This window comes from Stenella coeruleoalba (genome assembly GCF_951394435.1).
Source record: "Stenella coeruleoalba genome assembly, chromosome: X".
NCBI lineage: Eukaryota > Metazoa > Chordata > Mammalia > Artiodactyla > Delphinidae > Stenella > Stenella coeruleoalba.
In genome coordinates, this window is record NC_137152.1 from 55,146,742 (window position 1) to 55,420,375 (window position 273,634).

The 273,634-nt window shown below is 45.1% G+C and overlaps 10 protein-coding genes and 2 pseudogenes across 25 annotated transcripts; 8 read left to right on the plus strand and 4 right to left on the minus strand.

Moving 5' to 3' along the window:
* Positions 1 to 292: 292 nt before the first annotated feature.
* Positions 293 to 51,688, minus strand: SNX12 (sorting nexin 12). Of its 3 annotated transcripts, XR_013825747.1 has the most exons (6): positions 51,331 to 51,688; positions 46,602 to 46,697; positions 45,942 to 46,066; positions 45,442 to 45,532; positions 34,829 to 35,048; positions 439 to 506 (listed from the first exon to the last, which is right to left on the minus strand). XR_013825747.1 is itself a non-coding variant. In XM_079910804.1 (5 exons), the coding sequence occupies exons 1-5, from the start codon at positions 51,493 to 51,495 to the stop codon at positions 444 to 446; spliced, it is 537 nt and encodes a 178-aa protein (XP_079766930.1). In that variant the 5' UTR covers positions 51,496 to 51,688; the 3' UTR covers positions 293 to 443. The 3 variants fall into 3 exon arrangements, 2 of the variants coding, with proteins under 2 accessions (XP_079766930.1, XP_079766929.1); XM_079910804.1 differs by lacking the exon at positions 34,829 to 35,048 and having other exon boundaries at positions 293 to 503; XM_079910803.1 differs by lacking the exons at positions 439 to 506; positions 34,829 to 35,048 and adding an exon at positions 18,474 to 18,574.
* A 2,742-nt stretch (positions 51,689 to 54,430) lies between these two features.
* Positions 54,431 to 55,231, plus strand: LOC307180548 (small ribosomal subunit protein eS1-like; annotated as a pseudogene). The gene is made up of 2 exons: positions 54,431 to 54,784; positions 55,119 to 55,231. The product of its transcript is annotated as a small ribosomal subunit protein eS1-like (transcript).
* A 16,837-nt stretch (positions 55,232 to 72,068) lies between these two features.
* On the plus strand, positions 72,069 to 79,128 carry FOXO4 (forkhead box O4). Its single transcript, XM_079911680.1, has 3 exons — positions 72,069 to 72,919; positions 76,317 to 77,382; positions 77,705 to 79,128. The coding sequence occupies exons 1-3, from the start codon at positions 72,455 to 72,457 to the stop codon at positions 77,710 to 77,712; spliced, it is 1,539 nt and encodes a 512-aa protein (XP_079767806.1). The 5' UTR covers positions 72,069 to 72,454; the 3' UTR covers positions 77,713 to 79,128.
* A 441-nt stretch (positions 79,129 to 79,569) lies between these two features.
* Positions 79,570 to 81,530, minus strand: LOC307180593 (uncharacterized protein CXorf65 homolog; the record flags this gene model as incomplete). The annotated part of the gene is made up of 6 exons (XM_079910970.1): positions 79,570 to 79,692; positions 79,915 to 80,102; positions 80,561 to 80,680; positions 80,963 to 81,097; positions 81,300 to 81,386; positions 81,506 to 81,530. 6 exons carry the CDS (start codon positions 81,528 to 81,530, stop codon positions 79,570 to 79,572), a joined length of 678 nt encoding a protein of 225 aa, XP_079767096.1.
* A 644-nt stretch (positions 81,531 to 82,174) lies between these two features.
* IL2RG (interleukin 2 receptor subunit gamma) lies at positions 82,175 to 88,364 on the minus strand (the record flags this gene model as incomplete). 3 transcript variants are annotated; one of them, XM_079909937.1, is made up of 8 exons in its annotated part: positions 82,175 to 82,594; positions 82,936 to 83,005; positions 83,253 to 83,367; positions 83,927 to 84,089; positions 84,494 to 84,633; positions 84,838 to 85,025; positions 85,237 to 85,390; positions 88,228 to 88,364. In XM_079909937.1, the coding sequence occupies 7 exons, from the start codon at positions 85,296 to 85,298 to the stop codon at positions 82,418 to 82,420; spliced, it is 915 nt and encodes a 304-aa protein (XP_079766063.1). In that variant the 3' UTR covers positions 82,175 to 82,417. The 3 variants fall into 3 exon arrangements, with proteins under 3 accessions (XP_079766063.1, XP_079766061.1, XP_079766062.1); XM_079909935.1 differs by lacking the exon at positions 88,228 to 88,364 and adding an exon at positions 85,582 to 85,723; XM_079909936.1 differs by lacking the exon at positions 88,228 to 88,364 and adding an exon at positions 85,606 to 85,720.
* Positions 88,365 to 88,540: 176 nt separating this feature from the next.
* On the plus strand, positions 88,541 to 110,561 carry MED12 (mediator complex subunit 12). 3 transcript variants are annotated; one of them, XM_079909924.1, is made up of 45 exons: positions 88,541 to 88,762; positions 89,280 to 89,384; positions 89,592 to 89,783; positions 89,920 to 90,079; positions 90,790 to 90,971; positions 91,160 to 91,270; positions 91,619 to 91,873; positions 92,239 to 92,385; positions 92,549 to 92,648; positions 92,779 to 92,915; positions 93,143 to 93,274; positions 93,613 to 93,739; positions 94,233 to 94,462; positions 94,976 to 95,056; positions 95,188 to 95,358; positions 95,561 to 95,705; positions 95,872 to 95,922; positions 96,246 to 96,364; positions 96,554 to 96,697; positions 97,137 to 97,300; positions 97,513 to 97,644; positions 98,073 to 98,300; positions 98,478 to 98,622; positions 98,796 to 98,916; positions 99,275 to 99,376; positions 99,465 to 99,590; positions 99,842 to 100,017; positions 100,198 to 100,377; positions 101,451 to 101,522; positions 101,972 to 102,105; positions 102,274 to 102,435; positions 102,715 to 102,826; positions 102,986 to 103,075; positions 103,568 to 103,677; positions 103,909 to 104,044; positions 104,312 to 104,473; positions 105,469 to 105,843; positions 106,067 to 106,217; positions 106,373 to 106,578; positions 106,732 to 106,809; positions 106,902 to 107,119; positions 109,037 to 109,259; positions 109,669 to 109,824; positions 110,001 to 110,082; positions 110,303 to 110,561. In XM_079909924.1, the coding sequence occupies exons 1-45, from the start codon at positions 88,664 to 88,666 to the stop codon at positions 110,344 to 110,346; spliced, it is 6,573 nt and encodes a 2,190-aa protein (XP_079766050.1). In that variant the 5' UTR covers positions 88,541 to 88,663; the 3' UTR covers positions 110,347 to 110,561. The 3 variants fall into 3 exon arrangements, with proteins under 3 accessions (XP_079766050.1, XP_079766051.1, XP_079766052.1); XM_079909925.1 differs by having other exon boundaries at positions 99,477 to 99,590; XM_079909926.1 differs by having other exon boundaries at positions 99,477 to 99,590; positions 109,672 to 109,824.
* A 1,722-nt stretch (positions 110,562 to 112,283) lies between these two features.
* Positions 112,284 to 133,647, plus strand: NLGN3 (neuroligin 3; the record flags this gene model as incomplete). 2 transcript variants are annotated; one of them, XM_079910279.1, is made up of 8 exons in its annotated part: positions 112,284 to 112,464; positions 115,032 to 115,688; positions 116,324 to 116,383; positions 120,346 to 120,405; positions 122,117 to 122,266; positions 128,414 to 128,599; positions 131,144 to 131,933; positions 132,804 to 133,647. In XM_079910279.1, the coding sequence occupies exons 2-8, from the start codon at positions 115,232 to 115,234 to the stop codon at positions 133,645 to 133,647; spliced, it is 2,547 nt and encodes an 848-aa protein (XP_079766405.1). In that variant the 5' UTR covers positions 112,284 to 112,464; positions 115,032 to 115,231. The 2 variants fall into 2 exon arrangements, with proteins under 2 accessions (XP_079766405.1, XP_079766406.1); XM_079910280.1 differs by lacking the exons at positions 112,284 to 112,464; positions 116,324 to 116,383; positions 120,346 to 120,405 and having other exon boundaries at positions 115,568 to 115,739.
* Positions 133,648 to 175,433: 41,786 nt separating this feature from the next.
* Positions 175,434 to 176,288, plus strand: GJB1 (gap junction protein beta 1; the record flags this gene model as incomplete). The annotated part of the gene is made up of 1 exon (XM_079910805.1): positions 175,434 to 176,288. One exon carries the CDS (start codon positions 175,434 to 175,436, stop codon positions 176,286 to 176,288), a length of 855 nt encoding a protein of 284 aa, XP_079766931.1.
* An 8,846-nt stretch (positions 176,289 to 185,134) lies between these two features.
* On the plus strand, positions 185,135 to 185,467 carry LOC307180594 (large ribosomal subunit protein eL33-like; annotated as a pseudogene). Its single transcript has one exon. The product of its transcript is annotated as a large ribosomal subunit protein eL33-like (transcript).
* A 930-nt stretch (positions 185,468 to 186,397) lies between these two features.
* Positions 186,398 to 201,687, minus strand: ZMYM3 (zinc finger MYM-type containing 3). 4 transcript variants are annotated; one of them, XM_079909928.1, is made up of 25 exons: positions 201,661 to 201,687; positions 199,171 to 199,856; positions 198,144 to 198,187; positions 197,746 to 197,818; positions 197,022 to 197,316; positions 196,611 to 196,788; positions 196,039 to 196,257; positions 195,596 to 195,746; positions 195,247 to 195,362; positions 194,993 to 195,079; positions 194,715 to 194,865; positions 194,290 to 194,462; positions 193,922 to 194,087; positions 193,175 to 193,272; positions 192,930 to 193,092; positions 192,541 to 192,653; positions 192,226 to 192,400; positions 191,895 to 192,041; positions 191,343 to 191,446; positions 190,845 to 191,013; positions 190,408 to 190,559; positions 189,699 to 189,813; positions 188,857 to 189,111; positions 187,950 to 188,067; positions 186,398 to 187,833 (listed from the first exon to the last, which is right to left on the minus strand). In XM_079909928.1, exons 2-25 carry the CDS (start codon positions 199,835 to 199,837, stop codon positions 187,641 to 187,643), a joined length of 4,122 nt encoding a protein of 1,373 aa, XP_079766054.1. In that variant the 5' UTR covers positions 199,838 to 199,856; positions 201,661 to 201,687; the 3' UTR covers positions 186,398 to 187,640. The 4 variants fall into 4 exon arrangements, with proteins under 4 accessions (XP_079766054.1, XP_079766055.1, XP_079766056.1 ...); XM_079909929.1 differs by lacking the exon at positions 201,661 to 201,687 and adding an exon at positions 201,049 to 201,122; XM_079909930.1 differs by lacking the exon at positions 201,661 to 201,687 and adding an exon at positions 200,613 to 200,715 and having other exon boundaries at positions 197,746 to 197,812.
* On the plus strand, positions 201,493 to 226,149 carry NONO (non-POU domain containing octamer binding). Of its 4 annotated transcripts, XM_079909932.1 has the most exons (13): positions 201,494 to 201,586; positions 212,341 to 212,497; positions 213,330 to 213,386; positions 218,054 to 218,213; positions 219,351 to 219,544; positions 220,775 to 221,076; positions 221,970 to 222,065; positions 222,261 to 222,457; positions 222,801 to 222,885; positions 223,315 to 223,417; positions 223,998 to 224,037; positions 224,266 to 224,375; positions 225,110 to 226,149. In XM_079909932.1, exons 4-13 carry the CDS (start codon positions 218,063 to 218,065, stop codon positions 225,242 to 225,244), a joined length of 1,413 nt encoding a protein of 470 aa, XP_079766058.1. In that variant the 5' UTR covers positions 201,494 to 201,586; positions 212,341 to 212,497; positions 213,330 to 213,386; positions 218,054 to 218,062; the 3' UTR covers positions 225,245 to 226,149. The 4 variants fall into 4 exon arrangements, with proteins under 4 accessions (XP_079766060.1, XP_079766058.1, XP_079766057.1 ...); XM_079909934.1 differs by lacking the exon at positions 213,330 to 213,386 and having other exon boundaries at positions 201,493 to 201,586; XM_079909931.1 differs by lacking the exons at positions 201,494 to 201,586; positions 212,341 to 212,497 and adding an exon at positions 212,546 to 212,647.
* A 340-nt stretch (positions 226,150 to 226,489) lies between these two features.
* On the plus strand, positions 226,490 to 230,608 carry ITGB1BP2 (integrin subunit beta 1 binding protein 2). The gene is made up of 11 exons (XM_079911424.1): positions 226,490 to 226,854; positions 227,111 to 227,160; positions 227,250 to 227,306; positions 227,384 to 227,529; positions 228,407 to 228,501; positions 228,608 to 228,666; positions 228,809 to 228,879; positions 228,999 to 229,098; positions 229,369 to 229,482; positions 229,731 to 229,793; positions 230,156 to 230,608. The coding sequence occupies exons 1-11, from the start codon at positions 226,791 to 226,793 to the stop codon at positions 230,381 to 230,383; spliced, it is 1,047 nt and encodes a 348-aa protein (XP_079767550.1). The 5' UTR covers positions 226,490 to 226,790; the 3' UTR covers positions 230,384 to 230,608.
* Positions 230,609 to 273,634: the final 43,026 nt, after the last annotated feature.

The following is a 273,634-nucleotide window of genomic DNA, read 5'->3' on the forward strand; positions in this document are numbered from 1 at the left end:
AAGAAAAAGATACTTCATTAAAATTAAACTTCTATCCATCTTAACTTCAAAGCATACTTCCTTCCTATTTAACCTTGCCTTCATAGGTATTTTTATTGCAGTTCAATCTAAGTTTCTTCATTCTTGAAGTCAAGCCAGGTCTCAAAACAGACGTAATTCTCCCAGCGTTTTTTTCATGAATACCACTCTAGTGAACTTGTACATAACCCCCAGGGTCATCTCCATCTGTTTTGCTGCTTATGGCCCAAGGCTTAACTTCTACTCTAGGGCCTAAGATTCATATCTAGATTTTTCCATACTCCCCTCCTTTGCTTTTTTTCTTTCTTGTTCTTTTCAGAGAACAAGGAATTAGTCCATAGGGACTACTCACCTGGCTAGACCAGAATGACATAGATTGCCTCATGAACTGGAATTCTGACAGCCCAAGAGCTCAATATCCCAGGTCACAAATGATGAAGACGACTGTACAGGCAATCGCTTTTCTGTGATCTCTTTCCTGATGGCTACTGGAATGACAAAAAAAGAGAAATATTACATCTATAAGAGTAACCATTAAACTCTTTCATATTATTACAGAGTAGAATCAATAAAACAAGTCCCCAGCATAATCATAAATAATTTTTCTGCTGTTATCAACCAATGCCAAATACACAGTATTAATATAAAAACAGCTATAAGGCTTCTTGCCAGCTAACCAACTCCCCTCCTCCATCCCATTGCCAGCAATTATGCACCTCAGTATCCAATTATTTCAATGTTCTTTCAGTTCATAACAAAGGATAGCTAGAATTGAAAATACACCAGATTACCATCACAGCAGTTAATCTTCTTAAAGTTTTCATAGCTGGAGCTCTACATCTACAATTCAGTCTCATTTTTGCTTTACATTTTCTCTTCTCCTACGTTCCTATGTTTCTTATACATAGACACAATCACATCAAATAGAGTTAGTCAGGGCAACTGAGATCAAAATCCTCACACTAAAGCAGATCCTACACAGTCTTCTATATATAGTGAATTACATATGGTTCTGGAAAAGAATAGATTATTCCAAAAAGTCAATACATTTTTTTTACATCTTTATTGGAGTATAATTGCTTTACAATGGTGTGTTAGTTTCTGCTTTATAACAAAGTGAATCAGTTATACATATACATATGTTCCCATATCTCTTCCCTCTTGCATCTCCCTCCCTCCTACCCTCCCTATCCCACCTCTCTAGGTGGTCACAAAGCATCGAGCTGATCTCCCTGTGCTATGCGGCTGCTTCCCACTAGCTATCAGTTTTACATTTGGTAGTGTATATATGTCCATGCCACTCTCTCACTTTGTCCCAGCTTACCCTTCCCCCTCCCTGTGTCCTCAAGTCCATTCTCTAATAGGTCTGTGTCTTTATTCCCGTCTTGCCCCTAGGTTCTTCATGACCAATTTTTTTTTTTTAGATTCCATATATATGTGTTAGCATACTGTATTTGTTTTTCTCTTTCTGACTTACTTCACTCTGTATGACAGACTCTAGGTCTATCCACCTCACTACAAATAACTCAGTTTCGTTTCTTTTTAGGGCTGAGTAATATTCTATTGTATATATGTGCCACATCTTCTTTATCCATTCATCTGTTGATGGACACTTAGGTTGCTTCCATGTCCTGGCTATTGTAAATAGAGATGCAATGAACATTGTGGTACATGACTCTCAAAAAGTCAATACATTTTTAAAGCTCCAATCTTTTTCTTTGATAGACGGCAAACTTTTTTTTTCAAATGTATTTATTTTTGGCTGTGCTGAGTCTTCGTTGCTGCGCACGGGCTTTCTCTAGTTGCGGTGAGTGGGGCCTTCTCTTGTTGCAGAGCACAGGCTCTCGGCTCGCAGGCTCAGTAGTTGTGGCGCATAGGCTTAGTGACTCCATGGTATGTGGGATCTTCCTGGACCAGGGCTCGAAACTGTGTCCCCTGCATTGGCAGGTGTATTCTTAACCACTGTGCAACCAGGGAAGCCCTACAGCTTCAATTTTCTAATTACAAAACACCTAAACTCATCAGTCTACTGGATACATTCCTATCAAAATTATGATTTACAGTCACCTTCAATTCCAATGGTGGCATTAATAACTTATCAAACCTACACCAGTTCACATTTGTCACAGTCAAAATATTCCAATGCTGTCAAATTGTTTCCCAGCTACCAATACCAGTTCCAGAATTTCCCTAAGATCTAAACAAAATAATTTCAAAAAGTTTCCTTAGTGTACCATCTAACTAATATTTTAAAAATAACCCTAGTTATATTTTAGATTCAAACTAACCACATAGATTCCAATATTATCTTCTAATATACTCCTAATTACACCTATGCTTAAGCAAAAAAAAGAACTATCCACCATTTCCTAAAACCTTCTTGCTTTTGGTCTTGTTCATCCATTCAATCTCTATCTCTTCTCCTTAACTCTGGGTATCCAAAATTCGGTTTCCCTTGCAAAGTTCATAATTGGAAGCTACTCATTTTCCTTTATTCATCCTTCCACATAAGTCAAGACCAAGTTAGCATCTTCTCATGTCTTGTTCGCTGGATCCCCAAAGTATTATTTTAACATCTTCTCTCAACAGCCCTTCTTTCTTCAAAATTTATACTACTCAGTTTTATCATCCTGTTAATGTTAAATGTCAACTTCCAGATCTCTCCCTGACACTCACTGAGAACTTTGGTACCAACGGTTTTCTTTCCCCTTTTCATCCTGAAAGCCTTCACTATCCCCCCTTGATGATCTAACATCCAAACTTCGCAGCTCTATGACATATCCTATTTTAATTTCTTCAGCTCAACTCCATTTCAGTCATCCATTTCTGTAGTGCCACCTGGAATGGCTCTACCTCCAAAACCAGAGTCCACACTCAGAACTACCCATTTTTCTACCTGTCCTACATCTTACACTATTTGAATTTACCCTTCAACTTTCCCAAGGCCTTTGATTCATCAACCCTCTTACCTATTCTCCAAGGCCTCAATGTCCCTTTGGACTTCACTTCCTTCTCTACCTAGGAAAGATTCCATGGACAGTGGGACTTCAATGACAGTAACCAGCGCTCTCAATTCTCCTATCCCCTTGATTTTCCACCATACCTATCCTGCCAATCCCCACCCACAAATCAACCCAACTATCTCTATTTGCTATTCCTGTTTATAGATTACAAACTACTACTGAGTAAAATCCTCTACTCCTGACCACTAGTTTTCCCTCCACCCAAGTGATCTTCCATTGCTATCAGAATGATCTTATAAAACATAAATTAAGCAGGACTTCAGGAATGGCAGAATGAGGGGTTCAGCTAATTGTCTCTCCCCAAAACAATGATACAACTGTACAAATTTGTCAAAAACAACCATTTCAGGATTCTGGAAATAGATCAAAATTAAATAATAAATTAAGAAGTATTTAAGAAAACTTATTGAACCTTGGGTAAGAACAGTGGGAATCTATGGTGTTTTAGCCTGAGGCTGTTCACATTCCCACTTCCCTCCCCAGCTCTACTGGAGCTGATTTTACAAGGGTAGGCCAAGTCAAGCCATAAAATCCAACAACTTGGCTGCTGGAGGGGAATTACTTGTATAGGAATGAGCTCAAAAAAAGTTCTATGCCCAGGGGTGTTGAAAATAATAGCAAACTCCTTAGATCAGAGAAAATGAACATCACAGTTACCTGAGATTACAACATCGGTTGGGGCAAGCAACAGAACAGCAGGCCTGCTGAAAGTTTAGCAGAGAGATCCAGAGAATAAGACAACCCTAGCAGGGCTTGATAAGCTCACTCATATCCCTGGGGTCTAGAAGGCTATACATATGTACATGGCTGCACTCAAGCTCAAGGTACTGGAGAGGGTCCTAGTTACCTACATTTCCCTGTCTGAATGTGAAGCCTTACACAGGTACAGAGGAGACATGAGAAGGCCTAGCAGAAAGTAAAAATCAGGGAAGATTTGTAAACTCCCTGAACTTCGACTATACTTCCCAACCTATACACAATTCCATCAACAAAGGGTGGAAGACAATACTGGCCCAAGGAGTTTAGAGACAATCTCTAACAAATCACTGGCTGAACACTAAGCTATCCTGACCCAGGTATGACACCTAGGAAGCCAGGCTTATAAATAAAAAGAGTAGAAACATTAATAGGTTACAAACTGAAGAGGAGACAGAATCTACAGAATTAGTCGAGGCAAGTCACCACAGAAACCTCAGAGGAGGGGTGGGTAGGGATCAGAACCTGAAATTAACCTTTTGAGGAACTGCCAAGTGTTTTCCAAAGTGGCTACACCCACTAGGATGGCTATGATCAAAAAGATGGACAATAAACAAGTGTTGGCAAGGATGTGGAAAAAACTGGAACTCTCATACACTATTGCTGGGAATGTAAAATGGTGCAACTGCTCTGGAAAACAGTGTGACAGTTCCTCAAAAGCTTAAACTTAGAGTTACCTACCATATGTCCCAAACAACCCAAAATATCCAACAACTGATAAATGGATAAACAAAATATGGTATATTCATACAGTGGAATACTATTCAGACATAAAAGGAATAAAGTAAGTTCTGATACATGTTATAACACGGATGAACCTTGAAAACACTGTGATAGGTGAAAGAAGCCAGACCAAAAGGTCATATATTGTATGACTCCATTTATATGAAATGTTCAGAGTGGACAAATTCATAGAGACATAAAGTAGATTGTTGGTTGCCAGGGCCTGGGGGGAGGGGGAAAAAGGGAACTGACTGCTAACTGGTACAGAGTTTCTTTTTGGCGTGATGAAAATGTTCTGGAATTAGATGGTAGTGATGTTTGCACAACCTTGTGAATACACTAAAAACCACTGAGTTATATACTTTGAAATGGTGAATTTTATGGTATGTGAATTACATCTTAATTTTTTTAAAAAAAACTAATGCTAAGTGAAAGCAGCAAGATGCGAAAGGTTATATAGTGTATGATTCTATTTATATGAATTCTACAGAAAAGGCAAATCTATAGAGGCAGAAAGTAGATTAGTGGTTGGCTAGGGGTGAGAAAGGGAATTGATGGGAAAAGGGTACAAAAGATCTTGTAGTCTGATGGAAATGTTCTAAAGTCAGATTGTGGTCATAGTTGTACAATTATATAATTTACTAAAAATCACTGAATTGTATACTTCAGATAGGTGAATTTTATGGTATGTAAATTATACCTCAATAAAGCTATTGTTAAAAAAGAAAACATAAATAAACTAAGGCTCCTTAGAGAAATGGCAGGTCTCAGGCAGGAAATATACATGATAATCTTCGTGCCAAAAATCAAGCAAACTCTAGAAACCTAATGAGTAGTGTGGAAAGGATACAGGAGGTAACATTTGGGCAAGATATGGGACAATTTGAGCATTAACAAGGATAATGAATGCAATCAATTGAAACCCACTGAATGTATTTTTAAAAACACCAGCTCATAATGATAAAGAGAGAACAGACACATACAACTCATTGGATATCATTGAAAGTAAGTAATCAGGGCACCAAGCCTTTATTCTAAAAATTGGCAATAAAGTCCAAGATGAAGAATTAAGCATCTTTCCTGTCCTCTCTGTGCAGGTAACTCGATAGCCATAACTGATGAGGGAAAGTTTATTTTCCGAAGAATTCCAGCTAACTAATGTAGAAGATAAAATTAGGAAATCACCACTTTGAAATTCCTAGTGAAATAATTAATTCTGGAAATGATCATCAATGGATTAAACTATTAGATGAAAGGTTAATGGGAAACATCATAAAGAAGGAATCAGACTGTCACCTGCTCATTAAAGATGGAGCAGACATGAGCCTCCAGATATGATTCAAAGTGCATTACACACCAACCCCCGTGAAATATTCTTGACAAAAAAAAAATAATTGAACCTGAATATCATCAAGCTTCTAAAGCTAACTTCCATTATAGAAAAATATGGGGTGTATAGAAGAATAAAGTAAATGACAGTGTAAGAAAGATAACAGACAAGTCCAAAATGCAGGATTTTCTAGGACAACTGACACACTTTCTGTGACAAGTCGATGGCTTGAAAAAGAAAAAGTGAGGTGCAGACTTCTTTAGGTTAAGAGAGACTTAAGAGGGCTTCCCTGGCGGTGCAGTGGTTGAGAGTCCGCCTGCTGATGCAGGGGACACGGGTTCGTGCCCCGGTGCAGGAAGATCCAACATGCTGTGGAGCGGCTGGGCCCGTGAGCCGTGGCCGCTGGGCCTGCGCGTCCGGAGCCTGTGCTCCACAACGGGAGAGGCCACAACAGTGAGAGGCCCGCGTACCGCAAAAAATAAATAAATAAAAATAAATCATCAAGTTGTACACCTTAAATATATGAATTTTTTTTTTTGGCTGTGCTGAGCGGCTTGCAGGATCTTAGTTCCCCAACCAGGGATCAAACACGGGTCCCCTGCAGTGGAAGCACAGCGTCCTAACAACTGGACCACCAGGGAATTCCCTAAATATACACAATTTTTATTTGTCAATGACACCTTGTCTTAGTCTGTTCATCCAGGCTGCTATAACAAAATACCATATACTTGGTAGCTTATAAACAACAGAAATTTATTTCTCACAGTTCTAGAGGCAGGGAAGTCCAAGATCAACGCACTGGCACATTAAGTGTCTGGTAAGAGCCCGCTTCTTGTTCATAGACAATCCTCTTTTCGCTGTGTCCTCACATGGTGGAATGGGTGAGGGATCTCTCTGGAGTCTCTTTTATAAGGGCACTAATTCCATTCATGAGGGCTCTGTCCTCATGACCTAATCACCTCCCAAAGGCCCCACCTCCTAACACTATCACACTGGGGGTTAGGTTTCAACATATGAATTGTGGGGGGTGACACAAACATTTAATCTATAGCAATCTCAATAAGCTGATAAAAAAGATAATAACCAATTGTAATATAAGAACATTGTTTGGATCTTTATATGAACAAACCAACCGTTAGACAACCTTTTGAGATAATCTGAGAAATTTTATAATGGACAGGGTATTAGATGCTATTAAGGAATTATTAATTTTGTAAGATAGCCTAACGACAGCATGGTTATATAAGAAAATGTTTGTACTTTTTAGACATGCCTACTGAATATGCACAGGTGAAATAACATGATGTCTGGAATTGGCTTTAAAATACTTCAGCAAATTTTAAGAAAGAAAAAAAGAGATAGCTGAAACAAGATCGGCAAAATCTTGATAATTATTGAATGTAGTTAATGGGTACATGAAGGTCCATTATACAATTTTCTTTACTTATGAGTACATGTGAAAACATTTAATAATTTTTTAAAGTCACAAATCTGACCATGTAACTTCCAAGTATAAAAACAACTTCAATTGTTCCCCAAGGTCCACAGAGATAAAGCTCAAATCTACAGCATGGTCTATAAAGCCCTCCATAATGTGGTCCCCAACCTCATCTCCTACTGCTCCCTAAATTCCAGCCACTAAACCTATTTCATACCTCCATGCCTTTGCATCCACTGTTTCTTCTGTCCTTTGTTATCGCACTTCTTCCCAAACCTTTCTGACCTGAGGAGAGCTTTCTGAATCCAACACAGGTCTCTGTGAAGCCTTTCTTGACCTCCAATATTCAGTCTACTCTGGTTTTGAACCTTATTCTCCTATCACATAATGTCTGGGTTCTCATCTGTAGCCTTAGAGTCTTTGGTGAGGTTCGAACTCCTGTACCCAGGAACTCTTGCACCTAGTCCTTCCATGGCTCTCACTGGTCTGTTTCCCACTGACAGAGCTCAAAGTCACTGTCCTACAGCACAACATTTAAGGAGGCACTCACTCTCAGGGTCAAGCAAGTGTAGCATCGGCACTACAGGCACCTCATTTGCTTCACCCTAGTTCTGGCCCTGGTCCCTCCCCACACCTATGTCCAAGCATTAAAGTCCTTCCTCTTATATTTTACCACTCTAGTCTCAGGTACACTCACCCACATTCACCTCTTTAACTCCCTTCTAATACTTGACATATGGGAAAATGTGCCTCTCTTCATTTGTAAGCTGAAAATTTCCCCTGATTGTGGGCCCTGGTTGCTGAGTATAACAGAAGTGTTGGTATTACATCAGTCACAGAAATGGAAATAGCTTAAATGCTTAGTGAAATTAAACATAAGAACCAGTGCCATCAAATTCTAAAAGCTCTTGAAAATACTCAGTGGACCCCTTCAAATCACCATAAGTATGCATCTACATCTTCTTCCTCTAAGTGAAACTGCCTTTCTCTCAAGTACTAGCACTCAAGTTAAACTTCAAAAACTCATTCAATTTTCATTTGTTTAATAACTAATATTACAAAAATATTTTCTATTTTTCATTGCTTATATGTAATGTTTAATTTACCCTGTGGATTAAGTAGGCTTTTATCTGCTATTCTGGAAACACAACCACTACTCATAAATGGTTTCTCTGATAAAATTGTCCCAAACTTCAAGTCACTAATTTAAATAAACGTTTAAAAATATAATCACAAAAGAATTAAACATTTACGTCACCAATCATGTACAAACTGTATTTCAGTATACCAAATAGACCTAGTCAGTAAGGGAAAATTCTTTATGAAAGAATTCCAGCTAACAGATGTAGAAAGAATGATAGAACTAGAAAAATCACCAGTTTGAAGCCCCTTATGAAATAACTGATTCACATAATGATCACCACTGGATGCTAAAACTAATAGAAGACAAATAGGGAACTTTACAGTGGGAGGATCAAGTGGTCACCAATCTGCACTCACCGCTCAATCACAGCATCACTAAAAGTGGAACAACCAGACACTGGAATAGCATGTGTGAAGGTTTGGATTCGAGAGCAAGAGAGCATGGAGTTGTCCAAGAATGGAAGAAGGAGTTTAGAATGACTGAGATAAAAGAGTTTGAGATGGAAAGTTTTGATAAATGAAGCGGATGCAGGAGCAAGATGTAGGGCCTTGGAAGCTACTCAAAGAATTGTGGACTTTCTCTTATGGGGACTAGGAAGCCACGGAAGGGTTGTGCTTTAGAAAGTGTTTTCTGGCTACAGTGTGGAGAATGATTTGGGGGTAGGAAAGAGTGGGAGCAGGGAGATGAATTAAGAGACAGTTGCAGTAGTTCAGGTGAGAGGTGATGGTGGCCTGGACCAGAATAGTGGCAGTAGGAGTAGAGAGAAGTATATGGATTCAACAGCTATTTAGCAAATAGGACTAAAAGGATTTAGTGGTAGAATAACTAGAGGGAGGATGGTATGAAGGTTTCAGGCTTAGGTGACTGAGTTGACAGTGGTGCCATTCTCTGAGATAAGGAACACAAGAGGAGGAACAGGTTTAGAAGGAAAGGGGAAGAACAAGCTCAATATGGGAAATGGTGAATTTGAGATGCCTATCCACATAGGCAGAAGGATACACAGGGTCTGAAGCTCAGGAAAGAGGTCTGGGTTGGACATACACTTGTGTGAAGTGAGTGTATAGTAAGCAGTTGAAGCCATGGGAATGGATAAGATAACCCTATTTAAAAAAAAAAAAAAACTGGGAGTTCCCTAGTGGACTAGTGGTTAGGATTCCAGGCTTTCACTGCTGTGGCCTGGGTTCAATCCCTGGTCAGGGAACTGAGATCCCATAAGCCACATGGTGCGGCCAAAAAACAAAACAAAACCGCAAAGCATAACACATTGCCTGTGGCCTCATATCTTTAACCACTAGCAACTCCAGGCCAATGGCAGAAGAGAAGTCAGATGACTTGAAGAGCAAGAGGTGAGGAAATAAAAGGTGACTGAAGGTAAAGAAGGAGAGAGGACAGGAACTGAAAGAGAATATGAATTTGCATAGCATTCATCCATGCTGCCCAATTAACCCTTTACTAAATACTGTCCTATGTTATAAATATATAGTGTTATCTTCTTCAAGAAATGCCTTAAATGCATGTCTACTCTTCTCAGTAAAACTATAAGCTCCTCATGGAGCTTTTTAAAATGTCTTTGCATCCCACACTATACGTACAGAAGTCAAAGAGCTGTTTAAGGTCAGAAGGCTTGTTGCCAACTACAGAAGAATGACCTCCTAGGTAGGCAATATCTTTGTGGCATCTCAGTGGTCCAAGGTATGGTGCTTAGGAAGCCAAATTAGTCAATCCCACAATTAGCCAGATTATATGCCAAAGTGTTAATTTACAAAAGGGAAGCAGAATTACTTTAAGAACCAGCACCAGGTCATCTGTACAGGACAGTCCCTCTAGGGGGGCAGGCATATTCGGCAGTCCAGACTATATATTAAAAGGTGGATTTGTGAGCACAATTTTAAAACAAAAGGAGTTTATATCCACAAAGGATATATACCCATCAAATTATAAGAGCCTGATAAAATACCCTTCTCTACTCAAGATATTTCTATAAAAAGCCGACCTAGTATGCAGAAAACTATAAGACACTGATGAAAGAAATTAAAAATAATACAAAAAGATGGAGAGATATACCATGTTCTTGGATTGGACGAAGCAACACTGTGAAAATGACTATTCTACCCAAAGCAATCTACAGATTCAATGCAATCCCTATCAAACTACCAATGGCATTTTTCACAGAACTAGAACAAAAAATTTCACAATTTGTATGGAAACACAAAAGACCCCGAATAGCCAAAGCAATCTTGAGAAAGAAAAATGGAGCTGGAGGAATCAGGCTCCTGGACTTCAGACTATACTGCAAAGCTACAGTAATCAAGACAGTATGGCACTGGCACCAAAACAGAAATATAGATCAGTAGAACAGGAGAGAAAGCCCAGAGATAAACCCACACACATATGGTCACCTTATTTTTGATAAAGGAGGCAAGAATATACAATGGAGAAAAGACAACCTCTTCAATAAGTGGTGCTGGGAAAACTGGACAGCTACAGGTAAAAGAATGAAATTAGAACACTCCTTAACACCATACACAAAAATAAACTCAAAATGGATTAAAGACCTAAATGTAAGGCCAGACACTAACAAACTCTTAGAGGAAAACATAGGCAGAACACTCTATGACATAAATCACAGCAAGATCCTTCTTGACCCACCTCCTAGAGAAATGGAAATAAAAAACAAAAATAAACAAATGGGACCTAATGAAACTTAAAAGCTTTTGCACAGCAAAGGAAGACATAAACAAGACAAAAAGACAACCCTCAGAATGGGAGAAAATATTTGCAAATGAAGCAACTGACAAAGGATTAACCTCCAAAATTTACAAGCAGCTCATGGAACTCAATATCAAAAAAACAAACAACCCAATCCAAAAAGGGGGAGAAGACCTAAACAGACATTTCTCCAAAGAAGATATACAGATTGCCAACAAACACATGAAAGAATGCTCAACATCACTAATCATTAGAGAAATGCAAATCAAAACTACAATGAGGTATCACCTCACACCAGTCAGAATGGCTATCAATAAAAAATCTACAAACAATAAATGCTGGAGAGGGTGTGGAGAAAAGGGAACCCTCTTGCACTGTTGGTGGGAATGTAAATTGATACAGCCACTATGGAGAACAGTACGGAGGTCCCTTAAAAAACTAAAAATAGAACTACCATACAACCCAGCAATCCAACTACTGGGCATATACCCTGAGAAAACCATAATTCAAAAAGAGTCATGTACCACAAGGTTCACTGCAGCTCTATTTACTATAGCCAGGATATGGAAGCAACCTAAGTGTCCATCGACAGATGAATGGATAAAGAAGATGTGGCACATATATATAATGGAATATTACTCAGCCATAAAAATAAACGAAATTGAGTTATTTGTAGCAAGGTGGATGGACCTAGAGTCTGTCATACAGAGTGAAGTCAGAAAGAGAAAAACAAATATCGTATGCTAACAAATATATATGGAATCTAAAAAAAAAAAAGGTTCTGAAGAACCTAGGGGCAGGACAGGAATAAAGACGCAGATATAGAGAATGGACTTGAGGACACGGGGACAGGGAAGGGTAAGCTGGGACGAAGTGAGAGAGTGGCATGGACTTAAAAATACTACCAAATGTAAAATAGATAGCTAGTGGGAAGCAGCCGCATAGCACAGGGAGATCAGCTCAGTGCTTTGTGACCATCTAGAGAGGTGGGATAGGGAGGGTGGGAGGGAAACGCAAGAGGGAGGAGATATGGGGATATATGTATACGTATAGCTGATTCACTTTGTTATAAAGCAGAAACTAACACACCATTGTAAAGCAATTATACTCCAATAAAGATGTTAAAAAAAAAAAAAAAGCCTACCTAACCAGAACCAGGGGCAAGAGAATTGGTGAAAGGACACTTATTCTTACCTGTAATGTTTTAATATTATTTACAGGAAGAAGTATTCACATATTATCGGTGTAATTTAAAACAAATAACAGAAAGAACCCTCAGAAAAGGCTAAAGAAACAAAATATCACTCTTCTCCTTTCCAGGCTCCTTGCTGATAACCACCCTTCCCCTTCTATGCATGGATCACTATGTCAGATGGCCAAGTTATAACGCAGTTGAGTAAGTTGGGATTTCTTTGCGTTATTACATTTCATTCTCTTCTTCCTAAGACTACACTCTGATCTTTGATGGAAACTTGAAAGTTACTCTAGTCTCATTAAAAGAAAACCTAGAAACTCTCTCTTAAGGTAGGTTAATTCTGTTAGATGTATGCTTTCAGATAGCTGCTTTTATCCTTCATATTTAATTTTAAGACAATAACCTTTCCCTATGCTTATTTGCAATTCTGAGAGCACCTTATAGAATAAGGCATATTTCCTCCTTTTTAATAAGGTGTATAAGTACTTGTTGACTGATTTAGCAGATTAAAAGAGAAGGGTACATTAATAGGAGGTTTTTGTCAGTCAAATTTTTGAAGCTTGAACTAGATGACCCTTAAAGTTCCTTAGATTCAATGAAGATTCTATGATTAAAGTAGAATAGTCTTGGCTCCCTGAAACATTTCTCTTTGCCTCTGTCACCAAGGAGGACAGAGAAGGAGCCAGACCAGGTCAATTTCCACTCAAGAATAAGTTTGGACTATGTGAAAGGCCTCCATTTTACAGGAAATAAGCCTTCCTATGACCTTGAAGCATTGACCCTATGAAAAAAACTTAAAAATTGGACCTATTTTGTGTACTGTGATAGGTCTGTTAGCTCAGATCCTATATACAACAGTAACTGAAGGTAGATGAACAGCAGTAACCCTTATTTGATGGATTGATTTCAACATGGGAGAAAGTCTCTAGTCAGGCTGAAAAGATTTGAGCTTTACCTTGCCCTTCTTGATATTTTTAAATAGTTACTTGTATGAACACACTAATGGCATACTAATCAAATTTGCAGATGATAGCTAGAAAGAAAGCTAGTACAACTGGATGACTTTTGGGATTCAAAATAAGCTTGACAAGCAGGAATAATAGGCTAAATTTAACAAGGTGAAGAGAAAGAGATCAACTTAGACATGTACTGGGTCCTAAAACACAACTGTGCAAGCACCAAATGGATGCACACAGCAGCATAATTAGTCTTAGGGATTTCAACTACCTTCCTCAACATAAGTCAACAGAGTGATTGATGTGATTGTGAAGAAAGAAAAAAAAAAGAAAAGAAAAAAGCTAAATTAATCTTGGCCTGCATTAGTAGTAGCATAGGGTCTAGAACAAAAAATGTCATTGAACCACTCCTCTGTAGTGATCAGAACATTACTTGAAATAGTACGTTTCATTTTAGATGCCAATCTTTAAAGAGAGATATTAATGAACTGAAATATGAAGAGAACAGAATAACCAGAATGATGAGTAAATCTTAAAATTCTGCCATGAGAATAATGGCAGTAAAGGAATTGCAGATGTTTAGCACAAAGAAGACAAGACTTAGTAGAGCAAACCAATGACCACTGTTTTCAAATGTAAAGGGTCGTCAAGTATCAGAGCTGACCAACAATGGAAGAGACTATCTCTGGAGCAGTATCCTCAAATAATGAAGTGTTCAAGCACAGACCTAGACAATCACTTGGTGGGAATATTGAGAGAGATTCAAAAGCCTAGGATAATTCCTAGGCCTCTCTGCTTTTAGCCAAAAGCCATGACACTTCAGTAGCAATAAATATACCTAGCACCCAGATCTTGGTTTCTAAATATCATTCCTCATTTAACAGAGCCAAAGCTCCTTGAAGAAATAGCTGATTCCAGGACTACAGCAGGGAAAATATAAGATAAGGCTGAAATATTCTTGTTGTCCCAGAAAGTAAGGAAGTGCTAAAGAATGGTGGGGACATGTAAATAGACACAGAAATCAGCTTGAAAGGGCTCCTACTGGCCAAGTCTGGGCCAATTTAAGTATCAAACTGAATAATGATAGTAAAAACATTATAACCCATGCAAAAAATAAGAATCCATGTGTCCATACTGATAATCAAGAATCAATCAATCAATACATGGGGTAAAGGGAAAGCTCTTCGTTACAGTAGAATGCCAACTAATAAATGTAGAAATAGAGATGTATTTAGAAAACCACCATTTTTCAAACAACACAGTAGTAACTGATTCAGGCAAGAATCATCAATGAATGTTAAAAACTATTGGGTGAAAGTTTGATGAGGAACAAGACGTTTATACAGTCTCAAATTATACCTCCACAAATTAGATATTAATTACAAAGGGAAAATAGTAAATTTATAATGGAGAAACCTGGCAGACTACGCTTTAACCGAATAGCCAAACTTAACATCAGCGATCGTGGGACAAACTGACATCATGTACCTCCTGTTGTAATGCATTAAGAACATACCACTTCTGCTATATTCCTCTAAAAAATGCATAACCTGAAGCTAATCATAGATAATCCCAAACTAAGGGACATTCTACAAAATAACTGGCCTGAACTCTTCTAAAATGACAACACAATGAAAGAAAAAAAGACAGAGGAACCATTTTAGATTAAAGGAGAATAGGGATTTCCCTGGTGGTCCAGTGGTTAGGACTCGGCGCTTCCACTGCAGGGGGGCATGGGTTCGATTATGCATTTATTTATTGTACATAATAGTTTGTACCTCTTAATCCCATACCCCTCTCCTGCCTCTCCCCCTTCCCTCTCCCCACTGGTAACCACTAGTTTTTTCTTTATATCTGTGAGTCTGTTTCTGTTTCATTATATTCATTTATTTGTTTATTTTTAAGGTCTCACATATAAGTGATAACATACAGTATTTGACTATCTCTGACTTATTTCACTAAGCATAATAGCCACCAGGTCCATCCATATTGTTGTAACGGCAAAATTTCATTCTTTTTTATGCCTGAGTAATAGTCCATTTTATATATATATATATATATATATATATATATATATATATATATATATATGTATACACACACACACGTCTTCTTTATCCATTCATCTCTTGATGGACACATAGGTTGCTTACATAACTTGGCTATTGTAAATAATGCTGCTATGAACATTGGGGTGCATGTATCTTTTCAAATTAGTGTTTTTATTGTCTTTGGATATGCACCCTGGAGTGGAATTGCTGGATCATATGGTAGTTCTATTTTTAGTTTTTTGAGGAACCTCCATACTGTTTTCCATAGTGGCTGTACTGCATTCCCACCAACAGTGTAACAGGGTTCCCTTTTCTCCACAGCCTTGCCCACATTTGTCATTTTTGGCCTTTTTGATGATAGCCATTCTAACAGGTATGAGGTGATATCTCATTGTGGTTTTGATTTACATTTGTCTGATGATTAGCAATGTTGAGCACCTTTTCATGTGCCTGTTGGCCAACTGCATTTCCTCCTTGGAAAAATGTCTATTCAAGCCTTCTGCCCATTTTAAAAATCAGGTTGTTTGTTTTTGATACTGAGTTGTATGATCTGTTTATATATTTTGGATTATTAACCCTTTATTGGTCATATCACTTGCAAATACTTTCACCCACTCAGTTGTCTTTTCATTTTATCAATGGTTTCCTTTGCTGTGCAAAAGCTTTTAAGTTTAATTACATCCCATATTTTATTTTTGCTTCTGTTTCCTTTGCCTTAGAAGACAGATCCATAAAAATATTGCTACTATTTATGTCAAAGAGTGTTCTGCCTGTGTCTTCTCCCGGGAGTTTTATGGTTTCCGGTTTTACATTTAGGCGTTTAATCCATTTTGAGTTTATTTTTGTATGAGGTGTGAGAAAATGTTCTAATTTCATTCTTCTACATACAGCTGTCCAGTTTTCCCAGCACCACTTACTGAAGAGATTGCCTTTAACCCCATTATATATTCTTGCCTACCTTGTCATAGATTAACTGACCATAAGCGTATGAGTTTATTTCTGTGCTCTCTATTCTATTCCATTGACCTGTGTCTATTTTTGTGCCAAGAAATCAGTGAGCATGATACCTCCAGCTTTGTTCTTTTTCTCAAGGTTGCTTTGGCTACTGGGTGGGGGGGGGTCTTTTCTGATTTCCATATAAGTTTTAGGATTATTTGTTCTGGTTCTGTGCAAAATACCATGGGTATTTTAATAGGAATTGCATTAAATCTGTAGATTGCTTTGGGTAGTATGGCCATTTTAACAAAGTTAATACTTCCAATCCATGAACACGGGATATCTTTCCTCTTTGTATTGTTTTCAATTCCCTTCACCGGTGTTTTATAGTTTTCAGTGTATAGGTCTTTCACCTCCTTGGTTAAGTTTACTCCTAGGTATTTTATTCTTTTTGATGTGATTTTAAGCAGGATTGTTTTCTGGCTTTCTCTTGCTGATAGTTCATTATAAGTGTATAGAAAAGCAACAGATATCTGTATATTAATCTTGTATCCTGCAACTTTACTGAATTCATTTATTAGTTCTAGTAGTTTTCTGATGGAGACTTTAGGGTCTTCTATATATAGTATCATGTCATCTGTAAATAGTGAGAGTTTTACTTCTTCCCTCCCAATTTAAATGCCTTTTATTTCTTTGTCTTGTCTGATTGCTGTGGCTAGGACTTCCAATACTATGTTAAATACACGTGGTGAGAGTGGACATCCTTGTCTTTTTCCCAATTTAAGAGGAAAAGCTTTCAGCGTTTCACCATTGAGTGTGATGTTAGCTGTGGGTATTTCATATATGGCCTTTATTATGTTGAGATTTGTTCCCCCATATCCACTTTGATCAGAGTTTTTATTATGAATGAATGTTGAATTTTGTCAAATGCTTTTTCTGCATCTATTGAGATGATCATGTGATTTTTATCCTTCCTTTTGTTAATGTGGTGTATCACATTGATTGATTTGCGAATGTTGAACCATCCTTGCATCCCTGGAATAGATCCCACTTGTTCATGATATATGATCCTTTTTATATATTGTTGACTTTAGTTTGCTTATATTTTGTTGAGGATTTTTGCATCTATATTCATCAGAGATACTAGCCTGTAATCTCTTCTTTTGTAGTGTCTTTGTCTGGTTTTGGTATCAGGGTAATGGTGGCCTCGTAGAATGAATTTGGGAGTGTTCCATCCTCTTCAGTTTTTCGGAAGAGTTTGAGAAGGATAGGATTCTTTACATGTTTGGTAGAACTCCCCTGTGAAGCCATCCAGTACTGGACTTTAGTTTGCTGGGATTCTTTTTAATTACTAATTCAATTAGTACACTGTACACTCTCCTCAGCAACAGCAGCCCTCGCCCTAGTGGGGAGCTGTGCTGGAGCAAGAGAGGTCATAGTGGGTGCTTGATGTGGGCCAGGGCACATGTTGGGGAGTTCGTGGGATACTGGCCAGAGTCCCAGGCAGTTTTGATCTGCTTCCTCTGCCTTGTTTTGGGAGTAAGCAAGTGTGTGCATGCTCTTCAGGGGCACAGACTATGTTTCTTACAGCCCTCCTGTTAGTCCCACTAGCTTTCAAAGCAGCTAAGAGGACTTGTCTTCCCAGTGTCAGACCCCAGGGCTGGGGTGCCCAATATGTGGTTTGAACTGCTCACTCCCCAGGGAGGATCTCCAAGTCCACATAATCCCTCTCCTCTTCTATGTCCCCTCCAAGGTGCACAGGTCCTGACGAGATCACTTCTCCTCCCTTTCTACGCAACTTCGTTTGGATCTTTCTTTACAGCTTTGGTTGCAGCAGAGTCTTTCTGCCTCTCTCTAGTTTGTTTTCAGTGAGAACTGCTCCACATGTAGATGTATTTTTGATGTGTTTATAGGGGTAGGTGAGCTCAGTGTCCTCATACTCCACCATTTTGATCTCTTCCCCAAAGAGACAATAATCTTAAAGAATTTTTACAAGTCTTTTTTTAATAAATGTATTTATTTAATTATTATTTTTTTTAATTTTTGGCTGTGTTGTGTCATTGTTGCTGCGCAGGCTTTCTCTAGTTGTGGCGAGCAGGGGCTACTCTTCGTTGTGGTGCGTGGGCTTCTCATTGCGGTGGCTTCTCTTGTTGCGGAGCACAGGCTCTAGGCACGCGGGCTTCAATAGTTGTGGCTCATGGGCTCTACAGTGCAGGCTCAGTAGTTGTGGCACATGGGTTTAGTTGCTCCGCAGCATGTGGGATCTTCCCGGACCAGGGCTTGAACTTGTGTCCCCTGCAATGGCAGATGGATTCTTAACCACTGCACCACCAGGGAAGCTCTACACGTCTTGAAAAAGTTATAAAGAGACTAAAAATAGTCTTTATGTAAAAGAAGGAACATGGTATTTTGTGTCACACAGGCCAGGATTCAAATCCTTGCTCTGCCACTTATTATTTGCATGACCTTGGGCTTAGCTTTTCTCAGCCTCAATTTCTTCATGTTGTAAAGACAATACTATTTACTTCTCTAGTTACACTTACACACACAGACACACAGAAACACACACACACACAAACACACCCCTCCCTAACTTACAAAGAGCTTTCATAAATCATTACGAATCAACATGAAAATGATGAACTCCTCCCAAAAGAAAAATGGGCAAAGAAAAAGAACAGGCAATTAATGGAAAATTATATACAGATAATCAATAAATACAGTTTTTGAAAAAATGTTTAACCTCACCACTAGTCAAAGACATGCCAATAAAAATGAAATATAATTTTTAACCTATGAGACTGGCAAGGAATAAAAACATTGATAAAATCCAGTGTTGATGAAAGTATGAGAAAATGTACTATTGGTGATAATGCAAACTGGTACAACATTTCTATAAGGCATTTGATAACATCCATTAAAACTGATCTAGAAACTTCTACACTGAAAGCTGCAAAACATTCTAACGAGAAATTTTTAAAGGCCTAAATAAATGGATATACCATGTTCCTAGACTGAATGACTCAATATTGTTAAGGTGCTAAACCTCCCAAAATTCATCTATAGATTTAATAAAATTGTAATAATAATCCCACCAGGTTTTAAAAATAGAAATTGACAAGCTGATTTTTAAATGTCTGTGGAAATGCAAAAGACCTAAAATATCCAAAGGAATCTTGAAAAAGAATAACAAAAGTTGGAGGATCTATATTCCTGACTTTAAGACTTACTACAAAGCTACAATATTTGACAGACAAATAGGTCAATGGAACAGAACAGTGAGTCCTATACATATAAAGTAATTTGATTTTTGACAAAGCAATATTGAACTGGGGAAAGGAAAAGTCTTTCGACAAATGGTGCTGGAATAACTGGATATCAATACAGAGAAAATAAACCTCAACCCCAACCCTACACCATTCACAAAAAACTAACTGAATGTCAATTATACCTCAATAAAGCTGAAATTTTTAGAAAACTAATTGAAGATGGATCATGGAACTAGCCATAAAAGATAACTGTTAAAACTATAAAGTTTCTAGAAGAAAACTCAGGAAAGGATCTTTGAGACTTGGGGATAGGCAAAGCTTTCTTAGAAAGGACACAGAAGGCAGTAATCATAGAAGAAAAAACTTATAAATTAGATTTCACCAAATTAAAAGAACCTGTTCATCAAAAATCACCACACACAAAAAAAATCACCACTAAGAAAATGAATAGGTAAGTGACAGACTAGGAGAAAATATTTGCAAAACATATACCTGACAAAGAACTTGTTACCAGAGTATAGAAAGAACTCCTATCTTAGAAAATGATGTCAAAATATATAGAATGTGTTGAAAGTCACAATGTAGGAGAAAGATAAATGGCATCTCTGTTTACCAGATGGTCTGTGGTCATAGCAACCAGACCTGTAGGTACAACAGGAGGTGTCTTCCGCACAGTCTTAACAGGAGCTAAAGGAACCACTTCCACAGGCACTGCATGAGTATACTCGTTTCGCTACCTCTCTGCCAGCAACACGTATAAAAACTTCATCTGTAAGCATAGGTACAGGGAGTATATGGGAAATCTCTGCCCCTTCCCCTCAATTTTGTTGTGAACCTAAAAATTTCCCAAGAAATTAAAGTCTTAATTTAAAAATACAGAAAAAAGAACTCCTACAATTTAATAATTTAAAAAGTCAAGCAATCCAATTTGAAAAATGGAGAAAATATTTAAATAGACACTTCACAAAGAAAGATGTATGAATAGTCAATAAGCATGTGAAAAAGTGCTTGACATCACTAGTCATCAGAGAAACGCATATTAAAACTATAATGAGATACTACTACACACCAAAATGGCTAAAATTTAAAAGACTGACCATATCAAATGTTGGACAGGATGAAGAGCAAGTGGAATTCCTATACATTGTCAATATGAATATAAAATGGTACAACCACTTAAGAGAATTGTTCTGAAGTGTCTTATAAATTTAAATATACTTCTACCCTACAGTCTAGAAATGCCACTTCTAGATACTTACCAAAAACAAAGGAACAAAAACAAAAAAAGCATATGTTTACAAAAAGACTTGTACTAGAATGTTCATTGCAGCTTTAGTCATAATAGCTAAAAAACGTAAACAATTCAAATGTCCATCAATAAAAGAAAGGACAAACTGTGGTGTATTCATACAATGGAATGTCACTCAATAATGAAAAGGAGAAAACTTGATATGCACGATTAACATGGGAAAACCTCAGAAACATTATGCTGAGCAAAAAAAGCATTACACAAAAATTGTTCCTTACAAGCTATAGATTTTGGAATAAATGTTGGTTAATAAATGCATTAATAAGTAATACATTTTACTTTAAGGAGAGAACCAGACAAGTACACAAAGATGCATGGGTAAGAATGTTCATCACAAGAGCTTATAATAGCAAGAAGACAATCTAAATGTCCAGGGGCTTCCCTGGTGGCGCAGTGGTTGGGAGTCCACCTGCCGATGCAGGGGACACGGGTTCGTGCCCCGGTCCGGGAGGATCCCACATGCCGTGAAGCAGCTGGGCCCGTGGGCCATGGCCACTGGGCCTGCGCGTCCGGAGCCTGTGCTCCGCGCTGGGAGGGGCCACAGCAGTGAGAGGCCCGTGTACCGCAAAAAAAAAAAAAAAAAAAGTCCATTAGGAGAAAATTAAATAAAATTATGTCACATTCATACAATGCAATGCTACACAGCCACTTAAAATGATGATATAGTCTATATTCATTGACACAGAAAGAAGTTCAGAACATAAAGAAGTTCAGAACATACTGCTGAGTGCAAACAGAATGGATTACAAACAACATGAAAGAAAGAACAAGAAATTTCTCATCTATCATATTGGTAAGGATGAAAAATGACTGATAATACCCAATATTGACAAATATGTGGGAAAAACATATCAATACTTTCATATCCTATTGGTAAGGAGTGTAAAATGGTAGACGCTAGAAGGCTACATGACTATAATTAAAATTCTAAATGTGCATACCATTTCACATAGCAATAATTTCTAAAACTTCATCCTACATAAATACTCACATAGGCACACAGTTATGTGTACAAAGAATGTAGCAGTACTTGTAATAGTCAAACATTATAACAACCCAAATGTCTATCAGTGGATTTGGCTAAATAAAATGATGGTCCGTATATACAATGGAACACTATGCAGCTATTAAAATTAATTAGTTGGCATTGAATCAGAAAGTGGAATGGTGGCTACCACAGGCTGGGGGGGGGGTGGGGAAAGAGAAGATAATTTTTTTTTTATCAAAGGGTACAAACTTTCAGTTATAAGATAAATAAGTTCTGGAAACCTAATGTACAGCATGGTGACTGTAGTTAATAAAAATGTATTACATTGCTAAGAGAGTAGATCTCAAGTGTTCTCACCACATACACCAAAAAAAGATAACTATGGGAGGTATGTTAAGTAGTTTGGTTGTGGTAGTCATATCACAATGTATACATTTATCAAAACATCACATTTTATACCTTAAATATATACAATTTTTAAAAATACATATGTATATACAATTTTTATTCATCTAAATAAATAAATAAAATATTTTTTAAATGAGTGAGTTAACACCCCAAATAGGCAAAGCAATCTTGAGAAAGAAGAACATAGTACCACACTTCCCAATTTCAAACTATATCACAAAGCTAGAGTAATCAAAAGAGTATGGTATGGGCATAAAAACAGACACATAGATCTATGGAATAGAATAAATAGCCCAAAAATAAACCCATGCACTTATGGTCAATTAATCTATGACAAAGGAGACAAGAATATACAATGGAGAAAGGGCAGTCTCTTCAACAAATGGTGCTGGGGAAACTGGACAGCTACATGTAAAAGAATGAAATTAGAACATTTTCTAACACCATATACAAAAACAAACTCAAAATGGATTAAAGACCTAAATGTAAGATTGCATACTATAAAACTCCTAGAGGAAAACATAGGTGGTAAGTTCCTTGACTTGGGTCTTGGTGATGATTTTTTGGATTTGACATCAAAAGCAAAGGCAACAAAAGCAAAAACAAACATGTAGGACTACCTCAAACTAAAAAGCTTCTGCACAGCAAAGGGAACCATCAATAAAATGAAAAGACAACCTATTGAATGGGAGAACATATGTGCAACTCATATATCTGCTAAGGGGTAAATATTCAAAATATATAAAGAACTCATACACTCAAGAGTAAAAACAAACAAACAAAACAGAAACCTGATTTAAAAATGAGCAGAGGGGGACTTTGCTGGTGGTGCAGTGGTTAAGAATCCGCCTGCCAATGCAGGGGACACAGGTTCGAGCCCTGGTCCAGGAAGATCCCACATGCCTTGGAGCAACTAAGCCCATGTGCCACAACTACTGAGCCTGCGCTCTAGAGCCTGCGAGCCACAACTACTGAGCCTACATGCCACAACTACTGAAGTCCACAAGCCTAGAGCCCATGTTCCGCAACAAGAGAAGCCACCGCAATGAGAAAAGCCTGCACACTGCAACAAAGAGTGGCCCCCACTCGCCACAACTAGAGAAGGCCCGCATGCAGCAATGAAGACCCAACACAGCCAAAAATTAATTAATTAATTAATTAATTTTAAAAAAATGAGCAGAGGATCTGAATAGACATGTTTTCAAAGAAGACATACAAATGGCCAAGAGGCACACGAAATGATGCTCAACATCACTAATCATCAGGGAAATGCAAGTCAAAACCACAATGAGATATCAACTCACAATTGTTAGAATGGCCATTATCAAAAAGACAAGAAATAGCAAGTGTTGGCAAGGATGTGGAGAAAAGGGAACACTTGTGCACCATTGGTGGGAATGTAAATTGGTGTAGCCATGAGGGAAAACAGTTTGGAGGTTCCTCAAAAAATTAAAAATAGAACTACCATATGATCCAGCAATTCCACTTTTTGGTATTTTTCTGAAGAAAATGAAAACGCTGGACTTCCCTGGTGGCACAGTGGTTAAGAATCTGCCTGTCAATGAAGGGAACATGGGTTCGAGCCCTCTTCCGGGAAGATCCCACATGCCTCGGAGCAACTAAGCCCGTGCACCACAACTACTGAGCCTGCGCTCTAGAGCCCGCGAGCCACAACTACTAAGCCCGCACGCCCTAGAGCCCATGATCCACAACAAAAGAAGCCACTGCAATGAGAAGCCCACGCACCACAATGAAGAATAGCCCCTGCTCACCACAACTAGAGAAAGCCCACGTGCAGCAACAAAGACCCAACGCAGCCAAAAATAAAATAAAGATATATAAATAAAAAAGAAAATGAAAACGCTAACTCAAAAAGGTATATGCACCCCCATATTCAGTGCAGCATTATTTACAATAGTCAAGATATGGAAACAACCTAAATGTCCATCAATGATGTGGAACAAGCCTGTCTGTACATCTGGTAGCTCTCTCTTGCTTTCTTTTCCTTACCAGTATTCTGCCCCACGTTTGCTTCTGTGATGGTTATATTGCGTATCAAGCACACCCACGGTTGTAAAAATAGTATAGCAAAAAAGAAAAAAACTCAGTTACTGATGTACTAGATTTGTGTATGTCTTTTAAACATACATAGTTTCCACCTTACATGGAATAATCAGGAAAAGTGCAAAAACTCAAAAGTGAAATAAAAAAATAACTGTCCATCAATGGATAAATGGATAAAGATGATGTGGGAAATATATACAGTGGAATATTATTCAGCCACAAAAAAGAATGAAATCTTACCATCTGTGACAACATGGATGGACCTTGAAGGCATTATGATAAGGGAAATAAGTCAGAAAAAAACAGATACCATATGATCTCACTTGTATGTGGAATCTAAAAGCAAACAAACACACAAAAAACAAAACAAACCAAGCTCATAGACATGAGAGAACAAATTAGTGGTCGCCAGAGGTGGGGGGCAATATGAGTAAAGGGAGTCAAAAGGTACAAACATCCAGTTATAAAATAAATAAATCATGGAGATATAATGTAAAGCATGGTGACTGTAATTAATAATACTGTATTGCATATTTGAAAGTTGCTAAGAGAGTAAATCTTTTTTTTTTAATAATCAACAAGGACCTACTGTATAGTACAGGGAACTATACTCAATACTCTATAATAACCTATATGGAAAAAGAATTTGAAAAAGAATAGATATATTAATATGTATAACAATCACTTTGTTGTACACCTGAAACTAACACAATATTGTAAATCAACCATACTCCAATATAAAATAAATTTTTTAAAAAAATGAAAAAAAGGGACTTCCCAGGTGGTGCAGTGGTTAAGAATCCGCCTGCCAGTGCAGTGGACAAGCGTTCGAGCCCTGGTCCGGGAAGATCCCACATGCCTCGGAGCAACCAAGCCCGTGTGCCACATTACTGAGCCTGAGCTCTAGAGCCCATGAGCTGCAACTACTGAGCCTGTGTGGCACAACTACTGAGCCCGCGTGCTGCAACTACTGAAGCCCATGTGCCTAGAGCCTGTGCTCCGCAACCAGAGAAGCCCGCGCACCACAACGAAGAGTAGCCCCAGCTCACTGCAGCTAGAGAAAGCCCACATGCAGCAACGAAGACCCAATGCAGGAAAAATAAAAAAGAGAGTAAATCTTTAAAAGCTCTCACCACAAGAAAAAAAAGTTTGTAGCTATGTATAGTGATGGATGTTAACTAGACTTATTTTGGTGATCATTTCTCAATATACACAAATGTTGAATCATGTTGTACACCTGAAACTATTATAATGTTATATGTCCATTTATACCTCAATAAAAAATTAAGTTTGAATTTAGAAAACATGAATGCATTGATGCTGTATGTATAAAAAGACAAAAATGTCCAAAATATATTATGCAAAAAGGAAGTTGCAGAATGGTGTACAAAATATAGCATGCGGGGACTTCCCTGGTGGTCCAGCAGTTAAGAATCCACCTTCTAATTCAGGGGACACGGGTTCAATCCCTGGTGGGGGAACTAAGATCCTACATGCTGCGGGGCAACTAAGCCTGTGCACTCTAGAGCCCTCGCGCCACAACTAGAGAGCCTGCATGCCGCACACTCTAGAGCCCATGAGCCACAACTAGAGAGAAGCCCGTGCACCATAACAAAAGATCCCGCATGCCACAATGAAGATCCTGCGTGCTGCAACTAAGACCTGATGCAGCCAAATAAATAAATAAATATTAAAATAAAATATAATATAGTGTGTACCCATTTATTATAAAAATTATCTGAAAGTATATGTGTAGATGAAACTCTGGAAGACTTACACTAAATTCTTAACAGGGGTTATCTCAGAGTGATAGAATTACCAGAGACTTACACTGTCTAGGTTGTAGGTTTATATTATTAAGCAAATCTATTATAACACATATTATGTTTAAAATAATAATAACACGTTTGAAAAATAAAGTGGAGGGGTTATGGATCTGAAGGGCAATTACAAAGGATTAAGGTAGTGAGAAAGCTGGAACAAACCAAAGTCAAGGACAAAGAATGAGATAATGGAATTTTACATTTTCAGTAGAGTAATTCTGGGAAATGACCAAATCCAGGAGCAGGTGGAGAGATTTTTGTCACAGAAGTAGAGTGGAGAAGAACACTAGCTGTGGCCAGGGAACTGTGAAGCTAGGGTGTTGCTTGGCCAGTCCAATCTCAGAGCATTGTGATCGGCTAGCAGGTGAAGAGCTGGAGTTTGGGAAGAGGGGAGAATAAGAACCAGATGCCCGAGTTCTCAAAGAATATAAGGAAATATAAAAGAAGTTAATAAATGACTACATCAAGAAGGAATAAAGAATTCCCAGCAGGAATTCCCTGGTGGTCCAGTGGTTGGGACTCCACATTCTGACTGCCAGGGGGCCGGGTTCAATCCCTGGTCAGGGAACTAAGATACCACAAGGTATGGGACGCGACCAAAAAAAAAAAAGAAGGAATAAAAAGTAATACTACCAGAAGGCATGAGCCTCAAAGGAGAAACTTTTAATCTGAGAGTTGAAAGCAATGGTCTGAAAACAGTGAAGAATAAGAATGATAACTTCTCCTGTGGAACAAATAAAAATGACTAATGACTGAAAAAGATAAATAACTCTCCAGTAATGGTGAGGTGTAAGAATATGGGCACTCTCATGTATGGCTGGTAAGAATGTACATTAGAACAAACTTTCTGGATAAAATTAATTTGGCAGTATTTATCGAATTTTTTAATTCTCATGCCATCTAATTCAGCAGTTCCAATTCCATAAATCTATCCTACAAATCCATTCACATGTACTCAAACATAGATGTAAGGATGTTCATTGTGGCATTGTAATAGCAAAAACAAAACAAAGCTGGAAACAACCTAAATGTTCATCAGTAAGGACACTGGTTAAACAAATAACATGAGGCTTTTACTCAAGAGCCATAGCAATAAGGGAGGTGTATCCTTGGGGAGAAGCAAGGCTTCAGTTAAAGCAACTGAAAAGAGAATTGGGGGAGGAAATTTAGTGTACACTTGAGTTTGTTTACAATGAAATCAGTTTTGCAGAAAACACCGTGCAAAGAATTGGCAAGAGAGGCAACAGTGGGTGGACGAACGGGGTAAGGGAAGGTGTGGAAGGGTAGCTGGAAGCTCAAAAAAGAGTGAACAAAAAGGCAAATGATCAAGGAGGCTTGCAGGATAAACTGGCTTTCAGGTTAACTGGATCCTTCAGTGTAAGATGCCCTTACCCCACCCTTGAAAGTCCAGGAAACTCCTACTCATTCTTTAAGTCTCAGACCAAAGATTATCTTTAATGAGGCTTTCCCTAATACCCTGTGGTAGAGTTATGAAATCCTTCCCTCAAATCCTATAGCAGTTTATACAACCACTATTATAGGATTTATCACTTTTGATGAGGGATACTTAACATGAGGTTTATGGATGGCAGCAGGTACACTCAAAAAATTCACAGATAAGAAAAAGAGAGAAGTAAACAAAGGATTACAAAATAGTATAAAACATAAATGAAAATCTAAATAAATGGAAAGATATACCACGTTCCTGTTGGGAAAACTCAATAACGTAAAGATATCAACTCCCCCTCAATTAAGCTGAAATTTCAATGTAATCGCAACTAAAATCTCAGCAAGATATTTTGTGGAATTTATTGGCTGATTCTAAAAATTCTCATGGAAGGAAAAATGAGGTAGATTAGTCAAGAAATATTTTAAATACAACAGAGGAAAACTTGCCTTACCAGGTATCAAAATTTGTGATAAAGCCTTAGCAGTAATTTTCATATTGATATTGATATTGACATTAATAGTGGCATAAGAACAAACAAATACATCAGCAAAACAAAAAGATGGTCCAGAAACACACTGATGTGTATAGGGGAATTTAGTATATGATAAAGGTGGCATTTCAAATCATTGGAGAAAGTCAATAAGTAGTGCTGGGACAATTAGCTACCTGTTTGGAAAAAAATTAAATTATAGCAATACCTCACACCACTCACAAAAATAAATTCTAAACAGTTTAAAGAATAAAACCTAAAAAACAAACTCAGAAACAACCTATGTTGGGCAAAGATTCCTTAGATATGAAACCAAAAACATGAGTCATAAAAGAAAAAATCGATATACTGACCTTCATCAAAATTATGAATTTCTGCTCTTCAGAAGATACTGCTAAGAGAATGAAAAGACAAGCTACAGACTGACAGGAAATGTTTGCAAATCACATATCTGATAAAGGACTTGTACCCAAAAATACATAAGAACTCTCAAAACTCAATAATAGGGCTTCCCTGGTGGCGCAGTGGTTGCGAGTCCGCCTGCCGATGCAGGGGACACGGGTTCGTGCCCCGGTCCAGGAAGATCCCACATGCGGCGGAGCGGCTAGGCCCGTGAGCCATGGCCGTTGAGCCTGCGCGTCCGGAGCCTGTGCTCCGCAACAGGAGAGGCCACAACAGTGAGAGGCCCACATACCGCAAAAAAAAAACAAAAAACCTCAATAATAAGAAAACAATCCAGTTTTTTTTTAAGTGGGCAAAAGATTTGAACAGACATTATACCAAAGATGCTCAATATCATTAAGTCATCAGGAATATACAAATTAAGACCACAATGAAAAACCATTACATAAGGCTTCCCTGGTGGTGCAGTGGTTGGGAGTCCGCCTGCCAATGCAGGGGACACGGGTTCGAGCCCTGGTCCAGGAAGATCCCACATGCCGCGGAGCAGCTGGGCCCATGTGCCACAACTACTGAGCCTGCGCTCTAGAGCCCGTGAGCCACAACTACTGAGCCCACGTGCCACAACTACTGAAGCCTGTGCGCCTGGAGCCCGTGCTCCACAACAAGAGAGGCCACCACAATGAGGGTCCCGTGCACTGCAACGAGGAGTGGCCCTGCTCCCCGCAAGTGGAGAAGGCCTGCGCGCAGCAACAGGGACCCAATGCAGCCAAAAATAAAATAAATAAATTTATTTAAAAAAAAAACATTACATACCTATTAGAACATCTTAAAAAAAAACAAAACCAAAAACTGACACTACCAAGTGCTGGGGAACTAGAAGTAACTGGAACTCTCATACATTACTGAAAGGAATACAAAATTGTATAACCAATTTGGAAAACAGTTTGGCAGTTTCTTACAAAGTTAAACACACACTGACTACACAACCTAGCAGTCCCACTCCTAGGCATTCACCCAAGTGAAATGAAAACTTGTGTTCACACAAAAACCTGATGCTAATGTTTACAGTGACTGCATTTGTAATCACTAAACGCTGGAAACAACCCAAACGTCCCTCAACTGGGGAATGGAAAAACAAACTGTGGTATATCCATACATTGGAATCTACTTAGCAATAAAAAGGAACAAAGTACTGATGATACAAGGAATGACATGGATACAATTTAAAGGCAATGTGTGGATTGGAATAAGCCAGTTTCAAAAGGTTATATTCTGTATGATTTCATTTATATGACAGTTTTGAAAACGTAAAACTATAATGACAGAAAATAGGTAGTGAGTACTAGGAAGTAGGGAGTTCCCCTTGACCATAAAGGGGAACTGGGGAATTTTTTGAAGTGATGGATCTATTCCATATCTTGATTATGGTGGTTGTTACACAACTGTATGCACTTGTCAAAACATGCAGAAATGCACACTAAAAAGAGAGAATTTTACTATATGCAAATTATACCTTAATTAAAAATGAAAAAAAATAATCCTAGCACACACATGCATACACAAACATACACACTTAGAAATGTATGAGAACAAAGGAACAAGAAGATTTTCGGGGGTGATGGATATGTTCGTTGTGGTGATAGTTTAATGGGCGTGTACATATGTCAAAACTCATCAAATTATATCCTTTATGTACAGTTTATTGTACATCAATCATACCTCAGTAAAGCTGTTTAAAAAAGGAGGAAGATATGTATGAGAAGAAAATATAAGTGACTATGTTTAAAACCTCGGAGTAGGGACAGCCTTCTTAAACAGACAAAAAAAGCAAAAGCCATAAAGGAAAAGAATGATATATATTTGACTACATCAAAATTTAAAGTTTCTATTCTAAAGACGTAAAAAATAAATACAAAAGAAGGGTAGATTGGGGGAAATGTTTGCAACATACATAGACAACAGATAACTAATATCCCCAAAATAAAGAACTCCTACAAATCAATAAGAAAAAACAACTCAATAGAAACATGAGCAAAAGATATAACAAGCAAACAATACAAGAGGAAATACAAATATTAATAAACATATGAAGGGAAGACATATAATTTGGCTAATAATCAGAACTATGAATCAAAACATCAGCTTTTGCCTTACAGATTTTTAAGTTTAAAAAGATTGATATCAATTGCTGGCAGGGGTATGGGGAAATAGGTGCTCTCATACACTGTTGTTGGAAATATTCAGCCTTTTGGTGAACAATTTTGTACCATCTATGAAAATGTAAAACGTGCATACCCTCCAACCCAGTAATTCTATTCTTCATTACCTACCCTAGAGAAACACTTGCATATGTCCACAAAAATATAAATTAGGAGTTTGGGATTAACATATACACAATACAATATATAAAATAAACAACAAGGACCTACTGTATAGCACAGGGAACTATACTCAGTATCTTATAATAACCTATAACAGAAAAGAATCTGAAAAATCACATACATATATATGTATGTATATACATATGTATAATATATGTATTATACATATATGTATATACATATATATGTATATGTATTATACATATATATATGTATGTATGTATAACTGAATCACTTTACTGTGCACTTGAAACTAACACATTACAAATTAACTATACTTCAATAAAAAAAGTTTTTTAAAGCCTTAAAAATGCAATATGCTTTGAGCCACTAATAGCAGTTCTAGGAACTAATTCTAACAAAATAATGAGATGCAAAAAAAAAAAAGATCAACACACAGGGTGTTTATTACAGTATTGTTTACAATAACAAAAAATTCAAGTGTACATCAATAGGAGACCATGAGATAAATTTTAGACATGGATAGAAAAAAGATTGACATCTACATAATGACATGTTGTGTTGCTATTTCTTTTATTTTATTTGTATTTTCTTATTTTCTACAATAAAGATGTGTTATACTTCCATAAGAAAATAATATAAAAGTTTTAGTAGTAAAATTTTTTTTAAAAGAGTTAATGGGAAAAAACCCAGAAAACTAGAAACTATCTCTCAGTGATTCTCAAACTGCATGTGGTAAAGGACCAGTAACACCTGTAACTTATGTAATATTGCACATCAACTACATTTCAATTTTAAAAATGAAAATAATTATTAAATGGTAAATGTTATGTTTATTTTACCACAATTAAAAAAAGGGAAGTGGGAAATGCTATATGCATACTATAGAATACTATGCAGCATGTCTTGTATCAGAAACACTGATTTACCTCATTCCCTTAGGTATATTGCCAAGTGGAAAAGCAAGCTGTGGAACAGTGTGGAGTATATCACTTATGCAGGAAAAAATAAACAAAAAATATATTTCTAGTTTGAAATACACAGAAGATGATCTGGAAGAACAAACACCAACCTAGTAACATTGGTTTCCTCTGGGACAGGGACCTGCATTGCAGGGGCTGGAAAGAAGAACTATCTATAATGTTTGACTTAATAAAAATATATTCATGTATTACTTGAAGAATCAAAATGCTTTTTATAAAAAATTAAAAGAATGGGTCAACTACAGAAAATATATAGTATGGTAAGGAAAAAAGGCACAGGTGCTGTGGGGATACAGAGAGACCTAAGTTCCCAGCCTGGGAAAACCAAGGAAGGCCTCCAAAAGGAAGTTGAAAGGAAAGCCTGAAATGAGCCTTGAAAGATGAGTAGAAACTAGCCAAGAAAAGTGTGAATGGGAACAAAAAGATGGAGAAGGTATTATAAGCAGAGGGAATTGTATGTGTGAAGGCATGGAGGCATGAAAGAACATAGCTTTCTCTGGGAACTGGAAATAGTTCATCAGGCTTGAAGCATAGAATCTATGTAGATGAATATAGGATTTGACTTTTACACTGAAAACAGTAGGGAATTTTTAAAGCTTACTGGAGTCACCTACCTGTTTTAGAAAGATCACTCTAGGTGCTGTGCAGAAAATAGATTGGACAGTAGTTGTAGACACAAAAAGGCCACTTTGAAAGCTACTTTAGCAATCCGGAAGAGAAATGATAAAAGGGAGTGGGAGTTGATGAAGAGAGGCAGGCAAGGAGCAACAAAGTGTTATTTAATAATGGACATTTTAAGTTTGAGAAGGATTTCCAAGTGGACATGTTCAGTAGGAAGTTGGATTATACAGGTCTGGAACTTGAGAGAGAGGTCTGATTAGAACCACATTCGGGAATCAGGTTACTGAAACCATGAGAATTCAGTCCTTTCTATATCATTAAACCTTACCCCCTCAACTGGGTCCTTTCCATCATCATTTATAAGTAGATGCAAGTCACTCACCTTTAAGAGGGGAAAAAATCCTTTCTCAACTCCATCGTGCCATTCTCTACTGTTTCATAAAAATATTTGAAAACTTTTTTATATATAATTTTTTAACTTTATTAATTTTAATGATTTTTTTTCTTTTTTGCGGGGTGGGGGGCACACCGCACAGCATTCAGGATCTTAGTTCCCTGACCAGGGATAGAACCCGTGCCCCCTGCAATGGAGGCACGGAGTCTTAACCACTGGACCACCGGGTAAGTCCCTGAAAACTCTTAAATGAGCTCTGTACTCAATGTTCTTCCCACTTCCCATCACTCCACGGAAATAGCTATTGCAAAGGTCACTAAATCTAACAGATGCCTTTCAGTCCTCATCTTACTTTACTCTCTCAGCAGCATTTAATACAGTATTAAATGTAACCCCTTCCTTCCTTCCTTCCTTTCAATAATACTCTATTCCCTTGGTTTTCATGACACCTCACCCTCCTGGTTTTCCTCTTACATCTCTTCCCATTCCTCAGCTTCCTTTGTGAGCTTCTCCCTTCTACCTCGTACTGCCTCTATAATCCAACCAAAGGCAGATAGTATATGACTGGGAAATTATTATGGGAGGGTTACAAATTCTGTTGCGTATAATCCTGCAAGCCTAAAAGATGCTTCTCTACCCACTATGAATCAATATCAAATGAATAAGCATAGCCTTCTGCTGAAGTAACCCACTGTGGTAGGCTAAATAGCCAAAGATGTCCATGTCCTAATCCCCAAAACCTGTGAATATTTTACCTTACATGGCAAGAGACTTTGCAGAAGAAAAAAAACTTTGATGATGTGATTAAGTTAAAGATTTCAGTGATTTAAGTTAAAGTTAGGGAAATTATCCTGGTGGCTTCTACATAATCACAAGGGTCCCTATAAGTGAAAGAAGGAGGCAGGAGAGTCAGGGAAGGAGATGAAAAGACAGAAGTAGAAGTTGAAGTGGAGATTGCTGGCTTTGAAGATGGAACGGAACCATGAGCCAAGGAATGCGGATATCCTCTAGAAGCTGGAAAAGACAAGGAACGGATTTCCCGGAAAGCCTCCAAAAGGAACACAGCCCTGCCAACACGTTGATTTTAGCCCCGTAAGACCTATTTGGACTTCTGACATCTAGAGCTGTAAGACAATAAATCTGTGCTGTTTTAAGCCATTGAGTTTGTGGTAATTTGTAACAACAGCAATAGGAAACTAATATACCCACTTTAAAAGGAAAAAAAAATAGAGGAACAAACTGAATCCTAAGGAAAAGATGGCTGACCCAAAGAAACCTCTTAGGACTTTCTATCATGACAAGAAAAAACTCAAGGAACCTCTTCTCCAGAGTAAGTCTAAAGAGACCACCTGGTGATTTTTCTTCTATCTTGCCTTAAGGGCTGTTTGTCTGGATGGGCTAGGTACTCTCCCACTCCCACCCTCCAAAAGATACCTGGAACTAGGCTGCTTCTTCCCTTCCCTTCATCCCAGATGAGGATTTCTCTAGGAAGATGTTAGCTCACCTATAGACTACCTCTTTCCCAGCATGAGGGTGGAGGCCAGGAAAGAGCCACTGCCATATAGGAAGTTCCCACTGATTGGCAGATGAGAGCTGGGTGTGGGGATGCTGGACTCTGAATAGGATCCTTCTTTACAGGAAATGACCCCCTCATCAGGTGTCCCATTGAATGCAGCCAACTACTAAGGTCAGAAAACATCATGGACAAGACTTCAATTGAGGAACCCTGGAGATTCACAATCCTAAATTCCCTTTATTCTTTGCTGTATTCTCTGCTGTATTCTCATCTATTTTCAAAGATGGTCCTTTGAAAATAAAGAACAAAAAAATATAAGTCACTCACATCATCCACAAAAATAAATCCTAGCTGTATCAAAGATGTAATCAAACACACAGAAACCCCTGTACAAGAAAACACGGAGGAATGTTTATGACCTTGGCATATGGAAGACCTTATTAAACAAAACACAAAAATCAAAAGCCAAAAAACAAAAGATAAATCTGACCTTGAAATTTAAAACTTCTACTCAGGAAAAGATACCATAGGGCTTCCCTGGTGGTGCAGTGGTTGAGAGTCCGCCTGCCGATGCAGGGGACACGGGTTCATGCCCCGGTCCGGGAAGATCCCACATGCCGCGGAGCGGCTGGGCCCGTGAGCCATGGCCGCTGAGCCTGTGCATCCGGAGCCTGTGCTCCACAACAGGAGAGGCCACAACAGTGAGAGGCCTGCATACCACAAAAAAAAAAAGGAAAAAAAAAAAGATACCATAAAGTTAAAAGGCAAGAGATTGAGAGAAAATATTTGCAATATATATAAAACAAAGGACTAATATTTTTCTTTATTTATCCTGGATAAGAAAAAGACAAACAATATAGAAAAACAGGTAAAGGATATGAGCAGGCACATCACAGAAAAAATACAAATTGCCAATAAACATATGAATGGATGTTCAACTTCCCTCTTAATCAGAGTACTACAAATAAGCAATGAGATTCTATTTTCTACCTATCATATTGGCAAAATTTAAAGTTTGGTAATATTCAGTGTTGGGAAGAGTAAAAAGAATTGAGACCTCTTACACTCTGCTGGGGGGAGCATAGACTAGTACAGCCACGTTGAAGGGGCATTTGGTAATATCTACTAAGATTACAAATGCATATAGTTTACGATACCACTCCTAGGTATATGCCCTAGAGCAGATGTTCAGATGTTCTCAAAAGGTGGTCCACAGATACCTGGAAGCTCCCAAGATCCTTTCAGGCGGTCTATGAGATTCAAAACTATTTTCATAAAAGTATTAAGATGTATTTGCCTTTTTTACTGTGTTGACATTTGCACTGATGGTGCAAAAGCAAAGGTGGGAGAAATAGAAAAAGCAAAGGTGGGTAAAAGGCAGTAGCACCAAACTGTACTAGTAGTCACTGTATTTTTTCACCACTGCACACTTAAGAATGTCCTTGATGAAGCAGTAAAAATTATTAAATCTCTATTGCTGAGTACACGGCTTTCTAATATTTTACCATGGCTATTCGGACTTGTGTTCTTGGCAGGTATTTTCTCAAAATGGACAAAGTGAACCTGTCACTTCAAGAAAAACAACTGACAATATTCAGTGCTGATAAAATCTGAGCTTTGGAGCAAAAATTAGAACTTTGGAAAACTTGCACCTCCACCATAGGTTTGGCAGCTTTCCAATACTTAACGACTTCTGATGAGAGCAGTGGTGATATGAATGAATGTGATTTTTTGACACTGTGTCAACATTGGAAAGACCTGCATAACTCAGTGAAACCAACATTTTCTAAATTGCCAGTGCAGGGCTTCCCTGGTGGCGCAGTGGTTAAGAATCCTCCTGCCAATGCAGTGGACAAGGGTTCGAGCCCTGGTCCGGGAAGATCCCACATGCCACAGAGCAAATAAGCCAGTGCGCCACAACTACTGAGCCTGCGCTCTAGAGCCCATGAGCCACAACTACTGAGCCCGCGTGCCTAGAACCCATGCTCTCCAACAAGAGAAGCTACCACAGTGAGAAGCCCACACACCACAATGAAGAGTAGCCCCTGCTCGCAGCACGAGAGAAGCCACCACAATGAGAAGCCCGCACACCACAATGAAGGGTAGCCCCCGCTCGCAGCAACCAGAGAAAGCCCGCGCACAGCAATGAAGACCCAACGCAGCCAAAGATAAATAAATAAATGAATTTATTTTTTAAAAAAAAAACTCTTCAGCAAAAATAAATAAATTGCCAGTGCATGTTATAAAATCATGCACCCGATAAAAGATCTATTAAAGTACAGGGTAGACTAATGGATTTTTTTTTTTTTTTTTTTTTTTGCTGTACGCGGGCCTCTCACTGCTGTGGCCTCTCCTGCTGCGGAGCACAGGCTCCAGACGCGCAGGCTCAGTGGCCATGGCCCACGGGCCCAGCCGCTCCGCGGCATGCGGGATCTTCCCGGACCGGGGCACGAACCCGCGTCCCCTGCCTCGGCAGGCGGACTCTCAACCACTGTGCCACCAGGGAAGCCCAGACTAATGGATTTTAATGCAACAAAATATGAAAAGTTGACTGATACGGTTTCAAAATCCACATTAAAGTAATCTTTAAAAATGTAATCTTTAAGAAACTACCACTTGTTGAGGATTGATGTAGTATGAAAGAATATCCACAATTATCTGAAAAGGCTATTAAAATACTGCTTGTTTTTCTAATTACATCTGTGATATACTTCAACCAAAACATCATAATAGATCAAATACAGAAGCAGATATGAACATCCAGATGTTTCATATTAACTCTATTAAAGAGACTTGCAAAAAATGTAACACAATTTTACTGTTCTAATTTTTTTTGCTTTGGCAAAGTTATTTTTCATCTAAAAATATTTATGCTAACATGTAATGGGCTTATTGCTGTTATTTTTAATGAAAAATTTTAAATTCTCACTATTAATTTCTAATACATTGAATAGTGATAGATATAAACCCACATAAATTCTCTTAGGAGTGTAAAGGGGTCCTGACATCAAAAAGTTTGAGAACAGGGCTTCCCTGGTGGCACAGTGTTTGAGAGTCTGCCTGCCGATGCAGGGGACGAGGGTTCGTGCCCCGGTCTGGGAGGACCCCACGTGCCGCGAAGCGGCTGGGCCCATGAGCCATGGCCGCTGAGCCTGTGCGTCCGGAGCCTGGGCTCCGCAGCGGGGGAGGCCACAGAGGTGAGAGGCCCGCGTACCGCAAAAAAAAAAAAAAAAAAAAGTTTGAGAACCACTTCCCGAGAGAAACTCTGACAAAAAAGTCATGTCAGGAATGTTCATAGCAGGACTGCTTGTAAAAGCAAAAAAATTGGAAAAATCTAGTAGTCTATCGATAAGGAATGGTTAAATAAACCATTTAGTAGCCATTCTATGGTGTATTATGCCACATTTTTTTAAAGTGAAGTAAATCTTGATGTAGTGAAATTAAAATGTTTCCAAAACATTTAATGAAAAACTTTCAGGATATGTACAGTATGGTATACTTTTTGTAGAAATAAAGACACGACACGTTTTCTTAAAGAAAAAAACCTGGAAGGCTACCAGGATACATACCAAACTGCTGACCTTTGGGAAGGGGAAGAGGACTAGGATTGTGGGTAATGGCCAGTGTGTACTTTAGCACTATCCTTGTATAATGTTTTGAGGGTTTTTTCCCCCCCCAAGGAAAATGTACTAGTGTAATTAAAAATTATTGGGGAAAAGGAATAAAGCAACGAGGTCAGGTCCATTGACACTGAGAAAGAAAGGGCACTGGCTCTGAATCCAGGCTGAGAGGGCCAGTGTATTTGCTGCAGGGCTTCTGGAGCTGATGAGTCTAGGAAGAAGCGACGAGGGGTGAAATCAGGCGACGGAGGGAATGGATGGCTCAAACGGTGGTGACCGCCTGGATGGCGGAACTTTCTGAGTCAGGCACCTCCTGCTCCCTTCCTGGGATTAATTCAAAGGCCTTCACCGCCACACAGCCCAGCCTCTCCCGCTTCCGGCGTCACAAACCTCTTCCTGTTGCCAGCAAATTCTTGCCCCAGTCCGGGTCCCCGACCCCCACTCCCTGGGCCGCATCAGAGGAAGAGCTCCGGGCTGGCGGTGGTGGAAGGAGCCCTGCAGGCTAAGGCATGGCCCCGCTAAGTGCTATACATGGAGACTACAGCCAGAGTCGCGGCGGCACACCCGGAGACACTCTAAGACGCCGAAGCGTGACAGGGCCCGGGGTGATGGGGTGGGGGTGGGGATTAGAGGGTAGCTAGGTTGCGGGGTGCAGGCAATTACCAAACAAGCCGAAGGAGGTCCGAGGCAACCCCGCCGACTCTTCCAAGTGCCGAGAGGAAGGCTTTGCTTTCGAAAGCAGCGCCACAGGGTCCCCATTGGTCTTCCATTCCAGCCAACCAGCAGGTCTCCCTATGGCCCACCCCCTCGATTAAGAAGCCAATCAGAGGAGAGTATGTGCTTCCCGTTGCGTAAGACCAACTAAAAGTTTGCTCATTTCTGACTGACGTGTGGGTAGCCAACCAGAAGAGCCAAGGCCTGGTAAGTCGGCTTCCTATTTCAGTCGCCGTCTCGATCTACGTCACTGTCCTTGTCCCGTCCCTACCTGTAATCTAAGGTTTGGATCTGGGAGAAATAACCGAAAAGGAGATCCAAGCTGGAGGAATCGTGGCCCAAGAGGCAAAGTGATATCTCCCTGAGTTTCCAAGAAGGTTGGCCCTGAGGTCAGATGAGCCTGTGGTTGAGCTGTCAGTGCTGCTCTGGGACTGGCCTCAACGAGTGCCAACCTGAGAAAAGTATTGGTCATGAGAATGCCTCAGATACGTTGCTTTGCCACTGGGCTAGTTGTTTCATTTCCCCCAAATTTAGGTGGGAAGAAGGCTAGGAACATCCAGGGCCTTTAATTGAGATTATTGGTTTTTCTATAGCGAGGAGTGTAGGGATACTCAATTAGCAGTAATAAATACTGCTTCTAGAACAACTAAAATGAAATGTGTGGAGAAATTTTTGAAAACCTGGTAGTGGTATCATTACAACTAAATATGCCAGAAAATGCAAATTAAAACTAAGAAATACCACTTCCACCAACTAGTTTGGATAATTATGAATTGTTTAATATTCTTCCACTTTTGGCAAAAAAACTACTTATAGGGAAACAGGGATTTCTCCACTTTTGGGAAGAAACAGAAATTCTCATTTGCTGTAAGTGGGAATCTAAACGGCACTTTTTTTTTTTTTTTTTTTGCGGTACGCGGGCCTCTCACTGTTGTGGCCTCTTCCGTTGCGGAGCACAGGCTCCGGACGCGCAGGCTCAGCAGCCATGGCTCACGGGCCCAGCCGCTCCGCGACATGTGGGATCTTCCCGGACCGGGGCACGAACCCGTGTCCCCTGCATCGGCAGGCGGACCCTCAACCACTGCGCCACTGAAGCCCTAAACGGCACTTTTTAAGAAAGTAGCTTAGTAGTACGTATCAAAATCTAAAATGCACACATCCTTTGACCCAGGAATTCCTTCTCTCAAAATCTATCCTACAGAAACACTTAAAACACACGAGCAAGGTTATATGCAGCGTTACTTATAATAGTGACTGATGATACAACTACACTATGAAATGTTATTTAAAAAAATGAGGTAAATTTCCATGTACTAATGTGAGAGGAAGTCCACACTATATTACACAGTGATAAAGTTGCAAAATACTACATAAAATATCCCATTGTTTTCAAAAAACTATATATTCGATGATTGTATATGTGTGTATGAATATACGTATATATTCATATACATATATTTGTGCATAGAAAAAAGTCTAGGAAAACACATACCAAATTAAGTTATTCTTGAGGAATGGGAATAGGATTAGGGAATAAGGAGAAATCTCACTTTCTACATAGTTATGTTTTGTTTCAATTTTGTCAATTAGCATTAATTACTTTTGAACTTTATCACAATAAAACATTTTAACAAAATAGGCACTTTTATAATCAGATCAAGTTATAATTTATAATACTGTAATTTTCTGTAATCAGATAAGTTATAATTTTGTAATCAGATCGTTATAATTTATATATTTTAAATCAGATCAAGTTATAATTTATATATTTTGTAATCAGATCAAGTTATAATTTATATATTTTAAATAAGAATAATTACATATAGTTATGAGGTGACTATTTCATTAAAAAATTTCGGCTAGGGACTTCCCTGGTGGTCCAGTGGTTAAGACTCTGCCCTTCTACTGCGGGGGCGCAGGTTCGATCCCTGGTTGGGGAACTAAGATCCTGCATGCTGTGTGGCCAAAAAATATTTTTTTTAATTTAAAAAAAATAATAAATAAAAATTTCAGCTAGAAGACCTATGATAAAATTAGGGCAGCTGTAAATCAAATCACCACGGAGATTCAATGGGAGTACTCATGATTTGACACAACAGGATATAGGCAAACAAAATCTAATCAGGATAAGTGAAGAGTCTTTCATTTCTGGGAGAGAAAACTAACTGCACTACAGCAAACTCCATCACACAGGGAAATTGTGCTTTCACCTTTTTGGTGGCATCACCTCCAGGGTTTCTCAACTCCTTGGCAAGGGTCAGAAATCATAAGCATTAGAGATTTAAGATAACTCAGATATCATTTAGTCAAATCCCCTCACTTTAAAGCTGAGAAAACAGGCCCAGAGTGGTGAAGCAATTTGCCTAAGGAGCTATAGCCAGCTAATAGCATAGCCAGCTCCAGAACCCAGGTTTCTATTCCAGGCCTATTACTCTTTCTACTACTTTTCAGATTTTCCTGAGTCTTTATTCTGATGACGTATTAGGGAAGATTTTTTAAGTCTTATGAATATCAGACATCCCTATATTTAAATTTTAGAAAATGCATAGCAAAATAAAAAAGTATATCCCTCTACTAGCACAGATGATCAAAAGTTGACTGTATCTGGATGAAAGAAATTATTGGCATAACAATTTTCTTGAAAAGTAATGCATAAATTTCTGTGAATCTAACTATTTTACTGTTCACTTAAGAACTACTGTTTTATCCAATTTCTGATTGTTCTTCAACTGGCAGTGCCTCTTAATCCTTTACCTTCAGTTTCTCTACATTAAGTAGTTGTTGATCTATATACAAACACTTAAAACCACCATAGGAAGCACCTATTTAAAGAAACCCTGTCATGATTTAAAGAATCCTTTATTCTGTATAATGTGAATAATTACCCCCATTTTGTCTGTTTTGTAAGGAATGACTTTTCTGTTCTCAATAGCAGAGACAGACAGATAGATAGACAGGTAGACAGACAGACAGGAGGGAGAGAGAAAATAAAAGTAAAATAGGGAACAATTTTTTTTGTACAAGGCAAGAAAACAGATAAGAAGAATGAGGGGTGGTGGGTGGTCGGGAAGGGAGTGGCAGAGAACCACAAGCTAAATTAGTCACAAAGTGTTTACATTTTAAAAGTAAACTTGAACACTGTGAAGTATAAATGGACTAACAACCACCTAAACTTCAGGGTATAATTAAAGTGGTGTCCAGTTTTAGACTCTATGACTTAGGGACATATGAGGACCTTGGAGAGATTTAAGAATAATAAAGATAAAAGGGTTAAAAATGAGTGAAGTGAGGAAAACTTAGAACTGTTATTGTGTCTAAGAAGAGAAGACCAGAGATGACTCAACAGTCCTCAAGGATGGGAAGAAATATCCATTTCAGTGAGCAGCTGGTCTGCATTTCCAAAGCAAAAAAGTAATTTTACTTAAATTATTACAGCATGTATTTGAAGATGGAAGTGGCTTAAATAGGACACCTCATCCAACAAAAACTCCAGAGAAGCCTGAATGCTGTCCACCTCTCCCACCCTTTACTAGCTCAACTCATCTCAAAGAATGGTTCAAAGGGTGGATAAGGCATCTGTGGAATGTGAGGGTTTAGACTTCTTTTGGTTGTAGCTACTATGTTCAAAAATTTTTGTTAGTCTCTGTCCCCCAGGTCCCAGTGAAAGGTTGAGCTGCTTTCTGTGCTATGGATAAAGGGGATTAATTAGTAGCAAATACCTAGATGCATGCATAAACTTGAATTCCTTATAAAAGTATGCTTCTCCTTCTCAGTGTTGATGGGCTTGGATTTGGGGTTCTTTCAGGACCGTTACATTTGACTCCAAAGAGGGAATTTACCTGATATTAAAAAAGTTTAGACAACTAACTAGATGCATCTGGACCTTTTATTTTGTCTCTAGCATTTTTTTGTCTTGTTTAGATATCTCCTGAACTAAAGTATAAGAAGTATAAGGTCTTTGAAGAAAGAGAATGTAATCATTTTATTTTACCTCAAGCACCCCGCCCCATCACAGCCCAGCTTAATATTTTATTTTACAGCTGCTTTTTCTAGTTATTCTCTATTCATTCTCCAACACTGCTGCCTGTGAAGGTTGCATTTCTCTTATTACTCTTCCTTTCTCTTATCTCACAGAAACAGCTATTCTTCCCTATCCTCTCATATATCTTTAGTCATCTAATTCCTGAACTACCAAAATCTCTTAACTTCTTCAATTCAGCCCCCACTCTTCTACTTGTACCCAAATACCATTGTTAAGTCATCTTAATTCATAATGTTTTGACCACATCACTTTCTATACCTTCTTTCCACACTCAACTACATGATTAAAACTACCTTTGACTCCCCAAATGTCAAGATTCCTACCTAACCTCTCATCACAAACCTTTCCCAAAACCCACTTTGTGGATGAAGCCATTTCAGAATCTACTGGTCAAGTGAAAATATCCATCCATCAAAAATTCTCAGAGTTCACTCACCTTTCTGCCTGCATCAAATCTATGTGTAAGAAAAACAGCTCAATTGAGGTAAAAAGCCTATGAAAGAAATAGTGTTTGTAAGGGGTGTGAGGGTGTGTCGGAGGATAAGCGTATGCACAAACGTATTTATGTACACAGATAGCATATACATATACCTATACACACACACACAATAAATATATTTTGCCCAAATTAGCACACACCCACAAGCTTAAAAACCAAATCTACTAAATCTGACCGAAACCACAGTTACTGAGACCTATGGCTACTTCCTGCAAGCAGATGCATTACCTCTGTGACAAAGTCAATTGCATGTTGCAAGAAAGATAGGTAAATACTGCTACAGGCAGCTAGGATTCTGCTTTTTTTTAAATTTAAATGTAAAAATTACTTATCACTTCAGGACATTGACCATGTTGTATAATTTCTGCACAATATCCAGAATATCCTAGAAACTAAAAAGTACTAAATTTACAACTTAAGCAGGAAAACAGAGGCTTGCTTCACAGTGGTTTAATATGAACAGAGTTGAATATGACATTGTCTGACAGAAGAATGAACATTTTGCTGAATAAAAGCCCCGAGTCAGGATATATACACAGCAGAAATGGGGCCTCAGGCTCTCAGCACTTGTGCACAATGAAAGGAGGAATCTTTTTTAAAAAAAAAGTCAATAACAGAGGATACAAATGAAAAAGGCAGCAACAACACCAACACTGGGAAGGTGGGAAAGGGAGCAGAGCCTCACTCTAGGGGCTGCTCAGCCCCTGGCACAGGCCCGGCAGCTGAAGAGCTGATCTGTGTCAGGGAACTTCAACATTTAGATGGACTCCAAACCCCATATCAAAATCCAATCCTAATCTCTCCGATCAGGGTCTTGTCAGAATCAGTAATCCTTTTCCTCAGGACCCTATATAAAGAATTCCAGTCCTTCCATGATAGGGTGTCTAAGCAAAGGGCCCCACTTTTGACCTGACACCAGAGTTAACCTGCTCCCATCCCACCACCTGGGACAGATATCGGGCCCCAGCAAACAAACCACTACATCCCAGACAGAAGCCCAGGAAAGTCACCAGCCTCAAGAAGCTGCCTCAGACTCTAAGTTTTAAGAAATCTATACCCAGGTGCTAACCCTAGCTCAGCTTCCGGGGAGAATGCTGGGGTTCCATGGGAAACAAGTGCAGGCAGTTCAATAACCCTGTGACCAAGCTGGGGAGGGCAGCGACAACTCTTGCCCCTAAGCCCCATCAATAGCTCAAAGTGCTTAGGAGAAGTCAGAGACTGTGTGGTTTGTTCATGTGTTTTCTGTCTCGTGGCAGCACTAAATGGGATGGGGGGAAGGGAGAATGGAAGGAAGAGAGTGGTGATGCCCTTCCCTACCACTGGGAGGTACCTAGAAAATGATCCACTCCCACCCTTCAGGGAGTTACCTGGCAGTGGTGAGTTTCCCCTAGCCCTCAAGCCTCCAAATCTGCAAAGCTAACCCATAAAAGTAGCGAGGGCTTGGGGAGGGAGAACTGCCGGCCCAGCCCATTCTGACTCACCTGCTGGTGAGCGAGAATAGGCAGCCAGAGCGGGGAGCCACAAAGGAAAGGGGCTAGGCAACAGGAGCTCCCCAACTGCCCTATGGCTTTCTTCTGACTCTGAAGCAGCCATGATGATGGGCCTAGAAAACCCACACACCTTGCTCCACACAACAGACTGCTTAGACTCTAGAATTACTGCCATGAAAAGCAACAAGGGAGAGAGAAAGTACAACAAAAGAAACTCTTGAGAAAACTGGGAACGGGCCTAGAGAAAACGAGAGCTTTTCGGTCTCTGCCACCTTCCCCACAAGGAAAAAAGTTCATGCAGGTAGGAAAGGCAGGGTCTTTCCCTGCTCAGTGTTCCTGGTTAAACCTAAGAGTAAGAAAAATCCCCTGGACTTGCAGCATCAGTATGTACCCAAGTGCCCCACCAGCACAAGACCCGCCCCCCGCAAGGTTAGCCTTCTGGCATGGGTAAATGCCCAAGAAATTGCCTTCCAGTCCAATCCCCCCACCCACCCCCCAACCCCAAGCAAAGGGCATCTGCCTGTGGTTTCCCACCTCTCCTCAGAGGAGAGGATCCTAGCAGAGTGCCCATGGTATAGTCAGGTACCAAGGAACACAATGCCAGACAGTCTATCAGGCCAGGGGATGGAGAGCCAACTTCAGATCAAAGAGAGAGAGAGAGAGGCTTAGTGTAAAAACCAATGTCATTTCAGCAGGAAAGTAGAGGGCAAGTGGTGAGAGGGGCTCCTACTGGCGCACCTTCCCAGGGACGTAGTTCCTGTCAATTGCCTCCTCCTGCAGGAACATGTGTAGGCAGCGTTCGTTCTGAGCCAGTGGGTGCCCAGCAATTCTATAAAGAGACCAAGACGGTTATCAGTTGTATTTGGGATCAGAGAGAATTTGCAGAGGGACAGGGCTGTGGATGTGGACAGGGGAAGAAGGGCAAAGTCAGCCCTGAAGTTCAAGCAAGTAGAGGACAGCAGCAGGGTACCACTTCAACCCTAATATTGCAGAAGGGAAGGGGATAGAGGTGTAAGGTGGGGGAAATCCCTAGACACATCCAACATGCAGCGCTTTCTCAGGCCCTGAGGTACAGGATCGGAATTCTGCTCAAAGGAATGGAGTTTTACTGTCCAGTGAGCCCAGCACACAATCGGCACCACATCATATTACCCATTACAAAAGAGGAAAGAGACGAAACATATAGAAAGACCAAAATGGCAAAAGTAGCAAAAGGAATCCCCAGGAACTTGGCTTACTTGTTAATAAACTGTTCGAGGCCCTGCCTCCTTTCTTCAATAAAGGACTCCTCAAAGATCCCTTCATCTCCTCGAAAAGGGAGCTGCCGCTTCAAGGCTTTCCCAGGCAGTGGTGGTACTACAATCTGTAGGCAGACGCAAAATATCAGTCACACGGGAGAGCACAGAGACGGAATAAGGTGGTAAAGCACTACACACTTCATTTCCTATTAGGCATAGGGTCCATCCTATGCCATAGTTCAGCAACTTGCAAGAACTGAGGTTATAAGAACAGTCAGGGGGTGGCTCAGGTCAAAAATTAATCCAGTTCTGTTTCTGTGGGAGGACAGGTTTACCATCTCAAAAGAAAGGAAGTAAACTCCAAATATTCTTCACTTTCTTTGACAGTCCACTACCATCCAAAAATTTAGCTACACTTTCCATTTTTAGCACCTAAAGGAATTAAGTTGTATGACTTTTCTAGCCACTAAGTCAACTAATAGTTTTTCTTTACAATTTCTCCTGAACTTACCACTTTCAAGTTTCAAAGGGTATCACCCAGATCCAATATATTGGGATTTGGTAGACAGAGTGTGTTCACCCTCTCTGTTGCCTTCAAGATTTTATAAACCTATGCAGATCTCCTCTCTCAAGGGTGCCACACAGGAAACAGGGCCATACCTTACTATCTCGCTCCAGCTCATTTTTTAGCCACTCGAAGTCACTGTAGCGCCGTCGTACACAGGACTCCTTCAGCTTGAAGATAGGTAGGTTTGTCTACAGGGAAGAAAGAATGTGAGAGAAGAGAGATGGTAAGAAATGTCAGCCTGTGATGGCCACCTATCACAACCACTTGGACAGGTCCTAAGAAAGAAACAGCTCCTATGGACCATGTTCCTAGAACCCTTTCAAAACACCACCAGGTGAATACCAATCCTTACCACATCCAGCCTTGTCACAGGTGGTGATTAGAAGTCCCTTGCTGCTTAGAATTTATCCTACAAATAGACTTGAAGTTGTACATAAATATGTATGTACAAAGGTTTTCACTGAATTTTCTCATTTGTAATAATAATAAATGTCCATCAACAGATAACTGATTAAATAAATTATAGTACACTTGTACAGTGGAATACAACTATGAAAAGAATACAAAAGATATATATGTCCCAGTATGGAAAGATATCAAGCATTAAAATCAAGGCACACGACAGTATATACAGCCTGCCTCTATTTGTTTTTAAAAGGGATATGTATATGTATATATATTTATACTTATGAATTAAATATTTATGAAAAATACTGATAACAATGATTGACTTTGGAGAATAAGACTAGACAACTGGAATGGGTAGGTCACATTTTTCATTGTGCAATTTGAATTTATCATATGCATGCATTACATTTTCAGTTGAAAAGTGAATTTAAGTTCCCTGGAAAGAACAAGAGATAAGCACCTCCAAAGTATGCTTTCCTCTGCTTTTCCTGTCCAAATCCTCTCCATTCTACAAGCCCAGCTCAAGTCCCACTTCATCCAGGAAATCTGTCCTGACAACACCAGTTTAATTTATTGGTCTCCCTCTCCTCTGAACTCCTATGACACACAGACTTTAGTACTGCCTGACACACCACTGTTTCAAGCATTATGTTAGTCTTGCTACCTAACTAAATTATAATTTCATTGAAATCGGGAGCCATGACTACTGCTGCATCTCCCTAAATGCAGATTATGCAAGTTACTCAGTAAATACTCAATTGATTAATAGTGGCCCTATGTATATCTGTTTACCCTTTCCTTATCCAGAAAGTGCAGCAGAAATAGCACTTACATTAAGTTGGCTTACCATGGCTCGCTCCCTGATATAAATCGGCTTATTCCCACATCTTAATCACTGAGAATTTTCCCAAGGCTCCAATGGCAACAGGAACCTCCGACAAACAAAAAGCCCTGATCCTCACTCCTATCTACAAGTTCTAAGTAGAAATGGCCAAATGTATTAATACTGGCTATATTTCCCACCAGTCAATTCAAATCAGTAGATGGGAAAAAAAGGAGCTAGTTTCTCTCCTTTCTCCACAGCTAACTCAGAGCAGGTAAAGAGCATTGGAGCTATGCTAGAGTTTCACACATTCCTCACTATGTCATGCTTTGTAGTCCTCAAGTCTGGAAACTGTCTTTTCAGGATCTAGCTCTAGGTATAGGGCATCAAAAGCCAAATAACTGGCCAACTTACATTAGTTACAACTCTACTCAGGATCAAGGTCCCAGGAATGTCAATGGGTTGAAGTGGAGTGAGATATATGTAAAGTAATATCTTATTACCTAAACTATTTTCTAGAAGAATAAATAAGAAAATGGAAACAGTGGTTTCTTCAGAAAGGGGAACCTCTGTAAGGCAGAGGGAGAGAGGGAGACTTCATTTTTAAGTACAGTTGACACTTGAACAACACAGGTTTGAACCGCATGGGTCCACTTATACACAGATTTTTTTCAATAACTATAGTATATCATTTTTATACCTTTTGAATTTTGTACCATGTGCACGTATTACCTATTCACAATAAGCCATTATAGAGAACATTCTCAGAATCCTGCACAAAGTATATATGTGTATCAAATCATCACGTTCTATACCTCAAACCTACACAAAGTTATCTGTCAATTATATCTCAATAAAGCTGAGAGTAAAAATAATCATTCAAGAAAAAAAGCCCTTCAGTATCATGAGATTCCAGGTTTCCACCAGAGTTCATTACAAATACTGTGATCCTCAAACAGTAGAACCTTAACCAGTAGGCCTTTACAGAAGCCAACAGAAGGATCTAAGAAAAGAAAAAAAGTGCTGAGTAGATTCTTCCAAGACACAGCAAAACCACCCACTGCCATTTTGTGAACTTCCTCCTTTGACTTACAAAAATGCTATTCTTTCCCCACCCCCACAGGATGGTGACAGTAACGGCCTTTCATCTCAGCACCTAGCCATCTAAGGAAGGGGATACTATGTACTAGGATACTCTCTCAACTCCAACCTACAAATTATATGAGGGAGACACGATCGTGTAGTACAGCATATAGAGTCCTTTGGCTCTGATCAACACAAAATCAAGGGAAAGGGGAGAAAGAAGCAAAGTTCAAGTCCACAGGACAACTGACATTTGAAAAGTTCCATACATATCTTGTTAAGCCACCAGAATACCTCTCCAGACTCCTTATTTCTTGGGGTGGGTACTCCTTCCCTGAGCTATTATACAAAGAAACAAGGCAGTGCCATCTACTTCTACCATACACAATGCTTAATTCCCAAAGCCCATTCTCTTGAGTCTCATGCTCCCTATAATGCCTACCGTGATCAGTCACTTAAATTAGCAATTTCAAACCAAATGGTTTCACCAATTTTCCCCAAAACAGAGTTCAACAAAAATATTAAAAGCCTATATGGCCATACAAAATTAACATAAATACAAATTAACTCAAACCCACAGAATTAGGAACTGCCATCAACCCTATCATCAATCACTATACAATTAGTAATTGTGGAAAAGACTGATGAAAAACTTAGTGGGTTAAAAAAAATTTTTGCACACTAAAGTTTTGCAACTAAGCATTGCCAGAGAGACTAAAGTGTAGTGGAAAGAGTATGGTGGGCTTTGGAGTCAGACGGACCTGGGTTCAAATCTCAACCATGACACTTATTAGCTATGTGTACTTGGGCAAATTACTTAAACTGCATTCCTCCTCAGTTTTCTATCTGTAAAATGGTGTTTTTGTAAGGATTTAGAAACTAAAACCTAGTTCAGTGCCTGGCACACAGTAGGCACTAGATGAACAATTCCTGTTTTATTAGAATGCCTGAAGTAGAGAACAATTCCATTCATAATCCCTACAGCTCTTGGGTAATACATCAAGACAATGTCTCCAAAACCCCACAGCAGAGAGTTCTTACACTGAACAAGTTATGCCCAGGATTCCTCAGGTAATTAAGTTCTCTGCCATTAACAGTTCCCAGCTTTTATCATATTTTGAGGGCTCTAATGTCCATTCTTCCCCAAAGAGATGATTTCAAACAGTTCTTATATAGACAAGTTTTTCTCATTTTTTTCTATTCGCGTTTCTTTCTTCAGTTTGGACTTTGCCAAACTTGGAATTTGGAGATCATCGCTTCTTAATTAGGTTTCAAAGCCCAGGTGGGAGAGCACACTCTCTCATTCAATTCATTCATTCAAAAATAAAAGCACATATACTCTTTTAGGTCTTCAAATGCTGTTTGAGCAGCATGCTGTCCATAGAGAATATTCTGGCCCTCTAGTCTGAGAAGAAAACATAAGGAAAATTAGGAAATGGCTCTCAAACTTTTTGCTTGTAACCACTTCAGTGGGGCCAAAGAAACTGCAAACCATGTACTCTGCACATTCCATCCTTGCATCGTGGACTAAGAACTAGAGAATAAAGTCCTCTGCAATGCACACTGGAAGAAACCACTCCTGGGGCAGTCCTGAAATGTCATATATTAAAGTTAACTACAGACTAGGGACTAATATAATGAATCCAAAAGGTTAATCTAGAGCAGAAAGAGCAAATGGCCATTCATACACAGAAATGCCAAATGAGAGCCAGTAAATATTGAAATAAATATTCTGGATACTTCAAATCTAAAGGGTCAGCCCAGGATGAGGGTAGCGACTGACAATCCGCCAATCCGAGTGCAAGGTCAGGTTTTCCAGTGAGCATGTAGTACCTGAGAAAACTTAAGCATTAAACACTTCTCTCCTTCAGATGTTAATTCTACACAAGTCTGGGAAGCACTCAGTCTCAAGGAGACTCCCCTTCTTATTTCTGCTCCACCAAGCCCACTGTCCTGTCTCCCGTTCCTGGAATCTCTCTTCCCTTTAATCTAGGCTTTGCTCAACTCCATCATCCACGGAGACCTCATTAAGAAGAAGCTCCTCTGGGCCTTCCTGTCCCCCTTCTTCAGACTGACTTCCCACAACCTAGTTTAGTTATGGGACCCTGCAGCATATCGCCTTGGCTCTCCATCCCCCAGCCCTCTTCCACTCCTCCTTCCCTCCTTCTGTCGCTACAGTCCTGATTCCTATTTCCTGGGATTCCTCACTCTAATCCTCTCCATCCTTCCCCACCGTCTCCAGCCATGCTTCACTTCTTGCTCATGGGTACTTGTTTTCCCTCACGCCGGTCCGATGTCCCCCCTCAGGAGTTTTCTGTATCCTCGGGCCACAACCGAGTGGGCAGACCTCTCTGCAAACCTATTAAGCCCCTAACCCCCAAATGACCCCTCCAGCGTCTTCTCCACCGTTGGCCGTCCCTATGGCAGCCTCACCCCCCGCCCACCCCCGCCCTCCCCGCCCAGTCGCCCGGTCCTCCCTCAGCTGTCTCCCTCACCCCGTGACTCACCCGCATGCGAACCTCATAGGTGGTGAAGCGCGCGCGGCCCACGCCCACCGTCTGTGGGTTAAAGATGTCGATCTCCAGGAAGTTACTTGGCGGCCCGTAAGCGTCGGTCAGGTCCTGCGGCTTCGAGTTAAGGCGCCGAGTGTCAGCTACTGCCGTGTCCGACATCTTTCCGAAGGAGAGACCGGGACCGGGGAAGGGGGGATGGGGGACAGAGACCGAAGGCAGGAGCGCGCACGGCCCCTCCCGCTTGCAAAATAACCAGCCAACCCACAGACTGCGGCGCCGCGCACGCGCGCCCACGCACGCACGCGCGCACGCGCACGCCGTCGCGGCCCGGGGCCCGGCACCCTGAATAGAGGCGAAGCGGACGGCTGGAAGTCCTGTACCGAGGAGGCGTCATTCAGACTTCCGGGCAGTGTTTGTGGCCGCCCCGGAACCTGCGTCTCCAATACGCACTCCCAGTATCCTAGGAAGCACTACAGGGGAGATCCGCCAATCGCTGCTCCTCAAGCCAAGAAATTGTCTTATACTGTGCATCAATCAGCAGTGGGCACTGCCCCGCAAGCTAGGACCGTACAGTGATAGGCCGAAGCCCCGTGACCTGAATAAGTCCTGGTTTTGCGCGAAAATAGAATGGTGGTTTCCCGACGGTGGGGTTTCAACAATGGTACTAAGAACCTAAAACGCAGCCCGGCCACTTGTGCCACTAGTAGTTTCAAGTCATCTCACACACAATTGAGCACTCAGTGAGCGCTACTTATGGTGTCAGGAAAGCAGCGAGGATGGGGTATACAAAGATGATTTCTCATTCTCACTTTTCAGGAAAATTTGGGCATATCTTCATCCTCCACTTGTTGCCACATAAAAGCTAATTTCAGGTGTACTCGGATATTACATCTCTCAGCAAACTGAGGGCATTTATTTCAACACCTTCTGTCGCTACTCTGCAAAACTCCAAATTTGGCGCTGCTCTGAGGTTGCTTACAGCCCATAATGGAGATAGAATATGTGTCTACATGAGAATATCTATAGAAATACTAATATTTGTATGACTAATTTGCACATGGCCCACATGAAGAGGGTAGTGCCCACAGTAAAGGTGGTGATTTTAGGTCATCCTTTCTCCTCCTTGCACCAGCCCTCTTCTGCTCAAAAAAAAAATTTCCCATATCATTGATGCCTGAAATTCTTTCAACGGAGTACAAGGCCCTATAATTTCACAGTTAAGTTATTTAATTCAATTTAAGTGATATCTCCTAAGCAACTACTTATGCGTCAGGCACCATGCTAAACACTAAAGACCTAGAGTTCAATAAGAGAGTCCCCGCCCTCAAGGAGTTAATGTTTTAGAAAAGGAGACGAGTAAATAAACTAATATAATGTGACAAATACAAAATAAGTGAATATTCCAAGCAGCACATAGGACATGAGTAAGTAGAGGAATTAAGGAAGGCTTCCTGGAGGAGGAAACATCTGAGTTTGACAGACATGAAAAGACAAACAGGAATGGAAATGGGGAAAGGTAATTTCTTGCAGAGGGAATAGCATATGCAAAGTCATCCAGATAAGAAACAGCATGATATTTTTAGGCAATTATCACCAATTCAGGTTGTGTAGTGGAAGTGCTTAGAGAGGTAGCCTGGCTGAGGATGGGCAGATGAGGATGATCCTTCTATATTAAGCAAAGGATCTTTGGTTTTATAATGTAGACGATAAGAAGCCACTGAAGGATCTACAACACACACACACACACACACACAAAGGCATGATCAGATTTGTGTTTTAGAAGGATTATTTTGCAAGCAACATGGAAGATGTATCTGAGTTGAGTGTGACCAATTATGAGTATCTATTGATACAGTAGTACTTGGAATCAGATGATGGTGGTGGGAATGGAGAAAAGGGAAGAGAGAAGGCTGAGACTGAGGAAATAAAATAGATAGGAGTTGTATCTGATAGATATGGTGGTAGTATAGTGTAGGGCTTAAATGTGTGAGCTATGGACTTAGGCTGCCTGGGTTTAGATCATTGCTTCCTAGATGTATAACCTTGAGCATGTTATCCAACAAGTTTTCCTTCTCTGTAAAATGGAAATAAGACTAAAAGCTACCCCGGGGCTTTTGTGAGAATTCAATGAAATAAAATATGTGCAAATAGTAAGTCCTCAGTAACTATTAGCTATTATTACTATTTGATGGGAGAGAGAGAAAATAGATAAAATGACTCCTAGGTTTCTGAGGTAGGTAACTATGTGGATTGCTGGTATCACCAATCGAAATTGGAATTACAGAAAGAAGAGTGAGCTTGGGAGGGAAGACAGTGAGTTCAATTTGGATAAATCTGGGGTGTCTGTAGGACATCCAAATGTCCAGGAGGCAGCTGGAAATACAGGCCTGGACCTCGAGGGTGTGACTAGAATTAGAGATTTGGGAATTATTAGCATACAGTGTAGAAAGAAAAATGTGAAGAGGCAAGGACAGAATATTTAAAAATTGATGAAGGCATGCAATGTTGATGAGAGTGTAAATCTGTACAATCTTTCTGGGAAGCTAATTGACAGTATGTATTAAAAAAAACAAACAACACCTTTGACCTCAGGAAACTTGTAATACTGGTTGTCTCTGGAGAGCAGAACTGGAGAACAGGAGTCAGGGACAGCAGGGAGAGTTGTTTTGCATTTTCATTTCATTTATGTTTAAGTGCTTTTGTATTGTAAAAATATTTTAAATGGGAATTCCCTGGCGGTCCAGTGGTTAGGACTCAACTCTTTCACTGCTGGGGCCCGGGTTCAATCCCTGATGGGGGAACTGAGATCCTGCAATCCATGGGGCGCCGCCAAAAAAAAAATTAATGTTATTTATCAAAACTTTTGGCTCAAAATTTTCACCTCGATCATAAAACTCAGTGTCTTGTGTAAATGGCCAAATTCAGGGTTCTCCTATGTATCCATGTAAAATAATGTTCTTATATTCGTTGATATGGAGTGATGCCCACGAAAAAAGTGAAAAAAAGCTGGTAAAAAAATACTGTACACCATGGCGGTCAGCAAGAAGAAGCGCCTTACAAAAGGCAGCAAAAAAGGAGCCAAGAAGAAAGTACCATGATTGAAGCTCACGTTGACGTCAAGACTACCGATGGTTATTTGCTTCATCTATTCTGTGTGGGTTTTACTAAAAAAATGCAACAATCAGATTCGGAAGACCTCTTATGCCCAGCACCAGCAGGTCCACCAAATTCGGAAGAAGATGATGGAAATCATGACCCAAGAGGTGCAGACAAGTGACTTGAAAGAGGTAGTCAATAAATTGATTCCAGACAGCATTGGAAAAGACATAGAAAACACTTGCCAATCTATTTATCCGCTCCATGGTGTCTTTGTTAGAAAAGTAAAAATGCTGAACAAGCCCAAGTTTGAATTGGGAAAACTCATGGAGCAACATGGTGAGTTTGCATGGTGAAGGTAGTAGTTCTGGGACTTCCCTGGTGGCACAGTGGTTAAGAATCTGCCTGCCAATGCAGGGGACACAAGTTCGATCCCTGGTCCGGGAAGATCCCACATGCCGCGGAGCAACTAAGCCCGTGTGCCACAACTACTGAGCCTGCGCTCTAGAGCCTGTGAGCCACAACTACTGAGCCCACGTGCCTGGAGCCCGTGCTCCACAACGAAGAATAGCCCCCCACTCTCCGCAACTAGAGAAAGCCCGCGCGCAGCAACAAAGACCCAACACAGCCAAAAATAAATAAATTAATTAATTAATTATTTTTAAAAGGGGAAAAAAAGGTAGTAGTTCTCGAAAAGCTACTGGGGTTGAGACAGGTGCTAAAGTTGAATGAGTTGATGGATATTAGCTGCCAGTCCAAGAATCTGTTTAAAATTCAGACTTTTAATGGTGACAAATAAAAGATCTTATTTGTGAAAAAAATATTGTAATGTGATACCATTTGTATTACTGTATATGATATATATGATAATTTTTAAAGACTAGAAGGATATAAATTAAAAATGTTAGTGGTAGTTACCTCTGTGGTGGTGGGGTTTCAGTTTTATGTTTTTATTTATAATTTTCTAAAGGACCTGATTTTTAACAATAAACATGTACCTTTTTTTAATCAGAAAAAATAAAACTATTTCCATCTGGGAAAAAAATTAAAGGACAGGCACAGGAAGAGAAGCTTGTGAAGGAAACCCAGGAAGGAATTTTCGGAGAGGTAGAAAGAGAACCAGGAGACAATAGTGATCTGAAGGAGTGGGATAAAAAATGTTTCCAAAAGGAAAGTAGGTGGTTAACAGTGTTTAATACAGTAGAATGGTCAAATAAAACCTGGGAAATGTACACTCAATTTGACAATTACCTAAAGGTGAGAGGTTTGGTAGAGCGCTGGGAGTAGAACCCAGATTGCAGCAGATTAAGAATTGAATCAGGGCTTGCCTGGTGGCGCAGTGGTTGAGAGGCTGCCTGCCGATGTAGGGGATACGGGTTCGTGCCCCGGTCCGGGAAGATCCCACATGCCGCGGAGCGGCTGGGCCCGTGAGCCATGGCCGCTGAGCCTGCGCGTCCGGAGCCTGTGCTTCACAACGGGAGAGGCCACAACAGTGAGAGGCCCGCGTACCGCAAAAAAAAAAAAAAAGAATTGAATCAGAGGTGAAGTGGAAACATTTAGTACAGACTATTCTTTAAAGAAGCTTGCCCAAGATTTGAGGAATGTGGTAGCTAGAGAGCAATGCATTGACAAAGAAGGATTTGTTTGTCTGTTTGTTTAAAGAGAAAGGAGGCTTGAATATGTTTAACGACTGGCGTGGGGGGGAAGAATTTCATAGAAAGAGAGAAGTTGAATATACAGGTAAGTAATAGGAAAAGGCTTAAAATCAAATAGCCCTTGGAGAATTGCGAAAGTTAAATTCACAATGAGGTGTAAATACACGGTCTTTTTTTTTAAGAGAAACATTTGATAACATGGAGAGGAGAGTAGCAGGGTACTGGGCTACTTAAATGTTTTGCAGTAATAATGCAATTGACAGCTGTTATCAGCTGGCTCCTATACACACACACACACACACACACACACACATACACACAGAGAGAGAGAGAGAGAGAGAGAGAGAGAGAGAGAGAGAGAGAGAGAGAGAGAATAGAATAGAATAGCCAAGGCAAATCTCTTGGCAAACAGGTGACATCAGAGCATGATGTGAGAGCAATGCGCGTTTTCCTCTCATTGGATTTCTTTGACTATGTTCATTCTTTGCCAAAAGGAGTCCAGTGTTGGGAGGGGAATGAGAGAGAGAGATTTAGGATCCTCAAATTGGAAGGAATCTCATTAGTTCATCCTCCTGCCCACAGGCAATACTGGACCTTAAACATACATCTATCCATCTTTCTGCCTTTAAATTTTTCCCAAAGGAGATTGCACAATCTCCGAATCAGTCATACGCAATCATACTGACAAGAACTTCTTTCTAGTCTCTATTCAGACTGTCCTGAGGAATTGGCAAATCAAGAGCCCCTATAATTTGGAGTGTTTGTGTTCTTGGGAGCAGGGGTCTGGAACTGCAGGGAGGGAGTAGGGGGAGGGTCTGAGTGTAAAAGAGGTAGTGTAGAGAGGAAATCCAGAGAGCAGGGCTCATGACATACAGTCTACTCCAGGGAATGTTGATCCAGAATTTACCTGCCTTTCTATGGAGCCCCGCTCTCCTTCTGCACACATCCATCCAACTGCCTACTACTAGTAGTGACTTCTCCTCTTGAAGTTCCTTTAACCCTAATTTCACCTGGCGCCTCCCTAGGGATCGTCTCTACTTTAACTAAATCCCTTCTGAAAGTTGGATGAAATGTTAATGAAACATTTCCAATGTTGATGAAAAGTCCTTTAAATACTCAACTTGTCTACTTAAGTTGGTGATTGTATTTACTTTACTAAAGTATCTCTCGATCGCCTAAGGGTGAGGGCAATCTGAGGAAAAGTGGTGCGGCCTAAGTGTGTGAGTAGCTATGCATGTTTATCAGGTGTTGCTAAAGACCTAACCCTTTAGCTGACAAGAGTTTGGCCTCCAGCTTCCATACAGGTGTTTGTTAATTATATAATGAATCATCTAGCAACAATAAGACCTGGAAAGATGATAATGTTGCAATTAGCCAGCTTTCTTCCCTTAATAAAAGCTAACATTTATTGAACACTTACTATCTGCCAGGCACTCTTTTAATCACTTTATGTATTTTAACTCAGTTAATCCTCAGAACAATCCTATGACATAGGTGCTATTTTTATAGCTGCATTTTACTAATGAGGCACAGACAGATTAAGCAATTTGCCCAAAATCACACAGCTAATTAGTGGTAAAGCCAGGATTTGAACCCAGCCAGTCTGGTTTTGGAGCCCAGGTTTTCAACCTGCCGCCCAGAGAAGATCCTTTTAGCCCATACAGGGCTAAAAAGGAGTCATCATAAAGGGTGTAAGATGGAAAAAGAATTAGGAAAGGAAAAAGGAGAGAAATAAAGACCAAAAAAAAAAAACTTTAAGGGGTAGAATGTCACTAACAACAGCTTAGTAACATTCTGGTGTAAGTTGCCTGCTCCTGCCTAGATGTTCTTCATCTGGCCTTTAATCTGAAACTTTTTGTATTGAATTCTATCTTCTTAATACCTATGATAACTTCAAGCCTATTTAATTTCTGCCCATCCTTCAAAGCCCAGTGCAGGTCCCACCTCCTCCATAAAGCCTCCATATTTATCCAGTCTACAGTAATCTGTACTTTTGAAATTTTTTACAGACTTCTTGTCTGTAGCGTTCATTTGGCTCTGACTCGCATTTTTAATTAGTCTTGTGTACATTTATGTCTCATCTTACCAACCATACCGTAAACTCCCTAAGGGAAGAGACTATGACTTTTATTTCTCTTGCATCGTGTATCCCCCATAATGCCTAGCATGGTGTATTGCAAATAATAGGCACTCAGCAAATATTTGTTGGTTGACTAATTGATTGGGAAAGGTCAGAGACTACATCAAATCTTGGTTAACCCCTGAATCATTAGTGAAGAGCTATGCACTCAATGTGTACTCAATAAACATTAATGATGATTACAAAATCATTCAAAGAGTTTTTATAGAGCTTCTACACTGTGTAGAGAATGGTGTGTGGGGATAGAAATTAAATAGAGGATACAGCTTCTACCTTTGAATACCTTAGCTTAGGCTTCTCTTACTACTTCAATGCACACTATCTCCTTTCTCTGAATTCCTGCAGCATTTGAAGTCAGGACTAGCTATCACTCAGTTGTTGTCTCCCCTGATTCAATTGCAAGCTCCTTGAAGGAAATGGATAACACTGTGCTGGGACCATAATGGAATCACAGAATTAGAAAGGACTTTAGAGATTTCCCTATTGTCAAACTTCCCACCCAACGCAAAAATCCCTTTTGCAACAGCCCTGATTCAGCTCTTATTTAATTATACACTTCCAGTATCAAAATTAATCAATATAGGAAGCATAGGAGGAAGAATAGGTTCAGGAGCTACATAATGAGTTGGATTCTGACTACATGCAGTTTACTGTGATTGTTAGACAACGAAGTGGAGACAAACAGCTGAAATTCAAGTCTCAATCTCAGGAGAGATGTCAGGACTGCAGACAGAGACTTGGAGTCTTGGGTATGTAAGTAGTAGTTGAAACACTAAGATTAAGACTACTAAGGACAAGAGAACAAAGCAACCAAGGACAAAATCTCCGAGAATTCCTCTAATTGGAAAATGAGAGGAGAAATCAATGAGGTGAGAGAACTGGAAGATGAAGAAGAGAGTTTTAAGGAGAGACTGGTCACCAGAGTCAATGGAGGATGGATCAATGAAGTTAGAAAGGATAAGACTGAGATAAGGTTATTTGATCTGGTGATTAAGAAGCCAGATGTTTGATGACCTTGAAGAGAGAGGTCTCAGTGAAGCAGGGTCTATTTTGACTTACTCTTCTTACCTATAATGCCTAGTTCAATGCCTGGTTCAATACATATTTGTTGAATAACTGAATAAATGGTTGGAAGAACTGTAGTTCCTGATAAAAATAGGAGGTGATGGGGAAAAGTAAACAAGTTAGCCTTTCTTTTTCTCTGAAGCAAGAGGAGAATATGGGTAATAATATAGAGAAATGTTAAGGTGAAAAAGAAAGGGGCAATGATTTTCCCCCCAAAATGTGAAGTAAGCTCATCTGAGATTCTCTCACAGGTTTGATGGAATAAACTCTCAACCGGTAACAACTATAAACTCTGGACAAAATACACACACACACACACACACACACACACACACACACACACACACATGAAAGCTCCAGAGAGTAAACAAAACTAGGCGGATATTGGATGGAGGTTGGAACTTAGAAGAAGGGAACAGCAGGGGCCAGGGTTCCTATTTTTATGGATTTAGCCTGAGGACAGGCTGTAGTCATCAGCCACATCACTAAAACTACAACAGGAAGCCCTCATCTTTCTAGCCTATAGAACCAGAGGACAGGATCTGGGGAAACGACAGTCTCTAGAAAATGAGGGGATATATCAGAAAGACATCCTGAGGAGGAGCCCTAAATTATCTGTATAAATTCCTCCCAAGACTTATCCTAAACCATACATGCACAGGGTGGACTGAAAACAACTTTCATCTAAGACTAAAAGAATGGAACTGACATTTGAGCTGCCACCCACCACAGGCAAGGCAGGGTTTTTAGTTTGAATCTAACCAAGTTAATTGCCTGCTGAAACAAATGCATCCTCACTCTTCAGAGAAGTATAACAGTATCCAGAGACTCCACAAGATAGCATTCACAATGTCCAGTAAACCCTCTAAAATTGCTCACTATATGAAGAATCAGGAAAATGTGGCCCATTCTCAAGGGAAAGACAATTCATGGAGGCCAACCCTGAGATGATGATGCTCAATGAGGAGAGGAAAAATGCCCTGGTAATGAATGAAGAGATAGGAAACTTCAGCAGAGAAATAGAAAATATAAAAAGGAACTAAATGGAAATTCTAAAACTGAAAAACACAATGTCTGAAATTTAAAAAATTAACTAGGTGCACTTAATAGCAGAATGAAACACCAGAGGAAAGAGTAAGTGAACTTGAAGGTACAGCAATAAAAACTATCTGATCTGAAGACGAGAGTTGGTTGAAATAAAATGAACAGAGCCTTATAGACCCATGAGAGAACATCAGTGGTCTAAAATAGGTGTGATTAGCATCCCTGAAGGAGAGAAAAGAGAGAATGGGGCCAGAAACAGTATTGGAAGAAAAAATGGTTGAACCCTTCCCAAATTTGGTGAAGGACATATATTTAAAGATTCAAGCTCAGCAAAGCCCAAACAGGATAAATATGGAGAAAATTGCACCTATGTGTATCATAGTCAAACTGCTGAGAACCAAAGATCAAGAGAAAATCTCGAAATCAGCCAGAGAAAAACAGCACATTACATATAATGATTCAAATAACAATGGACTCCTCCTCAGAATCTGTGGATGCTAGAAGACAGTAGAAAAACATCTTTAAATTACTGGGGGAAAAAAATCACTGGCGACCCAGAATTCTATGTTCAGTAAAAATATTCTTCAATAACAAAGGCAAAATAAAGACTCTCTTCAGATAAAGAGAGTCTCTCTCATGCTTATAATCCTTTATTCTTGCTGTTCCTTATGTCTGGAACACACAGTCTCTCCTCTAGTCCCCTCCCTATCTTCAGCCTGCTAACTCCTACTCATCCTTCACAACTAAGCTTAAACGCCACTTCCTCCAGGAAGCCTTCCTGATCCCCCAAGTCCAAGTTAGGTGTCCCTCACTAATACATCAATAGCCCCCCACATTTCTCCAATCTTAGCATTTATCATGCTGTATGTAATTACATGAGTTGATTGTCTGTGACTTCACTAGACTATATGTTCCATTAGGGCATGCATCATGTTTTCCTTATTGGTGTATTTACAGTGCATGCAATAAGCACTCAATTAATATTATCGAATAAAGAAAAGAAAGTCTGATTCCAAAGTATTTTTTCCTTTCTACTATGCCAGGCTGTCATCATCGAGAAGGAGGTCCTGACACTACTATAAGATTGACTACTATTATACTTTCTTAAACTTTATGGAGAAATCTACTGTGCTTTGAAAAACTGAAGCTTTCATTGAACTATCATTTTCCTGTGATTTCATGGGCAATTACTGTTTGGAGGCTATCCATATGTGCTTAACATAGATCCTTGGTAATCAATGCTTGTGAAAATCCTCATTCAATACCACTTCAAGATAAATGATGAGTAACGTGGAAATGATTAAACTATGGTGCATCCAACTTATAGAATATTATGTAGGCACTAAAATTATATTTATAAACCTGTGTAATCATTTGAAAACACACTTATATGTTAAGTGGGAAAAAGACAAAACCAAAAATACAAAATTGTATGTATAGTGTGATTACATTGTTTTTGTAAAAAAAAAAAATCTATGTGGAAGGGGAAAATAATGCTGGAAAGAAATATAGCCAAATTATTGGCTGTGGTTTTCACTGGGTGATGGAACTACAGTTACTTTAAACAATTCTTTTCTGTATTTCACAATTTTTCTTTAATAAACACATTATTTAAGCAGCATTATTCCTATAGTGAGTGGGGGGGGACTTTCTTTTTTAAAAAGTTTAAAATAGAAAGTCTAAGGGTAGGTAGAGGTCCCCTGATACACCAGACGACAATCACAAGTAAAACAGGACTGTGTTTAAGCCTCCTTTCTCTTTAACTTGTACCTTAATGGCCTGATACCACTCATAGATTAACTAAGTGCATGACCTTGTTGAAGGATGCTATAAGACTGGCCTCAGGAAAAGAAGAAAGGGGATCAGCAGTGGAAACTGCCAGAGGCAGAAGAAGAAAGAGACTAAGCAAAGAGATCAGAGAAAGTAAACATAAAAGAACAGGAAACGGGAGGGGGGAGGGAAAGACAAGAGGATAGGTATATGTATATACATACTTTCATACATTGGCACCCGCATGAAAAAGAGGAGCTGGTCATGGATTTTTATTACAGGCATAGCTAGCATATTTTTCATGTTATTTTATTATTATCTGTATTAAGAGTATGTGTGTTTGTGCCTCGTGCCTCACTATTCCCCAGGGGCACACTATGTATTTCTTCAGCCCACATGTGCTGTCATATCTGCCTGATGTTGCCAGGGAAGATCAACTGGACACTAGGTCTGGACATTCTGGAGCCTACTCTGGGAGCAAATTGCATAACCACGTGCCTTTCTACGTGAGCTATAGATTTAGCAGACTATGTGGGACAGTCGGGAACATTCTGGGTGATAAAGGAGATCTGGATGGGGATTCGGGAAGTCCCAGAGGCATTTATGGAAAACAAGAAAGTAGATTAGTTCTCTCCGGGTCTAAACCCATTTATGACAAACAACTCGACAGCTCATAGCCAAGATTGTTTTTAAGATATTCATATTATTCTGTTGACTTTGTATATTGCTTCCGTCATCCTTGAAACTTTCACTGGGCTAGTGGGATGGCTGATGGGGGGGGTTCGATTATTAAATGTCATGCGAGAGTGTTGGAATTAGAAGTTAATTTCTACATGGTTTGGTTTGAGTATAGTCATTTCCCAGAAAGGATTTCCAGCAACCTTGTCTTTTCTGTATGATAATCCATCTTTTAACCCACCTGGAAATCAGGAACAAGGAGACTTAAAAGTAGGACATGTAAAGGGACCAACACAAGATCTTAGCATCATTCATTGACCTTTAGAGGGTGGATGCAATTGTCTTAGAGCTCCTGATGATATAATTTGTAGGGTAAAAAACTGTGGCTTCCATTACCGTACGCTAGAGTCTTGCACCATCCAATACAGTAGCCACTAGCCACATGTCACCAAATTTAAATTAAATTAAAACTTCAGCTCCTCAGTTGCCTGGCCACATTTCAAATGCTGAATAAGCACATGTGGCTAATGGCTACTGTATTGAACAGAGCAGATATAGAATATTTCCATCATCATAGAAGGTTCCATTGGACAGCACTGTGAATCTAGACTCGCAGGATGATGATCTGAGGATCAGGCATCTCTGCGTCTGCATGTAAAGTGACTTTTAAAAAAATTTTATTGGGGTATAGTTGATTTACAATGTTGTGCTAGTTTCAGGTGTACAGCAAAGTGAATCTGTTATACACATAATATATCCACTCTTTTTTAGATTCTTTTCCCGTATAGGCCATTACAGAGTACTGAGTAGAGTTCCCTGTGCTGTACAGTAGGTCCTTCTTAGTTATCTATTTTATATGTAATAGTGTATATGTGTCAGTTCCAATCTTCCAATTTATCCTGCCCCCCCTTACCCCCTGGTAACCATAAGTTTATTTTCTACATCTGTAACTCTATTTCTGTTTTGTAGATAAATTCATTTGTAGCCTTTTTTTAGATTCCACACATAAGTGATATCATATATTTGTCTTTCTTGGTCTGATTTACTTCACTCAGTATAACAATCTCTAGGTCCATCCATGTTGCTGCAAATGGCATTATTTCATTCTTTTTTATGGCTGAGTAATATTCCATTGTACATGTGTACCACATCTTCTTTATCCATTCCTCTGTTGATGGACATTTAGGTTGCTTCCATGTCCTGGCTATTGTAAATAGTGCTGCAATGAGCATTGGGGTGCATGTATCTTTTCGAATTATGGTTTTCTCTGGGTATATGCCCAGGATTGGGATTACTGGATCATATGGTAGCTCTATTTGCAGTTTTTAAAAGAACCTCCATACTGCTCTCCATAGTGGCTGTACCAGTTTACATTTCCACCAACAGTGTAGGAGGGTTCCTAAAGTGACTTATTTTTTTTCTTACTTCAGATTGTCTCTTTGCATCAATGTGCTCCAAGTGACACCAGGGAAACTAAGGCAGTTTAGCAGACCTTTTAACCCTCTTGCCACACACACACACACACACACACACACACACACACACACACACATAAGAATTCTCCCTTGGGGAATGGCTAAATAAAATGTGACATATTCGTTAAATGGAATACAATACAACAGTTACAGGGAATGAGCTAGAAGTATCAACAAGGATAGATCTCAAAAACATTTTTGTGTGAAAAAAGTCAGTTGCTGAATGTAATCATTTATTGCACACAAAACAATACTACATTTTTCCTATGTAAGAGTATTTTTTTAAAAGGTCTGGAAGAGTACATATCAAACTAATGACAGTGCTAACTTCAAGGAGGGAGGAAAGGTGAATGGGATAAGGGACCAAAGGGATTTTTTTTAAAGGGATTTTTAGATTTTTCTGTAATGTTCTAAAATTTTAAAGAAAAATCTATTCATGTATTACTTGTGTAACTACAATTATTAAAACAGGACACAAATTTATATACATAACGTGAATATAAATATGTAAAAATATGGTGGTGAAAAAAATAAGGGAAGTATACAAAATCCTGATGATAGTTGTGTTAAGATGGTGGGTTTGTGGGTAATTATTTTATTCTATTTCCCTATTTTTTTTTTTTTTTTGTCGTACACGGGCCTCTCACTGTTGTGGCCTCTCCCGTTGCGGAGCACAGGCTCAGCGGCCATGGCTCACGGACCCAGCCGCTCCGCGGCATGTGGGATCTTCCTGGACCGGGGCACGAACCCGCGTCCCCTGCGTCGGTAGGCGGATTCTCAACCACTGGGCCACCAGGGAAGCCCATATTTCCCTATTTTTAAAAAGTTTTTTTTTTGTTTTATGGCTGTAATGCTAATACAATAAAAATTCTTAAATAAAAAATGAATCCGGGGACTTCCCTGGTGGCACAGTGGTCTGCCTGCCAACGCAGGGAATACGGGTTCGAGTCCTGGTCCGGGAAGATCCCACATGCCGTGGAGCAACTGAGCCTGTGGGCCACGGCTGCTGAGCCTGCACTCTAGAGCCCGTAAGCCACAACTGCTGAGCTTGTATGCCACGACTGCTGAGGCCCGCGTGCCTAGAGCCCATGCTCCGCAATACGAGAAGCCACCACAGTGAGAGGCCGCGCATCGCAACGAGGAGTAGCTCCCGCTCGCCGCAACTAGAAAAAGCCCCCGTGCATCAACTAAGACTCAACACAGCCATAAATAAATAAATTAATTAATTTAAAAAAATGAATCCACCTTTATTCTGCTGACATAGTGTTATCACACATTAGATGTAGTTCTTAAGAGGCAATGGGCTCTGGTATACAATTAGTGCCAGAAATAACAACTCAATCTCATTTATGTAAAAATTTTCAATTGTCCTTGGTGACAGTCTCCAAGATTCAATTGGTCAATATAAAACCCCATTCTGCAGCTAATTCATACTGGCAGACACACTGGGACCCTACAGTTCCTAAAAACAGAGGATCCATTGGAATATTTACGAGAATTCCCTTCTTATGCCCAGGACACCTGACTGGTTATGGGCTTTGAAAATTGTTCAGATCAAAAATGCCTCCTCTGGGGATTTCCCTGGCGGTCCAGTGGTTACGACTCTGCACTTCCAGTGCAGGGGGTTCGGGTTTGATCCCTGATCGGGGAACTAAGATCCCACATGCCATGCGGCACGGCCATGGAGGTAAAAAAAAAAACTCTCCTCTGTGGTGTGGAACTCAGTTCCAAAAGCTGTTTCCTAAGACAAATCTGGCTTCACCTGCACCCTACCTCCATGGGGATGCAAGGTCAACTTCCACGCAGGCAACAACACTGGTCAAGCTTCTCAACTTTCAAGCCAGAATGTTAACCCTGTCACCCAACCACCTGTTCATCTGGCTTCCAAAACATATGGATCCTGCCTCAGTCAACAACAGAGCATACCAACTCTTCTGGGCTTCATCAGAGAATAAATGTAGTCAGCCTCTGAGGTCCTGTCAAAAGCCTGGCTGTGAGAAGAGATATTTATGGAATATATTATAAGGGACATTCTATCCATCCACTTCTTTAGGTGGCATTTTAAGTTGTGTCCTCAGATCAAGTTAGAGCACCAGAAGGTTACATGCCTGAACCATATTAGCTCAGCCCCTGCAGAAATGCTTTAATGTTATACCCTTGGCTTTTAGCCAGGGTAGTTACAAGAAAGTAATATGAAAATCTCTTCTGTGTGCATTATAAAACTGTTACTGAGGACATTGTCCCTTATGGTAAATCCCACATGAGAAATTTCTTATGGAATTTAGTGTCAGCGATGAACCATTATGTAGCTGTTAAAAATTGTAATTCTGGAAGACTAAATATGAAAACGTGTTTATGATATGTTCATTGAAAAAAAACAACACAGAATGGTACATAGGGTCTAATTGCAGCTATGAAAAATTATTTGTGTCTGTGGACAAGGACGGAAAGCTATAGGCAAAGATGAAAATTGCATGAGGGCAATGGGATTACGAATCTTTTATTTTTTTCAAAAAATTTTGTTTGCTGTAGCCCTGTCTTTTCAAGTGAGGGGAAAAAAGAATTTAGTGACGAAAATCTCTATCTCTCTTGAGGAATTGCCACGTGTCTTTCTTTCTGATAAGAAGAATTGTGTAATTTACTGTGTTTTCCCCGTTCCCCTGGGCGGCCCAGAAGATTAATTTAATGTTCAGTCATCGCACATTAGCTGCTTTTTCCTCTACATGCCTCTGATGTTCTACTTCTATAATCTGATGACATTTGTACTGTTTTTTTTTCTGGTAAAGTGCCTCAAATCCCTTATAGAAAGAGCAAAACATAAGGCATTTCCCACATTTTAAAAGTTATACACAAAGAAAACTGGAAAAATATAAGAAAGTAAAAAGAAAAAATAACCACTGTTAACACTTTTGGGTATTTCTTCCTATTTTTTTCTCAATGTATTTTAAACAAAATTATGAGCATATAGCATATAAAGCATCACATCTAGCTCTTTTCATGCAATTTTAAAATACAAGCATCTTTTTGTGTATTGGACGCTCTTCTGGTAATAAGCCTAGTAAGTATCATGCCATTCGAAGGTTGAAACCATAGAGGCCTATAGGAATGGTTAATGAGAAAGCTCAAAGGTCAGTTCAAAGAGCCAGAAATGTGAGAGATGAAGCTTTGTGGACCTTATTCCTGCAGGGGACCAGGACAGAATTTGTGTGGGTGTGAAGTGTAAGCTCAGGGCAGTCTAAAGCCAAAAGGGCAATCTGGAGTCTTGTACCCATATCAAACATCACAGAAAATAGAATTTTAGACCTAGGAGAGACTTTAGAGATCACCTAATACAGTATTCCCATTTTACAACGGAAAAAAACAAAGCCAAAGAGGTGAATTGATTTGTATAGGCTCTGGAGTCAGATGGCCTGGATTTGCACGTCTGCCCTACCACTTAGTAACTCTGGATCTTAAGTAGGTTCCTGTACCCTCTCTAAGTCTCATTTTCCTCTGTGAAATGAAAATAGCAATAGCATTTAATTTGCATGCTTATCGTGTGGATTAAACCAGATAATCTGTGTAAAGCACTTAACACGGTGCCTAATACATAATAAAAACTCAATAGATGTTACTTATTAACAGTAGTGTAATTATTATCATTATTCAACTGTTAGTGACAGAACAACGACAAGGACTCAGATCTCCTGACTCAACCTAGTGCTCTTTTTACTACATCAGACTGACTTCCAGGGTTTGGAAAGGACTGAAAGCTGCCTCGATCTTAGTAGTGGTGCCAACTCAAATCTACTTGGGGCTAAATCTTAGGACTTTAGTCTGGGGTGTACTTTATGCAAAAGCACGTAGCCTGGTGTCTGGAAATGTAGGCTCTTACGAAATGTTTATTAACTAAAAAGATTTTTAAAAACAACGACAGGGTTGGGAGGGTGTTGTTGGCTTCTACGAGAAGAACAAGAAATCTTTCACGGAAACACATAAAAGAAGGATTTAGGGAAGAGGGCTACAAAAACATGGATGTTCCATACACGTCTGTGAAGACCAGGGACAAGCTGAGGTTCCTTGAGCTTTCTCATTGTTATTTTTGTTAACCCCTTCATCTTTCTCTGTAGTTACTAGCAAAAACCCTATGCAAACCCTAGATGGGGGGAGGGGTGTTTTCAAAGCTGGGCAGGGTAAGAAAGAAGTGGGGAAATGTCTATCTCAATTCAAATGAATAAAGCCGGTTTGGCAGCAGGCTTGGGGGGTGGCACCCAGGTAGAAGAGTGGGTGGTGGTGGTGAAAGAGGCAAGAGAGCCAAACATCTTTGACCTTCAAGAGGAAAAAAACACGTGGGAATGGGGAGCCAGTTGAGATCATAAACTCCTGGCTTACAACTGGGAAAAAGGCCTGTGCCCCCCATATCCTACCATATTTCTGTTTGTAACTTATAACTATAGCAGTTTTCTGGGGGCCTGCTGTTGGTCCTCTTTTTTTTTTAGTTTTATCGGAGGATGGGTGACTTACAATGTTGTGTTTAATTTCTGCAGTACAGCAAAGTGACTCAGTTATACATATATAAATTCTTTTTCATATTCTTCTCCATTACGGTTTATCACAGGATATTGAACATAGTTCCCTGTGCTATACAGTAGTAGGTCCTTGTTGTTTATCCACCCTATGTATAATAGTTTGCATCTGTGTTGGTCCTCTTTCATGACCAATGTCTCTTCTATTTTCCAAGGCCACCATGCTGACTCTCTCTCTTGACTAATGTATATTCCAACACTGCCACAGTAATAAAGTGCATAATTCTGACCTCTCTGGATGCATGCTTTAAAGTCTTGGTGTTCTTACCATTCCATCGATCCTTCAGCTCACCCTCCTAAAGCATCTGGAGGTCCTATGGTTTATGGTCATTTTCATCTGTCTGGAGTTACAAGGTATACCCTCATCTTAACAGTAAAGGCTCAATAAGCATTTGTGGATTGACTGAAGAATTTATACTCTAGTTGGGGAGACAATATGCCCTCATGAAATGAAAAGCCATGTAACCCCAAGCACAAAATGAAAGAATACAAACTGAGTTCATAGAGGCTCAGGAGATGCAAAGTTGTTAAGTGATCTGTCAGGTTGGGCTAGTTGGGGAAAGTTTCCAAGAGCATGTAAGTTTTGAGCTTTGAATTGGAAATTTAAGGTGATGGACATGAGTTGGTAGAGAGGTGGACCTTTCCAAACAAATGCACAAAGGGAGACAACACAAGATATAACTCAAGCCATGACAGGTGCCTGCCCCACCCTGCCATTTCCCTGTCTCAGCAGCTCTTCATGATCTGCCACCACACCTGTTTCAGTTAGAAGAGAGCTCCTTGTGACCTAGTGCCCACCAGGCTCCCTCTTCTACCAAATTCACTGCTCGTGCAGCACTTTCCGCGTACTCCAGGCTGTTCTGGAAGAGGCGTAGGCAGGAAATGTTCGCAGACATTGTGAGCAACTATCTCCTGTCCCTCTAGTCTGGACCTCAGGTGGGAATACACAGTCTTCTCTTTACCCTCTATATGACAACTGCGTGTTGGAATAGAAGAAGGCAGGGATATGTAGAACCAAGATGGTTATGTTACCATGAGCAGACTAATATCACTTTGAAGGTCTAATGTGCTGCGGCCTCTGAAAAACTTCAGGTGGTATGGCTTTACAACCGTGATGGGAGGAAAGCCTGGTCATCACAGAGCACGTATCAAGCAACACTGCCAATGGTATAATGCTAGGCACTATACAGATAAGTTAAATTACAGTCTCTACCCCTAGGAGCTTGTCATCTAACAGGAAAAATGGGACATGGCCAGGCAGTAAATAAATATGATACATTTATTAAAACGTTGTCAAATGCACAAGTGCAATGGTCACTCGATTCCTGACCTCATTCATTTGACAAACATTTATTGAATGTCTGTTATGTGGGCTCACAGAGATACATAAAACTTGTCTCTGCCTTCAAGGAGTTCACAGTTTAGTGAAAGAGACATGCATACACATAAGCAAATAATTACAGTATAATATGGTTTATGCTATATAACATAAGCCTGCACAAAATGCTTGGGAATGCATAAGACAGAGAACTAACTGTACGTGAGGGAGACCAGGAAGGCTGAGTAAGAGTTTTCCAGAATAAGAGACTTGGGGAAGGGATGATGAGAGGGAGGACATCCCAGGATGTGGAGGGAAAGGTATAAAAGGGTATGTATGGCATTTCCAGGAAATAGTGTGAAACTCGAACTGGTCAGAACTTAATGTGCCCAGTGAAAGAGGAAGCAGGAAAGGTGGCCTGAATCTGAAGAGACCTGTATGCCTTGCTAAGGAGTTTGAACTTTATCACATAGGCAATGGGGAAAATCAAAGGAAGTTTTAAGCAGGGAAATGCTATGATCACATATAGGTGATATTCCAGTTCTCCTGCCTCCTAGCTGTGTGACTTTGGGCAAGTCACTAAATCTCTGAGCATTAGTGTCTTCGTCTGGAAAATGGGGATGACAGGGGTACCTACCTCACAGGGTTGATTTGAGGAGTAAAGGAGCTAGTTTATATAAAGCAGTCAGCACAGCGCCCAGCACATAATAAGTGCTCCATAAATTTTAGTTATTACCAGGAGTGTTTCTTAGAAAGGTTACTTTGTTGACAGCACAGAACGTAAACTGCAGTTGGGAAAAGATTCGTGGTGGGAGGTCTGATTAAGACGATGCTGCAATTTAGTCCGGTGATAAATAAGATCCTGAACTGGGATTTGGATGTGGGAGGTTAGGGAGATGAAAAGATGAAGGGTAAATCTAGCTTAGGAGACTGGGTAGATTAGGACAACCATTAACCAAATTCAGAGATAAGAGTATCCAGAGGATAGGGGTGTGGGTGCAGGAACAGATAATGAGTTCTGTTTGGAACCTGTTGAATGAGAAGTGAAGCCGCCGAAGATGGGAACCTGGAGAATATCAATATTTGAGGAGAGGCCAGAAGAGCCAGTGGAGAAAACTGGTTAGCAACCGCACTATCAATGGGAACTGCGTATGGGGAGTCGAGAGCGGTGGGGGAGACACCATCATCAGCTAACCATTTGTTTATGTTCCCCAAGCCCTCCGCCCATCTCCTCAACACGAAAACAAGCCTATTCTTTAGTCAGTTCTTTGCTTCGTGCTTCTCGGTTTTCTGCTTCTTGCAGAGACCGCATTTTTTCCTTTTGCCCTCTTCCGATGGAAAGACGGAACGGTCTAACATCTCTCGACACGCTCATCTAGGCGATCCCGAATCACAAGGGAGGAGGGGGGAAGGGGAGAAAAGGAAGAAAATGATTTTTAAAGAAAAGAAAAAGTCCGCGACGACCTCTAATAATTAATGTTCCCCCTCTCTATATCCTGCCACGCCGCTCTCCTGCCACCCAGATCGGGCTCCTGGCCGCGAAGTAGGACGGGAGATGTAGTCCCCAAGCCCGACCAGGCTGGCACGACTAGAGAACTCTGTTTCCCAACCCGCTCTCCAGGCGCGTGCGCAGATGGCTGCCCCGGCGAGTGGTAAACAGAGACGTCAGGCGGGGGCCGCAGCTTGGAGCAAAACAAAAGGGAAACCCGGGGGGCGGGGGGTGGGGGGGTTTGATAGGGGGATTGGTGCGGGAATTCGAGAGGCTGGGGCCGCGGGGACGTGGACCCGAGTAAGAGTTGGGGGGAGGGAAGAGGCGGGGGGAGGGGGAGTCAGGGGAGGGGCGAGTGACGCGGGGGAGCGGGGCGTGGGGGAGGGCAGTGATCCGGGTGGAGGAAATTCGGGAGGAGTGTCCGGGGGGCAGCAACTTAAAAGGGGGAGGGAACTGCGGCTAAAGAGACGTTCGGTGATGGGAGCGCGATTTGTGAGGGGATACGGTGCCTCAGGTTTAAAAGAGCAGGAAGCTGAGTGAGAGGTTGGGGAAAAAGTGCCTTCGCTAGGCGAAGGTTACAGGTGGTGTCTCGGAAAGAGCTCCGAGGCTGCAGGCTGTAGTGGAGGAGAGGATCAGAGAACTAACTGTGTGCAAGGGACAGCTTAGGGGCTAGCGTCCAGGGGCGAGGGGGAAGTTCGAGACTTTCTGAGGACTGGCAGGAATGTGCCTCCTGGCCCTCGGTGCTTCCCCCCTGGGGGGAGGCATCGCGAGGGACTGTGGCAGGCTCCTCTGAACGCTGAGCGGCGGAGGTCCAACTCCACGTATGGATCCAGTGAATGAGAATTCAGCCAGAGAGGCTGCCGCGCTCGTAGACCTCGATCCCGACTTCGAACCCCAGAGCCGTCCCCGCTCCTGCACCTGGCCCCTTCCCCGACCAGAGCTCGCTCCCGAGCCGTCCGAGCCGGCCGAGGTGGAGTCAGGTCTGGGAGAGAAGGTACACACGGAGGGGCGCTCGGAGGGGCGCTCCCAGCCGACCCTGTTGCCCTCCCGGCTCCCTGACCCGGCAGGGGGCCCCCAGCCTGGGATCCTGGGGGCCGTAACAGGTCCTCGGAAGGGAGGCTCCCGCCGGAATGCCTGGGGAAATCAGTCATATGCAGAACTCATCAGCCAGGCCATTGAAAGCGCCCCCGAGAAGCGACTGACACTCGCCCAGATCTATGAGTGGATGGTCCGCACAGTGCCCTACTTCAAGGACAAGGGTGACAGCAACAGCTCAGCAGGATGGAAGGTAACTATGACCCCCTTACCTCCGTCCCAATACCCGTCTGCTCCTGGTCCCCCCAGTCTCCTTACCTCTACTCTGGGGCCCCTTTTACACCCCTAGCCCAGAGGTCCACCTTCCGTCGTCATTTAGACAAACATTTACTTAAGACATAGTATATGCCGCTGGGTGCTTGATGCTGGAGGATCACAGATGAATAAGACACTGTCCTTGCCCTGGAGAAAATTGAATTCTCTGCTCACTGCTCAACACTCCCAGCACTTTGGCTTGGCCTGCCCCAAACACTTATCCCCACAGAGAAGTCTTTATCCTATGTACAGCAGGAACTGTGTGGATTCCCCACAGGAACCTAGCCTTCCCTCCTCCCCCACCTCCCACCCCAACACCTTTTCTCCCATTCCTGTGGGATCACTTGGATTCCCTGCTTGCCTCCCAATACCTCAGGGTAGAAGTACTGTTCTAGGACTCTGCTACCCAAGAAGATGGAGTGAAGTGGCGAAAGGTAAAAAGAGTGATATCCATGTGGTAAGGTAGCAGATCTTATGCACTAAGAAAAAAGGGTGGGCTGTCTCGGTTTACCCTATATAATGCCAAGAAACTCTCCTTAGTAAGGGGCTATCCAAGTTGTGGGGGGAAGTTTTCATTTACTGTTGAGGAATATTTACGGAAAAAATAGATAGGGCTCTGACTTCAGAGCACAAGGTTGGGAGCTCCCTTGGCCTTCCACGAGGAAACTGCGAGGAAAGATCTCGCTAGATGCTCTGAAAGCTTGTCCTGAGAAATATGGGACTCTAATCACAAGATTTGGTAGCTTTAACTCCTATTGACGCCTTGTGCCCCCATAGGTGGTGAGATCAGCATGCAAGGAAATGCAGAGGGTTGAGTGAGCAGAGGAGGGTCTTGTCCTAGGTATAAGAGATCAAGGGATCGGATCCGCAGTATCCCTAGGGGTTGGGCAGAACAGAAAGCAGGACAGCTGACTGAGACCCTTGGCACTATTTCTGGGTAGACTGCCACACCACAGTCTCAGCTCATACAGAGCTCCCCTCCTTGGACCCAGCCTACACAGCTGTTTTTCTTTTCTCTTAGGTTCATTTTCCAGGGTAGAAGAAATAACCATGAGTCGTTAGTTATGCTGTGGTAGTGTAGTCCCTCCTTAGAATTTACACTTGTACGGGGTTTTTTAGTTTACAAAGTAATTAAAAATTTTAATTTCATTTATCTTCACAGCAATTCTGAGATTCCACATTTTACATATTAGGAAACTAAGGTACAGAAAGGTTAGGAAACTCGCCAAAATCGATAGAATGAGGACTTGAACTCAGGTCTAACTATAAATCATATGCTCTTTCTGCTAATCCATGCTGCCATGGAATGATGGCAAAGTCAAATCAGGCCAAATCTGGGGCCTCCAAGGCCCTCACCTCCCACTCCCCACCCCCACCCCACTCCAAGGGGGAGACCTCAAGACTGAGCTGGCTTCCCTGGTGATGTGCCAAGGTTACTACCACTCCACCAGGGGGCGGCACTCACCTAGAACAAGAAGGCTTAATTTAGGTGGCTGGGGGAGCAATTAGCAGTCACCCCCCTTCCAACAGGTTAGAACGGTAGGCTTCTAGGGAGCCGACCTCTCCAGGTAGGAGGCTGTACAATGTACTAGTTCCAAGGCCTAAAGAAGAGAGGATGAACAAATGGCACTCGTGGGTACTGAGTAGTAGGGAAAGGAATGAGCCTTCTCAGTAGACCCAGAGTTAGAGGATGGGAAGGCAGGGGGTGCGGGGGGCGGGGAATCACAGTGCCAAAAGTCACCGTGGTTCTCAGTTACTAAGAGCCCAGGCTGGATGGACAAGTGTGATTCCTTGAAGGAACCAAAAACATTAACGCAGCCAGAGGAGTTGGAATGCCATTACTACAGACAATGACTTCTAAAGAGCCCTGGAGCAAGAGGCTGCTTAAACATCTTTCCCCAGGCAGAGGGTCTCCTTATCTAGAGCATCAGTCTGAAACACATGAAGTGATTTCTGACTGTCCATAGCCTCAACCTGCTAGTTGCTCTAAGCCCTTCTGGGCTCCTCCCAAGTTTCTAAACACTAAAGACCTTCATGTGGGAGGTCAAATGCCTCTAAGGTTGGAGATCCTATGCACAAATTCCTGAGGAGAAGTGGGGAAAAGGAGGTAGGAAAGAGAAGGGAGGTTCCTGGAGGGTGGGGTGGGGCGGACACAAAAGGATGGTGTAACTAGCCTGGAGCAGCCAGTAGAAATAAGCTGCTCTGGGGGCTCAAGAAGCTGCCAATCTCAGCTCCCTGGGCCCCTGGAGAAAAAAACTTATCTCTAGCAGAAAATCAGCAGCGAGGGAGGAAGGAAGAACACAGCTTCTAATACTCAAGGCACTCAAGAGCTGACGGAGCCTCAAGGGGAGATTCACCATCCGTCACCAGAGGGCCACCCACCAATCAGGCAACAAATATTGATTATGTACTGGGAGATTGGCACTCTGAGGGGGGCACTGCTGGGGGCTGCCCACCTGGACAACGTGTCCTGGCGTTTACACTTGATAAGACGAATTACTTGAAACCATAAACAGCATAATATAGATTGGGGAAATTTGTGTGGAACAGATGAAAAATGCTGTACAAGAAATTTGGCTGCAGAAGTCAAGCAACCACTTTAGAAAAGAGAGAGGACTTCAGCTTTATCTTGACGAGCTAGTAGAATTTAGAGAGGGGGGAGATCCTTCCCCGGACAAGGAGGGAGGGAGGGGAGGGATGGGCCTGGTGTATTTGAGGCACAGAGAGAAGCCTGGCCTGAATGTACTTGAGGGTGTGTGTCCAGGAATTGGGAGAAATCAGAAAAAAGGAATCTGCCGATCCTATAGAGAGTCGGGGCCCAAATGCCCTGTACAGAGTGGAGCACCAGCCTTGCTGAGGTTCCAGCCCCTCAGCCAGTTCCGAGGACCGGCTCAGGACAGGGTGGGTCTGTCCTGGGCTGCTGTTGCGCCACTGTCCTGTAAATTCCACCCAAGCCTGCACTCAAGGAAAGGGGTGGAGCTGTGGAACGCTCTTTCCCACTTGAGCCTAGTTCTTGCTGAACCAGGAGTGCGTCTTCTCAACGCCCACAAGCCCCAGACAGCCACCAGAGGCTTGGGAGGGGTAGAGTGCTGTGAGCTCTTGGGGGGGGGGTGCGGGGAGGGGGGCACGGTGCCCTCTGACTAGCTCATTGCTCGGGTGGGAACTGTGTGTGGTCTCATCCCCTGCCACCACCCCCCACCCCTACCTTTGCCTCTTTTCCCCCTGGATTTGAATAGCTTTGCGTCTCCAGGAATGCCCCCGCTGCATCCCAGCGTCCTTTTAGACTGCACTGCCGGCCGCTGACCTTCCTTTCCTGTTGCCTCTGCCCCCTCCAGAACTCGATCCGCCACAACCTGTCCCTGCACAGCAAGTTCATCAAGGTTCACAACGAGGCTACCGGCAAGAGCTCTTGGTGGATGCTGAATCCAGAGGGAGGCAAGAGTGGCAAGGCGCCCCGCCGCCGGGCAGCCTCCATGGATAGCAGCAGCAAGCTGCTCCGGGGCCGCAGCAAGGCCCCCAAGAAGAAACCAGCTGTGCTGCCAGCTCCGCCCGAAGGTGCCACTCCGAGGAGCCCTGTTGGCCACTTTGCCAAGTGGTCAGGCAGCCCTTGCTCTCGAAACCGCGAGGAAGCTGATGTGTGGAGCACCTTCCGTCCACGAAGCAGTTCCAATGCTAGCACTGTCAGCACCCGGCCCTCCCCCAGGAGGCCAGAGCCTGAGGTGCTGGCGGAAGAGGAAATGCCAGCCTCGGCCAGCAGCTATGCTGGGGGTGTCCCTCCCACCCTAAAAGAAGATCTGGAGCTGTTAGATGGGCTCAATCTCACATCTCCCCATTCCCTGCTGTCTCGGAGCAGCCTCTCTGGCTTCTCTTTGCAGCATCCTGGGGTTTCAGGCCCTTTACACACCTACAGCACCTCCCTCTTCAGCCCAGCAGAGGGGCCCCTGTCAGCAGGAGAAGGGTGCTTCTCAAGCTCCCAGTCCCTGGAGGCCCTGCTCACCTCTGATACGCCACCACCTCCTGCTGATGTCCTCATGACCCAGGTAGATCCCATTCTGTCCCAGGCTCCGACACTTCTGTTGCTGGGGGGGATACCTTCCTCCAGTAAGCTAGGCACAGGGGGTGGCCTGTGTCCTAAGCCCCTAGAGGCTCCAGGCCCCAGTGGTCTGGTTCCCACCCTTCCGATGATAGCACCAGCACCGCCTCCAGTCATGGCGGGTGCTCCCGTCCCCAAGCCCCTGGGGGCTCCTGTGCTCACACCTCCTACTGAAGCTCCAAGCCAAGACCGAATGCCTCAGGATCTCGATCTTGATATGTACATGGAGAATCTGGAGTGTGACATGGATAACATCATCAGTGACCTCATGGATGGGGGCGAAGGACTGGACTTCAACTTTGAGCCAGGTACGGCACCGCCGAATCACGGTAGCATCTCACAACCTATACCTCCTCCTAGGTGTCCAGCTAGTCCTGTGATTGAGCAAAGGAGAGCTAGAACAAGGGGTAGCTGGAGGTCCCGGGGAACTGGAAGGGCGATGTCATGTTAGAGTGGCATAGTTTCCAGATGGGACCTCCAGGCCCCTCAGCAGTGCTCACCCCTACAAGGTAGCATGGGAGAGGTGGGGAAGGGGCCGTCTCTGTTTTCCTTGGTGTGGATCTTGATGGTGGAAAGTTGTCATGCCCCAGATGAGCCTCTTACGTTGTCCTCCGTTTTCTCTTCCCACAGATCCCTGAGCCATTGGCTGGCAGCTTTATTCCCTGCTTCAGAGACGGAGCCAGGCGTGCCCATATCCACTCTTTACCCTTGACCCCTCCCTGGGAATTTGGGACCCTGCTTTAGAGCTAGGGTAGGGTCTGCTCACCTGGGTGTTGAGGAAATTATAAAGCTGGGGGTGGGGAGGGAAAGGGGAGGGGGAAAGGGAGAGGGTTTATTCTCACTGTGCCAATTAGGGGGTAAGGCCCCCCTCTCAGGAGCCATCCTTGGGCCCCTCCCATTCCCACCCCATAGGTTTTGTAGCAGGGGCGGGCAGTACTGTTGGAAATGTGAAGTCACCAGTGGCCTTACCCCTGCCTTTGGGAGCAGGATTTTTTGTAGAGTCTTATCTGAGCTGGTCCAGGCTGGGTTGAGCCTGGGATTTTTATGCAGTGGCCCCTTGGGCCAGTGGTGTGGGACTGGGGGGGTGGTAATGGGGAGCTGGAAGGGCCGAGGTCTGAAGCCTGGAGTGGCTCACCAGGCCAAATCACCCTTGGACGGCTACAGATAACAGAAAGGCTTTTTATAAACTTTTAAAGAAATATAAACACAAATATAGAGATTTTTAACAGTGGCAAGGTGCTAGTGATGGGGAGAATGCTTTCTTCTTTCTGAAGGCTTTGTCATAGTGACCTGATGCAAACACTACAGACATTACTCCGGGAAACATGGGGGAAATAGGGGAGAGAACCCCAGGTCAGCAGAGAGCAGGGGGCAAGGGGAAGAGCTCCCGTGAGGACCAGGTGTAAAACATGGCCTACACGGAACTAGCTTGGAGTTTCCCTAAGCCAGGTCCCCTCACTCTGTCACCTTGTGCCTGGGAGTGTGGTGTTGGGGTACAGTCACACTCTCGTGTGACCCCCTGTGGGTTCGTGCTATGGTGGGAGAGTGTGTTGAGGGCCAGGAATGAGTTTGTGGCCTGGGAAGGGGGTGGGAGGGGGGAGAAGAGAAGGAGGGAAGGATTTAGGGTGGTAAAGTTAGGCACAGAGACCTCCCTGTTCAAGGCCCCAGACAGCTGTCCCTGCCCTTCTTCCCCTTGCCTGACTGCAGGGGTTATGTGGAAGTGTGTGCAGTAGCAGGCAGGGGGAGGGGCGGAACAGGGAAAGGGGAGCTGGGGAGCTTGGCTGAGGGTCTGGGAAATGAGCAGGGATGGAGGGGAATGTGGATCAGGTTTACTAGCACCTGCTAGGAAAGGCCATCTGGGGCTCCTTCTCCACCCTAGCCCCCAAAGCAGCCCCTCCCCCAGTCCCCTTTGCATTGTCCCCTCCCCCGCCCCTGCTGTGGGTTCCCATCATTTCCTGTGTCAGCGCCTGGCCTACCCAGATTGTATCATGTGCTAGATTGGAGTGGGGAAGTGTGTCAAATCAATAAATGAATAAATTCAATAAATGCCTATAACCAGCTCTGGTTTCTGCTGCCTCGCTGTTCCCCGCGGATAGCGGAGGGGGAGGTAGGGACTGCCCAGAGGCAGACTGATGGGAGGTGGGGGAATTTCAGACGGGGACTTGGTGGAGTGTGGCGGGGGGGGGGGGATGCCCATCCGTCACCTAACCCCAGCAGGAGTAGGCGGGCTGTGATAGGTCTCCCAGGGGGAGGTAGTCTGGTTGGAGAAGACCCCACCCCCCACTCTGTCCCTCAAAGGCTCATTGTGCTAGACTTCGCTGTCTTTCCTCACCCCCACCCATGTGCTTGCCCTCGCTGCTCCTACCCACCCTGAGAGCCTCCACAATGCCTGGCGCAGACTTAAGCCTTGGTGCAGATATTGGGAGAAGAAGTCTTTCTTGAAAAAAGGAACCTCACATTAAATGCCAGTAATTTCATACCTAGTATTGCTGCTCTCAGTTGGTCACTTTATTTTGCTGGCGACCTTTATCCCTACTACGAGTTAAGTTCGCTTTGGTCTTAACGGGTGGACCACTGCGAGTGGTCCCTCCTCCATCTGAGCGTCCTGATGATTTGGGCTGGAAAAGGATAGGGTCAGTAAGTAGAGAAAGAGGCCCCTGCAGGGAAGCTTTCTACAAACTAGGACCGAAGGCAGGACAAAAGAGGTGAGAGGCAGGTCTTGGGCATGGATGTTGGATTTGGAAAGGAAATTCATCCCAGAGGGCCAGGGTGGAGAAGCCTTCGGTAGACTGGCGGGGGAAAGGAGGTTGCTGAGACAGACCATGTTTGGGAAGGCTTACTGGGAGTTTCACTGATTTCCCTGACGATTTCCCTGACGATTTCCCTGACGATTTCATTGACGATTTCATTGACGATTTCTTTGACAATTTCTTTGACAATTCAGCTCGAGCACGTTTCTTGGCTTCTTGTCTTCTAAGCATTTTTATTTGACCCCTCCGCAGGAGGTCACATTGTGTATGCAAGGCATCTAGGAACCAGGAAAAGGCACCCCCACCTCCGAGGACTGGAGAACTTCCCTTCCCATCCTGTCCCTCCCATCATTCAAATGATCACTTGGAGTAACCGGGCCTAAAGCTAGGCTGAGGAGTGACCTGAAGGTGCCCAAGCTTTGCTCTTTTCAGTGGCAATCGGGACACCAAGACTCCAAGAGCGAAAGGTGAAGGGAAGGATGGGAATGATGTGGTGGGGATAGGGAGATGTACTGAGGAGATGGCTGAGAAACAGCGAGGAGGGATGAGTGACACAGGCACACTGCACCTGGTTTGAGCTAAACATCCCTTCTGAAGTGGCCCTAGACCCTATTCCCCTTTTCCTAGGATCTTGTGATCCTGCCTGATGGACTACACCAGCCCCACCCTATATTCTCCATCACCCACCATTATACAGTACCCTCCATGTGCCTTCTTCCTCCACCATGCTCCTTACCAATTAGCTTGGGATCTGGGTTCTTCAGGAGGGGCACAAAAGCTCTGTAGACATTCTGAAGTACAGTTCCTGTGAACACGGCAGTGCATGATCCCCAGCCCCCGTCACCCAGCCTCCACCCTTCCAAAGCCCAAGATTTCAGGACCCTAACACTCAACACTACCTTGAGCTGGTGTAACTTATTTTCTCCCCTCTGGTCCATCCCTAGGTCAGGTCAGGGGAGGGGGGGAGCGGTGCATAGAATGTGCTAACCTAACCAATGTCATAGAGGCAGTGCCTTTCCTTAGGCTGACTAGAGACGGTCAATTTGGATCTGGTTTAGGGGCCCTATTTGAAGGGCCAGGTCCACAGTCCATCTTTGGGGCCTTGCTCTATCTCTGGGGAATGCTCCCAAGCCGCTACCTGCTAACCCATACTCCACCCTGCAAACGTAGTAGGTGTCTCGAGCTGTAAGGAATTTGTTGGCATAGTCTCCAAGGGTCTTCTTCAGGAAAAACATCTTCATTGTCCCCATTGCATCACACAAATCGATGACGTCTGGAGGGAGACCACAGGGTAATTGGGGCAGCTAAGGAGGGAGAGAGGGAGCAAAAGAGGCCAGTGATCCTATTCAGAACGTGTTGGAGGAAGCTGTCTGGATTCAAGAAGCTCTCTTCTTGGCAGGAGGAGGACTTGACGGCTAGAGATGACTCTGCTACTTCTGATCCTTGGCCATGAGTCTCCTCCCCACACTCCTCACCTGTTTTAGGCACCCCCACTTCATGACGGACATATTGCAGCAACAGGAGGACAGAACAATTAGTATTGGCCAGAAACTGCTGATTATCTGAGAAGAGATGGCACGGGGTATGTGGTCCTTCCGCAGTTATACCACCTCTGTGATCTCCACTGCCCTCCAACATCCCCAACCCTACACATAGACATCAGCTATGTGATACCCCTCACCTCCATGTTCGACATAGATGAACATGCTCTGAAGATCTTCTCATTCTTCAGAGAGTCTTAATAAGTCATGGCAGAAGGAGGGTGTTCTAGAGGCCTTGGGGGGCCAAGTGGGCCCATAAGGTCGGGGGACTGGAGAGGAAGATGGATTAAATTGGCTGAGGAGGTCCAGACTGTGCAAACAGGAGAGAGCTATGGGCAGTTGTGGATAAGCAGCATCCCTAGGGGTAGGGCCTGAGGCTGCAGCTGAGGGATTATGAGGTCAAAAGTGGTATGTGTGACAGAAGGTGAGGTAAGGCTAAGGAAAGAAGAACCTGGGTGGGGTCTATAAAAGATTTGTTAAAATGGGGGCAACAAAAACAACAACAGAAAATGGGGGCAGCATGGTAAATCTAACTCTAAACTGGCCCTTAGAAGGAGTGTAGGACACCTAGAGAAAAGTCCGTTTCTGGAACAGCACTCTTTTCGAGTGAGTCTGTAGTGCCGCTGCCTCCGCGGCATGAGTCCACCGCGCCTCTTTCCTCCCCTCGGCACCATGCCTCCCACCCGCATTGCACCCCACGTTTCCATTGCTTCCCCCCCCCCGACAGCAGACTTCCTTGATGATTATCAACAGAACTTTTATTTCTCATTCGTTTCTGGAACAGTTGAAGGGTAGATGGAAAGGGGGAGGGAGGGAGGGACAGCAGAAGCAATGCTGTGAGGAGGAAGGGCTGGGCTGGGGGAGATGAGAAACATGGACAGGGCAAAGGGGCAATTCTCAAGTAGGAGATATTAAATGAGAAGGCAGTTATAGGGGGCACAAAATTCAAAATCTGCCACAGGGGGGCGAGGTGAGCCCTGGACCCAGGTTGGTTGGACAAGGGCAAGTTAGTAAAATTTAGGGCTACAGGGCCCTGGGGTTCTGTCAGGGTGTCAGGGCTCAGGTTTCAGGGTGTAACATGGAGGAGCCCAGTAGGGGCTATGCTGGCTGCAGGGGGAGCCCCCAGGCCCTTCCCCTCCTTTTGGGGGGATCTCACTGACGTGGCAAAGCCGTTCACTGTAGTCTGGCTGCAGACTTTCTGCCAGTCCCTTAGACACACCACTCCAGGCCTAAAGACAGATATCTCCAGGTCAGGGCTCAATTAGGAGCAGGAAGTAGAAGACCCAGGCTCTGTGCCAGGGGAACTCTCCCAAGATCTGCAACCACTGTGATTACAGAAGGGACACACACACTCCTGGGCCCTCAATACCACTGTTTCCATCTGCCTCAACCAATCTAGGATCAGTTCTTCTGGGTGTCTCTCTGCGTCTAGCCTATCCCCCAACTGGTCGGCCACATCCTGTTAGTGCAGGCCTCCCTCCCCTCCCCTCTGCCCCCCATGCTCTGTCTGTCTAGCTGGCAGGCAGTTGGCCATTGACAGACTGCAGTCTGCCTATGACAATGTTCTCACCGAAAAGTTCCCGTGGTATTCAGTAACCAGATCCTCTAGGTTCTTGAGGGTAGGAATTCGGGGCATCGTCCTGAGTGGGGAGAAAGAGGGAGCAGGAACACATCAGTTACGCTCTTTTATTACCCTTCTCGCAGTTCTCCCACATGGAATGAAGCGATTCTGTGTTGTCTGCGCCTGCATCTTCCTTCCATCACCATGCCCACTTGGGTGATCCCTCATTCCTTACTGTCCCGCCCTCTACTCCTGGAGACCCGGTAACAACCCTCTTCCCCTATTCCCAGCCCCCACCTCATTTTTCTGGGATTCCGAATTCTCACCGTTCCAGCCAGCAGTACAAACAGATGAGGATCACGATAGATGCCATGGAGACAAGGGGGATCAGCACAGCTTTCCATGCAAACAACGAAAGAGTCTCAGGATTCTCAGGATTCTCTATGGAAAAGAGGAAAGGAAAAGAGACTGAACATTTGTAGCGCCCCTACTACGTGCCAACATTTAGAGCCCCAACTTGGTGCCAGACACTGTGCCAGACGCTATCTGTATACTTAATCCTCATAACTCCTGAGCGGGGCGGGGAGCAATTATTATCTCCATTTTACAGATGAGGAAACAGAATCAAAGAGGTGAGTGATGTGCCCAAGGTCAAAGAGGTAGGAAGTGGCAGAGGCAGGTTTAAACCCTAGATTTGCCTGATTCCAAAGCCATCTTTACCATGCAGCCTTTCTGGGAATGCTGCGGGGAAATTTTATACATTCTGTATCCCCTTTGAGGACCCCCTCAGCCTCCTTCCCAATCCACCCCCCTACTGTAACAACACACTGATCCAACCCTACACAGAAAAATCCTGCTTCCTGGGGGTTGGAGTTGAACAGTGAGGGGAGATGAGCCACCAAGTTTGGGGGCTTAGGGGTAGGGAGGTAGGGCAAAAGACAGTGGTGCTAGAAAGGTTCCTGGGCTCATGGGTTGGGGTGATGCATTAGGCCCATTTTACCCTTTGAAGTATTGCTGCCCCAGTGAACGGGGCAGCTCCAGTCACTCCATTGCTGAGCGCTTCCACAGAGTGGGTTATAGCGGCTTCGAACACGGAACGTGTAGAATTTCTGTGCATCCACGCTAGGCAGAGAGAAGCTATGTCTGTGATCCACGGCTTGTTCCTTGAGGTGAAAGAGGGTGAGGGAAAGATGGGTGTCTATAAAAGAAGGGAGAATGGAAACTGCTGCCCCCCACCCCCACCCCAGGTCATCTTCTGGTTCTTCCCAGTTTCTCCCTCCTCTCTTGACTACTCAAGCCACACTGCTCCCTTCACTGCCTAGAATTTAATGCCTCCTTAAAGGCTTGCCTTTGTTTACTTGCCTTTCTGGCTTTGGGAAGAGCATGGGTAGGGAAACCTTGAGGAAAACTCACTGGTGATGAGAGGGAAAGGAGTCAGAGGAGGGTGGAAGGTGGGCAGGGGAACTGGGAGGCACAGAACAGGAGCTGGGGATCAGACCTTCCTATTGGCTAATTGAATCCTTCATCCCCACTTGCTCAGCCTGAGCTGCTATCCCCACTCACTCACAGTCCAGCTGTGGTCCCGGTCACTCCGGTACTGCACCAGGTGCTCCAAACAATGGTCCAAGTGTCTGTTGCTCCAGCTCAGTTCTAGCTGGAATTCACTCAGGTTGCGAAGTGTCAGATTCTCCGGAGCCCAGGGGATCACTGGAGATATGTGTGCGTGTGTGGTCATTCCCCTGGCCTAGACAAGTCAGGATCCTGAAGGTAGTGCGCCTGAGCCCTCCTCCCTTCCCCATTCTATTCCTCGCCTCTTTTCTGCCCAAGTACCCTTATGGTGAAAGAACACTAGTTTATATACCCCTTTCCTCAATACCCCACAATATCCTTTGACCCTCCTATCCAAATTACCCAGATCCTGCAGTTTTAGCAACTGTTCGGGCTGCCTCCTGTGTTCCCATGGGTCCTGGAGCTGGACAACAAATGTTTGGTAGAGATGGATCTCCTTTTTTCCAAACCAACAGCCAGAAGTGATCCCTTCAGAGAATAGATAGTGGCCACACTCTTGGAGTTTATCATCATCATTAAAGTTCTTGTACCTAGAGAAGGATTTCAAGGAAGAAGAACAGTGAGGTAAACTTGGGTACTCCGGATTTCCACAGCCCAGCCTCAGCTCCTCTGAACTGACTTATGACTCACCCCACGAGAAAACAGTGGGGAGCCTGGGATACTCTTGGTCCCCACGCAGTCTCTCACATCTAGCCCACCTCCTCTTCCTCCCCCGTGCGATTCCCTCTCCCCTTCTCATACCCATAATGCAGAGTCAGGTTGGTGCGCTGGGGCTCAGAGCTGCTGTTCCAGGTGCAATTCATGTACTCGACATTGAACACAAAACACTGAACCTTTGGGAGGGGCAGAGTGGAAACACTGAGGGTCCCAGCGGGTGTAGAGGTCAGGAAGAAATCTAGGTTGGGGAGAAAATGAAGTGGGGGAGGGTAAGAGAAGACACGATGGTCAGAAGAAGCAGCGTGAGGCAGGGAACCCTTCCCCTTGCCCTCCCCATGGTACTCTTAAAACTCTGCCCGCATCCTAATGTCCAGTGGCAGGTTCCAGAATTCAGTAGGACCCCTTCCCACAGCTTCCCTTCTCACCAACCTCCTCCAGTCCCAGGTTTCCCACCAGCTGTGATGTCTTCATTCCCATTGGGCGTGAGGACCTTTGGGTTCAGCCCCACCCCCAGCAGAGGCAGTTGCAGGAATAAGAGGGATCTGAGTGGCAATGGTGGCTTCAACATGGCGCTTACTCTTCGTTCTCTGGGTGTAGACTGTGTCAGGAACCTGGGCCCCTTACCCACTACCCCTCCCCACCCACACATTTCCTTCTGTCATAACTTCCGGTGGAAAGAACCTTAGAAGCCAGGGCTTTACGGAGGGTGTGGTGAATGTGTGCTATGACACAGGCTAAATCCTCTGGGAGATTAGGTGTTAATCTAATCTGTAGAAGTAACACCACCACTGTAATGTGGTGTTAAGTAGAGACTAAAGCTGGGTATCCAAAATTGTCACAGACCCAAGAAGCCTCAGACTACCTAGATCCCGGGAAGGATCTGCTCATCACCACCACCATTCCCGGCCACCTTCTCATCTAAATTATTTTATCCCATATAGTGGAGTGTCTGAACCTCCCTCCATCCTATGCTATGCTCCTTCCTTGGCTCAGTCACCCTGAAACCGCTATCAAAGCTCTACTGTCTTGGCTGGATGGAAATTGCAGTCTTGGCTCCCGTGGGCACATCTATAGCTATCTCTCCCCTGACCTTATCCAAACCAGAATAGCCACCCTTAGCTGTTGCGAGAGCTGGGTCCCCATTGTGACTGGTGAGGAGGTCTGACTTAGAAGTAGATTCTGGAAATGAAGGAACAACAATACTGGCTTCAAACTCCTCATCTTCCCCTGAATCTGCTTCTCTTCCTGTGTTCCGTATCTCAGTTAATGGTATCATCACTCTCTCAGTCACCCAGACTTCAAACCTCAAAGTCATCTTCGATTCCTCCGTCTCTCTCACCCTGAGAATCCTATCAGCTCTACTTCTGTTGTGTTTCTCCCAGTCGTGTCCTCCTTTCCATGACCACGGCCATGGTGCTAAATCAGCCTTTCATTCCCTCTAGTCACGATTAGTACTAGAACCCACTAACTGGCCTCCCTTTCTAAAGGCCCCCTGCTCTCTAAACCACTCTTCATTCTGTTGCCAGATGTATCTTCCCCCAAATGCAGAGCTGATTGGAGACACTATTTACATAAATAGTTTATTTAGTAAACATTTACTGAGCCTTTAATATGTGCCAGGCACTATGCTTATGTTCTAACCCACCCTAATTTTCCGTGGGTTTAAATTCCTCAGGGTTAGCGCAAATGTTACCTCCTCCAATATGTCTTCCTCTCCCCAATCAGAATTAATTTGTCTTTCCATTGTGATTCAATAGCATTGTGTTATTGTTACTTTTATTTGTTATGTGCTAGTTTTATTATTTTTTATTTATTGTTATTTGTTACTTTTATTACAGCACTCTATCTTTTCTCTAAAAGGCAATACCATCATAGAAAGAATATCAAGAGTCAAGAAAAGTATGATATCACTTATATGTGAAATCTAAAAAAATACAACAGGGAATTCCCTGGTGGTCCAGTGGTTAGAGCTCCGCCCTTCCACTGCAGGAGGCACGGGTTCCATCCCTGGTGGGGGAACTGGGGAACTAAGATCGTGTGAGCCGCGCGGCCAAAAAAAAAAAAAAAAAGATAAAAAATACAACAAAGTAGTGAATATAACAAAAACGAAATAGATTCACAGATACAGAGAACAAACTAGGGGTTACCAGTGGGGAGAGGGAAGGGGGGAGGGGCAATATAGGGGTAGGGGACTAAGGTACAAACTATTATGTATAAAATGAGCTACAAGGATATATTGTACAACACGGGGAATATAGTCAATATTTTATAATAATTATAAATGGAGTGTAAACTTTAAGAATTGTCAATCACTATGTTGTACACCTGTAACTGATATAATATTGTACATCGAATATACTGCAATTGAAAAAGGCAGGAAAAAAAAAGAACAGCAATGAGATGATACACTTCTTTAAAGAGAGAGAGTGAGAGACAGAGACAAGAAAAAATCCTAGTCTCAGCTCTGTTACACAGTAGCCATATAATATAGGGCAAGCAAACTTCCACTCTTTGAAAATCAGCTTCCTCATCCACAAAATGGAGACAATAATAATCCCTAACTCATAGGAGTTTTTTGCGGATTAGAGGAGACAATGTCTGAAAAGCATCTGACACTCAGTAGGTGCCTCTTTCGATACAGCAAGCGTTCTTAACCTGGAGTTCATGGACCTTTAGGAGATATGTGAGTGAACTTCAAGAGGGGGTCTAAGAATCTCCCGGCAAAGTATCTAACATTTTGTATATCTTTACGTGCAGTTTTCTGGGAAGAAGGGCCATAGCTTCCATCAGCATTTTAAAGGGACTGTGAAGCAGAAGAGGTTAAGAACCTCAGTGCTAGACCATAAAGACCTTGAGCCGACCTTTCAGGGTTTAATTGGTGCTTTCTTATGCATACATAGTTTCTAATAAAGATTAGAGCCGACCTTTCAGGGTTTAATAGGTGCTTTCTTATGCATACGTAGTTTCTAATCTTCGCAACAGTCCCTTGAAGGTGTTAGTACACCCATTTTTCAGATGCAGGAACTAAGAAACAAAGAAGCGGTTTGCAAAAGGCAGAGTTTCTAAGCAACGCACAGACGATAGAGCACTTATTCTAGGCCGAGAACTGAGCGAGGCGCTGGGAATCCAGTTCCAGTCGGAGCTCAGCGCCGCGTCCGCCTCCCGCCTCGCAGGTTCGTATCCCCAGCGCCTGGCTGTCGGACGTTGCAGGGATCTTGACTGAGTGAAATCGATTCTCCGGCGGCCGGGGTGGAAAAGCTCCCCGAGCGCGGAGCTCCGCCCCACGCCGGGCTGGGCCCCGCCCCCACCCCCGCTGCTGTCGGTATTGTCCGATGGTTCCCGGCGCCCCTCGGTTTCCCTCGGTAGTTTCCGGCAATGATCGAGAGTTTCTAATGTGCCCCCTTGTCTCTCGGCTGCCGTCCTCGCCACCGCCGCCCCCCTTTTCGGCTCCCTCTCCCCCTCCCCCGCGGCCGGGCCCGGCTGGCGCCTCTGGCGCTACGGGCTGGGCAAGATGGCGGCCTTCGGGATCTTGAGCTACGAACACCGGCCCCTGAAGCGGCCGCGGCTGGGGCCTCCCGATGTATACCCTCAAGATCCCAAACAGAAGGAGGTGCGTTCAGAAATCCGGGCTCCCACGGGGCCAGGGGCCAGCGATCGCCATAGGAGGAAGAACTGATGGCTCGGGGAAGGGGGGGGCGGGGCGGTTCGGTGGGAGCGCAAGTCCCGAAAGGGGGAAGAGTAAAGTGGGCTGGTGTAGGAGAGTAGGACCTAGTGGGGGTGGGGGTTGGTTCCTGGGCGCGAACCGGGAGTGATGTCGGGGCCCCGCTGGAGGCGCCCCCCTCTCCACACACACACACCTCAGAAAGTTGTCTGAGGCGGTTGGGTGAGCTACGGCTGCTTGCAAGCTCGCAGGGGCACAGTGCTGTTGAGCGAGCTCTGGGGAATTGGGAATCTTAGTGAGGGTGGGGTCCAAATGAATATAAGGGCCTAGCTTTAAATCACAATCTGTTCTCCGAATCCTTCTCCTACCTTTTCCCCGGCTTGTTCCCCTCTCTTCTACCCTCCTCTCCCATCACCCCCACCCCCAAGGGAAAAAAAAAAGCTAAAATGTTGTTTTCCTGCCTCAGGATGAACTAACGGCCTTGAATGTAAAACAAGGTTTCAATAACCAGCCAGCTGTCTCTGGGGATGAACATGGCAGTGCCAAGAACGTCAACTTCAATCCTGCCAAGGTGAGACAACCCTGCCAGGCTGAAGGAAAAGGCTGGAAGAATCTGAGAAGGAGCAAAGGCCCTGGGTTGGGAAGACTTAAAGGGATGACCTAAATGGCCGAGTTTTCCTTCATAACCTAATGCTACCACATTGGCATTTGCCCATCAAAGGCACGACCACTTCTTTGCCCCTTCTTCCCACCCTGAGGTGTAGTTTTCTTCCCTCAGATCAGTTCCAACTTCAGCAGCATTATTGCAGAGAAGTTACGTTGTAACACCCTCCCTGACACCGGTAGAAGGAAGCCCCAAGTGAACCAGAAGGACAACTTCTGGCTGGTGACTGCACGATCCCAGAGTGCCATTAACACCTGGTTCACCGATCTGGCTGGCACCAAGCCACTCACACAACTAGCCAAAAAGGTGAGGTACTGTTTCCTGTTCTTCAGGCCAAGGAGGGGAGCGCGGGTACCAAGTACCCTCCGATTTCCAGATGAAGCTACACGGGTGCCAGCTCATGGGGGTGAGAGAGGTCTCACTATTTGCGATGTCCATCCAGGTCCCCATTTTCAGTAAGAAGGAAGAAGTGTTTGGGTACTTGGCCAAGTACACAGTGCCTGTGATGCGGGCTGCCTGGCTCATTAAGATGACCTGTGCCTACTATGCAGCGATCACAGAGACCAAGGTTAAGAAGAGACACGTCATTGACCCTTTCATGGGTGAGTAACTCCTAATACCAGAGGTCCCACCACTGATCGCTTCAAGGAGCGGTAGAGAGACCCTTGCAATTATTCTCCTTCCTCATCTGTATTCCTTGCTTCTGCTTGTATCTTGCATTCACTCAATTAGTAAGCATCAAGTATCTTGAGTATCTGCTGTGTGCATGTACTGGGCTATAAAGATGACCACTACCTAATCCCTGCCCTTAGGATGCTTATAGTCTAGTAGGGATGCTAAGGCATACGTACGAATCCCATAATTGAATATAGAAGCGTAGTGTCAAAAGTGGAGGCAGAAACTTCTTTGAGAATTCAGTGAACAAAAAGATTACTTTCTTTTGGGAACACCTGGGAAGGCTTTAGGAAGGTGGCATTTGTTTCTTTGTTTTGTTTTAATTAATTTTTTTGAAGTATAGTTGATTTACAATGTCATGTTAGTTTCTGGTGTACAACGAAGTGATTCAGTTTTACATATATATACATATATATATATACACTCTCTTGCATATTCTTTTCCGTTATTGTTTATTATGGGATATTGAATATAGCTCCCTGTGCTCTACAGTAGGACCTTGTTGTTGAAGGTGGCACTTGACTTGAGCCTAAGGGGATGAATAGGATTTAGAAGTATGGTGACTGGGGGTGGGGGACAGAAGGTGTTCTAAGCAAAGGGACAGTATAAAATAGCCCTTTTCCCATCTTTCCCCTAGAATGGACTCAGATCATCACCAAGTACTTATGGGAGCAGCTGCAAAAGATGGCTGAATACTACCGGCCAGGGCCTTCCGGAAGTGGGGGCTGTGGTTCTACTATAGGGCCCTTGCCCCATGATGTAGAGGTGGCAATCCGGCAGTGGGACTACAATGAGAAGCTAGCCATGTTCATGTTTCAGGTAGGAAGAAGGCATGTCGTGTGGGATGTGGGATTGAGCCTGACCTCACACTCTGCCAGCATAGAACAGAATCCGCCTGCCACCTTGCCCCACTCGTGGTTCTCTTTATTATTTCATTTACTTTCTCTGCCTCATCTCTAATAGTCCCTTGGCAAAACTAATCCTCTTCCCATCCCTTGTACCCATAGGACGGAATGCTGGACAGACATGAGTTCCTGACCTGGGTACTTGAGTGTTTTGAGAAAATCCGCCCTGGAGAGGATGAATTGCTTAAACTGCTGCTGCCCCTGCTGCTTCGAGTAAGGCCTAGGATTTGGGGGGGGGTCTAGGGAGGATGTGAGGAGATATAAGACGTGAAAGCAATGTCCCTTGGAGAGAACTGTTTTTTGTTTGTTTGTTTGTTTTCCTAATATTTATTTATTTATTTGGTCGCGCCGGGTCTTAGTTGCGGCTCCAGGGTTCCTCAGTTGTGGCAGGCGAGCTCCTTAGTTGTGGCATGCAAACTCTTAGTTGCGGCATGCATGTGGGATCTAGTTCCCTGACCAGGGATCAAACTCAGGCCCCCTGCATTGGGAGTGCAGAGTCTTATCCACTGCGCCACCAGGGAAGTCCCCAACTGGGGGGTTTTGATCGTCGTGTCTTCACAGTACTCTGGGGAATTCGTTCAGTCTGCATACCTCTCCCGCCGCCTTGCCTACTTCTGTACGCGGAGACTGGCCCTGCAGCTGGATGGCATGAGCAGTCACTCATCTCATGTGATGTCTGCTCAGTCAACAAGCACACTGCCCACGACCCCTGCTCCTCAGCCCCCAACTAGCAGCACACCCTCTACACCCTTTAGTGACCTGCTTATGTGCCCTCAGCACCGGCCCCTAGTTTTTGGCCTCAGCTGTATCCTTCAGGTAGGTACTAGGTGGGCCCATGGAAGTATTAAAAGGCATCTTGAGAAGACTCAGGTGCCTGTCCTGGAAAATGGGACTGGTTCTAAATTGGAGGCGAGAGTAGGCACTGAGTACTTGCTTGGAAATTGTTGGCTTCTCATTTCTGGGGTGTTAGTTCCTTTTCAGTTAGTTCCCTTCCAGGTCTAAATAGGAGGCCCAAAGCCTTTTAGGAGAGTGGATGAGGGGAGGGGCTCAGAGATGGAGTGATGCCACCTCAGGGGCTCAGAATAACTTTGGATCAGAAACTGAAGGGTTGGGTCTTATAATGGGCTTCTAGACAGGTAGCCGTGATAACTGAGTTTGACTTAGCTGTTCCTGTCTGGCAGACCATCCTCCTGTGTTGTCCTAGTGCCCTGGTTTGGCACTACTCACTGACTGATAGCCGAATCAAGACTGGCTCACCACTTGACCACCTGCCTATTGCCCCCTCCAACCTGCCCATGCCAGAGGGCAACAGTGCCTTCACTCAGCAGGTAAGTCTGACCAATAGCCTGGTACTCCCAGGCAACTGGGATGTGAGAGGCTTAAGTTACTCTTTCAGAAATAGTGACTCGGAGTCTGCTACTATTCTTCTAGCTTGGAGCCCCGGCCTTTTTTGTATGCCTTGCTACATCCTTAAAGCCTTCCTCTTTGCAGGTCCGTGCAAAGTTGCGGGAGATTGAGCAGCAGATCAAGGAGCGAGGACAGGCCGTTGAGGTTCGCTGGTCTTTTGATAAGTGCCAAGAAGCTACTGCAGGTGGGTGCCAGAGGACAGACAGTAAGAAGGATGTTTGAGGAAAGGATGGGGACGGTAAGGACATATAGATCTGAAAGTTGGAGTACATCGGGCCTCTAGTTAAAGTCCCCTTTACCACTTTCCTCCTCAGGCTTCACCATTGGACGGGTGCTCCATACTTTGGAAGTGCTGGACAGCCATAGTTTTGAGCGCTCTGACTTCAGCAACTCTCTTGATTCCCTCTGTAATCGAATCTTTGGATTGGGGCCTAGCAAGGATGGGCACGAGGTAATAAGCAAGAAGGGGAAGAGAAGAAGTGAAAAACAGCAAGAGCAACATTATATATGAGGGGAAGGCTTGGCAAGGCATTGAAACCAGAGGATGTCTGAAGAGACAGCCGGTCTTACTGGGCCTAGGATGTTTTAAGATGGGGCCTAGTCGCTGGGAGACTGGAACTCGGTTCTTTGTCCCCAGCTCTACCTTACTCACCCTTTTGGTCTTCCTTTGGTCTCCAGATCTCCTCAGATGATGATGCTGTGGTATCATTACTGTGTGAATGGGCTGTCAGCTGCAAGCGCTCTGGTCGTCATCGTGCGATGGTGGTAGCCAAGCTGCTGGAGAAGAGACAGGCAGAGATTGAGGCTGAGGTTAGGGGGCCCATGGGGCAGTGGCAGCTGGGGTTGGAGCCACATTGAGCTGGTAGTGGGACCAAAGTTGAAGTTGTGAGAGTGAAGAAGGGGTAGAGAATGTACAGGGAAAATTGAGGACATAAGGCAAAAGTAGAAAGGAGTGGATCGATGTCAGAGTTAGAGAAGTGACCAAGGCTGCAGCTGGGAGACGGTAAAGAAAATGGGAGTCAAGGGGGGGAGGGTAGAAGTGAAAAGCTTGGGATGGATCCAAAATAGGCAGTAGTTCAAGGATTGCACATGGACGAGTGAAGAAACAGGTAAAACCCAATCCTACAGTTTGTTCTCTCATCTTACAGCGTTGTGGAGAATCGGAAGCCGCAGATGAGAAGGGTTCCATAGCCTCTGGCTCCCTTTCTGCTCCTAGTGCTCCCATTTTCCAGGATGTCCTCCTGCAGTTTCTGGATACACAGGCTCCCATGCTGAGTATGGACCCCTGCCACCCTCTGGTTACCTCTGCCTAGACTCACCCATCCCTGTCATCAGAAAGCATATGAAGGGCCTTCTGGATATATTTCTGTCTTGAGCTCTATGCAGAATGACTTTGGGACATAATTCTAGGCTTTGCTCATCTTACAGTTTAACAGAGTAGAGAAGTAAGGAGAAGAATAAAAGGAGCATACGATCGAAGCATTTTCACGTATAAATAGCAGAGATGCTGTATTCCTTTATGAGATGGTGTGTGGGGCAGGAGTTTGGGTAACCAACCACACTTTATCCTTCAACAGTTTTGGTTTTATTGTTGTTGTTGTTTTTGGTTTGGCTTTTGGTTTTTCGGGTTGTTTTTTTTTTTGAGTCATTGCTATTCTTGCCTACTTCAGGAACCCTAGGAGCACCATGCCTTAGGTGTGTCTCTCTCTCTTTCTGCCCATCTCTTTTGTGCTCCCCTAACTCATCTTTTCTCATCCCCTCTCTCCAGCGGACCCCCGAAGTGAGAGTGAGCGAGTGGAGTTCTTTAACTTGGTACTGCTTTTCTGTGAACTGATTCGACATGATGTTTTCTCCCACAACATGTACACTTGCACCCTCATCTCCCGAGGGGACCTTGCCTTCGGAGCCCCTGGTCCCCGGCCTCCCTCTCCCTTTGATGACCCTGCCGATGACCCTGAGCGCAAAGAGGCTGAGGGCAGCAGCAGCAGCAAGCTGGAGGTGAGGGGGCTTTTCCTCGCCCTAGATCATTTCTTCTGACAGTCCCATCTTCCTGGCTCCTGGAATCCTCTGAGAATCCTTTACCTAGTGACAAGGGTAAGATTTGCTTAGTGCTTTGCAGTTTAGCAAGCACTCTCATATCAGTTTTTTTCATTGGATCCTCACAGCAGCCCTGTGAGGTATTCTTTTTTTTTTTTTTTTTGGCTGTGTCGGGCGGCTTGCAGGATCTTAGTTCCCCCACCAGGTATCCAACCAGGGTCCATGGCAGTGAAAGTGCTGAGTCCTAACCACTGGACTGCCGGGAATTCCCCCTTGTGAGGTATTCTTATCCTCATTTTAAAGCTGAAGGAAACCAAGGCCTGTGGTGGTAAATGGACCAGTCAAGGCTTGCATCTGGAACTGGTGCTTTTCCCAATATGGTCTCCTCTCTTCGACTCCCTGGTCAACTTTTCTAGATGGTGGGGAGCAGCTCCTCGGGGCTAAAGCAGCTTCGCTTCTGTTCTCTGCCGTCAGGATCCAGGCCTCTCGGAGTCTATGGACATCGACCCTAGCTCCAGTGTGCTCTTTGAGGACATGGAGAAGCCTGATTTCTCAGTAAGTTAGATCCTGGTGTGGGAGAATCCAGCTCCTGAGGTCCTCCCGTTATGCCACTTTGGGGAGTTTCTTTGTGCCCCCTCATCCCTTTGTCTTCCTCTAAATGTTCTGCCCTTTCGCCTTTCTCTTAGTTGTTCTCCCCCACTATGCCCTGTGAGGGGAAGGGCAGTCCATCCCCTGAGAAACCAGATGTTGAGAAGGAGGTGAAGCCCCCACCCAAGGAGAAGCTAGAAGGGACCCTTGGGGTTCTTTATGACCAGCCGCGGCATGTGCAGTATGCCACGCACTTTCCCATCCCCCAGGTACCGTTCCCCAACACCTTGCGACCATCTGTTCTGAGCCCAGGTTTCTGTCCAAGGACTGTGCTGAGGGGTTGGAGCTGTTCTTAAGGGTGTGGTATGCTGGGAAGGGCTTGAGCACTGGGATGCTGAGGGGCATGGAGCATGCTTTTAAGAGGAGGGAGAACGATCCGTGCTGGAGTCTGATGGTGCCGCTGGGATGCAGGAGGAGTCATGCAGCCATGAGTGCAACCAGCGGTTGGTCGTACTGTTTGGGGTGGGAAAGCAGCGAGATGATGCCCGCCATGCCATCAAGAAAATTACCAAGGATATCCTGAAGGTTCTGAACCGCAAAGGGACAGCAGAAACTGGTGGGTTTGAGGCACCTTAAATGGATCTCCCCCAAAAAGCGCCCTAGTCAGTCTTCCCTTCCCCAGTGTAGGGAACTCCCAGTCATGTCCCGATGTCCTGTCTCTTGGAGTCTCCTGAGAGCTCTAGTCCTTTTGAAACTTCCCCCCTCATTCCCCCCCTCTGCAGACCAGCTTGCTCCTATTGTGCCTCTGAATCCTGGAGACCTGACATTCTTAGGTACCTCACAGTAAGCCCCATACTGCCCGCCCTCCCTCTCCCTTCCCTCCCTCAACCTAGCACCTCCCTGTACGTATTCCTCTAAGGTCCACATAGTCTGTGGTCCTCCAAACCTTTGCTTCACTGTCCCCTTCCCTTCATCCCTCCCCGCCCCTTCCTTGACCCTCCCTTCCCATCTTCCCTCTTCCTTCCTTCCCTCTCTCCCTCCCTCCCTTCCTTCCCCTTGCCCCCCCAATAGCCTTCTCTCCATACCCCCCCTCCCCACCCCCAGTCACCTAGTTATCTTCCCTGTCCTGACTGGTCCCTTTCAACTGTCCCCTCAGGTGGGGAGGATGGGCAGAAGCGGCGGCGCAACCGGCCTGAAGCCTTCCCCACTGCCGAGGATATCTTTGCTAAGTTCCAGCACCTTTCACATTATGACCAACACCAGGTCACAGCTCAGGTGAGGGCCTAAGTCCAGCCCCCTTCCCACATTCCGGCCTCCTTGTCCCGTTTTCCTTTCCTCCTTGTCTTTTTTCCCCCCTCAGGCAGGCTAAGCCTCCTGGTCTCATCCCCTTCCACCATCCTTTCCTGCTTCCTTGGTTTTTCCCACCTCTCTCCATTCCTGTCTCACTCCCACTGCCCTTATTAGGTCTCCCGGAATGTTCTGGAGCAGATCACGAGCTTTGCCCTTGGCATGTCGTACCACTTGCCTCTGGTGCAGCATGTGCAGTTCATCTTCGACCTCATGGAATATTCACTCAGCATCAGTGGCCTCATCGACTTTGCCATTCAGGTGGGGAAGCTGGGGAGATGAGGGTGGAGGAAGGAGTTTGTGCTGTACAGGGTCATAAGGACAGGAGGAGAGGCTCAAGCCAGTGTCCCAGGCTATTTGGAGGGACCGAAAGACTAGTGTGGGGGGAGTGGCCCATGAGCTAAGCCAGCAGGAATAGAGACTCAAGTGCTCCCTGAGGAGACCCGAGAGATGGATTAGAGCACTGGGCACAGACTGTCCTCCCATCGTGAGGTTCATAGGATTGTATCCCGGAGACTGGTTACATCATTGACGTGACTTGTCGTTACTAGAATAAAGGACAGTGGGATATGGCACCAGGGCCCTTCCAGGCTGAGGCAGCTCCAGCAGGAAGGGGCTCCAGTTTTCTCACAGGAAGGCGGGTTATGTGTAATACTCAAGGCCTCTTCTCATTTGTCAACCCCCGCTCACTCTGCTCTAGCTACTGAATGAACTGAGTGTAGTTGAGGCCGAGTTGCTTCTCAAATCCTCGGATCTGGTGGGCAGCTACACCACCAGCCTGTGCCTGTGCATCGTGGCTGTCCTGCGGCACTATCACGCCTGCCTCATCCTCAACCAGGACCAGATGGCACAGGTCTTTGAGGGGTAAGCAGGGCTTCAAAATGCAGGGCCCTGGTGCAGGGCCCTGGTGAATGCTGGTGGAAGTGGCCTGCGAAGAACATGTGGGGCTCTCACTGTGCGGAAGTGCGTGCCATTCAGGTGGGGAGGGGAGAGAGTATTGCCAAGGGATGGGAATCTTTGCGCCCCGGCCTGCCATTGCTTCAGGCACACCTCCCGACCTTGCCCCTTCGTGACAGGCTGTGTGGCGTAGTCAAGCATGGGATGAACCGGTCCGATGGCTCCTCCGCAGAACGCTGTATCCTTGCTTATCTCTATGATCTGTACACCTCCTGTAGCCATTTAAAGAGCAAATTTGGGGAGCTCTTCAGGTAAGAGAGGTGGGAGGTAAGGGGTAGAGACTGGGACCTCGTCCCGTCTCCTTCCCATTACTGCCCCACTCAGGAGCAGAGCACAGCCCAGGACCCTGCTGTCTCTGAAGGGTCATTTGGGGATGGTGTCCTCTGCGTGTTCTTGGTTCCTGAGAGTGGGCCTCCTTCCTCATCAGCCTTGCCTCCAGCCCATGTCTGCGGGGCCCACATTCCTCCTCCCTGCCTCCAGAGGCCCCTGTGCCTTCTTCTCACTGGGTTCCTTTCCTGCCCGGTTGGTCTGCTTTGTCCCATTTCCCCTTTTCTTGCCCTAAGGCCCCTTGTCCCTCACATTCTCCTTTTTTTTCTTTCTTTTCTCGCCTTTCCTGACCATCCCTCTAGTTCACTAGCCCTTCCTCAACGCTGCTCTCTCCTTTCCCCCACCCCTGCAGCGACTTCTGCTCCAAGGTGAAGAACACCATCTACTGCAACGTGGAGCCGTCAGAATCCAACATGCGCTGGGCACCTGAGTTCATGATTGACACTCTGGAGAACCCTGCTGCTCACACCTTCACCTACACAGGGCTAGGCAAGAGTCTTAGTGAGAACCCTGCTAACCGCTACAGCTTTGTCTGCAATGCCCTTATGCACGTCTGTGTGGGGCACCATGATCCCGATAGGTATGGGGCGTACTGAGTGAGGAATGGGCACCACGCTCCCGCCTGATATTGGGAGGGATGAGATGCCTGGGAGGTACTGCAACCTTGGTTATGGCCGGGGTGGAGATGAAAAGTTAATGAGTCTGAGGTTTTGCCGGGAACAAGGTTTTTCCTGAGGGCATTTGTACTTTTCCCCAGGGTGAATGACATCGCAATCCTGTGTGCAGAGCTGACCGGCTATTGCAAGTCACTGAGTGCAGAGTGGCTGGGAGTGCTTAAGGCCTTGTGCTGCTCCTCTAACAATGGCACTTGTGGTTTCAACGACCTCCTCTGCAATGTAGATGTGAGACTGGGGGTGGGGGAGTGCTGGACACCGGGCATGTCCCGGGGCAGGGGTCTGCTCCCAGTAATCACAGGAGCGGAGGGACAGAGTTTTGCAGAGTGGAGGCCAAGCGCTCTGAGTAGCCGCCCTCTCTCCACACTGAGTCCTGGTGTCTGTCTGCTTTTTTCCTCCAGGTCAGTGACCTGTCTTTTCACGACTCCCTGGCCACTTTTGTTGCCATCCTCATCGCTCGGCAGTGTTTGCTCCTGGAGGATCTGATTCGCTGTGCAGCCATCCCTTCGCTTCTTAATGCTGGTGAACTACCAATCCATAACCCCTAGAATGTCTAGACCCCCCCAGTCTCAATACACACTGGATGGTCGCACTCTGGTTGTTCAGTGTGGGGCTCCTGGTGGCACCAGAGGCCAGTCCTGTGGTGTGCCTCAGGCTGGGAGGGGCGTCTTTCTAACCCTGCATTTGCAGCCCCGATCTTTCCGGTTCCTGACCCTTCCAGGTACTCCCCTTATACTGCAGAACAGTTTGCTACCCCTCTCCTCCAATGTTTTATCTCTTTTCGCCTGGCCTCAGCTTCCCTTTTAGCCCCTCACCACCTACAGATCCACATACAGTCCGCCTTCATCCTTTCCCCTCTGCTTTGTCTTCCTCTCTGTAGCTTGCAGTGAACAGGACTCTGAGCCGGGGGCCCGGCTTACCTGCCGCATCCTCCTCCACCTTTTCAAGACACCTCAACTCAATCCTTGCCAGTCGGACGGAAGTAAGTGACCTTGATCTGAGCCGGCCAGCCGTGGAAAGTGTGGCCACCCCACCCACACCGTTTCTACTTTTGCTTCCCCTGACTTCAGCTGTCTCCCCAGACAAGCCTACGGTAGGAATCCGCTCCTCCTGTGACCGCCACCTGCTGGCTGCCTCCCAGAACCGCATTGTGGATGGAGCTGTGTTTGCTGTTCTCAAGGCTGTGTTTGTACTTGGTATGGGGGTAGGAAGGGAGTGGTGCCAGAAGTGTGTATAGGGTGGAGCGCCAGCTAAACTACAAAGGACAGTCTTTCTCTCTCCTGAAGGTGGTCTCTCTGACCTTTGGGGAGGAGACGAGGGAGGGAAGTATATTTCTGTCCCATAGGGCAGGATCTGGGGAGTTGCTGCTTCTGTGGGTCCGGGGTGGGTCTCCACACAGCATTCGGATCTCACTCTGCCCTCCCTATCTCCTGCCTGTGAACCACAGGGGATGCGGAACTGAAGGGTTCAGGCTTCACTGTGACAGGAGGAACAGAAGAACTTCCAGAGGAGGAGGGAGGAGGTGGCAGTGGCGGTCGGAGGCAGGGTGGCCGCAACATCTCTGTGGAGACAGCCAGTCTGGATGTCTATGCCAAGTACGTGCTACGCAGCATCTGCCAGCAGGTCAGTCTCACCTTCCCCCCACACCTCCTAAACGCCGCTATATAATATAGTCCTGTTTCCTACCGTGATCGCACCACCTCCCTGCCATACATCATGTCCCTCACCAACCCCCCAGTCCATCCCCCTTATTCCTAACCTGCTTACTGGTTGCCCCAGTCCCCCGATTCTCGGCTTCCTCAGGAATGGGTAGGAGAACGTTGCCTTAAATCGCTGTGTGAGGACAGCAATGACTTGCAAGACCCAGTGTTGAGTAGCGCCCAGGCCCAGCGCCTCATGCAGCTCATCTGCTACCCACATCGGCTGCTGGACAATGAGGATGGGGAAAACCCCCAGCGGCAACGCATTAAGCGTATTCTCCAGGTAGGCCAAAGCGATGGGGGTCTTGGAGGAAGCAGTGGGGCCTGAGCCTGGGGTGAGACGATGGGGACCTTGAGAGGAAAAGAGAGAGGGAGTGAAGTAGGAAGGCTTCATTCGAGGATGTGGGTGAAAGGTGGTGAGAGAAACAGCTCCAGCATGGGTTTCGAAGTTAAGCCAATATGGTCTAGACTGGAGAGTGAACTGTTGGGTGAGTGCACAGCTATCTGGAGTAGGACTCCAGCTTATCAGTGGGAGGCATAGCATCTGGGAGGCCTAGTTTTTGGCCTTGTATGTTTGGCATGTTGGTCGTGGCTCTGTCATGAGTAGTAATACTACCGAAGAGCTATTACTTATCGAGCGGCTGCTTCACGTGGGGTACCATGCTCAGCACACTACGTACATTTTCTCATTTACTCTTTACAGCCCTGTGAAGTAGGTAAGAATATCCCTATTTGACCAGTGAGGAAACTGAGGCTTGAAGAGGTTAAGTAACTTGCCCAAGGTTCAGGAACTCACACAGCTAGGAAGTTTATGAGCCCAGTCAGTATATGAGCCCAGGTCTGCCTGTGCCCTTCCTGCCTCACCACGCTGCTGCAGACATTCATGTGACTGGAGGGTGGAAAAATAAAGCCGTTGAGGAAAAGCTAAAGGAATGAGGCCTCTTCAGCCTGGAGGAGATAATGCCAAAGAGAGATTAGCTGAGACTAGCCTTCGGGTCTGTAAAGGACTTTGAGCAGCTGGTTGGAAACAGGAGCGGCGAGCTTCAACTTCAACATCAAAGATTTAGGTTAAGCATTAAGCAGAACTTCCTGATGCTAAGGAATGTGAGGCTCTGGAACAGGAAACTGGGGAAAGATGTGAAATCTTTCCAGAACCACTTTTAAAATAGGATAGACTTTTCAGTCATTTTGGACTATTTAGGTATGATCTTCCCTGAAGAGGGGACATAGAGGTCCCTTTCAGACCTCCAGGCATATGTGATTCAAGTTTGTGAGAGATCAGGAGCTGGCATCGGGGTGCTGAGTGGCTGGGATGACACAATGATGACTAGCTTGTGGGTGGGGTCTCTGTCACAGAACTTGGACCAGTGGACCATGCGCCAGTCTTCCTTGGAGCTGCAACTCATGATCAAGCAGACCCCTAACAATGTGAGTGGTGCCCGGGCCCTCTCTTTCCCATGCTTACTTCCAGCGACACATGTCAGGGAGGCGGGCCGCCATAGAAGAACCTAGGTCCTACCTTTGGGTTCTGGAGATCAGAGAGGATGGGAAGATGGCGGACGTTTGGAGCCGATGATAAGGCACATGGATTGGGATTGTTGGGGCTCTGAGCTGTGGGGAAGGTTGGTGGCGGTGGCCATAGAGGCTGTTTCTCTGGCCACAGCTGTAAGGAGGTATGTAAAGGAGAAGACAGTGGGGCATTGGAGAGATACTGCGAGGTGCTGGAGGACACGACACCCAGCAGAGTTGTGTCCGTTACCCTCCTATCAACCTCCATGGATGCCTTCCTATGTCCTCATCTCCCAGCTCTCCTACCATCTCTTTGCCTTTGCCGCCAGCTACCTATTTAGCACCCCTGTGCCCTTCATCCTCCTCAGGAGATGAACTCCCTCTTAGAGAACATCGCCAAGGCCACAATCGAGGTTTTCCAACAGTCTGCAGAGACAGGGTCGTCTTCTGGAAACACTGCAAGCAACATGCCCAGCAGCAGCAAGACCAAGCCCGTGCTCAGGTTGGGTAGAAACGTGTTAGGACCCATCCCCTTCTGAGTTTTCTCCTCTGGTAGTGTAAATGATTTCAGCCACCTGGAGATGCCAGGCATGTCCATCAGGAAAGGAGAGGATGGGTCGTTCCAACCTTGCCCGGCTCCTCTGTAACCCTGTGCGCGCCATCTCTCCAGCTCCCTAGAGCGCTCTGGTGTATGGCTGGTGGCTCCTCTCATTGCCAAACTGCCCACCTCAGTCCAGGGGCATGTGTTAAAGGCTGCTGGGGAAGAATTGGAGAAGGGCCAGCACCTGGGTTCCTCTTCGCGCAAAGAACGCGATCGACAAAAGCAAAAGAGGTAAAGCGGCTACGAGGGGGCCGGGATTGAGGGGTAGAAAGGAGAGGAGGCATACCCAGGGAAGAAGAAAAGTTGGGGCAAAGAGGTGAGGATCAAAATCAGAAAAGTGGACAGAGGATAAGAGTGATAGTTGAGCAAGAGGCTAGATCTTTTTTTTTTTTTGAAGAAGGCTAGATCTTAAAAGAGTAGAGTCTGGGGCTCAGAGGAATGAGGTTGCAAGTCGCCTGACCTACAACCCACAGTCCTGTACTTTTCTTTTTCTTTTCCTCCCATCTCTAGCATGTCCCTGTTGAGCCAGCAGCCCTTCTTATCCCTGGTGCTGACGTGTCTGAAGGGTCAGGACGAGCAGCGCGAGGGACTCCTTACCTCCCTCTACAGCCAGGTCCACCAGGTACAGGTCTCTGGGCCCTGGAGCCGGGCAGGAGGGCAGAGAAGGATGCAGCCAAGAGGCCACTGAATCTTCAGTGTTTTCTGACAAGAACACCCTGGGTGCTTTGGCATGGAAACGAGAAGATCCCTGAGCTGTGTGTTGTACTTGTTTTTATCTTAGATTGTGAATAATTGGAGAGATGACCAGTACTTAGACGATTGCAAGCCAAAGCAGCTAATGCATGAGGCGCTCAAACTGCGGCTCAACCTGGTGAGAGAGGGAGCTGGGGAGACGAAGGAAAGGGGTGGGGCTAGGACTGCAGACAAAGAAGCCCCAGCCCAGGGAGGCGAGGGTGAGGATGGAGGGCCCAGGCTCTTCTGGGTCTTCACGTATTAGCCCAGCTCTCCTAAAGGACGCAGGACCTGAAAGTGGTTAAGGAGACTGGATCCTTGCAGGGAACCTGCCTCAGTATCCTAGATTCTGGCTGGGCCCGAGAAGCCCTAGACGTCTATTGTGGAATGTTGAATGAGATCCTGGACATCCTTTGGTCTAACTCCATCATTTTATAAGTAAGGAAACCAAGGCCGAGAGATGTCAAGAATTAAGTCGTTGGCCTGAGATCATGTAGCAAATCATAGGTACAGCTGGAACATTGACCTCAGGTGTCCCGAGTCACATCCAGCCCAGGTTCTAATCTAAGCTTTCCTTAAATGCTGCACTCCGCCCCTGAGCCATCTGACTGACTTGTTGTGGCCCTGGCAGGTGGGGGGCATGTTTGACACGGTGCAGCGCAGCACCCAGCAGACCACGGAGTGGGCTGTGCTCCTCCTGGAGATCATCATCAGCGGCACTGTCGACATGCAGTCCAACAAGTAAAGCATCCCCATCCCCTCCCTCCAGTTTTGTACCCGAGAGGATCCCCTTCCCTGACACCAGGTGCACGACCCGCCGCAATCGGTGTGGCTCATACTGCGGACTCTGCGGTCCGGGGTTCCCCACACGGTTTTGGTGCCCGCTCCCTGCTCGTGTCCAACCCGGCTGTCTCTGTCTGTCTGAACTCTTTCTCCTCTGGTTTCCCCCCCGCCCCCGGCTTCCTGCCACAGTGAGCTCTTCACCACCGTCTTGGACATGCTGAGCGTGCTCATCAATGGGACCCTAGCTGCGGACATGTCCAGCATCTCCCAGGGCAGCATGGAGGAAAACAAACGTGCCTACATGAACCTGGTGAAGAAGCTGCGGGTGAGAGGAGGGGACGAGGGCGAGGCCTAGAGGCCTGGGGTCTCAGCCCCCTATTCCCTGACCTTGCGTTTGCTGTCCAGCCTCAGTGGCATCGTCCTGCCCAGAGCCCCTTACCCTTCCCTTTCACGTCCGTGTTTTCTTTGTTATTCATATGGTAAGGATTTACCGAGTGTCTTCTTCCTGCTAGCTTCTGTACTGTCCCCTGAGACTTCCCGTCCCTCTTTTCCTGTGTCCTTGAACTCTTGTCCTGTCTTTCTGTGCCTGCAGAAGGAGTTGGGGGAGCGCCAGTCAGACAGTCTGGAAAAAGTTCGCCAGCTGCTGCCGCTGCCCAAGCAGACCCGAGATGTCATCACATGTGAGCCGCAGGGCTCCCTTATCGACACCAAAGGCAACAAGATCGCCGGCTTCGACTCCATCTTCAAGAAGGAGGCATGTTCCATTATCTTCCCATCCCCTGCTCCCCGCTCCCCACCTTTGTTCCCCTTTGGGTCAGAGCCTCCCCTGCATTAACCTCTGTAGCTGCAACAGGTTTATCAGGCTCTGTGGGCGAGAGCCATCCCTGGGGTGTTGAGCTAATCACTTAATTTTCCTCACATTTCTTCTTCCCATCTTGGGAGTCTCCCTCTCTTTCCTTGGTCTCTCCCTTCACCCCTCTGCACCTCCCATCACCCCCACCCACCTTTATACGTACCACCCATTTCTCAGCACCCTACCCTCCTCTTTCCTCTGCCCCACCTGCCTCCCATACTGCTCCACCCCGGCCTGCACCCCTTTTATCCCTGCATCTCTCTCCCCCCAACCCTGTCAACCCATCTCTGCACAGTTTTCTCTGTCCCCTCTCTTTGTCAGTTACAGTATTTGTTGAGTAACCATAATCATTGTGTGAGTAGAGGGAGAGGAGAAAGAGAACGCGGAGTTCAAAAGCCAAAGTCCGACCCATTCATATAGCCATACTCTTCGTTCTTTTCCTGGCTCAGTGTGTCTCTGTCTGTCTTTCTGCCTGTCTTTGTCTCTCTCTCTCTCTCTCTCTGCCTGTCTCTCTCTTCCTGTTTTTCTCTCTCTCTCCCTGTCTCTGTCTCTCTCTCTGCCTGTTTTCAGTCTCTCACTGGCTTTTCTTTCTCGACCTTCCTGTTTCTGTATCTGTCTTCCTCTGTCAGTGTCTGTCTCTGTCTCTGTCTCCCTCTGCTCCCCGCCATCTCCTCTTAACTCTCTCTCCCCTGTGTGTGTGTGTGTGTGTGTGTGTGTGTTTCCGTGTGTCCGTGTGTCTTCCTTTCACCATCTTCCCTGAATCTACCCATGACTTTCTTTTTCTTTTATTGCCAACAGATACTTTTCCCTCTCCTCCAAGTCCTCAAGTTTTCCAAGTCTTCTGTCTTCTGTTTTCCAAGTCTCAACAGCTCACTGTTTCTCATTTTCCGGAGCAGGGTCTACAGGTTTCCACCAAACAAAAGATCTCCCCCTGGGATCTTTTTGAAGGCTTGAAGCCATCAGCACCACTGTCTTGGGGCTGGTTTGGAACAGTCCGGGTGGACCGGCGCGTGGCCCGCGGAGAGGAGCAGCAGCGGCTGCTGCTGTACCACACGCACCTGAGGCCCCGGCCCCGCGCCTATTACCTGGAGCCACTGCCGCTGCCGCCGGAAGATGAGGAGCCCCCAGCCCCCGCCCTGCTGGAGCCTGAGAAAAAGGCTCCAGAGCCCCCCAAAACTGACAAACCTGGGGCCGCTCCCCCCAGCACTGAGGAACGCAAGAAGAAGTCCACCAAGGGCAAGAAACGCAGCCAGCCGGCCGCCAAGACAGAGGTGAGCGCCGCTGCCACCTCGCCACAGCCCCGTCATGCCCCTTTCCCAGCCCCTCTCTCTTCCGGATGCTGTCGAGCGACTGGTTTGTGGGAGGGCTGGGGGCATCTGGGGAAGGGGTACCTTTAGAATTAGAACAGGGAACCACGTACATCCAGCTCCTGTTCCCCCCTCCTACCCCACCTGACCCCAGCCCTCTCCCCTTCCTCCTGTGCCGTTCACACAGGACTATGGAATGGGCCCAGGCCGGAGTGGCCCCTATGGAGTGACAGTGCCTCCGGACCTCCTGCACCACACCAACCCTGGCTCCATATCCCACCTTAGCTACAGGCAGGGCTCCATAGGCCTCTACACCCAGAACCAGCCACTGCCGGCAGGTGAGTGCCAGCTACCAGGCACGAGGGACTGACCCGAACATGCCTTCCGCCTGAGGGGCGATGCCACTCCTCCCAGGAGCTGTGGATGCCCGGGGCGCTGAGCAGGGCGCAGAGGGACGAAGAGCCTAAAGAGGTCAGCCTGCTCCCCTTTCCAGGTGGCCCCCGTGTGGACCCGTACCGCCCTGTGCGGTTACCGATGCAGAAGCTGCCGACCCGACCACCTTATCCTGGAGTGCTGCCCACCACCATGACTGGCGTCATGGGACTGGAACCCTCCTCCTACAAGACGTCTGTGTACCGACAGCAGCAGCCTGCGGTGCCCCAGGGACAGCGCCTTCGCCAACAGCTCCAGGCAAAGATAGTGAGAGGGGCCGTAGGGAGGGCCGTCAGGGAGAGGGGCTTTTGGGGTCACAGGGATTGGGATCTTCACAAGGACACACAGAGAAGGAGATACAAGAAACGAGGTGGCAGAAAGCCCTTCCTGAGTTTGAGTTTGTCTCCTTTTTCCCTCTAGCAGAGTCAGGGGATGTTGGGACAGTCATCTGTCCATCAGATGACTCCCAGCTCTTCCTACGGTTTGCAGACCTCCCAGGTAAGGGCACGAGATGGTGAGAATCAGGGAGCTTGAGGCAGGCTGCGCTGCACAGTCTTGGCCCTGACTCCGTCTCTCTTCCTTCCCTCCAGGGCTATACTCCTTACGTTTCTCATGTGGGATTGCAGCAACACACAGGCCCCGCAGGTACCATGGTGCCCCCCAGCTACTCCAGCCAGCCTTATCAGAGCACCCACTCTTCTACCAATCCTACTCTTGTAGATCCTACCCGCCATCTGCAGCAGCGGCCCAGTGGCTATGTGCACCAGCAGGCCCCAACCTACGGACACGGGCTGACCTCTACTCAAAGGTACCCAAGGGAGCCGGGGGTCGTGAAGACACACTGAGGCTTTCAATTAGGGAGAACCTGGGCCTGGAGGTGATGGGACTAGTCAGAACTTTTGGAGGCATCAAGAACACTTATCTGGCCACCTGGCCTGTCGCCACAAAATGCCGGAGCTGGAAGGGACCCTGGCGGCCAGTGTTCTCACACCTGCTTCCCAACATTTCTTCGAGGACCAAAGAGGGGAAATCATTTATATATGACTATGAAAAGGAAAGATCGGGGGTTCATAGATGCAGTGTGTGGTAAGGAGTCATCCAGCCACTATTAGAGCAGTTTAGTGCTGGAATGGACCAGCGAACACATTCTCCCACCATGCCGAACGTCTGTCAGGCCTTAGTTAAGACTTTGGAGTCATGGCTTGAGGCTCTGCAGCTTAGGGTGGAGAACATTGCAGGGTGGACCAGAAGCAAAGTCCCTTACTTAGACGTGCCTTAGGCCCCCTGTGTGGCCAGCACTATGCTAGGACCAGGTGGGGTGAGGAAAGCTATTTGAAAAAAATACAAAGTCCCTCACCACAGAGAATTTCTACTATACCTGGGGAGAGGAGACTTACTCAGAAGAACACTTAGGGAACACAGTGATGAAAGATATAATCAGCTGTGCAGTTGGGTGCCGCGAAGTAAATGGGAATTCAGGAAGAGTGCGGGATGATATCACTGTGGGCCTGAGTCATCAGAGAAAGTTCCGTGAAGGAGGTCAGACTTGAGTTGGCCTTTGAAGCATAGCTGTGATTTGGATTTGCGGGGAGGAGGAGAAGGAGGGGGATCCCAGGTAGAGGACGTAGCATGAACAAAGACATGGGGACCCGAGTGAGTAGGGTGGCTGGGAGGACAGGAAGGAGAAGAGCTTGGCTGAAATGTAAGACTTGTGCCAGGGAAGGAGTAGGGATAAGCTGGGAGTGTGCAGGTTGAGAGAGAGCCTTGAACGTTCGGTGAGGGATTGAGACACAATCCCAGAAAGCATTCTTTTTTTTTTAACAAATTTATTTATATTTTATTTATTTTTGGCTGCGTTGGGTCTTTGTTGCTGTGCGCGGGCTTTCTCTAGTTGCGGCGAGGGGGGGCTACTCTTCGTTGCGGTGCGGGGGCTTCTCATTGCAGTGGCTTCTCTTGTTGCAGAGCACGGACTCTAGGCATGCGGGCTTCAGGAGTTGTGGCACATAGGCTCAGCAGTTGTGGCTCGTGGGCTCTAGAGCGCAGGCTCGGTAGTTGTGGCGCACGGGCTTAGTTGCTTCGCGGCATGTGGGATCTTCCCGGACCAGGAATCGAACCCGTGATCCCTGCATTGGCAGGCGGATTCTTAACCACTGCACCACCAGGGAAGTCCCCAGAAAGTACTCTTTTGATCAGGAAAGTGATGTGATGATTTGGGCGTGTTGAGAGATTAATGTGGAATTCATGGAGAGGATGCGTACGGAAGGTGACAGAAGACTTGAGACGGGCCCAGCCAGTAGCCTGTTGCAGTGAAGTACAGATTGGGGTCAGAAAGGTGTAAGGAGCAATAGAACACAACAGTCTTCAAGACCCTGACGGTTACTGGGGACCAACAACAGTGATAAGCAGAACCACCTCAGTGGTGTCTATGGAATGCCTAGCTTGTGCTGAGACTGTGTTTCATTTTCATAAGAGAAAACCAGCTACAACAGAATTGAAAAATTCCTAACCACGAAGGTTAGGAGACACTAAAATGGAGTGTTGTCTTTGCTCCTCATTCCCCAACCTAGAAATCTGTCAGAAGCCAAAAAGTCTCTTCTGGTTGGTGACAGGAGGAGTGAATGAAATGGCCTGTTGATGTTTCTTTGGGGTCAGGGACCTGGGGCTCATCTGCACCCCCATCTCCCACAGCCCGTGCCTTGATCTCTGCGCCTCCTTGTCTTTGTAGGTTTTCCCACCAGACACTGCAGCAGACACCCATGATAGGCACTATGACCCCACTGGGTGCCCAGGGTGTCCAGGCTGGCGTCCGGTCGGCTTCCATCCTGCCTGAGCAGCAGCAGCAGCAGCAGCAGCAACAGCAGCAGCAGCAGCAGCAGCAACAGCAGCAGCAGCAGCAGCAGCAGCAACAGTACCACATCCGGCAGCAGCAGCAGCAGCAGATCCTGCGGGTAAGGCCCTAGGATTTTCGCCTGGGACCTGGGAGCCCGAGGAGGAGGGGGAGGAGGAGGAAGGGGACTGGGAGCGGAGAGGAGGAGGGGGAGGAGAGGCACAGGCTCTTCCAGGTGGTTTTCAGCGCTGAATGAGGCAGTGTAAGGGCATACCCCGGCAGGGCAGCTGGCACATAGTGGGGGCTTAAGAAGCCAGTTCCTTCCCTCCCCCTTTTTCCGGGGGTCCTGGTGGGAGAGTGTTGGGGGTCATCTGCTTGGTGCTCCACATTTGATTTTCTCTGCAGCTCTCCGAGCGGGGAGGGCAGCGGAGCCGGAGTTCCCACCCTGTGCTTCTCCCCCCATCCCCATCCCTCCACCACTGAGGTTCAGCCCCTCGCTCTCCTTAGACAGATCTCTTCTGTCTTCACAGCAGCAGCAGCAGCAGCAGCAGCAACAGCAGCAGCAGCAGCAGCAGCAGCAGCAGCAGCAACAGCAGCAGCAGCAGCAGCAGCAGCAGCAGCAGGCACACCAGCAGCAGCAGCAGCAGGCAGCTCCTCCCCAGCCCCAGCCCCAGTCCCAGCCCCAGGTAGCTGCTGGACTCCAGCCCCGGGCTCTGGGACAGCGGCCCAGGCTGGGGACAGTGTGCAGCCATGGCGAGGCGGGGGGCAAGGCAGGGCCCTCCTCTGAGAGCTGGGGACATGAGGACGGGGAAGGAAGGGGGAAGGTTCGAGTTCAGTCTTCCCCTTCCCATTTTCACCTCAGTTCCAGCGCCAGGGGCTTCAGCAGACCCAGCAACAACAGCAGACAGCAGCTTTGGTCCGGCAGCTCCAACAACAGCTCTCCAGTAAGCCCGCCTTTCTTCCCAAGGAGAGCCCCACAGAATAACTGGGGGGCCGGCGGGGCGGGGAAGGCCAAAGTAGCTGAGGTGATTGCTTCAGGCCCCGGTTGTGAGGGGAAGCGTTGCCTTCCATCCCTTCCCTCGGTGCCTGAATGGCTCTCCTCAATGCAGACCGCCGCCACCCCTGCTCGGCCTCCCACCCCTGATAATCTCTGGTTTTTCACAGATACCCAGCCACAGCCCAGTACCAACATATTTGGACGCTACTGAGCCACCTGGAGGAACTGCTTGTGCACTGGATGGGGCCCCACCCTTTCCTCTTAATTCCCAGTCCCCTTCCTGGGCTAGCACCAGTAGTGGTTGGGGCTCTTCCCTCAGGCTCCATTTTTAATGAGTTTTTAGTATTTTTGTTAATGTGAGGCATTGAGCTGTTGGGTTTTGTATATTATTTATATAGAGACCCCAGAGCTGTTGCACCCAATACACAGAGCTTCTTTGCAAAGGGAGTGTGTGAGTCTGCATGTCCGGGAAGGGCGGGCTCTCGGAAGGGTGCGGGCCGGACCAGCAAGTCAGCACCTTCATTCTGTTCAGATCATCTCCCCTGTTTACCTTCCACCTCCTAAATTTCTGAATTCTAATTGGCTTACTACCCTCTCTTTTCTCCAACCTGGCAACGTGTTAAGGGTTGGGGCCTTAGTCTCTCAGTAAGGGTGGTTCACCTTCTCAGCTAGATGGTGCGGCTTCTGTATAGTTTGTCTCCATGGGAGGATACACCACTGGGATTGGTGGGGGGCCGCTGGGCCAGAGGAAAAGTCACTGGAACCTGATTCTCCTTCCACCCATCCCACATGCTGGGTCTCGAACAAGCTTCGGGGTGGGGGGGTGACAGACACTGCTTACCCATTTTGCCACCTTCTGTGGTCTCCCTAACGTTCCAAGTGATATCCTAGATAGAGAACTTCCCTGAGTCACATTTCTGGGATGAAACATTGCCCTCCATTGGCAAGTGTCGCCACCACATAGGTGGTGGAAGGACAGTATGGTTCTAGGAGGAAGAGAAACCAGCAAAAGGAAGCACCCTTTTCTCTCTCTGCTCTGTTGCCGGAACTGCTTGTTTTCACACGACCCACCTTGGCAGTTACCCAGTGTGACCTGCTCACTCCCATTTTACAGTAGAGAAAACTCAAAACTGTTGCTCCGGGGTCACGTTTGGAACTGCAGCGGGGCCATTCTCAGCCCCCTTGCCTTCAGGTTTGGGGCCCTAGATCTAAGGCTATCCGGTAGAGCCAACTGGTTTACTACCATGGAGTCTTCTGGTATGCCCAGGCTGGAGCTGGAAGAGGGCTAGCCCCAGCCTCATGGGTGGGTGGTACCAGATGATCTGACAACTTCAGGATACCGTCCAGGTCGTAGTTGCACTCTATTACTGGGAAGTGTCAAGTGTGCTGGTAAAAGCAGGAGCACCAGTCAATACCCAAGTTACAAAAAATTCCCTCTTTGAGGTCCATGAAGCCCTTGCTCAGATGGGACTTTCCAAGTTTAAGAGTTGCGTACACAAGGAGTGGAACTCCCCGACAGGGTAAAGTTGAACATGATTAAAGCTTTCTTCTGCCCTGTCCTATCCTGACAGAAACATTCTGAGGAGCTATAGGGGTAGAGGCTTTGCTGGGATAAGGGACACTCAGAGGGGCTTGGGGTGGGGGGTTACTGAAACTGGACAGGTGCACTACACACAGAAACACAAGACACAAAGACAGCCAGATCTGGAGGAGAGAGACTGAAGTGGTCCGACAACTGGCACGCTGACAGCCGGAGTGTGACATGCCCCAGCAGAAAGGAACAGCATTGACCTTTGGGAAAGTGACAGGATGAGGGCAAAGTGCCCCTCCCACACGCACACCTCCTGGTTGCTGCTTGAGTGGTGCTGGTGCTGAGGAGAGGTGAGGGATGCCAAGTGAGGTGGAGGTGGGTCTTCGTGGAGTGTGACTGGGGACTCCTGCAGGCAGTGCCTCAGTTTCTCCCTTTGTTTCAAGGTCTCAAGCTTTGCAGGTAAAGTTTGGACTAGCTGCCCCAGAAGATCACCTGACTGTGACTTGAGGGGTGTGAGAGAGAGAGGGTGGGGAGAGAGCTTGAGGAGAGCGTGCTTGAGCCTGGGAGGAATTGGGCCATGCCCCAGGACTTGAGCCATCTCTGGCACAAAAGGAGTTAATGGCAGGGACCGCGCCCCCCCGTGTCCGGGCACGCGCAGCGCGCCCCCTCGGTGCGCGGGCACAGCAGCCAGGCTGCCGGAGAGCAGATCTCGGGGATTCGGGTGCGGAGCCCTTGGCCTGGAGGCGATATGGGTGGTCCGTGGCCCGGTTCAGTCGCTCGCAACAGCCCGGGGAACAGGTGAGGCCGCCTGCCCCGGTCTCTCATCCTCTAGCTGCCCATACCTTGCCCTGATCCTATCCCCCCCCCAATCCTGGGGTGCTCCACTTCCCAGCCAGTGCTCCCCATCCATCTCAACCCCACGTTCTCCATCAGCACCCCTGACCCCCCAATCCTCCCCTGCTTTTCTCCTCCACCTCCTCCCTGAATCCCGCACCCTTATCATCCTCCCACCCATGGTCCCTCTATTTCCACAGCCCGGCCCGCATGCTCATCAAAATATCCCTCCTGAAGGCCCCCAGCCCCATTCCTGTATAGTACATTGCCAGTCCCCCCTCCCCCGCAGTGCAGCCCCATCTCTCTTCCATCATAGCATCTCACAGCCAGGCTCCCTCCCCCACTCTCTGCAGCCCCCCCCAATGGAGGCCTTTATCCTATCCTCCCCCATTCCAATGCAGCTCCGTCCCCCAATACCATTCCGAACCCGCATAGCCCCCAATACTGCAGTTCTTGACACCAGTCCATTCCTGCACAATGCCCCTAGCCCAATACTGCTCCAGCCCAGAAAGTACCCCCAGATGCCATTCTAATCCCCGGCATTGCCGCCTCCCCTTGTCTTCTCCCAAATTGCAAGTTGGACCAGGATGGAGATCTTGGCCTTGAAGACTCACAGTGGGTCCTAGGGTACAAAGGGCGTTTGGGGGTCGGTCGATTTGTCTAGGTGTTCACGGGGGGAGGGGCTGCAGGAAATTGACTCAAAGGAGAATGGCATTTGGTGCGGAAGGGTTACTGGAGTGGGAGGCATCCCGAAAGGGTTAATGGAATTTGCGGGGAGGGGCGGCACCGAGGGGGTTAATGATGTGTGTGGGGGGGGGTTGCTGGCGGGGAAGCCGTGTGAATGAGCGGTCTGTGCCCCGGAGTTGCCATGGAGACAGTGAATGGGGGGATTGTGTGAACTCAGCTGCGGACTATCCCCCCCCATACACACACACACACACACACACACACACACACACACACACACACACTCCCTCCTGCCCCACCTCCCTACCCTTACCCCTTCCTTCCCCGTCCCCTCCTCCCCTCCACCCGGGTGCATTCTGGGCAGCGTCTGGGATCTAACCACCCATACTTTGCTCCCCTTTTCCTCCGAGCCCCCACCCCTTTAGTCGCTTTGCCCGCCCTCCCTCCTCCTCCTCCTTCTTTTTCTCTTTCTCTCTCTCTCTCTCTCTCTCTCACACACACACACACACACACACACACACACACACACACACACACACAGACACACGAGACACACACACACACACACACATTCTCATTCCCCTCTCTCGGTGGCCGATTGCCGGGCGTTCCCAATCTCCCTCCCCCCACCCCTTCAGCCAGTTCTTAAAGGAGCAGGCCCACAATCTTGGAAGGCGGGAGAAATAGGGGGAAGCTAAATTGTGTGTGTGTGTGTGTCCATGCGGAAGTGTCTGTGTGTGCCTGTGTATATATGTTGACTGTACAACTGTTTTGTCAGAAGGCCTGTGTGCCTCGAGTGTGTTGCTGTTTCTGTTCCTGTCTCCACCTATGTGTCACCATTATGCTGCATGTGTCTCTGGATATTTACCTATGCGATGTGTGTGTGATTATGTTTCAGTAAGTCTCTGCGTGTGTCTCTGAATGTATCTCTCTGTGAGTCTCTGGCTCTGTGAAGCTCTCTGTCTCAGAATGTGAGACTATATGAGGCGATCTCTGTGGGTTTGGATTGTATGTCTCTGTGAGTGAACATCATGGTGTCTGTGGTCCCGGCTTGCTCTCTCACTCCCTCTTTGAGTGTTTGTGAGTTTATTTCTATGAGTCTCTGAGTGTGTGTCCCCCGCACTCTGCTGTTTATTTTACACTGGCTGAGCATCAACAATGCCTAGGGTGCTAGGCAGAACGCTTTCTGCCTCAGTCTCTGGCACCCCACGTGAATTAGAGATAGCTGACAGAAAGGACCAAGGCTTAAGGATGTGGGAGCAGTGAGGGCTTTGAGAAATGTACAGGAGGGTCTGGGGACTCTGGTGAATGGCTGTCCTGCCCCCTGCCCTGCCAGAGGGAGACGGGGTCTCTCTGGGGGCCCCTTTGCCTATCTGCTGTGTTCCCTTCTTCTGCCTTAGTCCCGGAGTGAGGTTCACAATCCTACCGTCTCCTGAGGTTGAGGTCCCTGTGTGGGGTCATGGGTCTTGGGGGGCTAGGAGCTCAGTGTCCACGCAGCGTGCCCAGCTCCATTTCCTGTTCTCCCATCGCCTGCTACCATATGCTACTCTGGTTCCAGCTGACCCCGATGAGCTCCATTGGCTGAGGAGTTGAAGTCGGGGACTGGCAACTTGCAGTGGCAACAATTGTCAATCTGTCGACCCCCTTGGCTTTTCCAACCATGGCCCGGACACAGCAAGTGGCTCTGACTGGCAGTGGAGATCGTCTGAGGGTCCCTGGAACCCCGGGCATGGGAAACCTCTCCTAACTGTAGGAGAGTAGCCCAAGAGCAGCAGGGCCCCAAAGACCCACTCCATAGCCCTCCGCGACCATCTTGGATGACGCATACTTCCCTCTTTCCACAGGCCTGTCTGGCCCTGAGGGAGTCCCCTTTCTGAAGCGGTGGTGCTCGGAAGACCTGCTCTCTACGTTGCCGGGCACCTGTAGGTGTCCCTCGAGAGCTCAGTTTTGAGGTTCAAGTCAGTGTGGCCATGAAGGGGCTGCCTATTGGGCTGATGCTGTGACCCCGGAGTCTGCATTTCCTGCCAGTCCCCCGGCCCGGAACATGTGGCTGCGGCTTGGCCTGCCCTCGCTGTCCCTGAGCCCCAAGCCCACAGTTGGCCGGAGCCTGTGCCTCACCCTGTGGTTCCTGAGCTTGGTGCTGAGGGCCAGTACCCAGGCCCCAGCACCCACAGTCAATACTCACTTTGGGAAGCTAAGGGGTGCCCGGGTACCATTGCCCAGTGAGATCCTGGGGCCTGTGGACCAATACCTTGGGGTGCCCTACGCAGCCCCCCCCATCGGCGAGAAACGTTTCCTGCCCCCTGAACCACCCCCATCCTGGTCGGGCATCCGGAACGCCACACACTTTCCCCCAGTGTGCCCCCAGAACATCCACACAGCTGTGCCCGAAGTCATGCTCCCTGTCTGGTTCACGGCCAACTTGGATATCGTCGCTACTTACATTCAGGAGCCCAACGAAGACTGCCTCTACCTGAACGTCTATGTGCCCACGGAGGATGGTGAGTGCGGCCAGGCACTGTGCCCTCCTTGCCTCCCACCCGCCCCGCTGTGTTTGTGGCTGGCATGTGGTGGTGTGCCCTGCTGCATGCATCTGTCTGTCTGTGAAAATGCTTCTAACCATCACTCTGCTTGGCCTCCCCCTTCCTCCTCCCTGTTCTTTCCTCTCCCAGCATTGTCTGAGCTCCCATGTGTGAGTGACACTGTTACCAGGAGGGGCCTGGCCAGGCCTGAGAGCTTTGACAGGTCTAGGGCCAGGTGCTGGATGGGGGTTCCCTGGGGGAGTATGGGTCACTGCTGGCAGCTGCCCGCGGGAGGATGCTGGCGCCACCAGGCCCCCCTGTTGCCATTCCACCTGCTCGGAGAGGTGGTAGGTGTGTGTGGCCAAGGGAGCTGGGTGTGTGAGGGGGGCAGGGGGCAAGCCTGGTGGGCAGTGCTCAGGTGCCTCCTCTTTCACTAGCTGATGCCTCCTCCCGCGGGGGTCACACTAAGGTAAGTGACAGAAGCAAGGAGATGGTGGGACAGGCTCTCTGCCACGTGCCGCCTGCAGAGCAGCTCTTGGGGCCTGGGGGGGTGCGGGTGCATGCCCCTGGGCAGAGGCCTCCTGTTATTTTTTAGTTTTTTATTCATTTTACAGTAAAGCGGATTTCCAAGGAATGCGCCCGAAAGCCCAACAAGAAAATTTGTAGGAAAGGAGGTAGGTAGCGAGCCGGCGGGGAGGGAGAGAGAGAGAGAGGGAGGGCTGCCTGCCCACCTGCCCTTGCCCCCGAGGACCCAGCCTTCCTTCAAGTAGCCCAGGCTCAGGGGGCGGTCGGTGAGCAAGCATAAGCTCCATCTCATCCGAGGGCCCCGGCTGCTCTTCAGGGAGGCTCTGGTGGCCTAAGGCAGGTCCAGAGCAGAAGCAGCAACCCCATTTCTTCCAACCTTCCCAGCCCCAAAGTCCACCCTAAAGTGTGTGCCAAAGACAGAGCCAGTGGTTCCCTCTGGGACACCTCAGGAGAAACTCTAAGCCGCCAAGATGGAGCCAGAGGCTCTGACCTTTGCCTGGTGAGGGAGCCACCAGCTCATCCTTCCGTGCTCTTTCCCGGATTGAAAGTCGAGAGTCAACTCTCCAGCCGTGGAGCTTAGACCAAACTGTAGCCAAGTGTAGCAACCCTGCCCACCCACCCCACCCCCGCCCACCACCTCTGGCCAGGGCCTAGCTGAGTGACCCGGGCTAGCCTGGTGGCAGACCTTGGGGGTCTCCAGGAACTGTGCACTCTGAAGGAGGCACGGGATCCCGAATTGCAAACTGACCCTCTTTCCGGGAGGAATCTGTCACCCTCCACCCGTGTAATAATTCTTCCTGTTCAAATACCACTTTATGTTTTCTGCAAAGCGCTTGCATACTTACCTCAGAAAATCCCCCCCTCCCACTTCTGTGGAAGCTTATGAGGCAGGAATTGGTATCCCAATTTTACAGATGAGGAAACAGGCCCAGGGGAGTGACTTGCTGCTGCTCAGGGCCCCGTCGCTGGTCTGTGGCAGGGCCTGGACCATAACCTGGGTCTCTTGACCCTCAGGGCCGTGTTCTTTCCACTGTAGCATGCGAGGCAACTCCCATCTGGTCCTTCCCACCTCCCCTACTCTGAAACAAATGGTGAAATGTGGATGGGTTGAACCGAATTGGAAACAGTAAGACTAAGGAACAAGTGGAAAAGCACAGCCTAGTCCCTACAACCCTTTGGCAAGCTTGGAGTTTGTTTTCCTTTGAAATCATAGGGCGGGGTTCCCCCAAGTGGGGTCGTCAGGATTCCTGAGTAGGGGACTGAGCGCCCCCTACTAAGTAAGAATCTCTGCGGGCAGAGCCCGGCGATCTGCCTGTTGCACTTTTGATGCTCACTGAAGCTTTGAGTGAGGTCTGCTGCCCTGGGGATAAGCGTTACACCACCTCCCCACACCCAGGCCAGGACCTCACACTCAGAAGGCAATCAGTAAACATGTTTTTGCACGAATGAAGACGCATTGCGGTGCCGCAGAAAGAGTATGGGTCTGGGAGCCACAAGCCTGACCGAGTCCCAGCTCTGCTGCTCACTCACAGTGAAACCTTAGACAAGTCTTTTCCTTTGAGAACCTCTGTTTCTGCATCTGAAGGTGGTAGGGGACTATTCTGGTCTTAACATTCCATTAACGTATAAAAGATTTCAGGAAGAGGGTCTCTTAAACCTACTGCTACTAGTTACTTGCTTACTTGGGTGCAGGGTGGCAGAGGGGGAGGCGATGACATTAACCATTTCCTAGGAGCAATGATCCCCCAGGGCACCAGTAAGAGCCTAGGGCAGTCCAGTCCAGTCCAGTCCTGAGAGTTTGGCTAGAGAGCCAACTGGACGCTCCAGTCAAGTTCAAACACTTACCAATCGTGATTGTTGACTATGGGCAAGGTCACGTGCTAGGTGCTGTTGGGATGTGGAGGGATACGAGGTGGAGGAAAGATTTAGAAATAACTGAAGACCTGATCGCTACTCTGAGGAAACTCCTAGCCTAGCATTGAAACTCAGCTGGTTTAGCTAAGCCCCACAGGCCGAGCTGGGAAGTGGGTTCCAGACAGCGTGGGAGAGGGCATCTGGTCATTTAGCTGCTCAAATGAGTTCCCTATCCAGGGCCTGTTGGCCATTTGGAACAGACTTAAAAAGTCTGCCTCTCGGGGGAGACCCGTCCCCAGAGGTGGTTAGGGTTGTGATGTGTGCAGGGCAGGCAGGGCTGGCCTGGCTGGGCTCCTGCCGCAGCACAGTTGTTGGGCTGGGGGACGGTGGTCGAGCTGGCCCGGGGGTGGGGGACAGGCGTGGCAGCAAGGAGTTGCTCAGCGAGTGCTAAGCTGAGGGAGCAAAGGCATCTGTAAGGAGGAAGCTGGGACAAGGCAGCAACCCAGGGACATTCCCAGAGGGGGGCAAACGGGATGCATCTTCTAAGTCGGGGTCCAGGGGAAGCGAAGGATTTCTTGGGGAAGATAAGCCCTGTCCCCCAACCTCCACCCCCAACAAGTTGGAGGGAATTCATGTTTAGGGATGGGTGATTCCTTGCCGTTCGGGGGGCTGTCTGCTGTGTGGGTGATGACGCCCCATGTCCCACAGGGTTTCTGAGGGCAGCACCGTCGTCGTCAGGTGTTAAGAGGGTAGGCGCCACGGGAGGTTCGGGAAGCCGGAGGCAGTTTCTGCCCCTCAGGCTGGGCTCTTGCCCTGGTTGAAAAGCCATTTTGTAATTGGAGGGCGGCTCCTGTTGTGATTAATAGCTGTAAGGGAACCCAGACCAGCTGAGAAAGAGGGCTATTTGCTGCCTCCAGGCCGAGAGTATCTGACGTCTTAGACAAGAGGATAAGCCCTGGGGTGCCAACAGAATGACCTCCGTTTCTACACACTGACAAGCACCCAGGCGGTGGGTCCTCTTTCTCAAAGCCGTTCTCATGATGAACTTCTCACCTCCTTAGAATGAGAAGGAGAATTGGGGATAGCTCACCCAGGCCCTAAACGTCTCTCTTCTCTCCTCGGGTCTCTTCTTTTCTCTCCTTCCCTCCCCTCCCCTCCACCCCACCCCGTGCTCCACCTCTTTCCTGACTTATTTTTTCCCTTCCCTTTTCCCTGTCCCAGAAAGGTGGCATGGTGCAGTGGAAAGACCATGGGCTTTGGAATCAAGCAGACCTGGGTTTGGATCTCACCTCTAGCACTTCCTAGCTGTGCAATCTTAAGCAAGTCACTTTGCCTCTCTGAACCTCAGTTTCCCCATCAGTGAAACAGGAATAAAGATAGTCCCTCCCTCAGTGGGGTGTAAGGATCAGACAGTAAGGCAGAAGTAGAGTGTCTGGCACATGGTAACCATTCGGTACATGGTAGGAGCTGCTACCATTATTCCTATCTCTGTTTTTTTCTCTCTCTCTCCCCCTCTCTCTCTTTCTCTCTCTCTCATGTCCCTTTTCTCCTTTTCCCCTTCCTTCTCTCCCTCCCTCCCTCTCTGGCTCTCTTTCGATCTCAGAGCAATGCTTGCTGCTCTCAGGCCTGGTTCCTGTGGGCAGGAACCCCATTTGCCATTACCCAGAGCAGGCCCCAGTGAGGAAGACCGGAGGGAAAGCTTCATCTCCCATTTTCTCCTGTGGGAATCAGGGTCAGCTGAGGCCCAGCTGGAGCCTGCCCACTGGGCCCGAATAGCTCAGGGCTGGGGTCCCTGGCTCTGCCTTAACAGCTCATATCCGTATCTACACGTGCTGGCGATGCCGCCTCTCACCTTTGGTGCCTGCCTCTGCTCTCCAGCTCAGCCTGCCTGTGTACACACGTGCAGCCCCTTCCACCCAGGAGAAGTCCTTTCCCTGAGTGGGCCTCTGGCTCTGTGCCCTGGCCCACCTGCTGCTACCTCCTTCCTAACTGGGAAGGTGGTTGGTTGAGACAGGCTGTTGGGGACAGAGAGGTGCAGGGAGGCCAGCACAGCAGGGGCCTTGCAACACTGTCATCCTGATGAAGGTCTGGGCCTCAGCCCACCCATTCCCTCAGTTCTTGCCATCCCTCCTGCCTGTCCTGGGCCCAGGCCCAGAGCTGGCTTGCTGGGCCACACTGCAGTCATGCTGTTTTTGAATTCTCTCTCTGTTTTGTTCTCTGTTCTGTGCTGTTGTGTCTCCCCGTGTCTGGTCCCCAGGATCCGGCGCTAAGAAACAGGGCGAGGACTTAGCGGATAATGACGGGGATGAAGATGAAGGTATTTGGGGGCTGCAGGGCGTGGCGGCTGGTGCATGGCACAGAGCCCCTCCCCCTCTCGATGGGGAGAAGCCCCGTCTGTCTGTCTGTCCGTCCGTTGGTGTGTTTCTGTTCCTGTATGAGGCCGTTGGGCTGTTCATCCATCTTTGGCCTGGTCGGCCACTGGGAGTTCCAGGGTGATGGACACGGCTGGCGGGAACAGGGCACCACGAGCAGAGCCATGGGGAGGGCATCCTCCTCGCCCCGGTCCCCACTGCCCAGAGACAGCTTCCTCCCCCATCTTCTGTGGTTCACGGGCACCTGCCCCTACTGAGCAGCAGCGAGAGTGGAGAGAAAGCAGGACTGAGGGGGGCGGGGGCGAGGAGAGGCACAGAGGAAACGGAATGGCGAGGAGCCCCTGTGTTTCTGCGGGGAGGCTGGCTCCTGGAAGAGGGGCCCAGCAGGATGCTGAACTGAGGAGTGAGGCAGTGACAACCACAGGGCCTGGGGAACAGCGCCACCTAGAACCTCCTTGGCCTTCACCCAGAAAGAGAGAGATGGCCTCAGGGCCAGGGGCTGCATTAGGTTCAGGACAGGGCCACAAGGACTGGGCCAAAGCACCGGGCTGAGGCCAGGACGCCACAGCCCGGTCAGTGGATGGCATAAGATCCTTGGGTGACGGTTGAACCAGTCTTCCTTCCTCCTCAGGAAAACAGGTTGTGTTTGCTCGGCAGCAGAGAGCATTCTCTTCTACCTCCACGCCCCAGACCTGGCCTGGGGGCCACACAGCTCAGGGGGGCCCACTGGTGGCTGGTAGGGCTGTGCCGGTGCGGCAGAGTGTGGTCCAGCTCACAGGCCGAGAGGCTTCAGGTCGAGGTGATCAGGCTGGGAGCCTTCTCGTGGCCGCCCAGCCCAGTCGCCGCACTGCTCGGGTCTTGGGAGCAGCCGCTTAAAGGTCTCTCGTTGAGTGGCCTCTGCGGAGGCTCCATCTTCATCTTAAAGCTGCCTGGGGGCAGGCTCTCTCATCCTTAGTTCTGCCCCCACCTCTTCCCCATCCCCAGTGTTTCCAGTTAAGTCTGCCTGATGCCCGGGGAGAATGGGGTAAACGAGCACGTGGCTGAGAAACCATGCCAGTGAGGTTCTCCCCGCCACAACACACACACCCCATCTCTGCCATTCACTCCCCTGTCCCCACATTGTCCCTTGTTCTCTTCCTGTGCCACCCCCTATTCCCGCCCCTCTTGTCTCTGTCTGCACTGGGGGGCCAGCTGCTGCCAATGGCCGTATTTCCATGTAACTGGTCTAGTCCTGGGGGTTTCAGGGCTCCCCAGCCCCTGCTCTCTAAAGCCATGTCAGGTCCCAGGACTCCTGGGTGCCCGGGGCAGGGACTCACTGATCCAGCTAAGGGACCTGCCCTTTCTCTTCCTCCCTCCCCCTGTCCCCCAGGCCCAGCCACGGCCTCTGTAGACCTAGCTGTATCAGGAACGCCTGGCTGCCTTCTACTGGGAGGCACTTGAAACCAGAGTCTTTAAAAGCATCACCGACGTCCAACTTTCTCTGGCTGATGCTCAAGCTCCGGGCTGAACAGCCCCATGAGTCCTGCCCTCAGAGATGGCGGTGGTGTCCTGGCACCTGGGATAGCTTTGCTGCCCACACCCCCCCACCCAGGGCTGGCGGGGGTGGGGGAGGAAGGGCAGCCTACCCAGCCTGTGTCTCACCCCTTCTCCTTGCAGACATCCGGGACAGTGGCGCTAAGCCTGTCATGGTCTACATCCATGGAGGCTCTTACATGGAAGGGACAGGCAACATGATTGACGGCAGCGTCCTGGCCAGTTATGGCAACGTCATCGTCATCACCCTCAACTATCGGGTTGGAGTGCTAGGTATGGTTCCCTGCTGGGTGCCTAGAAGGAAGCCTGGGTTCTCAAGGAGGGAGGAAAGAAAGCTGAGGAGCTGAGAACAGGCCGCCTTGGTTCTCTAGCTGGTGCTAATGACCATGGCCACAATGTTGTTATCCCATAGCCCCTACCCAACTGCCCGGGGCTTCCCCACAGTGTCCCTGGGCCCGTTCCTGGAATGTTGAGATGCCACTGGAAACTCAATTCAAGCTTCACACCTTCTCTTAGGTCTCCAGCCAGGTCTCTGGTTCCAGACTTTTGCCTGGCTGAGTTTTATAGAGTCGATTCATTTTCTGGTGTCCTAGCCTCATCCCGACCCACCCACCCCACATCCCTAAACACCCCACACATGCACAGATACTCCTTCTAGCCAATCACATATCCACACACCCACGTACCCTCACATGTCCACCGTCCACGCTGCCCACATCCACCAGCATGCATCTATTTCTCGCTCACCCCCCCAAACACACATACATACCCATACACATACAGACCCCGACATCTACATCTACAGACCCCCTCACATATATGCACATTCCCCCACCACTCCATACACACTGCACACATATAGTCTCCCTGATGCACATATCTACATACCCAGATGCCTCTCTACACTCCACATCCACACCGCACAGCTACACAGATTTCTCTCACCTTCCATGGACGCATACACACACACACGTTCCCATGTATCTCTCCCTCCACATCTCTGTATCCACATCTGTGCCCACATACACCACAAGTGCCCCCACGCTCACGCTTTCCTCTACCCCCATAATACACTCTACACAAAGACCCACACCCTGCACGTCCACATCCGCGCACAAGCCCCACATATATACACCTTAAGTGTACACAAATGTTCCTTCCACACATACACGGGCAGATCCACGTCCCCCTACACACCCCACTTCCACCTCTCCTCCAACAGCCACACACACACGTATGTCCCTCACCTTCCCTACACAAACACGAACCAGCGTTCCCCTCCCTACACATGTGGGAGCCATACCTGCACGTCCACACCTCCCCAGCCCATAGTACACAGATACTACGCACGGACCCCTCATATCCCTGCTTCCACATCTACGTACACATCCCATGCACTACGCTTACACATCCCCCCTTAACCACACACCCACAGGCCCCGATACACGTACCCGTATCACATACACACACACACTCTTCCTATACACATCTGGCATATATATGTCCAATACATACATATTACATATTCCTACCCCACGAATATACACGCATCCATATCCCCACACCTGGTCTTCCATATCCATACACGCATACACACTCATGCACACCCCACACTTACATATCCCACATACACACATTGCACATTTATTCTACTCTCTCCACACATACATCCCCATACACTCCCACCCGTTACACCATCTTCCTCCCACACACACACACTTACTTCCCAAATACCTCCTGATACACACCCATATCCCCTTCCCCACACATACTCTGTCACCCACATGCTTATTTTGGTGATTTACGCTGCCCCTCTACCCTGTGCCTTCCTTGGTAACTGTTAATGCCTAACTGGCCAAGGTCTTGAGGTAAACAAGTGCCTCAGAGAGGGCGACCAAGCACACACGGCCTTGCTCCCTTTCGGATGCTCACCCAGGCCTCTGAGGGCACACGCGGCCCCATAGCCCTGGAGTGGCACAAAGAAGCCAACTTCCTGCCCGGAAGGCTGGGGTCCTGAGTCCCAGTGGGTGTCTGGGCTGTTTCTCAGGTCTGCAGGCCTGGGTGCTGAACGAGCAATTAGGCACGGCTTACTCCAGGGCTTGTCGGCTGACAGGACCCTATTTTAATTTGCTTTTGAGTATGTTGTGGCTTTGGCAGTTGGCATCCCAGAGGCCCCAGAGCTGCGTTTCACTTCTGGGTGCATCCACGTACACGGAAAGGCAATCTTCTCTTGACTTCCCCTTAATACTATGTGGGATAGCAAGACACCTTCTGGGGGTTCAGATGAGAGAAATGATATTCCCAGAAAAAAGTGGAGCCTGCGTTCCCTTCAGCGGCATCTGGATGCTGGGTGTGACATATGCAGGGCATCTCCCTGGCCTCTCCACAGTCTAGTGGGCTTTGGGTTTCATGGTTCTGCCACTGCTCCTCTGTCTCTCTGAGTTGCCACAGACATCATGGCAAGGCTCTGTTCTGTAAGCTGTTCTGTCCTGTTGAGAAAGGGGATCTGAGTCTCTGATAGTAAAAATGGTACCATGAAGGTGGCTGCAAACCCACACGCTTGGGCTGCATAGTTCCTGAAGAGTAATGCGTATACAAACGTAATCACACACAGATACACAGGCACAAGTGCATGGTTGTTGAAGGCCAGAAGTAACTGTGTTACTTTATTTTCTAAATGAGGGTGACAGGAAATATTCAACTCGGTTGCTTTTAAAAATTATCAACAGAAAGCTCCAGTCTCTAAGGATCAATGGAAAGCACGGAGAATACTAAGAATATGCTTCAGTTCCAAATGATCGGACCAGGTAGGAATGAAAGAAAAGAGAGAGTGGAGCATCGGGGGAGAAGAGAGGAGAAAATAAGGAAGAGAAGGAAAGGACGGGAAAGAGAAAAGAGGATACGAGTGACACACAGAAAGGAGGCGGAAAGGAGACAGAGGAGAGACTCAAGATTTGAAGTGTCAGTTGGGAGCTGTGGGCTTCACGGAAGGCTATTATTGCTGGCGAGCGCTCCCTATGATATCCTGATTTGCTGATTACTTCACAACCCTTCAATTGCTCTAATCTTTAAGCTTGTATATCAGAAGTTCTTAACCTTTTGGGGAGTCTTGGACCCCTTTGAAATTCTCATGAAATCTATGGACTCTTCCCCCAAAAATGCATGTGTGCGCACACACACACACACAGAAGTTATTTCATGGATCCCGCTGAAACTCATCCACGAAATTCAGGTTAAAAGACCCCACCACCACCACCTTATAACCTCCTCTTGTTTGGATAACCAGAACAGCACATCTCGGGGTAGGATTTTTATTCTTTGAGCTTAAATAGTTAATGATCAAACTAATATTACCCAAACCTCAGAAGGAGCCATAAACTGAGATTTGGCCAGAAGTTCCCCACCACTTCCTGTGTACCCTTTAGTGCCTGCTCTGGAACACAAATGTAATCAATAAGCCGCTGATTGGATTCTGGGTACATTCAAGATGTTTTTGTCTCTTGGCGCCAGATTTAGAACACGGGTCTGTCTCTGAATCTTGGGGATTTTGCTGTAGAGCTGAGGCTCTGTTGTTTTGTTTCCCAAAACATCCCAGAACAGGTGGCCAGTTTTGGACCTCAATTATATGCATTCATTCACCCTCCCTCCCATCAGCTTCTCTGAGCCCTGAGCCCAAGCAGACGGTTTCCTCCAAGGTGCTTCTTTAGACATCTTGGTGATTCATGTATTTGGAGAATGTCACAGGCTATTCCATGGATCCCATCCAAGGCAGAGGGGTAGCTATAATCGGAGAAGCCCCCACTGGGCTTGAGACCAACAAAAGAAAGGGACCCCAGCAGGATACAGGACGTGGATATCCCTGGGGCTGAGGAAGTAGGGGCTTGCCGAGTTTTATTCTGGGTTTCAGAATTTAATCCTACATTCTTGCTCAGGTACCCTTCAGGCAAACTGAAAACCTGATAAATGTCAAGCCTTGGGTGACACAGATACCTGGTTTTGATACAATGTGCCAGATTCCCCTGTCTTCTGTTGACAAGCAGCTTACCATGCACTGCAGTATAAACTTGGGCCCAGGGAGACTGGCTCAGATTTGCTCTAACAGTTTATGGAGTTTGGTGTTTCAGCCCTCATTCTCACATGGTTTCTGTGGGTGACTGAGTTACTGGGGAGCTAGTAGCGAGTGATCGCTCTCCCAGACTGACAGGTTTTTGTGTGCTTGTGGTCGGCGACGTTTTCTGTATCATCCGCCTGAGCCTGTTGGATAGAGCACTTCAAGCAGGACGCTTGTAGTAGGATGGTTGGCATGACGTCATCCACAGGCTTCAGTGCCTCTTATCCTGAGGTTTGTGGGATCTGAGGGAGCAGAGAGTGATGGTCAAATCCTCCACCCAGCCCTTTCAGACCTTTGTTTCTAACCCAGGGAATTGGTACATGTTGGAGAAATCTACTGCACCCAAATGCAGGCTCTTCATGCTGGTTAGGACAGACGTATTTGACACATTTCACTGAACGATACCTTGGCAAAGACCGAAGCCAAGTCTGCTATTGCGAAAATAAGAGAAAAGGGAGAGAGAAAACGGGGGAAGGAGAGAGGAGGGAGAGAGGACAGGCAGGCTAAGAGAAACACATAGTGATTTTTGCTGGAGGGTCGCAAGGCTTGGACAGCCGGGATGGATCTTGGTCAGCATACTTTAAGACTTGCAGGAGCAACTTCAGCTTGTGAACGAGCCAGGCAAAGGAGAAGCTGGTTCTCTTGTCTAGAGGAACAAGAGCTCCTCCGTTCATCCTCATTCAGGCTTTCTCTAATTCCTTCTCATTTCCTCATCGGGAACCTGGGGCTAAAGAGGGCTTGTGACTAGGTCCTGGGAGGAATAACTAAGTACTTTACATACTTAATTGCACCAAAGGTAAATTCATAATACACTTGAGGAGGGTGAAATGAGCTCTTTTACAGAAACTAGAAACAAAAGGACTCAAGAAAGACAGTGATGGGGTCTTGTGCCTGCCTGAGTCTGTTTAAGGTCAGCTTCTGCCCGTGGACTACCAGGACCGTCAGAGAACTCTCTGTGAGCTGAGGGAGCCTCCTCAAACATGGCCTCCCACAAAGTTGATCCCAGGGGCTACAAATGAGCTTTTAACTGTGGGGTCAAAAAATACTCACCCAGGTATAGGTTTCCAATGTGTAGGAGCACCACAGCTACCCACTTGGAAAGAACCTTTCTAAAAGCCTAGGGCAGGAGAAGATAGAGCCTTCCAAGTAGACTAAGGATCAGGGAAGAGAGAAAAAATGAAGCAGCAAGATCAGACTAAAATGGAAGCAGGGTGGGGGGGAATATAGGACATCTCTGTGGGATAGCCAGCAGGTGGGCGGGAAGGTAGTTGCCATGGCAACAAGTCTCCACAGCAGCAAATCCCAGCAGGTGGGTGGGAAGGTAGTCTCCATGGTGACATGTCTCCTCAGCAGCAAATCCCAGTGGGTGGGCAGGAAGACCTGTTTCTGTGGTAACCGCACTGCACTGACTTCCCCATTTCTCCACTAGAGGAAAAAGATGGTCTAACCCAGTGGTTTTCCAACTTTAGCAGGCATCAGAATTACCTGGAGAGCTTGTTAAACACACGGATTGCTGGGCCCCATCCCCAGAGTTTCCGATTCATTAGGTCTTGGAGGAGGGGGAAGTGAGGACCTGCCGTGAGAATGAAGAGAAGGGGGCATCCGAGACCCTGGAAGGAAGTGGAAATGGATGAACTTGGACAGGAGGGGCAAGGAAGGCTTAGGAATTGTAGCCTCTTGGGATCTTCACTTCCTCCAGAGAGAGAAGGATGGGGAACGAGAAGTAACTATAGATGTGTAATGTGCTGAGCATATTCGAGACGCTTATGTTCATTTTATCCTTGTTACAACCCTTTGAGGTATAAAAGGGTTATAGGATAAAAGGATAAAAATCCCCATTTTACAGAAGAGGAAACTAGAGCCCAGAGATTCTCAATAACTTGCCTAAAGCTACATGGCCAGTAAGTGGTAGAGCCAGGACTCAAACCAAACTGACTCCAGGGTCCCTGCTCTTTCCACTCTATCTTGCCAGGTGCTAGGGTAAAGTCCCGGCTGGTACATCAGGGCAGAGGATGCTGGGTCCTGGTCATTTGCAGTTCCTGCAGTTTAAGTCTCCCAGCTGGAGGCATCCCTTTTGAACGGTTTGGAGACCTCACCTTCCAAACTGGAGAATGGGTGGGAGGTAGGAAGCCAATCCTTCCTATAGTGATGGCGCTGGTCCTTGCAGAAAGGAGCAATGGTTAATGCTAGCTGGGTGGAAAGAGCTGCACTGCATGCTCATCCTCCGTCCTCATGCCCCCAACTGTCACCGTCATCCAAATCCTCCATCCCTCCACCTTCACTGTCCTCGTGCCCTTTGTTGAATCCAGGTTTCCTGAGCACTGGCGATCAGGCTGCCAAGGGCAACTATGGGCTCCTTGACCAAATCCAGGCCCTCCGCTGGGTGAGCGAGAATATTGCCTTCTTCGGTGGTGATCCCCGCCGTATCACCGTCTTTGGCTCGGGCATTGGCGCGTCCTGTGTCAGCCTCCTCACGCTGTCGCATCACTCTGAGGGTGAGTAGCTCTTGGAACGAAACAGGAACTAGACAAGTGCTGGCCGCCGACCCTGAGCCCCAGTCCCTCCAGGCTCCAGGGTACCCAATTCCATGTCCCAGGAGCATCCAGGGGAGTCAGCAGCCCTCACCTGCCAGCTCGGTGTCCCTTTGGGGAGAAGTGGAAGGGAAATGTTTCTCGAGGGGAAGATGTAATTCTCCCACTGTGAGAGAGGGAAGGAGAGAATCCCATTTACATCTTGAGAAAGGAATGTTCTCCTGATGTGGGAGTCTTATTGAGGAGCGTGGGAGTAGAATGTCTCTCTCTGAAGGACAACGGCTCTTTTTGGGCGGGGGCGGGGGGGAAATCTTTCCGTGTGGGAAGGACACATGACTTCGGGTAGAGCTCTAGAGTGGAAATTAGTTTTTAGGTGTAAGAGACATTCTCTGCCTTTCTCGCTGAAGAACAAGTCTGTGCAAGACGGGAACTGCCCTTGATGGGGGTGGGGGTGGGGATGGGGGGGCAGAGATGGGACCGAAGTGAGGATTACAAACCTGCGGGTGGGCTTTGCCTGAGGGATGTCGAGCTCTTATCAGACTCCAGACCAGACCTCTCCCGCCCCCGGGCTGCACAGCCCCCTCTAAGGGAGACTTTCATTTTTAGCCCGAAGGGAAACCTCTCTCCTTGCTGTGGGTCCCCCTGCCAGTGACCCTTCCAAGGGGGCCAAATAGGGCCTTTTTTTTGCTCAGCAGGAAGTGTTCTCTTCATTCTCTTCACCTCTGGACTATAAGAGCCCTTTCTACCTCTGAGAGGCAAAGATGAGCTTCTCACAAAGAGATCTTCCCAAAATAAGTGTCCTTCTCCAAGATAAGGAAGGCCGTAAGAGAGGACAGGGTTTATTACTGAAATCAACCTTATGAGTTAGTGATATTCTAACAGAAAGACTTGCAGTCTCTCTTTGAAGAAGGCCTGTCTTTCTGAAGAAGAAAAATCACCTTCTCTGACCTAGAAATTCTGTCTCTATCCCTCCAGGGACTCCATGAGGGGAGACTAAGGTGGGATGTAGGGAATGTTGGATGTACATCCCTCCTTTAGAATATGTTTCTAGGTGACAGTACAGGAACGGGAATTCCTTTTTTCCACCAAGGAGGGTGAAGTGACTAGTTGTGAGGGTGCCTCTGTTTGGAAAGAGGAACGGTGCCTCCTCTGATTAGGGACTATTTCCCTGGGAGGAGAAGGCCTTTCTTGGTGTGCTGCTATTCTCTGTCTCATAGGGGGCCTGTGTCCCTGGAGACCTGGCTGCTTTTAAGATTTATTCTCTTGGGACTTCCCCGGTGATCCAGAGGTTAAGACTTTGCCGTCCAGTGTATGGGGTGCAGGTTCGATCCCTGGTCCAGGAGCTAAGATCCCACATGCCTCCTGGCCAAAAAACCAAAACAGAAAACAGAAGCAATATTGTAACAAATTCAATAAAGACTTTTTAAAACAAAATCTAAAAAAAAAGATTTATTCTCTCTGTTTTTCTGTAACTGATTAATGGAGAATAATCTTTCAAAAAGTGAGGCTCACTTAAGTACTCATCTATATTTCTCTCCCTCTCTTTTTCACCCATGCAAACTCCCTTTCTCTCTCTCTCTCTCTCTCTCTCTCTCTCTCTTTTTTTTTTTTTTTTTGGCCGCACCATGCGGCATGCAGGATCTTAGTTCCCTGACCAGGGATCGAACCCGTGGCCCCTGCATTGGGAGCATGGAGTCTTAACCACTGGACCACCAGGGAAGTCCCGTAAACTCCCTTTCTCTTAGAGGAACAGAACTGTGCACCTGAGGGCCAGGTTCTCCCTTACTTGGGAATGTTGGGGCCAGAGAGAGAATGATACCTTTTTCGCCTAGGGGGGAAGAATCATCTACTTTTTGAGTTTGGGGGACTGGTTCCCTCTCACCTAGGGGGAAATTTGGATCTGAGGCATCAGTAGCTTCGGGAAAAGGAAAGTGTCTGTGGAGGTTACAGCCTGGGAGGGCACGTTCCCTGGAGACTTTCAGACCATAGGGCCTTTGCCCTTGGGAATCTTTCCCTAAACTCCCAGAATGTGAGGCTCTCTCCTGTCTGCATTTCTCATCTCTCATGAAAAAGACCCCTTTGTGGTGGAAGCGCCAGCTCCCTGGTGGTGTGCTGGCACAGAGCTGGGCCCAGCTGGGCAGGAAGCAAGAGGGGAAGACAAGGAGAGATAAAGAGAGGGAGCATAAGGAAGCTGATGTCTGGGACCCAAGGGGTTAATTCTTCCTGGTGTTTCCTTAACCCCCAAGTTACCAACCATCACCCAGAACAAGGAAGCAAGAAGCAGGCAGGGGATCAGTCAGGAAAGGAGCCCAACAACCCATCCTCTGGTCCTAACCCATCATTCCAGCCGAAAGGGTTACTTGTCCTTTGCAGTCCATTCAACCCAGAGGGCAGCCTCAGTAACAAAGGAATGAGGAGGTGTTCGATCTGTCCCTCAGGGACAAGCAAGGGAGGCTTAGGCTGTGAGAGACACGACAGATCTGACCTGGTGCTGCTTATTTTCTATAGGGCTTTTCCAGAGGGCCATCATCCAAAGTGGTTCTGCTCTGTCCAGCTGGGCTGTGAACTACCAACCAGTGAAGTACACCAGCCTGCTGGCAGACAAGGTAGGCTGTAACGTGCTAGACACCGTCGACATGGTGGACTGTCTTCGGCAAAAGAGTGCCAAGGAGCTGGTAGAGCAGGACATCCAGCCTGCCCGCTACCATGTGGCCTTTGGCCCCGTGATTGACGGTGATGTCATTCCTGATGACCCGGAGATTCTCATGGAACAGGGCGAGTTCCTCAACTATGACATCATGCTAGGCGTCAACCAGGGTGAGGGGCTCAAGTTTGTGGAAGGGGTGGTGGACCCTGAAGATGGTGTCTCTGGCACTGACTTTGATTACTCAGTCTCCAACTTTGTGGACAATCTGTATGGCTATCCTGAGGGTAAGGACACCCTGCGGGAGACCATCAAGTTCATGTACACAGACTGGGCAGACCGTGACAATCCTGAGACCCGCCGTAAAACACTGGTGGCACTCTTCACTGACCACCAGTGGGTGGAGCCCTCAGTGGTGACAGCTGATCTGCACGCCCGCTATGGCTCGCCTACCTACTTCTACGCCTTCTACCATCACTGCCAGAGCCTCATGAAGCCTGCTTGGTCAGACGCAGCTCATGGGGATGAAGTACCCTACGTTTTCGGTGTCCCTATGGTAGGCCCCACTGACCTTTTCCCCTGCAACTTCTCCAAGAATGACGTTATGCTCAGTGCTGTCGTCATGACCTACTGGACCAACTTTGCCAAGACCGGGTAAGGAGAAACTGGGGGTTCTTCTTTGGGACCCCAGCATGCCCTCCCCTCTGCTCCTCTATCCAAACCTCTTCCATCATCTCCCTTCCTAAGACAGTCCCCAAATCTTGATTGGTAACCCCTTCATCCCTCTTCCTACGTCCCCCTTTCTAGTCTTTCATGCCATTTCCTTCCCTTAAAAATTTTGCTGGGCTTCCCTGGTGGCGCAGTGGTTGACAGTCCGCCTGCTGATGCAGGGGACGCGGGTTCGTGCCCCGGTCCGGGAAGATCCCACATGCTGTGGAGCGGCTGGGCCCGTGAGCCATGGCCGCTGAGCCTGCGCGTCCGGAGCCTGTGCTCCGCAACGGGAGAGGCCACAACAATGAGAGGCCCACATACTGCAAAAAAAAAAAAAAAAAAAAAAAGTAAAAAAATTTTGTTGAGGCTCAGAACTCAGCATTAGGATTGAGCAGGAGTGAGAGTTACTGGCAGAACTATGGGATTCAAGGTTAGATGGTCGGAGGCCATGTGAAGTGGGAATAAAGTACATTCAGAAAGAACTTTTAAAGGGCGCTCAGAAAAATTGGGCAGCTGAAAAGATTGATGGGTGCTCTGTAGCTTGTGAGAAGAAGAAGAAGCGTCCTATAGGTTGATCTCACAGGATGGGCGTAGGGAAGGATGAAATGGTTTCCATGATGTCACGGGCAATAGGAGTTCAAGGCCTGGGGACAAACAGGGGTATGGACAGAGGGAAGGACCCTGAAAAAGATGGAAACGGTGGGACATTTTGGACTGGGAAAGGGGTTTAGGGCTGGGTGTGAGAGGAAGAATCCTGGACCCTTTCCTTGTCTAGGTAGAGTGGTGACCCCAGATTTCCATGTGGTATTTCAGGGATCCCAACAAGCCGGTCCCCCAGGACACCAAGTTCATTCACACCAAGGCCAACCGCTTTGAGGAAGTGGCCTGGTCCAAATACAATCCCCGAGACCAGCTCTACCTTCACATCGGCCTGAAGCCAAGGGTCCGCGATCATTACCGTGCCACTAAGGTGGCCTTTTGGAAACACCTGGTGCCCCACCTATACAACCTGCATGACATGTTCCACTACACGTCCACAACCACCAAAGTGCCACCCCCGGATACCACCCACAGCTCCCACATCACCCGCAGGCCCAATGGCAAGACCTGGAGCACCAAACGACCAGCCATCTCACCTGCCTACAGCAATGAGAATGCCCAAGGGTCCTGGAACGGGGACCAGGATGCAGGGCCGCTCCTGGTGGAGAACCCTCGTGACTACTCCACTGAATTAAGCGTCACCATCGCCGTGGGGGCCTCCCTCCTCTTCCTTAATGTCCTGGCCTTCGCTGCCCTCTACTATCGGAAGGACAAGCGGCGTCAGGAGCCCCTGCGGCAGCCCAGCCCTCAGAGGGGAGCCGGGGCTCCTGAATTGGGAGCTGCTCCCGAGGAGGAGCTGGCAGCACTGCAGCTGGGCCCCACCCACCACGAGTGTGAGGCGGGTCCCCCCCATGACACCCTGCGCCTCACTGCACTGCCCGACTACACGCTGACCCTGCGGCGCTCCCCTGATGACATCCCACTCATGACCCCCAACACTATCACTATGATCCCCAACTCCCTGGTGGGGCTGCAGACATTGCACCCCTATAACACCTTTGCCGCAGGGTTCAACAGTACCGGGCTGCCCCACTCACACTCCACCACCCGGGTATAGCTGCAGCCCAGAGCACAGCATATATCCCGGCTCTGTCCCTCCCGGATCCACGAACACACACACACACACACACACACACACACACACACACATACACACACACACACACACACACACACAGACATATATGTATACGCACGCACCCACACCCGACAGCAGACCCACCTGCACAAACATAGACAGATGTGGGCATGCACCCGCATGTGCAACAACACAAATAAGGAAGTAAACCTGAACAAACCCTTCAAGTGGGGACGCAAACAAGTCCTTGGGGAACTGAGGACCCATGGAACAGCAGCTGAAGCCGGCTCCCCGAGCCTGACCACAGACACTACTGGGGAGCCTGAAGCACCAGCTGGACACCCCCTTGGTGCTCGCCTTCCACCTCTCTTGGAACTGCACCACCGACCAACTCCAGACTTGGGAGCTTTAAAGAGCAGAGTAGCTCTTTCTCCCCCAGACTTGGTCTTTTTTCTGGGTCTTGTTTTTGTTGATTTTTAAAAAAAATTTTGGAACAAATGCTTCTCCAACCGATGGGTGCAAAGAAGCTCCGGAAGGGAGGGCTCCAGGCCCAGGTCTCTCTGGCTCTGGAACTCCCAGTGCTCACACAATCCGACCAAGGAACATGGCCCCCAAGAAACAGGTTCCAGCAAAACCATGGGGAGAAGGAGGAAGGGGCTCTCACTGGATGGGGTTGGAGGGCCTTAGGGGGCAACTTGCCAGCCACCTCTGTATCTCTGCGGAGGGCTGCAGAGACCACAGGGTGACCTGCGTCCCCCAGAGGCCAGGAGCATCGGCCTAGCTAGACCAGGCAGGGGACTGCAAATTTGGTGAAGGAGGTTTTGTGGAGGCCATGTGATTATCGGTGCCCTGGGTACAATCTGGGTTCTGCCTCTGCCCTTGGGGTAATGCTATCAGAAGTTCGCCCCATTTTCTTTACAGAGTCTCTTTTGTGTCTGTCATTTCTCTTTCAAAAAGGTGGTGTTTTTTGTTGTTGTTGGCTTTTTTTTTTTTTTAAAGAAAAGTTCTTAAAACACTAACGGAAACCCACGGAGTTTGTCCTTTGTAAAAATTTTAAACACAGTGTCTTGATATAAAAATAAAAAATCCAGTTAGCACTCCCAACCTGCCTCCCTTGCACAGGCCTTGCCCAACAGACCTCCTGGCAGGGCGCCTCCCTCTGCATCCTGTGCCTTTAAGCTGATACAAGTCTGGGCAGCACACTACCGGCCCCCTTCACGAAGGCCTCTCCAATCTTAATCAGGTTGCAGTCCCCACCCCCCTACCCCCCCCACGCTCTGGGTTCCTGCAGCTGAAGCCTTCTCTCAGCACCTCGGGCCTCCTAATGAAACATCAAAAAAAAACACTTCCTTCTTCACTGCACCACTCTGCTGCCGCCGCCACCACCCGCCGCTGCCTCTGCCACTGCCACCATTGCCACCACCCTGCCCTCGTCCTGGACTGGGGGCTGGGAGGAGGTCTGCCCTCTAACGTGCTGAAATTCTTTTTCGTGTCTGAATCCAGTGCAGCATCAGATATGTGGACTCCCTGGCCTTGGGTGACTGACAGAGCAGGGGCCCTCTCCTCCCCAGAGATACTGGTTTCCTGGTCTATGAATTAAAATTGGAGAGGTCACTGGGGCTCTTGGAGCATTCCTCTCCAGGATGGTGATCAGTGGCTCCCTGTCAACCCTGGGGGACAGATTCAATGGGCTCCACAGAGTTAGCATTATGGTATCGTATTATTCTCAGTGACTTGAAGGACTGAACCAGGAGTCTTCTCATCAAGTGTGACAGTTGGGTGGGGTTGCTGACACCTCAGAAACCAGGAATAGAATTCTTCAAAGTGACCCTGACAAAATGAGGGAGATGAACCAACACAACAGGATGATGTTCAGAGGGGACAAACACAAGGCAGTACAAAGACCAAAATCGAGGACTAGTATACTAATATGGTACGTGGGGACAAGAGAGATGGGCAATGATTGACTTGACCCAGGTTAGTTAAAAAAGAAAAAAAGAACTGGGGGGAGGCTGGCAGGGTGGGTCACGAGTTGAATGAGTCTGAGTCCGTAGTGTAGAACTGGTTTTCTCTTCCCTCCCTGCTCCCTCCCACCCTCTTCTTTCTCTTCCTCCCTCCCTCCCTCCCTTCCTTCCTTCTTTCCAAAACTAACTCAAATATAGCATATCATTGGGGCTTCCCGGGTGGCGCAGTGGTTGAGAGTCCACCTGCTCATGCAGGGGACACGGGTTCGTGCCCCGGTCCGGGAAGATCCCACATGCTGCGGAGCGGCTGGGCCTGTGAGCCATGGCCGCTGAGCCTGCACGTCCGGAGCCTGTGCTCTGCAACGGGAGAGGCCACAACAGTGAGAGGCCCGCGTACTGCAAAATAAATAAATAAATAAATACTAGCATATCATAACAAAAATTTAGGATGGAATCCCTGGGAAGTAATCAGAATCCGAATTTTTAGAATTAGAAGTAACCTCAGAGTCATGTAGTCCAACCCACTTATTTTATAATTGGGTAAATGGGCTCAGAAAAGCACAATGTCACAGTGTTAGAAACAGATCTAGAATGCAGTCCAGTAACATATGACCTTTCTCATGCTCCTCAACTTTCTCCACTCTACCTAGTATTGGTTAGGCCTTTGAAAACAGTCGTGGGTCTGCCCTTGGTCAACACATTTTCAGCATATGTAGAAAAGCTGCAGAGGGTCTGGAGAAGAGCAAAAACAATGTGCCAAAGGACTAGGGTTTTTTTTTTTTTTTAATTTAGAAAGGAAGAAGCTGATGAAGTAACATTCAATAATTGTAGAGCACCTACTATATGACAAGTGTGCTATACCATCTTCAAAAATGTAACTCTTAAATAAGGACAGAGCTGGTGATCTGTTCTCCATTTCTTCTGAGACAGATAGAGGGGAAAAGATTGTTAAACACACGGCAAAACTTTGCTGTAGATAGGAGCTGATCATGGCACGTAGTAAGTCCTCAATAATAATTGCCAAATTGAGTGAATGACTAAGGGAAGCCATGGTGCTCACCTTCCTGAAGGCGGAGAGGGCTGGGTTACGTGACCATTTTAGATCAATTCAGAGTCTTTGTTGTCATGATCCTTTCATTGCTCCATGTCAGATATTACCAAATTGGGCCTCCTCTTATGGGGGGTGTGTGTGTACCTCCAAATTAGGAGGCTTTCTAGTTGGGAAGATTTAGACATTGCTTCTCCTCTAAGAACTCAAGGTGCCATAGCAAACCCAGCTCCAATCCTATTTGGGACCCATCAGTGAGAGATTACAGTTGGTCTTCACACCTTCAGAAGGTCTGAGTGACCTCCAAGGCAGGCAGGGTTTCAGTCTAATTGACAGTCAGTGCTGTCCCGGGGTGCCTTGAGTGTTCTTGGCCCCCTTGTTGACCGCCAGCCCTGAGCCCAGCTAAGAAAGCCCAGGTTCTTGTTTAAAGGGCTGAGGGTATAGTTAGATTTGATTTCACACTGCAAAAATCATTAGTGCCTAGACCAGGTCCAGCCTGCATCCCTAGATTTATCTAGTTTCTATATTAGTCCTTTGAGGAGCTGGACACAGCTATCTTGGGATCTGAACTTGTGGTATGTGTGAAGGGCCAGAGGTTGGTCACTGTGGAAAATCTCTGTAGGAAGTGAAGATGGTTATCAGGACTATAGGCCAGGCCCTGTGCTGGTTTATATACCATGAGGGATAAAACATACCCCTTTTGGTGTGCATACTGTCAGGAAGACAAAACTGAACTATGATCAAATGAGTGACATGCATAATCTCTGTGACTTCAATTGTATGCTAAACGTTAAAGGAGTTACAGAAATTGCAAGAAAGGCTATGATGAGATCTGGGTAGATGGGTGGAATAGTGGGCATTCCAAATTGGGAGAAAGTCCTCAGCCAGAGCATGGAGATAAGGTCTAGATGTGCTTGAGGAGCAGTGAGGGAACTGACTTGACCGAAGTAGAGGGTTCAAGTTAAACGGTGGGAAATCAGATTGGAAAGGTAGGTTGTGGAGGCCTTCATAACAGCTGAGGAGTTTGGGTGTTACCAGATGAGTGATGGGGCGCCCTTTTTCATTTGCTAATGGTTTTACAGAGAGGAATCAAAACCTCCTAGGCAACCTTTGTGTTCCTTCTCTTCTGCAAAGAGAAGGATTTTCAGAGTCAAAGGGACAAAGTTGAGCCCCAGAGAGAGGCTCCTCAAGGCAGTCTAGTCCCAGAGAGCCTTTAGCTGCTCTGAGCAACTCCATCTCATAGTTTAGGTCAATAACAGCCCAGGGCATTATGATGACCTGCAGCTCAAGTTGCAGGACAACTGGTGATGTCTTTGAAAACCCCATGGAGGGTGAAAGGGATGCACACTGCTGTGGTGTCACTGAGATCAACGAGTTAAATATTGATTGAAGGCAAGATTCGAGAACAAATGATTAAAAGGAGGATTGGTGAGCACTTACAAAAGGAAGAGAAGATCACTCAGCCTCTGCATGGATTCAGGAAAAACAAGTCATTCCCCACTCAAGCTCATTTCCTTTGATAGGGTGACTCGATGGGCAGATGAGGAGAATGCTACCCCTACAATGTATTTGGAGTTCAATAAAACGTTCTCTCACCATACTCTTGGGACAATATAAAGAAATGTGGGGATTCTAAGCGATTCTTAAGCAGTTGAACGACCACACACAAAAGGGTTCTTTCTGTTTTAATGTCACTAGATCAAATTTGAAAATTACGCATAGCTGGGAGAGAGAGCCAAAATGTGAGATGACAGAAAAAGAATTCGTAGAGCTGTCAAGAGGCTGGTATGATATATACCAGTCATGAGGCTGGACTCACTATAACAAAATCAAAGTTTACAGGGACAAATATGAAGTCACCTATTTGAATTCCAAAATGTAACAGTACAACCGTAGGAAGTGAGAGACGTTGCTTAGAGGGTTTTAGAATAAATGAAAACTCTTCATGATCCATGAGTCAAAAGCACGGTTTGGTTGTTACAAAAAGTATTGTGGGGACTTCCCTGGTGGTCCAGCGGTTAAGACTTCGCCTTCCAATACAGGGAGTGCAGGTTCGATCCCTGGTCGGGAAGCTAAGATCCCACATGCCTCGCGGCCAGAAAACCAAAAAACAGAAGCAATATTGTAACAAATTCAATAAAGACTTTAAAAAAAATGGTTCACATCAAAAAAACAAATCTTTAAAAAAAAAAAAGTATTGTGACCTTGGGCTGTATTAATAAGAGTATAACGTCCAGAATAAAGGAGGTGATCATCTTGTGCTACTCTGCACTGGTCAGACCACACCTGAGGTCCTCCGTTCAATGGAGGCATCACACTTCAAAGGACATGTCAACAAAAGTACAGCCAGAGAAAGAGTGGTGAGAATAGTGAGGGGACTAGCAAATCCCCAGAGAAATTTGTCTACTGTCAGCAAATCATTACTGGGCTCATGGTGAAGAGGAAGCTGTAGATTTATTCTGCGTATGACTCCAAGGGCTCTGAGATCTAATGGGTGGAAGTTACAGGAAAGCAGATTTTGGTTCAACAGAGGAAGAGGCTTTTTTTCTTTCTTTTTTATAATGAAAAAAATGATAATAAAAATTTTGGCTCATGATTCCAGCCTCTTGAAGTCCTTTTAAAATTTACTACCGACTTTTTCAAAAACAGAGAAGAAAAAATTTCCTAATCTCAACAGCCTGATATAAGCATTTCGCTGTGTTTAGGAAGAACTTTCTAATGATTAGTAATAGTCTCTGAAATTAGAAATAGACTACCCCAAACGGTAGGCAGCTCACCATCACCAGAGATATTCAAACAGTGACTGGACAATCACTCCATGTGGGTGATTCAAAGGCAAAGAAAGCATCTGATAAAGGACTGTGCCGGATGACCTCTAGAGTTACTGGGATTCTATGATACGTGAGCTGGAAAGTCTCATGATAAAGTATTCAGAAAAATATTACTGGAGTCTCTGTGCAGGGCAGGCTGGAAGCAGAGATAGTAACTGGTTGGGAGGTACCTACTTTGAGGGCCACAACGATTTTCACCTCTGGCCCCCACCCCTACCCCTGACTTGAATCCCCAAATTACAGTGTCAGAAGCTGACTTAATGGTTGCCTAATTCCTCACCCTTATGATCTGATGCTTGATCCCCTCTGCAACCTCTTTGCCAATAGTTATCTTGCCTCTCTCTGTTTAAATACCTCCAGTGATGGGAATATCTTGTCCTTTCAAAGCCGACCATTGCATAATATTTGGTCATCTTGAACCATCATAAAGTTCTTCCTTAGGCTGAGTCAAAATATGTTTTCCCAGAGCACATGCCCTTTGTCCCTCTTATCGAGCAAAACAAGATGACTCCTTCTTCTATATGATGAAGCTTCCAATATTTGAAAACTTGATCTGGATCCACCACCATCCCCTTTTTGATCCCTTCTCCAGGTTCACAGACGATGATTCTAAAATCCCCTCACACTCCTGGTCTCCGTCGTTTGTGCATGCTCCAGGTTGCTAATGCCCCTGTTCTTGTGTGGTGTCCAAGGCTAAAGACAGTCCTCCACTGTGGTCTAGTGAGCAGAGAAGAAAGCACAACTGTAATCTCCCACATCCTAGCCCTGAATTCATTAGCATTGCAGGCAGCTAATGTCAAAAATAACGAGCCTACAGGCACCTCAAACACCTGAAACCCTTTCACACAGAGTCACGTCTCTCCTCCCTTGCACTGAAGCATTTGGTTTTGATGAACTAGATTATGAAACTTCACATTTCATTTTCCTGGTTCATTATGGCCTCTTGGGATCTTCCTGAAACCAGCATCATTTACAGATTTGACCAGCATGCCATCAATGTCCTGATCCAAGTTGTTAATTAAATTATTGGACAGGCCAGGGACCTCCCTTCAGGCCTCCGAAGATCCACTAGTCACCGGCTGTGAATACACCTTTACTGTCCTATCTTCACCCCACATTTTTTCTTCTTATCCACAAGGACATCTCACACCAGGACATTCTTAAACAAAGTGAGATTGCATTCTGAAATCCTCTTTGGAAACAAGGGAGGGAGAAGCGAATGGAGCAGAGATGAAAGGAGTTTGACCTTTAGATCTTCCCCTCCCTTTTCCCCAGTCCCATGATGAGTTCCATGACCTCAGTCTCCAGGAAGGAATTTCCAGCCACCAGCTCAGGTAGAGAAAGTTGAAAGAACTGAATTTAGGGTCAGAAAAACTGCATTCAGACCCATCTCTGCCTCTTCCCAGCTGTATGACCATGGGCAAGTTCTTTAACTTCTCTGAGTCTGTTTGCTCATCTGTAAAACAGGGATGATAACACCTACCTCACAGGGTTGTTGTGAGGATTAAATGGGAAAATGGATGTGAATGTGCTTTGTAAACTGTAAGCACCATACAAATGTAAGATATTATTATCATTATTTATTGAGTGCCTACTGTGTTCATCAGTACAGGGTATAAAAAAGATACATAAAATATGGTCCTTGCCCTTGGGGAGCTCATAATTTTGTAGGGGAGACATGTTCAAAAACAACTATAACATAAAGTAGAAGAATAGGGCAAATGGCACAAGTTGTTATGGTAATTTAGAAAAGTGGAGGTCCCTTCAGACTGGGGGAAGTGAAGGAAGGCTTCATGGAGCTCTATCTGCACCTCAACAAGTGCCTTGAATCTGACAGATAAAAACAGCTGAGAGTGGACAGAATTCCAGGTGGAGGAGCCTGGGAATGGGGATTTATGGAGCGTGTCTGAGGGGCTGGAAGCAGTCCTGTTTGACTGTAAGAGGCCATGAGGCTGGTTGGCCACATCACAACTTGTTTAGACATGGTCATTCCTAGCATGCCCATGACAGAGCACTCAGCCCTTCAGAAGGGGGCCCAGGATTTGAGCAGAGCCGCCGAGGTTTGATGTCTGCTACTCCTCAGCTGACCACCTTGAAGAAAAACAACTCTTCTGGAGGGTGGAGGCATCTGAAATGATTCCAGGAAAGTCCCATTTTCCTTATCTGCCGCTGAGAAATAGGTCTCCGAGAAGGGTGAGGACTGAGGCTGCATTTAAATCCTTGGAATCTTCAGCTGGAAGATTAAAGATTCAAGCGTTTTTATTGAATGAGAGTTATCCACCATATCTGAAAGGCTTCTTATTTTTCAATTCCACGTGGGGAGTGGGGAGGGAGAGGAAAATAGTTCAAGGACTCTCTCAAGGTCCATTTCCTGCCGGTTTCTTTGGAGTTATGGTTATACTTTGGTGCCACCTGGTGTCCGAGATGGAATATAGCAGCCTCCTTCCTAAGTTGAGAGCACTGGACCGCCGCCCAGCATCTAGGATGAGGCAAGCTTCCTTCCAGTAGGGTAGAGTCACTCTGGGGTCTGGGTAACAGAAAAGAAGAGGGAGAAAGGGAAAATGCTGCTCCAGGCAGGCCTCATGGCCATCCTTTCCTCTGTCATTAAAGCTCCAGTTTCCCCCAGAGTACCCCTGGAGATGTGTGCTTACCCAAGTTCTACAGGATTATGTTTGCTGTGTCCCCCTTCCTCCACCCAACCCCACTCACACACACTTTCTTACGATGGCTTGAATATCCGTAACAGATGCTACAAGATCTCTCTTTCAGATCTGACCAAGAGACATTGTTGTCAGCCTCTAGGGTGGCCAAGGGAGGAACAGTAAAAAGGTCTGGTTCCCCCATGAGCTCACCTCTGTTTCCTCCCGTTTGAGTTATACTGTTCTAGAAGGACTGAGCCCAAACTCTTCCAAGAGAAATCTGTTCCCGGAGGCTATACTTAGGCTTCCTACAGCCCTTCTAAAAGGTTAGGGGAGGGAGAATGGGGGGGCCTCAGAGAGTAGAACAGACGGTAGCCCCTTTTGCCCTCAAACCCCATTCCTGAATAGATTCAAAACGATCGATAAAACTAAAACCGAATTGGTCTGATGATGCCTCACAATGGGGTAATCGTAGAGGGTAGATTGAGGGGGTCGCTTGAATTGGGATGGCCGGAGCTGAGTAAGGACAAGACTGAGCTAGTGAAGAGGTGAATCCCTCTGCCACTGCCTGCATTCTCAGGTACCCTTGAAGTCTGCTTTTCTGTTGTGCCCCCATCTTCTCAGGCACAGCTTTTGCAGGCTCCTCTGAGTGCTGGGAATCCTGGGTAGCTCTGTTTGGATTATGGATTGTGGGTGGGAGACTGAAAATGGCTGAAGTGCAAATGGAAGGAATCAGCTAGATTAGAATGCTTTCATTCTCAGATCACTACTTTTACATGTCCCAGCTCTTCCCTGGTCCCTACAATACAGGGTGGCATGAGTGGAGGCCCCCAAACGGGACTGGCCAAGAAGTTAACAAATCCCTTTTTATCCTGTAGTTTAGCTACAACTGGGTTGCCAATTTTTTTAAAGTAACATCTGCTAGGAAACAGATAAGAAGACTAACAAAAGAACATACAAACAAATGGGTTTAGGGGTTAACTAACAATCCTTATCCTATCCTGGATCAGCTGAAGTCTAACTGTAGGTGAACTTACCTGGTGCAATGTACAGGGAACCCAACCAAGTCCTTTTGTGTCAGGGCAACCTTGCAAAACAGGTGAGAGGCCAGAAGTTAGACCAAGCTGCCTAGACTTTAGCCTGACATAGATCTGGTGAGATTAGCAGTCCCAGGCAGAATCGGCCTCCCACCTTGCCTCCTGGCAGGCACCCAGCTGCCTTCTGGTTGTGCAGTCACCCTGAGCCCTGGGATCTCCCACACTTTCCTGCTCCCTGAGAGAAGAGCCCCGGTGAAACTCCACCCCTTCCCGTATCGTTTTTATGTTTTTTAGGACCTACGTTCTGACAAACCTAAGTGTGCTTATGAGTTTAACTGGCAAAAAAATATTTGGATTCGAGACTGCTTCTGAAAATCTGAATCCTTAGTTGGCTGTTCCTATCATTCTCACTAGTATTTCTCTTAGTCCCCTAAAGTAGCCATGCGACCTTGATGGCAAACGCCATCTTTCCAAGCAGCCTACCGGCGCTACATCAGACTCCTCCGACTGCTGCTCGCGCTCTGTCTTTTCCGATTTCAAAGCCTTACGACCGCCCACTGAGACCCTCTTTCCGGTCTGAGAAGCCTGGGAGGCTCTCAGGTCATTTGTGGAGCAGACGTGATTGACACGGTCTGTGCCTAATGAATGCTCGCCTCCTTCCCAGCTCAGATTACTTGTTCCGCCCTCTTTCCCAGCTTCTTTTTGATGACTCATCCCTTAAATTCTTCGCTGACGCTCCTTACTTATACCCGCCCCGCCCGTCCTATCTCTCTCGGCTCCAAGCTGTCCCCCACCCTTGGGAGAATGGTTTTTGTGAATCCTATCAAGTGTAGTTTTTACAGTGTATTCGAAAGATACAGAAGCAGAAAACAATTTCCGCGCAGGAACGGGAAGGTTCGTTTCCTTATAAGGAGCTTAACCCGTCACTGTTCTTTGAGCTTTCTCTTTCGCGTGAGAAATGATGATGGGGTGATGGGGGCTGCCTTCTGCCTCTGTTTCCAGTTCAGTTCCAAACCCCAGGCAGCTCTGAGTTCCTAGCAAAGGTCAAGTAGTCCTGCTTCAGCGGCTGGCCTCGCAGAGGGAGGACTCAAGGGGAGGCGCGATTAGGGTTGGAAGTTTTCAAACACTTCTGTGGGTCTCTTGGGCATCTGCATCAGGCACATACGACAGCTGTGCTGGGGACTACGGCCCTAAAGGGGAAACAGACTTGGAGTCGTTAATGGTGTGGAGAGGGAAGTGGGCGGTTGGGGGTGGGGGGCGGTGAGCAAAACAAGTAGGGGGCTGGGACTGAACTTAGAAGCTGTCCTTGACCCCGTCCATTTAAATAAGTGAATGAATGGAGTTTCACCTGGGCAAGTGTCCTCACAGCATGCTTTCCCCGGATAGGGTGAAGTGACGCCAGCAGAAAATCGATAGTAGGAAATTGGCAAGGAACTGGCTGAATTTGTCCCCTTTGGGCACTTGTAGGCTCAGTTGCTCTTTCATGCTCACATGCTCATCACCACTTCTCTCTGTCTCTTATGCCACAGCTAAAGCCTGTTATTGAAAGCTTCAGTTTGCCTAGGTTTAACACTGCCTGTATAGGGCTTTGTGCAGAGTGGGTGCACAACAAATTCCCTGGAGTCTGAGTATCATACCAAAGCCTAGAGACTCAGGGACCACCCAGTTTGCGAAGTGCTCTCAGGCTCGGGCATCTATTCAGGGGGAGCTTATGCACTTTGGTATTGTGTCTCTGGGAGAAGAGAGTAGTTTGTTGCTTGGGGAAAAGAAGGTGCTGAGAAATATGTAAGGCACCTTCCTTTTCTGTTCCCTCCTCGGCAGCCCCGCTGCTCTCCCTTTGGAGGCCCCTTGGCTAAGTCCCATCCACACAGCTCATTTGCATTGTCCAGGCTTGCCCCTCTGGCCTCTGAGAGGAATGTAGCCAATGAACAAGAAAGAGGCAGCATGCTTTCTGCCCCTGCTGGGGTGAAGAGTAAGTGGGGACACAAATCCTGTCCCTTTCTCAGCTTCTGCATGCACCTTCTCTCCTTCATCTTCATCAAAAAACAATTCGGAAGTGTTCCTCTGTCCAAAGCTCTGTCTATCCTCATTAGTTTGCACACAGTCCTTGCCCTGACCATCGAAGGCAACAAGGAGTGAATGACACGGAAAATGCATAAAACACTAACACATGGAGATGGGAGGGGAGAAGTGGGCTAATGTGGTAAAATGTGGATTCCAGAGATGTTCATGCCAGTGACACATCTGGGGATCAATGCCGTTTGTGGCTAAGGAATCAGGATAAATGCATGTAATGGTGCTGAAAGTGGGGGTGGGCAGTTGTGAGAGTTTTAGATCTAGGTAGATTGGGACAAGCAAAGCTATTGGCTCTTAATTGTAAGGGATTCCTAGAGGAGTTGCGATTTCAGAAATAGCTGAGTGACAGAACCAAATGGCCACAAGGGATTTACATCCTGAGGTGGGAGTGGAATTTGCAGATGGAGTAGACTTTGATCAGGAAAGCTTTAATAACCACTGATTGTTATTCCTTTCCCTCCTCCCTTCTCAACACACACTTGTTGAATGCCAACTCTGTCTTAGATACTGGGAACATAAAAATAAGAATGATGGCAAATAGTTATTGAGTACGTACTATGTGCCAGGTACTGTGTTAAGTACATTATCTTATTTACATCTCACATTGGCCTTATGATGTAGGTATCATTATTATGTCCATGTTGTAGATGAGAAAACTGTGGTTCAAAGAGGTGAAGTGACTTGCCCCAAGATCACACAGCTGGCTGTAAGTGGAAGAGGTGAGATTTGAATCTAGGCAGTTAGAGTCTAGAGCCCATGAATTTAATCAGTATGCTTTACCTAATCTTCTAGTTGGACAATGATAGAAATGGAACTCCTTTGATGGCAGGGGAAGCAAAACAGGAGGGCCAGGACTCTGAAAGTAGACCAGGTAAAGCAGAAGATCCCAGAAGCAGCAGCAGAGTCCCCAGTCAGCTATTTAGACAGGCAGGTAGAGCAAGCATCAGGGTAACCAGGATACAGCAGACACTAGGAGGAAGCCCAGATAGGCAGGTGGTTGGCAGCCAGAGTTTCTGGCAGCCAGTGACAGAGGCTCTGCCATGGGGCCTGGGCTTCCAGAGCAGGATGCCAGATGTCAAAAGGTCTGGCAAGAGCCAGATGAAGCACTATTCTAGCAAAGGCTAAGGTGCCAGACAGGGCACCAAGGTAGGACTAAGGAGCTGGGAGCACCTGAATGGGGCTTAAAGTATGGCCTTCTATACAACAAACCAGGAAACAGCCCAGTTATTAGAGCTAGGAATCAACTCCATTCATTCATCCTCCCATCTCTTCTTTCAACAACATTTTTTGAGCTCTCACTAGGTTGTAAGCGCTGTGCTAGGCTCTGGGGTAAGACACAGTCTAGTTGGGGGAGACAGACTTATAAAACGGATAGCTACAAAACGGTGATTAGTTCTATATTAGAGGAACAAACAGACTCTGTGTGTGGAGGAGGGAGGAGACTAACTTTCCTTGGGGAGTTCACAGAGAATATTAACTCTGAGCTAGGTCTTCAAAGAAGAGGGGAAATTTCCCAGGCTCTGAGTGGTAGAGAGGATTTCAGGCAGAGGGAATACCATGGGCCAAGGCTTAAAGTTTTGAGAGAATAGGCCACATTTGGGGAACAATAAGCAATTCATACCAGATCATGGGGTATACAGTAGGGAGGGGTGGGGAATATGAAGCTGAATAAGACCTGAGGCGAGATTATGAAGGCTTTTGTGGGTGCTGCTGACAATCTTGGACATTCTCCCACAGGTAAAGGAGACCCAGCTGCGGTCTTTATGTTGACAAGTGATGGGATTGCACTGAGGTATTTCGGGAAGACTGCATGGGAAATAGTGCCCAGATGTACTGCAGGCAGGCAGATCACTCAGGAGGTTATTGCAATTGTGCAGGTAAAAAATGATAGGAGCTTGAATTAAAATAGTGACAGAGAAGATTAGTTCAGGAAAATATTTCTGAGGGAGAGCTGACAAGTCTCAGTGACTAATGTGGTGAGTGATGGGGAAAAAGGAGTCATGGACAGTGCCAAAGTTTTCTTGCTTGACAACTGGATCTGTGGTGACATCATTCACATAAAGATTGGGAATATAGGGTGAGGAGTGGGTTTTATGGGAGGAGATAAGGAGTTCAGTTTGGGATATGCTGAGTTGGAGGTGCCTGGTATTGTGCTGGTAAATGCTTAACTACCAGCTCTGGAGTGGCGGTTGGGGGGGGATCCTTAACTTACTGATTTCTGTGGTGTAAATACACCCACCGTAGCCAATTTCAAGCTACCAATGTGATGTCAACCCACTCACAAAATTCCTGAAAATTTAACAATCAGTCTCAGAGCCCCAGAAAGGACTGTGCCAGGTAATCTGGGGCACAGGCTTCTGATGGCATTACTGAAATAATTTTGAGACCATACCAGTGGACTTAGGATTTTCAGAACTCCAGTGGAGAACTAATGGGTTCATTAAGCTGCTAACCCAAGATCAAGAAGGACAAGAATGAATTATATGGCACTGAATGAACTGATGAAGGATGATTATAGCTTTTGTTTGGAATATCGCTGCTGGGTTCAAGGAACCCCTTTCTCTTTTCTCTTTAGTTAACTATACTCATGACAACTAGTATATTGTACTTTTGTAAACAGAAATGAAACTTTTATATTTTCTCCCTAACTGATCTCTCCAGAATTTTTTAAAATTTGTATTATTTATTTTTTGCTGCATTGGGTCTTCGTTGCTGTGTGTGGGCTTTCTCTGGTTGCGGCAAGCAGGGGCTACTCTTCATTGTGGTGCATGGGCTTCTCATTGCGGTGGCTTCTCTTGTTGCGGAGCATGGGCTCTAGGTGCATGGGCTTCAGTAGTTGAGGCTTGCAGGCTCTAAAGCGCAGGCTCAGTAGTTGTGGTGCATGGGCTTGGTTGCTCCATGGCATGTGGGATCTTCCCAGACCAGGGCTCGAACCCTGTCCTCTGCATTGGCGGGCAGATTCTTAACCACTCTGCCATCAGGGAAGTCCTCTCTCCAGAATTTGAAAACTCTTATTGAGTATTCTTATTTCCATGGCAATATAATTATTTGCATAAGTTCAGTAGGGATCTGTCCTCCTTGTAACAGGACATGATTAGAAACATTGCATATATAACCAAGACGTTGATTGGAATGTCATATTTGAAAATGATATGCACAGAATCAGATATGACCAGACAGCTTTAAGGAACTAAGGTTGACTTTATGGAGCCAATACTTACAAAGTCCTCTTGAGAAAACTGGTCTGGTACCTGGCTTACAGGGTTCCCAGACTTACAGGTGAGTAAAGAAGGTCACTTCTTGCAAGGAAGGCCCAGGAATCTTGAGATATTTTGGAGACCTCAAGAAAAGAGGAATTCACCCACATCTATAGGTACTGCAAGTGAAATCTGATGGCAAGTTCTCAGCTTGGCTTCCAGAAGGCTTTTGAAAGTCTAACATGAGACTCTTCATGAACAGTTCCAGCAAAGCAAACTTTAAAAGGCCTATGTGGTCAATTACCATTTTTTTGCTGCATTTAGGTAAATAATCAGGCCAAATCTAATGAGATGAGATGTATTTTGTAAACAAGAATCAAAAAGGTGGGGTGGCTGTAGAGAGAAATGTCTGTTCTCAGGCCACAGTGGAATTAAAATAGAAATCAATAATAGAAAGTTAACTGGAAAAATCCCCAAATATGTGGAGATTAAACAACACACTTCTAAATAACACAAAAGTCAAAGAAGAAATCTCAAGACAAATTTTAAAATATTTGGAACTAAACGAAAATGAATACACAACTTATCAAAAATGTGTGGAATGCAGCAAAAGCAGTGCTTAGAGGGAAATTTATAGCATTGAATCCTTGTATTCAAAAAGAATAAAGAAAAAAAAAGAATAAACATCTAAAATCAATCATCTAAGTTGCCACCATAAGAAACAGGAAAAAAGAAAAGAGCAAATTAAATGTAAAATAAACAGAAGAAGAAAAAAAGAAGAAGTAGAGCAGAAATCAGTGAAATTGAAAACAGGAAATCAATAGAGAAAAATCAACAAAAACAAGCTGAGTCTTTGAAAAAAAATCAATAAAATTGATAAGCCTCAAAAAAAAATTGATAAGCCTCTGGCCAGGCTAACTAAGAAAAAAGAGGGAGAACACAAATTACTAACATCAGAAATGAAAGAGGGGTCATTATTACAGATCCATGAACAGTAAAAGGATAATAAAGGAATACCACAAACAACTCTATGCCCACAAATTTGGCTACCTGGATGAAATGGACCAATTCCTTGAAAGACACGAGCAGCCAAAACTCACACAAGGAGAAATAGACAATCCGAATAGGCCTAATTATTAATGAAATTGAATCAATAACCCTCCAAAAACAGAAAACACCAGATCCAGATGAGTTCACTGGTGAATTCACCCAAACATTTAAGGAAGAAATTATACCAATTCTTTACAATCTCTTTTAGAGGATAGAATGAAAAGGAACACTTCCTAACTCATTCTACGAAGCCAGCATTACCCTAACATTAAAACCAGAAAAAGATATTACAAGAAAAGAAAACTACAGACAAATAGCTCTCATGAACACAGATGCAAAAATCCTCAATGAAATATTAGCAAACCAACTTCAACAATGTATTAAAAGAATTATACACCATGATCAATTAGGATTTATCCCAGGTATGCAAGACTGGTACAACATTCTAAAATCAATTAAGGTAGTCTATCACATGAATAAGTTAAAGAAGAAAAATCACATGACCATATCAGTAGATGCAGAAAAAGCATTTGATAAAATCCAACACTGATTCATGATAAAAAAAAAATCTCAGTAAACTAGGAATAGAGGCAAACTTTCTCCACTTGATAAATAATATCTACCAAAAACCCTACAGCTAACATCATACTTAATGGTAAGAAACTTGAAGTTTCCCACCAGGATTAGGAACAAGGCAAGGATGTCCCCTCTCACCACTCCTTTTCAACACTGTACTGGCAGTTCTAGCTAATGCAATAAGACAAGAAAAGAGAAGAAAATTTATACAGATTGGGAAGAAAGAAATAAAATATCTTTGTCTGCAAATGGCATGATATGTAGAAAATACAAAAGAATCAACAATGACAAAAAACTCCTGGAACTAATAAGCAATTATAGCAAGGTTACTATACAAAAGTCAGTCACTTTCCTAAATACCAGTAATGAACATGTGAAATTTGAAACTGAAGACACAATACCATTTACATTAGCACCCTCCAAAATCAAATACTTAGATATAAATCTAACAAAATATGTACATACAATATATGAGGAAAACTACAAAACTCTTATGAACAAAAGTGAAAAAGAACTATATAAATGGAGAGATCCTCCATGTTCATGGACCGGAAGACTCAATAATGTCAAGATGTCTTCCCAGTTCTTCCCAACTTGATATATATATTCAAAGAAACCACAATCAAAATCCCAGCAAGTTATTTTGTGGATATCAGCAAATTTATTCTGGGCAATAGACCCAGAATAGCCAACACAATACTGAAGGAGAAGAACAAAATTGGAGGACTGACACTACCCAACGTCAAGACTTACTATAAAGCTACAGTGATCAAGACATTGTGGTATTGGTGCAAGAATAGATAAAAAGATCAACGGAAAAGGATACAAACCCAGAAATAGATCCACATAAATATAGCCAACTGATCTTTGACAAAGGAGCAAAGGCAATACAATGGAGCAAAGACAGCCTTTTCAACAAGGGCTGGAACAACGGGACATCTACATCCAAAAAATGGATCTAGGGACTTTCCTCGTGGTCCAGTGGTTAAGACTCCACACTTCCATTGCAGAGGGCACAGGTTTGATCCCTGGCCAGAGAACTAAGATCCCGCATGCCACGTGGTGTGGCCAAAAAATAAAAAAATAAAAGTAAATAAAAATAAAACTCCTAGGAGATAGCATAGGCAAAATCCTAGATGACTTTGGGTATGGCAATGACTTTTTAGATACAACACCAAAGGCACATGAAAGAAAGAATTAATAAGCTTAAAATTAAAATGAAAAACTTCTGCTCTGTGAAGAATGTCAAGAGAATGAGAATACAAGCTACAGACTAAGAGAAAATATTTGACAATGACACATCTGATAAAAGACTGTTATTCAAAATATACAAAGAACTCTTAAAACTCCATGATGAGAAAACAACCCAATTTAAAAATGGGCCAAAGACCTTAACAGACACCTCATCAAAGAAGATAACCAACTGGCAAATAAGCATACAAAAATATTCTCTACATTGTATGCCATCAGGGAAATGCAAATTAAAACAACAGTGAGATACCACTACACACTTATTAGAATCCTCCAAATCCAGAACACTGACAATACGAAATGCTGGTAAGGATATGGAGCAGCAGGAACTCTCATTCATTGCTGGTGGGTGTGCAAAATGGAAGACAGTTTGGTGGTTTCTTAAAAAACTAAACATACTCTTACCATACAACCCAGCAATCACACTCCTTGGTATTTACCCAAAGGAGTTGAAAAGTTATGTCCACTCAAAAACCTGCACTGAGATGTTTATTACAGCTTTATTCATAATTGCCACAACTTGGAAGCAACCAAGATGTCCTTCATTAGGTGAATGGATAAATAAAATGTGGTACACCCAAACAATGGAGTATTTTTCATAAAAAGGGATGAGTGATCAAGCCATAAAAAGACAAGGAAGAACCTCAAATGCACCTTACTAAGTGAAAGAAGCCAATTGGAAAGGGCTACATAACTATGATTTCAATATATAACATCCTGGGAAAGACAAAACTTTGGAGACAGTGAAAAAATTAGTGCTTGCCAGGGGCTGGAGTTGGGGGAGGAATGAATAGGCAGAGCACAGAGGATTTTTACAGCAGTGAAACTACTCTGTATGATACTATAATGGTGGATATATGTCATTATGCATTTGCCCAAACGCATACAATGTACAACAACAAGAGTGAATCCTAAGGTAAACTATGGACTTTGAACGTACCACTCTAGTGAGAGATGTTGATAGTGAAGTAGGCTATCATGTGTCAGGGCAGGGAGTATATGGGAAATCGCTGTACCTTCTTCTCAGTTTTGCTATGAAACTAAAACTGCTCTAAAAAAAATTGTCTTTTTAAAAAATTAACAACTGACTGCCAGTACAGGCTGACTCCAGCATACCAATAGAGGTGCCTGAGGAACATCTAGGAGATATTTAGAAGGCCGTTGGAAACACAGGTCTAGAGCTAGGAAGGTCAGGGCTTCTCTACCTTTGCCTCGGTCCTTGCCCTGGCCCAGCTCTTCCTGAAGGGCCTGCCCATACACTTGCATTCTTGCATAGCCTCTCTTAGCCCTCTCCTAGATACCAGCAAGTCAGGATCAGGAATCCGTCCTCCACAAACCCTTTGGATTGTAATTTAATCTTTTTTGCAACTCAATGCAAGAGTGTCTTGCAAGACTCCCCCAGGACAGTTTAGCCCAGTTCTCACCTGAGTACCCTGGCAATATTTCCCAAGCTTTAGTCATTCAAGAATAACCTTCACAATTTTTTTTTTTTTCGGTACGTGGGCCTCTCACTGCTGTGGCCTCTCCCGTTGCAGAGCACAGGCTCCGGACGTGCAGGCCCAGCGGCCATGGCTCACGGGCCCAGCCGCTCCGCGGCATGTGGGATTCTCCCGTACCGGGGCAAGAACCCACGTCCCCTACATCGGCAGGCGGACTCTCAACCACTGCGCCACCAGGGAAGCCTAACCTTCACAATTTTTGACAGATCCATGTGACCACTTGTACTATTATTTACTTAACATGTTTCTTTCAGTTGCCTTTATATCAACTCCTCCTCCCTTTTTCTTCTTCCCAAGCAACAGTAGTTAAACCCACCCTTTAAAAACCCATGAGGAAGATATCACGCTGGAGACCAACATACTTTATCTCAAGAAATTCAACAGAGCTTGCGACAGATTGCTGTTTCTTGAGCTGAGCCATTGATGAAGTTGTACACATGCAGTTAGGAACCATGTTGCTGGGAAATCTGTAAATTCAAGCCCCACTTGGTGTCATGAAATTCCTATGGGGCTGGAGAGCAATTTGGAGAAAACGTTAGATCCACATTTCCTATAGTACCTCACTACAGGGTTGATTTGGAATAGTGGCGGAGGGGTGGCAAAGGTGGGATCTGGACTATTTAAATATTTTTCTCTCTCTCTCTAAATCGTTAGGTGAATTCATTCATTTCAGTTTAATGTGCTTATGATGGACACCACTATATCCACAAATAATCACTGTCTGATACACTCACAGGAGTGCCCAGCAACTTTGCCCTTCACCATAGCATATAAATGGATTAAAAACCTTCCCAGGGACTTCCCTGGTGGCACAGTGGTTAAGAATCCACCTGCCTATGCAGGGGACACAGGTTCAATCCCTGGTCCGGGAAGATCCCACATGCCGCTGAGCAACTTAGCCCGTGAGCCACAACTACTGAGCCCACGTGCCACAACTGCTGAAGCCCACTCGCCTGGATCCCATGCTCCGCAACAAGAGAAGCCACTACAGTGAGAAGCCCGCACACCGCAACAAAGAGTAGCCCCCGCTCTCCGCAACTAGAGAAAGCCCCTGTGCAGCAAGAAAGACCCAGCTTAGCCAAAAGAAAGAAAGGAAAAAAAAAAAAACCTTCCCAGATGTGAGGTGAAGACTATATATGAAGATATATTCATCTATTGACCTTGCATAGATTCCAGAAGAGGAGTATGCGAGTTTGCAGAGAAATGGATGTTCACACTGGGAATAGCTGGAATGAGCTGGAGGGGTGGAGGTGGAAAGGAACCATCAAAACCTGAAATAGAGCTCTAGGAGTCATCAACAAACAGATGGTACTTGAAAGCAAGAGAGTCAAGTAAATCACTCAGCAAGAGTCTTGGAGTAAGAAGACACTGGGGCTAGAATTCTGGGCAACATCTACAGAGACGGAGAAGCCAGAGGAGGAAAATGAAGAGTAAAATCATGAGCATGATATTACGGAAGTCAAAGGAGGAGTAACTTTCTAGAAACGAGATTTGTTCTTAGTATCAAATACTACTGAGAAGTTCCCTCTGAAGTATGTCTGTGGCTTTTCCAATATGGAAGCCACTTACGAGCATAATGAAAGCTGATGGTTGGGGCAGAGACCAGAATGCAGGGATTGAATTATGGTGGGAAGTAAGGAAGTGAAGATAGTGAGTGTGAACTATTTTTCCTGAAAACTGGAATCTGGGCATTTCTTTTCGCAGTAGCAATACCAGTTACCATATGTTAAATAACAAATATACAGAAGGTGAGTATTACAATTCCTTTCAACTCCAGCAGACATTTATTGGGTGCCTTCCTTGGTCGTTAGGGATATGAAGAAGATCAAGGTGAGGTCACTGTCCCCAAGGTGCTCATAGTGTAGTAGAAGACAGACATAGAGGTCTGGGAGCACAGAGGAGGGAATATAATTTCTGTTGGAAGAAGGGGTTGGGAATCTGAGAAGTCTTGACGGAGGAAATGACATTAGAGCTGGGATTTGAAAGATGAGTGGAAGTTCTGGTGACGGGTAGGGAGGGTATTCTAGGTAGAGGGACACATAGGCAAAGGCTTATAGACAGCAATGTCTCTGCTATGTTTGGGGATGACTAGCGGCTCAGTACAGATAAAGGGCATGTTAGTGAGTTTGGACTTTAATGGAGGTAATGGGAAGCTTCCAGAGTTTTTTAAAGCTAGATTAGTCACATGTCCAGAATTGGAAGGGTCAAACTGCAAGTGGACCTGAGAGACTTTCATAACTGTCTGATCACGAGGGGCTGATAACCTGTTCTAAGAGAGTGGCAAGATGTTGAAGGAGAATGAAACAAATAGCAAAGTAACGCAGTTGAACTGATTTAGAAAATAAAGATTATGACTTTGTGATTGATTGATCATAGTGAATTATTAAGCTCTCGAGCTCTGGAATCAGGAAGAATCCTGGTTCTGCAACATTCCATTTGTGTGATCTTAGACACGTTATTTAACATCTCTGAGTCTGTTTCCTCATTGCATAGTGGGGATAATAAAATGCCTACCATATGGGACAAAATAGAGTAAGTACTCAATAAATGTTAGCTATTATGTTTAATATTATTATTTTTACTGCCAGCTAAATTTCAGTGACTGATGGAAATGCCTAATAGGCAGTTAGAAATGTGAACTGAAGTGCAAAAGGAAGGTATGGACCAGAGATTTTTTTGTGTGTGTGGTACGCGGGCCTCTCACTGTTGTGGCCTCTCCCTTTGTGGAGCACAGGCTCTGGACGCACAGGCTCTGGACGCGCAGGCTCAACGGCCATGGCTCACGGGCCCAGCCACTCCGCGGCATGTGGGATCTTCCCAGACCGGGGCACGAGCCCGTGTCCCCTGCATCGGCAAGCGGACTCTCAACCACTGCGCCACCAGGGAAACCCCAGAGATTTTTTTAAAATAAATTTATTTATGTATTTATTTTTGGCTGTGTTGGGTCTTTGTTGCTGCGCACGGGCTTTCTCTAGTTGCGGCGAGTGGGGGCTGCTCTTCATTGCAGTGCGCGGGCTTCTCATTGTGGTGGCTTCCCTTGTTGTGGAGCACGGACTCTAGGCACGCAGGCTTCAGTAGTTGCGGCACATGGGCTCAGTAGTTGTGGTTTGCGGGCTCTAGAGCACAGGCTCAGTAGTTGTGGCGCACAGGCTTATTTGCTCCGCGGCATGTGGGATCTTCCCGGACCAGGACTCAAACCGCGTCCCCTGCATTGGCAGGAGAATTCTTAACCACTGCACCACCAGGGAAGTCCCTGGACCAAAGATTTTTGATTCACACCAGAGATTTTTTTTAAATTTATGTATTTATTTTTGGCCATGTTGGGTCTTAGTTCCGGCATGTGGGATTTTTCTTTGTGGTGCATGGGCTCTTCGTTGCGTCGTGCGGGGGCTTCTCTCTAGTTGTGGCACGTGGACTCCAGAGAGCGTGGGCTCTGTAGTTGTGGCATGTGGGATCTTAGTTCCCCGATCAGCAATCGAACCAGCATCCCCTGCATTGGAAGGCGGACTCTTAACCACTGGACCACCAGGGAAGTCCCACACACCAGAGATTTTTGAGTCACCTTATAATCTCGGAGACTGGCTGAGCCACTGTGAAGAGCAGAGAATGGAATTTTGCAGAATATTGTACACAAAATTAGTGGTGTGAGAGAGAGGGAGAAGTCCTTACCTTGGAGAGGATCTTTTTATTTATTTATTTATTTTTAAACCTTTTGGCCACACCGCGTGGCATGTGGGATCTTAGTTCCCCAACCAGGGATCGAACCTGCACCCCCTGTGTTAGGAGCATGGAGTCTTAACCACTGGACCGCCAGGGAAGTCCATGGAGAGGATCTCCTTAAACTGCTAAACGCAGTGCCTTCATCTAAGTCGTCAATTCCTGACACCTCTGCACCACTGGATGCAAGTGACCTCTTCAAACCTTCTTTTAGAAACTCTCTTCTTCAGTTTCCATGGCATTCTCTTCTCTTCTATCTTCTCTGATTATGCATAGGATGTCTCAGTCTTATCGCTTACTTGTGCCAACCCCCTCATTTTACAAATGAGGAGACAGAAGAGCCAGAAAATGGAAGTAGCTGGTTCAAGGTTCACAGTCAGTTGTTCCTTCCTTGCCTTTTTTTCCCCTTTTCTCACTTCCCATAGTTCTTTGCTCTTTGCTCTCCTATGCTCACTTCCTCTTTCTATAAACTCATTGGTTTGCACAGCTTCTAGGATTGCCTTTAGGTTTTTTGATCACCAACTTGAAATCTCCCACCCTTGCCTCTCTCCAGAGCTGCTCTCCCACCCTTTCAACAGTTAGTCAGATGTTCCACCAACACCTCATACTCAGCATGCCTGAAACATCATCTTTCCCCACAAGGCTGGCTTCCTTCTTTGACTCCATCGTCATATCAATGGCACCTTCATTCTCCGAGACAGCTAATCCCTTACCAAATCTGGTCAATTAGTCGTATAGGAGTTAAGCACACTGCCCCTAGACAACAAGACTGCCTGGGAGCAAATCCTGGCTCTGTGTTATTGGACAAGTGACTTAGTCTGAACCACAGGCCATTAGAACTGGAAGAGAACTTGAAGATAATTATTTCTCTAAGCTTCATCTTTTCCAGAAAAGAAACCTGAATCTGTGAAAGGTAAATCCCCATTGACTGTAAATAGGAGTCAGAACTGGAACCCAGGGCTATTGGAGTCCCCAGTTCATGGGCTTTGTCCTGCACCATATTGCCTCTCGCAATCTTATTGGTTCTGTCACCACTGCCACCTCCCAAGACTGAATATTTGTAACTTTGTGCCTGGATTATTGACACAACCTTCTACCTACTCTTGCAACTTCTTTTTTACCCATCCCCATTTCATTCTGCCACATTAATCTCCCTAAAGCTTCATTTCCATCTTGTCATTCCCCTCATCGAAAAGCTTTTAGTGGTTCCTCATTGCCTCCTAAGTAAAATTCAAATGGTTAAGCTAGGCATCAAAACTCCTCCAAAGTCTGCTGCCAGCCCACCTTTCCATGCTTCATTACCCACACTACCCTTTTATACTTCATGACCCAGCCATGCCCAAAACTCTGTGTTCTTTGAACAGCTCATGCACTTTCATGCCCTGTTGCCTTTTTACATAATGTTCTTTCAACTTTGAGTCTTACTTTGATTTCCTCTTGTCAAATTCTTATTCATTTTTCAAGGCCCAACTAAATGTCCTAGTGCATGAATACTTTTCAGATTTCCCCAGTCAGAATTAATCTCTATGATAACATATGTGATAGTAGTTGACAACATAGATAAGTGTTTAGAGAGTTCCTGTCCCCCTTTTTTTCACCTGTGTTCCCACAACATATTGCTTATACTTCTGTTTAACACTTTTCACTTATTCACACCGGTTATTTTTTATTTATTTATTTTTTTGCGGTACGCGGACCTCTCACTGTTGTGGCCTCTCCTGTTGGGGAGCACAGGCTCGGATGCGCAGGCTCAGTGGCCATGGCTCATGGGCCCAGCCGCTCCGCGGCATGTGGGATCTTCCCGGACTGGGGCACGAACCTGTATCCCCTGCATCGGCAGGCAGACTCTCAACCACTGCGCCACCAGGGAAGCCTCACACTGGTTATTTAAACAACTAATGAGACTTGTCTTATTCATCTTTGCATCCCCTACGGCCCCTAACAGAGTTCCTGGCATACAATAGGTACTTAACGAATATTTATTGAAAGGAATGAAAAGGAGAGGAAAACTTTGGAGCCAAGTCTTGAGACATCACCTCATTAGTAATTCAGCAAAGCCAACTCCTGCTGCTGAACATGGAGTGACATGTTGAGAGAAGAAAAATCTGGGAAACCTCATTGGAAAATCTTCAACAGTGTGCTTCGGAGAAGCCTTGGTTCAACCTGACAGTTTGCTTGAGGGTGATAAGGTAGGAGACGTGACACAACTCAGATAAAGTTCTTATCCACACCTTATTTAAAATAAGCTGAGGTCAATGCAGGTCCATTGTCCCCGGCCAGCGGGTTTACAAATAGCTGGAGAGAGCAGAGACTGGTGCTGAAGAGGGGAGGAGGTGGAAGCAGAACCTCTTTGGAGCCTTTAGCAAAGGGAGGCTATCATGATCCAGAAATTAATCTTTCCCTGAAAAGGATTCTTTTTTTTTTAAATTGAAGTGTAGTTGATTTACAGTGTTGTGTTAATTACTGCCATACAGCAAAGTGATTCTGTTATACATACTTATATATATATGTGTATATATATATATATATATATATATATATATATATATATACATTTTCTTTTTTTATATTCTTTTCCATTATGGTTTATCATAGGATATTGAATATAATTCCCTGTGCCATACAGTAGGACCTTGTGGGGTATCCATTCTAAATATAAAAGCTCACATCTGCTAACCCCAGCCTCCCACTCCATGCCTCCCCTAACCTCCACCCCCTTGGCAACTATCAGTCTGTTCTCTACGTCCGTGATTCTGTTTCTGTTTCATAGATAGGTTCATTTGTGTCATATTTTAGATTCCACATATAAGTAATATCATATGGTATTTATCTTTCTGTTTCTGACTAACTTCACTTAGTATGATAATCTCTACTTGCAGCTTGTTGCTGCAAATGGCATTATTTTGTACTTTTTTATGGCTGAGTAGTATGGAAAAGGATTCTTGACTGAGCTCCCTGGATCACTTCCCTTGGAAGAGTGGGTAACTGTGATGGGTGATGCAGGCCGAGTAGGTTGGCATGTATGACACTCCTTTATGGTCTCTCAGTAGCAGGATCTGTTCCAGGACATACTGGATGGAGCTTTTAGCTAAGGCCACTCTGCAGATCATCCCAATTCTGGAAGTGATGCCTGGAGTAATGCCTAGATAAAAGACGATTTGCATTCTCATGTTTTTGGCCGCACCACGCGGCTTGTGGGATCTTAGTTCCCAGACCAGGGACTGAACCCGGGCCCTAGGCAGTGAGAGAGCAGAGTCCTAACAACTGAACTGCCAGGGAATTCCCTGCATTCTCATGTTGACAGTTTAATAACAGGTTGAAAAACTCAATTTCATTTCTTTGTTGGCCACATCCATCATTAATTCAATTGTCGTTCATTAAAATTTTTCTAAACACCTACTACGTGCCAGGTACCTAGTACCGATACAGAGATGAATGGTCTCTGCCTTTAAAAAGTATTATTCTAGGGACTTCCCTGGTAGTGCAGTGGTTGAGAGTCTGCCTGCCAATGCAGGGGACATGGGTTCGAGCCCTGGTCTGGGGAGATCCCACATGCCACGGAGCAACGAAGCCCGTGCACCACAACTACTGAGCCCGCGCTCCTGGAGCCTGTGCTCTACAGCAAGAGAACCACTGCAATGAGGGGCACATGCACTATAATGGAGGGTGGCCCCCATTCGCTGCAACTAGAGAAAAACCCACACACAGCAACAAAGACCCCACGCAGCCAAAAATAAATAAATAAATTAATTAATTTTTTTTTAAAAAGTATTATTTTAGGGGCTTCCCTGGTGGCGCAGTGGTTAAGAATCCGCCTGCCAATGCAGGGGACACGGGTTCGAGCTCTGGTCCGGGAGGATCCCACATGCCATGGAGCAGCTAAACCGGTGTGCCACAACTACTGAGCCTGTGCTCTAGAGCCTGCGAGCCACAACTACTGAGCCCACGTGCTGCAACTACTGAAGCCCACGCACCTAGAGCCCATGCTCCACAACAAGAGAAGCCACCGCAATGAGAAGCCCGTGCACCACAACCAAGAGTAGCCCCCTCTCACCGCAACTAGGGAGAAGCCCGCACGCAGCAACGAAGACCCAACGCATCCAAAAATAAATAAATAAAATAAATAAATTTATATATAAAAAAGTGTTATTCTAGGGACTTCCCTGGTGGTGCAGTGGTTACGAATCTGCCTGCCAATGCAGGGGACACGGGTTCAAGCCCTGGTCCGGGAAGATCCCACATGCCACGGAGCAACTAAGCCCGTGCGCCACAGCTACTGAACCCGCGTCCCTAGAGCCCGTGCTCCGCAACAAGAGAAGCCACTGCAATGAGAAGCCCACACACCGCAACGGAGAGTAGCCCCTGCTTGCCACAACTAGAGAAAGCCCACGTGCAGCATCAAAGACCCAACGCAGCCAAAAATAAATAATAAAATTAATTAATTAATTAAAAGAAAAGTATTATTCTAATAGAGGAGACACACAAGTAAACAGACAATATGGTGGACTACGATATACAGCACAGAGGAGGAAATGAGGGATAGAGAAAGGGGACGGAACCATACCTAAACTCCTGAATTTAGCATAAATGGCTACTGGCTACCTCTCACCTCTCCTCAACCTTTGTATGTGAAGGGCAGACTATCTGAGCTGAGTTTCAAAGAATGAAGAGTTGGCAAAGAAATGGGGAAGAGGTGTTATAGGCAGATTTTATCCTAAAGGCAGTGAGGAGCCAATGGGGCATTTGAAGCAGGGGAAGGATATGATCAGATATATATTTTAGAAAGATCACTCTGAATAAAGTTTGGAGAATGGATTGGAAGAGGCTGTTAAAAAATATGTTTTAGAAAAATATTTAATGACATTTTTTAAATGGTCATGATATAATGGCAAGTGAAAGAGGATATAAAATAATACATATTGCAGAGAACAGATTGGTGATTGCCAGAGGTGGGGGGTGGAAGGTGGGCAAAAGCATGAAGGGAGTCAAAAGGTACACACTTGCACTTACAAAATAAGTCATGGGGATGTAATGAACAGCATGGTAACTGTAGTAAATAATACTGTATTGCATATTTGAAAGTTGTTAAGAGAGTAGATGTTAAAAGTTCTCATCACACACAAAAAATTCTGTACCTATGTGTGGTAACTAGAGTTACTGTGGTGATCATTTCACAGTGCATACAAATATTGAATCATTATGTTGTACACCTAAAATTAATATAATGTTACATGTCAATTATACCTCATAAAAATAATATGCATTCTATAATGACAATTTTATTTTAAAAGTATATGTATATATTTTCATTGAAAAATGACTAAGGTTTCACACCTTGCAGCAATGGTTATCTATGGGTGGTGATGTTACAGACTATTTTTTTTCTTTTTTATTTATTTATTGGTAGCGTTGGGTCTTCATTGCTGCATGCGGGCTTTCTCTAGTTGTGGCGAACAGGGGCTACTCTTCGTTGCGGTGCACGGGCTTCTCATTGCAGTGGCTTCTCTTGATGCAGAGCATGGGCTCTAGGGACGTGGGTTCAGTAGCTGTGGCGCACGGGCTTAGTTGTTCCGTGGCACTTGGGATCTTCCCGGACCAGGGCTCGAATCCATGTCCCCTGCATTGGCAGGCAGATTCTTAACCACTGTGCCACCAGGGAAGTCCCTAGAATAACACTTTTTTAAAATATAAATTTATTTATTTTAATTATTTATTTTTGGATGCGTTGGGTCTTCGTTACTGCGCGCGGGCTTCTCCCTAGTTGCGGTGAGCGGGGGCTACTCTTTGTTGTGGTGCACGGGCTTCTCATTGCGGTGGCTTCTCTTGTTGTGGAGCACGGGCTCTAGGTGCGTGGGCTTCAGTAGTTGCAGCACGTGGGCTCAGTATTTGTGGCTCGCAGGCTCCTGTTACAGACTATTTTTATGATTTGTTTTGGTATTTTCCAGTTTTCCATAAGGAACGTGCATTACTTGTGTAACAGCAAACATAAAAAAATTAATATAGGGCTTCCCTGGTGGCGCAGTGGTTGAGAGTCCGCCTGCCGATGCAGGGGACGCGGGTTCGTGGCCCGGTCCGGGAAGATCCCACATGCCACGGAGCGGCTAGGCCCGTGAGCCATGGCCGCTGAGCCTGCGCGTCCGGAGCCTGTGCTCCACAACGGGAGAGGCCACAACAGTGAGAGGCCCGTGTACCACAAAAAAAAAAAAAAAAAAAAAAAAATTAATATAAAAGGGAAAAAATCAAAGAAGGAACTTTAGAGAAGGTGGGAGTGGTCAGCTGAATCCAACACCTCAGAGTCAGTAAGACTAGTTCTGAGGGATGTCCATTGGATTTAGCAACAAAGTGACCCTGGTGAAAACTATTTCAATGGAGTAGGGAGCAGGGGCAGAAGTCAGACTGGAGAGGAATGGAAGAGTGAACGGGAGATGAAGAAGTGTAGACGGCAAGTATAGACATGTCATTCAAAAACTGTGGTTAAGGGCTTCCCTGGTGGCACAGTGGTTAAGAATCTGTCTGCCAATGCAGGAGACATGGGTTCGAGCCCTGGTCTGGGAAGATCCCACATGCCACGGAGCAACTAAGCTTGTGCACCACAACAACTGAGCCTGCGCTTTAGAGCCTGTGAGCCACTACTACTGTGCCCATGTGCTACAGCTACTGAAGCCTGCGTGCCTAGAGCCTGTGCTCTGCAACAAGAGAAGTCACCGCAGTGAGAAGCCTGCGGCACCGCAACAAAGAGTAGCCCCCGCTCGCCGCAACGAGAGAAAGCCTGTGTGCAGCAAAGAAGACCCAACACAGCCAAAAATAAAAATAAATTAATAAATTAATTTTTAAAAAGGTGGTTAAGAAGGAAAAGACATAGGACAGAAGCCCACTTTCAGATATCATCCAGTTTAAGACTCTCACACTATGTGTGGTGGCTTTAAGCACTCTGAAGAGGGGTAGGTTATGAAGGTCTTCTGACACTCAAATTTTCAGTGTAAGGGGTACAGCATAGTGTGGAATTGGAAACAACAGCCAGCTCTAGGAATCAACGTCAGAAATTGCTCTTCCGGGCTCAGAGACAAACTTACGATCATTAGAACTGAGTGAAACACTCCAATGCTACGTATGTGGCTACCTAGTTTAAAGTGTGGGTTAATACTTGGGAAAGAGCCCTCCCCAAAATCTTGTGATAAGTATGAAATCATTGTGGAAGTTCTTGTGACTCATGTGATAACAGTCAGGGCTTCTTTATCAAGGTGTGTAACTCAGTTTTGTAGACAATGTTGTTCTCTAGGAGTAATGCCAAACCTCAGTGCATGCTACAGCTCAACCCATCCCCAACACTGTGAAGTGAAATGTCAACAGTGAGAAAGAGCAGTTTATGTTTATTAAAGCACCAACACAGATTCAGCAATCAATAACCACTTGACATTCTGAAAAGCGCCCTCATGCTGGCAAATCCAATGCCACTGAACACCCATTGCCTAGGAGACAATGAAGTAGCTCAATCACCCTTGTCTTTTGTAGGAGGAAAAATCAACCAAAATGGAGGCCTCTTCAGAGAATCTGAAGCTCTTATTTTTTTATCTGAGGCAGAGGCCCCATAGATTATGGAATCCTGATTCAGGATGTGTCTGCTTCTGGGGCGAGCAGAGGGAGAAGGATCCTAGGGGCATCCAAATAGAAGAGGTTTTCACATGTGGAGGCCCAGAGCAGCAAAGCCATAGAGGAGAACCATAATCTTTAAACAAAAGGCAAGATGAGGATGGAAACAGAAGGGAGACAAAATCTTTGTCTGAGAGGCTTGGGAGCAGGATTGTCCAATTCAGGTGCAAGGAACAAATTAAGGAAAGTAGGCAAGTTAGAATGAAGGCTGTAAAGGATGAAGAGGTATGAGAGCTCCCTCTTTTATACAGTGCTCAGAGCCTGTTGCAGGGACTGATTTGGCAGTTTAAAGAAGATATATAGGAGTAGATCCTATTTTCTCCTTGTGACACACGCACGCGCACGCACACACGCGTGCACACACACACACACACACACACACCACTGTATTGGCTGGGGCTGGAGGTGAGTTGGCTCAAAGCATTATGGATGAAAGTTAAGGTTGGACTCAAGCTCTTAGGGGTACCCCTCTGACCCACAGTTCTCTCCCTGGAATCCAGGTTGGTGAGGCTATCCAGGAATCCCTGTAACACACTTGCTGACTCCCTATCCCTGGTAGGGTGGATGGATGTACGTGAACAGGAACAGGGGCAGCTTTAGGCAGAAGGCAATGGGGTTCATGATTTCAGGGATATGAATGGGCCTAGGAATCAGTCCTTTAATTGGCAGCAGAGTTGACTGGGGCAGGTGGAATTGGGGGAAAAGTGCCTGGGTTTCCTACCTAGGCAGCCTACCATCCCTCCTATGAGCAATGCTTGTCAACAAAAGCCTTGGCCTTCAGGGTGTCATCAGCAGCCTGGCACTCCCTTAGGTATTGACATAAGAGCACTGGGTGGTTCAGAGAAATAAGAGGGGCAGTGGCTCTGATTGCTGAGGCAGAGGGATTCTGGATGAGGCATTCATGGTGTTATTGCTGACAAACTTGGGTGACAGAGGGAAGAGCAGAGAAGTCCAAAGATTAGACAGAAATGATGAGCCTCGGGACTTCTATTTAGGGCCTGATTTACATGTTTTATTGGATTATCAGTTTGAGGGGGTGGGTGATGAACCAATACATTTCTACTTGGAAGTCCTGGAAAAGGATCCTATGAAAAAGAAATCCCCTTTATATACAGTATGATTTCAGTGATCAGTGTATATGTAAAGAAAGGAAACTGGTGGGAATTCCCTGGTGGTCCAGTGCTTAGGACTCTGCAGTTTTCACTGCTGAGAGCCCAAGTTCGATCCCTGGTCGGGGAACTAGGATCCCACAAGCTGTGGGGCGCGACCAAAAAAAAAAAAAAAAGAAAAGAAAAAGAAAGGAAACTGGAAAGAAAGTACTAAACTATTAGCAGCTTAATGGGCAGGGAGTCAGCTCATCAGGTTGGACAATTAGCAAACTTGGACAATTAGCAGAACAAGCTAAATTCTTCTGTGTCCTTTTTGCTTCACCCTTCAAACTTGACTCTTGGCCCCATTTTTCTGGCTATAACCTGGACTCCTCTCTGATTCCTCACTGCTATCATGCTACGTCTAGACCCCTTGGGATTGGATGCAACCTAGGAATTTTCTTCCCCTGCACCGCTCCCTGGGTCCTACAGCACACTGTACCCCAAAGCAGAAAGATCAGGAAATGGACATCAAGCTGTAGCATTAAGATGGGAGCCCAAAAGTTCCAATTTCCCATTACCCTTGTTTCACTTGGCTACCTGAAATGATGTGCAATTTTCTGGAATCTTTTGCAAGCATACCCTCTTTTGGTGCAGTGATCAGACGCCAGTGAAATACAGTACCATTCCTCAAACCCCAGGAATTCGGGTCTTGATAAAATACAAAAATGGAGGCAAAGTGAATTTCAAACTGCAGGGAGCGGATATGGTGCTGCTTAATGCTCTTACTCCCAAGAAATCAATAAGCTTTACTGTTGGTAGAATGAGTGCACTATCCTGACCATGTGGGGCTGGTTTCAGGATATTTTACACTCAGGTTTTTTGAGGGGACGGCTGAAGCAACTTTGCTTTGTTCCCTGCTCCAAACTGTCCTGAGAGCAAAAGGTATATGCTTAATGTCAAGTGAATTGGTACACTGTGTCCAGTTGTTCAGAAACTCTCTTGAAAAAATATTGATAACTCCCCCCCCCCTTTTTTTTTTTTTCGGTACGCGGGCCTCTCACTGTTGTGGCCTCTCCCATTGCGGAGCACAGGCTCCGTTCGCGCAGGCTCAGCGGCCATGGCTCACGGGCCCAGCCGCTCCGCGGCATGTGGGATCTTCCCAGGCCGGGGCACGAACCCGTGTCCCCTGCATCAGCAGGCGGACTCTAACCACTGCACCACCAGGGAAGCCCAATAACTCCCCCTTCTTGACCTCTTCTAAGAATATGAATTCCTGAGACACAAACTCATTCATATAATATGTGTCCTTTAAAAAGGATTTGTGACAACGAAAACCAATTATGAATACAGGAAAACTTCCATTTTTCCCTAGCAGCCCTTATGGAAACAGTTTGCATAACCTTCCACAGCCTGAGCTGAGGTGGGGACTTTTGAAATGTTCTGCAGATTTTCAGGGTTAGCCATTTCCTTAATCTTATGGACCCATTTGGGAAGATCTTTTTGGCCTGTGTGTCTTAAGCAACATTTATATGGGAAGCTGTCCCCTTTGATTGCTGAGCCATACAGCAATGCTGTCTCATTGATCAAAGCCATACAAAATGCCACATTTTGTTCAGTAATGAGGCCCAGGGACGGACTGGATGATGGACTCCACATGCAATTCAGTACTGCTGCAGGCCATCCCGGGAAGCCTCAAGATCGCTGTGCTGAGGCAGCCGGCACTGCTCTGGGGTGTGATGAGCAGAGCTCCCACCGGCCTGCTGATTCTGTTGATGAGTTCAGAACCTCTGAACTATGACCATGTTGCTGGTGAAATGTGCTCTGAAATAAAGTGATCAGTTTTTTCCAGCAACTGTCCTGGTCCTGGGTGGAACAGAATGGGGGAAGCCCTTGTTTGGGCTAATGTCTGAGCCACGCCGGAGACAGCAGGCTTATGTTTAGGGCCTCTTATCTTGTATGTTTCCAGATCTAATGAAGATCTCCCTGAGTGAATCTGAGGAAATAAGCAGTCTGATGTAAAAAAAATTTTAATATTCCCCCAAAACGTCCACTGCAAGAAGAAGGTCTACTTAGGATTCAAGGCAGACGCTGATTTTAGCTGCTTACCAGAAGCAAATGGATTTGCGCTGCTCCCTGCAGTACAGTTTTCCTCCTCTCCTCTCCGTTTTCCTCCCCTCTTTCCCTCTCCCTTGCTCTCCATTCTCTCCCCTCGCCTTTCCTCTCTCTTGCAGCAGCACCCCATCCAGAAGATGTATTCAAGCAGCAATAAACAGGCAGAGGATAAGTGGCTTCTAACAATAGTATTTTTTATACAGCTACAAACTACTCTAAAAGACTTCCTGTAGCCTAGAACTGCAAGCACCCTAGAGAAACCATGTCCGAACTCTAAGAAACAATGAGTACACACTGATGTTGACCTGTATTTTCCTTTCCTAGGAGCTCTGTTATAGGAGCTTTCTCTTCTGGTCAAACAGGTCTGCCCACCATTCCCTAAACATCTCACAGCTTCCTGTCACCTGGAATGCCTGGCGTCTCTATCTCTTTTATGACCCATGTCCCACTCTGCCTCTTCCAATAAAACCTACCTTAATACTCCTATATCTGAATGCCTTCTGGCCCCTCATATCTACGTATGTCATTTAGGACATACTCCCTTGTTGTAGGTACTCGGGTATACCTCTCATCTCTCCTGCTAGCTTAGACCCTTCTAGAGTCAAGGACCAGTTCTCACTCAGATACTCCATGGGACCTATAGAGCTCATCAGCTGTGATGTCATGGTTAAACTAACAAGCTCTGGTGCCAGACTCCCTGGGTTCAAATCTTGCTTTGTCACTTGCTAGCTGGGTGACCTCAGTTATGTCACTTATCCTCTGTGTGCCTTAATTCCCCTGTAACATGGGAATATTAATAACATATACCGCAGAGGGCTATTTTTTTAATAAATTTATTTTTTATTTTATTTACTTTCAGCTGCGTTGGGTCTTTGCTACTGTGCGCGGGCTTTCTCTAGTTGCAGCAAGGGGGTGCTCTTCGTTGCGGTCCGCGGGCTTCTCATTGTAGTGGCTTCTCTTGATGCGGAGCACGGGCTCTAGGCCCGCGTGCTTCAGTAGTTGTGGCACACGGGCTTAGTTGCTCCGCGGCATGTGGGATCTTCCCAGACCAGGGCTTGGATCCGTGTCTCCTGCATTGGCAGGCGGATTCTTAACCACTGCGCCACCAGGGAAGTCCACAGAGGGCTATTTTGAGAATCAAAGTGATACTTGCAAAGCACTTTGAACGTTGCCTTTCACCCATTAAGTACTCAAGAAAAGCTAGTCCTCTTTATCTACTCCAACCTGTACTCTCAGCAGGAACTGCCAAGTGCCAAAGAATGGCATTCAGCCTGTCCCCCATGGTGTCTAGTTCAGTTTTGCCTTATACCAAGTTTACCAGACACTCACTGAAGGAATTCCCTACCTGACTTTAAATATCCTTCCTGCTCTGAGCCCCTTAGCTGACTGATGGTATTGTCCACAGCCACCCAACACAGTCTTGTCTCCTTTCTGTCTCCCAGACATGCCCCACTCATTCCTACCTTTGTGCCTTTACTCACAGTGTTCTTCCTCCCCGGAATGCTAACCCTACCCTTTACCTTTCCGACTCTCACCCATACTTTACTCTTATTATGTATGTATACACACACACACACACACACACACACACACACACACACACACAATTTATTTATTTATTTATTTTTGGCTGCTTTGGGTCTTTGTTGCTGCCCATGGGCTTTCTTTAGTTGCGGCGAGTGGGGGCTACTCTTCGTTGGGGTGCGAGGGCTTCTCATTGTGGTGGCTTCTCTTGTTGCAGAGCACAGGCTCTAGGCACGTGGGCTTCAGTAGTTGTGGCACGTAGGCTCAGTAGTTGTGGCACACGGGTTTAGTTGCTCTGCGGCATGTGGGATCTTTCCGGACCAGGGTTCGAACCCATGTCCCCTTCATTGGCAGGCAGATTCCCAACCACTGCGCCACCAGGGAAATCCCTCATGGCAACTTTTGAGTCTTGGTCTTGTCTCCTCCGGAAGTTGATAAATTCCTTAAGAACAGTTAGGACGTTTTCCCCTCTCCTGCCATCTGCCCCTGGCATGTAACCAGTACTGGGTACCCAACAGGTGTCCAGTGAAGACTTATCAATTGATGTACCCATATGCCCGGGTATGGCCAAGGGAAGCCAGAGCTCTGGCTCTCTTTCTGGCAGTGAGCTTGGGCTGGGGTGAAGAGAAGGCAGGTGACCAGTTTCTGCTGACTTCACTTATTTCTTCACTGCCCCTCAGGTCACAGAATTAGCAGGATCTTCAGGTAAACCTTCCTTCAAACTGGACTGATCCCTCAGTTAATGGTTGACATTCTCTGTTTACCTTAATGATTGCCAAGATCTGTTGCTGCACACGATACATTTTGTGGTTCAACTGCCTTGGCCCCGAGGGTAGAAGGCAATTCTGAAGAGGTTTTGGGGTTCTGGGATGGGATTGGAAATACTTTGGTCCATCCCTAGCCACTCAGGGCATGGGCAATAAACAGAGGGCCACAGAGCACCCTGGTACTGCCATGTGGGGGAAGCACTGCTGTCTCTCACCTCAGCCTCAAGGGGCCAGTAAGCATTGCCCATGGCTTTTTTTTTTCCTCCCCATAGTCATATCATTTTAAAGACTGGGAGCTGGAAGGGATGGAAGGGATGGCACACATTGGATCTACCTATGGCCAGGGGTGGGGGAAGGCTGAGGGCTGTTAATGAGCCCAGGTCCAGTTCAGCCCCCCAGACTGGGCTAAATATGCATACATGGGCGACGATGATGCCTCTCTTCGTCTGGGACAGGGCAGTAACTTCAGGCTATGTGATTTGTGTCTCCAAAGCCACTGGGAGCTCAGGGGATCAATCTTATTTAATGATTGTGTGTGGGAGGAAGTAGGGCTGGTTAATGTTTGTCTGGTTCCTCTTGGGCTGTGGGCCATATCTGGCTCCAGCCCTGGACTCTTTGTCCCTCCCCTGGACTGGGCTGACAGTACCTAGTGACATAGTGCAGACACGCCTGCAGACATTCCCTGGGAAAGGGCAGCAGCAGCCAGGTGAGGAAGCTGGGGGCTGAGGGAGGTGGGCCCCGGGGGCTGGTGTGGCCCAGGAGGGCAGAAGCGGGGGCTGGGGAGAGGCCCGGGTTTTGCCTTCTCTTGGGCTCAGCATTCAGCCACTTAGATCCCTCCTCTGCTTCCCTCTGAGCTGGGCTGAGGCCCCTCCCGCCAGGCTTGCTTAGTTTCTCTCTGTAACCCCCAACTCATCCTCTTTCCAGGCTCCGTGTTGCTTCTGCTCTCACTCTTTTTTTCCCAGACAAGAATCCCCCTCATCTCCACAGGGTCAAATCCCCAGAAAGACTTGAGGGGCCCCCACCAAGCTCAGGGTGGCCAAGTTTATCTCTTTAAGACATTTCCTGCCACACAGGGTTAGGGTTCGGTGGGGCCTCTGGGCACTGCCAGGTGCTGTCTTCCTTCCCTGATTAGAAGGTAAACCAGGCATGCAACCAACATGGGGGCTGTCAGCGGATGAATACAGTGCACTCAGCAGGCCCAGAGGACCAGCCAACGGGGCCAAGATTTGGGAGCATGCGTTTCCATCTTCTTGAGGGAGACAGGGAGACTCAAGCTGAGCTTGGAGTAACTGATGACTGGGAGATCTAAAAGACGGGTGGCTCCCCCCCCCCCAGCTGTTTAAAAGTTGTTCCAGCTGTTGGGAATAGTACTTCAGAATGCATGGACTTTTAGAAAATGAGATGGGGAGAGGAGAATAGAGACAAGAGGGGTTTGAATGGAGAGAAGTATATATGAGGATGCAGCAGAACAATGGGGAAGGGACCCAGGCTTTGGTGAGGGGCCAACATGAATCCTAATCTGAGCTCCAGGACTGGCTTACCAGCTGTGTGATAAGTTACTCAGCTTCTTTGAGCCTCCATCTCCTCCTCTGTGAATTGCAGACAATAACCCACAGCTCACAGGGTTGTAGTGAGGATAAGAGTTAAGGAACAGACCACTTCTAGCACACAGTAGGTATTTCATAAATGGTGGCTGCTATAATAAGCCCAAGTAGAGAGCAACAGGAAGTCAGATAGCTGATGGAGCCGTAAGAGGGCATAGTCTGATTGAGCCGTAAGAGGGCATAGTCCAAACAGTGACGAAGGGAGCTGATATTAGCAGGAGTTCTGTGGAAAGACCATGGCAGAGTGAGAGAAGAAGAAAACTGGAATGAGCTAGATTGGCCCTGACCCAAGCCCGGCCACAGAATACGTATGGCAGCGTAGAGGGAACAGTGCAGCGACTGAGGTGCTGTGGAACCACAGGGGGTAGGCAGGGAAGAGAAGCAGGTGAAGAGGCAGAGGGCTGGAGGAGTTTGGTCTTAGCCACGCCAAACTGATGAAGGCAGCCCAGAATTCAGAAGAAAATCTCAAAGAAAGGTCCCTGTCCTTTCCTGGCCAGAGGCTGCCTGTGAAACAGGGGAGGGAGTGTGGAGTCTGAAGCTGAGTGTAACCTCAGCCAGCCCAGCCGGGCCTCTCTTCCCCAAACCAGAAAGACACAAGGAGTTGGAAGGAGGTACAGGGAAGAGGTGGGAGCAGAAAGAGAGAGACAGACTTGATGAAAGTGTGCGTGTGTGCACGCATACCCACGCATGCTGGCACATGTGGAAAGGAGTATACGTTTTTGAGTTATGGGCCTGGTCTCAGAATACATCGTCCTTTAAGGAAGAGAGGCTGCCAGTGTACAAAGGCTTTAGGGTCAGAGGAGAACAAATTTGAAATTTGACTCTACCATTTAGCAGCAGTGCAGTTGTCATTGAGGTAAGTTATTTAACCTCCCTGAGCCTCGACTGCCTTGTCTGAGAAGTGGGTATAATATTAGTTGGAGGCACTAAGGACGATCTCCTGATTTGGAACTGTGCTCGAGTGCTTGGGCAAACCTGAATATGAGGACAAGGCCAGAGCCTGACATGGTCAGAGAAGTCTTGCCCAATTAAACATGAGAGCAAAACACTCCTGGAGCAACACAGAGCATATCAATACCTGGACTTTAACCCAAAGTCACAAAAACAGTTTGGATTTCAAAATCAGGTAAGTCCCCTGGATGTTTTTGAAATGAAACCCTTGAGGTATTGATGTTGACATAGGGATCAGCTCTCCTTCCAAAGGGAGAGCAAAAATTGAGATCCCAGTGCCTGCACAAGGGTCCTTAGGGGCCCCAAAGGGAGCTCCTGGATATGTCCCAGAGGGCTCAAGAAGATGGGAGGCGGAGAGCTACAAGAACCTAGAAACTCAGGGGTGGCCAGGCTGTCTGTGGGGCACCGCTGAGGGACAGAGAGAAGAGAACACATGAAGTTTGCTTTGGGGCTTGAGGAAGCAGCTGGAGAAAGGTAAGGAAGGGGAAACAGAACAAATCAGGAGGCCCCCGAAAGCCCTGGGAAGGGAGGAGAGGAAAACAGCTGTCAGTTATAGGAAAGGGGAGAAGGGCTAGAGGAGAATAAAAGCCAGACCAGTCTTCGATCTCTCTGTTTCTGAAACACACTCATAGAAAGAAAAATGATTTACTGAGGCAGTAAAACCTTATGGGAAAGGGTATGGGCTCTGGAGTCATACCCATACTGCATGACCCTTGTGACACTGGGGTAAGTTTCTTCGCCTTCCTTTGCCTCAGTTTCCTCCTCTGTGACATGAGGATTACAAATAACACCTCCGTCACGGGGTTGTTCTGAGATTCACATGAGATCGTGTGCGTGCAAGGGCCTGGCACATAACAGGGGCTCAGGAAATGGTTATTCTTAATAATGCTCCTCGACCACCTGTTTTTGACTCTAACATGTCTCACTGGATGAAGCGTTTCTTCCCGGGGTACCTCCTGTAGCAGCTCTGCCTTCAGAATCCCAGGCTTGGGAGAAAGGGCACCTGCGTCCCTGCTTTTCCCATACTGGTTTAGGCCCACAGCATAAACTGGCTGAGGTTTTTTTGTTAAGCTAAATGAAGGAAACTTGTTCAGGGACGTAATCTATCTCCCATGGGCCGTCCCTTCGTCCCCTAGTTCCTGTCATTCCGTTCCGTTCCCCACAGCTTTTCCAGTTGCTAATACCCTACCCTTTCCCCTACAACAACCACTGCCCCTGCATCCAGGTCTGTGTGTTCTCACAGCCAGTTCCCGGCTTCCAGCATGATCTCCTTGCAACTTAATGGCAGAAGTGGTGGGAGGTAGAAGGAGGCCTTCTTTGCCTGCCTAAGGGACAGAGGGGAATTTCTTCCCTAGAGCAACCGGCAAGCTCAGGAAACCAGGAGTTACCATGTATGCTTGACTTGGGGGCAGGGCAGCAATGGAACAGTCTGTTCTGTCTCAGAGAGACACTATAGGTCAACAACAGCATTGGGAAGGAAAAAAGAGGGATATTGGGTTTGGCAGATCACTTAGTTCCTCCGAAGCCACATTGTATTCTCTTCCTGATAAGGTTTTTACTTCCCTTGATCACCAACTATGATATTGGAGCTGGGCTAAGAACTTTTGCAGGTTGCTTCTTTGAACCTCACCATAACACTGGGTATTAGCCCCATTTATAGATGAACACGGCAGACTCAGAGGTTCGGTAACTCAGCCCAAAGTCGTAGCCAGTGAAGAACCAGGATTCACACCCAAAGCTAGGTGACTCTTACCTATTCCGTCTTCTAACTTTCTGTTTGCTTGCTTAATGTTTGCTTTCTCCTCCTGGCTTGTCCTCACCTGGCCACCCTTGATATGGGCTCAAGGAGGGATGGTCAGGGTTTGCTCCATGACACTGGAGTTGGACTGTACGCACTGGTCAGCAGCTTCCTTGTTTCTTGTGCTTTTATGGCTAGCATTAGCCTTTGCTTTTGTTGCTGCTGCTGCTGTTGTTGTTGTCATTAACGGCTAGGCTTCGCTTTTGTGGACACCATCAGCAAAAGCACAAGGATTATACCGTGGAAAGAGCCTAGACTTCTGTTGCGGATACCTTTGTGTTTCATCTTACTCAAACACTTCAGCTGTGTGATCTTGAGTGAGTTACTTAACTTATCTGAGCTTCAGCTTCCTCAGCTGGAAAGACTGGGGTAACAGTCCTTAGACGCTTGCTAAATGGGTCAAAAGAAAGAATGTATGGGGAAACGCTTAGCACAGTTCCTGGCTTGATAAATGTGAGCTCCCTTTCCTAAGCTCAAAGCTCACCCGTTCCCTGGAGGGGATCTAAGCCTAGGAAAAATCCTGCTGAATCTAAGTTTCTAGTAGAGTCACCGGAGAGGGCCTCAGCCCAGAGCCTCCTGGTTCCCCCGGGTCCCCTCTTACATGCACCTGTCTTTGTTCCATCTTCCCCCCCGCCCGCCCCGCTGTGGCCATTCTTCTGGTGGGGCTATGGGGCGGGTGCGGCGATGGACCGGGCGGGCACAGAACAGGTGGGTGCAGGCTGGGTGTCCGGCGCTGGGACACAAGTGCTCTGTGTGTAGGGTGGGCGGAAGTCAGGGCGTTTGATCTGAATTCTAAAGGGCGTTGTTCAGAGCCCCACAAAGGTCCCATTGTGCAGACACTGGGTATAAAGCAGCATATGACTCCCCAGCACCGGGCGGCGATGAATTGGGACGCAGGCGCGGACCCAGGGACCACTCCCCCTGCACAGACATGAGACCATAGGGGACCTGTCTGGGTGGCCTCAGGGATAGGCGCTCCCCAAGGTAATGAGGCTTTGTTGGGTTTGCCCCAGGTCCAGACTTAAGGAGCTGGGGGAGGGGGAGCTAAAGAGGATGGGCCGACAGCAGAACAAGATGGGCCTGGCAACAAAGGGCAGGAGAGGAAAGAATGTTGGATGAAGGCGAAGAAGGGAGATGGGGCTCAGGGAGGTCAAGTCATCAAGTGAGTGAGGGAGGAGAAGGAGGAGGAAGAGAAAGAGAAGGAGAGGCTAGCACGGGAGAGGGGGTGGTGAGGAAAGCTATGACTCTCCTTCTTCCTTTCTTGTCACTGGCTCTTGGAAGGGGTAAGGGAGTGTCAGGCAGTGTCATGGTGCCTGGCTTTCGGCCCCAGCTTCCTGACAGCTTGCTCTGTGGCTCATGTTTTGCAGGTGTGAATGAGGCAGGATGAATTGGACGGGTTTGTACACCTTGCTCAGTGGTGTGAACCGGCATTCTACTGCCATTGGCCGAGTGTGGCTCTCGGTCATCTTTATCTTCAGAATCATGGTGCTGGTGGTGGCTGCCGAGAGCGTGTGGGGTGACGAGAAGTCTTCCTTCATCTGTAACACCCTCCAGCCTGGCTGCAACAGCGTCTGCTACGACCACTTTTTCCCCATTTCCCATGTGCGTCTGTGGTCTCTGCAGCTCATCTTGGTTTCCACCCCAGCTCTCCTCGTGGCCATGCACGTGGCTCACCAGCAGCACATAGAAAAGAAAATGCTGCGACTTGAGGGCCACGGGGACCCCCTACACCTGGAGGAGGTGAAGAGGCACAAGGTCCACATCTCAGGGACACTGTGGTGGACCTATGTCATCAGCGTGGTCTTCCGGCTGCTGTTCGAGGCCGCCTTCATGTACGTCTTTTATCTGCTCTACCCTGGCTATGCCATGGTGCGGCTGGTCAAATGTGAGGCCTACCCCTGCCCCAACACAGTGGACTGCTTCGTGTCCCGCCCCACGGAGAAAACCGTCTTCACCGTCTTCATGCTGGCCGCCTCCGGCATCTGTATCATCCTCAACGTGGCCGAGGTGGTGTACCTCATCTTCCGGGCCTGCGCCCGCCGAGCCCAGCGCCGCTCCAATCCGCCCTCCCGCAAGGGCTCCGGGGGCTTCGGCCACCGCCTCTCACCTGAGTACAAGCAGAACGAGATCAACAAGCTGCTCAGCGAGCAGGACGGCTCCCTGAAAGACATACTGCGCCGCAGCCCCGGCACCGGGGCCGGGCTGGCCGAGAAGAGCGACCGCTGCTCAGCCTGCTGATGCCACAGACCAGGCAACCTCCCATCCCGTCCCCCACCCTGCACCGGCCTGCCCCTCCTTCTCCCCTGCCGGTGCACAGGCCTCGGACTGCTAGGGATTGCTCCATCAAAACCTTCCTTCCCTCCCAACTTCCCTTCCTCCCAGGGCCTTCTGCCTCAGGGGCTGAAGGGGTGGGGAGCTGGAGGCCACCCACGCCAGCACTCAAGGCTACTGGGCGTGTGGGCCGTGCTCGTTGCCCGCACCCCTTCCACTTCACTCTCTCTCTCCCTGGGACCACTGGGGACCAGAGGTAGGATGCTCTGACAACATCTCCAATTATGAAACTAATCTTAACCCTGTGCTGTCAGATACCCTATTTCTGGAGTCACATCAGTAGGGAGGGATGTGGGCAAGTGGAGTGGAGGGAGGGTGCTGTGGACGTGTGGGTGGAGAAGGGAGGGTAGCAAACACAAGAAAAGGAGGAAGAGTGCTTGCCGGGCCCGAGGAAAAGGAGGACATGTCTGGGGTGGAGGAGGTAGGGGGGGAGAAGCAGGCAGATAAGCTGGAGTGGGGGTTGGTCAGGGCTGCCTTTGCCTCTAGTCCCTAAGGCCTCTCTCTGCCTGAAATGTTACACATTAAACAGGATTTTACAGTAAACGAAGAGGTGGCTTGTGTGTTTGTGAAGTTCTTTCTCCTGCAACCTCTGACCTCCCCCTGGATGAGCTGGCCTTGGCTTTTTGCTGATCAAGAAAGGAATGGGCAAAAGAGTTAGTGACTTGAGTAGCTGAGACTGCCAAGGAGGGATCGCCACCCCCCAGGCCGGGCAAAACCAGGCCCAGGGCCATTCTCTCCTGTTTTTTGTTGTTTTGGTTTGGGGTTCCCCCCTCTCATTTTTTAATAACAGCTTTATTGGGCTTTAATTCACTTACCCCTTCCTCTGATGTGATTTTTTTCATCCATTTTAAGTATACAGTTTATTGAGTTTTGGTAATTGTGGGCAGTTTCATAAACATGACCACGATCTATTATAAAACATCTACATTCCCTCAAAAAGTTTCCTTGGGCCCCTTCCTCTGATTTTAAAAAGATTAAAACGACAACTCCTCCTGGAGAGACAGGAAATGATAGAGAAAGTTCGCAAGTCGGAGAGGGTAGCCGGCATCCCCGTGGCTCCATCCACACGTCCCCTGCACTCCTGGGAGAAATATACCCTGTTCTTCCTCGAAAATCAGCGTTCACTGCTGACTGATGCCCCCAAGCCACCCATTGGATTGCACAGTGACTTTGACCCCTTTCCTCCGACATAGCCCCAGATTCTACCCTCCTCCCCAGTTTCCTTCCCTCAGGAATCAATGCCTCCCACCCCAGAGATGCCTCTAACACAGGTCAAAGATTTCACAGCAGCAGCAGCAGTTTCCTCGCCAGCATCACTCGCCCAAGAAGCAGGTAGCTCCCTCTCTCTCGGTCAGCTGTGGTAGGAAGAGGTCCAGGCTGGCCCTTGATAAAGCTGGGTTCAACTCCTGGTTCTGTCACTTAGTAGCAAGGCATTCCCTTCCCCAAGCTTCAGCTTCCCTGTGAGCAGACAAGGGCTGCCCTAGCACCTCTCTAAGCTCCCGTTAACACTCTGGGTTCCTCGGATTCCCACAGGACTCCCCCAGTTTCATGAGAGTTCCCCATCACAGAGTCACTGCCCTCACCTATGGCCCCTCGGAGTAAGAGTTTTCCCCACAGTAAGTTTCTCCCCTCAGCTTCCCTACCTCTTAATAGAAAAAATGTGACACTCCCTTTCAGAGAATGCTGACTCCCTGTGGGAAGTATATCAGAAAGGAAGAGAAAATCAGGCATAATCTTATCAGAATTGTTCTCCAGAAACAGTCTTTTCCCTTCAGACAGAAAGCCTGGAAGGGCTCCTCATTCAAGGAGGTTTCTCCTTTAGAAAAGAAAGGAGAGTAAGTATTCCTTTCCCACACACTCAGCAATCCTGAGAGAGAGCTTCCCCCTCTCATAAAAGAGAGACATTCCTTTCCTGCAAGAAATTTCCTTCCTCCTTAGAAACAGACAGCATACTCTGTCAGAGGAGAGGTCCCCACCCCCTCATGGTAGGGAGATTTCTTTTCTTATTGAAATCCACCCACCCACAACACAACACAACACAACACAACACAAACAACAGCATTTCCTCTCTGTCCAAAAGGCCATGGAGAGAAAGCTTTTCTTTTTAAAAATCCATCCTGGTTCAACAAAGGAACTTCATGCCCTTCTCACATTGCGAAATGTTAAATCCCTCACCTCAGACATCTAGTTTCTCTTCAGAAGAGTCTACGAATCCCCCTTGGAAAGAGGTTCCATCTCCAGATCCAGGCTTTCCTCTCCAGGGGGCAGTGGTGGAACAATAAAGCTACCGGGCTGGGTGTTCCAGCCAAAAGGAGGACTCTCACTCTTGTTTGCTGTGAAGCAGGTGGGAGCAGGCCAAAGGAAGCTTGAGGGGAGCTGGTGTACACAAGATAGCAAGGAGGGTGTGGCGGGCTAACCCCAGGACTGACTTTTGTATTTGTTCTGTCACAATCGTGTAAGGGAGAAACAGGAGGCAAGCGGGGCTTAGTATTTGCCACACAGTAGACACTTGGAAGAGTGACCAGGGTAGTGAAGACGGCGATGGAATTCGGAAACCTGGCGCTCTAGCCCCTTGGACACATCATACTTACCCTTTCTGAGTCTCAGCTTCCTCATCTGCAATATAGGATTGATGATAACCTCTCTACCTCTTTCACAGAGCTTTTGTGAGAATCAAACAAGATGTGTTCAAAAGCCGGTTACACACTGTAAAGTAAGGAATGATAGTATCACGAGCACTGAGGCCACAGCCTTAGGGCATGCTAGAACTCACAAAGAGCCAGAAAGGAGTGAGGCCGGTTCAGCTAGGCTGGAGATAGTGGAAGGAACTTGGCAACAGTAGGGTTGGCTCCCCGAGGGAATGGACAGCAGTCCAAACAGCAGAGTCCAGAAGATGTCGCAAACTTCTCTTGAGCATGATCCATTTAAGGGTCACTATTCAAAGGGTCTGATCTGGAGGTAGAAAAGGGCTGGTAATAGGAGCTTCTTGCACTCTCTCTCATGGCACTGGTGCTTCTAGGGACATTTATGGTCTTTTAAAGGCATCTGTGTGCAGAGATACGAGGAGCTGAGGACAAAGGAACAGAGTCAGCTCCTGGATGAAGGGACTGGCCGAACTAGGAGAGTAGTCAAGGCCCCAGCCAACTGAGTTGGGATTTCAAAGCAGGCTGCAGTCTCCATAGAGAATTGGCATGGCAACCATGAACTGATTCAGATGCCCAATCAGACAGCCTGGGTGCACACAGTGGTGGCTAGAAGGGACTGCTTGCTCCATTTACTGATTCCACAGTACTTAAATGCCAGACCTGACCTGTGGGAGAGAAGGTGCTATAAAAGCCCACCAAGCTGGGCTCTCTTTGATCCCTGGACTAGGCCAGTCTGAACCTGTCAGGTGGGGAAAGGATTGGGGCACTCTAGGGAGGGGGAATAAAGCAGGCAGAAACCACACAGATGTCTGAAAGTGTATGGTATTGTCTTCAGACTTAGACAAATAATCTGCTGCGCGGGATTTGAGGAGGGGAATGGCTAGAGGGGAGGTAGGACAGATAAACTATGACCATCGTATGATGGGCCTTGTACGTCACTATAAGGGGTTAAGACTGTCCTATGGCTGGTGGAAACCATTAAGTGTTTTGAGTAGGGGAGTGCCACCTTCAGATTTGCGGTTGGGGAGCTCACTCTGGCAGCTACAGACAGTGGATTGGGGGTTGGAAAAATGAGAGGCAGAATGACCAGCTATGGAACTGGGGCAATAGCCCAAGTGGGGCCTGTGGGACTCATACAGTGGCAGGAGGAATAAGAGGAGACCAACGTAAGAGACACTTCAGATGTAGAATCGACACCAGGACTTGATGTCTGAGTGTGGGGAGATGGAGGAGCCAGAGATAATTTAGCGGTTTCCTTCCCCTTCCTTGACCGGCAGACTCCTAATCATTCAAGGCTCAGCTCAAAGGTCATTTCCTATGTGAAGCCCTCAACTCTCTTCTCCTTGCCCCCTCCCCCCAAGTCCCTCAGGGAGAAGGAGTCCTCTCCCCATTCTGAATCCCCACAGGACGTTGTAGTAGTGCGGTTGATTAGAGTGCTTGTCAAGCTGTGTGGTAATTACTTTCACAACCTTAGCACACAGTAGGTGCTTAGCCTGTTGAATTAAGGGCAGCAGGGAAGAGGATAGAGGCATGTGCAAAGGCTCAGAGTCTTGAAGGAGTAGAGTGTGTTCTAGAGCAAAGAATGCCGGGGATGGGGAGTGGGGGGCATCATAGGAGGTGAGACTGGCAAAGTAGGTTGGGGCCAGGTCATGAAGGGTCTCATAAGCTGTGTGGAGAAACTTACACAGGAATTTGAACTCTCAGCTGTCGCAGGCAGGACCCTTCTTTTTTTAAAAGTTAGGCCCCTACTAGACTTGTAGGCAATTCTGTACTCATCATGGTAGGCAGACTGTGGAGATCTTGAGGAGATCCAATATCAATGCATTAAGGTTGACGGTGAACTGTGGAAGAAATGGCAGAGCGATTTGACAGTGGACTTCAATGGACTTCAGAGAGAAAGGGTAATTTACTCAGGACGGTGACCGGATGTCTTCCATGTCAACTAAAGCCCCTGTGAAAAGTTGGTACGGCATAGTGACCTTCACCAAGTCGCTTGGCCACTCTATGCCTAGTTTCCTCTTCTGTAAAATAGAGATAATAATAGTGCATATGTCACAGGGCTGTAGTGAGGATCAAATGCATTCATTACATAAAAAGCACTTAGAATAGTGCCTAGTTGATAGTAAGCTCTATACAGGTGTGTATTTCTATTTCCTCTCACCATCTTTGCCATCCTCCAACAATTCACCAGATCTTTGAAACACTGAACTAAACTCTTTGTCTCACCTAACGGTGCTTTCTTGACTGTCTAGTTGTCAATTGCCGTGTGTGTGCTGAAGTACGCAAGTCAGCATGTTTGCACACACGTAGTGGTACATATGGCCACGTTCAGATATAAGTGGAAGGATGGCTGTCGGGGTGGCGGTCTTAATTCTTAATGTAGTTTTAATGAAAAGCATGTGTCTCAATCATAATAAAGTCTGAAACTTTATTCCCAGACTTACAAACAACTTAGGCGGATGAAAGGAAAGGAGGCTCCTTATGGAGCATCCAGTATGGACCAGATTTGGTGCCAAATTAAGCACTTACATACATCATCTCAGTAATGGCAACATAGCTATTACTATACCCATGCTTGTAGGTGAGGAAATGGAGGGTCAGAGAGGTTAAGTAATATGTCCAGCTGAAAACTGCAGCGCTAGAATGAACACTTAGGCCTATTCTAATCCAAAATCTGTGCTATCTCCTCTACACCAAAGTAACCACTCTACGCTGCCTCAGGAAGGGTTTCATGATGGAGGGGTGAAGTGGGGGAAGCTCAGTACGATATGAAAATATTAAACTGCTGGAAACCAAGATGTGCTTTGTGGGGGCCCTAAGGTTAAGAGAGAGAAACGGTGAAAGCTGAGGAAGGGGCTGTCCTGTGCTCAGACAGGGAAGGGCAGTCTGGAGGGAGAGGGTGTCTTCTGAGATCTCTGCCTGGAGCAGGATGCAGAAACTGTCCATCCCTGGGAAGCAAGGCAATGTGGGGAGTACAGGCAAGATGGGGCAAGAGAGTTATTCAGAACCCCTACCTTTCAACCCCCTAAATCAAGATAAGCTTTTGAAAATTCCACTATTTCTTTCCCTTAACCTTAGGGATCTCAAACACATGCTTGGTTTTCCAGCAGTTCCCTTGCTCCTTTCTCTTTCCCCTCCGCCTTCCCTTCAAGGTGACAAAGACTTTCATTCCACAATTAGAGATAAAAGTCTTGAAAAGCAGATACTTTGGGGGATTAATGCCAACAAAAAATCATTCATGCTAAAATATAATCAATTCACCAACGAAGAAAGTCTGGTAAGTCAGCCTCCCACATCTTTCTTAAGTCCCTTTCCTCCTCAGCAGTCCCATCGTGCTGCTGCCTTCCTTCAGGCCTTGAAATTATCTCCTGACTGATAATGTGGACAATAAAAACTAATGTTTAGGGGGCTCCCCTAGTGGCCCAGTGGTTAAGAATCCACCTGCCAATGCAGGGGACACGGGTTTGAGCCCTGGTCCGGGAAGATCCCACATGCCACGGAGCAACTAAGCCCGTGCACCACAACTACTGAGCCTGCGCTCTACAGCCCATGAGCCACAACTACTGAGCCCGTGTGCCACAACTACTGAAGCCCACGCGCCTAGAGCCTGTGCTCCGCAACAAGAGAAGCCACCACAATGAGAAGCCCACGCTCCACAATGAAGAGTAGCACCCGCTCGCCGCAACTAGAGAAAGCCCGCGGGCAGCAACGAAGACCCAACGCAACCAAAATCAATCAATCAATAAATTAATTAATTAAAAAAAACTAATGTTTATTAAGTGCTTGCTGTGTGCTGGGCACTGTGCTAAACCGTATCTCCCTTAATCCTCACTATTCATGGAGGTAAGCACCATTATTGCCCCAATTTACAGATGAGGAAACAGGCCACGTAGTAACTTGGTCAGACCAAACAGCTAGGAAAGAAAGGGCTGAGCCGGGGATCTGGAACTCACGTCTGCCAGAGGCCATAGGCAAAGCACGTACCCATTTCTGTGCCACTGGCTCCCTATAACTGGCCTCCCAGGTTTCTTCAGCACCCAGTTCTCCTCCACCCACCCAGACATGCTAGAGTTACCTTAAAACATGAAGCTTACCCTGCCAGTTCTTTGTGAAAATCCTTTAATGGCTTTCCACTGTTTTGAGGATAAGGTATGACTGTTTCAGTTTGCCAGGACCGGGGGAGTTCCCGGGTTGCTGGGCTTTCATGGCTAAAACTGGGAAGGTCCTGGGCAAACTGAGATGGTTGGTCACGCTAGCAGGGCGTGGCATTGGATGCCTTTCACAACCCGATCTCTTCTTCCCCAGCAACAGCTCCCACCATTCCTCACCCCTTTTACTGTGCCCTCTCCACGTCCTCTGCAGCCCAACCATCCTTCCCTGAAGACACTCCAAGATCTTTTTTATCTCCATGCCTTTGTGCACACTGTACCTCTATGCTGCCTGATAAACTATCCACTCTTCATGAGAACCCAGCTCCCACAGCACCTCTGTGGTCTTTCTTGATTCCCTGGGACAGAATGAATAACAATTACCTTCTACCTTGACCATTTTATTGACATGTGAGTCTTCCCCAGGGTCACACTAGGGTGAGGCAATCAAGGCACCTGGGGTGCAAAATCTAAAGAGGCATTCGCTCTCGGGGTTGCTCAAATGCCAACCCTATACTCGCCTGACCCCAGCAGTGAGTGCCTCCTTAAACTTTGCACCCTAAGTACCTTAATTGCCTCACCTTAGTCCCAGCCTTGGTCCTATCAGACTGGGGAGTCCTCAAGAACAGACTCCAAGTTCTTACTCATCTTCGTATCCCTAGTGATTAGCACAAGGGTGGGCACAGAGCGGAAATCTAGCTGCACAAATGACATCAAACCCTTCTCCGTTCCAGTAGGGGAAGGAGGTAGGAGAGCCAGATGGCTTTGGGCCCTGCTGAGGATGGAAGAAGGTGAAAGCAAATTAACAGACTCCATTCTGGCCTGGGGTATGAGGATAGCTTTTCATCAGGTGCTTTTACCCTTGGCACCTGGCAGATCTGCGGCTCTTCCTACTTCTCTGGTCTCTCCCTCTCAGTTCCTTTCGCTGGTTAACCGGAGATATTCTCCAAGGTACCATTTTTTTTGTCCTTTTCTCTCCTTATTTTCCTCTGAATGATCCTGTCCACTCCCAGAGCTTCAGCTAGGAGCCCTTTGTAGATGACTTCTAAATTGACACCTCATGCATTATGCTGAGCGAAACAAGTCGAGATAGAGGAAGACAAATACTGTGTGATATCACTTATATGTGGAATCCAAAAAAAGCTGAACTCATAGAAACAGAGAGTAAAATGGTGGTTTGCAGGGGCCAGGGGGTGGGGGAAATGGGGAGATGTTGGTCAAAGGGTATAAACTTCCAGTTCTAATATGAATAAGTTCTGGGGATCTAAGGTACAGCATGGTGACTATAGTTAACAACACTGTATCATATACTTGAAAGTTGCTATGAGAGATCTTAAAAGTTCTTATCGCAAAAAAGAAACAGTAATTATATGACAGGATGGAGGTGTTGGCTAACACTGTGGTGGTAATCATTTTGCAATATATAAGTGCATCAAATCAACACACTGTACACCTCAAACTTATACAATGCTATATGCCAATTACATCTCAATAAAGCTGGAAAAAAACAGACAACTCATCTCTCTTTTAAGCCTCAGACCCACATTTCCAACTGCCTAGTTTATATGGTAATATCTAGCATCAATATTGCTTTCATATCCATTTTCTCATCTGACCCTTGCAACAGTTCTGTGAGAAAGTCAGGGCAGAATATGAATGTATTTTTTAGGGGAGACACAGAAAGGTAGGCTTGCCCAAGTTTTAGTGGCAGAGCTATGATTAAAAACTCAAGTTTGGGTGTTCTTTCTGTTATGCCATGTTGCACAGCCCACCACATGGATGTTTCAATGGAGTCTCAAACTCAACGTGATCAAAACCTCAACTTGTTACCAACCTCCTCCTACCCCTACTCCCCTGAAAAAACAAACAAACCCAAAAAACAAAACAACAAAACCCTGCCTCTGTTTCCCAACTCGGTTAATGGAGGCCTGCTGGGAAAAGGACTTCTAAAACGACAAATATGTCTCGAAGGTTGTGGCCCAAGGCCACTTTTGCTGACTATAAGCGGTGTCTCCAGAACCAGAGGGAGCCTACAGCTCTTCTTAAAATTGAAGGTGTTTATGCTCGAGATGAAACTGAATTCTATCTAGGCAAGAGATGTGCTTAGGTGTACAAAGCAAAGAACAACACAGTAACTCCTGGTGGAAAACCTAACAAAACCAGAGTAATCTGGGGAAAGGTAACTCGCACTCATGGAATCAGTGGCATGGTTCGTGCCAAATTCTGAAGGAACCTTCGTGCTAAGGCCATCGGACACAGAATCCGTGTGACGCCGTACCCTTTGAGGAGTTAAACTTATTGAAAAGTAAATAAAGTGTGGATTTGTTTTCTTGTTAAAAAAAAAAGTATCTAACTTTCCTAATCATCAAGGCTAGAAACCTTGGTTTCATGCTCGATTCCTCCCACTCCTCCATAGCCTGCAGACTTGACCTTCACAATGTCTGAAACTCATTTTGAATTCATCCTCTCTTTTGCTTCTCTATCCCCATCGAGGCTTACAGAATCTCTTAGCCACACTCCTTTCACTGCTGTCCTGCCTTTCAGATCTGCCCCGGCTTTCAGATCTGCCCCACCTCCGATCCTTCATATTGTCCTAGGGATCTCCTCCCTAAAGCAACAGATCTGATCCTGTCCCTCCTGGGTTAGAAAATCGCAGCCTTTGATTGTGCTGGTCCCCCAACCCCTCCTACCTACACTTGGAGGCCCAGGTCAAATGTCACCTCCCTTCGTGAACTTGCACACAACCCCCCTGTAAACTTGAAATGAGTTCCTTATTCCTCTGCTCTCCCATAGCACTAGGTATTTATTTCATTCTGCCGGTCTTGCAACTAACTGTGCACCGTTCTGTCTCCCCTCTAGCCCGGGAGCCTGCTGGGGATAGGATCCCGGTCTAGTTAATCTCTGTCTTCTCTGAAACATGGAATCTAGGTCCTTAAACATAGTAGGTCCTTAATAGACAGCTGCTGAATAAATTTTTCCCTTAAGTGTTTGGAAATTTGTTATAACAAGGCCCATACTCCTAGTGGGGCCGTTCAGTGAGCTGGGTAAAAATGATTCTCAACCTGTGGTGGGATACCTCACTTCTTTATACCTTGAGAGATCTGAAGTGGTCCAGCATTGCTCCTCTATATCCCTCACCTCTCCATACACTGCTCTCCCTCCCCCAGTGAAGGCAAAAGACAATTTTAACTCTTTATTTGAAACAAACAATTCCAGAGACAGAAGGTTAGTCGTGACAACAGCTTCTCACTACAACACAAGGGCGGGCATGGCTCACTGAAGGGACAGGCCAGGCGCCTCAGAACAATATATACAATTTAAACAGTGGCTAAACTGGTGACAGTTATAAAAACACAAAAAGGAGGCGGGGGAACAGCAAAGCCAACAGGGAAAGAACTGGGTACCCCCTTTGCCAGGTGCTAAGAGTTTTCTGGAACTACAGAGGCAAGATGGGGAAGAGAGGAGATGGAGGCAGTGGGGGCAGGACCCACGCCCACAGCTCCTCACCTTTGACTACAGATCCCATCCTGCATGACCCAGGGCCCCCACAGGCTTGGCCTGGCTCTCACGATGGGGGAAGAACAAGAGTGGGGAACCCAGCCCCAACCCAAGTCACAAGGTAGTTTTTGCCTTGGGAACTCTGTCCACTGAACTAAAGGGAAGCAGTTACAGAAGGGGGCTAAGCATGTTGACACCATGGCTCATGCCAACCTAAGATGGCAGAGAGAGACAAACACATAAACCAAGGGGACAGGAGTCTGCTCCCCATACTTAAAGAGTCATTCTCTGCCTTTGAGGGAAAGAAAGCATTTGGAAGATTTTTTTTTAATCGCAGCACCAAGGGTTGATGCTTGCAGGGGTGGAGAGGGGGAACAAGGTGGCGAGGAGGTTCCAACCACCAGTTATCTCATGGGAGGGGAAGAGTGCCTAAGCTCTGTGTTTTAGGTAAATGGTCCCCTCGTTACTTTCATGCTTTCTCTCGTATCTTTCATACAAGACCCTTTAGCTTGGTACCGGGGAAGAGTAGAGAAGGGGGTGGGCACAGGGCAGAGAAGGCAGCTGGGTTCTTCCCTTGGCCAAACCTAGGAACAAGGGCCTTTACCTATGTGGGATGGGTCAGGAAACCCAAAGCCAACAGGATCACCAGAGCCATTAACACTCCACCCAGAGTCTGGCCCCAGGAGAAGGGGTTTACTCTGAAACATAAAGAAAATGGCCTAGCTGGTTTTTGCCCATCACTGGGAGACCAGTCCCTCAGTACAGAGAACTGGGGCCCTGCAGTTGTCAAGTGGTTTGGGAGAAGACAAAAGCCAGGGATTCCTAGGGAAGGCAGGGAATGGATGAGTAGAAAAGGGCAGTCAGGGCCCTTCAGAATGAGTAGCATTGGTTCCTGGGCCAAACGCCCTGTGGGACGTGGCCACGGGACAGACATTGGTGTGAAAGATGGATCCGGGAAGCATGTGGGCTTAGTCCAGGTCTTCCTCCCCGGGACGACCCAGCTCCTCATAAATCTCACGCACAGCCAGAATACGATTGAGCATGCTCTCCAACATGCTGCGGTCCATGGGGATCACAGAATACCAGAGAGGTGACTCGGCGATGCAGGACCGCTCAGGTTGCAGGTAGAACACATCGTTGCGAGTCCGGAGGCTTTCGGGACTGCAATGGTGGGGGTGGGGGTGGGGCGGGAGGACAGAGATCAGTTCCTGGGCGAAGTAGAGCCTGTGGGTCCCCCCGCCCCCGCTAATGCCATTCCTGCGAACCTGCCAACTCACCATTTTGAGAGATAGAATTCATAGAACTTGACAGGGCAGCGGAGGGGATTCATGCGGTTCTCACGCTGCTCTAAGATGGGGGCTTCGTCTTCTCTCTTCCGTTTCCCAGGACCGGTGTCTGTGAAGGAGACGAATGAACCAGACTCCTTAAAAGTGCAGTCTCAACGAGGCACCTCCAAGAGCACAGTCTAGGGCACAGGGGGAAGGCCTCAGGACACAAAACAGTCTCATGGAGAAATAAAGGCAGAAGAAGAGTCTGTCAGTCTCTCTGTACCAACCCAACGCTCTGCAGGGTGTTGCTCTGCAGTGTACCCTGGTTTTCATTGCTAAAGTCTCCATCATCTTCCCCAAGTTGATTTCCTGAAGAGGTGATCTCAGAAGTTACACGGAAAAACTGACAAAACGACCCTACTGCAAGATTGGGGTTGCCTTCTGGGATAAACAGCGATGGCCCCAGCCCCTGGCACATTAGTCCTGGTAGAGGCTCAGGTTCAGAAGGGACCTTGGGAACTGATTCCAGGGCCAGAATGGAAACAAAGGTGCTGTGGCAGTTATGCCCACTAGCAAAGAGCGATGGAAAGGCTGTCATTCACTCTTGTCAACTTTTCCCCTCAGCCAAACACACCTAACAGTTTCCCACCTGTCCAACACCCAACCCCCCAGCCCCAAAAGTAAACTGCCCTGAAATGAGGAAAAGTGGGAAACAGGCAGCTTGGTGACCTCCTATTTATGCAATAGCCACTGCCCATCGGATTGAAGGACTGGCTGTTTTCATCTTTTCTGCAAACCCAGGAACGGAAGGATAGAGAAGCTAGGGGCAATGGAGAGGGCCAACCTGGTGGCACGGTGGGGCACGGAAGGGGAAAGTAGAGAGGGGGGAAAAGCAAAGGAGGGGGCAGCTTCGTACCTCGCCCTTTCCTCTGGCGGACAGGGGCGTAGTAGCGGATGCTCACCACCTTGGTGGTGCCCCGAGGGGTGGTACACTTGCGGGACTGCCGCACCACGTTGGTGAAGGAGAGCTGCATGTGTTCCTCAGCCGTCTGCAGCCCAAAAAACTTAGTGTTGAAGAACATGAGGGTGTTGAGAAGGACAAAGGGCGAGTAGACCCCCAGCTGCTTACACTCCCAGAGGTGCTCTTCCTCCACTCGGGAGAACACCGTATCTGCAATGGGCAAGGGGGAGAGGCTGGTCAGGAGGGATATACTACACAAACCCAACCACTTCTGCTCCCACATGTCCGGCTCACAAGCACTGGGCATGCCAGACTCATTCGGTGAGGGACCATTGCACGTAAAACCCTGACGCCTCGCTATACTGCACAGGAGGGCTGGATTTTGGGGTTTGTTTTGGTTCGGTATTGGGTGGGGGGTTTTTGGGGGGGATATTATTTTTTAACAGTTTCCACCTGCATTCAGAGCTTTGCTCACCATCCTCAGGTTACAGGCAGGTCGACGTAAACCTTGAGGAGCCCCACAACTTCTTCCTTTTTTTCCTTCACTTACCACTCAAACCCTGGTCACCATTTTGGGTCCCAGAGATAGCTCTTCAGACCTAAGTCTTGATCCCCTCCTTATGTTCAAGGACAGGGGCTCTGGCTCCTCTAGCTCTTAACCCTGAGGGACCCCACTACACACGTCTATGCTCAGACCCTTCTGTGAAGAGTGGCAGACCCAAGAGCCCTGGACTCAGAATGGTGCACTGGAAGAAAGGAGGAAAGGGCGGAGGGGTTGCTAAGTCCCTGTCCCTTACTGTTGGGGAGGAGTGTGGGCTGCCAGGTACTCAGAGACTTGTTGAGTTCTTGAACAAAAGTCAGGTAGTAAAGGTCCGTGAAAATGTTCACCATTCGGTTATTTTCCAACAAGTACTGGAAAAAGAAAAACAGACACACATAGAGCTAGACTCTAGGCCCTAGAGGAAAGACGATGAGACCGAAGGCCCCATGCATGGCGACCTTGACCATTAGGAGCCCATGGGAAACAGTTGCTGGATTTAGTGATCCAGAGTGGTTTTCCCCAGGTATACCTACAGCTCTGAGGAGCTGAGGCCTTGCTGGAAGAGGAGGAAGTCTGGAAGAGATGTGTCACAGCCGCTTCTTCACAAGCCCAGACCCCCTTGTCAGCTGAGGCATGGCTGACGTCTCCCAGTGGGAACCAAACATTACCCCACCACTCAGGGAACCCAGCTCTGCCCATCCCTCCCCTCCTAAAGTGAGTTTCAGGATGACAAAGGGACCCGCAGAGCAATGAAGACTGCTCCTTGGTCAAAAGTCCTGGAACACAGCTTTGATTTTAGAAGAGTATTCTCATTTCTTGTCGTGTCTAGAGTAGGAGATGAGAGGCAAGCTGCCTGTTCAAGGCAGGAAACAAGGTGAGGAACAGGGAGTGGGACAGGATCATTTCTGGTGGGACCCTGCCTGCTGTGTTAAGTGACGGCAAGTGAGGCAGGGCGCAAGGGGTACCTGTTGGATGCCAAGACACAGATAGTAGATACTGTCAGGTTCATATCGTTCACCGTTGGGTCGAGTGATTTCTCTCACAAACTGGGCCAGACCGTAGTTGAGCTCAGCAGCTGAGCAGGCCAGAATATCCTCTTTGATACGCATAGGTTTGGCTGCAGTGATACACAGTGGAGGTGGCTGGCATTAAGACAACTGCACATTAAGAATTTCCTTTAGCTCCACCATTAACCCCTTCACCCCTTAGTCACGTCCAGCTCCAGAACAAACCCACCAATTACACAAAGAGCCCTCATCCTTGAAACCTAGATGGCATCTCCCCTTATTCTGCAACTGCTCCCCATCTTCACAGGATACCCTTAAGTGATCACAGCCTTATCACTTGTAGACATCTACAGCTGAATCACAGCTCTGCCCCTGCTCCCCGCCTGGGTACTTACGGCCAAAGCGCAGCTCATCACCCTTGCTGGTTTCTCCATTGGCGTATTTCGACTGCACCCAGCACTTCCAAGCATTGACACCATATGAATAGTTGAGTCCAGTACAGCTAGGCTGGCTGCTCATGGAGTCCCGGGAACAGCTCTCTGAAAGCACCAGCCGCTTTTGACCCTGGAGGGGAAGAGAAAGGAGGGAGTGGTGGAGGTAAGGCCAGGGCACCATGGAAGCTAGTCAGGACAGTGTTCACCACCAGGGGAGGTGGGGACTGATGAAAGAACACAGCAAGCTTCCACAGCGCAGAACCCCAGGAACAGCTCTTATAACCTCTGATGAACTGGGGAGAGAGCAGAGTTTGGCTGTACCTTAGCACTCACAGTGGTGGAGAAAGGAGGCTAGGGAAGGCGAAACTAAGGCTGCTGACTTGGCTACGAAAGCCACCCCCCACCCCGCCCTTTGAGCCTCCATCCCTCTTTTGTGGATACAGCAGCCCCAGCCCTCACCTTCCTCATGGTTCGGGGAAGGTCTTGTTCAGTAGACACGTCCTCAGGCCCTACCAGGCCACAATCAAACAGGAAATCTACGCTGGGGTTAATATCTAAAGGATCTAGAGGGGAAAGGAAGAAGAAATCAATTTTCTAAGACCTCAACCCTGTAGTCCTCCCACCCCACCCCTGCTACTTGTTCACCTGACTCGAGATGAGCCTCCCAGACAGCTTCATCGTGGTCACCAGGACAAAGCTATATACTGAGAACGTGCTCAGAGGCACATACACACAAAAACTCACAACAATGGGAACGTTCCTAGCACTACTGAACTGTAAACTTTTAAACATGGTTAAGATGGTAAATTTTATGTTATGTGTTTTACCACAACTAAAAAAACAACAACAACAAGATTCAAGCATAGAATAGTCTGCCTGTCCCGGTATCTCTGGCACCACTCCCTGTGACAGTCTTCTGTTTAGGGTCATGCTCGGGGTAACAAGGAACACTCCTTTCCTGATAGCGCAAATGCTACTGTACACAGCGGGCACGCCCTGAATCCTACTCACTTTTGGGGAAGTCCGCCTCCAAGTCTTGCCCAGGCTCATCCAACACATTGGCCATCTTGACGGCCATGGCCAGGACATCATCCCGAGCTGGCCCAAACAGGTCGCAGTCTTCCAGAAGTCCCTCTGCACTCTGGTTGCTCACGAGATCTGGGAGGCAGAGAGGTTGGCTTAGTCCCTGCAGCTCCTACTTGGCGCCCTCAACTGGCTTTCAGGGGCTGATCCCAACTATTCCCCCATCCCGCCAGGCACCGAGATCACCACTCTCCGCCCCCTTAGGCAGAGACAGACTGGCAGCACCCTGTCTCCCTCACCGCCGCTGTCCATGGCATACCACAAAGGTCAGATGAGGCCTTGTCTAACTCCTCGGCCTCTGCAATCATTTCTGCCATAGCCAGGATGTCGGCCTCCAAGGGGTTAGAAGGGATCTTCACCTTCAGCTCCTCGATGGTCTCCACAATCTTGTCTGTGCTCTCCAAGGTAGTGGGCAGGAACATGGGCACAGGCACCTGGAGGCACGAATCCCAACTAAACGCCAAGAACCATACCAGCAGATGAGAGGAACGGCTGGTGAGAGGGAGGGGGCAGGGTGGGTCTCAAGCCTGGGAGGGTAAAGGAGGCCCCCACCAGGAAGGGCAGGAAAACTTACCGGGATAGGCATTGAGAAAGGCACCGGGACTTTCTGGCAGTACAGATGCATAGGCACTGGCACAAAGATGGGCACTGGGATGGGCAGCACGATCACCTGTGGCTTCCACTCTTCTGCTGACAAAAAAGGGGTCTTCTCAGAGCGCCTGCCAGATGGGTCACATCTGACCCAGGACCTGGTGCTTGTTACCCCCGCAAAGCTCTAACACGTGCTCAGTGTCACAAAACTGCCCTTGAACCAAATGTTGAGAGACAACTCTGGGATTCTAGGACGACAATATGCAGGACGCTTCGGCCACCTAAGAAACCCCCTTGTCCAGCTCCCAGGCACAGGGCTGGAGGCCCAAGACCATGGAATACAGCCTGTGGCGTCTCGGCACCCTCACTCACCTGTCTGACTCCCTTTGGACTTCATTTCCACCTTGCAGGAGACCCCCCGATTCTGCATCAGTGGTTTACACATGGCAGCTTTGTTTTTGCGGGGTGTTGCTGGGGGCGGTGGGGGTGGAGGAGGGGTGGGAGCAGCGGGGGCTGTTCGGATCTTCACAGGGATCTGCAAAGACAAAGGAATTTTAGTGCTGCTGACTACGGTACCCTCCTCTGAGACCATCCTACCCCCTGGCTTTTGCCCTGACCTTGCCCAGATTCCCATTTTCCTCTGAGGTCTTTACAGTGTTGCTGTTCTCCACTTTGGTCTGAGAGGGTGTCTGGGGCTTCGCCTCAGAAGACTGACCTGTAGATCAAAGCAAACGAAAGCTCTCAGCTGAGGCACTAGCTCTCCATTTTCCTCACCCCTGCTCCAGGAGAGCTTCATTAAGAGAACACCAAATACGAATGGGAAGTCTCAAATTTTCCCTCCACCCCCGCCCCCAGGTCTAGTCTTCTCTAGGTCCCAGCAATAGTGGCCAAAAAGATTCTTTGCTCCTGGATGCCAAGGATGAAAAATAGTGTCCCCCCAATGACCCATAATTTAAGGCCTTCCATTTAGATGGCCCTCAGGAGTTTAGTACCCCTGGAGTGCGGAGGGGCCAGGGTAACATTCTAGAAACAACAGCCTTCACTCTCACTAAAGGCAGAGCTTATGCCAACACTTCCTTCTCTCTTAAAACTAACCACAGCCCCCATATGCCCCACCCTACCTGGGCAGGTACCCATTCCCTACAATAAATCCTTTATAGAAAATCAGTAGGATCTAACTCTCAGAACCTTGAAACGAGACTCCTCTAGTACCTCTACAGTCCGGAAGCTGAAAGAGAATGCAGTACCAGGACCTCTGGCCAGGGATGAGGTGAAAGCGGGAGAGGAAGAAGAAAGGGGCCAGACCCAGGATCAGAAGAGTCCAGGCCAGTTCTAACAGACTGTGCCCCCTGCCCAGGACTCACTGTTCAGGAGGCTCTCGGGCCCACTCTGGGTATCCAGGTTGGGTTGGTTCTGCTGGCTGTAGAAACGTAGCAGACATTGTTGGTTGCAGAAATGACGGATCTGCCCACGCCAGTGGATGGTCTCCAGCAGCTTCCCCTGGCGCTTACAGGCATGGCACCGGGCAGCCTGAGGGTGTCAACAGGATGGTCAGACCTGCCTCCCTAAAATGTGCTGGGCCCTTTGCCCTGGGATAAGCCGTGCTGCTCCCCTTGGAGGCTGGGTAAGCCGGAGCCCCCTCCCTGGAGATCAGCCCACACCCTGATGGCAGCACAAGAGCCCATGCTCCCTGCCACCTTTTCCCTCCTTTGTAACGTGCTGCCCCCCTTACCTTGCAGTACCACAGCAGGTACTTGCTCTTACAGTCCTCGCTGCAGAAGTCCCAGGTGCTGCCGTCCAGTTGCTCGGTGACTCCGCGCTGGCAGGTCTGGGAGCAGTAAGTACAAGTGATACAACACAATCCCAGCTTCTTAGTGAAGTCCTGTTTGTACAGCAGCACACAGCCTGGAAAGGGGGCAAGAGGGAAGAGTCCAGAGACGCAGAAATCTCCATGGCCGTGAGACCCAACCTTTTCAAGGCGGTGCACCTGAAACCTCTAACAACCTCCCGTGCCCAAAGCCTGGGGACAGACGGGGTAGAGCATCCTGAGCAGAAGGCCCTGGCCCCGCAGACCACACTGCAAGCCCTCCTTACTTAATCTGCCATTCTCCCCAGCTGTGAGGTACAGAGCCCTCTGCCCCTTCCCCATCTCCTTACCTTCGCTGCAGAAGCTCTTCTCCACCCCACTGAATCGGAGCTTCTCATGCAGGAGTTTCTCCTGCCGGCAGTGCTCACACTGGGACACCACACCCCGAAGACGCTTGAAGTCCTCACAGCAATCACGGCAGCAGAACTGGAACACCTGGTCCTGGGACAGGGGCACAGGGCGGGGAGGACAGGGCTGTGACATCTGGACCTGGCGAGAGCCAAGTGGAAGGACCCCTTCAGACAGATGTCTCTGTGTAGCGAGATGTGGGTGGGGGTGGGGATCTTACCTGCCAGTCCAAGACCTCAGGCTTGCCACTGAAGAGGCTGTGGCAGTAGTGACAGCTCAGGTGAATGCCCCCCTCGGGGCTTGTGCGCTGGAGGGAAGGAAGACAAGTAAGGGAGGGGCAAGATGTGTGTGGTGGGCGGGTAGGGGTAGGGGAAGTCAGGCTTGTTCTTTGCTCTGCCCAGGCCTACCTACCCCAAATCTCATACCCTCTCTACGTCGCCACACCCTTTATCCCTGGTCCAGGGTTTGGAGTACCTGGAACTTGGTCCAGCAGCTGGGGCTGCAGAACTGGTAGACTGTGCGATCAACCTTGTTGTAGTAACAGGGGTCAGAGAGGCTGCGGCGGCAGAAGCTGCAGGGTCGGGGAGGGCCTGGGGCATAGAGAGAAAAGGAGAGAGAGAAAGAGAGAGAGAGAAAGAGAGAGAGAGAGAAAGAGAGAGAGAGCACACAGAAGGTGTAAGGCAGTGCAGAGATGGAACAGGAAATCCACGGGAAGATGTGGTTGGGGCTGAAGTCGGGCAGCAGGGGTTACTTTAGAAGAAGGGAGTATGGGAGGTGGAAGGAAGGCCAGCAGGGGTCTCAGAGAAGAGGGCTTTGCACCTACCAGTGAGCCCTGCCTGCTTCACTTTGTAAGAGGTGGTACAGCACAGGGAACAGAACAAGCTGGTCTTGCCATTACGGTCCACATGGGATAGCATCTCAAAGTTCTTACACAGGGTCTTGCACCAGACACATGGGTACACCCGTGTGTTTTTCTGTGAGGATGGGGAAGGAGAGGCTGAGGCTGGATTTGTCCCTTCACTTTTATTTTTTTAAATTTTTAAAACATGAAATATTTCAGGCATACAAAAAAAGTATAGATGATGAGATAACAAAGACCTGTGTATCCACCAGCCAGCTTCAAAAATAAAACATAACAGATACAATTGAAACCCCCTTTATTCGTTTTATTTCTCCCAGCCCTCGACCCATCAGGCACCTTTATTTCTCACCCAAGGACCGCACCCCCTTCCACAGCCCTCTAATGCACTACTCCCTCGGCCCCACCTTCTTGTACGCCCCCAAGCAGGTTGTGTTGCAGAACCGCTTTTGTTGGCCCTCGTGGAAGAGGAGCTCGGGGCCAGGGCTCCCGGTCTTGGTGTAGATGTAAGCCCCACACTGGTCACAACAGTTGGTTTTCAGTCCCTTGTTGGCCCGGAATTTGGAGAAGCAAGAGTCGCTGCAGAGCCGGTGCACCACGCTGCCATTGCTGACCTCGTGCAGGACCTGCCACATACACACACACACATACCCTGAGCTAGGGCCTGGCCACCACCACCCACCCTAGTGCAAGGACGGCCCGCCCCGCCTCACCCTAGACCTTCACAGCAGACAGTGGGCCCAGGGACCCCCCAACCTGCACATCGGGCTGCCGACTTGATGGTGAGGTCCTGGGAGGCAAGGAAGGCCAGCTGCACACATCCTGGAGAAGCTCTATCCTTGAATACGCTCCCTCACGATGGCTGCTACCCCTCCCCACTCCCCTCTTCCACAGGGCCTGGCCCCTGCAGCCCCAGGATTGCAGGGGCAGCTCAGGGCTGGCCAGGCTCTGTAAATTAGCCCCCATCGAGCTTCCTCACCTCTCCAGTCTTCTGGCATATACTGCAGCGAGTGGCATCGGCGGGATCCCCAGACTGGGGGATTGGGCGCTGCTGCTGGGCCTCATACAGAGAGAGACAGACAGACGTGCAGAACTCATGGAAGGAGCCTCCTGAACCAGTCTGCGCCACAACTGAGTCCTTGGTGTTCCAGATCTCCCTGGAGGTGGGGACAGGTTTGCACATTCACTCAGTACCACCCTCTCATTTCATCAGCCTCCACCCCCCTCCTCTGGGATCAATGACCACAGAACCAAAATACTCTCGGACCCCCTCCCTAAATCACCTCTCTCCCAGTTCCACTTTGCTAGGTTCTTGCTAACATAGTCTCTGTCTCACCCTTTACTCCCAGCCCGATCCCTGCCCTCCCCACAGCCCGGGACCCTCACGTACTTCTTGCAGAAGGTACAGGTCTTTTTGCCGGAGGGCTTCTTGGAGAAGGTGGTGAGACAGGATGAAGAGCAGAAGAGCTGTGGCAGCCCCTTGCGCTGGTAGGCCGTCTGGCCCTTCTGCAGTGGTGTCCGGCAGTGGGCACAAGTCATCTTGGTGCCTACCGCTGAGCGCCCAGTCCTCTGTGCCACGCTTGAGCGTAGGGACATGCGAGGAGAGCGCCGGGGCCGGAATGGCACAAAGTCCTCATCGTTGGGGTCATCTACCATGGCATCAGAATCCTCATCTGACACTGGAACTGAGGAAGAGGGGGGAGGGGCGGGGAGAAAAGGCTGAGGGACCAGGCCTCCAGCCATCACCTGACCAACAGGTAGCTCAGCTGATCCTGGGATCCCCAATCCCTGTAGTTCTTGGCTTTATACCCCGCCCCTATTACATTGGAATCTCAAGCCACCCGGTGTCACTCTCCCTTAGTTACTCTGTAACCTCCCAGGGAGGGGAAGGAAGGGATCCAAGTGAGAAGATTCAGGGACAGGGATGGCAGAGCTGAAACAGGAAACTCCATTCTCACTGCTCTTGTTTTCAATTTCCCCCACTGCCCCTGGTTCCCATGCCAACCCAGAGCAGAGACAGGCGCTTTGCACTCTGCAGAGTGCGGCACTACAGGAGCCCTGAGATCCGTGGCCGCCACATCCCACTGGGTCACACTTCCTCAAGGCCTACTCACTGCTCTCAGTGGAATCCACAACCTCAGGTTTTGGAGGCTCTACTCTTCTAACGCGCTCGCTTCTCTTCTGCACCTTGGAAACATGGGGAGGGGAGGAAAGCTGACACCAGGGCCAGGCTAAAGGGCCAGCTGCACTAGTACAGGGTTTGGGGGGGGGTACAGAAATAGGAGGGGGAAGGGAGAGTAGGGACCCTTGGCCCTGCCCTTAGGAGGAGGGGAGAAAAGGAGGCTGGACCTTCTCCTTAAGAAGCAATAGACACAAGCACTCCCTCCCTCCTCCTAACTCTCCTCACACACACCCTCCCCACAGAGCAACATCTGGGAGGGAAAATGAAGGGTCTGTCCTTCCCAGAGCTACAGGGGGAACCAGACTCCTTCCAATCCCCTCCCCCCCTCACCCTCTCAGGCGGCTTCTCACTTGCCTTCCCAGTCAGGCCATCTCCTGCAAAGGAAGCAGAAAGCAACCTAAATCTTGAGCCTGCCTTCACCACCCCCTCCCTGGCCCAACCCCCACCTCCATTCCTGGGGAAGAACTTACTCAAAACTGAAAGGGAAAACTCGAGTGCCTGTGGCTTCTTGGGGCCCCTCTCAGGGTTACCTTGAGCTCTGCACTAAGGAGGGGGGGCGGCGCGCAGCTATTCTCCATGAAAAAAATCCTACCTTCCCACCAGCTTTCTGTCCCAATCATTGGGAGTTAAGGAAATACAAGTAACACACCTTTCATCAAGCATTTATAGTTTATCAACAAAAACAAATGCAACCACCCAAAGGTAGCAAGGGAAAAAGGAAGCATTAATGTATGGGGAGGTTCCCCTGGACTCAGGTGGTTATATAAGCCCTAAGACCCTGGTCACAGCCTGGAAGAGGCACAACACTAGGCAGAATTGGGGAGAAATGAGAGCCTCTCAAGTCTAGGCTGGCCCTCCCCTATCAGAGACACAATCCTAGGCCCTGCATGTCTACCATTCCTCTGAAATCACTATGCACTTGGTGGCTCCAGAGCCTAGTTATCATTCATCAAACCCAGAAACCCCAGTCTCATCTAGAACAAAACAGCTAGAAAGATCTTAGAACCAAGAAGCCTGGTGTCCTCCCCAAATCCCGAAGGAAGGAGGACCCTGGTACCAAAAGCCCACTGGGGGAAGAAAAAGGGAACCTCTGCCACCGAACCCAGTCTTCTCAACTCACCCCCTGAAAACTCACTCCTATTTCTCCTCCACAGCCACTGAGCTCCCCCTACCCCTACTTTCCTTAACCTTCTTCACCACACCCCCACTCCTCCTTCCAAACTCCCAACTCCTCCATACACATCCCTACGCTTATCTCTCCACCCTCCTCCCACAACTTCTTCCCCAAACACACAGCCACCCTCCTTACCCCCACCCTCTCCCCATCCTTGATTTTCCAGCTGATCAGGCAACCTACCTGGCAAGGAAGGGTGTGCAGGGGGGCTAGGGCCCCCAGGTTTAGTCTGAGAACTGTTGATTCCATCCCCCAGAGTCTCTCCCACTGAAGGGCTGGGGGGGCCATTTGGGCTCTGTGGCTGCCCTTGGGGAAGCTCCTCCTCCTGCCCAGGGGAGCCCCTTCGCCCTGTAGCTATGGAGGTGGTCTCCTCCTCTTCAATATGTGGGGACTGCAAGGTTATTGGAGAATCTGGAGCCAAAGGCTCTAGTAGCCCCTCAGGTGAAGAGGGATTTGCCCCAGCCCCTGGGTCAGGTGGCACCACCTCAGGGGTCTGGCCCCCTGGTCCAGGCTCTAGGGTCTGATCTCCTGCATCCCATGCAAGGGTCCCCTCAGGACCATGGTCCACCTCTGGGGGGGAGGGGGCTTTATAGAGCAGCCCTCCCAGCCCCAGCAGCTCAGTGGCTCCATCCAGGACTCCAGGGTCTTTTTCCAGGCCAGCAGGGGTATCAAGCAGGTCCAGGGTTCCTGAGGATGGAGAAGGGCCAGGGGGGACCCATCCTCGAGTTGGGGCAGTCTGGGATTCCAGTAGATCCTCTCCAAATTCCATGTCAACTGGAAGGTCTCCAGCCAGGGGCTTCTCTGGCAGGGTCAACGGGTCAAACGGACTGGGGAAATCACTGGGGTCCATGAGGATGACTGGATATAGGCTGTAGGTTAGGGGTAGAAAAGAGGACAGAAGAGGTGGTCTTCGCCAGAATTCCTTCTTATATAGGCTCTGGGACACACCCCATCATCCACTTGGATTTCTCTTGAATCGCCCCCACCACAACAGACAAGCATTTCCACAGGCTTTAGTGCAAATGACCACTCCCCCCACCAACATACAGCGCCCCCTGTGGGGAGAGGCGTTCCCCGCCCTGGCCCTGTGCCCCACTCGCCAGGCAGTCCGTCGTTCCACCCGCCCGCCTAGCCCCCGCCACCCCACTGCAACTCCCAGTTCCCCTCCCCCCTCACCTTTCACTCCCCCCCACAACGCGGGCTGAACGCCCCCTTAGAGTCTCCCAGGGCCGCTGCCAACAGGAGCCTTTCCCGCCCCCGCGTTCTCAGTTTCTATCCCCTCCCCTCTCTCCTAGAGACCCCCAGTTGCCCAGTCTTTACCCACCCTGTCTGGCCCCACCCCCCCTCCCCGCGTTGCATGGTCCTCCCTCAGCCCTTCCCTCGCCCCCACAAACTGCCCTTCCTAACCCCTCCCCCCCCAGTTACCTTTCAGGGTCGCCCACTTCCTCAGCCCAGTCCCCCTTTCCTATTGCTCCCCCAGTCCTCCTTCTCCTGTTGCCCACCCCCCACCTCAGGCATTTACAGGAAGACATTTTGGAGCTACGATCTCTCCTTAGACCCCCCTCCCGGCTACTGCGAGAACCCGCCTGCAGGTTCGGTTCGGCTTTATCAGGCTCGACCCCTACCTGCGGCAGGGTTAGTGTAAAGGCTACAAGCCTAGAACTGCAGACAGCGACGGCCCCGCGCTCCTTCTCCACCTCCCTCCCTAGCAGCCGGGACAGGGGTCGCGGCCCCTTTAAATGGCAGCGCCGCTCACAGCGCCCAGCGCTCTGCACCAGGCGGGCGGGCGGCGCCAGCAACCAACCCCATTGGCTGGCTCGAGGAGGGGGCTCGCGAGACAGCGCCGGCCCCCGGCGCGAGACTCCCAGCCCAGTGGATGCCTGGAAATTGTGGAGTGGAACGTCGGCACTGGAGATGGAGCTTGAGCCCCCGCCCGGGGCCCCGTTAGTTGAGGAGGAAAAGCTAGCCTCCGGAGCTTGGAAGCCCGCCCCCGGGGAAGGCGGCACCCCCTCTCCACCAAAGGGCCGAGTACACTAACCCACAAAAAACAGATCTACGCACCTGCTTCCCTTACCTGGCTTGAGAGTCTGGCCCCCGTCAACACCCGTGCCCGCCCTACCTCCTGGAGCCCACTCTACCCGTGATCCCCTCCTCTCATTCAAATGGTTCCCGGTCCCCTCCCCCTCCCCGTGTCTCTCTCTGCTTCCCACTCGTGTTCAACCCCCCGGCGTCCGCCCCCCTCAACAGTCCCTACCTACGCCATGCCGCAGGCGCCTGCCAAGATTACCCTCCCCCCCAACCCCACCTCTCCGGGGCCCGCCCCCTGGGCGACTGTTGGGGTAATGAGTGACAGCGAAGGGTGGGGGGAGGCAGTGACCCAACCCTCACGTGCCCCTCCTCCCCTTGTCTGCAGCCTCGGGCCCCCCTAACCATTCTGAGACTCAGAGTTGTGGGGTGTCTTAAGCCTGGTCTCCAGCCACCCAGGGCGAGTTAAATGGCTCTGGCTCAGTGACAACGCCTATGCAGTAACCGTTACTGCCTGATGACCCCAAAACCAGGTCCTGCAAAGACATTCCCCCACTCCTTCCACGGTCTTAGGGTAAGTTCTGAGATCTTCTCCCTGAGTCTTCGCGCAGGAGCCCCCAGCGTTATCTCTTCAGTAGTTTTCCTCACCGATGCCGACAGCTCTCCTTCCTCCTTTCTCTGTCTCTCTGTCTCTGTCTCCCTCCCTCCCTCTTTCTGTCCTTGTCCCTCTCTCTCTCCCCCCCCCACTCTGGCGCGCACTCTCTCTCTCCCGGTCTCTTTTTGTCTCGTCTCTGTCTCTCAGGCTCTCTTAGGCACGAGCACGCACGCGCGTGCGCACACACACACTCCCCCTCCTGGATGGTCCTTAGCGTGTGGGTGTGGCTGGGGTTGAAGCTAGGGAAGTGGGGTAGGGGGAGGAGGCATTAGCATTAGGCCTACTGGCTTTAAAAAATGTGTGCCAGGATCCATTCTCAGTCCCCATTAGAGTTAGAGCACTTTACAATCCCCGCTCTCTCCACTTTCCCACTCCGACCCCTAAACGCTGGAGGGTATTTAGTATCTGAGATACTAGAAGAGGCTCAGGCTGGAAGGGAGTCCCATCACATTTTTAGGTTTGGTGTCCAGTGCCTGCTCTGGCCTGCCTCTTTGACCTGGGCCTTTCTTCCTTCCCACACTAAGCCTCTGCTAGCCTTGTAGTCCTCCGGAGTTTTATCCTCCCTTATCTCATTCACTTTCTCAGAAACCTTATCCTTCCTGGCTCCCCCCATGGCCTTGAGGTTATCTTTGCTCTCTCCTATATACAGAGATAAAAGCAAGAGTTTTCCCCTTTAGGTTTCCCAAACGCAGCTTTCTCTTTATCTTAACCAGTATACTGTGCACCCATCTCACACCTTCTGCTTATTTCTGTGTCCCTGTACCTCCTTTTGCATTTTCAATTTGTTCCATCTCAGTTGGGTCACGTCGTTCTTTTGTATTGCCTGCCCTCCTCAACACATGCTTGGATCCTTGACTGCTCTGGTTGTGGAGAATGCCTGGTTTCAAACTGAGGGGAGACAATCTAAAGGGGACTGATGGTGTATTCAGAGGCAATGTGTGTGAGTTCTGGAGACAGATAGACCAGAATTCTAATCTCAACTCTGCCTGCTTTTTAACCAGTTGACTTTGGATTTGTCTCTTGTCAAGTCACCAGGTCTTATTTTTCTCATCTTTAAAACAGAGATAAGAAAACCATCTAAATGTACAATAGAAGATTGGTCAAATCAATTTTGGTTATATTCATACAATGGATGTAGTAATTAACAACGGTTACTACAAATTACTATTTTGCTGCAAACATAAAACTACTCTAAAAGATTAAAGTCTACAGGGGCTTCCCTGGTGGCGCAGTGGTTGAGAATCTGCCTGCTAATGCAGGGGACACGGGTTCGAGCCCTGGTCTGGGAGGATCCCACATGCCATGGAGCAACTAGGCCCGTGAGCCACAACTACTGAGCCTGCGCGTCTGTAGCCTGTGCTCTGCAACAAGAGAGGCCGCGATAGTGAGAGGCCGGAGCACCACAATGAAGAGTGGCCCCCACTTGCCACAACTAGAGAAAGCCCTTGCACAGAAACGAAAACCCAACACAGCAAAAATAAATAAATTAATTAATAAACTCCTACCCCCAACATCTTCTTTAAAAAAAAATAAAGTCTATTAAAAAAGCAAATGAGACATGAAAACGCTCCAGATATAATGTTACATTTTTTACAGGAGTTAAAATATGATACCAACTTTGTAGAGAAATTCTATATACATGTATACTTAGAAAAAGACTGGAAAGAAATACTGGGGATAATGATACCGCATAGCAATGCTACTAAGATTGAGGTGTGCACTTGCCTGACATATAGCAGGTGTTTAATAGATACTTGTTACTATTATAAGAGAAATAGAGCTGACTTATGAAAGATTTGGGACTTCACACCCTGGAACCTTCATGTCCTTAAAATAAATATCTACTTTTTCTCTTTGAGTAAGCCAAGAGTGCCCATAGTTGATAGGTTTGAGTATGTATCAGCCACAGATGAAAAGCTCTAACATAAATGGGCTGATGGGGGATGACAGGGAAGGTGTTGAGTAAGAGTATGGCCTGCAATTCAACACTCTCATTTTCAGCCTTGTTACATTTATGGCATAGTACTCAATTCTGTTACTTGTTATTCACCATTTATAAAGCACTCCTAAAGCTCTGTAATACTATAAGACAGGTAAAAACTCAGTCCCTGTCTTCATGAGAGTTCTTTCATTTTAATTATATATATACTTTTCTGATTACAAAAATATAAATGTTCACTGTAAAAGTTTTGGAAAGCATAGAAGATCTGAAGAAGAAAGCAATGATCACTTTTATCCTATCCATCATACCTGGAGATAACCACTACTCTTTTTGATGTATATCCTTCCAGCCCTTTGTTTTCTTTTTGCATACTTTTTTTTTTACAAAATTGGAATTATCTTGTACAATATGTTCTACAACATAATTGTAATGGCTGTATATTATTCCATCATTTGCATGTGCCATGCTTTACTGAACTACGCTGGGTGTCAAACTTTTATTATTTTTTTATGACAGGCAAGGCTACATGTAACTTGATCAAACAATTGGATCTATTCTATTTGGCAGCCATTTGATTAGAGTGAAGTTCACTCTTTAGAACCGACTCTGGAAACATATGGATTCTTATTTAATGTCTTATACCATTCTAAATTACCATGGAATGAAGAAAAGGAAATATCCGTTTAGAGAGACTTTGGGGAACTGCTAGACTGTGAGCTCCTCAACAATAGGGACCAGTTCTTACTCATCTCTGTCTCCAGCATCTAGCATAGTCCTTGATATGTTTGTTGGATGAATGAATAAGGGAGAGAGAGGGGAAAAAAAGCCTCAATGAACTCAAATTGTAGTAATATTTCTATGATATAAGGAAAGAGGTAAGAGTGAAGCAAGAGGGGAGCAAAGGCAGGCAGGCAAAGATAAGGAATCTTCATCTTTATCTTTAAAAAGAAGAATACTACTCAGCCATAAAAAAGAATGAAATAATGCCATTTGCATCAACATGGGTGGACCTAGAGATGATAATACTAAGTGAAGTAAGTCAGAAAGAGAAAGACAAATACCACATGATATCACTTATATGTGGAATCTAAAATATGATGCAAACAAACCTATCTATGAAACAGAAACAGACTCACAGACATAAAGAACAGACTTGTGGTTGCCAAGGGGGAGGGGGTTGGGGGAGGGAAGGAGTGGGAGTTTGGAGTCAATGGATGCAAACTATTATATATAGAATAGATAAAAAAGAAGGCCCTACTGACTGTACAGCACAGGGAATTGTATTCAATATCTTGTGATAAACCATGATGGAAAAGAATATAGGGACTTCTCTGGTGGCACAGTGGTTAAGAATCCACCTGCCAATGCTGGGGACATGGGTTCCATCCCTGGTCTGGGAAGATCTCCCATGCCTAGGAGCAACTAAGCCCGCAAGCCACAACTACTGAAACCCACGTGCTCTAGGGCCTGCGTGCCACAACTACTGAGCCCGTGTGCTGCAATTACTGAAGCCTGCGTGCCTAGAGCCCATGCTCCACAACAAGAAAAGCCACCGCAATGAGAAGCCTGTGCACCGCAACAAAGAGTAGCCCCCGCTCACCGCAACTAGAGAAAGCCTGCGCACAGCAACAAAGACCCAACGCAGCCAAAAATAAATAAAAATAATTTAAAAAAGAATATAAAAAAGAGTGTGTATATATGTATAACTGCATCACTTTGCTGTACAGCAGAAATCAACACAACATTGTAAATCAACTATACTTCAATAAAAAATTAAGCAGAGAGTCAATAACACTGCTTCAGTGAAAATTATCAAACGAATATTCTATTGAGAGCAAAATTCTTTTTGTATTGCTAAGAAAGTTTTAAAACACAGTATTATTTGAAACTTTAAAAAAAATGAAGAAAAATCAGTGAAATGTAGTAAAAGCGCGCCTATTCCTCCTTATCAGCAAGTCCAACGGTGGCAGTCTGATTTAGTGTGATTCTGACTACACGCCACTCTTTAACATTCACTCTCTCCTGTCCAAACATCTCTCCCAATTTGGGAGGCAACATATCCTAATTCACTCCACAGGAGGTCAACTGACTTTATGAGACACACACCCTAGGGTCTATATGGGTTCCAGGATCTCTACAGGACTTTCTGCTATGGTGCTGTCCCTTGGGAAATCAACTTAGGTTATTATTACTTCTTTAGGTCCCACTTATACTTTCTTTTTTTTAATAAGAGCTTTATTGAGATAGAATTCATATACTATACAATTTGCCCATTTAAAGTATACAACTTAATGGATTTTAGTATATTCACAGATATGTGCAACCATTAATGACCACAGTCGATTTTACATTTTCATCATTTTAAAAAGAAACCTTGTACCCTTTAGCTATCTTCCCCCATCTCTCCATCTCCCAAAGCCTTATGCAAGCACTGTTCTACTTCTTTTCTCCATAGATTCCCCTATTCTGAACATTTCATATAAATAGAATCATATAATATGTGGTCTTTTGTGACTGGCTTTTTCCACTTAGCATGTTTTCAAGGTTCATCCATGTTGTAGCATGTATCAGAACTTCATTACTTTTTTATGACTGAATAATATCCCATTGTACAGATATACCATATTTGCTTAACCATTCATCAGTTGATGTACCTTTTGGCTATTAGGAATAACGCTGCTATAAACATTCACTTTTACAAGCTTTTATGTGAACACGTTTTCAGTTCTCTTGGGTAGGTAACTGGGAGTTGGGACTTCCCTGATGGTGCAGTGGTTAAGAATCCGCCTGCCAATGCAGGGTACATGGGTTCGAGCCCTGGTCTGGGAAGATCCTACGTGCCGTGGTGCAACTAAGCCCGTGCACCCTAGAGCCCTGTGCGCTGCGACTACGGAGCCCACGCACCTAGAGCCCATGCTCCGCAACAAGAGAAGCCACTGCAATGAGAAGCCCACGCACCTCAACGAAGAGTAGCCCCCACTCGTCGCAACTAGAGAAGGCCCGCGTGCAGCAACGAAGACCCAATGCAGCCAAAAAAAAAAAAAAAAAAAAAAGATAACTGGGAGTGGCATTTCTGGATCAAATGGTAACTTTATGTTTAATTGTTTGTGGAACTGCCAAATTGTCTTCCAAAGTAGCTGCACTATTTTATATTCCCACCAGCAGAGTTCCAGTTTCTCCACATCCTTGCTAACACTTATTTGATTAATCAAAGCCCATTTATTTAGCTCTTCTTTAATTTCTTCCAACAATGTTTTATAGTTTTCAGAGTATATTTTTGCATTCTTTTGTTAAGTTTGTCCCTAAGCATTTTATTCTTTTTCATGTTATTGTAAATAGAATTGTTTCTTAATTTCATTTTCAAATTGTTCATTGCAAGTAAATAGGAATTCAATTGACATTTGTATATTGATCTTGTATCCTGCAACCCTGCTGAACTCATTTATTAGTTCTAATCTTTTTTTAGTGGATTTCTTAGGATTTTCTGTATACAAGATCATGTCATCTACAAGTAGAGATAGTTTTACTTCTTCCTTTCCATTTTGGATACCATTTATTGCTTTCTCTTGCCAATTACCCTGGCTAGAACCTCTAGTACAATGTTGAATACAGGTGGCATCCACTTATAGTTTTTGTACACTAGGCCATTCCCTTTTTGTTTTTTGTTTTTTTTGATTGATGTTACCTGTTTATCTAGTTACTTGGTAATTTACTGAGGACAGAAGTCATCCTTAGTACTGAAAAACCCCACATTATTATGTTCAGTATCTTAAAAATATTCAATAAGTATTATGTGATTGATAATGATAATTAGAAAAAAAATTGACCTCTCAGAGCCTTGCTTTGACACTTTTCATCTGTTGCTTGGCTGGCTCCTCTCACCTTAAACCAAAATGCACTAATTGACTTACCCTCTGCCTCTATTTCCTGTCCTGGTTATAACCAGACAACCAGGCACCCAAACCAGAAACCTTCAAATCATTCTAGTCTTCTACTCCTTACCTCCTATGTTTAATTGATTAAGTCCCCTTGATCCTACCTTCTAATTATTTAGATTTGGTTTCCTCTTCTCTATCCCTACAACCACTGTCTTAGTTCAGGCCTTCCCCACCTTTCACCTGAAATTATTATTATTTTATTTTATTTTATTTATTTATTATAAATTTATTTAGTTTTGGTTGCGTTGGGCCTTCGTTGCTGCGCGCGGGCTTTCTCTAGTTGTGGCGAGTGGGGGCTACTCTTTGTTGTGGTGCATGGGCTTCTCAATGTGGTAGCTTCTCTGGTTGTGGAGCACGAGCTCTAGGCACGTGGGCTCAGTAGTTGTGGCTCGCAGGCCCTAGAGCACAGGCTCAGTAGTTGTGGCACATGGGCTTAGTTGCTCTGTGGCATGTGGGATGTTCCCGGACCACAGCTCGAACCCATGTCCCCTGCATTGGCAGGCTGATTCTTAACCACTGCACCACCAGAGAAGTCCCTCACCTGAAATTATTATGATTGTATTCTAGCCGGTGTCCTTATCTTCTAGCTTATCTCCTCCAATCTTTTCTACATACTGTTGCCAGGGTGATTGTGGTAAGCTGAGTAATACTCGCCCCCCCCCAAAAAAAGAAAAGATATCCATGTCCTAATTCCTAGAGCCTGTGAATGTTACCTTATATGGCAAAAAAAAGTAGGACTTTGCAGATGTGATTAAGTTAAGGATCTTTTTTTTTTTAATATTTATCTTTTGGCCGCACCGGGTCTTAGTTGTGGCATGTGGGCTCTTCATTGCCACGTGCGAGATCTTTAGTTGTGGCATGCAGGATCTACTTCCCTGACCAGGGATCGAACTCGGGTCCCCTGCACTGAGCATGGAGTCTTAACTGGTGGACCACCAGGGCAATCCCAGGTTAAGGATCTTAAGATGGGGAGATTTTCCAGGTGGTCCCTAAATATAATGACAAGTGTTGTTATAAGAGAGAGGCAGGACTTCCCTGGTGGCACAGTGGTTAAGAATCTGCCTGCCAATGCAGGGGACACGGATTCGATCCCTGGTCCGGGAAGATCCCACATGCCATGGAGCGACTAAGCCCATGCGCCACAACTACAGTGCCTGTGCTCTAGAGCCCGCGAGCCACAACTACTGAGCCCACGTGCCACAACTACTGAAGCCTGTGCACCTAGAGCCCGTGCTCCACAACAAGAGAAGCCACCGCAATGAGAAGCCCCTGCTCCTCAACGAAGAGTAGCCTCCGCTCGCCAAACTAGAGAAAATCGACAGGCAGCAACGAAGACCCAAGGCACCCAAAAATAAATAAATAAATTTATTTTTAAAAATAAAAAAATAAAACTTAAAAAAAGGAGACAAAAAAAACAATCTGTGGGGCTTCCCTGGTGGCACAGTGGTTGAGAGTCCGCCTGCTGATGCAGGGGACACGGATTGGTGCCCTGGTCCGGGAAGATCCCACATGCCGCGGAGCGGCTAGGCCCGTGAGCCATGGCCGCTGAGCCTGCGTGTCCGGAGCCTGTGCTCCGCAACAGGAGAGGCCACAACAGTGAGAGGCCCGCGTACCGCCAAAAAAAAAAAAAAAAAAAGCAATCTGTTTCATGAAATCGTATGATTTTTTTTAACATCTCTGTTGGAGTATAATTGCTTTATAATGGTATGTTAGTTTCTGCTGTATAACAAAGTGAATCGGCTATACATATACATATATCCCCATATCTCCTCCCTCTTGCGTCTCCCTCCTACCCTCCCTATCCCACCCCTCAAGGTTGCCACAAAGCATATGATTTTAAACAGAGGTAATTTACCAGTGATAAAATATGAGACCTATAAATGTCTTTTAATTCATTCCCTTTACCAATCTACTCGTCCTCAACATGAACAATATGCTTCAGTATACTGAGTAGTAATGAAAAGAAAAACCATAAGTATGAGTATATTATTCTCAGCTGACTTCCTCAATGCATTTTCCAGTGGTATCTTTTTTTTCCTAGCATAGATTAGCAATGAATCCACACCACGCAAAGGATCTTGTTCATAACATAAAGTGTGCATTTGGTGGGGGGACACCCAGCATCAGTGAAAGCCTCATAAAATAAGGGCTTGCTATTCTTTGGGATTTCGGTCAGTGCACATTAAAAAAGTATCTGTAGTTGCTAGCACTTTTATAGCCTCTCAGTGGAAGTTAACAGTGGCCAGAAGGGACTAACTTTATTTTGCTTTTAAAAGAAGGCATGAAAACACGTCCACCAAAACTCATGGACCACATCTACAGAGCTGATAAGGGACTAGTTTAAAACAAAATTCAACACCTTGTTGACAAGGCTCTCAGGGAATTTAACCCGGAAGTTATTCTCTTTTTCTTAACCACTGTGCCACCAGGGAAGCCCAATATACTTCTGTGTATTTTTGAATGTTTCCTTCAATAAGTATATATTACTTTTAAAATCAGAAAAAAAACCCATTATTTTTACAAAACCCTTCAATATCTCTCCATCACCTACAGATTAAAGTAAAAAATTCTAAGCATGGCACAGGCCCTTAATTGTTTGGCCTATGTCTATTTCTCTAGGCTAATTTCCTGTCACTCAGCCTCCCCACTTCTCTTCAGCCATGACAAATTACCTAAAACATAGGTCATTCTGTCTCTGACCCTTTGCACACTGATCTCTCTGACTTCAACTTCTTAGTTAAGACCCAATTCAAAGGTGCTCTTTTCTGTGAAGGCATTCTTGATCCACTCAAGCAGAGCTACCTTTACCTCTAATATGATACTATTATTTTATTTGCCTACAGTATTGAAGTTATTTGTTTACATTAACATTTCTCTGCTTATGTTGTGATTGCCTTGAGGAGCTACACAAAAGTACAACAATTTTTCTTTTCATTTGTTATTTTAGTTTTTCAATGGTGTAAACAGCTGTCGTGATTAACAAAGTATAAGTTCATTAAAATGGTATTGAATCCATAGTAGCTTTATTTATTTATTTATTTATTTATGGCTGCATTGTGTCTCCGTTGCTGCACGCGGGCTTTCTCTAGTTGCGGCGAGCGGCGTCTACTCTTTGTTGTGGTGTGCAGGCTTCTCATTGCAGTGGCTTCTCTTGTTGCTGAGCATGGGCTCTATGCGTGCAGGCTTCAGTAGTTGTAGCGTGTGGGCTTCAGTAGTTGTGGCATGCAGGCTCAGTAGTTGTGGCATACAGGCTTAGTTGCTCCACAGCATGTGGGATCTTCCTGGACCAGGGCACAAACCCGTGTCCCCTCCATTGGCGGGCAGATTCTTAACCACTGTGCCACCAGGGAAGTCCCATAGTAGCTTTTTTGTAACTATGTATTTTTTCACTTAACAGATACTAGAAACCATCATGCTGGAGTCTCTAAAATATTAGATATGAAAAGTCCTCATAGATCTTTATGCATTTATATGGAAAGATAGCTAAAGTATTTTAAGTGAGAAAGTCATGGCTCAGAAAAGTATGTATAGCTTAATCCTACATGTATAAAAAGGTATGAAGTTTTCCCTTTGACCAGGACAGTACATAGAAAATAGAAATGCAATAATGTCATAATTGTAATCACTGGGATGAATGGAGGGAGAGACTTTTCTCTTTTTACTCTTGGGTATTGTTTGATTTTTTTTTTCTGTAAGCAAGAAAAATGGCTTTTTCAGAATAGAGGAATTCTTTTTTCATAATAGAGGTGTTATTTATTCTCAAAAATAACAATTCCATTGGTCTAGATATGTCCAATATGGTAGCCACTAGCCATATGTGACTACTTAATTTTAGCTAATTAAAATGAAATGGAATTAACAATTCAGTTCCTCACTTGCACTCATCATATTTCAAGCCCTCAATGGCCACATATGGCCGGTAGCTACTGTATTGAACAGAGAAGATATAGAACATTTCTGTCATTGCAGAAGGTTCTAGACAGGCTCTAGATCACTGTGTCCCCACATAAGGTGGAGCCAGTCGGAACACCCTGAAACCTTGAGTGTGAATTAGTTAATTAGTGGGAATTAACTACAAACACCTATCACTTGAGTGTTGTAGCCCTTGATTAACCACAGGGCTAGTTAGGCGTTACTGAAAAATGAAGGTGATTACCTAATTGGCATCCTTTGGAATATAGAATCAGTCTGATCTGGAGGCCTACAATGTATCCATGGCAATGATGACACCTGTTGAGTCTCTGTAAATCATGAGAATAGTGATGTTTGGACTGCTGGGTTCCCTGGTTACCATGGAAATGAGGGTACTGGTTACAGTTCTTTGTAATCACACAGAGACTAAAGTATCGATCCCCCCTCCCCCATCCCTTTCTATAACCATAGCCATAGTGATGACTATTTCAGCTGGGCTTTAGGAGTAAACCTGGCAGCAGGAGAAGCAACTAGAAAATCAGATTAAGTAAGGAGTGTCAGAGTGCAAGCCCTAATGAGGAAGTGTGAAAAAAGAAACATGGCGGGGCATTTTTTCAGTAGGAAAAGTCTAGATCTACTACACTGAATACAATGACATTGTTACTCTAGCTTCTTGTACAGGCGCAGTGCAGGAATTCTCAGAGCACGCCTACGCGCACATTTTCTCCCCTTCTGTTTCACTCTCTTTCCACTTTCCTCTCTCCCTTTTTTCCCCTCTCCTTTCCCCCTCCCATCACTTGGTCTTTCGGTCTTTCAGTCAGTCCGTTGATGTCTCTCCTTCCAACCCTTTATCCCCCTCCCCCCTCCTTTTCCGCCTCTAGCGGACGCAACTTGCGCATGCGCACTCGGTACAAAGCCTCGCTCTTTGTCCCCAACTGTCGTTCACACGAACTCAAGTCTTTCGCATTCGGTAGCCAATAAGATCGAAGAAATCGTGGAAAACCGATTCCGCCTCTGGAGATAAACGTTGATTGGCAGGTAAGAAAACCAATAGAGAACGCCACTTTGTAGCCCTTGGGAGCCACAGAGCTCCGTCGTCTGGTTTCCGGCGGTCGCGCGCTCTTTTCTCGGGACGGTAGAGGCCGTGTAGCGTCGCCTTTACTCTGAGGAGAAAACAGTCGGTAGAGGGTGAGTTTGGGGACGACTTAGTTCTTGTTCGAGAGGGGAGTAGGATTTTTCGCGACAGTCGGTGAAGATAGAGGCGAGAGCGAGGCTGGGTTTGGAGGGAGTTGGGCCGTTCGTTCCGAGGCCTCTTAAGGCCTTGTCCCCGCCGCCACACGGCCTCCTCAGCCCACCCGCGGAGGCCCATCGCTCTCCCCTCGCCTCGCCTTCGGCTCTAACCTGGTTCCCGTTTCCCTTCCCGCCTCTTTTCTTTGTGCGACACATCTTGGAATCTGAGCCCTGTCAGTAAGTTCCCCGGCCCTTGAGCCGACCTGGGCCTGAGGGTGTGGGGTCTATTATCCGAGAGCCCTGAAGTCGCGGCTGCAGGAGGAGGCGCTTTGTCGGGTGCTCCTCCTCTCGACCTCTTGAGGCCATTAATTCCGGAGGAGAAAGCGCCCCCCCTCCCAGCGATGTTTTTTTGTAGAAACTCTTAGCTGGGAAGTTCATCTGCTAGTCCAGACCTCGCCGCTTTCCTAGGCAGGTTCCTGGAGGCTTTTTTTTTTTTTTTTGGTCTTGTTGCCTAGCTACTCGACCCATCTATGACATCACTTTTTAAAATGAAAATGAATGTTATGGATTTTCTATTGGGTATTTTACATTTGGAAAAATTACTGTCGAAAGTTGATGCTTTTCTTTGTGTTCTTAACAGAGAAGTCGAGGTTAGAGAGGACTGGGAGGCACTTTGCTATCTTCGGTGGAAGTTGAGGTAGGTGTAGGGGGTAGAGTTGCCAGATGAAATACAGGACACCCCGTTAGATTTGAATTTCACGTAGGCAACAGATTATTTTTTAGTATACGTTGCATGGGACTTATACTAAAAATCATTCATTTTTTAACACCTGAAATTCAAATTTAACTGTAGTGTGTTTTTATTTGATACGTCTGGCAACTGTAATGGGAGGGTGCTGGTTGCACTTACATTGTTTCTTTGTCCGACTTCTTATTACTAAAGGTCTTAAGAGACTCTTAGGAAAGGACCTTACCATGCCAGTGCCTCCTACAGCTTTCAGGCTGGTCCACATCCAGGCAGCCATCTCCGTCTGGTAGATTTTTTACTAGATTTACCCCCACAGTTTCCACTAAAAAAGTTGATCCTTTTCCTGAAAATTAAGGGGACATTTATTTAGATTTCAGATATATGTGATGTAGTGTTTGGTCTGTACCTGAACAACATTTGTGCAGTTGTGTTGCAAATAGCACCAGTTTTTCTAACATAAATATGTGTTTTCTCTCAAGAAAGTCCATCAGGGTTAGACTAGATAAGTAGACAGAAATCCTTACTAATGATCTTTATGCTGTGTTCTTTTCTCAGAGGCCCAGTGGTTAGGGGGCAGTGAATTTATTACCAAGATACCTGCACATACTTACAAATTATATTGGTGGTCATCATCAGAAGTACATTATAGGGACAACACTTACTGAGTACTTGCTACTTTGTGGGCACTGTTTTAGGTGATTTATACAATATTTAGTGTTCACCGTTGAATTCCTGCTTGGGAAATAAAAAACTGAAGGGAAAGATTATAAAGATTGGCAGTATGGAGACATTTATTCAACACAAAGGTAGGCAGTTTGGTTGTAAAAATATTTTTGCTAGAATGCAGAAGAGCAGGGGAAGAATGTAATTGATGACATTTGTCTAACTGGAGCACCCACCATATGTAGAATTAAGGGTAGTGGTTGCCAGCAGGAACAAGTGACCTCATTTAGTCAAAATAACCAGCCCTGTGAGATAGATGTTACAGGTGAGGAAACTGAGGCTCAGAAGTTAAGTGACATTTTAGTAAGTTTTTTAGATTCTGAACTCTAAAATCAAGGTGAGCTTGATTACACAGTTTGTAGCATAGGGATGAGTATGAGCTTTAGAGTTCAACAGACCTGAGTTCTACTCCATGCTCCATCACATTTTTGTGTGACCTTGGATGTGCATCAGTTTTCTTATTCAGAAGAATGATAGTTATGAGCATTAAATGAGATAATACGGACTTAGCACAGTGCCTGACATATAGTGGTCAATAAATATCTGGTATTATCATCTTAACTACCAGGCTACACTTTCTAAAACCAAAAATAACCTCCCTTGAAGTAATTCTAAATGGTTTAGGACATCCCAGTGCTCAAGATCATTTCTACTAAGTTGTAAAATGGCTTTTTTTGAAATGGAGTGGTGAGGTGTGGTTAGGGTGTAAATATAGAGTTTTTAATATTTCAGTTTTGAGTGGATCGCTATAAGGATTTCTGTTAACATATACATTGTGGGTTCCTGAATGGGATGCAGGGTATTGAGGCTGGGGCCACTGACTCATATTAAAGGCTGGAGGAAAAAACAAAGAGGCTCCTTGGATTCTAGCCAGAGGTAAGAACTAGTTGGAGAAATGGCTGTGGATAATTCAAGTTTCTGCTGTAGGCCACTTTGAGGTCAGGGGAATGGAGGTGTTTGATTCATGGGATTCAAATAGGAAAAGATCTGGTTCTAACGCCCACTTACCTATCCTCACCTGTAGCTGGAGTAGACTTTAAATTTTGTAGGAAATTTTTAATTTCCTACTTTTATATCTTGTTTTTAAAAACATTTTTTAAGGTATCCCATTTGCTGTGAAACTGGTACACTTATTCATGGTGCTTAAAGTTGTTACACTATGTGGCAAGAGTCACAAAGGCATTTAATTATTCTATTTTTAAGAATTTATCCTAAGGAAATCAACAGAAAGCTATAAGCAAGAAGGTATTTATTTCAGCATTTTAATAGGAAAAAGCTGAAAACAGCCTAAATGTCTCATAGGGAGTAGTTTAGTAAATTAGTGTACATCCAATTGGACTTTATGTAGCCATTAACGAGTATAATTAAGTTGACACTATAGAAATGGGGAAAGGGTGAATATACAACAATGCATTTATGATTACAGTTTTGAAATGATAGTGTATGTTTTGAAGGTAAATAAGCAAAAATGGAAATTGTGGGAGGAATATTTAGTCATGGAGGTGCCCCAAGATTTAGCTGTGAGCATTGTTTATAATGGTGAAAAGTTAGAAACAGCCCAAGTGTCCCAACACAATAGGGGCTTGGTTGACAGCTGAATACTTTGTCTGCCAACAGTAAATGTAGAAGACTTAGTGACATGGAATATACCATTTAGAATACATACAAATGTATAAATCAGTGACTGAAAGGGTATACCAAAATGTTAACAGTGACTTTTGTAGTGGTGGGTCTTCGGGGTTTTCTTTATTTTTATTTCTACGTTTTCTATGTTAAAGATGTATTTTGTACCTTATTAATGAGAAACAAAAGATTAATGAAATGATACAAATGAGAATTCAAGTCTTGGCTTGAATGTCAGGTTTCTAGTGAGGCTAACCTCACAGGTCTATTTAAAATTGCAATCTTCCCCCTTCCACTCCCTGTCCATTTTTTCCCCCCCTCCACCCCCTTTTCTTTATTTTCCCCTACACTTAACCTCTTCTTAAGTACTGTGTAATTTAATTATTATATATATTGTTTTCTCTCCCTGGAAGGCTATCACTGCTGAAGGCAAGAATCTGCTTTGTTCATTGAGGCATCCCAAGCACCTAGAATAGTGCCTAGCAAATAGGAAGCATTCAGTGAATATTTGTTGAATGAATTAGTTTAAAAAATTAGTAAAAAAATTATCAATCTACAAGCAGGACAGATTTCATTTTTGCCCACCTTCTGTTTCTTATCTACATTCATGCATTTAAAAAAACACTTCCCCTCTTAAAGCATCAAACATTTTTCATGTTTACATGGTCTTTATAATTTTTAATGCTGTGTAACATTCCATTGTATAGATGTACCACAATTTATTAAAAACACTGCCCCTAATTTTGGGTACCTGAGTCATTTTTATCATTTTTGTTACCAGAAAGCCCATAACAGTGAGTATTTCTTGGATGTAGTTTTAAATTTTAAAATGATATTCTTAGGATAAATTACTGGAAGTAGAATTCCTGAGTTAAAAGAATAGGAACATCTTGATAGCTCTTGTTACCTATTGTCTTATGAAACAACTTTTGGATACAGAACTTAATTGCATTGATGTTTTCAGTTTGGGTGGGATATGATATAAAATGTATTAGAAAGTTTTTATACACATAGAAGTATTCTTATATACCCATAATCCAAAATCAACAGTTATTAAGCCTTTGTCACATTTTTTTTTGTCTGAGGAATATAATTTCTTTTAAAGGAATCATGTTAATAATAGAGTATTCAGGGAAAAGGTCCTTTTCTGCATCTTTCCTTCAGTTAAATCTGACTGGAGGGTCCTGTGTTGAGGGGAAAAGATTCAGGATTGATTTTGCCCTTTAATTTACTGGAGAACTGCCTTTGGATGAGGAAGATGGTCCTCACTTTGTTAACCTGATCCATTAGGAAATTTCCATTTTAAAACCATCAACTTTTGTATTCAGTCTGGATTATACCAGGAGTTTTCATTTAATTTTATGCTGCTTTTTTTTTTTTTTTTTTTTTTTTTGGCCACACCTGTGTGGCTTATGGGATCTCAGTTCTCCAGCCAGGGATTTAACTCAGGCCACAGTAGTGAAAGCCCAGAATCCTAACCACTAGGCCACCAGGGAACTCCCTTATGTTGATTTTTAAATGACAGAATTTAAGATTTTATGATTGTATAATTTTGTATTTGCTGCTTTTATTGCTTTGGTAGTCGTTTATTTTTCCATTGTGATTAATAGCAGTATTTACCTAGTGTTTACTATATGCCAGTACAGAACTAGTGTTTTCACATACTCATTAATCTTTATAGCTACTTTGAGAGGTAGGTATTTTTATTATTCCCTTTATAACAGCTTAAGAAACTGGTGCAGAAGTAATTTACTAAGTAGTACATGGCTAGTAAGTAAGTATTAGGACCATGCTTCAAATCTAAGTATATCTAACTCCACAGCCCATACTTTTCCTGCTGTTCATTCCACAGTATCTACTGTAGGCTAGGACTGCAAGGTACCAGAGAAGAACAAGACTTATTATTAGTCCTTGTGATAACTAGAATCTGTTTTAGTCATTGTGTTTTAAAGTGTGCTTTAATATTATGATAAGGCCAATTTTTAGGGAGTAGATTCTTTTGGGAAAGTAGTTTCCTATTAATCCATATAGTTATTGAACTGGAAGTTTCCTCAAGTCATTCTAGTGCAAGCTGTTCTTATCTAGTACTTGTCTAGTTTCTATGTACAACATAACTGCTAGTGCTGGTGGTTTTTAGATTTTTGAATTGTACTCCTTTGCCATACTTGTTAAAAATAATACCAAAGGTGATTAATGACATACAAGTCATCAGGAAGATGGCTGATTGTGCTCTTAGCACTGAATGTATTTGACCTACCGTTTCTTTTTAGGGTGCAAAAATGCAGAGCAATAAAACTTTTAACTTGGAGAAACAAAACCACACTCCGAGGAAACATCATCAGCATCACCATCAGCAGCACCACCAGCAGCAACAGCAGCAGCCACCACCTCCACCAATACCTGCAAATGGGCAACAAGCCAGCAGCCAAAGTGAGTACATGCTAGGTAGTGGGGTAGAAATAGGTCCCTTCTTGGGAATAGTTTCTGGATTTTTAGATTAGATTCTTGGGATTATAAAGTAATGGGCCTTTGTAGCACACCTTTGTTGTTCTTTTCTCTATTTACCTCTTAATACTTAGGATAGAAAAAGGCTGATTCTCTGAAATAAGGAGCAGACATGTAGGATAGCAGTTGAGTACAGGTTGCTTTGCTGCATTGGCACATTCTGTTGCTAGACAGATGGCTGCATGCTTTACCTCAGAGCTTGGTTCTTAGAGGTAAGCATCAGATGACTAGTACATAGAGAAAATATAGAAAAGGTCTTTAAGACTTAATGGAGAAAAAATCTGGTATTAAGTATTATATTTTTATCTTGGGGCCTGTGCCACCCCATTTTTTAAAAAAATATTTATTTATTTATTTGATTGCACTGGGTCTTAGTTGCAGCAGGCAGGCTTCCCAGTTGTGGCATGCGAACTCCCAGCCTTGGCATGCATGTGGGATCTAGTTCCCTGACCAGGGATCAAACCCGAGCCCCCTGCATTGGGAGCCTGGAGTCCTGTACACTGTGCCACCAGGGAAGTCTCTGTGCCACCCCATTTTTTAATCAGAGTAAAAGGTCTTTAAAGGTATGTTTCCATCCATTCAGCAAATTTTGAGCACCTGTTGTGTGCCTCTAAGACTACAACCAACCTCAACCCTCTTTTATTTCCAGAGATTCCTACAAAGAATACTCTTTCCTAACTCATTCTTTTCATTCCATTACCCCAAGCCTGAAAGAATGGGAACTGTTACGGTTATGAAGATTAGTGAGGGATTGGGAAATGGAACAATTACGTTTTAAATGTAAAAATCTGATCTCTTCTGATCTAGGGCTCCTTGACTTGCTTAATTTTCTCTTTCTGTCTCTGAGTTAGTCCGGGGTGGCTCCTGGCCCATAGTAGAGTTGTTAAGAAGTCTCCCCAGATCTCTGCCTACTGCTTTCACATTCTAAGGTGCAATTTACCGATAAGTGGTTAGTGGATAGATTCCATTGGGAAATGGTGTTTGACTTCTCTACAGCAATTATATTGCCCATCTAGCGGCAGTTGTAACTCTTTGAGAATGTGACTGTGTGTCTTCTCTCAGATGAAGGCTTGACTATTGACCTGAAGAATTTTAGGAAACCAGGAGAGAAGACCTTCACCCAGCGTAGCCGGCTCTTTGTGGGCAATCTTCCTCCTGACATCACTGAGGAGGAAATGAGGAAACTATTTGAGAAATATGGGAAGGCAGGCGAAGTCTTCATTCATAAGGACAAGGGCTTTGGCTTTATCCGCTTGGTGAGCAACTGTGGGCTTTTAGAGCATGTGCTCTAAAAGGTGGGGAAGCTGGGCAATGATGGATATGGAAAGTTAGGCAGTAGAAATAATTCTCAGATGATATTAAAAGCTTATAGTTACAGTTGGTGGAACAGGACAAAAATGCAGATTTTATTTTAATTTTTCCTCATAGGTTTTTGTTTTGTTTCAAGGACAACATAGGTTTATTTGCCTAGGACTCTGGGGATAAAGTATGCCCTTTGGAACTTTTTTTGTTTTAATTCGGAAATTTCAAACATACAGAAGTGGAGTGAATAGTATAATGAACCTGCATGTACTCGTTACCCAGTAACTATCAACTCATAGTTAATTTTGTTTTATCTCTACCCTTCTATTTACTGCTCCCCACAAATATTTTAATAAATTAGACTTTTTTCCAAAAAAAATGAAAAAAGGTTTTTATTTTAGTAATGATCAAGGTTTATATAATTTATTTCCAAAGCCCTTACACATATGTTATCTCACTTAAGATTCGTCAAAACCTTGAGGGAACAGTTTTATTTGTATCTATTTTTTAAAAAATTTTAAGTGTAGATCTTTTAAAAAAAATCTGATTTGATTTAGGAAATTTGTTTAAGTGCATGGGGGAAACGTTTCTGGGCATTATCTATCTCCATAAATGAGGGACATAATGTGCTAGCAAGATCACTGGATGTTACGGTCAGAACTAGTCTTCATTCCAGATCTACCACTAACTATATAGGCAAGTCATTTTTTCTAGGGCTCAGCTTCCTCTTCAGTAATGTGGAGGGTCCCATCAAGGTCTGTGGTTCTAAAGAGGCCTCTTGTAGGGCATAGTGATTCTGGTTAAACTTGTATGTAGCTAGCAAAAATTAAAATAATTCTGGCTGCTGTATTTTAAGGGTAGGCTTTATGATGGTCATTCTTGTCCAGATGATCTGTTAACACTTCAGGGAATAGCCTATGATACCAGTGACCATGTAAGTGGTATTAACTCTAGAATTTCCAGTTGATATATTGCAAGGCCATCAGAGAAATTAGGCTAACCAAAGAGTTATCTGAAACACCTGACTCCATTCTTCCAGTTCTATCCATGTTTCTTTGTATGCTTGTTGCCAAGGGTTTTTTGGGTTTTTTTGGAGACATTGAGCTATTCTTCTTGAGGCTCTTGATGGCTGTGTACGTGATCTTTGTCCAACTGAGTTATTCTGACTTTCCTCTGCTTCCTAGGAAACACGAACCCTAGCAGAGATTGCCAAAGTGGAACTGGACAACATGCCGCTCCGTGGAAAGCAGCTGCGTGTGCGCTTTGCCTGCCATAGTGCATCCCTTACAGTCCGAAACCTTCCTCAGTATGTGTCCAATGAACTGCTGGAGGAAGCCTTTTCTGTGTTCGGCCAGGTGGAGAGGGCTGTAGTCATTGTGGATGATCGAGGAAGGCCCTCAGGAAAAGGCATTGTTGAATTCTCAGGGAAGCCAGCGGCTCGGAAAGCTCTGGACAGATGCAGTGAAGGCTCCTTCCTGCTAACCACGTGAGTGAGGGGTCATTTTCAGAAACATACCTTAAATGCTACTTCCTTCTGTGGTCTGGGGAGCTAGCCTCTAAGAACCATGTTCCTGTGTTCATTTAAAGACTTTTGATATAATTCAGCTCTAGTAGAGTTTTCAGTGTACTCTTAAATTAATGGAAATGGTATGAGGATTTAAAAATAAACCTTTGCAGTCTTTCAGTAGGTTGTCATTTAATCAGTGTTAAGTCTCCCCTTATGGTGAAGTTTTAGAACTCTAAAAAGTTGTTTTGTGCATGTAGCACCTCTCTTAGTATTTACCCCAAGTCGTTACCTTGAGTTCTGTAGATACCATATATAAAGGCTGCACTTGGAACGTCCCTGATGGCCCAGTGGTTAAGAATCTGCCTGGCAATGCAGGGGACATGGGTTTGATCCCTGGTCCGGGAAGATCCCACGTGCCACGGAGCAACTAAGCCCATGTGCCACAATACTGAGCCCACACACCACAACGACTGAAGCCCGTGTGCCTAGAGCCAGTGCTCTTCAACAAGAGAAGCCACCATGATGAGAAGCCCCCACACCACAACGAAGAGTAGCCCCTGCTCACCGCAACTAGAGAAAGCCTATGCGCAGCAGCAAAGACCCAATGCAGCCAAAAAAATAAATAAAATTTAAAAATAAATAAATAAAGGCTGCACTTAAGTCCTCCACCTACTTAAAGACTGTATTCAGAGATCTGAAACCTGACTCTATCCTGTCAACCCCAGATTCCACATGATGCCATTAAAAGGGCGTGGTTACTTAGGACTGGGTATAAAAACCCCTTCAGAAGTATGTTTAATTGTCCAGTCCTGACCCCTAACTAGTTCACTGTGCCGGTGTAATTTGATTAACACTGAGCGTCTCTCTCCCAGATTTCCTCGACCTGTGACTGTGGAGCCCATGGACCAGTTAGATGATGAAGAGGGACTCCCAGAGAAGCTGGTTATAAAGAACCAGCAATTTCACAAGTATGTGGTCCTGATAGATTCCCTGTTAGGTATTTGCCTGTTCTTAAGGAAGCTTGTAAAGAGATGTGTAAAAGAGGCACATCTTTGCTGTATGTGTTCACTGGCAGCCATCGTCTTGGCCCTCAGGAGGAATGTAGTGTTTTGTTGGGAAAATCTTGGACAAAAGTTTTAGTAACCTAGGAACCTTGTGTATAGGGAGCGAGAGCAGCCACCCAGATTTGCACAGCCTGGCTCCTTTGAGTATGAGTATGCCATGCGCTGGAAGGCACTTATTGAGATGGAGAAGCAGCAGCAGGACCAAGTGGACCGAAACATTAAGGAAGCTCGTGAGAAGCTGGAGATGGAGATGGAGGCTGCTCGCCATGAGCACCAGGTCATGCTAATGAGGCAGGGTGAGTATCGGCCTGTAAGTCTTATAACTAGAAGAAGGACAGAGTAACTTTTTTCAGGAGTTTCTTTATCAATCAGTAGAGAAAGGCCTAAACTTCAACTTTTATTCTCTGAAATATTTTGTTGATCTTGGTAGGCAAATGAGCTTGGAGATGTGGCAGAGGATACTGGATTCTGTGGAGAAGGAAATAATAGGTTTGACTTCATTTTTGGAATCTGGATACCTCGGATGGCCACTCAGGGATTAAATATCCCCTTTGCTTTCTGGATCTATCTTTATGGAAAATTACTGGGCCTATATGAGGATCATGAAGAATACGCTCAGTCAGTCTGTTGTTTTCATAGATTTGATGAGGCGTCAAGAAGAACTTAGGAGGATGGAAGAGCTGCACAACCAAGAAGTGCAAAAACGAAAGCAGCTGGAGCTCAGGTAACTCTTTTCTCCAACCCTTTTTATCTGACAACTTTAAAATGTAATGTCTCTCTCCTGTTTCCTACCACCATGCTACCTCATGCATTTGTAAATATGTTGGCAAATATTTCCTGGCTGCTTCTCAAGTTCTCCCTTTAGATGGGAGATGTTTCAGGTACCCATGGTTCTAGGAATTCCTGGGACTGCACTAAAGAGGAAAGCAGCTGAGTGCTGGTCTTATGAGACTGGCTCCTTTGGGAAAGAACTTTTTTCCCTGAAGGACACATCTGGGTGGTTTTAGGGCTGGGGACATTTAACAGTGAGTTTCCTGGAGAGCTATGATAGTTTTCAGTAGGCTCTTGATCTCCTTGGCTGAGTCCCCTATTAAGATAATCTGTTCGAGTTTTGGAATGCCTCTGCTTAAATATCTTGGTGACTTCTCTGTAGGCAGGAAGAGGAGCGCAGGCGCCGTGAGGAAGAGATGCGGCGGCAACAAGAAGAAATGATGCGACGACAGCAGGAAGGATTCAAGGGAACATTCCCTGATGCGGTATTATCTCCCATGTGCCCATGATATGAAAAACTCATCATGAATTGTCCATTAGGACTATTAAAAACACACTAGGCTATGACCAATTTTTCCATTCTATGACACTCCTTATAGAAAGAAGCATTCATAGGAAGGAAAGGTAAGGTTTGAAGAGGAGCTCTTGCCTCACAGGCAATTTAGGATGAAAAGCTGGGAGGCCATTGTATGCTGTTTAAACTCAGTGACTGCAGGATCAGATAGACCCAGTCCTGTAGCAGCCTTGACTGGTCTTCTGATGTCCTTGGCAGCTGTACAGGTTGGAGCCCTAGAAGAAATCAGCTATGTCTCTCCTTTTCTTTCATCTTTCCTTCTGTTCCTAATAGGAAACTCTGACTTGTGTCCTAGTAGCTCTAATCTTGAATTCATTGTACAGCTGTAATGAGTTCAAGGAGCTGTTGTTGATGTTCTTCCTCAGCTTGGTCTCAGTGCACTTAGGATGTGTTATCACTGTCTACTTCCCTTAGTATGTGGGCCTCAGTGGATTGTGGTAGAATGAATGCAGTGCTGTCGTGGACTGTCTTGAGTATTTTTTGTTTTTCAGAGAGAGCAGGAGATACGAATGGGCCAGATGGCTATGGGAGGTAAGGACTTAAGGGGTTAATGGCTCTGATTTCCTTTTTTGTCTCGTCTCTGGTAAACTAGGTAGCTTCTCCTACCTAGTCCAAATTTAAGAGGCTTGACATTTCTGGGAGCATCATTTTGGTGGGAGGGTAACATGTCTTAGCCCAGAGATCTTGAATTATTTCCTTTGGCATAGAAAAAGACTGACAATCTCTGTCTCCTATACTGATCACACTGCTCTGCTTTAGGTGCTATGGGCATAAACAACAGAGGCGCTATGCCCCCTGCTCCTGTGCCAGCTGGTACCCCAGCTCCTCCAGGACCTGCCACTATGATGCCAGATGGAACCTTGGGATTGGTAATAAACTGCAGGGCCTTATAGTAACTCTAAATGGTAATAGGAGGAGGAAAGACTTTGCCTTCGTGATCCCTGGGCCTGCCACAATTTTGCTACAGATAACAGTTTTTAGGATCACTGTTATCCATGAAATATTACCTCAAGATCTTTGTTTGGAGTCTTGTGCAAACCCAGTCTCAGACTATATTTTACCCAGGAGTTAAGCAAATAACTGTCTGACTGGGTAGTCTTGATTGACTGTTTAGTTGCTACCCTGGGTGAACAGGTTCTTCTTTGGAGGGAAGGCAACGAAGGCTAGGCATTATCACATAAAATAGATGTGAGTCCAAAAGCTTTATGGCTCATACAATCCTGAGGTGGTTTTAGTTCTACTGTCAAAATGTTTCGATTAGATAGGCTTAAGGTTGCTGAAGAGTGATGGCCTGCCCTCGTCCATATACCTGGTTCAGGAAAAAGGACTTGGCTAGCACTTATCCAGCCTAGGAATTTAGTATGTAATATTGCTTAGCATGTAGAAATACGAATAAAAAGTTAAAGGTAGGATGGTTGGGTAGGACTGTATTTCAGGCTACTTTCCTTTTAGGGATAGCCACTAGAGTTCTAAACAGGCTTGGTCAACCCTACCATCAGGAGCCTTGAATAGTTGGGTGGAAATGGCCTCCGGGGAGGGACTACAGATGGGTGGGAAGCTAGGGCATAGGTTCTATTATAACATTGCTCTCTTTCTCTTTAAGACCCCACCAACAACTGAACGCTTTGGCCAAGCTGCTACAATGGAAGGAATTGGGGCAATTGGTGGAACCCCTCCTGCATTCAACCGTGCAGCTCCTGGAGCTGAATTTGCTCCAAACAAACGTCGCCGATACTAATAAAATTGCAGTGTCTAGTTTCCCAAAACCCTTAAAAGAAGGACCCTTTTTGGACTAGATGAATTCTACCCTGGAAAAGTGTACTAGGTGAATTCTACCCTGGAAAAGTGTTAGGGATTCCTCCCGATAGTTAGGTCTTCCCTGCCTGTAGTACTCTAGGGAGTATGCTGGAGGCAGAGGGTAAGGGAGGGGCGATATTTAACAAATCAGTTCTGTGTGGTATATCCTTTAACTAACCAGTTCTGTGTGGTGCATTCCTAAAGTCTCATGTGATTGTTGAGAGCCTGAGGGGCGGGGAGCCATGACAAAATGGATCCAGTTAGGGCCATTAATCTTAATCATTCCACTCTTTGTCCACCCTGTTCTATTTGCTTTCTTGTCCTTACACCCCCCATCCCAGAGACACTGCCACATATACCACAAAAACCAAACATCCCCCAATGACCTTGGCCCCATTGCTCCATTCACTCCCAGGTGGGAATTCAGGCAGATGTCCACAGAGGTCACAGGCAACATACATACGGTTCTGTTATATCCCATATATTATGCCTTTGTGTCCTAAGGAAGACATTTTCTCTTAGAGATTTTCATTTAGTATATCTTTAAAAAAACTGTTGTGTTAAACTTGCCTCCATCTTTTTCTTGGGTAAGGACAACTCAGAAATGGCCCTTTTGTGTCTATGATATTGCTGTTCACAGCTTTTCTTGATAGGCCTAGTACAATCTTGAGAATAGGGTTGCTGTATGCTGAAGGTCAGACAGTAGCTCTTAGCTTTGCCTATCTTAGGTAGTTATGCTGTGCATTTTTTATTGGTGTACCATGATTGATTTGTCCCTGATACCTTTGGAGTTTTTCTGAGAAATGAAGTAATGCAACATCAACTTATTAAAATACATTTTAAGCCTTTTAATTTTCTGTGCTGTTTTTGAAGGGGCAAGGAGGGAGGGGAGTTCTGTCTCAGATGAGCACAAGGCTATAAGAATAATCCTTTATGACCTTTTGCTTAAAGTATTAATCATCTATCCAGGCAAACATGGGGAGGTTGGATGCATGCTATGACTGAAGTGGTTGACAAAGATCCGGGGCTATTGGTGGTACACAGAAGTAATGAGGATGGGAGGAAAGCTGCTGCTCTGAAAGGGAGAAAATGGGCTGGAGGAATTGGGATACCTTCAAGCTGGGAGGGGGCTCCAAATTGGTATTCATTTCTGAGCAGCTGCTGGTATGTCAGAGGCTTGGAATTGGCATGGTAAATCTAAAACCGTCTCAGCAGTGGTTAGCTGACCTCACCCAAGTTCCAAGCCCTACTCTGCTTGATCCTTTTTTCTTGAGCCTCAGAGCTAAAATGTTCCTGAGCTCTTTCCTATTGGCTGGGCAGACCAATTGAAGTTCCCTTGCCCATGTTAGGAGGTGTACGCCTCCTGAACTAAAGATAGAAACAGCTGGCCCTTCCAGGCAGCTAAAAGCCTCCAGACTAAGAGGTGTTCCCCACTCGGCAGCCAGACTCCTTGAAACACCCTTTCAATAATTCTACCAAACGCCTCCATGTCTCTACTCTGCCGTAACAAAGGCTGTGGGCAGCACTTTGACCCCCAAACCAACCTTCCTGGTGAGTAATCCTGACCTTGCCAGGAGCTCTGTGAGTGCTGGGGGAGTTGTCAGCTGTGGGCACTCTGTTAAAGGAAGAAAGAAAAGAAAAATTTAGTGTACCTGCCATAGTTAATTGGTCTGAGTGATTTTCAGTCTTTACTGATTTTTTTTACATCATATGGAAAGACTGTAAGCATATAAACCTGGAAAATAGGTAAGAAGTGATGTTTGGTATAGTATCTTTCCTTCCTTGATCCTTCTACCGGTATCCACAGATTCCTGTTGCCATCACCCTGGGGTCCCAATCTTCCATGATGCACTTAAGGTGAGGAATAGGCAAGGGGGGATAGCAAGAGCATTTCGCAAAAGAAATATAGCCAGGAATCTAAGCTGAGCTGGATCTCTTGTTATCAGGGTTGGTCCTGCTGCCGGAAGCGAACTGTAGATTTCCCTGAGTTCTTAAACATCAAGGTAAATTCTTTACTTCCTGGGATTCTGCCCCTAACAGAAGGATTCTATCCCTAATCCTCTCTCCTTATCTGTACTAGGGCTGTACTGTGGGACCACACTGTGCTGAGAAGCTCCCTGAGACCCCTCAACCTGAGGGCCCTGCCACAAGCAGTTCACTTCAGGAGCAAAAACCTCCGAATACGATTCCAAAGTCAGCAGAGACTTTGCGCCGAGAGAGGCCCAAGTAAAGAGGAGGAGGTCCCTGGGTTTTTCCTACATTAACGGAGCTTACTAGGGGTGATTAATGGGTCATTGAGGTTTGGGGACTAGTCACTAGAGGTGTCAGGAGACCCAAGGGTCAAGGCTTGGTGTATCTTTGGTGCCTTAGGTGAAATTTGTGTCCGGAAATAATGTCCTTTGTGCTAAAGTGGTACGGGGTGATGGGATAGGTATTCTGTGGGGTTTTTTTGTTTTGTTTTTTTTTGGGGTTTTTTTGGCCGCTCCGTCTGGCATGTGGGATCTTAGTTCCCTGACCAGGGACTGAACCCGTGCCCATGCAGTGGAAGCACAGTTAACCACTGGACCGCCAGGGAAGTCCTGGGATAGGTATTTTGAATCAATAGAGTAGATAGCCTCTCGTGAATACATACTTAGTTATAATACAAGGGGGATTGTTGAGAATGACTTTTTTTTCTTTTGGAAAAGAGCTTTAAAATAAGGTTTGCATCAAGAAAAGGATGTAGTAGTATTGGCAGCCAGGAGACTGCAGAGAAGAATAAGTTAATTTTGTGGAAATAGTATGAACAACAGAAGAAAGTCATATTAGGTCTATAACTAATTAGATGAAGAAGAAGAGGGAATGATGCAGTTCTGCAGAGAAATATGGTTGGATTTAGAGCAACTGAATAGATGGGCAAGAGGAGCCCTGGAGAATTCCCCAGGGTTCAAGGATTTGGCATGTCCACAGAGAAGAAAATTGGCAATGGGGTTGCTACCCATCTTCTCTAACCCTGCTCCACTTTCACCAGACTTCTTCGATTCCATTACCAGTGGTGGGAAGGTTGGCGCTGTTGATCACGGTTAGTGGGTCAGGACTAAATCACCCCACCCATACTCCCTAGGTCAGAGTTGCCTCCAAAGCTGCTTCCGCTAAATATATCCCAAGCCCTGGGAATGGCACTGGAACAGAAGGAATTAGACCAAGAACCTGGAGCAGGTAAGTGGGTCTTTAGTAGGACAGGCTTCACAGGCAGGAACTTAGTGAAAGTGGCAATTGGGTGGAGGAAATGAATAGGGTTCCTGACTCTGTTTCCTTTGCCCAGGACTTGACAGTAGTCTGATCCAGACTGGTGCCAGCTGCCAGAACCCAGGATGTGATGCTGTGAGTGAGAGTTTGTGGAGGACTCAAGCATGTGGTTGAGAGATGCCATGCCTGAGGGATAACTGGGTATAGATATGAGGCTGCATAGGGTACATTTTTAAATGACCCAATTCTTTTCCTGATTCTCCTTTATCTGTCTTAGGTTTACCAAGGCCTGGAGAGTGATGCTACTCCATGTACCTACCACCCAGGAGCACCTCGATTCCATGAGGGGTGATGGAGGGGACTGGGTGGGCTGTGAGACAGGTTTCTCCCAATGTTGACCTTAAGATGGAAGTGGGGGCTTGTGGGGACGGGAAAGGAGAGTCAGTTGAATTCTATTCCTACCTCAGGATGAAATCTTGGAGTTGTTGTGGTATCCAGACCCTGGATTTTGGGGCATTCCTGGCACAGCCAGGGTGCAGAGTTGGTAGACATGACTGGGGGAAGCAGGTAAGTCCCGACTTTCCTGAACTCTTGATTAGAACCCAATTCCAAAATAATTTCTTCTCCCTGTACCTCATGGCCAAGCTCTGTATCTTCTCCCTTTTGCATGGACCAAATAAGATTCTGCTCCTTATCCTTTACCAGCCCAGTGGTTTTGCAATATGAGGTAGTGTTAATCTTTCTGACACTCTCTGTCTCTTCTCCACATATACCATGAGAACGCCCCTTGGGTTAAGAGTTCATTCTTACCACCCACTTTTCACGTCTTCTTTTTAGCTGCCAGCGTCTTGCCGTCATGATTGGCACCAGACAGATTCCTTAGTAGTGGTGACTGTATACGGCCAGATTCCACTTCCTGCGTTCAACTGGGTGAAGGCCAGTCAAACTGAGGTGAGGAACGTCTGATGCTGGATGGGAAGCCAGTGAATTGGGTGATATTATAATCTTACAGGCAGAGTCGTCGTAGGCAGTAAACATGTAGGCTCCATAGTCCTCTGAGAGGAAGGTAGAGCTGTTAGGTCAGGGTTATCTGGCTGACCCGTGGATGTAGGGATTACACCACTGGCCTGCTTCTCTGTCGTAATTACTTGTTCTGACCTTCTGGGATTGTTACTACCCCTGTAATTCTTTTCTCTCAGCTTCATGTCCACATTGTCTTTGATGGTAACCGTGTGTTCCAAGCACAGATGAAGCTCTGGGGGGTAAGTGAAGATAAGGGGGCACAGGAGGGGGAGGCAGATGGGGTAAAAAGAAGGGCCAGGCTGGAATGAATAGAGGGTGTCTTGAGGGAAGGAGTTGTAGTGGGAAAGTGGAGGTTTTCTCTTCATTTGCTTTGATATTCTCTCTCTCTCCCTCTTCCTCCCTCTTTTTCTCCCTCTCCCCCCCCCAACTCCCCTTTCTTTCCTCTTTCTCTCTCTCCCTTACTTATTTCTTCCCTATATTTTTCCCCACCTTGCATTTTTTATTTTTCTCCCTGTCATTCATCACCATCCTACCCTGACTCCAATCCCTTTGATTTCCTCATTTTCTCTTCTGTGTTCCACTATCTTTCCCTCCTCCTCAGGTCATAAACGTGGAGCAGAGCTCTGTCTCCTTGATGCCATCTCGGGTTGAAATCTCCCTGGTCAAGGCTGACCCAGGATCCTGGGCCCAGCTGGAGCACCCCGATGCACTGGCTGAGAAGGCTAAGGCAGGGGTTGGGTTAGAGATGGATGAGGAAGAATCTGAGGATTCAGATGATGACCTGAGCTGGACAGAGGAGGAGGAAGAGGAGGAAGTGATGGGGGAGTAGTGACACCAGACAGTCAAGTGTCTAGATAGGACCTCAGTGACTCCCTTAGGATCTCAGAGACCAGGATATGGTTGGCCATGTGGTGTCATTGAGCAGCAGGAGGCAGAAGGAGGGGAGAACAAAAGTGTCCCAACCATTCTGTTTTTTTCCCTTAAATAAATCTTGTATTCTGCAGTTTCACATAGTGTCGTTCTCTCACCTCACTATCTAAGATTGTATTCGTTCCCTCCAACTTCCGTGTGTGTGCAACACACATGTGTGAAAAAAGCACATGTAATCAATTCTTCACAACCACCAAGTATTTACTGAGTACTTACTATGTGCCCAGTTATATGTTAGGTGGTTTAGAGGTATCTGAGAAACAGAAGACTCATTCATTCCTCTCAGGAAAATTGTAGTCAGGCTGACAAGTCAAGGCTCTACATGAGATAATAATAAACATTATCAGGTAGTTTAACTGAGTGCTAAATTGTGCAGTACAGTTTTGAAAAGCTGTAGGAGTTGAGAGAATGGAGTGATTAATGTGGACTGTAGTAGAAAGGGAAAGCTCCATGGAAGAAGTACATTTTTTACAGCTTTAATTAGATACAATACACACCCCATACAATTTGCCCGTTCAAAGTGTAAAATTCAGGGTTTTTTTTTTTAGTGTACTCAGAGTTGTACAACCACAATCAATTTTACAATGTTTTCATCACTCCAAAAATAAACTCTGTACCCATTAGCAGTCACTCCCAGTGTCCCCCCCAAACTCATAGCCCTAGGCAACCACTTATCTACTTTCTGCCTCTGTGGATTTACCTATGCTGGATATTTCATATGAATGGAATCATACAATATGTGGTTGTTTGTGACAGGCTTCTTTCACTTAGGATAATGTTTTCAAGGTTCATCCATGTTATAGCATGTATCAGTACTTCATTCCTTTTAATGGCCAAATAATATTTCACTGTGTGGATATACCACTTGTGTTTATCTCTTCATCAGTTGAGGTATATTTGGGTTGTTCCCACTTTTTGGCTATTATGAATAACGCTCCTATAATAATGCTCCCATGCATTCATGTTCAAATTTTTATGTGGACATATGTTTTCATTTCTCTTGCATATATACCAAGTGTAATTGGAATGTAATTTCTGGGTCAAATGGTAACTTTTAACCTTTTGAGGAACTGCCAGACTGTTTTCCAAAGAGGCTGCACCATTTTACATTCCCACCAGCAGTGTATGAGGGTTCCAATTTCTCCACATCCTCAATAACACTCTTGTTACTTGTCTTTTTTTATTACGGCCATCCTAGTGAGTGTGAAGTAGAATCTCATTGTGGTTTTACTTTGACTTTCCCTGATGGCTAATGATGCTGAGCATCTTTACATGTACTTATTGGCCATTTGTATCTTATTTGGAGAAACGTCTATACAAATCCTTTGCCCATTTGTTAATAGGGTTGTTTGTCTTTTTATTGAGTTGTATTTTAAAAATATATTCTGGAGACAAGTCTCTTGTCAGATATATGACTTATAAATATTTTCTCCCATTCTCTGTGTTGTCTTTACACTTCCTTGATGGTGTCCTTTGATACACAAAATTTTTTAATTTTTATGAAGTCTAATTTATCCATTTTTCCTTTGGTTGCTTATGCTTTTGATGTCATATCCTAGAAACCATTGCCTAATCCAAGGTCATGAAAATTTACTCCTATGTTTTCTGAGAGTTTTATAGTTTTAGCTCTTACATTTAGGTCTTTGATCCATCGAGTTAGTTTTTGTATGTGGTACGAGGTAGGGGTCCAACTTTACATTTTTGCATATGGATATCCAGTTGTCCCAGGACCATTTGTGGAAGAGACTATTCTGTCCCCATTGAATTGTCCTAGCACCCTAGTTGAAAACCACTTAACCATAAATGTGAGGGTTAAGAAATATATTTTGAATGGAAATTTGAAGAATGAGAAATTTGGATAGATATGGAAGAGTAGGGAGAGCCAGGCTTGGGTAGGAAGTTGTTCTATTTTACTTTTTGTGTTTTATTATAAATTCCAAAGCAATACATATTGTCACTGTAAAAGACTCAATGCAGAAGTATATGGAGTAAGAAGTAAATGCTCCTCTTCAGATTCTCTCCAAGCTTAGTCCTTTTGCTGTTTGTAACCACTGCTAACATATCAGAGGGTATTGGTTCCCCAACCAGGGATTGAACCCATACCCCCTGCAGTGGAAGCGCAGAGCCCTAACCACTGGGCCACCAGGGAATTCCCTCAGAAGGGTATGTTTAAGCAAGGGAACAAAAAAGTCAAGTGAAGTGTCGCTAGATCGGCAAGAGCCTAAAATGCTAGATCAAGGATTTTGAACATGATTTAAAAGAGAGTTAAAAAGGCATTATAGGCCTTTTTTTTCTTTTAATTGATTTTTGGCTGCGTTGGGTCTTTATTGCTGTGCACGGGCTTTCTCTAGTTGCGGCGAGCGGCCGCTACTCTTCGTTGCGGTGCAGGCTTCTCACTGCGGTGGCTTCTCTTGTTGCGGAGCACAGGCTCTAGGCGTGCGGGCTCAGTAGTTGTGGCTCGTGGGCTCTAGAGCACAGGCTCAGTAGTTGTGGCGCATGGGCTTAGTTGCTCCATGGCATGTGGGATCTTCCCGGATCAGGGCTCGAACCCGTGTCCCCTGCCTTGGCAGGCGGATTCTTAACCACTGCGCGACCAGGGAAGCCCGGCCTTTTCTTTTTAAAAGTAGATTTTTTTCTTTTTGGCTGCGCCACATGGCTTGGAGGATCTTAGATCCCCAACCAGGGATTGAACCCAGGCCCGTGGTAGTGAAAGCGCCGAGTTCTAATCACTGGACCACCAGGGAATCCCCTTAAATGTAGATTCTTAATTTAGGGGACTGATATCTCTTTTTTGAGTCTCGCTTGAGTCAGATTTACTCCCTCAGCTGCCTCGTGGCTTGTGGGATCTTAATTTCCCTATTAGGGATCGAAGCCGGGTCCCAGTAGAGAGCACCAGGTCCTAACCATTGGATCACCAGGGAATTCCCGAAAATAGGATTTTTCTTGACAGTCAGGTTTTGCTAGTCTATAAAGTGATAACATATTTACCATACCATTGCATCAACTTTAGGATTAAGGAAGATTGTATTCACCTGCTGAGGGAGTAAAGTATCATGTATAGAATGCCACTGTGTGGGGCACTTCTACCCACATTATTTTATTTAATCCTCACATCTGCTCTGTGAGGTAGGTATTATTATCCCCAATTTTTATAGATGAGGAAACCAAAGCTCAGAGAAGGACATAGCTAGCCTGAGGTCACATGGCTACTAATTAAAACCTCAGTCATTGTTCTAGAGCCATCTGAGAATATCCAAAAGCTAAGGACCCAACGGGGATCTTAGAAGAGGAGCTTGATATCGCATCCCTGTAGCCTAGCAGAGTCCCTTCGACAAGCCTATCTGGGAACCAGCGAGGCCCTTAGTTGATCAGTGATATCTCACACTGATATAACGCTTTCCCAACCACTTTTTGTCTCTGATCACCTCATCCCTAACCTAAGTGGGACCCCTGGGCACTTTACCTCTCACTTCATCCAGATCAGTAATTATCTCCCAGTTACACCAGATTTAGTGTTACTGACTCTGGGACCCCTGCTTCCACTGTCCTCTTTTTCCCTTTCTGCTCCCAAAGTCCAAGAACACTGCTAGAGGGAGAACCAAGCAGACCAATATGAATTCATGCTGTCCAGTTTCAACTTGGCCCTTGCAGCTGCTCAGCAACCCTTTTATTTGTCTCATACATTCCCTGGCACTCTCCCCACAGAGGCTGTTCCAGAACTTCTTCTTTCTCCTCAGACTACAAATTCCAATCTCCCTGCTTCTACTTACACAGATTTTATATTAGACACTTTCATCTGATTAACTGTCCCTCCTGCAGCAAATCAGTAATATCTTTCTCCCTTCCAGCCCTGTCCTCTAGCCATCCAGTTTCCTTCCCGGGAAAGCAATCAATGTTCTTGATCTCTTATTTATCCTTTCAGAGATACTTTATGACTCTACAAGCAAAAATACGGAAAGGAGGGAACTTGTACTGGTTGTTAAAGATAAGTAGGATTTGGATAGGTGGAGAGACAGGAGATGATATTCCAAGCAGAGGAAACATCCGGGGCAAAGGCACAGAGGTGAAAATGAGTACAATATATTTAGAAAACAGGGTATAGCAAGTAGAGTAATCCCCTGAGAAATAATCCCACCTGCTGCCTCAAGTGCTACCTCTCCTTTTCTAGTTCTGACTTCAGCATGATCTGCTTTCCTGACTGTCCTGCTCTACATACCAGCAGCGTAGAAATCTGACACTACATGGCCCCTCACCCATTCTATCTTGCCTGGACCTCCAGTTACTATTTATCGAGCCATCTGTTTCAGTCCTGCTAAAGAGGTCCTAGCTCCTTCCTGAGTAAGTCTCCGGGCCAGACACCTTCCATTTCTTTGGTCACATGGACAATTTCCTCACACCATTGAAAGCAGGACAATGAATATAGAATATGCATTGTACAGACATTACTGATCTTACCAATATATACAACAAACGGAGGTCAAGGAAACATGTTAATCTATACAACAGAGATGGAATTGGCAAAACCCAGACTGTGAAACTACTGAAAAACAGTCCAACTTCCTCAACAAAAATATTGCAAGGAAAAAAAGAAATGAAGGGGAACCTTCAGTTTAAAAGTGACATATAATACATATCCACCAATCACAATGTGTGGACTTTATATGGATACTAATTGAAACCAAAAAAGCTGTAAAAAATTCTTTTGACATTTATGAAACTATTGGAAATTTAAATGCTGACTTGGTATTTGATGATATTAAGGAAATATTGCTTATTTTATGTGTGCTAATGATATTACCATTATGATTTTTTTTAAAAGGATCCTTAACTTTTAAAGATACATACTGAAATATTTAGGTATGGAATGATGTCATGTCTGGGATCTGCTCCAAAATATTACAGGACGGAGAAATAGATGAAACAAGAGTGCCCAAGAGTTGATACTAGTTGAAGCTGAGTGTTTGGTAAATGGGGATTCATTATACTATCCAGTCTACTTTTTTACATGTTTTAAATTCTCCATTAAAAAGCTTTTTAAAATGTTACTGAATTGTCAAACATCTGATGAAAGTTTGTGTACTAGTCTGAAGGAGTGGAACAGGAGGAGCTGGAATATGAGAAGAGGAAGGTCTGGAACAGCCTCTGTGGGGAGAGTGCCAGGGAATGTATGAGACAAATAAAAGGGTTGCTGAGCAGCTGCAAGGGCCAAGTTGAAATTGGACAGCATGAATTCATATTGGTCTGCTTGGTTCTCCCTCTAGCAGTGTTCTTGGACTTTGGGAGCAGAAAGGGAAAAAGAGGACAGTGGAAGCAGGGGTCCCAGAGTCAGTAACACTAAATCTGGTGTAACTGGGAGATAATTACTGATCTGGATGAAGTGAGAGGTAAAGTGCCCAGGGGTCCCACTTAGGTTAGGGATGAGGTGATCAGAGACAAAAAGTGGTTGGGAAAGCGTTATATCAGTGTGAGATATCACTGATCAACTAAGGGCCTCGCTGGTTCCCAGATAGGCTTGTCGAAGGGACTCTGCTAGGCTACAGGGATGTGATATCAAGCTCCTCTTCAAAGATCCCCGTTGGGTCCTTAGCTTTTGGATATTCTCAGATGGCTGTCAGACAGCTCTTAGCAATGACTGAAGTTTAAACAGGTGGAATTCATCACTAAAGCTGGAAATTCTGCAAGACACATGGTGGGAGGAGTAATTACAAAAAAAACCCTACTCTTTACTATGATCTAAGCACTGTAATAAAATATGTATATATATATATATACACACACATTTTTTTTTTGGTATATATACACATTTTTTCTGTTATCTCTCTATATTATATATATCAAATGAGATTTTATATTCTCATTTAATTCTCACAACAATGTATTAAAAGCATTATTATTTTTTTAATAGTTGAGGAAACTGAGCTTCAGGGGGGTTATGTAATTTTCTCTAGGTCACATAGCTATCAAGTGTCAGAGCTGGGACACAAATCCAGGTTTGAGTAGAAAGCCTGTGCTCTTTGGTGTCCAGCATACTTTCCAGCAAACACCTCCTTCCATTAAATCACTGTTATTTTGCCAGTGACATCCGTTAATAAAATTATAGATGTGTTCACACCAAAAAGAATTATACACTGAATTGAAAGCTTTTGGTAGGTAAGAAGTTAATTGACTAGGGTGGAAGAGATAGATACTTGGAGGCAGTGAAACCAGTTGAAAATAATCACAGTGGTGCAGGGGAGAAAGATGAGACCTCAGACTAAGTGGGTGTGGTAGTAAGAATGGAGGAGAGAATAATGGATTTAAGAGATATGTCTTAGTTCAGGCTGCTATAACAAAGTACCATAGACTTGGTGGCTTATAAACAACATAAATTTATTCATCACAGTTCTGGAGGCTGGAAGTCTGAGATTAGGGTGCCAGTATGGTCAAGTTCTGGTGAGGGACATCTATCAGGTGGAGAGCAAAGACACGAAGCAAGCTCTCTCATGACTCTTACAAAGGCACTAATCCCATTCATGACCTCATCTAATCCTAATTACCTCCCCAAAGCCCCATCTCCTAATACCATCACAATGGGGGATAGGATTTCAATGTATGAATTTTAGAGGGACACAAACATTCAGTCCATAACACAGGTAGGAGTGAAAGTAATGTGGCCATTGCTGGTCTTCTGTGTTCCTTGAACTTATGCAACTCACTCCTTCCTCAGTGCCCCTGTACTATCTGTTCCCCCTACCTGGAATAATCTTCCTCCAGGTCTTTGAATAGCTGGCTCTTTCTTGTCACTCACAAGTCTCAGCTCAAATATCACCACTCATGATAGAGAAACAATTCATTATTTCAAAATTTAATCAATAAAGGGAGAGAATCAAGCATTTATCCTTCCTTTCCTAGATGAACTGGGTAACAAAATAGTAGATGAAAGGACATGTTTTCCAAAACGATTCCAATTAATAAAAAGAAATGAACTTAGAATATCACCATTTTGCAATCCTTGATAAAGAGATAGTGAGCATCAGCAGCTTCTAAGATTATAAAAAGACATCAGACATTATGTCTATCCTGTAGTCATACGAAAGGGATGGAACCTCAGTTTGATCTAGTCTTTGGATCCAGCTGCCAATTTGCAGGAAATACAGATAGAGTAACTGCATGATGCCTATGCAATTGGCAAACTGCTGAGTGAGAAGTTTCACAGGTCAAACTTGAGTTCTTCCATAAAAAAAGGTAGAGCCTTTCTTGACCATCTTCTCTAAATAAGCACCCACTCTCCAAGTTACTCTCACATTACCCTGTTTTATTTTCCCCATATCCCTTATCATCAACTGAGGTTTCCTTACATGAGAAGCAATATAGCATAACAGTTAAGAGGACAAACTATAACATCACGCTGCCTGGGTTCAAATTTTGACTACTTACTGGCTATGTGACCTTAAACTACTTAAGAGCTATGGACCTCAGTTTCCCCAACTATAAAATGGGATTAATAACGGTGCCTATGTCATAGGGTCATTAGGAATATTAAATGAGATAACATATCTATCTCATAGCTTATCACAGTGCCTAGTACAGGATAAGCATTATAAATGCTAACAATATTATTGCATAATTATTTTTTTGCTTATACATTATTTCTCTCTTTCACTAGCATATGTCTTTCTTCACTATACCCAGCACCTAAAACTGCCTAGCACATATATAATATGTGCTTAATAAATGTTTGTTGATTGAAGGGCCTGAATTATGGTGGCAAAGAAAGATATGAAGGAAACATATAAGGTATTGTTTTCTTAATAGATCTTTATTGGAGTATAATTGCTTCACAATACTGTGTTAGTTTCTGTTGTACACTAAAGTGAATCAGCCATATGCATACATATGTCCCCATATCCCCTCACTCTTGAGCCTCCCTCCCATCCTCCCTATCCCACTCCTCTGGGTTATCGCAAAGCACCGAGCTGATCTCCCTGTGCTATGCGGCTGCTTCCCACTAGCTAACTATTTTACATTCGGTAGTGTATATATGTCGATGCTACTCTCACTTCGCCCCAGCTTCCCCCTCCCACCCCGTGTCCTCAAGTCCATTCTCTATATCTACATCTTTAGTCCTGCCCTGCCACTAGGTTCATCAGTGCCGTTTTTTTAGATTCCATATATACGCATTAGCATTTGGTATTTGTTTTTCTGAGTAATTTCACTCTGTATGACAGACTCTAGGTCCATCCACCTCACTACAAATAACTCAGTTTCATTTCTTTTTATGGCTGAGTAATATTCCATTGTATATATGTGCCACATCTTCTTTATCCATTCATCTGTCGATGGACATTTAGGTTGGTTCCATGTCCTGGCTATTGTAGTGCTGCAATGAACATTATGGTACATGTCTCTTTTGGAATTATGGTTTTCTCAGGGTATATGCCCAGGAGTAGGATTGCTGGTGGCACAGTGGTTGAGAATCTGCCTGCTAATGCAGGGGACACAGGTTCGAGCCCTGGTCTGGGAGGATCCCACATGCCACGGAGCAACTAGGCCTGTGAGCCACAATTACTGAGCCTGCGCGTCTGGAGCCTGTACTCCACAACAAGAGAGGCTGCAATAGTGAGAGGCCCGTGCACTGCGATGAAGAGTGGCCCCCGCTTGCCACAACTAGAGAAAGCCCTCGCACAGAAACGAAGATGCAACACAGCAAAAATAAATTAATTAATTAATAAACTCCTACCCCCAACATCTTACAAAAAAAAAAAGCAGCCAGCTGAAATGTCCTGACCAAGAAAGACATCATTAAAAAAAAAAAAGTAGTTCTATTCTATTTTTAGTTTTCTAAGGAACCTCCATACTGTTTTCCAGAGTGGTTGTATCAATTTACATTCCCACCAACAGTGCAGGAGGGTTCCCTTTTCACCACACCCTTTCCAGCATTTATTGTTTCTAGATTTTTTGATAATGGCCATTCTGACTGGCGTGAGGTGATACCTCATTGTCGTTTTGATTTGCATTTCTCTAATTGTGATGTTGAGCATCTTTTCATGTGCCTCTTAGCCATCTGTATGTCTTCCTTGGGGAAATGTTTATTTAGGTCTTCTGCCCATTTTTTAATTGGATTATTTGTTTTTTTGATATTGAGCTCCATGAGCTGTTTGTATATTTTGGAGATTAATCCTTTGTCTGTTGTTTCATTTGCAAATATGTTCTCTCATTCTGAGGGTTGTCTTTTTGTCTTGTTTATGGTTTCCTTTGCTGTGCATAAGCTTTTAAGTTTAAGTCCCATTTGTTTTTTTTAAATAAATTTATTTATTTTATGTGTTTACTTTTGGCTGCATTGGGTCTTCGTTGCTGCGCACAGGCTTTCTCTAGTTGTGGCGAGCGGGGGCTACTCTTCATTGTGGTGCTCAGGCTTCTTATTGCAGTGGCTTCTCTTGTTGCGGAGCACAGACTCTAGGCATGCAGGATCCATAGTTGTGGCTCATGGGCTCTAGAGCACAGGCTCAGTAGTTGTGGTGCATGGGCTTTGTTGCTCCGTGGCATGTGGGATCTTCCCAGACCAGTGCTCGAACCCATGTCCCCTGCACTGGCAGGTGGATTCTTAACCACTGTGCCACCAGGGAAGTCCCCCCATTTGTTTATTTTTGTTTTTATTTCCATTACTCTAGAAGGTGGGTCAAAAAAGGTCTTGCTGTGGTTTATGTCAAAGAGTGTTTTTCCTATGTTTTCCTCTAAGAGTTTTATAATGTCTGGTCTTACATTTAGGTCTTTAATCCATTTGGAGTTTATTTTTGTGTATGGTGTTAGATAGTGTTCTAATTTCATTCTTTTACATGCAGCTGTCCAGTTTTCCCAGCACCACTTATTGAAGAAGCTGTCTTTTCTCCATTGTATGTTCTTGCCTCCTTTGTCATAAATTAGGTGACCATATGTGTGTGGGTTTTTTATCTCTGGGCATTCTATCCTGTACCATTGGTCTATATTTCTGTTTTTGTGCCAGTACCATACTGTCTTGATTACTGTAGCTTTGTGGTATAGTTTGAAGTCAGGGAGCCTGATTCCTCCAACTCCATTTTTCTTTCTCAAGATTACGTTGGCTATTTGGGGTCTTTTGTTTTTCCCCAAAAGTTATTATTTAAAAGGAAGAAAAAAACTTGGACTTGATTTTTTTTTTCTGATAGGGGAGGGAAGGGTATAAAATAATTACTCCAAGGCTTCAAACTTAAGTAACGGTAGAAGGCTAGTACTTTTAACAGAAACAGGAAAACTGAGAACTAGAACTAATATTTGAATAATCCGCTAATGAATTTTATTTTAGGTACGAGTTTGAAATGATGGCAAAGCATAAGAGTGGAAATGCTAGCAGGCAGTGAATTGTAAATGCAAAATTAGAGTTCATGAGAAAAGTCAGCGCTGAAGATAGATTTGAGTATCATCTGCCTCAATGTGACACTTAAACATTCAACTTACTTTGTATGAGCTCCCTTCATCTTTAAAAAAACAAAAAAACTCGCAGATGTGAAAAAAATGGAAAATACAATATTTGAACACTTAAATTGTTCTCAGGGAAAGTCACTGTTAGCAGTTTGGTGTGTATCATTACAAATATTTTCTATATATTTACAAACAGATATTGGCATATAACATGTACAGACAGTAAAAATCTGAGCAGATACCTGCATTTATATAGAGAAATTTGTTTTTTCTTTTTGGCCAATTTGGAATCATTCTATAATATTTTTCTGTAACTTACTTAATCATTAAGCATATCACTTTATTGTACTTTAAGATATTTCCATGTCAATATATATAGATCTCTGACATGCTTTTTTGTGTTGCATAGTACTTTATCATATGGATATGCCATGATTTATTTAACTATTCCCCTATTGGTGAACACAAGTTGTTTATAATTTTTTATTGTTACAAATTATGCAGCAATGAAAATCGTTATACATGTATCTTTGAATATTTGTGCTACTATTTTTTGAGGATAGATTCCTAGAAGTGGGATTGCTGGAAGGAAAGTATATACATCTTTACACATCTAAAGTGTTAATAGATACTGCTCAATTTCCCTCCACAAAGGCTGTTTCAATTTATATGGTCACCCAACAGTGTATGAGGTACCATTTTCCCTAATACCCTCATCAATACTTTATGTTATCATTAAAAAATATTTTTACCAACCAGATATGCAAATAATGGTATCTCATTTTTATTTTGCACTTCCTCTGGTTACAGGAAAGGGTAAGCATTTTTTACTGAATACAGTAGTCCCCCTTATCCATGGTTTCACTTTCCACAGTTTCAGTTACCCTCAGTCAAATGTTGTCTGAAAATATTAAATGGACAATTCCAGAAATAAGCAATTCATAAGTTTTAAAAAATTTTATTGAAGTATAGTTGATTTACAATGTTGTATTTAATTTCTGCTGTATAACAAAGTGACTCAGTTATACATATATACATATATATATGTATTCTTTTCCATTATGGTTTATCACAGGATATTAAATACAGTTCTCTGTGCTATACAGTAGGACCTTGTTGTTTATCCATCCTATATATAATAGTGTACATCTGCTAATCCCAAACTCCCAGTTCTTCCCTCCCCCACCCCCCTCCCCCTTGGCAACCACAAGTCTGTTCTCAATATCTGTAAGTCTGTTTTTATTTTGTAGATAGGTTCATTTGTGTCGTATTTTAGATTCCACATATAAGTTTTATCATATGGTATTTGTCTTTCTCTTTCTGACTTACTTTGCTTAGTATGATAATCTCTAGGTCCATCCATGTTACTTCTTTATCCATTCATCTGTCGATGGACATTGTGGTCGTTTCCATGCCTTGGCTATTATAAATAGTGCTGCTATGAACATAAAGGTGCATGTATCTTTTCAAATTATAGTTTTGTTTGGGTATATGCCCATGATTGGGATTGCAGGGCCATATGGTAGGTCTATTTTTAGTTTTTTAAGGAACCTCCATACTGTTCTCCATAGTGGCTGTACCAATTTACATTCCCACCAACATTGTAGGAGGGTTGCCTTTTCTCCACACCCTCCAGCATTCATTGTTTGTAGAACTTTTTTTTTTTTTTTTGCGGTATGTGGGCCTCTCACTGTTGTGGCCTCTCCCATTCCGGAGCACAGGCTCCGGACGCGCAGGCTCAGCGGCCATGGCTCACAGGCCCAGCCGCTCTGTGGCATGTGGGATCTTCCCGGACCGGGGCACGAACCCGCGTCCCCTGCATCGGCAGGCAGACTCTCAACCACTGCGCCACCAAGGAAGCCCTGTAGAACTTTTAATGATGGCCATTCTGACTGGTGTGAGGTGGTACCTCATTGTAGTTTTGATTTGCATTTCTCTAATAATTAGCGATGATGAGCATCTTTTCATGTGCCTATTGGCCATCTGTATGTCTTCTTTGGAGAAATGTCTGTTTGGGTCTTCTGCCCATTTTTTGATTGGGTTATACGTTTTAAATTGAACACAGTTATGAATAGCAAGATGAAATCTTGTGACATCCCACTCCAGATGTAAATCATCCCTTTGTCCAGCATATCCATGCTATATACACTACCCTCTTATCAGTCACTTAGTAACCTCCTGGAGGTTATCAGAGGTCTCAGTATCACAGTGCTTGTAATCAAGAAACCCTTATTTTACTTAATAATGGCCCCAAAGTGCAAGAGTAGATGCTGGCAATTCGGATATTTTCTTACTGTACCTAATTTATAAATTAAACTTTATCATAGGTATGTATAGGGGGAAAGACATAGTATATATAGGTTTTGGTACTATCCGTGGTGGTTTCAGGCATCAACTGGGGGTCTTGGAAAGTATCCCCTGCAAATAAGGGGGGGTTTACTGTATTAATGTACAGAATTTCAATTAAACTCTGTTTTCAGCCCCATATGTCATGTCCATCCTCTGCTGTACCTGGTGTCTTGTATCTTTCCATAGTTTTACTGGTAAAATGGCCCCTTCTTATCTGTATCCTTTGTACTAGACCAAAATTTCTTCCCAGCTACTATTTCAGCTACCATTTCTCTTGCATCTAGAAAACCCCAAGAACTTTTTGTCCTTTTGGGTTTGTACATATTTTATATATTATTTTGGTACACTTTCAGTGGTGCCTCAGACAGGATTTGGAATGCTATATTTGTTGTATACTAAATTCTCACACGTAACCGCCTCTCTATTCAGTTCCATTCATATATTTGTCTATTCTTGAACCATATCACAGCTTTATATAATAATTTGATATCTAGTAGGTAAGTCTTCCCTCATTTCTATCTTTTAAAAGTTCCTTGGCTCTTTTTATGTGTTCTTCCAGATGAACTTCAGAACCAACTTGTTCAGTACTCCCACCCTATCCTCTCAAATCCCAAAGAGATTGTTATAGGAATTTATACTTCTTTGAAAAAAAATTTAAATTATGAAACTTCTCATTCAGGAATATTATACATCTATTCATTTGTCAAATATTCATACCTAGAGCCTTCGGTAATATTTTGTAATTTTATTCATGTCATTATTTTGTACGTTTCTTGTTAGGTTTATTCCTATCATTTTTTTTTTCACTGCTGTGAATGGGATCTTTTCCCCCCATTATATTTTCTAATTGGATATTGTTTTTATAGAGAAAAGTTATTGATTTAAAACTTAAACTCTATTTCTGTTTAATTGTAATAGTATATCAGTTCATTCTCTTAGATTATCGATATAACATATATAAACAAGGACATTTTATGACGCTTACTTTACAACATTTTAAAATTTTATTTATTTATTTATTTTTGGCTGCGTTGGGTCTTCGTTGCTGTGCGCAGGCTTTCTTTACTTGTGGCGAGCAGGGGCTACTCTTTGTTGCAGTGCGTGGGCTTCTCATTGCAGTGGCTTCTCTTGTTGCGGAGCACAGGCTCTAGGCGTGTGGGCTTCAGTAGTTGTGGCACGCAAGCTCAGTAGTTATGGCTTGCAGGCTGTAGAGCGCAGGCTCAGTAGTTGTGGCGCACAGGCTTAGTTACTCCACAGCATGTGGGATCTTCCCAGACCAGGGATCAAACCCATGTCTCCTGCATTGGCAGACAGATTCTTTTCTTTTCTGTTTTTTTTTAAGAGAAACAGGAACTCTCATTTATTGCTGGTGGGAATACAAAATAACACAGCCGGTTTGGTGGTTTTTTTACAACTTTAAACGTATTCTTACCATACAATCCAGCAGTCATACACTTTGGTATTTACCCAAATGAATTGAAAACTTACAGCGACACAAAAACCTCCATGCAAATGTTTATAGCAACTTTATTCATAATTGACAAAGCTTGGAAGCAACTATGATGTCCCTCAGTAGGTGAATGGATAAACTGTGATATATCTAGACAGTGGAATATTATTCAGTAGGCAGGCGGATTCTTTTTTTTTTTAATTAATTTATTTATTTTGGGCCGTGTTGGGTCTTCGCTTCTGTGCGAGGGCTTTCTCCAGTTGCGGCGAGCGGGGGCCACTCTTCATCGCGGTGCGCGGGCCTCTCACTGTTGTGGCCTCTCCCGTTGTGGAGCACAGGCTCCAGACGCGCAGGCTCAGCGGCCATGCTCATGGGCCCAGCCGCTCCGCGGCATGTGGGATCTTCCCGGACCGGGGCACGAACCCGTGTCCCCTGCATCGGCAGGCGGACTCTCAACCACTGCGCCACCGGGGAAGCCCAACATTTATAACTTATCTTCTCTTGTCTTAATGCTTTGACTAGAACCTGGAGAGCAACGTTCAGTAATAGTTGTGAAAGCAGGTGAATATTCTTGGTTTTGTTCTGACTTTAAGGTGAATGCCACTAGTATTTCACTATTAAGTATGATGATGGCAGTTGTTTTCTATATTCTTTATCAAGTTATAAAATTCTCCTGTCCCTAGCCTACTGAGAAAATATTTTTAAGGTACTACAAGCATAAGGTAAAATATTCAAATGGTACAAAATGGTATGTGAAGAGTTGCCCATTTGTATTCCCTAGTTTCCCAGTTCCCTTACCGAGAAGCAATTCCTATTAACAATTTTTAGGTGAACTACCAGAGATAAATTGATGCAAATATAAGCATATATGTGAATATGTTATTTTTTACACAAATAGTGGCATACTATAAACACTATTCTAAACCCCGATTTTTTTTGTTGATAAATCAGCTGTCAGTCATTTATTTGTACGTAATCAATCTGCCTTTTCTTTTTGGCTCTTTTTCCCTACTTTCATTATAGAAAATTTCAAACATACAAGAGTAAAGAAAATAGTATACTGAATTCCCATGTACCTGTCACCTAGCTTCAGTAATTATTAACTCATGGCCAATCTCGTTTCATCTATATTTCACTAACCCCTGCTCCTCCACCCACACAAGATTATTCTGAAGCAAATATCCCACATCATATTATTTCATCTCATCCATAAATATTTTGGTATGTATCTCTAAAATATAAGGACTTTTCTTAAACATTACAACAAAACCACCACTTCTAAAAACTTAACAATTCTTTAATGACATCAAATGTACAGTCATTGTTCAAATTTTCCTGATTGTCTCATAAATGTTTGTGTGTTTATTTTTACTTTGTTTGAATCAGGATCCAAATACAGGCTATACACTGCAATTGGTTGATATGTTTCTCAAATCTCTTAATCTATAGGTGCCCCTTCCTTCTCCCCCCCCTTTTTTTTTCTCCCATGGGATTTATTAGTTCAAGAAACTGGGTGGTTTGTCCTATAGCATTTTGCATAAAATGGATTTTAGTAATTGCATCCCTGTGGTAATGTTTCCCTGTTCCTTATATTTCCTGAATATTGATTAGAACTAGAGGCTTGATTAGATTTAGATTTAGGTTCTATTTTTTCCTCTATTGAGGGGCAAGAATATGTCATAGGTAGTATTGTATACTTCTATAAGTAGTATACTTCTAAAAGTCTTTGATGTTCTTAAGTCTCATTAAAATGTGTCTGGGTGGGGATTTCTTTCTTTGTTTTCTTTTTCCTGTTTGGGATTCCTGAGTTTTAAGCTTGGCATTTTTCATCAATTCTCAGCTATTTCTTTTCAAATACTGCTGCTCTACTGTTTTCTCTTTCTTTGCCTGAACTCCAATTAGACATCACCTGTAAGTATGGGGTTTTTAAAACTAAGGCCGTAGGCCACGAGGGATCAGATGACTTCAGAGCAAAAGTCTGCTCTAGCAATTACCCAGTAGAGTTGTAATTGTTTCCTCTGCTTTACTGCCAGTGCGCCATATATGTGTATATGGACAGAGATATATATCTTCATACACACTTAAAATATGTCTTGAAATTCATTCCATATCAGTATATAATTTACCTCATTTCTTTCTTTCTTTATTTTTTTTTTAAGATTTTTTTTTGATGTGGACCATTTTTAAAGTCTTTATTGAATTTGTTACAATATTGCTTCTGTTTTAGTTTTTTGGCCACGAGGCATGTGGGATCTTAGCTCCCTGATCAGGGACTGAACCCACACCCCCTGTATTGGAAGGTGAAGTCTTAACCACTAGACCACCAGGGAAGTCCCCTCATTTCTTTCTTTTTATTGATTGAAGTATAACTTGCATATAGAAAAATGTACAAATCTGAAGTATATGTTTTTGTGTATGTATACATCTATGAAACCTCCCCCAAGTCAAAATGCAGAACATTTCCAGCACTACAGAGGCTAGCTCCTTGTGAACTCTCAGTCATTATTCAGTCCCAAGATTAACCACTTTCTGGCTTCTATAGTCATAGATTAGTTTTGCTTTTATTTGAGTTCCATATAAGTGGAATCATACAGAGTGTGTACTCTTTTGCATCTGGCTTCTTTCATTCAGCATCGTCTGTGAGCTTCATCTATTTTGAATATATCAGTAGTTTGTTCTTAGGAATTCCCTGGCGGCCGAGCGGTTAGGATTCCAGGCTTTCACTGCTGGGGGCCTGGGTTCAATTCCTGGTCAGGGAACTCAGATCCCTGCAAGCCACGCAGCGTGGCCAAAAAAAAAAAAAAAAAATATATATACATATATATATATATATATATATATATATATATATATATATATATATGTTCTTTTTCATTGCTGTGTAGAAGTCTGCTTTCTTAAAATGAACTTCCATTTTATGGATATATCATAATGTAGTTAACAAATCCTCTATTGATGGATATATAAATGGTTTTCAGTCTTTTGTTACTATAAATACTACTGCACTGCATGTGTTTATTCATGCATCTTTGCCAATATGTATATCAGTAGGATAAAATCCTAGATGTGTAAGTGCTAAGTGAAATATTATGTGCGTTATTAATTTTAATAGATTTTGCCAAATTGCCTTCCAAAGAGGATGTACTAATTTATAAGTCCACCAACAGTATATTTAAGGATGTGTTTCCCAACATCCTTGCCAACTATTAACAATTTTTTTTTATTGAGGTATAGTCGATTTATAATATTATATTAGTTTCAGGTATATAATAGTGATTCAAAATTTTTATAGATTGTCACATTTAAATTATAAAATATTGGATATATTCCCTGTGCTGTACAGCATATCCCTGTAGCTTATTTATTTTATACTTATTAATTTGTGCCTCTTAATCCCCTTCCCCTATTTTGCCCTTTCTCCTCCCTCTTCCCACTAGTAACCACTAGTTTTGTCTCTGTATCTGTGAGTCTGTTTCTGTTTTCTCATATTCATTCATTTATTTGATGTTTTAGATTCTACATATAAGTGATAACATACAGTATTTACCTTTCTCTGTCTGACTTATTTCATTAGGCATAATACCCACCAGGTCCATCCATGTTGTTGCAAGTGGCAAAATTTCATTGTCTAACACATCTTCCTTATCCATTCATTTGTTGATGGACACGTAGCTTGCTTCTATATTATGGCTATTGTAAATAATGTTGCTATGAACATTGGGGTGCATGTATCTTTTCAAATTAGTGTTTTCGTTTTCTTTAGATATATGCCCAGGGGTGGAATTGCTGGATTGTATGGTAGTTCTATTTTCAGTTTTTTGAGGAATCTCCATACTGTTTTCCACAGTGGCTGCACCAATTTACATTTCCACCAGCAGTGTACTAGGGTTCTCTTTTCTCCATATCCTCGCCAACACTTGTTATTTGTTGTCTCTATGATGATAGCCATTCTGACAGGTGGTATCTCATTGTGGTTTTGATTTTGCATTTCTTTGATGACGAGCAGTGTTGAGTATCTGTTGAACCTCTGTATGTCTTCTTTGGAAAAATATCTGTTCAGGTCTTCTGCCCACTTTTTAATCATGTTGTTTGTTTTTTTGTATTGAGCTGTATGAGGTATTTATATATTGGGGATATTAACGCCTAATCAGTCATATCATTTGCAAATATTTTTTCCCATTCAGTTGGCTGCCTTTTTGTTTTCTCAATGGTTTCTTTGTTGTGCAAAAGCTTTTAAGTCTAATGAGGTCCCATTTGTTTATTTTTGCTTTTGTTTCCTTTGCCTTAGTTGACAGATCCAAAGAAATATTGCTACAATTTATGTCAAAGAGAGTTCTGCCTATGCTCTCTTCCAGGAGTTTTATGGTTTCTGGTCTTATATTTAAGTCTTTAATCCATTTTGAGTTTATTTTTGTATATGGTATTAGAGAATGTCCTACTTTCATTCTTTTACTTGTAGCTGTCCAATTTTCCCAGCACCACTTATTGAAGAGACTGTCTTTTCTCCATTGTATATTCTTGCCTCCTTTGTCATAGATTAATTGACCATAGGTGCGTGGGTTTATTTATGGGCTCTCTTTTCTGTTCCATTGATTTATTTGTCTGTTTTCATGCCATTACCATGCTGTTTTGATTATTATAGCTTTGTAGTATAGTCCGAAATCAGGTAGCATGATTCTTCCAGTTCTGTTCTTCTTTCTCAAAATTGTTTTGGCTATTTGGGATGTTTTGTTTTTCCATACAAATTTTAAAATTATGTGTTCTAGTTCTGTGAAAAATGCCATGGGTATTTTGTTAGGGATTGCACTGAATCTGTACATAATCTTGGGTAGTATGGTCATTTTAACTATTAATTCTTCCAATCCATTGACACAGTATGTCTTTCCATCTGTTTATGTCATCTTCAATTTATTTCATCAGTGTCTTATAGTTTTCTGAGTGCAGGTCTTTTACCTCCTTAGTTAGATTTATTCCTAGGTATTTTCTTCTTTTTGATGCAATTGTAAATTGTATTGTTTCCTTAATTTCTCTTTCTGATAGTTTGTTGTTAGTGTATAGAAATGCAGCAGATTTCTGTATATTAATTTGGTATCCTGCAACTTTACCAAATTCATTTATGAGCTCTAGTAGTTTTCTGGTGGTGTCTTTAGGATTTTCTATGTATAGTATCATGCAATCTGTAAAAAATGACAATTTTCCTTCCTTTTCAATTTGGATGCCTTTTATTTCTTTTTCTTGTCAGATTGCTGTGGATAGGACTTCTAATACTGTGCTGATAAAAGTGGCAAGAGTGGGAATCCTTGTCTTATTCCTGATTTTAGAGGAAATGCTTTCTGCATTTCACCATTCAGTACGATGTTAGCTGTGGGCTTATGGCCTTTATTATGTTGAGGTATGTTCCCTCTATACCTACTTTTTTTTTTTTTTTTTGGCTGTGCTGCATGGCTCATGGGATCTTAGTTCCCCGACCAGGGATTGAACCGGGGCGCTCGGCAGTGAAAGTGCAGAGTCCTGACCACTGGATTGCCATGGAATTCCCCTTTTTTTTATATACCCACTTTTTGTGGAGAGTTTATTTTTATCATAAATGGATGTGGAATTTTATCAAAAGCTTTTTCTGCATCTTTTGAGATGATTATAAGATTTTTATTCTTCAGTTTGTTAATGTGGTGTATCACACTGATTGATTTGTGGATATTGAACCATCCTCACACACCTGGGATAAATCCCACTTGATCATGATGTATGATCCTCTAATGTATTGTTGGATTTGGTTGGCTAATATTTTGTTGAGGATATTTACATCTAAGTTCATCAATGATATTGGCCTATAATTCTCTTTTTTTGTGATATCCTTGTCTGGTTTTTGTATCAGGGTGATGCTGGCCTTGTAGAATGAATTCAGAAGTGTTCCTTCCATTGCAATTTTTTGGAATAGTTTGAGAAGGATAGGTATTAACTCTTCTTTAAATATTTGGTAGAATTCACCTGTGAAGCCATCTGGTCCTGGACTTTTGTTTTTTGGGAGTTTTTTAAATTATTATTACTGATTCAGTTTCATTACTGGCAATTGGTCTGTTCATATTTTCTATTTCTTTGTGGTTCAGTCTTGGGAGAGTGTACATTTCTAGGAATGTTCTTCTAGGTTTCCATTTTATTGGCATATAGTTGTTTGTAGTAATCTCTTATGATCCTATTCGTTCCTGTGGTGTTGTTTTTTTGTTTTTTTTTTGGCTATGTTGGGTCGTCATTGCTGTGCGCGGGCTTTCTCTAGTTGCGGTGAGCGGGGGTTACTCTTCGTTGTGGTGCGCGGGCTTCTCATTGCGGTGGCTTCTCTTGTTGCGGAGAATGGGCTCTAGGCATGTAGGCTTCAGTAGTTGTGGCACATGGGCTCAGTCATTGTGGCTTGCGGGCTCTTGAGCACAGGCTCAGTAGTTGTGGTGCACGGGCTTAGCTGTTCCACGGCATGTGGGATCTTCCCAGGCCAGGGCTCGAACCGGTGTCCCTCACATTGGCAGGCAGATTCTTAACCACTGCACCATCAGGCATGCCCAGGACCCTTTTTTTTCTTGATGAGTCTGGCTAAAGGTTTATCAATTTCATTTATCTTTTCAAAGAACTAACTTTTTTTATGGCAAGTTTGTAGGGTACAATTTTATTTTTTTAATTTAAAAATTTTTTTAAATTTAATTTTATTTATTTTTTTATACAGCAGGTTCTTATTAGTTATCTATTTTATACATATTAGTGTATATATGTCAATCCCAATCTCCCAGTTCATCCCACTCCACCCCCACTTTCCTCCCTTTGTGTTCATATGTTTGTTCTCTACATCTGTGTCTCTATTTCTGCCTTGCAAACTGGTTCATCTGTACCATTTTTCTAGGTTCCATGTATATGCATTAATATATGATATTTGTTTTTCTCTTTCTGACTTACTTCACTCTGTATGACAGTCTCTAGGTCCATACACATCTCTACAAATTACCCAATTTCGTTCTTTTTTATGGCTGAGTAATATTCCATTGTATATACGTACCACATCTTCTTTATCCATTCTTCTGTTGACAGGCATTTAGGTTGCTTCCATGACCTGGCTATTGTAAATAGTGCTACAATGAATATTGAAGTGCATGTGTCTTTTTGAATTATGGTTTTCTCTGGGTATATGCCCAGGAGTGGGATTGCTGGGTTATATGGTAATTCTATTTTTAGTTTTTTAAGGAACCTCCATACTGTTTTCCATAGTGGCTGTATCAATTTACATTCCCAGCAACAGTGCAAGAGGGTTTCCTTTTCTCCACACCCTCTCCAGCATCTGTTGTTTGTAGATTTTCTGATAATGCCCATTCTAACTGGTGTGAGGTGATACCTCATTGTAGTTTTTTATTTATTTATTTATTATTTGGTGCACCAGCTCCTTAGTTGCGGCACGTGTGCTCCTTTAGTTGTGGCATGCAAACTCTTAGTTGCAGCATGCATGTGGGATCTAGTTTCCTGACCAGGGATTGAAGCCAGGCCCCCTGCATTGTCAGCGTGGAGTCTTAACCACTGCGCCACCAGGGAAGTCTCTCATTGTAGTTTTGATTTGCATTTCTCTAATAATTAGTGATGTTGAGCATCTTTTCATGTGCCTCTCCATCTGTGTGTCTTCTTTGGAGAGATGTCTATTTAGGTCTTCTGCCCATTTTTTGATTAGGTTTTTTGTTTTTTTAAAATATTGAGCTGTATGAGCTGTTTATATATTTTGGAGATTAATCCTTTGTCCGTTGATTCATTTGCAAATATTTTCTCCCATTCTGAGGGCTGTCTTTTTGTCTTGTTTATAGTTTCCTTTGCTGTGCAAAAGCTTTTAAGTTTCATTAAGTCCCGTTTGTTTATTTTTGTTTTTATTCAAAGAAGTAACTCTTAGTTTCATTGATCTTTTCCATTGTTTTTTTTAGTCACTATTTCATTTATTTCTCTCTAATCTTTATGATTTCTTTCCTTCTACTAAATTTGGGTTTTGTTTGTTCTTATTTTTCTAGTTCATTTAGGTGTAAGATTTGGTTGTTTATTTGAGATTTTTCTCATTTCCTGAGGTAAGCTTGTATCACTATAAACTTCCCTCTTAGAACTACTTTTGCTGTGTCCCATAGATTTTGGATCATTGTGTTTTCATTTTCATTTGTCTCCAGGTATTGATATTTTAAAAATTTCTTCCTTGATTTTTCAGTGATCCATTGGTTTGTTTAGTAGCATATTGTTTAGTTTCCATGTGTTTGTGTTTTTTTGCAATTTTTTTTCTTGTAGTTGATTTCTAGACTCATAGTGTTGTGGTTGGAAAAGATACTTGATATGATTTCAGTTTTCTTAAATGTATTGAAACTTGTTTTGTGGCCTAGCATATGATCTCTTCTGGAGAATGTTCCATGTGCACTAGAAAAGAATGTATATTCCACTGTTTTTGGATGGAATGTACTATATATATCTATTAAGTCCATTTAGACTAATGTTTCACTTAAGGCCAGAATTTTCTTACAGATTTTCTGTCTAGATGATCTGTCCATTGATGTAAGTGGAATGTTAAAATCACCTAGTACTGTGTTGCTGTCAATCTCTCCCTTTATGTCTGTTAATATTTGCTTTAGGTATTTAGGTTCTCCTATGTTTGGTGCATATATATTTACAATTGTTGTATCTTCTTGGAATGATCCCTTAATCATGATGTAACATCCTTCTTTGTCTCTTGTACAGTCTTTGTTTTAAAGTCTATTTTGTCTGATATAAGTATTGCTACCCCAGCTTTCTTTTGATTTCCATTTGCATGAATACCTTTTTCCATCCCCTCACTTTCAGTCTGTGTGTGTCTTTAGATCTGAAGTGTGTCTCTTATAGGCAGTGTATATATGGGTCTTGTCTTTGTATCCATTCAGCCATGCTATGTCATTTTTTTAAAATATTTATTTATTTATTTATTTATTTATTTATTTATTTATTTGGCTGTGCTGGGTCTTAGTTGTGGCACGCGGGATATAGTTCCCTTACCAGGGATCAAACCCAGCCCCTTGCATTGGGAGTGTGCAGAGTCTTAACCACTGGACCACCAGGGAAGTCCCCACTCTGTGTCTTTTGATTGGAGCATTTAGTCCATTTCCATTTAAAGTAATTATTGATAGGTATGTACCTATTTCTATTTTGTTAATTATTTGGGCGTTGTTTTCGTAATTTTTTTTATCCTTTCTTCTTCTTTGGTTCTCTTCCCTTGTAATTTTATGACTATCTTTAGTGTTAGTTTGGATGATTCCTTTCTCTTTTTGTGTGTGTCTCTATTACAGATTTTCAGTTTGTGGTTACCATCAGGTATATATATATATATATATATATATATATATATATATATATATATATATAATCCATGTACATACACATATATGTGATTACTTTAAGCTGCTTATCTCTTAATTTCAAATGCATTTTAACAGCCCTGCATTTTTACTCCCTTCTCCCTATTATTGCTTTTTTGATGTTGTATTTTACATCTTTTTGTCTTGTGTAGTCTTTAATGACTTACTGTGGATATAGATTACTTTAGTACTTTTATTTTAAAACTTTCCTACAGCTTTGTACATGGATGATTTACTACCTTTACTATATTTGTCTTTATCAGTGAGTTTTTCCCTTTAGTAATTTTCATGTTTCTAGCTGTGGCCTTTTCTTTTTCACTTAGAGAAGTCCCTTTAACATTTCTTGTAAAGCTGGCTTGGTAGTGCTGAATTCATTTAGCTTTTGCCTATCTGTAAAACTTTTGCTCTCTCCCTCAAATCTGAATGAAAGCCTTGCTGGGTAGAGTAGTCTTGGTCATAGGTTTTTCCTTTTCTTCACTTTAAATGTATTGTGCCACTCCCTTCTTGCCTGAAAGGTCTCTGCTGAAAAGTTAGCTGATAGATTTATGGAAATTCCTTTGTATGGTATTTGTTACTTTTCCCTTGCTGCTTTTAATATTCTATCTTCATCTTTAATTTTTGCCATCTTAATTACAATGTGTCTTGGTGTGGTCCTCCTTGGGTTGATCCTGTTTAGGACCCTGTGCTTCCTGGACCTGGCTATCTGTTTCCTTTCCCTGGATAGGGAAGTTTTCAGCTATTATGTCTTCTAGATATGTTCTCTGTCCCTTTCTCGCTCTCTTCTCCTCCTGGGACCCCTGTAATGTGAATGTTAGTATGCTTGATGTTGTTTCAGAGGTCTCTTAAACTGTCCTCATTTCTTTTTATTCTTTTTTCTGTTCTGCTTCAGTGATTTCCCCTACTCTGTCTTCCAGCTTGCTGATCCATTTATCTGTATCATTTAGTCTACTGTTAATTCCTTTTACTGTATTTTTCATTTCACTTATTGTATTCTTCATCTGTTTGGTTCTTCTTTATATTTTCTAACTCTTTGTTAAAAACTTCTAACCTCTCACTCTCTTCATCTATTCTTATCCCGAGTTCTTTGATCATCTTTACGATCAATACCTTGAACTCCTTATTGGGTAGATTGCCTATCTCCATTTCACTTAGTTTTCCTTCTGGGGTTTTATATTGTTCCTTCATCTGGAACATGTTCCTCTGTCACCTCATTCTGCCTAACTTGCTGTTTTTATTTCTATGTATCTGGGTGGTTGGTTATGTTTCCTAACCTTGGAGAAGTGACCTTTTGTAGAAGACATCCTGTGTGTCCCAGCAGCACACCTCCCTGTTATCACCAGAGCTATATGCTCTAGGGGTGCCCCCTATGTTGGCTGGGTGGGTCCTTCTGTTATGGTGGGCTGACTACTGTGGGTGGTCTCATAGGCATGGCTCACCCCTGGTTTGACTGGTTGTCAGGCCCTGCATTGCATGGAGGCTACCAGCTGCTAGTTGGCAGGGCCGGGTCATGAGATCCTGGCTAAGGGACCCTGGGGGGGTCCCAGACTAGTGCTTGCTCACTGGTGGGCAGAACCTTGTTCTAGGGTGGGTGGTTGTGTGACTGGAGTTCCTGGATCTAGTGTTGGCCTCCTGGTGAGTGGGGCTGGTTCCTGACATTGCTGGCTGCAGGTTCCCAGGTGTCCCAATGCTGGTACTGGCCCATTGGTGAATAGGGCTAGATCCTGGGGTGGCTGCCTGAGGAGTCCAAGGCATCTCAGAGCTGGTGCTGGCCTGCTAGTAGGTGTGGCTAGGGCCCAGGGGGTCCCAGGGCTAGTGCCAGCTCACTGGTATGTGGAGCCAGGTCTTGGTGTCTCCGGCTTCAGGGTCCTGTGTGTCCTGAAGCTGGTGTCAGCCCACTGGCATGGATTCCAGGGCCACTGGCTGAGGAGCCCAAGGTGTCCCAGAACTGGAGTTGGCCTGCTGGTGGGAAGCGTCATGGTCTGTGGGGTTTCCAGGGCTACTCTCTGCCTGCTGGTGTTTCAGCTGGGTACTGACAAGGCAGGCTGTGGAGCTGTGGTGATCCTGGGGCTGGTGTCCACCCATTGGTTGGTGGGGTTTGAGTCCAGGAGATCTCGCCACTGGTGCCCACTCACCAGTGGGTGAAGCTGGGTCCTGGGGCTAGTGCCAGCCCACTGGTGGGTAGAACCAGGTCCTGGGGTCTCTGGCTGAAGGGCCCAGGGGTCCCAGAGCTGGGGTCTGACCACTGGTGGTTGAGGCCAGTTCTTGACATGGCTGCAGGGTCTGGGGTGTCCTGAAGCTTGTGTCAGCCCACTGGTGATTGAGGATGGATCTTAGAGCAGCTGGCTGAGGGCCTCAAGATGTCTCAGAGCTGGTGTTGGCCTGCTGGTGGGTAAGGGCGTGGCCCAGTGGGTCCCAGGGCTAGTGCCAGCCTGCTGGTGGGTGGTCTGAGTCCTGCCATAGCAGGCTGTGGGGCTGCAGTTGTCCTTGGGCAGGTGTCTGCCCACTGGTGGGTGAGGCTGGTTCCAAGGCTAGAGATTGCTCACTGGTGGGTGGGTCCAGGTACCAGGGTGTCCTAAGGCTGGTGCCTGCCCACTGGTGGGCAGAGCTGGGTCCTGCGGTCTCTAGCTACAGGGCCCTGGGGGTCCTGGGTCTAGTGCCTGTGCTCTGGTGTACGGGGCTGGGTCCTGGGCCCTCTGTTGATAGGGCTGTGTCCAGGGGAAGCTGTGGGCTCAGGGGGTCTTAAGGCAGCTTGCCTGATGGTGGGTGGGGCTGTCCCTGCCTGGCTAGTTGCTTGGCCTGAAGCATCCCAGTATGGGTGCCTATAGACTGGTGGGCAGGGGCAAGGCTGGGTCCCCAGGCTAATAAACTAGAGGGAGTATTCCAAAATGGCATTTGCCAGCACCAGTGTCTGTGTCCCCAGGGTGACCTCCAGTTGCCTCCTGCCTCTCTGGGAGACTCTCCAAGATCAGCAGGTGGGTCTGACCCAAGATCCTTTCAAATTACTGCTGCAGCCCTGGGTCCTGGAGTGTGTGAGATTTTGTGTGCACCCTTTAAGAATGGAATCTCTCTGGGTTTCCCTGGTGGCGCAGTGGTTGAGAGTCCACCTGCCGATGCAGGGGACACGGGTTTGTGCCCTGGTCCGGGAAGATCCCACATGCTGCAGAGCGGCTGGGCCCGTGAGCCATGGCCACTGAACCTGCACATCTGGAGCCTGTGCTCCACAATGGGAGAGGCCACAACAGTGAGAGGCCCACGTACTGCAAAGAAAAAAAAAAGAATGGAATCTCTGTCTCCCACAGCCTTCTGGCTCCCCTGAAAGTAAGCCCCACTGGCCTTCAAAGCCAAACTTTCTGGGGCATCATCTTCCTGATGCTGGACATTTGGGCTGGGGAGCCTGATGTGGGGCTCAGACCCCTTTCTCCATGGGGAGAACCTCTGCAATTGTAATTATTCTCCCATCTGTGGGTTGCCCACCCTGGGGTGTGGGTCTTGACTATACTGTGACTCTGCCCATCCTACTCATCTCATTGTGGTTCTTTTTTTTTTTTTTTTTTTTTACAGTACACGGGCCTCTCACTGTTGTGGCCTCTCCCGTTGCGGAGCACAGGCTCCGGACACACAGGCCCAGCGGCCATGGCTCACGGGCCCAGCCGCTCCGTGGCATGTGGGATCTTCCCAGACCGGGGCAGGAACCCATGTCCCCTGCATCGGCAGGTGGACTCTCAACCACTGAGCCACCAGGAAGCCCCATTGTGGTTCCTTTTTTATGTCTTTAGTTGTAGAAGATCTTTTCTGCTAGATTCTGGCCTTTCTCATCAATAGTTGCTCTGTAAATAGTTGTAATTTTGGTGTGGCTGTGAGAGGAAGTGAGCTCAGAGTCTTCCTACTATGCCATCTTGACCAATAAAACTATTAAAAAATATTTTTATCTTTGACAATCTGACAGGTAAAAAATAGAAACCTATAACTAATAAATATTTTTGTTTTTTAACTAAAAATACATGCACATGGTAAAAAACAACTCAAGCAATATAAAAGGATATACAATTAAAGTTATATATTACCCCTATTCCTTAGTTCCCTTGGTTCCCTTTCCAGAGAACCCCACTGTCAATTTCTTGCTTATCCTCCAGATATATTCTATGCAAACCATGGATATACAAGTATAAATGGGTATATATGTGTGTGTGCACATGCATTTGGATATCTATCTGTCTGGTTATTGATGAAAATGGGAGTTTATCATACTTTTTTCACTTAAAATATATCATATCCATATATCCATTTCTTCTCTCTTTTTGTCACAAATGGTAGCAGGCTATTCACTCTGCTTTTTTCACTTAATATATTTTTGAGATTGTGTCATATCAATACATTTATATCTGCCTTATTCTTTTGTATGGCTACATCATAATTTATTTAACCAGTCCCAGGCATTTTGGTTGTTTCCAATATCCTGTTATTACAAATGATCTCCCTGAACATACTTATTTGTACACATGGGTCAGCATATTTTTAGGATAAATTCCTAGAAGTATGGTTGCTGTATCAAAGTATATAGTGGTTGATGTTATTCCCTGCCCAACATCCATTCCATATCTTCCCCATTGTTTAGCAGTCATAAAGTTTGAAGGGGGTAGAATTGATCTCACTCCCAGCTTCTGGAGGGGGTACACCACACATGTAACCCAATCAGGGTAAGTCCATCCCCCATGTCTCAGTTATTGGTTCAAGCAACCCAGGCCTTAGCCAATCAATGCATACTATTGTCCTGTCAAGGGGAAATTTCAGGAATGGGCCAATGATGCAAGTCAGTGAAATGTTAGAGGATATTTTTTGAAGTATTTGGGGGAAGAAGGGTTTCTTTTTGTTTTTGTTTTTCTTTGCTCTTCTGAGAGAGAACAAAAGCCAGCTTTGTCTCTTCTTTTGGACAGTCTGGTGTAGCTGATGTGAAGACTTCAAGTGCTGCAGCCCTTTTGCTACCAAGAAGGGAGTCAGATTTACAGTGGAGCTCGCACTTTGGATGACTGAACTGACAGATGGAAGGAAATTAGGTCCCTGGTGATATTGTTGATCCACAAAATCAAACCAATTTCAGAGCTCACTCATCCCCTGGAATTTGCAGTTATTTGAACTGATAAATCCTCTTTATTTATTTATTTATTTATTTATTTAGCGGTACGCGGGCCTACTCACTGTTGTGGCCTCTCCCGGTGCGGAGCACAGGCTCAGGACGCGCAGGCTCAGCGGCCATGGCTCACAGGCCTAGCCGCTCTGCGGCATGTGGGATCTTCCCGGACCGGGGCATGAACCCGTGTCCCCTGCATCCGCAGGTGGACTCTCAACCACTGTGCCACCAGGGAAGCCCTAAATCCTCTTTATTGTTTAAGCCTATTGGAGTTGGGTTTTCTGTTACTTACCAATAAAAAGGCATATGTACTTAAATTTTCTTTTCTTTTTTAAGAAATTTTTATTGGAGTATAGTTGATTTACAATGTTGTGTTAGTTTCAGGTGTACAGCAAAGTGATTCAGTTATACATGCATTCAAAAATATGGAACGCTTCACGAATTTGCATATCATCCTTGCGCAGGGGCCATGCTAATCTTTTGTATCGTTCCAATTTTACTATGTGTGCTGCCAAAGTGAGCACACTTTAAAATTTTTTTGATAAGTTGCCTTACAAAAAATATACCAATTTACAATCCAACAACAGAATATGAGAGTGTTTCTCCACAGCCTCGCCAAAACAATATATTATCAAACTTTCTGATATTGCCATCTTTCTAGGAAAAGAGTGGTATCTTAACACAATCTTTTTATCATGAGTAGGGTTAAGCTTTTTTTGGTTTGTTTGTTTTTTTTTGGCTGCGCTGTGTGGCATGTGTATCTTACTTCCCCAACCAGGGATTGAACACGTCCCCCCTGCAGTGGAAGTGCAGAGTCCTAACCGCTGGACCACCAGGGAATTCCCTAAGCTTTCTAATATACTTAGAAGTCACATATATTTCTTTTCGTGTGTGTGTGTGTGTGTGTGTGTGTGTGTGTGTGTGTATTGCTCATGTCCTTTGCCTAGTTTTCTATTTCTATTTCTCTTTTTTATTGCTTTGTAAAAGCTGTTTGTATTCTAGGTAAATCAGGCCTCTGTTATGTGGGTTGAAATATATTTTCTGAATTTCTCCTTTGGCCTTTGATTTTCTTTTTGCATTTTTTATGGCAAAAAATATGTAACAAAATTTACCATTTTAAAGTGTACAATTCATTGGCATTAAGTACATTCACAATGTTGTATAATCTTCACCACTATTTATTTCTAGAACTTTTTCATCATCCCAAAGATAAACTCTGTACCTATTAAACAGTAATTCTCCATTGTCCCTTCCCAACAGCCGTGGTAAACTCTATTCTACTTTTTGTCTTTTTTTAATATAAATTTATTTATCTTTATTTTTGTCTGCGTTGGGTCTTCGTTGCTGCGTGTGGGCTTTCTCTAGCTGAGGCGAGCGGGGGCTACTCTTGGTTGCAGTGCGCGGGCTTCTCATTGCAGTGGCTTCTCTTGTTGTGGAGCACAGGCTCTAGGTGTGCAGGCTTCAGTAGTTGTGGCATGTGGGCTCAGTAGTTGTGGCTTGCAGGCTCTAGAGTGCAGGCTCAGTAGTTGTGGTGCATGGGCTTAGTTGTTCCACGGCATGTGGGATCTTCCCGGACCAGGGCTTGAACCCATGTACCCTGCCTTGGCAGGCGGATTCCTAACCACTGCGCCACCAGGGAAGCCCCCTTTTTGTCTTTATGAATTTTCCTATTGTACGTACCTTATATGAGTGTAATTGTACAATATTTGAACTTTTCTGTCTTATTTCATTTAGCATAATGTTTTCAAGATTCATATTTATTGTAGCATATATCAGAATGTCATTCCTTTTTATGGCTGAATAATATTCCATTGCATGTATATACCAAATTCTATTTATCCATTCATCTGTTGATGGACACTTGGGTCATTTCTACCTTTTGGCTATCGTGAATAATGCTGCTGTGAACATTGGTGTACAAGTATCTGTTTGTGTCCTTGCTTTCAATTTCTTTGGGAGTGGAGTTTTTGTATCATATGGTAATTCTATGTTTAACTTTCTGAGAAACCACCAAACTATTTCCCACAGTAGCTGCAAACATTTTTACCTTTCCACCAGCAATGTACAAAAGTTCCAATTTCCTTTTTAAAAAAAATTTATTTTTTTAAAAATAAATAAACAATTTTTATTTTTTTAAATAATTTTTATTTTTTAAAATAAAATTTAAAAAATTTTTTAATTTTTAAAAAAATTTTAAAAAGAATTTTTATTTTTTAAAATAAAATAAACAATCTCCAACAAGCTTGGAGATTGTTGTTGTTGTTATTGTTTTCAGATTCCACATATGAGAGAGATCATATGGTATTTGTCTTTCTCTGTATGACTTATTTCACTTAGCATAATGCCCTCGAGATCCATCCATGTTGTTGCAAATTGCAAGATTTCATTCTTTTTAATGACTGAATAATATATATTTATTTATCCATTCATCCATTGATAGTTACATTGTTTCCATATCTGAGCTATTGTAAATAATGCTGCAATGAACATGGGGGTGCATACATCTTTTCAAATTAGTATTTTTGGGTTTTTTTGGATAAATACCCAGAAGTGGAACTGCTGGATCATATGGTAGTCCTATTTTTAATTTTTGAGGAACCTCCATACTGTTTTACATAGTGGTTGCATCAATTTACATTCCTACCAACAGTGCACAAGTGTTCCCTTTTCTCCACATCTTTGCCAACAATTGTTATTTCTTGGGTTTTTTGTGTGTGTTTGTTTTTTTATTTGTAATAGTCATTTTAACAAGTGTGAGGTGATATCTCATTGTGGTTTTGATTTGCATTTCTGTGATGATTAATGATGTTGATCATCTTTTCATGTACCTGTTAGTCATCTGTATGTGTTCTCTGGAGAAATGTCTTGTTCAGATCTTCTGCCCAGATTGTATTTTGTTTTGCTATTGAGTTGTATGAGTTCTTTGTATTTTTCAGATGTATGATTTGTAATTATTTTCTCCATTCAATAGGATGCCTTTTCATTTTGTTGATAATTTCCTTTGCTGTGCACAAGCTTTTTAGCTTGATGTAGTCCCACTTGTTGATTTTTGCCTTTGTTGCTTTTGCTTTTGCTGTCAGATTCAAAAATTCATCACCAAGACCAATGTCAAGGAGCTTACCACGCATATTTTCTTCTGGATGTTTTATGGTTTCAGGTCTTACGTTTAAGTCTTAACCATTTTGAGTTAATTTTTGTGTGTGGTGTAAGATAGTGGTTTAGTTTCATTCTTTTGCATGTGGCTGTCCAGTTTTCCCAACACCATTTATTGAAGATACTGTCCTTTCTTCATTGTATATTCTTGTCTCCTTTGTCATAAATTGACTAGAGTTCCAGTTTCTTCACATCCTCAACAACACTTGTTATTTTCCATTTTTTATCATAGCCATCCTAATAAGTATGAAGTTGTATCACATTGTAATTTTGATTTGCATTTCCCTAATGATGTGTTGAGCATATTTTCATGTGTTTATTGGCCATTTGTATATATCCTCTTTGAAAAAATATCTATTCAAGCTCTTTGCCCATCTTTTTTTTTTTTTAATATTTATTTATTTGGCTGTGCCGGGTCTTAGTTGCAGCATGCGGGATCTTTGTTGCCACGTGCGAGATCTTTAGTTGCGGCATGAGGGATCTAGTTCCCTGACCAGGGATTGAATCCGGGCCCCCTGCATTGGGAGCCTGGAGTCTTAAGCACTGGACCACCTGGGAGGTCCGTTTGCCCATCTTTGAATTGGGCTGTTTGTTTTTTTGTTCTGAGTTGTGGGAGTTCTTTTTCTATTCTGGATATTATTCCCTTATCAGATATATGATTTGAAAATATTTTCTCGCATTCCATACATTATCTTTTCACTTCCTCGATAGTATCCTTTGATGCACAAAAGATTTTAATTTTGATACATTCCAATTATCTATTTTGTTGTTGTTGTTGCCTGTGCTTTTGTTGAAAAGCCTGTCAATTTCCTATTGAATCTTCTGGCACCTTGTTGATAATCAATTAACTATATATGTGAAAGTTTATTTCTGGGCTGTATGTTCTATTCCATTGATCTATATTTCTTTCCTTATGCCAGTACCACACGTCTTGACTACTGTAGCTTTGTAGTAGTTGGTAGTTTTGAAATATGGAAGTGTGAGTCCTCCAACTTTGTTATTTTTTCAAGACTGTTGTGGCCATTCAGGGTCCCTTCAGATTCCAAATGAATTTTAGAATGGATTTTTCTATTTCTGCAAAAAATTCCATTGGAATTTTGATCAGGATTGTACTGAATCTGTAGATCACTTTTTTCCCTACAACTGTGTGTGTATGTGTGTATACATACATATAGATATAATTTATTGAGATGATCATGTGATTTTTAAACCCTTTATTATGTTAATATCATATATCACATTGATTGATTTGCATATGTTGAACCATCCTTGCATCCCAGGGATAAATCCCACTTGGCCATTGTATATGATCCCTTTAATGTGCTGTTGAAATAAGTTTGCTAGTATTTTGTTGGGGACTTTTGCATCCATGTTCATCAGGGATGTTGGCCTGTAGTTTTCTTTTCTTGTGGTGTCTTTGTCTTGCTTTGGTATCAGGGTGATGCTGGCCTCATAGAGTGAGTTATGAAGTATTTCCTCCTCTTCAATTTTTTAGAAGAGAATGAGAAGTACTGGTATTAATTCTTCTTTAAATGTTTGATTGAATTCACCAGTGAAGCCATCTAATCCTGAGTGTTTCTTTGTTGGGAAGTCTTCAATTACTGACTAAATCTCCTTACTAGTTATAGGTCTTTTCAGATTTTCTATTTCTTTACGGGCCATTTTTGGTAGATTGTCTGTGAAAGGGACATACTCATTTACTCTACTCATAGAATACTTCTGTATTCCAAATGTGTGAGTGTTTTTCCCACACCAAGAAATTCTCCAGATCTCAGCGGACACCAACTGGGTGTTCTATAGTTTAACTCAATTCTGACACTATCTAACTGGAGATAGCATCAGATCCCACAATTTAAGTGCTCAGTCCCACAAGTGTGCCCCCACTTCAGATGCCAATTGCAAGTCCAGGTTGTCATTTGTGTTTCTGACTAGGTAGCTACATATTGGAGGTTCCCACAACCCCCTTCTTGAGTTTGATAACTTGCTAGAATGGCTCACCGAACTCAGGAAAACAGTTTACTTACTAGATTACTGGTTTGTTATAGAAGGATAAAAATCAGAAATAGCCAGATGGAAGAGATACATAAAGTTATGGGGGAAGGAGTGCAAAGCTTCCATGACTCCTCTGGGTGCGATACCCTCTCAGTACCTCCACATGTTCATCAATCTGGAAGCTCTCCAAACTCCTTTGGTTAGGATATTTCTGGGAGTGCATGTTTGATATGCATGTTTGATTCAATCATTGGCCATTGGTGATTACATCAATCTCCAGCCCCTCTCCCTTGGAGGTCAGGGGATGGGGCTGAAAGTTCCAGTCCTCTAATCACATGGTTGGTTCCCCTGGCTATCACCTCCCATCCTGAGGCTATCCAGAAGCCCTGAGCCAGCATCCATCTGGTTTATAGTCTTGTTCAAGTCTTCTGTTTCTGCATTGATCTGTCTGGTTGCTTGGCTGATCAAGTTGTCCTTGTTCCTTTTTTCCCTCTAATTCTAGTTCTTATTTCTAGTCAATGAGTAATAACCCCTATATTAAAAACATATTTAAACTTACACTTTTTCTGTACATAGCAATAATTATTTAGTACCTATAGTTCTCCCCTCATATTTCTTTCCCACCTCTAATGTTTTTGTAAAATTAGTTGAAATTTTGGTTCTAGGCTTATTAAAATTCTTGGCTACATTATACCTTTTATTTTAGGAATCCTTTTTTTTTTCTTTTTAAATTTTTTTTAGCAATCCTTTCTTAACTATTGTACAACAGTCAAAACCATATTATCAGAAATTATTTATTTTTAGTGTTATTTACTTTTATGAATATTTACATAGTTTCAAAATTTCAAACGTTTTAAGAGGATATACAATTTAAAAATCTCCTTCTCACTCTTGTTCCCAAGCCATACAGGTTCTCCTTCTAGGAAACAACTAAAGTTATCAGTTTCTTGAGAATCTTTTCAGAGATATTCTATGCATATACAAGCAAACATTCATGGTCTTTCTTTTAATTTTTTTCTTATCCAAATGATAGCATACCATCCACATGTTCTGAATCTTGCTTTTGTCTTAACGATATATCTTGGAGGTCATACCAAATTATGCATTTTTAAACCTTTCATTGTGGAAATTTTCAAACATGTACAAAGAAGAGAGAATAGTATAATGAGCCCCGATGAACCCATCACCCATTTCAATAATAACGAACACTCTGTTATTATTGTCTTATTTATCCCTCGCATTTATTATCATTAATATTATTATTATTAAAACTTTGCTGGAGTATTTTAAAGCATATCCTAGATATATCATTTCACTTTTAAATATTTTGGCTCATATCTTTAAAAGATAAAGACTTAAATACAACCACAATAACATTATCACACTCAATAAAATGTATAATTTCTCAATATCATCTAATACCTAGTTTGTATTTAGTTTTCCTTTAGTAGCTCAAAAATGTTTTACTTTGCAGCTGTCAACCTTCAGATTTTTTTAAATTAATTAATTAATTAATTAATTAATTTGACTGCCGTTGGGTCTTCGTTGCTGCGCACGGGCTTCCTCTAGTTGCAGCAAGCAGGGGCTACTCTTTGTTGCGGTGCTCAGGTTTCTTATCGTGGTGGCTTCTCTTGTTGTGGAGCACGGGCTCTAGATGCGTGGGCTTCATTAGTTGCAGCACGCAGGCTCAGTAGTTGTGGCTCATGGGCTCTAGAGCACAGGCTCAGTAGTTGTGGTGCACGGGCTTAGTTGTTCCATGGCATGTGGGATCTTCCCAGACCAGGGCTCGAATCCGTGTCCCCTGCATTGGCAGGCGGATTCTTAACCACTGTGCCACCAGGGAAGCCCCATCCTTCAGATATTTTTATTGACAATTTCGGAAGCTCTGCCACTCCCACTCCTTGTTTCCCTTAAGCTCTTTTTCCTATTTGACACTGTTGGCTATTCCTCATAACTTTTAAAGCTATTCTGCATGTTCTTCTGTTCTAAATCCTTTTTTATTTTTTCTTGGCTCCTCTACTTCCTCCTACCTGTACCCTTGAGACCCAATGTTGAACTCTTCTCTTTTTCTTTAACTTTCCTTTTCAGGTAACTAATCTACACTACTGTTTCAACTATCACCTTTGCTTGAAACTAATATAATACTGTCAATCAACTATACATCAATTTAAAAATAAACATCACCTTTGTTAATGACTAAAATCTTCATCTCTAGCCCAGGCCTCTCATCCAAACTCCAGTTCTCTATTTCTAACTGCCTACAGGACACTTCTGCATGAAAGCCCTATTGTAAACTCAAACTGAAAATATCTAAAATTGAGCTTACTATTTCCCCCATGCCAAGTAATTCTCTTCGTTTCCTCCTTTCTGATAATGGATATTTCATTCTCCCTGTTCCTAAGCTTAATATCCTAATTATTTCTAACCTGTGTTTCTCTTTCATTCCCCTTATTCAGTTAGTTACCAAGTTCTATTGATTCTTTCCTTGTAGTGACTCTAGCTTCTCTCCAGTCTCACTGTTATTCTCCAAAATCTAATCTCGGACCTTCATAGGTAACTTAGCTACCATTTAGCATTATGCTGGAAGTCTTGACCAATGCCATGAAATGAGAAATCAAAATAAGAGGTATAAATACTGGCAAGGCAAAGACAAAACTGTCAGGACTTCCCTGGTGGTGCAGTGGTTAAGACTCCACGCTCCCAATGCAGGGGGCCCGGGTTGATCCCTGGTCAGGGAACTAGATCCCACATGCCACAACTAAGAAGCCTGCATGCTGCAACTAAGGAGCTAGCGAGCTGCAACTAAGGAGCCCACCTGGTGCAACCAAATAAATAAATATTAAGAAAAAGACAAAACTGTCATTATTTCCAGTTGATATGAAAATCCAAGAGAGTCAACTTACAAGTTATTAAAAAAGAAATATTTACATGCAAGATGGCCACTTATAAAATATATCTAAATCAATAACTTTCTATATAAGCAATAACTAAGTAGAAAATGAAATTTCATTCACAACAGTAACAAAAGCTATAAAATATATAAGAATATAGGCAATGTTCTCTTATATAGGAGAGGATAAAAAAAGCACTAAGCATAAAAGAAAAATTTGATTGGACATCATCAAAATTAACTTCTGCTATTTCATTTAAGAAAATGAAAGGCAAGCCACAGAGTGGGAGAAAATATTCACAATACCTATTCTGATAAAGGATTTGTATCCAGAATATATAAAGAGCTTTTACAACTCCAAATAAGAAAACAACCTAATAGCAAAATAGGCAAAAGATTTGAACAGACACTACACCAGGAAAGATGTATCAATAGCAATTAAGTAAATGAAAAGCTGCTCAAGTCATTGGGCATCAGGGAAATGCATGTGAAATACCACTATATATACCCACTAGAATTGCTAAATTAAAAAGACAATACTAAGTGATGGTGAAGATGTGGAGCACCGGGACTCTCATACATTAGAATTTTAAATGGTACAACCACTTTGCTGTACTATTTGATAGTTTTTTAAAATGTTAAACATACAAAGTTAAACATACACCTACCCAATGACCCAACAATTCCACTCTTAGGTATCCCTCAAGAGAAATGAAAACATATGTCCACAAAAAGACTGATTGATGAAAGAAATGTTCAAATATTGAGGTATGGGGAAGTCATTCTGGCTTGAGTTAACTTGAATTTTATGCACACAGCCTGTTTGTGGCCTAACAAACATAGATTGTAACTCTGCTTTAGTTATTAAAGAAAAGGATGCATTGACCAGAAGTAAACAATGTCCATGTTAAAAATAAAGATTAAATGCCTCCCTTCCTGAGATGCCAATACTGATACTCCTTCCATGATAAGACTCCCTTCCCAGGTGCCAAGACCAGTACTGACTCGCTGTGCACATGCTGATTTGGTTTTTGGTTTGTTTTTGGAAACCTTGAAAGAATGTATCTATGACTTGTTTGATGTTCTTTGCTCTGACCAGATACAAAATTGTGATGAAAACCATGCTTATCTGGAGCAGTTCTTCAGGGTTATCTGAGAGGCTGTCTTCTGGGCTACAGTCCTCAGTTTGGCTCAAATAAAACTCTTTTCTCTTCCTATTATAGATTATTTTTTATTTTCGTCAACAAGACTTATATACAATATTCATAGCAACTTTATCCATAATGGCCCCAAACTAGAAAAAAATTGCTATATATCCTTGCGATTGAATGCTACTAAGCAATAAAAGGGAATGAACTACTGTTATGCCCCACAACACGAATAAATCTCAGAAATATTATGCTGAGAAAATAATTAGCAGCTCATGGTTTTTGAAAAATCAAAATACTTATACAAGTTAAGAAGGTAACTATCAAGCTATCATATACAATGTGATGAAAGAAATTTTCACATATTGAGGTATGAGGGAAGTCATTCTGGCTTATACATGATTTAACTTGAATTTTATGCTAGCTAAAACAACCTGCTTGTGGCCTATCAAACATACATCGTACACCTGCTGTAATTATTAAAGAAAAGGGTACACTGACCAGAAATAATGTCCATATTAAAAATAAAGATTAAATGCCTCCCTTTTGGGATACCAGTGCTAGTACTCCTTTGATGATAAGACTCCCTTCCCAGGTGCCAGGGCCATAGAGACTCACTGTGTATGTACTGATCTGCTTTTTTTTGAAACTCTGAAGGAATGTATCCCTGACTTATTTGATGTTCTTTGTTCTGACAAGATATAAAACTGTGCTGAAAACCATGCTTCTCTGGAGCAGTTGCTCAGTTATCTGAGATATCCTATTCCAAAAAAAAAAAAAAAAAAAAAGGACACAAAAGAGTAAATGCTCTGATTCCATTTATATGAAGTTCTAGAAAGGTATAATTAATCTTCAGTGACAGCAAGCAGAACAGTGGTCCTCTGGGGCTAGGGGTGGTAAGGATTGACTACAAAGGGGTACAAGGGAACTATTTGGGGGTGATGGAAATGTATGTCTTGATTGTGGTAGTAATTACGTGGTACATACATTTGTCAGAAGTCATCAAGCTATAAACTTAAAATGAGCTTATTTAGTGGTATATAAATTATACCTCTATATATTTGATTTAAAAAGAAAAAATATAATTTGGCAATAGAAAGGGATGAAATACTGATACATGCTACATTGTGGATGAAACTCAAGAACATTACGCTAAGTGGAAGAAACCAAATACAAAAAGATGATATACTGTGTGATCCCATTCATGTCAAATGGTCAGGAAAGACAACTTTGTAGAGACAAGTGGATTAGTGGTTGTTGCCTGGGGGTTGGGAACAGGGACTGACTGTAACTGGGCATGAAGGATCTTTTTGGGGTGACGGAAATGTTTTAAAACCAGACATGAAAAAAAATTTAAAAATCAGATTGTGATGATAGTAGCACAATGTTGTAAATTTACTAAAAATCATTTAATTGTATACTTAAAGTGAATGAATTTATGGTATGTAAATTGTATTTCAATAAAGCTGTTTTAAAAAGATAATTGACCATATGGTCCAGCAATCACGCTCCTTGGTGTCTATCCAAATGAGTTGAAAACTTATGTTTGCACAAAAACCTGCACTTAGATGTTTATAGTGCTTTATTCATAATTGCCAAATCTTGGAAGCAACCAAGATGTCCTTCAGTGGGTAGATGGATAAACTGTGGTACATCCAGACAATGAAATATTATTCAGCACTAAAAAGAAATGAGCTATCAAGCCAGGAAAAGACATGGAGGAACCTCAAATGCACATTACTAAGTGAAAGAAGCCAATCTGAAAAGGCTACATATGGTATGATTCCAACTAAGGCAAAGCTATGGAGACAATAAAAAGGTCAGTAGTTGTCAGATACTGGGGGGAGAGGGGAATGAATAGGTGGACCACAGAGGATTTTTAGGGCAGTGAAACTATTCTGTACGATACTATAATGGTGAATACATGTCATCATACAGTTGTCAAAACTCATAGAATGTACACCACCAAGAGTGAACTCTAATGCAAACTGGACTTTGGGTAGTAATAATGTATCAGTGTAGGTTTATCAATTGTAAAAACTGTACCACTCTAGTGTAGGATGTTGATCATGGGGGAGGTTGTACATGTGAGAGGGCAGGGAATATATGGGAACTCTCTATTTTCAGCTCAATTTTGATTTGAATTTAAAACTACTCTGAAAAATAAACTCTATTTTTAAAAAAGAAGAAATGAGCTATAAAGCCATGAAAAGCCACGGATGAAATTCAAATGCATATTACTAAGTGAAAGAAGCCAATTTGAAAAGGCTAAAGATTGATTACAACTATATAGCATTCTAGAAAAGGCAAAACTAAGAGACAGTAAAAAGACCAGTGGCTGCCAGGGGTTAGGAGGGAGGGAGGGATGCATAGGCAGGCCACAGAGGATTTTTAGGGCAGTGAAACTATTCTGTATAATACTATAATGGTGAATACATTTGTTAAAACTCGTAGAATGCACAACTCCAAGAATAAATCCTAAGGTAAACTGTGGACTTTGGATGATAATGATGTGCCAATGTAGGTTTGTTGATTGTAACAGACATATCATGGGAACTCTCTACCTTCCGCTCAATTTTGCTGTGACCCTGAAACTGCTCTAAATAATGCAGTATTAAAAAGTAACTATTTAGGGCTTCCCTGGTGGCACAGTGGTTAAGAATCCGCCTGCCAATGCAGGGGACACGGGTTCAAGCCCTGGTCGGGGAAGATCCCACATGCCACGGAGCAACGAAGCCTGTGCGCCACAACTACTGAGCCTGCGCTCTAGAGCCCGCGAGCCACAACTACTGAGCCCACGTGCCACAACTACTGAAGCCAGGGCGCCTAGAGCCTGTGCTCTGCAACAAGAGAAGCCACCACAATGAGAAGCCGGTGCACCGCAACGAAGAGTAGCACTGGCTCGCTGCAACTAGAGAAAGGCCGAGCACAGCAATGAAGACCCAACGCAGCCAAAAACAATAAAATAAAAAAAAAGTAACTGTTTAAACAAAAATAATAACAATGTATCATGAGATAAAAGTAGAATGCATAACGAGCGGTCCAGGAAGAGAGAATGGAAGTATAATAATGTAAGGTTCTTATACTGTTTGTGAAGTGGTATAATAAACACTTAAAGGTAAACTGATAACTTATAGATGTACACTATCAACCTTTAAGCAACCACTAAAATAAAAAAACAAAGAGGTATAGCTAGGGACTTCCCTGATGGCCCAGTGGTTAAGACTCCATGCTTCCAATGCAGGGGGCGCGAGCTTGATCCCTGGTTGGGGAACTAAGATCCCACATGCCGCTCGATGTGGCCCCCCCCCAAAAAAGGGGGAGGGTATAGCCAATAAGCCAACAAAGGAGATTAAATGGAATAAAAATAATATTGATTAATCCAAAAGAAGGCAGAAAAAGAGAACAAAGAAGAGATGGGGCAAATAGAAAACAAATAGCAAGATGACAGACTCAAACCTAACAATCACAAATCAACAATCACGTTAAATGTAGATGGTCTAAACACCCCAGTTACAGGGTAAAGATGATCAGATTGGGTAAAAAAAGCAAGACCCAACCGTATGCTTCCTACAAAAAATACTCCTTAAATACAAAGACACAAATAGGTTAAAAGTAAAAGTATGTAAAAAAAAAGATGTACCATGATAACACTAGTCAAAAGAAAGCTGGAGGGGCTATATTAATATTGGACAAAGTAGATTTCAGAGCAAAGATACCATGAATAAAGAAGGTAATTTCATAATGATAGAGGGGTCAATTAATGAAGAGGACATAACAATTCTAAACGCTTGTGCATCTAATATAAGACCTACAAAATATGTGAATCATGGACTTCCCTGGTTGTCCAGTGGTTATGACTCTGCGCTTCCACTGCAGGGGGTGCGGGTTCGATCCCTGGTCTGGGAACTAAGATCTCACATGTTGCATGGCATGGCCAAAAAAAAAAAAAAAAAAAAATCCATGAATCAAAAACTGATAAACTTGCAAAGAGAAATAAACAAATCCACAATTCAAGTCAGAGATTTCAATACTCTTAATAACTGATAGAACGAGTAGGCATAAAATGAGCAAGGATATAGAAGTAAATAACACTATCAACCAAATTGACCTGGTTGACATTTATAGAACAGTCCACCCAATAGCAGCAAAGTACACATTCTTGTCAAGTGTACATGGAGTATTTACCAGGATAGGCTATATTCTAGGCCACAAAACAAGTCTCAATGAATTTGAAAGGATTCAAGTCACACAAAATATGAATAATGGAATTTAAATTACCTATCAATAACAGAAACATCTCTGGAAAATCCTCAAATATTTGAAAACTAATCCACTTCTAGACAACACATGGGACAAAGAAGAAATCAAAAAAGAAATTAGAACATATTTTGAACTGAATGAAAATGAAACCACACCATATAATTCATGACATTCTGCTGAAACAATAGTTACAGGGTAATTTTTAAGCACTAAACACCTATATCAGAACAGAAGGAAGTCTCAAAACAATAGCTTCAGCTTTCACTTCTGTAAAAAGAAGAGCAAATAAAACTCAAAGAACAAAAATAATGAAGATCAAAGTGGAAATCAGTGAGATAGAAAACAAACAATAGAGAAAAATCAACAAAACCATATTCTTGTACACCAGTGTTCATTGCAGCATTATTCACAATAGTCAAAAGTTGGAAACAATCCAAATGTCCATCAATAGATGAATAGTAGCTAGACAAGTCGAATTCATGGAGACAGAAAGTGGATTAGAGGTTGGTTTTCAGGGGCTGTGGGAAGAGGGGAATGAGCAGCTATTGCTTAGTGGGTACAGAGTTTCTATTCGGGGTGATGAAAAAGTTTCAGAAATAGACAAGGGTGATGGTTCCACAACATTGCGAATGTACTTAACGCCACTGGATTGTACACTTAAAAATGGTTGAAATGGCAAATTTTGTTATATATATTTACTACTATTTTTAAAAATTAATAATGTAATATATCAAAAACTATTGTACAATTTAAGTGAGTGAATTGTATGGTATGTGAATTTATATCTCAATAAAGCTGTTAAAAAAAGTGCATACTGTATGATTTCATTTATATAAAACTCTAGAAAATGCAAACTAATATATGGTGACAGCTACCTTAACTCACTACCACATTTTCTTTTATTGCCTCCGTTTTTACTAACACTTTTTCAGTTCCCTGACTGCCTCTTTATGTTAATATTTGTCTTGAGGAGAA

What these genes read in the sequence shown, in the direction of transcription:
- SNX12 (XM_079910803.1), bottom strand. Translation starts at nt 51,495, where the DNA reads ATGTCGGACACGGCAGTAGCTGACACTCGGCGCCTTAACTCGAAGCCG. An exon ending in CCTATGAGGTTCGCATGCGG is followed by an intron (nt 46,698 to 51,330) that starts GTGAGTCACGGG and finishes TCTTCCCTGTAG; the next exon opens with ACAAACCTACCTATCTTCAA. An exon ending in GGAACTACGTCCCTGGGAAG is followed by an intron (nt 18,575 to 45,441) that starts GTGCGCCAGTAG and finishes CTGCCATTGCAG; the next exon opens with GGGACACAAGTTCAAGCCCT.
- FOXO4 (XM_079911680.1), top strand. Translation starts at nt 72,455, where the DNA reads ATGGATCCAGTGAATGAGAATTCAGCCAGAGAGGCTGCCGCGCTCGTA. An exon ending in ACAGCTCAGCAGGATGGAAG is followed by an intron (nt 72,920 to 76,316) that starts GTAACTATGACC and finishes TGCCCCCTCCAG; the next exon opens with AACTCGATCCGCCACAACCT.
- MED12 (XM_079909924.1), top strand. Translation starts at nt 88,664, where the DNA reads ATGGCGGCCTTCGGGATCTTGAGCTACGAACACCGGCCCCTGAAGCGG. An exon ending in TGGAGAAGCCTGATTTCTCA is followed by an intron (nt 95,057 to 95,187) that starts GTAAGTTAGATC and finishes CCTTTCTCTTAG; the next exon opens with TTGTTCTCCCCCACTATGCC. An exon ending in TCTACAGCCAGGTCCACCAG is followed by an intron (nt 102,827 to 102,985) that starts GTACAGGTCTCT and finishes TTTTTATCTTAG; the next exon opens with ATTGTGAATAATTGGAGAGA.
- ZMYM3 (XM_079909928.1), bottom strand. Translation starts at nt 199,837, where the DNA reads ATGGACCCCAGTGATTTCCCCAGTCCGTTTGACCCGTTGACCCTGCCA. An exon ending in GAAGAGCTTCTGCAGCGAAG is followed by an intron (nt 194,463 to 194,714) that starts GTAAGGAGATGG and finishes CCCCCTTTCCAG; the next exon opens with GCTGTGTGCTGCTGTACAAA. An exon ending in AAAATGGGAATCTGGGCAAG is followed by an intron (nt 193,093 to 193,174) that starts GTCAGGGCAAAA and finishes TTGTCTTTGCAG; the next exon opens with ATCCCTGTGAAGATCCGAAC.
- NONO (XM_079909934.1), top strand. Translation starts at nt 218,063, where the DNA reads ATGCAGAGCAATAAAACTTTTAACTTGGAGAAACAAAACCACACTCCG. An exon ending in GGCTCCTTCCTGCTAACCAC is followed by an intron (nt 221,077 to 221,969) that starts GTGAGTGAGGGG and finishes TCTCTCTCCCAG; the next exon opens with ATTTCCTCGACCTGTGACTG. An exon ending in CGAAAGCAGCTGGAGCTCAG is followed by an intron (nt 222,886 to 223,314) that starts GTAACTCTTTTC and finishes ACTTCTCTGTAG; the next exon opens with GCAGGAAGAGGAGCGCAGGC.
- ITGB1BP2 (XM_079911424.1), top strand. Translation starts at nt 226,791, where the DNA reads ATGTCTCTACTCTGCCGTAACAAAGGCTGTGGGCAGCACTTTGACCCC. An exon ending in TTGCGCCGAGAGAGGCCCAA is followed by an intron (nt 227,530 to 228,406) that starts GTAAAGAGGAGG and finishes CATACTCCCTAG; the next exon opens with GTCAGAGTTGCCTCCAAAGC. An exon ending in CACAGATGAAGCTCTGGGGG is followed by an intron (nt 229,794 to 230,155) that starts GTAAGTGAAGAT and finishes CCTCCTCCTCAG; the next exon opens with GTCATAAACGTGGAGCAGAG.